Source organism: Salvelinus fontinalis, chromosome 2, assembly GCF_029448725.1.
Source record: "Salvelinus fontinalis isolate EN_2023a chromosome 2, ASM2944872v1, whole genome shotgun sequence".
NCBI lineage: Eukaryota > Metazoa > Chordata > Actinopteri > Salmoniformes > Salmonidae > Salvelinus > Salvelinus fontinalis.
In genome coordinates, this window is record NC_074666.1 from 80069602 (window position 1) to 80357959 (window position 288358).

Consider the following 288358-nt stretch of genomic DNA (forward strand, 5'->3'; position numbering starts at 1 on the left):
TCCTACCGATCCTTGACTTCGGTGATGTCATTTACAAAATAGCCTCCAACACTCTACTCAGAAAAATGGATGCAGTCTATCACAGTGCCATCCGTTTTGTCACCAAAGCCCCATGTACTATCCACCACTGCGACCTGTATGCTCTCGCTGCCTGGCCCTCACTTCATATTTGTCGCCAAACCCACTGGCTCCAGGTCATCTATAAGTCTTTGCTAGGTAAAACCCCTTCCCCCCTTATCTCAGCTCACTGGTCACAATAGCAGCACCCACCCACAGCACGCGCTCCAGCAGGTATATTTCACTGGTCACCCCTAAAGCCAATTCCCCCTTTGGCCGCCTTTCCTTCCAGTTCTCTGCTGCCAATGACTGGAACAATCTGCAAAAATCACTGAAGGTGGAGACTCAAATCTCCCTCACTAACTTTAAACACCAGCTGTCAGAGCAGCTCACAGATCACTGCACCTGTACATAGCCCATCTGTAAATTGCCCATCCAACTACCTCATCCCCATACTGTTATTTATTTGATTTACTTTGCTCCTTTGCACCCCAGTATCTCTACTTGCACACTCATCTTCTGCACATCTATAACTCCAGTGTTTAATTGCTATATTGTAATTATTTCGTCACTATGGCCTATTTATTGCCTTACCTCCCTTATCCTACCTCATTTGCACACACTGTATATAGACTTTTTCTATTGTATTTTTGACTGTATGTTTGTTTTTTACATATGTAACTCTGTGTTGTTGTTTGTGTCACACTGGTTTGCTTTATCTTGGCCAGTTCGCAGTTGTAAATGAGAACTTGTTCTCAACTAGCCTGCCTGGTTAAATAAAGGTGAAATAAAAAAATAACGTAGCAAGTTAGGATAATTAGGTTAAGTTTAGGAAAAGGTTTAGGGTTAGCTAAAATGCAAAACATTTTAGAATAGTTTGACAATTAGGAACCCTTCTAGCCATGAAAGTGATACAGCCTCTGTCGCGGGGGATGATGACATCGGTGAATAAAAATCATAAATCCCGTTCACTTTCAAAAACAACCGTTTTTACGTATGACTGCATTTCATCATCTATAGGTAGAACATAACGTCACCTTTTAACATGGTTAGCTCAATTGTCGTGAATTCTCATATGGTTTTGAACAACTTATTTATTTTTAAGAATATATCACAATTTCACACTATTGATTTGTTTATGTAATTATTTGTTTATTTATTTAAATGAACTGAACAATGCAATTCAGCGCTCAGTTGCCAATGTGTACATCATGACAATAAACTAAACCTTTCTTTATTGGCTTTAGGCCCCAAAATAAAAACTGTCTAAAGCTCCATTTTAATCTACAATACTCGCTATTCTCTAAGAATTTTGCATGTCACATTTCAGTAAGAGTGTAATCTGATTGAGACAAACCCATGAACAAAATAAATGTTCTGTTCTACTTGAAGTGATGTCAACGCGCCAGCAGGGGGCAATCTTCCCCCTTAGGTGCTGTTGTGAGGACAACAGTCAGAGAGGATGGAAGCCTAAAATTCATATGTGGACATACGCTATAGTAGTTAGAGCTAGAGAAGATATGGATACTTAGAATTCGTAAATTGCTGTATTAATCACTTGAATGCCATTCTCAACTACGTGCTTTAAAATACAAGTTGAATGCATTGGGGGATTAAATCAAAACAAATTGTATTTGTCACACACAGTGAATCATCATGTATACATTTTGCAGTGAAATGCTTGCATGCTAGGCTATCTCACTCAACATTATTATTACATGCCTATTGCATGTATAAGCAACATGTAATAATTCACTTGTCTGTTGGCCACGTCATCTTTCCTCATTCACCTGGTTAAAAGTACAATACTGTCTGGTTTTGATCAGATATGGCAGATACACACATGGTTTCAGTTCTGTTTGCTTTCAGGGCAGTAGATGTAACCCAATACATGTGATTGTGCAGGCTATTCTGAAAACACTTCCCCCATCCACTTTTCTATGGGCTCATTGTCATGAACGATTTCCCCTTTTGCTCTGACATTGGCAGGATGTTTTTACACAATGAAGTGCATCCTCCATATTGACTTTTAAAAAGGAACCCGTTCTGATAAGTGTGACTCATGTCACACTACATCTGTCTATTATGAATCATTCCAATAACTTTTTATTCATTAGTGTGATTAATAAAGCTCATCCTTTCTTCTTCAATTATTAAAAAAATATATACACAGTTCTTACCATATGGATTTGGACGTCTTGGGTTGATAAATGAGTCCCCCAGAGGTGCCTGTCCTACATTGCAGATACAATCTCCTCCTCCTCCAGTCTGGTGTTGCTCCTCAGCTCGTCCAAGTATGTGTTCTCTGGCCTTACCGTTCTGCTGACACCATGTTGTGGTTGCCAGATGATTAGTTCACTAAAGTTGTTGTTTTTAGTTAGGCTATGGAATACATTTCCCAGTACTTCATGTACCCCAACCGTCCACCAGGGGGAAGCACTATTTAACATTTTAGTGTGAATCCCACTAAAGTGTAAAGCTCTAAATCAAAACATCACTTTGGACCTTGTTTAAATAAGAAGTAGTGACACAACACAAACATTATGGAAAGTGGTAAAACATTTATTTCAAGAAAATAACATATAATAATACTATTGTGTTACATTTTTTACATATTTATTTATTTATTCGTTCCCTCTTCACAGTAATCAACATGCAAAATAGATAGGCTACAGAATGAAATAAAGCTAGAAAATGAAAAAACATGTTCTTATAAGTTAAAACGAACAATTGTGACCGTGGCCCGTGACCCCAAACTCAAGAGTTGTGATATGCAAGAAATACATTTCCATTACACATTTGTACAAGAAACACCCACAGGTGACAAATATAAGCACCCCCAAATTATTATTATTTTGCCTTTCCCTAACCTTAACCCAAACATTAACCTCAGTCAAACTATACCTACATTTAAACTTAACCCTCGTTCCTAAACCTAAACTCAATTAATTTTACCGCTACGACTAAATTGAGTTTTTCTTCTGCCGGTCTAATAGCCACCACCTATTTTTATACATTGGGACGAACTTCAGCATTGTTTTTAATGACTGCTGAAAAGCGAATGACTTTGACCTGTTTGGTTTTTGCCTTGATGTCCTGCCACAGGTACTCTGGAGACAACACCTTGCTGGGCTTATTGTCGAGCAGGTACCTGTTGAGGTGGCTCTCCTCCTGCCAGGCAGCCTCGATGGAATTCCCTGCATCCTCCTCAAACCGGGTCCGACATACCTTTGTTAGTGTGTACACATCTTCCACGAACCCTCCGATCATAGCCCCGCCATAGTAGTAGTCTCCCTCATCCATGGGGATGTAGGCAGTCGAGGCTAGACGCCGTTCGTACGGGAAGCGGTCACGCGACTGCTCGTAGTAGCCTGGGTGTATCACAGCAACCAGCCTACCAAGAGACTCGGACCCCCAGCGAGCGTGGAACTTGCTGTCTACGTCGAGACAGAAGATGTAGTCGGCCTCCCTTCTGATCTGACGTTCGATGGTGGTCTGGATGAACTCCATCCTCCGGGCTGATATCTCCTGCCAACGGTTTGAACCCGGGACCTGGATCACACTCAAATGTCTCCCCTGAAACATGTTCACTGAAGGAACATCGTGGGGACGATCAGTGAAAACATAGTAGCGTACGTGGAAGCCGACCATGAAGTGCTTCTCTGCTGTCTCCAGAAAATCTTGGAGAAATCTGACGTATCTGTCAGTATTTAAAGGCATACATATCATAAGGATTAACAAGTGCCTTGCTTAAGGACACAACAGCAGTAGGTCGCAACTGAGATTTTGATGTCAGCACACCTCTAACTGATGGGGTGGCAGGTAGCCTAGAGGTTAAGATTGTTGGGCCAGCAACCTAAAGGTCACTGGTTCAAATCCTTGAACCAAGCCAAGGTGGAAACATCTGCTGTTCTGTCCTTGAGCAAAGCAGTTAACCCCCAACATCAATTGCTCCTCCGCACCTCTCTGAATCAGAGTTGTTGGGTTAAATGTGTAAGACATTTTGGTTGAATGCATTCAGTTGTGCAATTGACTAGGTATCCCCTTAACTGCATCATCATTCTCATAGGATAATATACCACTTTCTGACCAGTATACCGTCTAGATAATTACATGAAGTGGAACAATTATTTACGTGTTCCAAGGCATGAATCCTGACAGCGTCATAACATTTTATTACCTGCCATGTTACATCAGGTACTTATGACCTTATAGTTGCATTGTTGAAAAAGTATTGATAGTTCAACTTCCCTTTTGAATATTTGTCAAAAGTTGTACTCACTTTCCAACAGCAAACACAGTGGTTGCTATGGTGAGGTTCATGGGCTTGTAGATCTTGTCGATTAGCACAGGGTCAAAGGTGCCTTCCCAGACGATGGGTGCCAACCACGGGGTCACTGACACCACATCAGTACGTCTAGAGAAACAGAACAAAGATCTTGCCTGACTGTGTTGTACTGACCAGAGCCATGTTATGATCTCAATACTTCTATGGTACTGGCAATTAAAGAACCTTGAAGCAAGCTGTGGTGTATTAGGCTACACCTCCCCACACTGATGTGTCAGACACTAATGTCAGGTGTGGCCTCCTAATATGTCAAAGCTCCCCACACTGATGCATCAGACACTAATGTCAGGTGTGGCCTCCTAATATATCAAAGCTCCCCACACTGATGTGTCAGACACTTACAGTACGTCAGCTAATATGACTTTAATGCCCAAGATATTGAAGTGACATTCGATGAGCAGGTGTTTAGTGAGTCCTCCAGACCAAAGGCAGTGGGGATGACCAGGGTGTTCTCTTGATAAGTGCATGAATTTGACAATTTTCCTGGCCTGTTAAGCATACAAATTTGTACGAATACTTATAGATGTCAGGGGAAATGTATGGAGTAAAAAGTACATTATTTTTCATTAGGAGTGTATTGAAGTAAAAGTAAAAGTAGTCAAAAATATATATAGTCAAGTACAGATATCCCAAAAAACAAGTAGTACTTTAAAGTGTTTTTACTTAAGTAATTTACACCACTGGTTTTAATACGAGAAAAAGCCTAGAATTTTACAATGGCTCTGCCGTGGTTCTGTGTAGGCTAGTTATGCTAATATATTTGAGACCAGTGTATTGCAGTTCATTTCATCTTTGACTTCTTTGAATTTTGTCTGAGTACATTGACAAATCAGACCACAGGACTCCTTTCCACACAGATTTACTTGGTCCGTGGTGGGTCTGTGAAAACTATGGAATTATTTTGAAGACTATAAGGGCACAAGGCGAGATCCAAATGTAGACACGGGAGGCAGATGGTTTGAGTCTTTGATATTTATTAAACAATCCAAAAGAGGTTGGCAAGAGAATGATCGTGGACAGGCAAAAGGTCAAAACCAGTTCAGAGTCCAGGAGGTAGAGTGGCAGGCAGGCACGAGGTCAGGGCAGGCCGAATGGTCAGGCAGGAGGGTACAGAGTCCAGAAAACAGTCAAGGGTCAAAACCGTGAGGACTAGCAAAAAGAGAATAGAAGCAGGAGTATGGGAAAACACGCTAATTGACTTGAAAAACATACAAGACGAACTGGCACAGAGAAACAGGAAACACAGGAATAAATACACCAGGGAAAATAAGTGACACCTGAGGGGGTGGAGACAATCACAAGGACAGGTGAAACAGATCAGGATGTGACAAAGACAGGTTTATATCAGTGAATGTAATCTGTTCATTTACTGTTATAGTATTTCTAAGTAGCAGCCAATGCGGAAAATACAAAACAGCTGATTGTTGAGTTGTGGCTGTCAATGAACAGGGGGCAGCAGCTAGAAGGTATTTGGGCAACATTTCAAAATATCATTACGGTTAAAATCTGTTTGAATTGGTGAGTGCCACTGGAAAGTTGGTGGACTCTTATTTCCTCCTCATATTATAGGCCTAAATTCTGTGAATCCACTATTTTTATTGGCCTATGCTATTGGTTGCATTTAAGTTAATGTTTATTTTGCTTTATTGATCTCAGTATGTAAATGACAAAGTAGCTTATCATTTTGATTATTTGGGTGATATAAAAATATATAATTTTAATGTTTCCAGTCATGGAAAAATTCCCTGGCAGCCAAATCTGTCAGGGAAACTACTATGATAGAACATTCAGATTTTTCTGACTGACTGTGGCGCTCTTTACCCGAATTGTTAGGATTTTCTTGTGATCACAACAAAACGAATTATTTTGCTCAAATAGAGATAATTAAATTGTGTTTTCTTTGAAAAGATGGGCCTGGCTAAGAATATAACATTCCGTTTTCTGCCCGGGTGTGGTGCTGTTTACCACAATTTTATGGATTATCTTGTGACAGAACAAAACTACTATAATCCTAACATCATAACTTTAAAACTACCATATTACCTTTTAAAAGTAAAAAGTACCATGACTTGTGGGGGGAAATTCTCAGTTTCTCAACTAACCTGCTGCCCTTCTGGTCCTCATCAATTGTAATTTCTCTGTTGGAATCCATAAAACCATAAAATAACGTTCCCCTTAATACAATCCAAGCCTCAAACCAAACCCTGTTAGTAAGTATCAGACAATACTGTGACTTTAATTTCACACTATAGCGACATTGGGCTGTAATAGATTAACAGAACTTGATCTTACCTGTTGAGACTTTCAGAGAAGAAGCTGAAGTAGACGTACCTTTGGGGAAGCAGGAGAGAATCAGTTCAAGTCTGTCATGAAAACATTAATGGTCTTTTTACACTAACAAAATGTGTTGCCGGCGCAGCCTTTCTTAAACATCAGTTGTTACTTTTATTTTAAATATAATTCATACTCTTACGCCAGTACACCACACAAGGACACAATTAGCTTCACAAGATGGCAATCCTACGTATTTTCGTGGAGTTACAAAATATGGGGAAGCACACATTTGCGTTTCTTATTGTATTGAGTAGGGTGTAAATTAGACTACACTATCCTTACATTACCTTGGATGAGGTGTTGCCAAAGCCACATTCATGCTGCATGTCTGTGCAGCTATTAACATACCGTTAATACCATAGTACCCTCAAGTAGGCAAGATATTTAAAGTATACAGGAGCTTTTCAATTAAACCATGTTGCACATGGTTTCTCAACACTTGAAAAATGCAACGGTACACGAGTGTGCAGACATTTTAAAAAGGGTTAATTTTTTTTTGCTTTTAACAAAAATACTGTACTGATATTAATTGCATGTGGCTTCAGAGAGCCATTGTCTTTATTCAATGCCCATCAGAGAGGGGTATGTGGTGTAGAAGTGTCCCAAGATACCTAGTTAATATAGTGAATAGTTTGATTAAAACTTGAGAAGTTCAATGACTGTTTAGTTAGTGCTTCCCTCAACCATGCAACAGAACCTGTTGGTTAATCATTATGTTAACTTTGTTTGCTTTTCTTTCCTTTTTGACCAGGCTGAAAAGAAAGCCTCAGTCATTCAGTTTGCATTGACTATTGTTGTCACTCCCTGACCATAGTTTGCTTTGTATGTTTTATGTTTTGTTTGGTCAGGGTGTGATCTGAGTGGGCATTCTATGTTGTATGTCTGGTTTGTCTATTTCTATGTGTTTTGCCTGATATGGTTCTCAATCAGAGACAGGTGTTTTGCGTTGTGATTGGGAACCATATTTAGGTAGCCTGTTTTGTATTGTGGGTTATTGTCTATGTGTTAGTTGCTTGTGTCTGCACTATTATATATAGCGTCACGTTCGTTTTGTTGTTTGTATTAGTTTGGTTAGGTTTTCTTCTTAAATAAATAGAAGAATGTATTCACTTCACGCTGCGCCTTGGTCCTCCTCTCTTCCACCATACAACGAACGTGACAATTGTGGAGGAACGGGAATTCAATATGTTGCCACTCAGCCTGTAATGGGTCCTAGTTGTAGCTGGTGTAGAGAATCAGGCACAGGACAGAAGATTTGAGTAATCAAACGTACTTTACTCAAAATGTAAAATATACAAAGTAACGAAAACACGTCCACAATGACAGACCGAAAATACAAATAAACAACCACTCACAAAAACCATGGGGGGAACAGAGGGTTAAATAATGAACAAGTGATTGTGGGATTGAAAACAGGTGTGTGAAACAAAGACAAAACAAATGGAAAATGAAAAGTGGATCGGCGGTAGCTAGAAAGCCGGCGACGTCGACTGCCGAAAGCCGCCCGAACAAGGAGAGGGACCGACTTTGGCGGAAGTCGTGATACAGCCCAAACTAAGAACCTGTTTGTGATATGTGTTAGGCAGGGCTCCCCATGCTCTCGTTTCCATGGCGTAGTATGCCCTTTAGACACACAAATCAAATTGTATTTGTCACATGCACCGAATACAACAGGTGTGAACCTTACCTTGAATTGCTTACTTTACAAGCCCTTCAAGAAATAGAGTTAAGAAAATATTTGCTAAATAATCTAAAGTAAAAAAATATATAATCAAAAAGTAACACAAGAAAATTACATAACAATAACGAGGCTACGGTATATACAGGGGATACCGGTACCGAGTCAGTGTGCGGGGGTACAGGTTAGTCGAGGTAATTTGTACATGTAGGTAGGGGTAAAGTGACTATGCATAGATAATAAACAGCGAGTAGCAGCAGAATAAAATCATGGGGGGGGTTTGTTAATGTAATAGTCTAGGTGGCCATTTGATTAACTGTTCAGCAGTCTTATGGCTTGGGGGTAGAAGAGCCTTTTGAACCTTTTGAACCTAGACTTGGCGCTTCAGGACCACTTGTCGTGCGGTAGCAGAGAGAACAGTCTATGACTTGGGTGACTGGAGTCTTTTTTTGGCCTTCCTCTGAAATCAGCTAGTATATAGGTCCTGGATGGCAGGAAGCCCCAGTGACGTACTGGGCCGTACGCACTACACTCTGTAGCGCCTTACGGTCAGATGCCGAGCAGTTGTCATACCAGGCGGTGATGCAACCGGTCAGGATGCTCTTGATGGTGCAGTTGTAGAACTTTTTGAGGATCTTGGGACCCATGCCAAATCTTTTCAGTCTTCTGAGGGGGAAAAGGTGTTGCTGTGCCCTCTTCACAACTGTCGTTGGTGATGTGGACACCAAGGAACTTAACTCTTGACCCGCTCCACTGCAGTCCTGTTGATGTTAATGGGGGCCTGTTCAGCCCTCCTTTTCCTATAGTCCACAATCATCTCCTTTGTTTTGCTCACACTGAGGGAGAGGTTGTTGTCCTGGCACCACACTACCAGGTCTCTGACCTCCTCCCTATATGCTGTCTCATCGTTGTCTGTGATTAGGCCTACCACTGTTGTGTCGTCAGCAAACTTAATGATGGTGTTGGAGTTGTGCTTGGCCACACAGTTGTGGGTGAACAGGAAGTACGGGAAGGGACTAAGCACGCACCCCCAAGGGGCTCCAGTGCTGAGGATCAGAGTGGCAGATGCGTTGTTGCCTACCATTACCACCTGTGGGCGGCCCGTCAGGAAGTCCAGGATCCAGTTGCAGAGGGAGATGTTTAGTCCTAGGGTCCTTAGCTTAGTAATGAGCTTTGTGGGCACTATGGTGTTAAATGCTGAGCTATAGTCAATGAACAGCATTCTCACATAGGTGTTCCTTTTGTCAAGGTGGGAAGGGGCAGTGTGGATTAAGATTGTGTCATCTGTGGATTTTTTGGGGCGGTATACGAAATGGAGTGGGTCTAGGGTTTCCGGCATGATGGTGTTGATGTGAGCTTTGACCAGCCTTTCAAACCACTTCATGGCTACTGACGTGAGTGCTACGGGGTGGTAATCATTTAGGCAGGTTACCTTCACTTTCTCGGGCACAAGGACTATGTTGGTCTGTTTGAAAAATGTAGGTATTACAGACTCGGTCAGGGAAGGGTTAAAAATGTCAGTGAAGACACTTGCCAGTTTGTCTGCGCATGCTTTGAGTACACGTCCTGGTAACCAGTCTGGACCTGCGGCCTTGTGAATGTTGACCTGTTAGAAGGTCTTGCTCACATCGGCTACGGAGAGCATGATCACACAGTTGTCCAGAACAGCTGCTGCTCTGATGCATGCTTAAGTGTTGCTTGCCTCGAAGCAAGCATAAAAGGCATTTATCTCATCTGGGAGGCTAGCGTCACTGGGCAGCTTGTGGCTGGGTTTCCCTTTGTAGCACATAAGTCTGCAAGCTCTGCCACATCCGACCAGCATCAGAGCCGGCGTAGTAGCATTCAATCTTAGTCCTGTAATGAAGCTTTGCCTGTTTGATGGTTCGTCTGAGGGCATAGCTGGATTTCTTAGTGATTAGTATCCCGCTCCTTGAAAACGGAAGCTCTAGCCCCAGCTCCTTGCGGATATTGCCTGTAATCCATGGCTTCTGGTTGGGATATGTCCGTACGGTCACTGTGGGGACTACGTTGTTGATGGACTTAATGATGAAGCGGTGACTGAGGTGGTATTGGATGAATCCCGGAACGCCTTCCAGTCTGTGCTAGCAAAACAGTCCTGTAGCGTAGCATCTGCGTCATCTGACCGCTTCCGTATTGAGTGAGTCACTGGTACTTTCTGCTTTAGTTTTTGCTTGTAAGCAGGAATCAGGAGGATTTTTATGCATCTTTGCTGCAGAAATGTTTTGGTACCCTTCCCCAGATCTGTGCCTCGACACAATTCGGTCTCGGAGCTCTACGGACAATTCCTTAGACCTCATGGCTTGGTATTTGCTCTGACATGCACTGTGAACTGTGGGACCTAATATAGACAGGTGTGTGCCTTTCCAAATCACATTCAATCAATTACATTTACCACAGGTGGACTCCAATCAAGTTGTAGAAACATCTCAAGGGTGACCAACGGAAACAGGACGTACCTGAGCTCAATTATGAGTCTCATAGCAAAGGGTCTGAATACTTAGTAAATAAGGTATTTATTTATTTATTTTTAATACATTTGAAAAAAAATCTAAAAACTTGTTTTGGCTTTGGTATTATGGGGTATTGTGTATAGATTGATGTGGATTTTTATTTTATTTAATACATTTTAGAATAAGACTGTAACGTAACAAAATGTGGAAAAAGTCAAGGGGTCTGAACTTTCCGAAGGTGACAAGTCAACAGGATAGTAGATAAACAGAGTAGCATTAGCTTGTATGTGAGTGGGTGTGCGTATGTGTAGACTCAGTATACATGTATGTGCATATTATATGTGAATGAGCAGATGATGGGTTGAGTGTTTCTAATTGCATCCCTATGTAACATTAATAAATGTTACATAGGGATGCAACATTGCAACATGTAATAGCATGAAACTAAACATATGACATTTTACATCCGCCTCCCGGGCATTAGCTAGGTGACCTGTTCAAAGCCAACGGCTTCTTTGAAAACACAGGATTGTTGATAAACGCTTTATCTTTCATCCCAATTCAAAACTACTTTTAAAATTGTAATATATATTTTTATAGAGATGAGATTTTGTATGTTTCTGGACGATGCACCATATTGCCTTGTTGACAACATGTCAGAGCGGCGCAGATTACTGATTGATTTGAGATGGACGTTACTCTCTGTCATGGGCCATTGCCAAGTGCACCGCCGGCGGGTGTTTTCACCACCCATATGTCTTTTAAGTTCTAAATACTTAACTCTTTTGTGTTTTATTTACTTTTTGACACTAAACTGCAGTATGTATTCTGAACTTTAACAGTTACTTGAACATTAATATTTGTTGTATTGAACATAAACATTTAGGGTCCCTTCTACTTAAATGATTAACCTTCATTACACATTTGTAACAAGTATAAGTAGTACTGACTAGTAAGTGATCATGTCTTAATGTTTAACGTTGTTTTATGAATTTGACGATTTTTCATTTGAACCCACCTTAGCAGGCATTGTTGAACACGTGTTCAACAACACATGATCTTGTTGGTGGTGGGAATGGATTGTATTATTATTGAACGTCAACTTGTTTGAGGTCCTAATCAATTACACCTCATAGCACAACAAACTGCTTAATAGTATTTTTGAAATATATTTTCTTTCTTCAAACATGCATACAACATTGTGTAAAAATACACTATATATGCAAATGTATGTGGACACCTGCTTCAAATGAGTGGATTCATCAATTTCAGCCACACCCGTTGCTGACAGGCGCATAAAATCGTTTCTCCCTGCAGGCGGTCACTGAGTCCGAGGTGCTAAAGGAGCTCCTTAAACTGGACCCCCAAAAAACATCTGGGTCAGATGGTTTAGACCCTTTCTTCTTTAAGGTTGCTGCCCCTATAATCGCCAAGCCTATCTCTGACCTTTTTAACCTGTCTCTCCTCTCTGGGGGGGCGGGGGTTCCCATTGCTTGGAAGGCAGCTACGATTCATCCTTTATTTAGAGGGGGAGATCAAGCTGATCCTTACTGTTATAGGCCTATTCCCTGTTTATCAAAAGGGCAGAAAAACTTGTCAGTCAACTGACTGGCTTTCTTGATGTCTATAGTATTCTTTCTGGTATGCAACCTTAAAGGTCCTCAATGATGTCACCATTGCCCTTGATTCTAAGCAATGTTGTGCTGCTATTTTTATTGACTTGGCCAAAGCTTTTGATACAGTATACGATTCCATTCTGGTGGGCCGGCTAAGGAGTATTGGTGTCTGAGGGGTCTTTGGCCTGGTTTGCTAACTACCTCTTTCAAAGAGTGCAGTGTATAAAGTCAGAACATCTGCTGTCTCAGCCACTGCCTGTCACCAAGGGTGTACCCCAAGGCTTGATCCTAGGCCCCACGCTCTTCTCAATTTACATCAACAACATAGTCCAGGCAGTAGGAATCTCTCTCATCCAGTTATATGCAGATGATACAGTCTAATACTCAGCTGGCCCCTCCCTGTGTTTTGTGTTAACCTCTCTAGGGTATGTGGAACGGTAGCGTCCCACCCCTTCAACAGCCAGTGAAACTGCAGGGCTCCAAACTCAAAACAACAGAAATCCCATAATTTAAATTCCTTAAGCATACGAGTATTTTACACCATTTTAAAGCTATGTTAGGTATGAGCCAAGTCACAGAAAAAGACAGCCATTTTTCCAGCTAAAGAGAGCATTAACAAAAAGCAGAAATATAGATAAAAGTAATCACTAACCTTTGATAATCTTCATCAGATGACACTCATAGGACTTCATGTTACACAATACATGTATTTTTTGTTCGGTAAAGTTCATATTTATATCCAAAAATCGGAGTTTATGCAAGACGCTACTGTATCACTTGACAAAAAGCCTGAGAAAATGCAGAGCCCCAAATTAAAATGATTTACTATGAAAATTACTATAAAATCAAACTTTCATTAAATCACACATGAAAGATACCAAATTAAAGCTACACTGGTTGTGAATCCAGCCAACATTAATTCAAATCCATTTATTTGGAGCGTTTGATCCAGAGAAACACCGGTTCCAACTTGCTCAAACATGACGACAAAATATATCAAAGGTTACCTGTAAACTTTACCAGAAAATGTCAAACTACTTTTGTAATATAACTTTAGGTATTTTTTAACGTTAATAATCGATAAAATTGAAGACGGGATGATCTGTGTTCAATAAAGGACTAAAAGGAAATGTTGCATGCCTTCTGTTTGATTGAAGCGCATTTACAGGACACCTGGAGTGCCTCGACTTCAAGATGGCCGTATTTCTTCATTACACAAAGGAATAACCTCAACCTATTTCTCATGACTGTTGACATCTGGTGGACGCCGTAGAAACTGCAAACAATTTGCTTAGAAATCTGGTTTCCCAATGAAGACTGATTGAAAAGACAGTGACCTACACTGCATCGCAGTGCTCGCTGTGCCACCAGAGTCTCTGGGTTTGCGCCCAGGCTCTGTCGCAGCCGGCCGCGACCGGGAGGTCCGTGGGGCGACGCACAATTGGCCTAGCGTCGTCCGGGTTAGGGAGGGTTTGGCCGGTAGGGATATCCTTGTCTCATCGCGCTCCAGCGACTCCTGTGGCGGGCCGGGCGCAGTGCACGCTAACCAAGGGGGCCAGGTGCACGGTGTTTCCTCCGACACATTGGTGCGTCTGGCTTCCGGGTTGGAGGTGCGCTGTGTTAAGAAGCAGTGTGGCTTGGTTGGGTTGTGCTTCGGAGGACGCATGGCTTTCGACCTTCGTCTCTCCCGAGCCCGTACGGGAGTTGTAGCTTTGAGACAAGATAGTAATTACTAGCGATTGGATGCCACGAAAATTGGGGGTAAAAGGGGTTAAAAAAAGAAAAAAAAAGAAAGAAAAGACAGTGACCTCAACAACAACAAAAAATCTGAATGGTTTGTCCTCGGGGTTTCGCCTGCTAAGTAAGTTCTGTTATACTCAATCAGTTTTAGAAACTTCAGTGTTTTCTATCAAAATCTACTAATAATATGCATCTCTTATCTCCTGGGGATGAGTAACTGGCAGTTGAATTTGGGTATACTTTTCATCCAAACGTGAAAATGCTGCCCCCTACCCTAGAGAAGTTAAAGGCTCTACATCAAAGCTTTCTTAGTGTCCAACATGCTTTCTCTGCCCTTGAACTTGTTCTGAACACCTCCAAAACAAAGGCCATGTGGTTTGGTAAGAATAATGCCCCTCTCCCCACAGATGTGATTACTAACACCTAAGGGTTTGGAGCTTGAGGTTGTCACCTCATACAAGTACTTGGGAGTATGACTAGACGGTACACTGTCCTTCTCTCAGCACATATCAAAGTTGCAGGCTAAAGTTAAATCTAGACTTGTTTTCCTCTATTATAATCACTCCTCTTTCACCCCAGCTGCCAAACAAACCATGATTCAGATGACCATCCTACTCATGCTTGATTACGGAGATGTAATTTATAGATCGGCAGGTAAGGGTGCTCTCGAGCGGTTAGACATTCTTTACCATTCGGCCATAAGATTTGCCACCAATGCTCCTTATAGGACACATCACTGCACTCTATACTCTTCTGTAAACTGGTCATCTCTGTATTCCCGTTGCAAGACCCACTGGTTGATGCTTATTTATAAAACCGTCTTAGGCCTCACTCCCCCCTATCTGAGATATCTACTGCAGCCCTCATTCTCCACATACAACACCTGTTCTGCCAGTCACATTCTGTTAAAGGTTCTCAAAGCACACATATCCCTGGGTCGCTCGTCTTTTCAGTTCTAGGCAGCTAGCGACTGGAACGAGCTGCAACAAACACTCAAACTGGATAGTTTTATCTCAATCTCTTCATTCAAAGATTCAATCATGGACACTCTTACTGACAGTTGTGGCTGCTTTGCGTGATGTATTGTTAACTCTACCTTCTTGCCCTTTGTGCTGTTGTCTTTGCCTAATAATGTTTGTACCCTGTTTTGTGCTGCTACAATGTTGTTTTGTGACCATGTTGTTGTCATAATGTGTTGCTACCATGCTGTGTTGTCATGTGTTGCTGCCATGCTATGTTGTTGTCTTAGGTCTCTCTTATTGTAGTGTTGTGATATCTCTCTTGTCGTGATGTGTGTTTTGTCCTATATTTTTATTTAATTTATTTGTATTTTTAATCCAAGCCCCGTCTCCACAGCAGACCTTTTGCCTTTTGGTCGTCCATCATTGTAAATAAGAATTTCTTCTTAACTCGCTTGCATAGTTAAATAAAGTTAAAGCATTCTGATTGGTTGAGACGCGTTCTAAGCAATGTTCCGTCTAATGTATTTTGTCACTGAGCTAATTTCAGGTCTGCTGAGCGCAAACTTTAAACGTTGTTTAAATTATGTTCAACTTCCAGTTCTCGTTTACTGTGAACACTGAGGCTGTACACGCTTTAAGTTACAGTTTTAACAGTGGCCAAGTAGTCTACTGTGGCTATTTGATCATAATGTAGAACTACCAGAGTGGCCTACCATAAAAAACAATGGAGAAAATGCATTTTAACATGGAAATAGCTCCTCTATCATTCAGCCTACAGTAGCAGCCAATGTGTTGTGTTCAATGGCCATGCCTACATTCCATAAGACTTTTGGGGAAAAAATGCAGGGCTTGACATTAACCTCTTTGGGCTAGGGGGCAGTATTTTCAGGTCCGGATGAAAAGCATGCCCAGAGTAAACTATCTACTACTCAGGCCCAGAAGCTAGGATATGCATATTATTAGTAGATTTGGATAGAAAACACTCTGAAGTTTCTAAAACTGTTTGAATGATGTCTGTGCGTATAACATAACTCATTTGGCAGGCGGAAACCTGAGAAAAATTCAACCAGGAAGTGGGAAATCTGAGGTTAATTATATGCATACTCTAGCTTTTATGGCTGAGTAGCAGGCAGTTTAATTTGGGCATGCTTTTCATCCAAAATTCCCAATGCTGCCCCCTACCCTAGTGAAGTATCTTTAACCTGTTTCTCCTTCAGACAGGTGACTGAACATGTTTTTGTGTTCTTTGATGCAAGAAACCACATCACAAAATAAAATGCATTATTTCCATACCATTGTTACAGAGGATCAGACAAATTATGCAACCCTCTGCCTATTGGCTACTTAGCTTATTCAAGCCTGTCCCAAAATAGAACATTGCCCCTTCAAGGAAAAAAAGCTCTTTACCTGACTCGCTTTTAAAATATGTCTAGAAAAGTACATGTGTTGTGGTCTAGGAGGCAATCACTACCTTATTGCTGAGTACATCTGTATTGCTTGCTGTTTGGGGTTTTAGACTGGGTTTCTGAATAAGCACTTTGTGACATCTGCTGATATAAAACGTTGATTTATTGATTGATCTGTAACTGGGTTAACATCTCACCAATTAGCAAATGATATGAACAAAATGTGCATAAGTGGCTACATGCCATGAACTCAAAACAAGCCATCTGCTCACAACCACAGCTGTAAATACAGTCCAGTTCATTGTAAATGTCACAGATACATATATGACAATGGTCTATTTGCATATAGGCCTATTTGCATATAGGCCTGGAGCATGGGCTGAGTCATGGGAAATAGAATCCTAATCTGATCCGTTCTGCCTAGAACAAAATATCTTGCATAGTACGTTTTGTTTCGGTATGTTGCATTAAAAGTGGCTAATATTGCATTGATTTGATCACAATTGCAACAGTAAAGGGCCGTCAGGTAGCCTAGTGGTTAGAGCGTTAGGCCAGTAACCGAAAGGTTATTAGATCTAATCCCAGAGATGACAAGGTAAAAATCTGTTCTGCCCCTGAACAAGGCAGTTAACCCACTGTTCCTAGGCCGTCATTGTAAATGAGAATTTGTTCTTAACTGACTTGTCTAGTTAAATAAAGGTTAAATTAAAAAAAGGGAAATTTTGATAGTGTTAACTAACAGGGAAAAGTTCAATCTCATGCTTTTCTCTGTGGGCTGATAGTTCTTCTGCGCAGCAGTCCTGGGGAGCTGTGAGGCAGTGTCAGGGCTACTGCTCAACACGCATGCAGCTTAGAGGGAACATTAGTTCTAAGCCATGCTAAAAAAAACTGTTTAGTGACGCAAAAATGGGAATCTTGTTTTGTGTTCCATCTGAGAATTCCCTGCTCATCCACTGTCCCATTAGCCCAGCCAATTAATTAACTCAATCACCACTGTAAAAGGCATCTAGACGTTATTTCCCCTTGCTTCCAGACCAAGAAAAGTTTCCTGGAGGATCCTTTAGGGGTTTTTCAAATTGGAACTGTGGAGGAACCCCTATAAGCTCTTCAAAAAAAAAACATTAATGTTTCCACAAAGAACCCTTTGGGGTTCATTTTTAACCCCTCCTCTTCTTGTTATTATTATCTCAAATTCATATCGAAATATTTCAGTTGGGCAGTTAGATTCCTGCAAGAACCCCCAAGAACTAAAGAGGTTCCTCGACGAACCCCACCTCCTATGGGATTCTTGGAATAACCTTTTGGGGTCATTTTTCAGTGGCAAAAACCCTACATTTGGGGTCATTTTTTCAGTGGCAAAAAATTTACTTTTTTTTTAGGATCTTAGAAGAACCTTTGTTGAACACCACATTTTTATGCAAATGTTGCTGTTTCTCTACATTTGCAACAAAGTTTCAATATTGATAGTTGATCTCAACTGTCCTATTGTGAATTAATGTGTCAGGATGAGATGGACATCTTTACTTAGCCAGTCGATTTTATGAATCAGAATAATTTTATGACTCTGTTATACAAAGAAATGTCAATAGAAAAACAGGTCAAACGAAATGAAATGCAGCTACTTTGCTGTTATTGTGGTTGCACGGTTTGACTTGACTCTGTTAGCTGTAGTTTTCTAGCTAGCAAACATGGGATAACAGCGCGGCCAGCCAGGATGGCAATGTAACATTAAGGATGAAAAACTGGGTCGCGTCCATAGATATCGAATCAAAAGACTTCACAATTGGGTCGCATTTCTGGCAAGCTAACCGATAGAATGTACTGACAGCCAGCTTGGGACAAGACCTTTATTTTCACTGAGGAATTAAATAGTAGGTTATGAATACATTTTTCTAAATAAAGCGTTTTATTTAATTGGTAACCAGTTTTAGAAAAACAACTGTACACTCAAAGTTTTGCTAAATTACTTTTTTAGCACAGCTGTGCTGATCCACCGCAGTACAGCCATGCTAAAAAAGTAGTTTAGCACACCCTCTCATGTAGAATTGCTTTATTATACCATGGCATTGTTGAATACTTGTTTCTGATTGGCTTGAAGGGCATTCTAGAGCGTGCATTATTTCCTTATAACACACAGTATATCAGCACAGTAGAATTCAATGGCTATATGTCATTCTTACATGTTCTATGTTTGAACTGCTTTTGAAAGCAGAATTTGAATTGAAAACATTATTGGCTTTGTCGAATTCGATGTTCATAATAACAAGCTAGGACTGATGGTTTGGTTAGCTAAACTAGCAAGTCTGTTTGGTTACCAAGGCAAATACTGTAGCTATCTATTAAACTTGCTAGCTACTTCAGTGGATGTTGAACACATTTCTACCTGCAAATTAACACATTTCTAGTGACAAACGTGATAAATAATAGCCATGGTATAAATGGGATAATCAATTTGGGGCTCTATGCGTTCTCTGGAAAATGATGCAACTCCTTGGAAGGTTAGTTCCACTCCGCTAACGCATTCATAGAGCACAACTTCCGTGTCGTTAATTAATATTCCATAGAAAGTATAGCCCTTGATTATCCCTTACATAACCTATCATTTCAGTTTTGAAGAGTTATGTTATACATTTACGCCTAATTAAATCTCATTTCTTAAATCCATCCAACCCTTAACAGATTAGAACATACTCACAATCAAGAAATATATAAAATAAATGACATCTCAGAGCTCTTAGAAACTAATATGAAAATCTATCACAAAAGCACCTCATTTAATACCAGAAAAAGGAATAAACTGGAAGTAATGTCAAAATGGTTTACATACCCCAGAAGCAAGACTGTTCCAGCAATGACAAGCAGAACATATGGCTTGGCATTTGAACTAAAACGCATTGTTCCTCCAATAGTGTCACCAAAAGATTTCGTTGATCCTATTAATACTGGTCACAAGTAAGATAGTAGATAAATCTGTTACCAGTATTGTAAATTAATCCTGGATTTAGGACCCAGTAAAATATGTTTGATATCAGTTTAAACTGGTGTGACAGGCAAACTAGTGTGATAGAAAAATGTGTGTGTATGTATTTTGTGTTAGCCTATAATAAAGGAGGGGCTCCTTCCTGTTTCTTTCTCTTTGGCTGTGTAAAGGAGAGAGTAACTGGTGGAAGCAAAGTCAGATGCAGGAGAGCAGAACTAGGTCATGGCCGGAGCAGTTTAATTTCAAAATCAACGGCATAAAGAAAATACCAACATGGGTACAAAACCCGATACGTACCAGTAACCATGTGCACAAGCACTTACAACAAACAATTCCACACAAAGACATGGGGGGAACAGAGGGTTAAATACACAACACGTAATGAGGAAAATGAGAACCAGGTATGTAGGAAAACAAGACAAAACAAATGGAAAATTAAAAGTGGATCGACTGGCTAGAAGACCGGTGACGCTGACCGCCACCCTAACAAGGAGAGGAACCGACTTCGGTGAAAGTCGTGACAGGCTGATTACCAAATCACCCCCTTCCACTCACCCCTCCATTTGTTTATTCATGCAAGCCTCGACCATATGCACAAGTGTCCCAAAGCTGAGGGAGGGAAAATGATGGAGGGTATATGGGCTAATTAGACCCTCCGATAGCCAGTTTGATGAGTCAGCTACACTGCAGGCTTCAGAGCGAAGTGGTAAAGATGCAGTAAAGAGGTCATGGAACTGACCAAAACAAAGGAAATGCCATGGAAACATGTGGAGGAAAGATCCCGAATCTGTTCCTCCATAGCGTAAAGCTGTTGGTACTCGTCGATTTCCTTCAGGATCTCCTTAGTCTCCAGATTGTCTCTTTACTGCAACCAGTTGTTTTACGAAAGATAGCAATGAGTCTTTCCCATGACGACGACAGGTGTCTGTAGTACAGCCAGCTAACATAAACTCGTACATCGCCTTGGTCAGTACAATTTCCCTTATTTTAGCGCCCCAAAAACGTAATACTTCCAGATCAACTGTAATGTCAATATCATTGTAAAGCACAATTTCTCCCTTTCCAACACTATCAATTACATGACCTAAACGCTGCCTGTTTATGCATAATTCAAGCAGGCAATGAGCCCCGTCGGGTCTTTTTAAAAATGGCGGGTGAGGAAGCAAAACTAATGCGTGATAGTGAGAAGGAGAGATGTTGTGTGGGAAAATTGCTTTTTTTCACTCGATCTGTCCAACTTATCACCTTATCGCCTCTAAAATGTAAATAAAACACTATAAAGAGTTTATATAATGTGTCATTACATACCTATTTGAAGGCTTGTGTCGAATTTGAATCGAGTTTTTAGGGCGGTGCTTAAGTGACAGCCACTTTGAAAATGATGATCGCATGCAATGATGACGCAAAAAATGACTAGGTATCCCCCTTTACCCCCGTCACTGTCCATTTCTTGTTTTTAAACAATGAGAGAAGTGCTACACCTGGTGGAGAGAGATTGTAAGACAGAAATAGTTGCTTTATGCATGTTGTACGTTACGACATGACACGTCACGATGTAACGGAGGGTCCGTTTTTTTTCAACTTTTCTCCAATACTATAGAGCCATTACCATGTCGATCAACGCTTGAATAGAAACCTAGTTCACACCCCCGATTTTGAAGTCAACACAGTCGCTACAGTCCCATTAGTTTTCTTTGTAGCCTCGTTTGAATGTTGCGGTTGCACACATTTGTACGGAATGGGGTGAGTTACGTTAGCACTTGCAGAATCCACGCAAAAAAAAGGAACACAAACTTACAGTCCCAGCTGTAAAGGCTAACCGCGTCATGGAATCCTTAGCAACAACTTTAGTTCGGATTAAAATCGATTTAATGGAAATGTTTTAATGTAAACAACAAACCGATTGTAGACAGTACAATGTCCTGTTGCGCGCTCTTATTTCTAATGGACATTCCTTTTTTGTTGTTGTAACAAATCATTCTGCTCTTTTCTTTAACATAACTCAAACATTCAGAGACTTCGCATTTGTCCTTTTTTTATTTGTCATTTTTCAGTTTATACTGGTTTTCTTTACCCCTTTCAGTACAGGATAATTATTTCATGACAAAGTCTTAACTTCTGTGGCAGTTTATTTTGTCTGTGAGGTCTGACTGGCTTGGGTGTCTGTGGTCTTTCAGTCTCTGGTTTGGATTCTAACCGGTGCCCCCGCACATTGAATCTGTACCGGTACCCCCTGTATATGTTCTCACTATTGTTATTTTATTGCTGCTTTTTAATTAGCTATAACTTTTATTTCTTATTTTTAAACTGCATTGTTGATTAGGGGCTTGTAAGTAAGCATTTCACTGTAAGGTCTACACCTGTTGTATTCGGCGCATGTGACTAATAAAATTGTATTTTATTTTGATTTGATATGTACTGTCTCAGATCAGGACTCTGTTCCACGATCTCTTTCAGTTGTGTGTTGTCCTTTGATTGTCGATCCGGCTCCTCAATTATATACCTCTTGTGGCGGATGAATCAGAATTAGTTGGGTAACATAGATAATTAAGATGTCTTATCTGCGTAATATGCTTATGTGATATACTTGTTATTAGAATGTATCCCTTCGTACTCTGGTGTTGGCAGTTGCACTTCTTCCCTCAGCTGGTGCTCAGTCATCTGGGGCCCTGAGAGGTCAGGCTTGTCCCTGGTGCTATGCAGAATATCAGAAAGGGAAGAGGACAGGAGGGAACATTACATTCACATATGAAGATGTCTTTACCTATTCTAAACCATGTGAAGGGATGGCGTGATTAACCTTTCACGAGCCTCTACCCCGGGTCCGGGAGCACCCCCCACCCCCCACCCCCCCCCCACACCCCCACACTGATTAGCATCGCTAGCATAGCGTCACAATTAAATAGTAGCATCTAAATATCATTAAATCACAAGTCCAAGACACCTAATGAAAGATACAGATCCTGTGAATAAAGCCACCATTTCAGATTTTTAAAATGTTTACAGGGAAGACAAAATATGTAAATCTATTAGCTAACCACGTTAGCAAAAGACACCATTTTTCTTTGTCCACCATTTTCTCTCTCCACCAGTAGCTATCACCAATTCGGCTAAACTAAGATATTGATAGCCACTAATCAAGAAAAAACCTCATCAGATGACAGTCTGATAACATATTTATGGTATAGGATAGGTTTTGTTAGAAAAATGTGCATATTTCAGGTATAAATCATAGTTTGCCATTGCAGCCACCATCACAAATCTCACCAAAGCGACTAGAATTACTACAGAGAGCAACTTGTATTACCAATTTACTCATCATAAAACATTTCTTAAAAATACACAGCACATAGCAATAGAAAGACACAGATCTTGTGAATTCAGACAACATTTCAGATTTTCTAAGTGTTTTACGGCGAAAACACAATAAATCGTTATATTAGCATACCACATATGCAAACGTACCCGACCATTGATTCAAGACAAAGAGAGCGATATCGTTATCATCGCCAAAATATATTAATTTTTTCACTAACCTTCTCAGAATTCTTCAGATGACACTCCTGTAACATCATATTACAACATACATATAGAGTTTGTTCGAAAATGCGCATATTTAGCCATAAAAACCGTGGTTATACAATGACAATACTAGCAAAACTAGCCTGAAAATGTCGGTCGCCATCTTTCACAGTGATCTTGTCTCATGGATATCTATACATAAACTTGACTAAAAAAATATAAGTTGGACAGCTATCGAAAGACAAATTAGTTCTTAATGCAATCGCTGAATTACATTTCTAAAATTATCCTTACTGTGCAATACAGGGTTCGCCAAGCGAAGCTATGCCAAAAAAAATGGCGGAATATGCGTTTAAATTTTTTCGACAGAACAACGATTTATCATCTTAAATATTTCTTACTATGAGGCGATCTTCCATCAGATTCTTGAGCAATGTATCCTTTCTTGGGTCTAATCTTCTTTTGGTCGAAAGATGCCCTCTGTCCGTCGAAATGCCCACTAACGTTCGACCGGGACCCCGAAACGTGCCCGGCTCTTCAAAGAGCATCACATAGAAATCCCTCAAAATCGCACTAAACGGATATAAATTGCTATAAAATGGTTTAAATTAACTACCTTATGATGTTTCTAACACCTATAACGAGTAAAAACATGACCGACACTATATTACTGGCTAAACCAAGGCTTGGAAAAAGGCCAGTCAGATATCCTTCTTGCGTTGAGCGCAGAGTCCAAAAGAACGCTACTTCCGGTATTTTGTGATTTATGGAGGCACTGATTGCGCAATCGACTCCATTGAAAGCGTCATCACGCACTGACACCCAGGGGAAGACGTAAGCAGTGTCTGTTTCTCCATAGCATTTACAGTGACCTTTAAACTGACTCCAGATCAGTGGCCAAAATGTTTGAAATCTGACTCCCTATCATGAAAAGTGCTGTAGATTGAGTTCTGTTTCACTCAGAGACAAAATTCCAACGGCTATAGAAACTAGAGAGTGTTTTATATCCAATAATAATAATAAAATGCATATTGTACGAGCAAGAATTGAGTACTAGGCAGTTTAATCTGTAGAGCAAATTATGCTAATGCGAAACAGCACCCCCTATAGTTGCAAGAAGTTAATGGGGAACCAATTACTGGTTTCCACAATGTTTGTGTGCCAGTCACTCCCTCCTTTGGCCTTGGGGGATGTGTGTGGTAGTGTCTGGAGTTGACAATTGATTTATGCCATTGGTCGAGTTGGTGTTTTTGAGCTAGGAGTAACAGGAACGAGATAGGAACCTCGTCTTAGGGGCCAAACTGAACAATAATTTATAGCGAATGCTATCTGGCTACGGGATACTCCTTTCTCATTTATGAAGTCTCACTTTGTGAACTGTTCCTAATATCTGTGGTTTGTTATGTCGACTAGTGGGTGGATCTTTGCTATAAAATATCTCAGTAGCCTTTGTGTTGGGGCTCTGTCAACTAATCATCTGAGGTTGATTCGTCAACAAGCCACCGCTATTGCAAAGCTCTCACTAATAAAGATTCAGTTTACTTTTAACTCTGACTTATGTGATAAGTTTGTTTCTCCTCATTTGATAATACAGAAATTAACCACCACACTCTTCACAAATGTTGTATTCCTTGAATACAAGGCTCCAGTTGGAGATTGAACAACCACATTTTCACTTTCTGCTCGGCATCATAGTCCCGTGTCTCCAGGTCACTCTGTGGTGTAGCTATATCTGGAAGCTTGCCCTTTAGTACTAATTGTCCGATTACACACAGTTAATTTTCTATGGGTGCATATGCCTGGCTTGTCTCATAACACCCATTCTGAATAGCATTTTTCACTTCTCTTAGCTCTTTATCTGCAGCTGATGCTTCCTTCACTTCCCTTGTGGTCATTGCATTTAGAGTTGCGTTCACAGCCGCATATGTTACATACTCCTCTGCTCTCTGTGTGTGTGTCTTTCACTGCAGTCTTTCCATTTAGACGAGACAGAGGGTTTGCAATGTTTTTCCCTGGTATGTGGACAACTCGAAAGTCATAGGGTTGGACGAGTAACAAATTGCTGAACTGCCTCACCAATTTTCTGTGTCAGTTGATAAAATGTCGGTCTCGCGAACGCTGTTCACATGTGGCACGAAGTATGCATTTAATGCATCAGCAGCCGCAGCCCTGACGTAGCCTGTTGGTTTTCCGGTGTCTACGAGTGTGAAGAAAATGTCCTCATCTGTCCCAGCATGATGTAGAGGCAAAGCTCTCCTCTGTTGTTTGGTAACCGCATCAACGTCACCGGACAGTATTAATCCTTTACCATCCACAAACAGCTCAAACCATATCAACCACCTGGTCAAGTGTGGACCTAGTGTAGCAGGCTCGCTATAGCAGTCAAACTTTGGCACAGTGTTTTCCATCTCGGCGACACTAATTCACTTTTCAGATTGAACTATCGTTTTCAAACGTTATCCTTGTCGCCATTGTACAACCTTATACTTACTACTTGTGCGAAGTTAACTTCACTGGGATAAGGGGCAGCATTCGGAATTGTGGATGAAAAGCGTGCCCAAATTAAACTGCCTGCTACTAAGGCCCAGAAGATTGAATATACATATAAAAAGTTGGCCTTGGGGGATGTGTGTGGTAGTGTCTGGAGTTGACAATTGATTTATGCCATTGGTCGAGTTGGTGTTTTTGAGCTAGGAGTAACAGGAACGAGATAGGAACCTCGTCTTAGGGGCCAAACTGAACAATAATTTATAGCGAATGCTATCTGGCTACGGGATACTCCTTTCTCATTTATGAAGTCTCACTTTGTGAACTGTTCCTAATATCTGTGGTTTGTTATGTCGACTAGTGGGTGGATCTTTGCTATAAAATATCTCAGTAGCCTTTGTGTTGGGGCTCTGTCAACTAATCATCTGAGGTTGATTCGTCAACAAGCCACCGCTATTGCAAAGCTCTCACTAATAAAGATTCAGTTTACTTTTAACTCTGACTTATGTGATAAGTTTGTTTCTCCTCATTTGATAATACAGAAATTAACCACCACACTCTTCACAAATGTTGTATTCCTTGAATACAAGGCTCCAGTTGGAGATTGAACAACCACATTTTCACTTTCTGCTCGGCATCATAGTCCCGTGTCTCCAGGTCACTCTGTGGTGTAGCTATATCTGGAAGCTTGCCCTTTAGTACTAATTGTCCGATTACACACAGTTAATTTTCTATGGGTGCATATGCCTGGCTTGTCTCATAACACCCATTCTGAATAGCATTTTTCACTTCTCTTAGCTCTTTATCTGCAGCTGATGCTTCCTTCACTTCCCTTGTGGTCATTGCATTTAGAGTTGCGTTCACAGCCGCAAATGTTACATACTCCTCTGCTCTCTGTGTGTGTGTATTTCACTGCAGTCTTTCCAATTAGACGAGACAGAGGGTCTGCAATGTTTTTCCCTGGTATGTGGACAACTCGAAAGTCATAGGGTTGGACGAGTAACAAATTGCTGAACTGCCTCACCAATTTTCTGTGTCAGTTGATAAAATGTCGGTCTCGCGAACGCTGTTCACATGTGGCACGAAGTATGCATTTAACGCATCAGCAGCCGCAGCCCTGACGTAGCCTGTTGGTTTTCCGGTGTCTACGAGTGTGAAGAAAATGTCCTCATCTGTCCCAGCATGATGTAGAGGCAAAGCTCTCCTCTGTTGTTTGGTAACCGCATCAACGTCACCGGAGAGTATTAATCCTTTACCATCCACAAACAGCTCAAACCATATCAACCACCTGGTCAAGTGTGGACCTAGTGTAGCAGGCTCACTATAGCAGTCAAACTTTGGCACAGTGTTTTCCATCTCGGCGACACTAATTCACTTTTCAGATTGAACTATCGTTTTCAAACGTTATCCTTGTCGCCATTGTACAACCTTATACTTACTACTTGTGCTAAGTTAACTTCACTAGGATAGGGGGCAATTGTGGATGAAAAGCGTGCCCAAATTAAACTGCCTGCTACTAAGGCCCAGAAGATAGGATATACATATAATAAGTAGATTTGGATAGAAAACACTCTAAAGTTTCAAACTGTTAAAATAATGTCTGAGTATAACAGAACTGATATGGCGAAAAGCCGAGGAAAATCCAACCAGGAAGTACTATTATTTTGAAAGGCTGTTTTTCCATTGTAAGCCTATCCACCATACAAAGACTTAGGACCCAGTTCACGAGCTCCGTGTCTTCCTCTACATGTGGCCAGTCTTTAGGCATTGTTTCAGGGTTTTACTCTGAAAAATGAGAGAGATACAGCACTTTCAATCAGTGGCCAGTCGAAATTTCCATTCATCAGCCATGCCCCCTGATTGGGAACGCGCCTTTCTTGTTTCTCCTTTCCTATTAATGAAGCTTTTGTCCCGTTTAAATATTATTGATTATTTATGACAAAAACAACCGGAGGATTGATTTTAAACATAGTTTGGCATGTTTCTACTTACTTTGATTGTACTTTTTAAAAACTTTTCGTCTGACATTTGAGCATGCGCTTTTTATTACTGGATTACTGGACAAAACGCGCGAACAAAAAGGAGTTATTTGGTCATGAGGGACATTATCGAACAAATCAAAAATGTATTGTCTAACATGGAGACCTGGGAGTGCCACCAGATGAAGATCATCAAAGGTAAGTGATTAATTTTAATGCTATTTCTGACTTTTGTGACACTCTCCTTGGCTGGAAAATGGCTCTACTGAGTTTCTGTGGCTAGGTGCAGACGTAACATAATCACAAAGTGTGCTTTCGCCGTAAAGCGTTTTGGAAATCTGACACAGCAGTTGCATTAAGGAGAAGTTTATCTTTCTTTCCATGAACAACACTTGTATCGTTTATCAATGTTTATGATGAGTATTTCTGTAATTTGATGTGGCTCTCTGCACTTTCACCGGATGTTTGTTTGAGACAATGCATTTCTGACCATAATGCGCCAATGTAAACTGAGATTTTTGGATATAAATTAGAGGTCGACCGGTTAATCGTAATGGACGATTAATTAGGGCCGATTTCAAGTTTTCATAACAATCTGAAATCGGTATTTTTGGACGCCGATTTTTCAATTCTTTTTTTACACACCTTTATTTAACTAGGCAAGTCAGTTAAGAACACATTCTTTGTATTTTCAATGACGGCCTAGGAACAGTGGGTTAACTGCCTTGTTCAGGGGCAGAACGACAGATTTTTACCTTTTTGGCTCAAGGATTCAATCTTACAACCTTACGGTTAACTAGTCCAACGCCCTAACCACCTGCCTCACGGGGAGCCTGCCTGTTACGCAAATGCAGTAAGAAGCCAAGGTAAGTTGCTAGCTAGCATTAAACTTATCTTATAAAAAAACAACCAATCAATCATAATCATTAATTATAACTACACATGGTTGATGATATTACTAGTTTATTTAGCGTGTCCTGCGTTGCATATAATCGATGCGGTGCGCATTCGCGAAAAAGGACTGTCATTGCTCTAATGTCTACCTAACCATAAACATCAATGCCTTTCTTAAAATCAATACACAGAGTAAATATTTTTAAACCTGCATATTTAGCTAAAAGAAATCCAGGTTAGCAGGCAATATTAACCAGGTGAAATTGTGTCACTTCTCTTGCGTTCATTGCAATCAGAGTCAGGGTATATGCAACAGTTTGGGCCGCCTGGCTCATTGCGAACTAATTTGCCAGAATTTTACGTAATTATGACATAACATTGTAGGTTGTGCAATGTAACTGCAATATTTAGACTTAGGGATGCCATCCGTTAGATAAAATACGGAACGGTTCCGTATTTCACTGAATGAATAAACGTTTTGTTTTTGAAATGATAGTTTCCGTATTCGACCAGGTTAATGACCTAAGGCTCATATTTCTGTGTGTTTATTATGTTATAATTAAGTCTATGATTTGATAGAGCAGTCTGACTGAGCGATGGTAGGCAGCAGCAGGCTTGTAAGCATTCATTCAAACAGTACTTTCATGCGTTTTGCCAGCAGCTCTTCGCAATGCTTTAAGCATTGCACTGTTTATGACTTCAAGCCTATCAACTCCCGAGATTAGGCTGGTGTAACCGATGTGAAATGGCTAGCTGGTTAGCGGTGTGAGCGCTAATAGCGTTTCAAACGTCACTCGCTCTGAGACTTGGAGAAGCTGTTCCCCTTGCTCTGCATGGGTAACGCTGCTTCGAAGGGTGGCTGTTGTCGATGTGTTCCTGGTTCGAGCCCAGGTAGCGGCGAGGAGAGGGATGGAAGCTATACTGTTACTGGCAATACTAAAGTGCCTATAAGAACATCCAATAGTCAAATGTAAATGAAATAGAAATCATATAGAGAGAAAGAGTCCTATAATAACTACAACCTAAAACTTCTTAACTGGGAATATTGAAGACTCATGTTGAAAGGAACCACCAGCTTTCATATGTTCTCATGTTCTGAGCAAGGAACTTAAACGTTAGCTTTCTTACATGGCACATATTGCACTTTTACTTTCTTCTCCAACACTTTGTTTTTGCATTATTTAAACCAAATTGAACATGTTTCATTATTTATTTCAGGCTAAATTGATTTTATTAATGTATTATATTAAGTTAAAATAAGTGTTAATTCGGTATTGTTGTAATTGTCATTATTACAAAAAATAAATAAAAAACGGCCGTCCGTCAGTCAGGAGCCGCCAGAGCCGTCCGTCAGTCAGGAGCCGCCAGAGCCGTCCGTCAGTCAGGAGCCGCCAGAGCCGTCCGTCAGTCAGGAGCCGCCAGAGCCGTCCGCCAGTCAGGAGCCGCCAGAGCCGTCCGCCAGTCAGGAGCCGCCAGAGCCGCCCGCCAGTCAGGAGCCGCCAGAGCCGCCCGCCAGTCAGGAGCTGCCAGAGTCGCCCGCCAGTCAGGAGCTGCCAGAGCCGCCCGCCAGTCTGGAGCCGCCCTTCAGTCCGGAGCTGCTTTTCAGTCCGGAGCTGCCCCTCAGTCCGGAGCTGCCCCTCAGTCCGGAGTTGCCCCTCAGTCCGGAGTTGCCCCTCAGTCCGGAGTTGCCCCTCAGTCCGGAGTTGCCCCTCAGTCCGGAGTTGCCCCTCAGTCCGGAGTTGCCCCTCAGTCCGGAGTTGCCCCTCAGTCCGGAGTTGCCCCTCAGTCCGGAGTTGCCCCTCAGTCCGGAGTTGCCCCTCAGTCCGGAGTTGCCCCTCAGTCCGGAGTTGCCCCTCAGTCCGGAGTTGCCCCTCAGTCCGGAGTTGCCCCTCAGTCCGGAGTTGCCCCCTCAGTCCGGAGTTGCCCCTCAGTCCGGAGTTGCCCCTCAGTCCGGAGTTGCCCCTCAGTCCGGAGTTGCCCCTCAGTCCGGAGTTGCCCCTCAGTCCGGAGTTGCCCCTCAGTCCGGAGTTGCCCCTCAGTCCGGAGTTGCCCCTCAGTCTGGAGTTGCCCCTCAGTCTGGAGTTGCCCCTCAGTCTGGAGTTGCCCCTCAGTCTGGAGTTGCCCCTCAGTCTGGAGTTGCCCCTCAGTCTGGAGTTGCCCCTCAGTCTGGAGTTGCCCCTCAGTCTGGAGTTGCCCCTCAGTCTGGAGTTGCCCCTCAGTCTGGAGTTGCCCCTCAGTCTGGAGTTGCCCCTCAGTCCGGAGCTGCCCCTCAGTCCAGTGGGGCCATTTAGTAGGGTTGCCAATCCTAGGTCGGCGGCGAGGGTCGCCGTTCCTAGGAGGACACTAAAACGGACAAAGACTATGGTGGAGTGGGGTCCACGTCCTGCGCCAGAGCCGCCACCGCGGACAAGTGACCACCCAGACCCTCCCCTAATGGTTCAGGTTTTGCGGCCGGAGTACGCACCGTGGGGGGGGGGGGGGGGGGGGGGGTACTGTCACGTTCTGACCATAGTTCTTTTGTGTTTTCTTTGTTTTAGTGTTGGTCAGGACGTGAGCTGAGTGGGCATTCTATGTTGTGTGTCTAGTTTTCCCGTTTCTATGTTTGGCCTGATATGGTTCTCAATCAGAGGCAGGTGTTAGTCATTGTCTCTGATTGGGAACCATATTTAGGTAGCCTGTTTTGTGTTGGGTTTTGTGGGTGGTTGTCTTCTGTCTTCGTGTGTCTGCACCAGACAGAACTGTTTCGGTTTTTCACATTTGTTGTTTTGCATTTTGTAGTGTTCACATTTATTGTCTTTATTAAACATGATGAACACTAACCACGCTGCGCTTTGGTCCTCTCCTTCGTCCACAGAAGAAAGCCGTTACAGGCACAGTTCCTGGAGGGAGGAATATTCCAAGTATGGTTCACCCAAACTCACTCCACAAAAAAAGGAACAGACTGGAAGACCCTAGACATATGGCCGGCTGAAAAATATAACACGAACTACTAAGAAGCAAAAGAAAAGTACAATGTGCCACCATCCATGGGTGATCTATTCAGAGAGCAAGAAAAGGAGGAGAATACACTGAACTGTAAAAGGCCCAGCTTGCACAGATCAAGAAAGGAAGTGGTGGTTTTACTCACAATATAACGGCTGCTCAAGTTGTTTCTACAGGCTCACCACAGCTTGCAGCTCACCCAGGGGCATCGGGACAGCCCAGTAATGTCATGTTGGTTTTGCTGTGGTAGGTGTTGCAGGAGAAATTAAAATTGTGTAGACCTTACCAGAACATTTATCAGCGCAACAGGCATAATTGAAAGCTCTGAAAGCAGCTTGTGAATTAGGGGCAGGAAAGGCACTTAATGTATATTCAGACTCAGCATATGCTATTGGGGTTTGTTTGTCATGGTGTTGGGATTGGAGAGCAAGAGGGTGTACTAATACCACAGGCACACCTATTAAAAACAGACCTTATGTTGAACAGTTGATTGAAACTATGCGAAAACCTAACAAATTGGCAATTGTTATGATTGAGGCAAATACGGGTAGGAGTGATTATGCTAGTATTGGTAACAGCATAGCTGATGAGGCGGCCAAATTTGCTGTTTCCCTTTGTCACACACATGCATTCTATTTTTAGTCGTTTGTGTCATCTGAAACTGCTGATCTTGATAAACAGCAGCAGGCTGATATTCTCAATCACCAAGTGTGGAGGGAGAGAGGGTGTGCTCTCTGTCCTAGGTCTGGCTTATGGCTACATCTTTTGTCTGGCATGCCCTGTTTACCACCATCCATGATCTCTACTGTTTGCCGATTGGCTCATGGTGGAGGAGAAGATTTCGGCCCAATGGTTTTGCCCATATGTGACGCAGCATGTAAAACGGTTAATTTACCGTTGCGCGACATGTTTGTCTTTTGTCCACCGGGAGATGCTGCCTGGTGATAATTGACAGGTTCACCAAGTGGGTGGAAGCATTTCCCACCACCAACTGTGATGCACAAACAGTTGCAAAATTGCTAGTCAGGGAAACCATACCCAGGTTCAGTGTGCCCCAGGTTTTGTCTGCAGACAATGGCATCCATCTCATAGGAGGTGGGGTTGTCCAAGTGGCCAAAATGATGGGTGTCGACCAGAAGTTTGTCCATCGATTACGGGATCAGTAACGGGATTACAGAGGGCTAATTAAACGGTCAAAGGGGGGCTTACAAACCCTGTCATTCCACACAAATGAGCTGGGTGGAATGCTTGCCCCATTAAACTTAGAAGAATGTATTCAAACCACGCTGCGCTTTGGTCCGCTTCTTACGACGATCGTGACAGAATAACCCACCTAAATAGGACCAAGCAGCGTGGTAACGGGCAGGAGCAGGAGAGGCAGCGATGTCAGGATTTCTGGACATGGGAGCAGAATCTGGACTATACAACTTGGGAAGAGATAGACAGGTGGGTGGTCGACCCAGGGAGACTGCCGGAGCCCTCCTGGGATTCGCTGGAGCAGTGCGAGGAGGGTTACAGGAGAATGGAGTTGGCGAAACGAGCACGGCGGCGCGGTAGAAAGCCCGAGAGGCAGCCCAAAAAATTTCTTGGGGGGGTGGCAGGTAAGCCAGGTAAGAGACCTGCGCCAACTCCCCGTGCTTACTATGGAGAGAGAGAGCGTAGTACTGGTCAGGCACCGTGTTATGTGGTAGAACGCACGGTGTCTCCAGTACGCGTGCTTAGCCCGGTGCGCTACATCCCAGGTCCCCGCATCTGCCGAATTCTGTTTATTTTCAGCAAACTTAACATGCGTAAATATTTGTACAAACATAACAACTGAGACATTAACTGAACAAGTTCCACAGACATGTGACTAACAAATGGAATAATGTGCCCCTGAACAAAGGGGGGGTCAAAATCAAAAGTAAGTCAGTATCTGACTTACAAGAGACTGAAAAGATTTGGCATGGGTCTACAGCTGCACCATCAAGAGCATCCTGACTGGTTGCATCACTGCCTGGTATGGCAACTGCTTGGCCTCCGACCGTAAGACACTACAGAGTGTAGTGCGTACGGCCCAGTACATCACTGGGGCCAAGCTTCCTGCCATTCAGGACCTCTATAAAAGGCGGTGTCAGAGGAAGGCCCTAAAAATGGTCAGAGACTCCAGCCACCCTAGTCTGTTCCCTCTGCTACCGCACACACGGCAAGCGGTACCGGAGTGACAAGTCTAGGTCCAAAATGCTTCTTAACAGCTTCTACCCCCAAACCGTAAGACTCCTGAACAGCTAATCAGATGGCTACCCAGACTATTTGCATTGTCCCCCCCTCTTTTACGCTGCTGCTACTCTCTTTTTGTTATCTATGCATAGTCATTTTAACTCTACCTACATGTACATATTGTCACAAGCCGGCTCATAGCCTGTGACAAATGAGAGGACACGAACAACAGGTATAGGCCAATTCAAAAGTGTTCTTTATTATTAAGCAAACTATTAACTTAAACTAAGAAATAGGAATGAGGTGTGGATGTATCATAATGTAAGGTGTATGTAAAGTGCATGGGTGCATGAATATGTGTGTGTGAACATGACTGAGTGGAAACTATGCAAAACTAAAAAGGAACAAACAAATCATGAGCATACCTGGAGGAGCAGAGAGAGCAAGAGTGATTAGTGACAGCTTTATACCCTGAGCCCAGGTGGCTCCAATCACTAACGACCCTCCTCTGCCTGCAGGAGGAACCGCCCCCTGCACTGCAGAGGAGGAGCCGTGACACCCCCCTCCTTAAAATGAGGGTCCCACCCTCAACCCAACTTCCTCCAACATAATCAAAATAATTCAAATTTCCCCAAAAACAAATAAACAACAAAAATACCAATCCCGGCTCCTAGCAGTATCTCCGTGTCCCCCAGTTGACTGTCCGCCCCTCAAACTCAGCAGCCCTGGTACCTGGGGAGCAATTTAAGAGAAAAGAGGCGCAGACAGCCCGTAGGGGTCAGCAGAGAAAAGATACAAGCTAGGTTAAAGGAGCACGGGACAGAGCATCAGCAATGATATTATCCTTACCCTTAATGTGCCTAATATCAAGGTTGAATGGTTGCAAGAACAAAGCCCAACGCATCAGGCGCTGGTTGGGGTTTTGCAGGGACCTCAGAAAAACAAGTGGGTTGTGGTCAGTGAACACAGTTAAAGGGGTCAAACCAGAACCAACATAGACCTCGAAGTGCTGTAAAGCCCAAATGAGACCTAAAGCCTCCTTTTCAATTACAGAATAGTTTTTCTGATACTTATTAAATTTTCGGGAGAAGAAACTGACTGGACACTCAACCTTGTCGTCATTCTCCTGGAGAAGCACAGCCCCAGCACCGATTTGACTGGCGTCTACCTGCAATTTGAAAGGTTTCCCAAAATTTGGTGCTGCCAACACAGGTGCCAAACACAAAAGAGTCTTAACTGCATCAAATGCCTCTTGACACTGGGTGGACCAGATAAATTCAGCCTTGGCCTTCAACAGATTGGTCAGTGGGGACACTACTACCGAAAAGTTTTTACAAAAAGCACGGTAGTACCCCGCCATTCCCAGGAAGCGCATCAGTTCTTTCTTTGTAGAGGGCTGTGGGAACTGCTTCACAGCCTGAACCTTGGCTTCTACAGGACAGACAAATCCCTGACCAACAACCTTGCCTAGGTATGTGACTGTAGCTTTGGCAAACTCACATTTTTCCAAATTAATACCTGTGTCCAACATAGACTGCATCTCTGTTTCCAGTTTTAGTCTCTTCTCCTCAGATACACGATCAAATCTGTGTTTGATAGGCTTAGCATCTCCGATGTCTATATCATGTTCAATTAAGTGGGTTTGTGATGGAGTGTCAGAAAACAAAACAGGGTAGTTTCTAATAAGAGCTACCAATTCATCACGTTTCTCAGAGTCTAAATGATCTACCAAAACCCCAAGGTTTTGCAAAGTCTGGGAGTTTTTCAACCGTCCTTGTAAGACCTCATCTGAAACTTTAACTTCCTCTTCTCCCCCCTCCACCAAATTAAAGCCACAAGATGCAGGGACTGGGGCAGCAGTCAACACTGACCTCACTGCTGGAGTGCCTTCAACTTTGCTTAGATCACGGGAGTGATAACATTTTAACAGGTTCACATGGCATAATTTAGAGGACTTCCTATGACTAGGGGTTTCAATAAGATAGTTCAAATCTGACACTTTACGCAACACAGTGAAAGGACCACAGTATTTTGCCTGAAAAGGTGAACTTACAAGAGGCAGAAGAGCAAGTACCCGATCACCGGGACTAAACTCACGCAGCTCAGCCTGTCCGTCATATTTCAGTTTCATTTTCCGTTGAGAACATTTTAGTTTTTCTTTCGCTAGTTCACCAGTCCTATACAACTTCAACCTAAAACCATTTACATAGTCAATAAGGTTCCGAGGTGGTTCCTCAGGCAAACAACCATCTTGCAACACTGCTAAAGGCCCACGCACCTTATGGCCAAACACTAAGTCATTTGGGCTAAACCCTGTGCTTTCCTGCACTACTTCACGAGCAGCCAGTAACAGCCAAGGTAACCCCTCCTCCCAGTCGGCAGACAGTTCCGTACAATATGCACGAAGCAAGGATTTTAAAGTTTGATGAAAACGTTCCAAAGCTCCCTGGCTCTGGGCATGGAACGCAGTAGACTTGTTGTGTTTAACTTTAAGCTGTTTGAGAACCTGAGCAAATAAATGAGAGGTAAAGTTAGACCCCTGATCTGACTGGATGGTTTTTGGAATCCCAAATGTTGAAATAAATTGAGTTAAAGCTTTAACTACTGATTTTGAAGTTATGGTACGCAAGGAAAAAGCTGCCGGATATCTGGTTGCTTGACACATAACAGTTAATAAGTAGCTATGACCTGACTTGGACCTTGGTAATGGCCCAACACAATCGATAATAAGATGCTCAAAAGGTTGCCCTACGGCTGGTATTGGATACAACGGTGCAGGCTTTACAACCTGATTTGGCTTGCTTGTGCGCTGACACGTATCACAAGTTTTAATAAACTGAGATACATCCCGCTTTAAACGTGGCCAGAAAAAATAACGAAGTATACGATCATACGTTTTACGAACACCCATATGACCTGCCACATCACCATGTGAAGTTTGCAACACTTTATTTCGCAAAGTAGTAGGTACAACTATTTGAAAGACTGGTTCTCCTAAACCCTTATCATAGTGTGGAACCCATTTCCTGACCAACAGCCCATCAAGAAGAAAATAACACTGAGCACTATTCCTCACCACTGAATCAGGAACCACTTTATCAAACAGATCAGCCAAAGTAGTATCGGCTTTTTGCTCAGCCATCAATGAATCTCTAGAACTAGTCAACTGTTCTGTCTGGAGTTTGACTGGCAACTCAAGACTTTCTGGCTTACTCTCAATCTCCTTACGAGAGGCTGCGCGGCTAACCGCACAAACTGGAAATATCTCAGGAGACACACAGTTCTGATCCGGAGATTCCCTTGCAGGGGACACTGAAGGTTGCTTCTTACAGATGTTTAATTTGCCATCTGCCCACACCTTACTACCTGCCAAGTCATTCCCCAAAATCATGTGCACTCCCTCTACTGGCAACTGAGGTCTAACCCCAACATCTACATCACCCTCTATCAGACCACATTTTAGGGTAACTTCATGTAAAGGACAAGAGAATGGAACTAAACCCATACCACATACCATTACACAACGGCCAGTATCAGACTCTTTAGAGAACGGCAAAACAGATTCCAGAATAAAAGAATCTAAAGCTCCAGTGTCTCTTAGGATCTTGATTTTAACATTCTGGTTGCTATCTACCAGGGACACTACACCATCTGAAATAAAGGCTGAAAAATCACAGCGGGAAAACTGAGAATCAAACTCAACTAGTGGCTGAAACAGCTCACCCTGGTGGTCAGAGGCTGTAACAGGACTTGCCATCACAGCAGGTTTAACTTGAACTGACTGTTTTGATTTAAGCAGAGGACAATTTTTCTTCCAATGTCCTTCAACTAAACAGTAGCGACAGGTATTAGCATTAACCGGTGCTTTAAGTCCTCCAGACTTAAACTTCTGCCGAGGCCTTTGGAAAGATGCCCCCCAAAAAGGTGACCTACTATTCCTAGGAGTAAAGTTATTCTTATGGTACATATCACTGTTTGACTCAAAATGGCTTTTATGTGTTAGCCTGTACTCATCTGCAAGGATTGCTGCATCACTTGGAGACTTAACTTTACGTTCATTCATGTATGTAGCAACCTGGTCAGGAACAGAATTTTTGAACTGTTCTAACACAATCAAATTAGACAGACCCTCAAAAGTACTAACTTCAGAAGCTGTACACCAACGATTAAATGCAGAAGTTAAATCACAAACAAACTCAGAATAGGTTTGTGAATCTAACTTTTTCCTGTAACGAAAACGTTGACGATATGCCTCTGGCACAAGCTCGTAGACCTTCAGAACTGCTGATTTAACTTTAGCATAAACTTTACTGTCAGCTACACTCAGTGCTGCAAAAGCCTCACGTGCTTTACCTGTAAGTACACATTGCAACAACGTAGTCATGTCCAAATCTGACCAAGCTCTAGCTTCCGCAATACGCTCAAATAAAGTAAAGTATGTGTCTGGATCTGACTCATCAAATTTAGGCAACAAATGAAGATTCTGTGAAACATCAAACTGTGGTAGTCTTTCCGGTCTATTAGCATTTCTCAATCGCTCTATCTCTAATTGCATTTGCATTTGCTCTAATTGCATTTGCCTTTGCATTTGCAACAGTTCCCTCTGCTGCTCAAAAGTTAATGAAGGGCTAGCCTGAAAACTTGCACCCTCACTACTAGCAGACTGACCGCCAAAAACACCCATTTCCCTAAGACCCTGCTTTAAGCTAGTTTTAACAGTCTCTTTAATTTTTTTATCAACAATCTCAATCTGATAATGTTCAGCAATTTCAATTAACTACTCCTTAGTACACAATTCTAAGGCTACCTCTGAAGGAGCTTGAACAAAACTACTCAAAATGGAAGACATTTTCCTCAACCAATACAACTATTACAAATGCTCAAAAAAAACACAACTCACCTGCTGTCAATCTGGGTTCAAGGACAGGAGCCACACCCCACTATCCTCCAAAAACTACTAACTAACTGGCCCTGGTCTTCGTGCAGTCACATGTGGTGGGGTTTTATGCACACAAAACCAGTGGAGTGGAAAAGACAACCAGAAACTGGCGGCCCTCCCATAACCACGGAGGTGCTCCCGAGCCGATGTAGGGGAAAAGGGAAAGGGATGCTCTACCCACGTTCACTGCCACCTAAAACAAAAACACCACAAGCCTCCTATGGACACTTGCTGATATGCCTGAACAGGAGAGGACTCCCACCTGAACAAAACCCAGAAAAACACAAAGTGAATTGCTTAGCTACCAAGCTAACTGAACCAAAAGAACACATGGCTCTCCATGCTCTCTTCAACAAAATTGGCCCAACCAAAACATCCACTCAAACAAAAAAAATTGTCAATCTGAACTAAACTAACCCAAGTTAACTACTATCCCGGATGAGCACCCACTTGTCACACGCCGGCTCATAGCCTGTGACAAATGAGAGGACACGAACAACAGGTATAGGCCAATTCAAAAGTGTTCTTTATTATTAAGCAAACTATTAACTTAAACTAAGAAATAGGAATGAGGTGTGGATGTATCATAATGTAAGGTGTATGTAAAGTGCATGGGTGCATGAATATGTGTGTGTGAACATGACTGAGTGGAAACTATGCAAAACTAAAAAGGAACAAACAAATCATGAGCATACCTGGAGGAGCAGAGAGAGAGAGAGCAAGAGTGATTAGTGACAGCTTTATACCCTGAGCCCAGGTGGCTCCAATCACTAACGACCCTCCTCTGCCTGCAGGAGGAACCGCCCCCTGCACTGCAGAGGAGGAGCCGTGACACCCCCCTCCTTAAAATGAGGGTCCCACCCTCAACCCAACTTCCTCCAACATAATCAAAATAATTCAAATTTCCCCAAAAACAAATAAACAACAAAAATACCAATCCCGGCTCCTAGCAGTATCTCCGTGTCCCCCAGTTGACTGTCCGCCCCTCAAACTCAGCAGCCCTGGTACCTGGGGAGCAATTTAAGAGAAAAGAGGCGCAGACAGCCCGTAGGGGTCAGCAGAGAAAAGATACAAGCTAGGTTAAAGGAGCACGGGACAGAGCATCAGCAATTACCTTGACTACCTCGATTACCTTGACTAACCTGTGTCGCTCGCACATTGACTCTGTACCGGTACCCCCTGTATATAGCCTCGCTACTGTCATTTTACTGCTGTTCTTGAATTATTTGTAACTTTGAATTTCTATTTTACCTTTTTTACCGAACACTTATTTTTCTTAACTGCTGTCAGGACCCGGTGCGAGAAACAGTCACTAATAATCGTCAGAACCCAGAAGATGAGGCAGACACAGCAGTACTAGAGATGGTGGTTTAATAAAAGAACAAAATCTTCAGGCAAAGAAACTAAATCCACAATGTCCAAAAATAAAGCCAAGAGGCACAAAATGGAAATCCTCCAAAATACAAAAGAAACTCCACAAAGTGGTAAAAAACAGCAGGGAAAAACAAACCTCAAAAGACTACTCAAATAATACACAAGAACTAAACCAGAGAACCTCTGGAAAATCCAACAAGAGAAATATCTGTATAAAACAAGGCTTGGGCTGGGGCTGGGTGCTAACTTACAAACACTGAGCAAGGAACTGAGGAACACACAGGGTTTAAATACTAACAAGGGAATGACCTACAGGTGCAAACAATAATTAGAGCAAGAAAAACAAAAGGTACAAAAAAGGTGCAATGGGGACATCTAGTGACCAAAACCCGAACAGTCTTGGCCAAAACCTGACAACTGCATTGTTGGTTAAGGGCTTGTAAGTAAGCCTTTCACTGTAAGGTCTACTCCTGTTGTATTCTGCGTATGTGACAAATAAAATGTGATTTGATTTGAGACAGGAGAGTATCACACCTAGGTGTGAAGGGCCACTTTTATATCTCTCAGTCTTGGAGAGAGAGAAAAGGATTACCAGTGAAGAATATTCACCACTGTAATTACAACCCTTATTTATGTTAATTTATTTTCACTTTTGTACTTTAACTAGTTAAACATCGTAACAACACTTTATATATACATAATATGAAATGAAATGACATTGAAATGTCTTTGTTATTTTTGAACGTTTGTGAGTGTAATGTTTACAGTACTGTTCATTTTTTATTGTTTATTTCACTTTTGTACATCTATTTCACTTGATTAAAATCAAACACTTATTAAAGAGACATGCAGAGAGTAAAATCTCAGTAGCTGCAACATAAACTATATGTTACATACAGTGTTGGAGTAGTTCCACTTCATGTAATTTAACTACATTTTGATTGGTAGTTTATCTAAATTCAAATCTTTTCAGTAGTTAATTACTATTTTGCCATGTCGCTAACGGTGTAGTTAACTACTGGAACCTACTGTTTTTGTTTTATCTCCCGAGCCACTGGGCTAAGCCGATGCACTCTCTCTATCTGGCTGTCACATAGATCTCCCTACACTGGTAACATCTGACTATAGAGTTATGTGTTCTTTCAGTCATGTTTTTTTAAATGTTGTATTATATGACATTTCAGATTTAGATATCATCATTATCGCAGGAGTTCAATTTGATGTAGTGAATTTATTTTTCAAAGGTATTCTCTCAACGGTAGCTGTCACGCCTGCTCTCCCTCTCCTGGGCTCCAGGGCGCCAGACTGCCTGTCATTAAGCACACCTGTCCCCTTCGTTATGCGCACCTGCGCCTCATTGGACCCACCTGAACCATTATTTGATTGCCTTCCCTTTATCTGTCTGTTTCTTCTGTTTGTTCCCTGTGTCTGCATTGATGCCGTTATTTTGTCACCTGTCCAGACGCTGGTCCTATCCTGTTTCTTGTCCGTTATTTATTAAATGTTCTCCCTGTACCTGCTTCCTGTCTCCACCGTCAATCCTCACAGGTAGTTATAGTGTAACTGAACTTTTTACTCCAGTGTGAAGTTACTGTTAGCTTGGTAAACTATATTTTCAGTAGCTTCCTCAACACTGCTGACATTTTATAACAGGAAATAACATCAAGTCAACATCAAGTGGAGAAACTATTTCACAAAATAAAGTATTGAGAGTCATAAATAGCAGAAAGCAGAAAGCAGGACTAGCTGATTTTTGTGTGAAATTATTTTATCTGTATACTAAACAGAAATCTGTGTCTGGCAAATGTCAACCACAACAAGTTCACAACTGTACCTGAGACACAGGGAGGTTTCAGGGCAGTTTCATAAAGGAAATCCTTGAGCTCGATATATACCAAACTCTCTGGCTTTACAGATGGTGTAAATACCACAACAGCATATGCAAATGTTTGCTTGCTTGGTTTATGTTTAAAATTGTTTATAAATATGTAAATAACTATCTATATGCAGCTTACTACCATTTACAAATGTAGCAATAACAATTCAGAAATGGTGAACAAACTTACATTTAAAAAATCCTAATAGTTTTTTTATTTGACATTATTATGAGCTGTTATCCATTTAGAAATGGCAACATCAGTAAATGTGTTAAATTGTAATGTTTCGGTTGTCTGTGTTTCTCCCCAACAGCTCATCAAATGGTCAAATCTTCATTGGCAGGTAAGTGTTCCTGTGGGGCGGCAGGTAGCTTAGTGGTTAGAGCGTTGGGCCAGTTACCGAAAGGTTGCTAGATCGAATCCCCGAGCTGACAAGGTAAAAATATGTTGTTCTGCTCCTGAAGAAGGCAGTTAACCCACTGTTCCTAAGCCGTCATTGAAATAAGAATTTGTTCTTAACTGACTTGCCTTTTTAAATAAAGGTTAAATAAAAAAACATGAACACAAGTCTCAAAGGTTTTAAAATGCTGTTAAAGTCCAAAAAGTTTAAGTAAAACGTTTGAAACAACTTTTAATAGAACAGCTTTGACAACTGGCAGTGTTAAATTGCTTATTAGATTATTAACCATTAATCATTTTTCCTATCATCTCTTTTCCTCTTTGTGAGCTGGTGAAGAGATCAGGCTGGTCAATGGCACTAGTCGCTGCTCGGGGACAGTGGAGATTCTTTACGAGGGCCAGTGGGGAAGAGTGTGTGGTCAGAAGTGGGACGTCGACAATGCCAATGTGGTGTGTGGCCAGCTGGGCTGTGGGAGGGCTGTGAGTGTCCAAGGTAGTGTCCACTTAGGTCAGGGTAGTGGTGACAGTCCTACTTGGCTGGATGATGTTGGGTGTAAAGGCAGTGAGAGCTCCCTCACAGAATGCTCACATGGAGGATGACTGTTTACAGTCTCAAGATGTTTACAGTCTCAAGATGCCAAAATGGTCTGCTCAGGTAAAAGTACCTCTGTGTTGCTATTGTGGTTAATGAAAGTCAAAATACAATTGATTATACTTGTCAACTTGGCATTGATTTAGTTGACTATGATACTGAAATGCATTTATTTTCTCCCACATCCTCAAATGTTTTAAATGTTTCTTTAATTCCTAGAACCTAATAGAAAACTGGTCAATGGGAGTGACCTCTGCTCTGGGAGGTCACTGGCGAACTGGTCACTGGCGAACCGTGTGTAACGATGTGTGGGACTTGGATGTCTCTGCTGTGGCGTGCAGACAGCTTGGCTGTGGGAAAGCTGTTAGTGCCCCAGAGAGGGCTTACTTTGGTCAAGGAAGTGGGCCCATCTGGCAGGATGATGTTGGCTGCTCTGGCAGTGAGTGCTCCGTCACAGTGCTCACACACAGGAGGAACACTTAACTGTAGTCATGGTAACGACGCAGGTGTTATTTGTTCAGGTAAGGGAGTCTCTTTTCCTTGTCTAGACTTGAGTTTTGGTTTGAATGGTTTGAATTGTGCAAGAATGTCTCATCAGAGAAAATATATAGCATATACTGCAGTATTATAGCCTGCTCTGCCACCTACTGGAGACTTTGACTGTTGCACAAAGAATCTTAACCCAGGCCAGACTTGGTGCTATGTGACCAGATATGGGCAGCCTAGATCAGAGCAGGTGTCTAATACAGTATGAAGACCAGTAGATAGGCTTCATCTTCTATCTGAATGGAATTCATCTTCTATCTGAATGGAATTCATCTTCTATCTGAATGGAGACTCTGTCATGAATGTGACCGTTGGATCCTCACAGCCCAGGGTTACTTTAACAAAGTTTAAGATGGATGCGTGGCCTTTCGGTCCACCCATTTTACGGGACCAAAATTATTGGGACAAATTCCCTTATACAGTATGTGTATTAAAGTAATCAAAAGTTGAGTATTTGGTCCCATATTCCTAGCATGCAATGATTACATCACGCTTGTGACTCTAGTAGCAATGCAAATATCGTGGTACAGCTATATAGACACTCAATCATCATGTTACATATTAATGGTACGTTTACAAACATATATTGTGATAAATAGAATTGAGACTTGTCTCATTATGGTAAGTGGTGAAATAAGTATAGCCAGTTATAATTGTAATGGCTTAGCAGATAATAAGAAAAGACGATCAGTATTTACCTGGCTAAAAGAGAAGGAATATAATATCTATTGTTTACAGGAAACTCATTCAATAATTTTAGATTAAGTTTTGTGGAAAAAGGACTGGGGGCAAAATATATGTCTCCCATGGGCAAAGAAATTCCAAATGGGTGATATTAATTAACAGTAATTTTGATCCAAATGTGCAAATTGTCCAAACAGATCAAGGTAGATGGATTATTTTAAATGTTATTGGACAGTAACAGATTTGGCTTATTAACTTATACGGTCCAAATAATGATCCAAGCTTCATTGAAAAAACATACAGTTGAAGTCAGAAGTTTAAATGTATTTGGCTAAGGTGTATGTAAACTCAGTTTTCACAATTCCTGACATTTAATCCTATTAACAATTCCCTGTCTTAGGTCAGTTAGGATCACCACTTTATTTTAAGAATGTGAAATGTCAGAATAATAGAGTGATTTATTTCAGCTTTTATTTCTTTCATCACATTCCCAGTGGGTCAGAAGTTAACATACACTCAATTAGTATTTGGTAGCATTGCCTTTTAAATTTTTGAACTTGGGTCAAACATTTCAGGTTGAATTTTGGCCCATTCCTCCTGACAGAGATGGTGTAACTGAGTCAGGTTTGTAGGCCTCCTTGTTAGCACACACTTTTTCAGTTCTGCCCACACATTTTCTATAGGATTGAGGTCAGGCCTTTGTGATTTCCACTCCAATACCTTGACTTTGTTGTCCCTAAGCTATTTTGCCACAACTTTGGAAGTATGCTTGGGGTCATTGTCCACTTGGAAGACCCATTTGTGACCACGCTTTAACTTCTGACTTATGTCTTGAGATGTTGCTTTAATATATCGACAATTTTCCTTTCCTCATGATGCAATCTATTTTGTGAAGTGCACCAGTCCCTCCTGCAGCAAAGCAGCCCCACAACATGATGCTTCTTCCCCTGTGCTTCACTGTTGGGATGGTGTTCTTCTGCTTGCAAGCCTCACCCTTTCTCCTCCAAACATAATGATGTTCATCATGGCCAAACAGTTCTATGCTGGTTTCACCAGACCAGGGGACATTTCTCCATAAAGTATGATCTTTGTCCCCATGTGCAGTTGCAAACCGTAGTCTGTCTTTTTTATGCCGGTTGTCGAGCAGTGGCTTCTTCCTTGATGAGTGGCCTTTCAGGTTATGTCGATATAGGAATTGTTTTACTGTGGATATAGATACTTTTGTACCTGTTTCCTCCAGCATCTTAACAAGGTCCTTTGCTGTTCTGAGATTGATTTGCACTTTTCGCACCAAAGCACGTTTATCTCTAAGAGACAGCACGCGTCTCCTTCCTGAACGGTATGACGGATGTGTGTTCCCATGGTGTTTATTCTTGCGTACTATTGTTTGTACAGATGAACGTGGTACCTTCAGGCATTGGGAAATTGCTCCCAAGGTTGAACCCACTGAGTTTGAAGCTAGGCCTTGAAATACATCCACAGGTACACCTCCAATTGACGCGAATGGTGTCAATTAGCCTATCAGAAGCTTCTAAAGCCATGACATAATTTTCTTGAATTTTCCAAGCTGTTTAAAGGCACAGTCAACTTAGTGTATGTAAACTTCTGACCCACTGGAATTGTGACACAGTGAATTATAAGTGAAATAATCTGTCTGTAAACAATTGTTGGAAAAATTACTTGTGTCATGCACAAAGTAGATGTCCTGACCGACTTGCCAAAACCATAGTTTGTTAACAAGAAATTTTTGGAGTGGTTGGAAAAACGAGTTCTAATGACTCCAACCTAAGTGTATGTAAACTCCTGACTTCAACTGTACAATAATTCTTAGACTCTATTATAATGGTGGGGGGTTTAAATAGCTCTATGGACCGTAAAGGAAATCACCCTACAAACTATCACCCTGAGACACTTAAGGAAATCATGATTGTCATGTTGGAATTAGTGAATATATGGAGGTTTAAATACCCTGACCTAGTGAGATACATGGCGGAGGCTTAATTAAGCTAGTCGTCTTGTTTACTTTCTTATGTCATTCTCTCTGGCACCAAAAGTAAAAAACAGTGTTGATAGGGGACAGAATGTGGCCGGATCATCACATAGTTGGCATATATATTACTCTTACAGAATTTACATGTGGGCGAGGATATTGGAAATTGAATCAAAGCCTACTAGATGATAACTTGTTTATAACTAGGACAGAAGAATTTATATATTTTTCCGACATAACATAGGTACAGCAGATCCCCTTATTGTATGGGACAGTTTTAAATGTGCCTTTAGGGGCCATGCAGTTCAGTACTCATCTATAAAACAAAAGCAATTTAGTTCTAACAGTAGTTAGATAGCAATAAAAACTGTACCATAGAGGCACAGAATAAGTTAGAGGAAAAAGAAATGGAGGAACTTATTCAAGAAAGATCCAGTGTAATATATTATAAAAATAAAGCGAACTGGATGGAATATGGGGAAAAGTTAACCAAATTATTTTTCAATCTTCAAACGAAATTCTACCATTTTAAAAATATATATACTGTATATTGAAACTTATTACAAATGAAAGAGTCACGCATGATTCACCAAATTATATTTTGAAAGAGGAAGTAAAGTACTTTAAGAATATGTTTTCGTTTCAGTCTCCACTAACCGAAGCTAATTGTATGGATTTTTTTCCTATTAATGTAAAATTAACATCTGTACAGAGACTCATGTGAAGGCCAAATTAGAGGAACTTTTTGATGCAATTAAAGCCTTTAAGGCTAGGAAAAGTCCAGGGCTGGATGGCGTACCAGTGGAAGTATACCAAACTTTTTTGATATACTCAGAGGACCATTATTAGCATGTTATAACCACTCCTATATAAACGGTAGATTATCGAACACACAATAAGGTCTGGTTTCATTATTACTGAAACAGGATTCAAGTGTGTGTGTATATATGTGTATATATATATATATATATATATATATATATATATATATATATATATATATATATATATAAAATATTTGAGGCCTCTTACACTACAGTGTTGTGCTGCAAAAATTATATTTAAATGCTTGGTGCATAGATTATTAATCCTAATCAGACAGGTTTTTTTCATGGATGATACATTGGACATAATGTAAGACAAGCACTGGAAACAATAGAATACTATGAAATATCGGGGAAACCAGGCCTGGTTTTCATAGCTGATTTTGAAAAGGCTTTTGATAAAGTACAACTGGATTGTGTGTATATATATATAAATGCCTAGAATATTTCAATTTTGGAGAATTGCTTAAAAAATGGGTTAAAGTTATGCATATTAACCCTAGGTGTAAAATAGTAAATAATGGCTACATCTCAGAATGTTTTAAACTGTTATTAAGAGGAGTAAAACAAGGTTGTCCACTATCGACATGCATTTATTATTGCCATTGGAATATTAGCTGTTAATATTATTGTTGGATCCAATTTTAAGGGATTAGAAATCCGTGGCTTAATAACAAAGGTGTCATTGTACGCTGATTCATGTTTTCTTTTAAAACCACAATTAGAATCCCTCCACAGCCTCAAAGGGGATCTAGATACTTTTGCTAACCTCTCTGGATTAAAACCAAATTTTGATAAGTGTACGTATTACGTATTGGATCACAAAAAAATGCTACTTTTACATTACCGTGTAGTTTACCAATAAAATGGTCTGACGGGGATGTGGACATACTCGGTTTACAATCCCAAAAGAAAGAAATGATCTCACTAAAATACATTTTTATAGAAAGTTAGCAAAAATAGATAAGATCTTGCTACCATGGAAAGGAAAATACCTGTATCTGTGGAAAAATCACCCTGATTAACTATAGTCATATCTGTTTACCTATTTGCTTATGGTTTTGCCTACACCTAGTGACCTGATTTTTAAATTATATGAACAAAAAATATTCCATTTATTTGGAATGGCAAGCCAGACAAAATTAAAAGGGCCTATTTATATAACGAAAATGAATTCGGAGGGCAGAAATTATTAAATATTAAAGCATTAGACCTCTCACTAAAGGCATCAGTCATACAAAAGTTATACTTAAATTCGAAATGGTTCTCTAGTAAATTAGTAAGAATGTCTCACCCCATGTTCAAGAATGATCTTTTTCCTTTATTCAGATTACAACTGCTCACTTTCGGTTATTTGAAAACAATCTCCAATATAATTTTTTTAAACCAGCCTTAGAAAGTTGGTTGCAATTTCAGTTTAATCCACATGAAAAGAGAACAATAATAATACAACAAATAATATGGTTAAACTCAAATATACTAATTGATTTAAAAATATATATATTTTTCAATAAAATGTATAATTTTTGTAAATTATATCATAAATAGGACTGGTGGAGTTGTCACACATGCAGCTAACATAGACCTATGTAAATTTATGCTCTACCCAAAATTACAACCAACTAATTGCAGCATTACCACAAATAGAAGAGGCAAGAAAATTGTGATAAATAAAAACATATACCAATTTAATTTAAGGACCAAAAAATGTAGAGCTGTGCAAAATAGTTGGGAAGAGATTTTCAATGTACTGATTCCATGGCACATGGTTTATGAACTGACATGCAAAACAATGTCGGTTTCAAACATCAATTTTTTCAATTTCAATTATTATACAAAATTCTTGCAACCAATAGAATGTTATGTATATGGGGGATAAAATCTTCCCAGCTCTGCAGATTTTGCTGTTAGGAGGCAGAGTCATTATATCATATATTTTGGTACTGTCCATATGTAGCTCGTTTTTGGTCACAGGTCCAGGAATGGCTGAAGAATTGCAACGTTTACCTAGAACTAACGCTGCAGATGGCATTACTGGGTTATTTGATAAGTCATAGTCGATCAATAATATAATTATTTTAGCAAAAAAAATTCTATAATTTACAATCTGTAGAAGCTATGAGAATAGAAAAGTTCTGTACTTTTGTGAAGCATCACAGCACAGATGTGTGCACAATATATGGCAAATAGAAATCCAAAATGGATCGTGTTAAGAGATAGATGGGAGGGGTTGAATGGCGCTGAAGAGTGGGACTAATGACAAGAGAACCAATGTAAAACATACGGGGTCTGTAAAATGTGTATATAGGTTGAGAAATTGTGTGAAATAGCACAGTTACAAATAGAAATCAAAATGGATGGACATTAGATAAAGAGGAAGGACTAAAAACAAACAAAATATAACTATTGTAAAATAGATTGTCTGTAAAATGTGTATAATATGTATAAACGGAAGGTGAAAGCCTGTGTTATTGTTTACTCCAATTGGGGGAGGGGTGGTAGGGTTTGCGGGGGAAATTAAAGGTACAGTACAATCAAAAAAAGTGTCTGTATATATGGCTGTATATTTACCCCAAAAATATATGGGGATAGGAAATGATGCAGACAATTACATTGATGGAAGCAACAATCTATCCGCAATATTAAAGCTGATCCACCCCTTTAGAATTTTTCATGGGTACAAAATAATCTGAAACACAACCAAAACAAACAGCAAATGCATCCAACAAATGTGTAGAGTCGCAGGCTTGATGTAGTCATTGTGTGCTATAAATATGGGACTAAACTTTAATACACATATACACTACCGGTCAAAAGTTTTAGAACACATACTCATTCAAGGGTTTTTCTTTATTTCTACTATTTTTTACATTGTAGAATAATAGTGAAGACATCAACTATGAAATAACACATGGAATCTTGTAGTAACCAAAAAAGTGTTAATCAAGTCAAAATATATTTTATATTTGAGATTCTTCAAATAGCCACCATTTGCCTTGATGACAGCTTTGCACACTTGGTTGCTACCATGTCATGTGTTGCTGCCTTGCTATGTTGTCTTAGGTCTCTATGTAGTGTTATGGTGTCTCGCTTGTCGTGATGTGTGTTTTGTCCTATTTATATATACATCCCAGCACCAACCCCGCAGGAGGTCTTTTGGTAGGATGTCATTGTAAATAAGAATTTGTTGTTAACTGACTTCCCTAGTTAAATAAAATAAAACAATATCTCAACCAGCTTCACCTGGAATGCTTTTCCAACAGTCTTGAAGGAGTTCCCACAAACGCTGAGCACTTGTTGACTGCTTTTCCTTTACTCTGCGGTCCGACTCATCCCAAACCATCTAATTTGGTCGGGGGAATGTGGAGGCCAGGTCATTTGATGTAGCACTCCATCACTCTCCTTCTTGGTCAACTAGCCCTTTTACACAGCCTGGAGGTATATTTGGTCATTATACTAATATGACTAATTCCAAACCAGATGGGATTTCGTATTGCTGCAAAATTCTGTGGTAGCCATGCTGGTTAAGTGTGCTTTGAATTCTAAATAAATCACAGACAGTGTCACCAGCAAAGCACCCCCGCACCATTCCACCTCCATCCTTTACGATGGGAAATACACATGCGGAGAACATCTGTTCACCCACACATCTCACAAAGACATGTCAGTTGGAACCAAAAATCTCCAATTCGGACTCTAGACCATGGACAGATTTCCACCTGTCTAATGTCCATTGCTTGTTTCTTGGCCCAAGCAAGTCTCCTTCTTATTGGTGTCCTTTAGTAGTGGTTTCTTTGCAGGAATTCGACCATGAAGGCCTGATTCACGCAGTCTCCTCTGAATAGTTGATATTGCGATGTGTCTGTTACTTTATTTGAGCTGGAATTTCTGAGGCTGGTAACTCTAATGAACTTATCCTCTGCAGCAGAGGTAACTCGGTCTTCCATTCCTGTGGCGGTCCTCATGAGAGCCAGTTTCATCATAGCGCTTGATGGTTTTTGCGACTGCACTTGGAGTTTGTTTCTCTTTGCTGATTTGTGCCGTTTTTGCCATAATATGGTTATTTTTATCAAGAATCAAGGAAAGACCCAAGTGCAGACTGTGTGAAGTAACAATGTTTATTGTAACCACAGGGGCAGGCAAACGACTGGTCAATGTAGGCAGGGGTCGATAATCCAGAGTAGAAACAAAGGTACAGGACGGTCGGCAGGCTCAGGCAGAGTGGTCAGGTGGGCGGGTACAGAGTCAGGACAGGCAAGGGTCAAAAACCAGGAGGATGAAAAAACGAGAGGCTAGGAAAAGACAGGGGCTGACAGGAGGAACGCTGGTAAGCTTGAAAAATAAGACGAACTGGCAACAGACAAACAGAAAACACAGGTATACACCTGGAGAGGGTTGGAGACGAGCACAAAGACAGGTGAAACAGATCAGGACGTGACACTTTTTACCAAATAGGGATATCTTCTGTATACCCCCCTTACCTTGTCACAAAACAACGGATTGGCTCAAACACATTAAGAAGTAAAGAAATTCCACAAATTAACTTTTGAGAAGGCACGCTTGTTAATTAAAATGCATTCCTGGTGACTACCTCATGAAGCTGGTTGAGAGAATGCCAAGAGTATGCAAAGCTGTCATCAAGGCAAAGGGTGGCGATTTGAAGAATCTCAAATATAAAATATTATATTAGTGCTTTGAAAGGCTGGTCATGGCTCACATCAACACCATTATCCGAGAAACCCTAGACCCACTCCAATTTGCATACCTCCCCAACAGATCCACAGATGATGCAATCTCTATTGAACTCCACACTGCCCTTTCACACCTGGACAAAAGGAACACCTATGTGAGAATGCTATTCACTGACTACAGCTCAGCGGTCATCACCATAGTGCCCTCAAAGCACATCACTAAGCTAAGGACCCTGGGACGAAACACCACCCTCTGCAACTGGATCCTAGACTTCCTGACGTGCCGGCCCCAGGTGGTAAGGGTAGGTAACAACACATCGGCCATGCTGATCCTCAACATGGTCGGCCCCTTAGGGGTGCATGCTCAGTCCCCTCCTGTACTCCCTTTTCACTCATAACTGCATGGCCAGGCACAACTCCAACACCTTCATTAAGTTTGCTGATGACACAATAGTGGTAGGCCTGATCACTGACGAAACAGCCTATAGGGAGGAGGTTAGAGACCTGGACGTGTGGTGCCATGACAACAACCTGTCCCTCAATGTGATCAAGACTAATGAGATGATTATGGACTACAGGACACCCCCATTCTCATCAACGGGGCTGTAGTGGAGCATTGGCGTCCACACCACCAACAAACTAACATGGTCCAAGCACACCAAGACAGTCGTGAAGAGGGCACAACAAAACCTATTCCCCCTCAGGAGACTGAAAAGATTTGGCATGGGTCCTCAGATCCTCAAATTCTACAGCTGCACCATCGAGAGCATTCTGACTGGTTGCATCACTGCCTGGTATGGCAACTGCTCAGCCTCCAACAGCAAGGCACTACAGAGGGTAGTGCATACGGCCCAGTACATCTCTGGGGCCAAGCTTCCTGCCATCGAGGACCTCTATACCAGGCAGTGTCAGAGGAAGGCCCTAAAAATTGTCAAAGACTCCAGCCACCCTAGTCATAGACTGTTCTGTCCGCTACCGCACGGCAAGTGGTCCCGGAGCGCCAAGTCCATATGTCCACGAGTCTTCTAAACAGTTTCTACCCCCAAGCCATAAGACTCCTGAACACCTAATCAAATTGCTACCCAGACTATTTGCATTGCCCCCGCCCCCACCCCTATGTTACGCTGCTGCTACTCTCTGTTTATCTATGCATAGTAACTTTAACTCTACCTACAAGTACATATTACCTCAATTACCTCGACTAACCGGTTCCCCCGCACATTGACTGGCACATTGACCGGTACCTCTAGCCTCAATATTTTACTGCTGCTCTTTAATTATTTGTTACTTTTATTTCTTATTTTTTTAGGTATTTTTATTAACTGCGTTGTTGGTTAAGGGCTTGTAAGTAAGCATTTCACTGTAAGGCCTACACCTGTGGTATTCGGCGCATGTGACAAATACAATTTGATTTGATTCTAGAGTAATTCTGGTATAGCTCAGAGCTAGCTTGTAGCTATGCTAATGGTACTGGCTCTCAAATTGAGCAGCAATCTTCTATTTAATGGGTGAATCAAGTTAAAGCAATACTAATGTTTTATTTTCATAGTGCTGAGAACACTTCCTGGTCCACACTCACTCCAGTTATTAAACGGTAATGTGTTCTCAGTAAAATAAAAATGTTTATTACATATTAATACACATGTATAATATCTTCAATGAAATTAGATTGGCAAGTTGGGTTTCTCTACCAGTTTCATTTGCATAAACTGCTCTAGAAAATAATATACATGAAAAAGGTACAACATTATAGGAAAGTGGAAAAACAAGGTGTAACTTAAATCATGAGCTATCTGTTCAAAAGGTACTGCATGTCATGAGAAACTGGATTGTATTTTCAGTATAACAGTCAAGGGGCTTTGTGTACTAAGCACAACTAGATAAGATATTTAGCACTATTCCTAATGCAAAGCAAAAACTCAGTGGTTCACTTCAGTGGTTTGTGGTCTCCTGCGTTGACTCAGAGGTATTACTTCTCAACTCCGGTCGCTCAGTAGTGGCAAACCTGGCTCATTAGTATTAGTTAATACTTTAAGAGCATTTTGGGATTGTAGTGTCAATACCTTAGTTTATACATGCATAATCTATGAGCGGAATTACTGTTTTACCTCAATTAGCCCAAAAATCTAGCGACTTCGCATGCCCCTAACACTTAGAAAAAAAGGTGCTATCTAAAAATATTCTTCGGTTCTTCAGTCCCGATAGGAGAACCGTTTGAAGAACCCTATTCGGATCTAGGTAGAACCCTTTTGGTTCCAGGTGAATCCCTTTTGATTTCCATTTATAACCCTTTCCACGGAGGGTTCAACATGGAACCCAAGAGAGTTCTACCTGGAACCAAAAAGCGTTCTCCTATGGACACAGTCGAAGAACACTTTTGGAGCCCTTTTTTTCTAAGAGTGTAGCAAGAGCCTCATGCACACAGCAGAGAGAGAGAGAGAGAGCAATGACTTGGTGCACATACTGTATCTGCACATTTGTCACGTAGTACGCAATTTTCGAGGAACACTTTTGGCTTCTGAGCAGTAGTGTAAAGTACTTCAGTAAAAAATCTTTAAAATACTACTTAAGTAGTGTTTGGGGGTAGCTATACTTACCATTTATATTTTTGACAACATCTACTTTAACTTCAGTACATTCCTAAAGAAAAGAATGTACTTTTTACTCCATACATTTCCCTGACACCCAAAAGTACTCATTACATTTTGAATGCGTGGGCAGGTTGACACTAAACACAAATGCATCTTTTGTAAATTAAAGATGCATTGTGTTGGAGTGTGACCCTGGCTATCCATAAATTTACAAGAAAAAAACAAGAAAATGGTGCTTTGCTTAATATGAGGAATTTGTCATTATTATACTTTTACTTTCAATACTTAAGTATATTTGAGCAATTAGATTTACTTTTGATACTTAATTATATTTAAAACACAATTATTTTTGACTTTTACTCAAGTGCTATTTTACTGTCCGACTTTCACTTTTACTTGAGTAACTTTCTATTAAGGTATCTATACTTTTACTCAAATATTATAATTGAAAAAGCTCTCTAATAGAGTAAATTAGTCATTTCAACTTTTCTCCACCAGATGTCCCCATGGTCAAGTCAAAAAATTTGCTGTGAACATTACGGTTGAGGTTAATTTAGTTGTCAATTCAGGAAGTAAATCAAAATTAAACTAATACATTGACAAATATTTATTGAAAATTGGTAGCTTCCTCTTTAATTTCCACCCCTGTGTTTACTGCCTCCTGAAAATAACCTCTCTGAACTGGTGTGTGTGTGTGCATGTGGTGATTTTAAGAAGCAAACTGACAGGGGGAGTGTGAAGATGTGCCACCACAACAGCACCAAGCAGACCTTGAGTTCAGCCATGCTGTCTCTACTACCACCAAGGTTAAATAAAAACAGCACATCAATCAGCGCCTAATCACCCGTTGCCATGCAGAAGGACATTGGAGGAGGAAGCGTGTCTGTGTGCGACTATTGGTGGGTGGGTGTGTGTGTGCATGTTTTTAATGATGAGGAGCGTGGAGACGAGGCGCTGGGGTCACCTTGTTATTTGGAGAGTCCCGGGAGGACGCTGCTGTCATTTTAACAAGGGTCGTTCCTCCCGTACCCCTAACAACATTAACATCTTTTGTCCCGTGAGAGAAGAGTAGAAACACTGTGAGGAAGGTACAAATAAGGAGGCTAGGAGTTATGGGAGGGCACAGGATACATCAGAGCATCTAAGATGGCAAGAAATGAGTTTGCATTTAAGATGTCCTCTAATTTACAGTGACACATACTGTATGTTATGACTGTGTCCTGTAATGCTGTAGTGTCTGGATTCACAAGCCAATGAAACAGAATTATCCTCACTTGTTATTTGACCAGCCAATAAATATGACTCACATGCATGTTAAAGCTTCTTATGGCTGCAATCCCGTTAACGGGATCGATATGACAACAGCCAGTAAAAGTGCAGGGCGCCAAATTCAAACAACAGAAATCTCATAATTAAAATTCCTCAACCATACATGTATCTTATACCATTTTAAAGGTATTCTTGTTGTCAATCCCACCAAAGTGTCCAATTTCAAATAGGCTTTACAGCGAAAGCACCACAAACGATTATGTTAGGTCACCACCAAGTCACAGAAATTCAGACATTTTTCCCGCCAAAGATAGGAGTCACAAAAAGCACAAATAGAGGTAAAATTAATCACTAACCTTTGATGATCTTCATCAGATGACACTCATAGGACTTCATGTTACACAATACATGTATGTTTTGTTTGATAAAGTTCATATTTATATAAGAAAAATCTGAGTTTACATTGGCGCGTTACGTTCACTAGTTCCAAAAACATCCAGTGATTTTGCATAGCCACAAATTTTACAGAAATACTCATTATAAATGTTGATGAAAATAGAATTGTTACACATGGAATTATAGATATACCTCTCCTTAATGCAACCGCTGTGTCAGATTTCAAAAAAACTTTACGGAAGAAGCAAACCATGCAATAATCTAAAAACGGTGCTCAGAAAAAAAAATATATATCCGCCATGTTGGAGTCAACATAAATCAGAAATAACATTATAAATATTCCCTTGCCTTTAATGATCTTCATCAGAATGCACTCATAGGAATCCTAGTTCGGCAATAAATGTTTGATTTGTTCGATAATGTCCATCATTTATGTCCAAGTAGCTACTTTTGTTAGGGCGTTTAGTACACAAATCCAAACGCTCGTGCAGGTCCAGCCAAACGTCGGACGAAAAGTTCAAAAAGTTCTATTACAGGTCGTAGAAACATTTCAAACTAAGTATAGAATCAATCTTTAGGATGTTTTTATCATAAATCTTCAATAACGTTCCAACCGGAGAATTCCATTGTCTGTAGACAAGCCATGGAACGCAGGTCGCTATCATGTGAAATGCGCTTGACCAGGACCTGGCTCTCTGCCAGACCACTGACTCAAAGAGCTCTCATCCGGCCCCACATCACAGTAGAAGCCTCATTCAAGTTTCTAAAGACGGTTGACATCTAGTGGAATCCGTAGGAAGTGCAACATAACCAATATCCCACTGTGTATTCAATAGGGGCTGTGTTGCAAATCGACCAACCTCAGATTTCCCACTTCCTGTTTGGATTTCTTCTCAGATTTTTGCCTGCCATATGAGTTCTGTTATACTCACAGAAATCATTCAAACAGTTTTAGAAACGTCAGAGTGTTTTCTATCCAACACGGATAATAATATGCATATATTAGCAACTGGGACTGAGGAGCAGGCCGTTTACTCTGGGCACCTCTGGGCACCTTCATCCAAGCTACTGCCCCTGCAGCCATAAGAAGTTTTAAACTAATATTTTGAGCTTGTCCATTCATATAACAGCCAGCCCTTAGGGGTGTTCACTAGACTAGAGAATTCCCATGTCATCTACTACTACCCTGGCACAGAGGATGCCACTCCATTGGTTTGAACTGCAGCCAGTGGAGGAAGAGGGGGTAGACGCAGGACTCTGGGGATGCCAGAAACACATCCCCTCTACATGTACATTTAGTGATTCAGCAGACACTCTCATCCAGAGTGACTTGCAGGAGCCTTAGTGTTAAGTACCTTGCTCAAGGGCACATCAACAGATTATTTGGCTCTGGGATTCAAACCAGCAACCTTTGTTACTGGCCAAATCGTCTGAACCACTAGGCTACCTACCGTCCTCTAACAGAGGCTTTGGCTTTACCCTCCCATATATCTATCTCTGTCTGTTAACGATGGCACACAGGTTCATAAATAGCCATCCCTGCTTTAATGGCCTGATCACAGAATGGTGAAGTCTGGTGAAATAGAGCAGACACAATCTTAGTGGCTGTAAATCACCCATTGAGCCTTACTGAGACAGCTTAATGGACGGACATGAATGGATGGGCCTGTCTTTGGGCCAAGTACTGTTTACCTCTGGCATGGAAATCAACTGTATTCTGGGCCTCACATTGTGTGGAGACTGCACCTGTACATTGTGCTGTGATGGCAATGCATCTTTACAATGTAATGTCTTATTATAGACCTGTCTGTAACACAGACCTATGATAAACCAAAGGCTATGGTAAATGAAGGGACGTACATTTTTACATTTTAATAATTTAACCAGTGCTCTTATCCAGAGTAACTTACCATCAGTGCATTCAACTAAGGTAGGTAAAACACCCACATTTCACAGTCATCTGCTAGACAGAGATGAGCCTGCTATTAAATACATTTTAGCATGGCTAAGGCAGAACTGATGGGCAGCATCCATACTGTTCCTGCTGCATCTGAGAGAGATAAGAGAGACCAACACTGTATTGATCCATGTTAGCATTCTGGGTAAATGATCTGTGACTTATAGGAAAGTATCACTTTGTGTTGCACAATGTTTACAGATGACCTGAAGCCCGAGGGGACTGAGAAACGGAATAAACCGTGCAATAAATAGGAACCTAATATGTATAAATATTGAACCACTACGCATCGATAAAACATTTATTACCAATCTTCCATTGCATTCTGTGTGCAGATTTGAACAAAGCACTCAGGCAGCAGCTCCTTTGTCAGGGGCACAGATTAGATAAGTATACGCTAATTCATCATACTAATGGCACGGCTGGCAACGCCATGTTAGAGGAGCACACTGTGGAGATGCATCATCTTTGTAGCTCTGGACAGACTCGATACTTGATACATTGGGGGTGGCAGGGTAGCCTAGTGGTAAGAGCGTTCGGCTAGTAACCGAAAGGTTGCAAGTTCGAATCCCCGAGCTGACAAGGTTCAAATCTGTCGTTCTGCCCCTGAACAAGGCAGTTAACCCACTGTTCCTAGGCCGTCAATGAAAATAGGAATTTGTTCTTAACTGATTTTCCTAGTTAAATAAAGGTAAAACAAATGACATACATGACCCCTGAATCCAGTGTTAAAATAAACATTCTGACTTGATGTCTCTGAAACACTGCTAACAAGAAGGGAATTGGTAAATGTAGGCAGAGGCATTTTCAGAGATATCCTTGGTCGGACAGGACGTGGGAGCATTAAGACTGACAAGGTATAGACACATATGTCACATAGTTTCAGAGCTATTCAATGAATTCTTACTCAGTCTGAGGGTCTTGAACAACCTCCAAACTAATCCATGTGGCTTAAAGTCAAACCGTCATCAATGCCTCTTTGATGAGTTTGAATGTTTAATATACAATTCTAAAATAGGATATGTGGATATGATATTTTTCCGCACCACCTTTAATAGTAACTGATGATATTTCTACTCCACAAACCATTATCCAATACGCTGTACGATACACTAAGGAAAGAGACTTGTTGTGACAGTCTGATTAGGAGAGACGTGCACATTTTCTGTTGCTTGTCAGCAGACCTGGTTTCAAATAGTATTTGACACGTTTTGCTCTAGTCTGCCTGGAGTGCCAGATGGGATCATATGGGCTATTCCACTGCTCAATTAAGCCAGACAAGCTCAGATAAAGTATTTGCAATGATTTGAAATAGTATTTGGACCCAGATCTGTTTGCCAGGCAAGGGGATGTATTGTATCTGTATGCTGACCTGCGTCTGACCGAGAAGCCTGAGGATTGGGAGAGGAGGAAGGGCGTGTAACGGTTGAGGCTCTCCTTGTTAGAATGGCCTGCAGATAAACTACTGGAGCTACAGCTGTTCCTGGTTCTTCACGGCTCCGCACACACACACGCACACACACACATTTTCACAGTCAATTAGGGCCTTCCTGTGTGACCCCTCCCCTGTCACTGCCAAAAACTTCCTGTCGTGTCTAATCAATGCAGGAAATGCTTCTGATGACAACTTGTGTGAAACATATCTAATCACAAAGACCCGTTCTTTGATGGTGTGTCTCTAACTTTGTTGTTGGCAATGTCTACAGTGTACACACAGTATACACAAGCTGTGTTGAAATAAACAACCACAAAGCTTCCCCTTGAAATAAGTGATTTCCTTGCCGACCATGTGTCCAGACATGAAATGTGTGATGTTGTTTAGTATGTATCATATTTCATACTGATTTGTGTTAACAGCAAGCATTATGTGTGTGTGTGTGTGTGTGTGTGTGTGTGTGTGTGTGTGTGGGGGGGCGGGGGGGGGGGGGTGGGGGGGGGGTTGTGTAGTGTACTGTATGTACTTCATATCTGAATTCCTCTAGATAGTGTATCACTGGGTGGGAGGAAGAGGGGGACAGAGAGAAACAGCCTGTCTTTTCAATGATGTCCTCATTACATTATCAACGAGGAAGTATCCTGATTACAGGGACTGTTAATCAAAGCTTTGGCTCTTGTGTAGTTGACTATGTCGGTGGCCCAAATGGCTCCCTATTCCCTATATAGTCCCCATAGGGTTTTAGTCAAAAGTACTGCACTATGTAGGGAATAGGGTGTCACTTGTTTGGGATGTAGCCTAGTTCTCCTCTGTATACAGTATGGAGTGGTTGTCTATCTGTGAGCGCTCAGACTCTGTCCACCTCTCCTCTGCCTGGCTGGGACCGTGGGAAACAGACAGTCTCTGGTGGAAAGATAGAACTGTTGGTTCTGCTATGTGACAGCCATGGTGTGAAACCTCTACCATGTGGCATTTTATTGAGTGGAAAGTGTTACTTGGTGCTTTCTCAAGACTTAACAGTACATGCAAACTGTTTTAGCTTGTTACTACAAGGGTGATTCAATATTGAGAGGTCTTCTCATGTGATACGCTTACTATGTACCACATACACTTCCTGCCATCATCAACACATCTCTTGATATTCATCCATGATTGTGTCAATATAATACCAATGACTTGACAACACTGTCAAGAGGAATTCAGTACCATATCACCAAATTCTGCATCCAAATCTAAGGAATGCCTGGGTTTGAGTACAGTATATTCCAACCATAGAATTAGGAATTAGTATGACTGGAATGTGTTCTATACTGTAAACTAAGATGCATGAGGTGCCAATATATCCTCCAAACACCAGCTTCAAGGATATTATCACTTTTATACAACAGGTTACCAAGATATTCAAATAGTAATTGACATATTTTCATTAAAAACATTATTTTGATGCATTTATTCATACTATTTCATACTTCCAGAAGATATAGTCCCCACACAAATCTAGGGATGCTACCCAAGCCGGCTGGTCATTTGTTCTATCGGTTCTGTTGCTAGACCCAGTTGTTCAGTCTTTTTGTTCTGTATCTATGGACATGACCCAGTCGTTCGTTCTATATGTTCCATTGCCATACTGGCGGGCAACGTTCGTATCCCTTGCTTGCTAGTGTTTATCATAGCAATAAAGCACCTCAGGGTTTATCATATATGGGCAATATACCACAGCTAAGGGCTGTATCCAGGCACTGTGCGTTGCGTTGTGCGTAAGAAAAGCCCTTAGCCATGGTATATTGGCCATATACCACACCCTCTCGAGCCTTATTGCTTAAACATATCTAAGGATCGCAGGGGGTTTCACATAAATGCACCTCCTCCATGACAGTGTCATGTTCCGTCTATTCAAACTCCATGTGACAAGATCTGACCATCTAGGATGCCCTGACAGGTTTGTGTTTGGAGTGTATCGAGCACAAGTCGTCCATGTGTTACCTTGACTGTATGACGTCTGACAGTGTGATATGTCCACCCGTCCAAACAAGCTGTTGCTTTGATCACGCAGGCCATCCTTCCTTTATAAATCGTACAAGTGCATCCTCGAAAAGATAAGGCATGTAAGTATGCAAACATTGTTGGAATATAACAAGCAGTGATTTGGTTGTGAGATACATGTGATTGCCTGTTGTAAGCGTTGAAACATGGAAATAACATGAGGCCACAGTTTGTATACTGCATTTTTGTGGACATTAGGTTGAGACATTGTCCTCTACTTAGAGACAGTCATAATGGTTATAACCTGATGATGTTGCATCATTGGAATCACTATTTGTTGGTTGTTGTTGCAATCTACTGCAAAGACTGCCTGCAGAGTTCTGTTATACTATCCAGGTCTGTTCCCAAACAATTTGAACTTCTACTTTAAAAAATCCACCTCTCTAAAAACAAGTCTCTCACCGTTGCCGCCTGCTATAGACCACCCTCTGCCCCCAGCTGTGCTCTGGACACTATATGCGAACTGATTGCCCCCCATCTATCTTCAGAGCTCGTGCTGCTAGGCGACCTAAATTTGAACATGCTCAACACCCCAGCCACCCTACAATCTAAGCTTGATGCCCTCAATCTCACACAAATTATCAATGAACCTACCAGGTACCACCCCAATTCCGTAAACACGGGTACCCTCATAGATATCATCCTAACAAACTTGCCCTCCAAATACACCTCTGCTGTTTTCAACCAAGATCTCAGCGATCACTGCCTCATTGCCTGCATCCGTAATGGGTCAGCGGTCAAACGACCTCCACTCATCACTGTCAAACGCTCCCTGAAACACTTCAGCGAGCAGGCCTTCCTAATCGACCTGGCCGGGGTATCCTGGAAGGATATTGATCTCATCCCGTCAGTAGAGGATGCCTGGTCATTTTTTTAAAAATGCCTTCCTCACCATCTTGAATAAGCATGCCCCATTCAAGAAATTTAGAACCAGGAACAGATATAGCCCTTGGTTCTCTCCTGACCTGACTGCCCTTAACCAACAGAAAAACATCCTATGGCGTTCTGCATTAGCATCGAACAGCCCCCGTGATATGCAACTTTTCAGGGAAGCCAGAAACCAATATACACAGGCAGTTAGAACAGCCAAGGCTAGCTTTTTCAAGCAGAAATTTGCTTCCTGCAACACAAATTCAAAAAAGTTCTGGGACACCGTAAAGTCCATGGAGAATAAGAACACCTCCTCCCAGCTTCCAACCGCTCTGAAGATAGGAAACACTGTCACCACCGACAAATCCACTATAATTGAGAATTTCAATAAGCATTTTTCTACGGCTGGCCATGCTTTCCACCTGGCTACCCCTACCCCGGACAACAGCACTGCCCTCCCCTCTGCCACTCGCCCAAGCCTTCCCCATTTCTCTTTCTCCCAAATACAGTCAGCTGATGTTCTTAATGAGCTGCAAAATCTGGACCCTTACAAATCAGCCGGGCTAGATAATCTGGACCCTTTCTTTCTAAAACTATCTGCTGAAATTGTTGCCACCCCTATTACTAGCCTCTTCAACCTCTCTTTCGTGTCGTCTGAGATCCCCAAAGATTGGAAAGCAGCTGCGGTTATCCCCCTCTTCAAAGGGGGGACACCCTTGACCCTAACTGCTACAGACCTATATCTATCCTACCCTGCCTTTCTAAGGTCTTCGAAAGCCAAGTCAACAAACAGATTACCGACCATTTCGAATCACACCACACCTTCTCCGCTATGCAATCTGGTTTCAGAGCTGGTCATGGGTGCACCTCAGCCACGCTCAAGGTCATAAACGATATCGTAACCGCCATCGATAGGAAACAATACTGTGCAGCCGTATTCATTGACCTGGCCAAGGCTTTTGACTCTGTCAATCACCACATCCTCATTGGCAGACTCGACAGCCTTGGTTTCTCTAATGATTGCCTCGCCTGGTTCACCAACTACTTCTCTGATAGAGTTCAGTGTGTCAAATCGGAGGGTCTGTTGTCCGGGCCTCTGGCAGTCTCTATGGGGGTGCCACAGGGTTCAATTCTTGGACCGACTCTCTTCTCTGTTTACATCAATGATGTCGCTCTTGCTGCTGGTGATTCTCTGATCCACCTCTACGCAGATGACACTATTCTGTATACTTCTGGCCCTTCTTTTGACACTGTGTTAACAACCCTCCAGGCGAGCTTCAATGCCATACAACTCTCCTTCCGTGGCCTCCAACTGCTCTTAAATACAAGTAAAACCAAATGCATGCTCTTCAACCGATCGCTGCCTGCTCCTGCCCGCCTGTCCAACATCACTACTTTGGACGGCTCTGACTTAGAATATGTGGACAACTACAAATACCTAGGTGTCTGGTTAGACTGTAAACTCTCCTTCCAGACCCACATCAAACATCTCCAATCCAAAGTCAAATCTAGAATTGGCTTCCTATTCCGCAACAAAGCATCCTTTACTCATGCTGCCAAACATACCCTTGTAAAACTGACCATCCTACCAATCCTCGACTTCGGTGATGTCATTTACAAAATAGCCTCCAAAACCCTACTCAATAAATTGGATGCAGTCTATCACAGTGCCATCCGTTTTGTCACCAAAGCCCCATATACTACCCACCACTGCGACCTGTACACTCTCGTTGGCTGGCCCTCGCTTCATACTCGTCGCCAAACCCACTGGTTCCAGGTCATCTACAAGACCCTGCTAGGTAAAGTCCCCCCTTATCTCAGCTCGCTGGTCACCATAGCAGCACCTACCTGTAGCACGCGCTCCAGCATGTATATCTCTCTAGTCACCCCCAAAACCAATTCTTCCTTTGGACGCCTCTCCTTCCAGTTCTCTGCTGCCAATGACTGGAACGAACTACAAAAATCTCTGAAACTGGAAACACTTATCTCCCTCACTAGCTTTAAGCACCAGCTGTCAGAGCAGCTCATAGATTACTGCACCTGTACATAACCCATCTACAATTTAGCCCAAACAACTACCTCTTTACCTACTGTATTTATTTATTAATTTATTTTGCTCCTTTGCACCCCATTATTTCTGTCTCTACTTTGCACTTTCTTCCAATGCAAACCAACCATTCCAGTGTTTTTTTAGTTTTTATTTTACTTGCTGTGTTGTACTCACTTCGCCTCCATGGCCTTTTTATATTTTTATTTATTTATACATATATCTGTTTGCCTTCACCTCCCTTATCTCACCTCACTTGCTCACATTGTATATAGACTTATTTATTTTCACTGTATTATTGACTATATGTTTGTTTTTACTCCATGTGTAACTATGTGTTGTTGTATGTGTCGAACTGCTTTGCTTTATCTTGGCCAGGTCGCAATTGTAAATGAGAACGTGTTCTCAATTTGCCTACCTGGTTAAATAAAGGTAAAAAAAAAATAAAAATAAATAAATTGTAATTGGATCAATCAATGACAGGATTGGAATTGAACTGACACCAAAGAGCAGTGATCCTCACCCTCTTTCGTTATCTACTTCAAAGTTCAAACCATTTCAAGTTCCAAAGAAGAATAGGCACTGACTCAGGACTGATGTATGGGGAATTCTCCGGCAACCACAACCCTTCCATCAGTCTGCAGTAGGGAAAGGCTAAGCGCTTACAACTGCCAAGTTGCAAATGCTGGTACTGTATAATGTACGGAATAAGATCTTTGTTGCCCTTTTGGTAAAATGCTCCATTGAATATCGTGACACCCTGGCTCTGTACCAAATAGCACGCTATTTCCTATGCACTACTTTTGTGCATTATGTATGGAATAGGGTGCCATTTGGGACATATCCCAATGTGGCACTGTCTACACTTCCTGTTTCCTGTCCGTCCCCTATTAGGGCCCCTGGGTGGGATGGAGAGTGTGGGAGGAACTGATAAGAGTGCCCGGATGTAATAGGAACAATCACTGCAGTACAGGACAGAGGACAGAGTTTCATTACATAGGCCTACTACAGTACTTGCATAAGAAGGGTTTGGTTGGGATTTTATTTTAAGAAACTCCTCCCTCAAATCATGATTTTGTTTGCGTCTGGTGCCACTGATATGTTACGTAGAGGGGAAGTGAGTTGATACAGTTACTCAGAGAGGAATAAATAGGGATGGACATTGTTTGGAAGTTTAATTTAGATTAGCTCGTACTTCTTCTTCTTCATTGGGGTTTTATGGCAGTGTGCATTCCAGTATTTCGTACACTACCACCACCTACTGGGCTGGGGTGTGATGATACTATGGAGGCGTTGTAGACTCTGCACTCAAGTCTACATGAATGGAGGATGGAATTTATTGCTAAATGAATTCCAGTTTTTCTCTGGACAGCTTTCGAGTAAGTTGGAGAGGGTGAAGCTTAATCCCCAGGGATGTGATCGTTCTTCTAAGCATTTGCCTTTGATGTTCATAGGTTTGACAGTGAAGGAGGATTTGAGCCGTAGTTTCTGCCGCAGGACTTTTGAGAGAGTGATTGAGGCCATTGTGTCCTATTTGTAGACGGGTGATTATGGTTTCTGATCGTCTTGAGAGTCCTTTGTGGTTATTGCTGATTGAAACCAGTTAGTGGATGGTGTATATATATATATATATATTCCCTCCTGTTCCCCTTCTGCCCATTCCTTTTGCCATTTGTCTGTTATTTTGATTCTGATGAGTGACTTCATTTCCTGATTTTGACTTTGGAACTATGATGTTGGTGTTGACATGTAGGGCTCCTTCATCTGCCATCTCGTTCCCAGGCACCCCCACGTGAGCTGGGATCCAAGGAAAGTTGACTGTTATGGCTTGGTGTAGAAATAAATTTTTTCTGGGTGAACTGTATATCTGGGATAGAGTTTCTGAGATGTGTCTTGTCACCGGGTCCTTGGAGCCGTCTGTGTAAATGTGTGTCGCGACGTGGTATTGTGACCTTACATAACCTGCTGTCAGCAGTCCTACCACCCCTTTATCCTCTCTTTCCAGAATCATCTCCAGTGTACTTATCGAGGTGTAAAAAAAACAAGAAGTTTGTGGTATCTGGTTTGCTTAATATATATAAGGAATTTGATGTATAGCATTTACTTTTTAATTTTACTCAAGTGAGTATTTTTTTTACACCACTGTACTTACAGTAAGTACATTTTAAACCAGATACTTTTAGAATTTTACTCAAGTAGTATTTTGCTGGGTGACTTTCACTTTTAGTTGAGTCATTTTCTATGAAGGTATCTTTACTTTTACTCAAGTATGACAATTGAGCACTTTTTCCCCACCACTTCAAACAATCGTGCATTTGACAATTGCACTGATTTAACACCTGCCGAACATAGAGCCCTGAATCAGTTTGGTGAAAAGGTAACATTCAATATCGGGCAGAAAGATGATTCATTCATCCTGATTTTTTTAGGTTGTTACTCACTCATAACCATTTCACAAATGCTACTCTGAAGTAAGAGGTGCGTTCAAGTCAAATCCCCAAAAAATTCTGCCAGCAATAACTGTCACAGCAGCTGCTTCCTGGTGCGCCTGCTCAGAAGAAGGCTTGCTCATTACAAGGCTGTGGGAAACTTCTAGCATAGTTGAGAGATAGAAGGGATAGAGAGGAGAGGAAGTGAGGGACAATGTGAACTATTGAAGGAAAAAACTAGAGGAAGGATAACGATAACCTGGCTTTGTGATTCTGAAACTAATTCTGAACCCGTAACTCAGTCAGACATTTTACATTTACATTTAAGTCATTTAGCAGACGCTCTTATCCAGAGCGACTTACAAATTGGTGCATTCACCTTATGACATCCAGTGGAACAGCCACTTTACAATAGTGCATCTAGATCTTTTAAGGGGGGGGGGGGGCAGAAGGATTGCTTTATCCTAGGTATTCCTTGAAGAGGTGGGGTTTCAGGTGTCTCCGGAAGGTGGTGATTGACTCCGCTGTCCTGGCATCGTGAGGGAGTTTGTTCCACCATTGGGGTGCCAGAGCAGCGAACAGTTTTGACTGGGCTGAGCGGGAACTGTACTTCCTCAGTGGTAGGGAGGCGAGCAGGCCAGAGGTGGATGAACGCAGTGCCCTTGTTTGGGTGTAGGGCCTGATCAGAGCCTGAAGGTACTGAGGTGCCGTTCCCCTCACAGCTCCGTAGGCAAGCACCATGGTCTTGTAGCGGATGCGAGCTTCAACTGGAAGCCAGTGGAGAGAGCGGAGGAGCGGGGTGACGTGAGAGAACTTGGGAAGGTTGAACACCAGCCGGGCTGCGGCGTTCTGGATGAGTTGTAGGGGTTTAATGGCACAGGCAGGGAGCCCAGCCAACAGCGAGTTGCAGTAATCCAGACGGGAGATGACAAGTGCCTGGATTAGGACCTGCGCCGCTTCCTGTGTGAGGCAGGGTCGTACTCTGCGGATGTTGTAGAGCATGAACCTACAGGAACGGGCCACCGCCTTGATGTTGGTGGAGAACGACAGGGTGTTGTCCAGGATCACGCCAAGGTTCTTAGCGCTCTGGGAGGAGGACACAATGGAGTTGTCAACCGTGATGGCGAGATCATGGAACGGACAGTCCTTCCCCGGGAGGAAGAGCAGCTCCGTCTTGCCGAGGTTCAGCTTGAGGTGGTGATCCGTCATCCACACTGATATGTCTGCCAGACATGCAGAGATGCGATTCGCCACCTGGTCATCAGAAGGGGGAAAGGAGAAGATTAATTGTGTGTCGTCTGCATAGCAATGATAGGAGAGACCATGTGAGGTTATGACAGAGCCAAGTGACTTGGTGTATAGCGAGAATAGGAGAGGGCCTAGAACAGAGCCCTGGGGGACACCAGTGGTGAGAGCGCGTGGTGAGGAGACAGATTCTCGCCACGCCACCTGGTAGGAGCGACCTGTCAGGTAGGACGCAATCCAAGCGTGGGCCGCGCCGGAGATGCCCAACTCGGAGAGGGTGGAGAGGAGGATCTGATGGTTCACAGTATCGAAGGCAGCCGATAGGTCTAGAAGGATGAGAGCAGAGGAGAGAGAGTTAGCTTTAGCAGTGCGGAGCGCCTCCGTGATACAGAGAAGAGCAGTCTCAGTTGAGTGACTAGTCTTGAAACCTGACTGATTTGGATCAAGAAGGTCATTCTGAGAGAGATAGCAGGAGAGCTGGCCAAGGACGGCACGTTCAAGAGTTTTGGAGAGAAAAGAAAGAAGGGATACTGGTCTGTAGTTGTTGACATCGGAGGGATCGAGTGTAGGTTTTTTCAGAAGGGGTGCAACTCTCGCTCTCTTGAAGACGGAAGGGACGTAGCCAGCGGTCAAGGATGAGTTGATGAGCGAGGTGAGGTAAGGTAGAAGGTCTCCGGAAATGGTCTGGAGGAGAGAGGAGGGGATAGGGTCAAGCGGGCAGGTTGTTGGGCGGCCGGCCGTCACAAGACGCGAGATTTCATCTGGAGAGAGAGGGGAGAAAGAGGTCAAAGCACAGGGTTGGGCAGTGTGAGCAGAACCAGCGGTGTCGTTTGACTTAGCAAACGAGGATCGGATGTCGTCGACCTTCTTTTCAAAATGGTTGACGAAGTCGTCTGCAGAGAGGGAGGAGGGGGGGGGAGGGGGAGGAGGATTCAGGAGGGAGGAGAAGGTGGCAAAGAGCTTCCTAGGGTTAGAGGCAGATGCTTGGAATTTAGAGTGGTAGAAAGTGGCTTTAGCAGCAGAGACAGAAGAGGAAAATGTAGAGAGGAGGGAGTGAAAGGATGCCAGGTCCGCAGGGAGGCGAGTTTTCCTCCATTTCCGCTCGGCTGCCCGGAGACATCATCATCAAAAGCAATCCTACGGGAAACCTCACCGAGAAAGATGTGCCTTGGGGGCATACACTGTCTACTACAAGCATTATCATGTGAAATTACATGGCATTCTTCTAAGAAAGATCAATTGAATTAAGTCATATGGGAGTATTCCTTAATGACGTCATAGAACTCTGCTCACAAACTTTTCAACTACTATAGACAGTGAGAACAGTGTGTGTTGTTATAACAGTTGTTGAGCATTATTCAAAAGTTATCATACGCTCCGTGTATCCAACTGCAAATTAACCTTATTGCAGAAGAGGAAGGTTAAGGTTAAAGCACATGTTTACTTTTTTATTTGGCACTTTGTCTTCCATCCATGATTATTCCAATCACCACTTTCTCCTTGGGGCACTATAGACACACTTACATATCATATTCTAAGCTCCCACACTACTTGGAGAATACACTGTCTAGACTAGAGAATAGGCTACTCTATGCTGTCTGGCAAGGATTATCACAATGCATAATTGAAATTGCTCTATTGGTAGTCTGGAGCTGTCCAACCTGTACTCAGGGGTAGACGTAACATAGTAAATGTAAATCTGAGATACCAATGAATATGATACATTGCGTTTCGTATGCTATGTATTCATTTGTGGATGTCCATCATCCGTTTCGTATGATATGTTACGATGTTGCAATTCGTACAATATGTTACGAATTTGCTAAATGTACGATGTGTTATGAATTCTGTCTTATGTAACCATGCCAAACATAACATATCATAATTATTTGTGTGTCCGGATTTAAATGTACTATGTAATGTCTAGTGTATGAGACCAGGCTGAGCTGTCGTGCAGACAAGGTGCCCGCGCGCGCTCAATTTAATCTCGGTACAACCTCCCAATGATTTAATTTATGATGACCGCACTACACCCCGGAAGAATGACTAATGTGTACACTGTACAGTGAGCACGTTTGAGGTTCAATCGGCCGTATGTGGTTTTATGTATTTGAAGACAGACGGGAGAGAGAACGGAGCGGAGCGAGAGAGCGGGAGGTAGGGTAGAGTTCGTTAAGGGCTGCTCAGTGCGCACGGTTATTTGACTTGAGGGAAAGATTCGAAAGTCATTTGAAAAATAATACAACAAATTCTGCATTTGAACAACGGATGTTAGAGAAGGAAATATAATAAGGAATTCCACATGGCAATCTTTCAACTACACCGGTTCTCTACGAATACCTATTACCTCCTGTTGCTTATCCTGCTGTGCACAGTGCATATTCTTCAGGGGTTCAACCTAGATGTGCGGTTTCCTGTTGTCAAGGAAGGAAAGACCCCGGGAAGTCTCTTTGGGTTCTCGGTGGCACTTCACAAACAGATGGTGGGAGAGAAAAGATACCTGTAAGTGTTGTCAAATGTTAGATTTGATCAATTTTGCTTTTCTAGAATGTGCACAGGCAAGATAAAGGAAATAATATGGCATTGCATCTGTGGATGTCAAACTACCTTTCAGTACTGTAACGGAAAACTGTAAATTATAGATGATTTTGGGTATTATCAACAGTAAAAGCAGCACACTGTAAATTATGGTGCATTGCATTGTGGGAAAATGTTGTGAGCATGAAATAATTGCTTTATTTTGAATGGTTCTGTAATTCCAGCCCACTGAAAACAGTACCATACATTATGCTGTGTAGACACTTTACCTAGCAGCCATCCTGCTTGCACATATCCCTTGTAATTACAGTAAAATACTGTGATTACGGTAAAATTGACTTTTTCTTTTACAGTATAATGCAGTCAATGTTATGCCATTGTACTGTGTCGTTACACAGTACTTTCTTTGATACCATATTTATATTACAGTAGGTGTACTGTAATATGAAATACAGAAATTTACTTGCCACTGAGCTGCCTGTAAGTTACTGTCAAATTCCTGGCTGTCGCTTCTCCGCGATCTAAGTTCAGCAGCAAACACTTCAATCTGTCTAGCTCTCAAACTGTTCTATGCAGGCTAAATGTCACGTCAGGATCTCAAATGTCTACTGGAGTTTTACCCGGCTATAAACATTTTGAGGTTTGTACATTCATGCAATTTATAACATAAACCATGGTACCATCATAAACATTTCAAATCAATTTTATTCAACACATTCGCACGCATAGGCCTAAGCATGCACATGCAACAGGAACAAGAAAAACATACTGCTGGGGATATAGTTTTATCTCTACGCAAGATGTGGTTTAGGTTCATTTTGTTCAGTAAATTATTCATCTCCATGTCTCAACCACACAATAATCATGACTCACAGTCTGACAGAGGAGGCTAGGCTCAACCAGCACATGGAGGTGGGTGACCATTCATGATGGTACTTGTCTTGAGCGCTAGGAACAACAAACGTTGGCCAGTATTGGTCAGTCTTGGTGATAGTGTAGCTGGGGGCCATAGATGTACACAGAGAACACACATTTGTGTAACTAAGAGATTTTTTTTAGATGTTTTATTGAGGGTTTTTGATATACATCTCCTTTGGGTGCCACCTGTCTTAAATGCCCCAATGGACCACAAAACGTTTCATTAAACCTTTTGCCTCTTTATGTCCCGGAGGAAAATGATTCGAGCTTCCCAATAAAAACACAGACTTTTCCTTGGTGGGCAAAAGCTGAACACCGGAATGCGTTCTCTGACCTAGAAGAACATCAAATCCAAATCTAGCTTTATTTGTTCACATGCGCCGAATACAACAAGTGTAGCCCTTACCGTGAAATGCTTACCTACAATCCCTTAACCAACAGTGCAGTTCAAGAAGAGTTAAGAACATATCCCGGAACATATTCCAGTCTGTACTATCAAAACAGTCCTGTAGCGTAGCATCCGTGTCATCTGACCACTTCTGTATTGAGCAAGTCACTGGTACTTCCTGCTTTAGTTTTTGCTTGGAATCAGGAGGATAGAATTATGGTAAGATTTGCCAAATGGAGGGTGGGGGAGAGCTTTGCATGCATGTCTGTGTGTGAAGTAAAGGTGGTCTAGAGTTTTTTTCCTCTGGTTGCACATGTGACATGCTGGTAAAAATTTGGTAAAACAGATTTAAGTTTGCCTGCATTAAAGTCCCTGGCCACTAGGAGCGCCGCTTCTGGATGAGCATTTTCTTGTTTGCTTATGGCCTTATAGAGTTAGTTGAGTGTGGTCTTAGTGCCAGCATCGGTGGTGGTAAATAGACAGCTACAAATAATTTAGATGAGAACTCTCTTGGTAGATAGTGTGGTCTACAGCTTATCATAAGGTACTCTACCTCAGGCGAGCAATACCTCGAGACTTCTTTAATATTAGGCATCGCGACACCAACCGTTATTGACAAAAACACACACACCCACCCCTCATCTTACCAGACGTAGCTTTTTCTCTGTTCTGCCGATGCATGGAAAATCCCGCCAGCTCAATATTATTTGTGTTGTCCTTCAGCCACGACTCAGTGAAACATATGATATTACAGTTTTTGTTGTCCCGTTGGTAGGATAATCGTAATCGTAGGTCATCAATTTTATTTTCCAATGATTGCAAGTAGAACGGATGACAGTGGGAGTTTACTCGCTCTCCTACGGATTCTCAGAAGGCAGCCCGATCTGCGCTCTCCAATCCTCCATCTTTTCTTCACCCAAATTACGGGGATTTGGGCTTGTTCCCAAGAAAGCAGTATATCCTTCTCGTCGAACTCGTTAAAGGAAAAAGTCTCTTCCAGTTCGTGGTGAGTAATCGCTGCTCTGATGTCCAGAAGTTATTTTCAGTCATAAGAGACGGTAGCAGCAACATTGTGTACAAAATTTGTAAAAAAAAAAAAATACAAACAAAAAAACTAACAAAATAGCACAGTTGGATAGGAGCATGTAAAACGTCAGCCATCCTCTTCGGCGCCATCTTATCAGAGAGGCTTTCAGCCAAATATAACGGAGTGGCACCACAAGACTCTGTTAGCCTGCTGAGCTAAAGCCTGGGCGTCTTCAGGTCTCAGCCTCAGGCAAGGTCACGGATCACGTGATCTTATTTCACCGGACCATCTCCGTTACACACATAGTGGGCTATGCCCTATCCTGGTCATGGGCAGCTACTCCCCGAGTGTGTCACCTCATCATCCAATAGTCCAGTATTGAATTGTGTTTCTTCCCTCCGACCCATTAACCAGCTCTCCCAGTCCTCCCAGCTCTGATTTAGCTGGGCATTTAATTGGAGAGTCCCTCCAGAGCTGGAGAGCAGCTCTCTTAAGGACCTAGGTTGAAGATGACAAAGGTTAAGAGAACGTAATTGTAATATCCCATAACTGTTTGCGAAAATTAATTTGTTTGTTTTCTAAGGCTGCCACGTGGAATTATTACATTGTCTAAACCTTGTCATCTTCAACCTAGTTAAGGACGAGTAATTATAGGCTTCCTGGAAGTTTGTCCCCCGTCCTCCACAAGCCACCAATCACCTTTAATGGCCCACAAAGTTCCGCTGAGACCTGAGAGTGGACAAGGCGATGTGCCATGCATTTTTTATATACATTTATTTGCTGTTTCTGTGGAATCAATGGGATGGTACAAACCAGATGCCCTTGTAGTGACATCTCTACACGTTAAACGTTCCTTGATTTATTTGACCTGTGTTTGAGTGGCCAGCGTGTGGTCAAGGAGAGAGTTGAAGTGAGAGTGCCACACCTGTGCACGCAGACACACACACACACACACACACACACACACACACACACACACACACACACACACACACACACACACACACTCTTTTACTCACTTGCATACTTACTTTATTTCACACATTTAGAAAAGCCTACACAGACTTGCCCACAACATGAGCCTACTAAGTCACACAAATAAGCACATTTACTTCCAATGCAGACACTGTTACTGTTCAAATGCATATAAAGATTGCTCCGAGCACTCAGACAATTGCCTCTTGCATAATTCCCCTGGGAAGATGCCTGGTCTTGGCTTTAGCAATCCTCCACTTTATCCTCTGGCTGATTGCAGTAATAATGGCAAGAGGAGATGCTTAGCTAGGGCTGTTCTGCTGTAGCCCCAACAGGCCTGGTGGTTGGCTCATAATGCCAGCCCCTCTCTCCCTCAGGACGGATGGCATGCCACAGATTACACAATAGGGGCATGTCATGCAACAGGCCTGCAGGTTTTATATACAGGCTGTTTTCTTTTTATTACAATGGGATCTGATGCTGGACATAACACAATCCTGTTTTGATTGAAACGCCCGACATCAGCATTGTAGGGAAAATGTGGTGAGTCCCAAGATTGAACATCTCTAGATAGTTTTCAGTCAAGTAGGAGCTTTGTTAAAGGGACATTTCAAAATGTTTCAACTCCATATTCATCATCTCCAGCACCACCCCAACATCAACATATGTGGAAATGCCACATTTCTATGTTTTGTAGTAAAAAAGATAGAGGAAGATTTGTGTTTCCAATGACTTCATCAACCAGTTAGAAGACAATTAGTTGGCAATGCTTACTCATAATTGGTTAAAATCACGATGCACACAGAGGATGTCATTGGAAACACTTATCTTTTTTCCCACAAAACATAAGAACCAGCCATTTTCACATATGTTGTAGCTGGAGATTATAAATATGAAGTTGGGGGGGAAAAGTCAACAAATATTTTTTTTATGTGTTTCTTCAGTTGTGGGTTGTCTTCAGCAAAGCCTCAGTGGGTGATGAGACTGTGCCAAGTTAAGTAATTTGGAAAAATATCGCAGCCATTAATTATGGTGTTAGGGCCGTATGCAATTCATTATGATTTTATAGAATATGATGTTAGCTCATGTCCCTAACACGCACCCCCCTCAAAATGTTGCATTTATGCCGGTATTCTTCTTAGGTTGAACTTGTCAGTGATTTATTTCATTGCTCTCATTCTGTCATTTTAGTTGTTACCTCTGACTCTCAGTCTTTCACGATTTCATAGCAGCAACATCCTTATTGTTAACAGATGTGATGAGCTGTTTTGTCGTTTATGTCTTGTCTCCTCCACACATTCTTGTGTAGTTGCCCATGCCATCTATGGAAGACACCGGCTGGTGGTTGCATACACGACTTACCAATATGACCGTAGTCGGGTGGCCTCCCGGGTGGCGCAGTGGTCTAGGGCACTGCATCGCAGTGCTAGCTGCGCCACCAGAGTCTCTGGGTTCACGCCCAGGCTCTGTCGCAGCCGGCCGCAACCGGGAGGTCCGTGGGGCGACGCACAATTGGCCTAGCGTCGTCCGGGTTAGGGAGGGTTTGGCCGGTAGGGATATCCTTGTCTCAGTATGTAAATGTAATAAAAAATGTATGCCCTCTACTGTTAGTCGCTCTGGATAAGAGCGTCTGCTAAATGACTAAAATGTAAATGTAGTCGAGTAGCCCTTTAAAGAGAAGTGTCTATAATATGGGGAGAGAAAATGTGCAGCGCTTTATGTGATGGGCCATCTAAGGGTAAGAGTTTGTCCTGGTCAGGTCATGTTGTCAGGAAAATGACCATAGCTCTAATGGTGTCCTCCCTGTATTGTGTGGCTGTGGCTGGGTTATGATGGTATTATGTGGCCTGGATGGATGGGTCTGTCTGAAGGCTTCCTGGTTGCTGGTCAGGGCAGGAGGAAGAGTCTGGGCTGGGTTCCTGTTGTATGGTCCCCTAGGAAAAGGCTGTTCAGTGTCTGCAGAGAAGACATGAGAACACATGGCCTGGGGGCCGGGCTGTTATTGTTTGGGCCAGGAGGTTTTTCCTGACCATATGACCTCACTAGGAAAAACTACTGTCCAGTTTCCTGGTCTGAAAAAAACTCCATGCCCTAGTTACGGTGTTGGACAAAGTTGCCCCTAAAAGTGATGTTTACTTGCCATTTGCAACTAAAATTGTGTGCAGGTTGCTTTGTGTAACCCTGGCCAATACGACTTCTACTTTTGGCAACCCAATGGTTCTGAGGCAACACTTGCGGGTTATTTCTTCGTAGAGCTGCTGTTGCATAGCCCTATGGGTTTGGTGTGGGGTTTAGAGGGTTTTGTTGGGGATGTGCAGGGTATGTCCTCAGAGACAAGCCACAACACAGCCTGGAGAAGCCTGTATAAAGCAAAGTAATCTGGATCTTACTGCAGTAGATGGGAATGAAATCACGAGTGCACTGAGAAGCAAGGCTTGCATTCATTTTGACCGGTCTAGCAAAGCCAGGGTCTGCCAAGTAGTTCTTAATAGAGAGAACTGAGGCAATACATTGGTAACCCAATTATTTATCTTACAAAGGTCACTTACTGTACAGGGATATTACAGTTATACCCCTACACGCCATCATTTGTATATATTTGTGTTCAAATGTGTGTGTGTCCTGTCCGTGTTATCAATTGCCGTATGATCTGTAGGCCCAAGGGACTGAAGAAGTGTTATACTTCATGCACAAACTATTTCCCAAATCTCTCTTTGAGTACCCTCAGCCGCTCCATGTATTTGATGTATTCCAGACCACCTAGCACACCTGATTCAACTGATGAAAGGCTTGGTGATTAGTTGTGGATTAGATCAGGTGTGCTAGTAAGGGAATTCGTCAAATAAGTGGAATGGCTGGCAGTACTCAGGGAGATTTCCTCATTGGGCGATCTGTCAGACAGCTCCAGGAGCTAGTTGGTTCTCTGAATCAATAGGCTGATCAATAGTGTCGTCCGCACACAGGCTCCGACTGGAATGCAGCTCGAATTAGAGAAGATCAGTTCTGACGACTGACAAGCCAGTCTCAGATCTGTGTTGGATTCAAGTCAAGTGACACACAGCAACTCTTGTCTTACAAGAGGGTTACAGTGTTAGCGGTTACTCGGTCACCAGGTGATGGACTTACTCTCTTATGCCAGGATACTGGCATGTCCCCTTCCCTCTTTCTTCCTATATCATAGTGATTCAATTAGATATCCGACAAAAAAACAGAGAGACTTTCTCAAAGATGCACTATGCAGAAATCGCTCTGCCATTTCCTGGTTGCTAAAATTAGAATAGTTAGCCTATTTTCAGTTTATTTGACAAAACAAGCAAGTATAGTGTAGAGAATAAAACATAAACTGCTGTGAAATATATTTTCCATAACCCAAAATACTGTATTTTCAGCTGTTTGAAGCTGGTGTACAAAACCGAAAGTAAAAGATGCAAAAATAAACTTAAGAACAGGAAGCATAGAAATAGCACACCTAGTCTAAGAACCGGTAGATCTGTTCTTTCTTTCAATGAGAATGACAGACCTATAGCACACATTTCTTTGTGAATTTGGTCCGTCGCCCAAAACAGTTACATATTGCAGCTTTAAAGACTGACTAAGGGAGAAGTAAGATACCCTAGAGCTGGTTCTTCCCAAAAAGGAAAGCTGCTGGTGTCTGGACCCTTTTTATGGCTGGTTAAGCTGACCTGAAGTACTGTAGGAATTATAGCAGTCAAATCAACCCTCAGATGAATGTGTCGAGGCATTAATAATGCGTTTAGAATACCTCATGATGCAATAGGGAACCATCAGGTCAAAGGGTAATACTGTGCTTGGCTCAGATCCAGCTGCTTCAACATCTCTATCCCTGTAAAGAGATGATGAGAACTTAACTGGTTCAAACCATTCAATATAAAGAGGTGACACCAGCTATCGCGTCAGCTTTTGTATCCCAGTAAACCATTTGGTTGAAAGAGGTACAGTACTAAAAACAGTAAGGCAACATTGTTTTTGTTTCCTAAAACCCTCCATTTACCACCTGTTTTAATGAAAGATAAGGAATGGTTGCGAAATATGTGTTGCATTCATTAGCACATGGTGTTAACCTGTTTAAAAAAAAATGTATATATATTATTTATTAATGCATTTTGACCTGTTTTTATATAAAACTATATTTTTTGATTAATACACTTTTAATTAATTAAAATGATAAACAGCTGTGGAATGAATGATGTGTATATTGTAGTTTGATATTTAAGTGATACTGCACTCAAAGTCGGTGTTTGGAGGATATATTGGCACGGGTGTTCGTAGGCACGAGACGAAGCCAAGGGCTGGCAAACCGTGCCAATATATCCTCTAAACACCGGCTTCGAGGGCATTATCAATTTTATACAACGGGTTACCAACATATTCAAATAATGATTGACATATTTTCATTAAACTTGATTTTGATTAATTTATTCACACTATTTCATCCTTCCACAAGATATAGTCCCGACACAAATCTAGGGTTGCTACCCAAGCCGGCTGGTCGTTCGTTCTATTGGTTCGGCTGCCAGATACGCAACCCAGTCATTCAGTCTTTTTTGTTCTGTATCTATGGATGTGACCCAGTCTTTCGTTCTAAATGTTCCATTGCCATACAGGTTGGCAACGTTCTTATCCCTTGCTTGCTAGCTAGCCAACTACGGCTAACTTACAGTCACGTCAAACAGTGCAGCCAGAATAACAACAGTAGCTGCATTTGTTTAAGCTGTTTTCTAGTGACATATATTTGGACACATCCATAACAATGAGCTAATGAGGCACGATTTCATCTGGCATAGAAAATGTGATTTCTCGTTAGGACACTGTTGTTCAGAGGAGCTAGCCAACAACACCACTAACACAATCACTTCAAACTGAAGCTGGAAAGACTGTAAACTAACTGCACTTTGTTTCGGTTGACCTTTTTTCAATTTACATTTCTTTGTATATATCCATAAAAATTATGCGAGCTGACTCATGATTTCTACTGGCTGAGAAACACTGCCTGCCTGTCTCGCCCCGACTCTCGGCACGTTCATTACTATGGGACAGCTGGAGAAAGAATTAGAATATTGAAACAATGTTGCAAATGTTGGAGAGACAGACAGACAGAAGTCTAAAAGAAATGTGAAATAATGTCTAGAAGATGCTTTTCATAGTGGAGATCAAATGTATAAATTTCTTGGCTGGGCTGATGAGACAGTGGATTGCGCAGTGCGATGGAACAGAGTAAATAGACATTTTAACATCATAGATTTATTCGGTGGTAACTTGTGGAATAGACACCGGCTGGAAAGCGGTTTTATCCAATCAGCATTCAGGATTAGACCTACCCGTTGTATAACATAGCACATACCGTAAGTGTACCATTTGTCTTAGCGCTTCATGTCTTGAAGTTCAACTCCTTTGTACTGATACTGAACTGTACTTAAGCCTGCTTCATCTGTACTTCCGTCGTGATAAAGCTTTCTAATTCAGTGACCATTGAGACCCTCATCTGAACTGGACAGGAGTTGACATGCAGGTCAATGGAGGCTCTTTGAGAACCTTAAACACATTATGGCAGTTGAGCCTCTCTCTCTCTCTCCTAGCCTTTATTCCAACTAATTGAATGAGCTTTTAATGGAAATCCATACGTAAACCCCCACGCCATATCAATTAAATGCACCATCTGACACAGATGAAAGTACATGTGGTGTGGTCCATCCGTCTAATAATCTGCTGTAAAATTGGCAGAGGGATCTTGGCTGACGGAATACTGTCAGGTTTAAATTTAGGACTAGGAAGTAGCTTATACATCCTGTGCGTAGGCTGGTAGACTGCTGTATGTTTGGTTGAACAATGTCACTGCTCTCCCACAAGTCTATCGCCATTGGACTACTGAATGTAAAATGTTCTTGCCTGTATACATTTGTGTTAGGACCAGTTGGACTCAAATCACAGATTTCTTAAGTAAGTGTAACACACAAATCTCTAATATTTTTTAGGATATGTTTTATACATATAGAACTATAAAAATTATCACAAGAATCAAAGACATAAAAAAATGAACGCATAGTCCAATACCAATTTTTTTAAACTTTTGCCTTAATTACCCATCTAAAATGTATTATTTTATTTTATTTCACCTTTATTTAACCAGGTAGGCTAGTTGAGAACACGTTCTCATTTGCAACTGCGACCTGTCCAAGATAAAGCACAGCAATTCGACACATACAACAACACAGAGTTACACATGGAATAAACAAAACATACAGTCAATAATACAGTAGAAAAACAAGTACATATACAATTTGAGCAAATGATGTGAGATAAGGGAGGTAAAGGCAAAAAAAAAGGCCATGGTGGCGAGGTAAATACAATATAGCAAGTAAAACACTGGAATGGTAGATTTGCAGTGGAAGAATGTGCAAAGTAGAAATAGAAATAATGGGGTGCCAAGGAGCAAACTAAATAAATACAGTAGGGGAAGAGGTAGTTGTTTTGGCTAAATTATAGATGGGCTATGTACAGGTGCTGTAATCTGTGAGCTGCTCTGACATCTGGTGCTTAAAGCTAGTGAGGGAGATAAGTGTTTCCAGCTTCAGAGATTTTTGCAGTTCGTTTCAGTCATTGGCAGCAGAGAACTGGAAATAAAGACGACCAAAGGAGGAATTGGCTTTGGGGGTGACCAGTGAGATATACCTGCTGGAGCGCGTGCTACGAGTGGGTGCTGCTATGGTGACCAGTGAGCTGAGATAAGGCGGGGCTTTACCTAGCAGAGACTTGTAGATAACCTGTAGTCAGTGGGTTTGGCAACGAGTATGAAGCGAGGGCCAACCAACGAGAGCGTACAGGTCGCAATGGTGGGTAGTGTATGGGGCTTTGGTGACAAAATGGATGGCACTGTGATAGACTGCATCCAGTTTGTTGAGTAGAATGTTGGAGGCTATTTTATAGATGACATCACCGAAGTCGAGGATCGGTAGGATGGTCAGTTTTACGAAGGTATGTTTGGCAGCATGAGTGAAGGATGCCTTGTTGCGATATAGGAAGCCGATTCTAGATTTAATTTTGGATTGGAGATGCTTAATGTGAGTCTGGGAGGGTTTACAGTCTAACCAGACACCTAGGTATATGTAGTTGTCCACGTATTCTAAGTCAGTGCCGTCCAGAGTAGTGATGCTGGACGGGCGAGCGGGTGTGGGCAGTGATCGGTTGAAGAGCATGCATTTAGTTTTACTTGCATTTAAGAGCAGTTGGAGGCTACGGAAGGAGAGTTGTATGGCATTGAAGCTCGTCTGGAGGTTAGTTAACACAGTGTCCAAAGAGGGGCCAGAAGTATACAGAATGGTGTCGTCTGCGTAGAGAGGTGTATCAGAGAATCACCAGCAGCAAGAGCAACATCATTGATGTATACAGAGAAGAGAGTCGGCCCGAGGATTGAACCCTGTGGCACCCCCATAGAGACTGCCAGAGGTCCGGACAACAGGCCCTCCGATTTGACACACTGAACTCTATCAGAGAAGTAGTTGGTAAACCAGGCGAGGCAATCATTTGAGAAACCAAGGATATCGAGTCTGCCAAAAATAATGTGGTGATTGACAGTCGAAAGCCTTGGCCAGGTCGATGAATACGACTGCACAGTAATGTCTCTTATCGATGGCGGTTATGATGTCCGTGATGTCCAATGATGTCCAGGTTAAAGTTGTGGTGGTTTAAGTCAGGGACATACCAATATGCTTGCATGTCACCAGTGCTGTCATGTCAGGAAGTGCAGAGGAGGAAATCCCTTGGGTCCTTGACCCCAGGGGATGGGAGTGATTTACTCACAGAATGAAAGGGCTCCCTGTAGCCTGATTACGATTGGGTGATTGAAATACTTGTCCCGCAATGACTTCCTTTTTAATGGGTGATATTACTAATGCTAGCGTCAGCAGTCCTATCTTCGTTTCACTTAATTGGTTGGTCTCAAAGTGGAGCAATTTGACAACTATTTTGCTCATGCTTATCTATACATTTCAGACAAAACCAAATCCATACTTGCATGCTGTTGAATCCTACCCATATTTGTCTTGTGTTTTAAAGGTACCAGATCATTTCTCTAAAGTACAACATAGTAATTACAGCAACGAACATTTAAAACGGCTGACAGTGTTGACATCAATTAACGGGCTAAGGATCCTAAGTGGTGTGGTACTACACTGGAACCTGCTTTGGTCAGGTTGAGTCGGGTTGAGGTGGGGTGTTTGTAACATCACTGTGTCAGGTGCTAAAGAGAGGGAGATAATGAGAGGCAGATGGATGTTAAAGGCACAGTTCACCTGTTTTTAAATTCACATTAATTATTTCCAGCACCATACCAGTGTCTACCTTCCAATATGGGGATAAAAAGTGAAGTGCCCATTTAATGCTGTGTGGTGGAACTGGAGAGATTCGAAACATCACTCCAACAGGAAGCACCTGTGAAGTTAGGCTTCCGCCCCAAACTGCACCCTGGTCAAAAGTAGTGCACTATATAGGGAATAGGGTACCATTTGGGACGTATAATAGTAACTCAAGAGGATGGACAGGGCTCCGGCTCTGAGTGTTATAGGAAGCAGACCTTTCGTGGTCGGTTTTGCTGTATCATCCAGAACAGACAAAGGGACATAACTCATTGAAATGTCTGACATTGTTTGACTGTCTGCTGTGGGAGTAAAGATTCTTCACATTCTCCCTGTTTCAAAGGCTCCTTTTTCGTGGCCTCTGAGATCGCTTTCACTGTATCAACCGCAACAGAGCCGAACGGGAGATAATAAGTCATACAGTTGGCGGATGTTGTTTGACTAGTAGGCAATATGTCTACTGTGGGGTAAATATCCCAGGTTGCCTTTACAAAAAGGGATTTCTAACCTCAGGGGTCTTTTAAAATAACGATTAAATAAAAAGATTCTTGGCATTCTCCCTTTACAGAGAGGCTCCCGAGTCCTCCAGTTTGTTGGTTCTTAAATTTAAGGGGAAATTGGATCTGGAGAGTCCTCCCGAGCTTTCTTTCCAACATGACATAACTGAACGTGGGAGACACACCGCCCCTTATTACGAACTCCAGGTGGGGAGTTCAAAGGTTGTATTTGGCATGCCACGTTTTATTCCAGACTTCCACAGCAGTCAAAACGTTTACAAACGCCCTTCCCCTTCCACCACTGTCGGTCTCACGGACATAAAAGGTTCCGGTGGAGGAGTAATGTGACCCCCCGGAAACCTTTTTTTCAGTCAATGAAATCTTTATACCCACACTGTCAGTCCTCTTGTCCTGCAGACAAATCACCATTTCCTTCATAGTAACCCATTCTTTCCGGTCTTGGCTGCACTCTGTAACATACCCGGGTACTGTTTGAAATCATTTCAAATACTTCCGCTGCGCTTGATTGAGCTTGCCCTTTGCCATGGAAACAATAGAACGTCCCTAAGTTGCAAACCCTGTCCACATGGCTCTCCAGGAAGTCTGAAGTAAGCACTCTTAAGCAATCGATAGATTTCAAATAGTATTTGAACCCCAGGTCTGGACTGTAATAGGGTATCCTGTCCTGTCCCACAGCACCATAACGATGACTTCTCCATATGTTGGTTGAAATAATTAAAACGTTTTTTTTTTTAGCTCATGTTACTCTGGTGGACTGCTAATCAGATACCGGGATGTGGTGCTCCTACATCACACCTGGCCTGTACTTCTGTGCTAGCTGTTATTGTCTACTCATTATTAGGCCTATTCATTGTGTTCGCGTATGGCGTGATGATTGTTTCATTGATTCATCCGTTCAAACGTAGCCTACAGCATGTTTCGGATTTAAAGCATGATTTATTTCGGAGCATCGGACAATTGATCGTGTCCTGTCTCTGCGTGAAGTCTAGTCTTGACAGTCCACTCCAGTGTTATCTGTTTCTCCGGACAATAGCCAGGTCCAAGGTCGGGTTACCTGACACTTTGATGCGATAAATTCCAGACTGTCAACACAAGGGGCAGAATTAGCGAGGTTACTTCCATGAACACTGCTGTACCTGCTGTTGATTTGACAGCTCTGTGAGAGACCTGAGCTACTTCACACCATGTGATTTAGTCACCATGTGGCTTGTTGATTTTGTGCACTCAAGATACCCAGCTATGACATTTTGATCTACCATGACGGTAGGAGTGACTGATTTCATAGTTGTTTTAATACTATGAATTACAGGATAATACAATGATAACGCAACAGGTATGTTTTATTATTTAGTCCCGCCGAACCCCCCAATTCTGTCTCCTTCCGTGCCTTGAGGTAAAACAGCCAACTAGTGATTCATCATGTTTACAGGTTCATCAGACATGACCTATAGATCTGACCGATTAAACATGCTTATTTTAAAAGTCGCATAAAACAACACTGTAAGGGGTCAGCTCATTACTGGTCTTTATTGGTAGATAGTATTTCAAATGACCTTAGGGTTAAAACAACCTTGGCATCTACATTTTCAGGGATTTCTCTTTGTGTGTGTGTGAGTGTGTGCATCATGACAAACAGACAGAGGCATATAGTCAGGTTAATGGTTCTGACCGGGAGTAGTATTTGTTTTCAAGAGAGTCGATTCCGACACCAGGTAATTCCACATAATGAATGAGATATACACGTCTGGCTTGGGTTTCATTCTGGACTCCAGCCGCGTCTGTTGTCCGACTTGATTTAGTCTGTCTGTTAGTTAACACATGAGTTAGAAAGAGCCCTTGGCTTGTTTGGCCTCTGCTTACAGTGGCTGCTCAATACTGTAACCTAATCACATGGCTGTCTCTTTTTGTTCATGTTTGTTTTTTGGACCCATGCATGCTAAGTTGCAGAATAAACAGACAAAGGAGGAATGCATAAATGTGAATGATTATTGTTTTAAATTGTTTTAATAAACGGACACTTAGAAAGTATTTTTTTTTTGTGTGTGTGTGAAAAAATTTACTGTTTCTTTGTATCAATCAAGTACATTTTACATTTTCGGCACAGATTCTCTCTCTGTATTGCCTCAAAATGTCAACATGTCAATCTTCGAAGCTTACTCTGTTAAGCCTCATCCAGATGATGTTGGATAGTGTAGCTTGATGGCAACAGGCAGAAAACATTGTATTGTCCTGAAAGCTGTGTGCAACACTGTGTTGCTGGAAACACTGCTGTGTGCTGCCTGTGTACGTGAGGTCTGTGAACGCTACAGAATAATCTCTCTGAAGTTCGGACTGATGTCATTTTCACTGCCACTTTTCTTTCCATTTCCCCCTGTGATGTGATGGCTGTGTGATATCTCTGATTAGAGCTGTTCTGTTTTGCGGAGACAAAACAGGACATGACATGTCGTTGTGCTTTCAGTTGGGGCGTAATCTACTTCAACGTTTACGATTGCAGCACTTTGTGTTCCTTTTGGTATATCCTAGTTCAAATTCTAAGTGCATTTTGCCTGGACATTTTTGATTACTTTCTAATAAGTACATTTACATTCTTTTAGAATCTCTGTGAGGGTAAAGATATAATTCTTTATTCATGTGGGAAGCCATGTAAACCACTTGCTGTTTTAAGAACTTTTTTCTTCTTCTGTGAAACAGATTGATCTTGATCTCACGTCTTCAACCGTGTTGCTCTGTGCAGGAAACACTGAATACACTGGAATGCCTAAAGAAGCCAATCCTGTTGATTGTGCTGAATGTCTTTCGATGTGGCCCTACACGTTGACAGAAAGGTGCTATGTTTAGCCTCGTGGATGCATTCGTGCAGGGGACAATATGGTGATCAGCCGTCCGTGTTGTGTCTCTCTACAGGCAGTTTCACTTCCTTCTCTCTGTCAGGTATAGCTGTCGCTGACGACCGTGCTGCAGGTTCCGGAGCTTATCGCCATGGTGATCTCATATTGCATTGTGTATTCAGGCCACCCTCATGTTGCCAGTTGTTTAGCTACACTTTCAAAGCCAGGCCTCAGTTTTCTCCCTCACAGTAAATGTATACAGTTGAAGTCAGAAGTTTACATACACTTAGGTTGGAGTTATTAAAACTCGTTTTTTAACCACTCCACAAATTTCTTGTTAATAACAAACTATAGTTTTGGCAAGTCGGTTAGGACATCTACTTTGTGCATGACACAAGTAATTTTTTCCAACAATTGTTTACAGACAGATATTTTCACTTATTATTCACTGTATAACAATTCCAGTGGGTCAGAAGTTTACATACACTTAGTTGACTGTGCCTTTAAACAGCTTAGAAAATTCCAGAAAATGATGGCATGGCTTTAGAAGCTTCTGATAGGCTAATTGACATCATTGGGGTCAATTGAAGGTGTACCTGTGGATGTATTTCAAGGCCTACCTTCAAACTCAGTGCCTCCTTGCTTGACATCATGGGAAAATCAAAAGAAGTCAGCCAAGACCTCCACAAGTCTGGTTCATCATTGGGAGCAATTTCCAAACGCCTGAAGATACCACGTTCATCTGTACAAACAATAGTACGCAAGTATAAACACCATGGGACCACGCAGCCGTCATACCGCTCAGGAAGGAGACACTTTCTGTCTCCTAGAGATGAACGTACTTTGGTGCGAAAAGTGCAAATCAATCCCAGAACAACAGCAAAGGACCTTGTGAAGATGCTGGAGGAAACCGGTACAAAAGTATCTATATCCACAGTAAAACGAGTCCTATATCGACATAACCTGAAAGGCCGCTCAGCAAGGAAGAAGCCACTGCTCCAAAACCACCATAAAAAGCCAGACTACGGTTTGCAACTGCACATGGGGACAAAGATCATACTTTTTGGAGAAATGTCCTCTGGTCTGATGAAACAAAAATAGCACTGTTTGGCCATAATGACCATCGTTATGTTTGGAGGAAAAATTTGGACGCTTACAAGCCGAAGAACACCATCCCAACCGTGAACCCCTTGGGTGGCAGCATCATGTTGTGGGAGTGCTTTGCTGCAGGAGGGACTGGTGCAGTTCACAAAATAGATGGCATCATGAGGCAGGAAAATTGTGTGGATATATTGAAGCAACATCTCAAGACATCAGTCAGGAAGTTATAGCTTGATCGCGAATGGGTCTTCCAACTGGACAATGACCCCAAGCATACTTCCAAAGCTGTGGCAAAATGGTTTAAGGACCACAAAGTAAAGGTATTGGAGTGGCCCTCACAAATCCCTGACCTCAATCCTATAGAAAATTTGAAAAAATGTGTGAGCAAGGAGGCCTACAAACCTGACTCAGTTACACCAGCTCTGTCAGGAGGAATGGGCCAAAATTCACCCAACTTATTGTGGGAAGCTTGTGGAAGGCTACCTGAAACGTTTGACCCAAGTTAAACAATTTAAAGGCAATGCTACCAAATACTAATTGAGTGTATGTACATTTATGACCCACTGGGAATGTGATGAAAGAAATGAAAGCTGAAATAAATCATACTCTCTACTATTATTCTGACATTTCACATTCTTAGAATAAAGTGGTGATCCTAACTGCCCTAAGACAGGGAATTTTTACTAGGCTTAAATGTTAGCAATTGTGAAAACCTGAGTTTAAATGTATTTGGCTAAGGTGTATGTAAACTTCCGACTTCAACTGTATAACCCATGCCTTTTTACCAAAACCATGTTTGAAAAGACCAGGTCACGTAAGTTAGTGAATGCTGTTGATAACTATTAGTTATCGTACTACTTTGTGAGAGAGGTAACACAACAGCCATGTTGATGATACAGTACATTACCATCCATGAACATCAATCTTGGACATTCACTTTTCACAGCAAACTGACCAAGCGTTAAATCATCAAGTCCATTCTAAATGCTTCATCCACCTGGCTATAGTCCTGGTATTCACCACAGAGTAAAACAAGTTCCAGTATGTATCATGAGGTCATCGGCCACATCCTGTCTCAGGTGTAGTGGCCTGTTTTTCTGTTTTACTGTGTGTGCCAGGGCACTGGGCCAGTATGGGAGAGGAAATGATTCAGTCTACCAGCCAGCTACATAAGTCCTTTTGCTATGCTCCCTCTGTTCTCTCTATTACTTATTAAACCACTAGTTCTCTTGATTGCCAAGAAGTGGGTTACTCATTTTTAGTAGCATCCTCGGAAAGGTGTGGCGGAATTTTCAGTGGACTACTCACCGAGATGGCCTGCCAAGCTACTAAGAGGTCGAACCCCTGTCTCAGTCCTTTGGATTTAGGGGTTTTGTGAGGATTATTCAAAATTGAGATTCCAGTGTAAAATCACTTATTGGGAAGATGGCAGAAGTGCTTTATCACCCTGTTACATTTACAAATAGACTTTGCTTCCAGTCACACAACATTGAGAGTTCATTGATGTGAGTCTTGCGCTACAAAGGGAAGTGCATTCAAACCCAACAGAGCTTAGGCCTTAAGAAACACCACCCCGAAAAAAAAGCTAACTTCTTATTACTGGGCATGCCATTTCACGATATCTAGTGTTCATGTAGATATCTTAGTCATTTATTTACTCTACTTTGCCAACTCTCCCCCCTGAGCGTTGTCATTGGTGACCTTTGTACGGTATGGGATGGTTAGGACTAGGAGGTGTGTGTGTGTGTGTGCACAGTAGGTCTATAGTACGTGTGTTTACACATAGCCTGACTGTGAACTGTGCCATATCTTCCCCTTTATCCCTGATTTCCCACCTCATCGCTGAAGGATTTGGCTTGAGATTCAGAGATAAAATTAAGAAGTGATTGTGACGTGTCTTAGCATGAGTTCCCATGCAGCCGAGCCCAATGCAACTCAATCGGTGACCTTTATGCTTCTCTCATTTCAGTCGCCCACAACGTTGCCTGCAGTCGCACAAGTGAATGCACTCTCGCTGTTTCTATTACATGAATGAGTGTGTTTGCTTAAGGGGTTTGGCGATGGGTCTTTTGTTCACTGCTCATGACAATGACACTGTTAGAAAGGTTAGGCTATGCAAATTAAAGGAATTGAGCACCTTTGGCTTTCAGTCTTTTCAAACGAGGCTCACGTTGTTGTTTATACCCAACCCAACCCGCAAAAGGCTCAATCGTTCCCATGATAACAGCCACTGACTTGAGTAGGTTTAAATCCGGTGTACTCAAATAGTAGAATGTTGATAAGAGCTCTACTTAAACAATTGTAAATTAAACTATCAGAATCGAACCAGAGAATTCAGATTCCCCCCCTATAATGTGTATCACAGGGCAGTTGCTAGGAACAAAGGTGCAAAACGTTAGAAAATACTTTGAAGTGAAGAAAAACATCCCAAACACGGATGAAATCCTAACAATCCAAGCAAGCAAAGCAGCCTGTCCAAGCATGTAATATCATATAGCAGGGAAGAAGGCAGGCTGCCTATGCAATTGCGTACGAGGTATGTTCAGTGGGCAATTGGGCATAAACCTTACGGGGAAAAAACACATGATTTCGCATGTGAAACCATTTTGTTTTGGAACATTTCACATGTGATATTTCACATAACCTTTCACATGTGGATTTAAACTTTCACATGATGCCCTGCAAACAAAAAGGTGCTAGGATGTCCCAGGAATGTCACAAAGTTGCCACAGTGTTTCCCACTTACATATGACTACATTATGTATGTTTATTTATATAGTAATTATTATTCAACATGTCCTCACCTGGGATTTGAACTCTCAACCTCTTGCTTCACAGCATTCTGATCTTCCTGCTATGCCACTATTTATGTGTCAGTGACTGATTGCTCCTGTATTCATACACTTTGGACTTTGTATAATAAACCCAAGAAAAACGTCAGGAGTAATCAAATAAAATGTATTTATTTAGCCCTTCTTACATCAGCTGATATCTCAAAGTGCTGTACAGAAACCCAGCCTAAAACCCCAAACAGCAAGCAATGCAGTGTAGAAGCACGGTAGCTAGGAAAAACTCCCTAGAAAGGCCAAAACCTAGGAAGAAACCTAGAGAGGAACCAGGCTATGAGGGGTGGCCAGTCCTCTTCTGGCTGTGCCGGGTGGAGATTATAACAGAACATGGCCAAGATGTTCAAATGTTCATAAATGACCAGCATGGTCAAATAATAATAATAACAGTAGTTGTCGAGGGTGCAACAAGTCAGCACCTCAGGAGTAAATGTCAGTTGGCTTTTCATAGCCGATCATTAGGAGTATCTCTACCGCTCCTGCTGTCTCTAGAGAGTTGAAAACAGCAGGTCTGAGACAGGTAGCACGTCCGGTGAACAGGTCAGGGTTCCATAGCTGCAGGCAGAACAGTTGAAACTGGAGCAGCAGCACGTCCAGGTGGACTGGGGACAGCAAGAAGTCATCATGCCAGGTCGTCCTGAGGCATGGTCCTAGGGCTTAGGTCCTCCGAGAGAGAGAAAGAAAGAAAGAGAGAAAGAGAGAATTAGAGAGAGCATACTTAAATTCACACAGGATACCGGGAGAAGTAGACAGGAGAAGTACTCCAGATATAACAGACTGACCCTAGCCCCCTGACACATAAACTACTGCAGCATAAATACTGGAGGCTTAGACAGGAGGGGTCAGGAGACACTGTGGTCCCATCCGATGATTCCCCCGGACACAGGGCCAAACAGGCAGGATATAACCCCACCCACTTTGCCAAAGCACAGCCCCCACACCACTAGAGGGAGGCCGAGTATAGCCCACAAAGATCTCCGCCACGGCACAACCCAAGGGGGGGCGCCAACCCAGACAGGAAGATCACGTCATTGACTCAACCCACTCAAGTGACGCACCCGTCCTAGGGACGGCATGGAAGAGCACCAGTAAGCCAGTGACTCAGCCCCTGTAATAGGGTTAGAGGCAGAGAATCCCAGTGGAAAGAGGGGCACCGGCCAGGCAGAGACAGCAAGGGTGGTTCGTTGCTCCAGAGCCTTTCCGTTCACCTTCACACTCCTGGGCCAGACTACACTCAATCATATGACCTACTGAAGAGATGAGTCTTCAGTAAAGACTTAAAGGTTGAGACCGAGTCTGCGTCTCTCACATGGGTAGGCAGACCATTCCATAAAAATGGAGCTCTATAGGAGAAAGCCCTGCCTCCAGCTGTTTGTTTAGAAACTCTAGGGACAATTAGGAGGCCTTCATCTTGTGACCGTAGCGTACGTGTAGCTATGTACAGCAGGACCAAATCAGAAAGATAGGTAGGATCAAGCCCATGTAATGCTTTGTAGGTTAGCAGTAAAACCTTGAAATCAGCCCTTGCCTTAACAGGAAGCCAGTGTATGGAGGCTAGCACTGGAGTAATATGATCACATTTTTTGGTTCTAGTCAGGATTCTAGCAGCCGTATTTAGCACTAACTGAAGTTTATTTAGTGCTTTATCCGGGTAGCCGGAAAGTAGAGCATTGCAGTAGTCTAACCTAGAAGTAACAAAAGCATGGATACATTTTTCTGCATCATTTCTGGAGAAGGTTTATGATTTTTGCAATGTTACGTAGATGGAAAAAAAGCTGTCCTTGAAACAGTCTTGATATGTTCGTCAAAAGAGAGATCAGGGTCCAGAGTAACGCCGAGGTCCTTGACCTCGTTTTATTTGAGACGACTGACACACCCTCGGAAGTAATACGCCCCTAGACAACTATCAGAAAACCCTTGAATTGCTAAGATAAGTGAATGAAATCAATGATGAGAGAATAGTAAGATTAACTGGTGAATAAAATAGCAGTGCAGATGACACTCTTTCTCCAGGTGCAGAGATATGTTATAAGTAATGAATGTGTACGAGCAGCAAGCAGAAAGATCACTGTAATCCAGAGGTTGTGAGTTCAAATCCCAGGTGAGGTCATATTGAAGAGTCAGTACTAAGTGATCATGTCAAATGCAATCATTTTGTCATTGATTAAAGATTTGTACACCTTTTTTTTATAACACATTCAACTCAACAGCGTATCACCTACCTTAAAACCCCGATAACATTTAATTAGTTCCCTTACAACAAAAAAACATGACATTTCACATGCGAAATAACTGTTTTCACACGTTGAGCTGAAATGTTCATGTGAAAACAAAAGAGACACGTGAGTTCAGCTGTTCACATGTGAAACTACATGTTCACATGTATTCAATGTACATTGAGAGTACAACACATTCCTAATATTGAGTTGCACCCCGTTTTGCCCTCAGAACAGCCTCAATTCATCGGGGCATGGACTCTACAAGGTGTCGAAAGCGTTCCACAGGGATGCTAGCCCATGTTACTCCAATGCTTCCTACAGTTGTGTCAAGTTGGCTGGATGTCCTTTGGCTGTTGGACCATTCTTGATACACACGGGAAACTGTTGAGCGTGAAAAACCCAGCAGTGTTGCAGTTCTTGACACACTCAATCCTGGCACCTACTACCATACCCTGTTCAAAGGCACTTAAATATTTTGTCTTGCCAATTCACCCTCTGAAGGGCACACATACACAATCCATGTCTCAATTGTCCCCTTGGCTTAAAAATCCTTCTTGAACCTGTCTCCTCCCCTTCATCTACACTGATACACGTGGATTTAACAAGTGACATCAATAAGGGATCATTGCTTTCAGCTGGATTCACCTGCTGTTCCTAATGTTTTATACACTCAGTGTAGAGTTCCCATGTTAAATGTTAACACCACCTTTTCACATGTGAGGAGAATAACATGTTTTCACCGCACATGTGAATTGTAGACTCACATGTGGAATTAGCATTCACACATGAAAAACTTTCACAAGTGAAAATCGAATTTGCACTTTCACGTGACAAATGTTCACGTGATAATCTAACTCTCGCATGTGGAATTGCATTTTGATGTGAAGAACGTTTAAATGTTGTCACGCGTAGTTTCAGGGTATCACATTGAAATGTTGCATCCCCGTGTTGTCACATTTGTTTCAAATGAGATCATGTTTTCACATGTGCTCAAATGTTTTCACATGTTGCTTGTACACGTTGCCACGTTATCAAATTAAATTCACATGAGATGACATGAGAAATTCATGGGGGTTTTCCGTAGAGAAGACACACCAGGGCTTGATTAGCTCTAATATCATGTCTTCTTTTCAGGCCTGGGTTCAAATAGTATTTGAAATCCTTTCAAATACTTTATCTGTGCTCGATTGTGCTTGCCTGACTCAATAAACCAATAGATTATTCCAAAAAACCACCAACCCATCAGGCACTCAATGCAGGCTCAAGCAAACGCTCAAAGAATTTGAAGGACTCTTTCTTCTGTTATGTCTTACAGTACAGTGAGAATGGAGAGCATGCAGAGCACGCCGGCATGGACATCATTAGCCTGTCTGCTGGTAGTGTTGCATTCCTTCCTAGTACCCCCAGCTGCCAGTACTGGAGCTCCTTTTGCTAAAGTAGCGGGAGAGCACTCCCAGGTCAGATGTCAGATGAGTGGAACAATTACCTTGTGTTTGTTACACAAGTAGGCACGTAAGCGCACATGTACGCACACAAAGCGCACACGCACGCACGCATGCAAGTACACACACACACACACACACACACACACACACACACACACACACACACACACACACACACACACACACACACTGATCAGTAGTGATCCTCCTCTACTCTCTGGTATGTGTATCTCTACTCCTTCTCTCCAGTGGGCCAGTGGCATTTGTGATAATATTATCTGTGTAACTAGACAGCCTGATTGGTGGAAGTCAGTAAATGTCCTCCCTATTATCTCTGTCATCGCCTTGGTGACGACTGGCATTTATTCAACTTGACTGATGAGCTCTGAACATTTATGTCTGCCAGGGTCTAGATACTACAGTCAAAGCTGAAATATCTGTCTTTGATGCTACAAATGTACAGATCGTCTTAACCCAGAGGAGCTCTCACTTGACACTTTTCCCATTTCTGGATTCCTTATAGAATCATCGTGTGCCACAGTAGTGTCTTTGCTATAATGCATGCTTGTTATGAATGAATATTGCGTGGAATTGCTTGATGTTTCTTTCTCCAATGTCCCATCCACATCCCAAGCGACTTATGAATGAGACTTATGAATAAGACGTATTGGAGAGAGAGAGAGAGAGAGGGAGAGAGAAAGAGAGAAAGGAATGATGAATTAAAGGAGAAGAGACTGATTGCCTTGAGTTGGTTGGATGCTGTCTTGTCCTTGTATGCCACAGCTCACTCACCCTTTACTTGACATGCTCATTTCCTCGTTCCTGGTCAGGCAAACCTGATTTAGAGGCACATGACACAACCCAACCCGGGTCCTGGGTGAGGGGAGGGGGGGCGACAAAATTAAATTAGACCCCCCCAAACTGGATGAGACAGCTCGGAGGGACGGATGGGAGGAGAAAGGTGCCCTTCAGTTCAGAACTCCTCACTGGTCCTCCCTGTCTTCCGTCTGTCATTGTCTGGCTGCCGTCTCTCTCCCTCCTCCCCAGTCTCTCCTCTGTTTACTCGTTCTACCTCTCTCCAGTCTGACTTCTCTGTGTCTGACCTGTCCCCGGCTCCTCCTCATCAGTACCCACCTCATTGCAGTGTGTACAGCATATCAACGAGAAGGAGAGTGAGATAGGGAAGAATCTACACATCCTGGCTTGGCTGCCTGCCGCTCTATTCCACAGGGGTAGTCATCTGTGTTACATCTATCTTTTATTGAAGCAAGGGAGGACAGCTCAAATTGTTTGGTTATTACACCTTTTAATCCAAATACATACATTTGACTCTCTGTCTAAAGGAAACAAGACATTTTGAATTACTACTCTCTCCGCTACACAATGCCACATGTCTGTATGGTGAAATACCTCTGATCAGATTGCCAATTAGGTGGCAGTTATCAATGGATCAGTGGATACGCATTGTTGACATGGTATCATCAATGGTGTAGTGGATATACTCTAATTTTGCTAACATTTTCCCAAACGACCCACCCGACGAAGTAAAGTCGCCCTCTGAGAAACAGTGACATATACTCTGAATTACCTAAAATGATGAATCCCATATTGGTCTTTCACAGTCAGGACAAGCCAAGATGTACTGTGCAAGTAGTCTAATAGTAGGCCTACTATTGAAATAGATAAACGAGGAGGTCAAATGAGTCAGAAATTCACAGGTTTCTGATTTTTCCCCATTTCTTTCAGGTTTTAGCTCTCAAAGTCAAATTTTTTAAATTGATTAAAAAATATAGAAATTCAAATTATTATATAAGTCAACATCAATGCTTAAACCCCATCAGGAGACCACTTTTGAGTTGTAGTTTCCCTTTAATTCAAGTGTGCAGGCACTTAGCACTGTTATTTCGATAGCAGTGTTTCTGTAGCGGACATGAGATGGAGCTTGCAAAACAAAATGGCCACTGGATTGATGCAAATAATCATGATATCATTCTGCCAGGTAGGCATAGGCTGCTTTAGCATTTCATTGAGAAGGTTTTTGGGAAAGCCTTTCCATCTAACAGAAGACGGTTAGGTCTGTCATTAGCATCTCTATATGTTTCCTGTTCCTTAATTGTTTGAAACCTGGATGTTTTACTTCATATTATGAGGCATGTCTTACCTTGCTTCAAAGTAGCCAAGCCAAAATAAGACCGTAGAAATGTTGAGGGAAACGTTTTAGAAACCTCGTATGCGCTCTCCTGTTCTATAGGCCTATTTTTCAAATCAGCTTTCCTTCATTGTTTAGCAGCCGAAGGCATTATCCTAGTCATGTTAGCGACCCATAATAGGCGTTGCATCTTTAGATCTCTAACGCAGTGCGCTTAAAATGGAGAAATATAGTTCATCAACATTTGAACCGACACATTCTGATGTGTTAAATCAGCCTTGTTCATTGATACCGCGTATACCTCGAGTAAACTACTTGTGGGGATTAAGAAGGGAGTATAGGCAATGCCCACTGAAAAAAAGTGTATATACTGCGCATGCTTGCGTATACCTGCCATTACACCACTGGGTATCATCTGATCTCCTGCAGACATGCGTGTGGTGCCCTGTTGTCAGAGAGTTTAACATACTGTACTATAGATGGCTAATCTACTATAGATGGCTAATCTTGGGGTTGAAATGTAAACGCAGATTTGTTTTGTCTTGTTTGGATCCACAGACTACTTGTTGGCGCACCGAAAGAGAAGGCAGAGTCTGGCGTGAAGGCCAGTGAAACAGGAGATGTGTATACCTGCCCTGTAAACGTTGCCCAATCAGATTGCACCAGGATGAACCTGATTGGCTCAGGTAGGCATTGTGTTTTTGCTGTTGTTGCTCAGAGTTGCTAATTCTGCTTTAAAAATGTAAGGAAATAATATAGTACATTTGGACTAAGAATAGATACTGATTGTTCCACAAAGGTACTATCCATTTAGAACACCACAGAGGAAATGTTAATATCAAATCAACTGAAATAAGGGATTTGAAGAGGAACATAAGTAATTTGTTCTGATTCCTAAAACAAATGCCTTTTTTGTTGTGTTGTTATGAAACCCAAAGCACAGTGATGATGAGTGGTGTGATATACTGTGACCTTTCAGACCCCGACCTCATTGAGGGTGAGGACAGAGTGGAGGATATGTGGCTGGGGGTAACCGTGGCCAGCCAAAGACAGCCAGGGGGCCGAATTCTGGTGAGTAACTTATTGTCTGCAGGAACAGGAAACATATAGAGATGCTAATGATAGGCCTAACCGTCTTCTGTTAGATGCCTCCATCCGTAATGGGTCTGCGACCAAACGACCACCCCTCATCACTGTCAAACGCTCCCTAAAACACTTCTGCGAGCAGGCCTTTCTAATCGACCTGGCCGGGGTATCCTGGAATGAAATTGACCTCATCCCATCAGTAGATGATGCCTGGCTATTCTTTAAAAGTGCCTTCCTCATCTTAAATAAGCATGCTCCATTTAAAAAAAAAAATGGAACTAGGAATAGATATAGTCCTTGGTTCACTCCAGACCTGTCTGCCCTTGACCAGCACAAAAACATCCTGTGGCGTTCTGCATTAGCATCGAATAGCCCCTGTGATATTCAACTTTTCAGGGAAGTTAGGAACAAATATGCACAGGCAGTTAGGAAAGCTAAGGCTAGCTTTTTCAAACAGAAATTTGCATCCTGTAGTACTAACTCAAAAAGGTTCTGGGACACTGTAAAGTCCATGGAGAATAAGAGCACCTCCTCCCAGCTGCCCACTGCTCTGAGGCTAGGAAACACTATCACCACCGAAAAATCCACTATAATTGAGAATTTCAATAAGCATTTCTCTACGGCTGGCCATGCTTTCCACCTGGCTATCCCTACCCCGGTCAACTGCCCGGCACCCTCCACAGCAACCCGCCAAAGCCCCCACCATTTCTCCTTTAACCAAATCCAGATAGCTGATGTTCTGAAAGAGCGGCAAAATCTGGACCCCTACAAATCAGCCGGGCTAGACAATCTGGACCCTCTCTTTCTAAAATTTTCTGCCGAAATTGTTGCAACCCCTATTACTAGCCTGTTCAACCTCTCTTTTGTATCGTATTCCCAAAGATTGGAAAGCTGCCGTGGTCATCCCCATCTTCAAAGGGGGTGACACTCTAGATCCAAACTGCTACAGACCTATATCTATCCTACCCTGTCTTTCTAAGGTCTTCGAAAGCCAAGTTAACAAACAGATTACCGACCATTTCGAATTCCACCATACCTTCTCCGCTATGCAATCTGATTTCAGAGCTGGTCATGGGTGCACCTCAGCCACGCTCAAGGTCCTAAATGACATCATAACTGCCATCGATAAGAGACATTACTGTGCAGCCGTATTCATCGACCTGGCCAAGGCTTTCGACTCTGTCAATCACCACATTCTTATTGGCAGACTCGACAGCCTTGGTTTCTCAAATGATTGCCTCGCCTGGTTTACCAACTACTTCGCTGGTAGAGTTCAGTGTGTCAAATGGGAGGGCCTGTTTTCCGGACCTCTGGCAGTCTCTATGGGGGTGCCACAGGGTTCAATCCTTGGGCCGACTCTCTTCTCTGTATACATCAATGATGTTGCTCTTGCTGCTGGTGATTCTCTGATACACCTCTACGCAGACGACACCATTCTGTATACTTCTGGCCCCTCTTTGGACACTGTGTTAACTAACCTCCAGACGAGCTTCAATGCCATACAACTCTCCTTCCGTAGCCTCCAACTGCTCTTAAACGCAAGTAAAACTAAATGCATGCTATTCAACCGATCACTGCCCGCACCTGCTCGCCCGTCCAGCATCACTACTCTGGACGGCTCTGACTTAGAATACGTGGACAACTACAAATATCTAGGTGTCTGGTTAGACTCTAAACTCTCCTTCCAGACTCACATTAAGCATCTCCAATCCAAAATTAAATCTAGAATCGGCTTCCTATATCGCAACAAAGCATCCTTCACTCATGCTGCCAAACATACCCTCGTAAAACTGACCATCCTACCGATCCTCGACTTCGGTGATGTCATCTATAAAATAGCCTCCAACACTCTACTCAACAAACTGGATGCAGTCTATCACAGTGCCATCCATTTTGTCACCAAAGCCCCATACACTACCCACCATTGCGACCTGTACGCTCTTGTTGGTTGGTGCTCGCTTCATACTCATTGCCAAACCCACTGGCTACAGGTTATCTACAAGTCTCTGTTAGGTAAAGCCCCGCCTTATCTCAGCTCACTGGTCACCATAGCAGCACCCACTCGTAGCACGCGCTCCAGCAGGTATATCTCACTGGTCACCCCCAAAGCCAATTCCTCCTTTGGTCGTCTTTCCTTCCAGTTCTCTGCTGCCAATGACTGGAACGAACTGCAAAAATCTCTGAAGCTGGAAACACTTATCTCCCTCACTAGCTTTAAGCACCAGCTGCCAGAGCAGCTCACAGAGTACTGCACCTGTGCATAGCCTATCTATAATTTAGCCCAAACAACTACCGCTTCCCCTACTGTATTTATTTATTTTGCTCCTTTCCACCCCATTATTTATATTTCTACTTTGCACATTCTTCCATTGCAAATCTATCATTCCAGTGTTTTACTTGCTATATTGTATTTACCTCGCCACCATGGCCATTCCATGTGTACCTCTGTGTTGTTGTATGTGTCGAATTGCTTTGCTTTATCTTGGCCAGGTCGCAGTTGCAAATGAGAACTTGTTCTCAACTAGCCTACCTGGTTAAATAAAGGTGAAATACATCAAATAAAAAATTGGTTCAAGAGGCCATCAGTCAATCCTCTGGTGACCCTCCAGACCAGCAACTCTCCTTTCTGAGTTTACTGAACAGATTAGTGTAAATTACAGCAAAAAATGCATTCAATATTGATATGAATGATTATCTCTGGCAACTTACTGTATCATACTACTTGATTAAGTGGCCAAGTATTGAATGACCAAGACAAAGAGGATCAAATCTGATTTTCTCTCTCCTTCTCTCTCTCTTTCTCAGACCTGTGGCCATCGCTTTGTGAAGTTACATGGCGTATTGAAGCTGCGTCAGATGATTGGGAAGTGTTATATCCGTGGTAACGACCTGAACTATAATGAAACAGACATGCACTGGCAGAACCCTGATCAGGTGTGCAGCCACACTAAAGACATCACAGGCGAAGTCATGTGCAACATGGGCATCTCTGCTGCCATCACTGACACAGAGGTCATTGTGGGCGCCCCTGGCAGCTTTGAGTGGCAAGGTAGGCATAGATTTGTTTGAGACTGCAAAAAAATACATCCCACAGGGACAATATGGCCAGTAAAGTTAAGTACAATCATGGCCAAAATTATTGTCACTCTTGATAAAGATGAGAAAAAAAAAACTGTATCAAATAAATAATACAATTAACATCTTTTATATTAATATAATTTTTCTGAGAAAAAATATTTTGTTTAACAAGTAAACTTTTTTTTTCTCTCTCACAAAGATAGGGGTACAACATTATTGGCACCCGTGTTTTCAATACTCCGGCACCTTCCCCTTGCGAGGATAACAGCACTGAGCCTTTTTGTAAAATTCTTTATGAGATTGAAGAACACATTGGGAGGGATCTCAGTCCATTCCTCCATACAGAATCCTTCCAGATCATTAAGTTTTTAGTTTTAGTTTAAGCATCAGCCAATTACATTTGTCGTCGCAGTTGCATGTGATCAAAGGCTACATGTTAAGCCGATATCACACGAAGCAATCTGGACGCAATGTATGTTGCCTGCAACAAAGTTGCATCTGGGTTGCTCGGTGTGTCACCCCCCACATGTTTCTCTGTCCAGTTTCAACTGAAATAGTCCAACATGAACTGCACTATATAGCTAGCTAGCTTAGCTCGTTGCTAGCTTGGTAAGACATGGTTTGCAAATATAGCTAAATTGTACAGCCAGCATTTTGTCTATATCGATGCTGTTACAATTTACCAAACGTTTGGATAACTTTTGTGTATCAGCAAAGTTGCTTGAGATGATGCCACTTGCAACTTGCATCTGCAACCAAGATTGATTTAGCTGTTCTCATCACATTTAAAAAAAGATATATTTCATCTTTATTTTGACAGGGAGTCACGCTGAGACCAATGTCTCTTTCACAGATGAGCCCTGCATACACATCAGTACACTTTACACATCACTATACACATCAATATTCACATCAATACACAAAAAGCAAAACACAATAATATAAAACAAACCTCAGTCAGCCTTTTGAATTGCCCTAGAGCCACCAATTCATCCATTATCAGAGAGTTTTTGAGATCCTCCCTCAAGTAAGGAGCAAAGAAAAAGCAGATTTACCTAACTCAGTGGCGATCGAAGGGATCTCCAGTTAGCCATCCCTGAGACCGCGTCTAGTATCTCATTATTCTGTATGTTAACAATGAAGTCAGGTACGGCTGAAGTTTATGCAGGACTGCTTTATAAACAAAACCTGGTACATTTAGCCCTATGCTAATCTCACCAGGTGGCCGTGATTAGATCCGGTTCGAATTCAGCTATTACAGCTATTTGTCAAGGACATAATGCTCTTCAACTTTTTTTTCACAATGTATGATACACTTAAATGTTGTATAGTCCTTTATATTTTCTCCGTAAAAGCACATGTATGTATGTTAAACGGGTAAGCGAAAATGTGGGATTTAGTTACTGTACACACTGAGTGTACAAAACATTAATGACACCTGCTTTTTCCATGACATAGACTGACCAGGTGAAAGCTGTGATCCCTTATTGATGTCACTTGTTAAATCCACCTTAATCGGTGTAAATGGAGGGGAGGATTTTTTGTCTTGAGACAATTGAGACATGGACTGTGTACTGTATGCGTGCCATTCAGAGGGGGAATGGGCAAGACTAAAGATTTAGGTGCCTTTGAATGGGGTATGGTAGTATGTGCCAGTTACACCGGTTTGTGTCAACAACTACAAGGCTGCTGGGTTTTTCACGCTTAACAGTTTCCCGTGTGTGTCACGAATGGTCCACCACTCAAAGGACATCCAACCAACTAAACACAACTAACTGTAGGAAGCATTGGAGTCAACTTGGGCTAGCATCCCTGTGGAACGCTTTCGACACCTTGTTGAGTCCACGCCCCGACGAATTGAGGCTTATGAATTGGTAACATTAGTAAGTCGCCTAGTCATGAATGCGATGATCATGCATTATTGCTACTCTACACTTGAGACAGACAAAGTGAAGGGGAACAAAAGTAAACTTTGAATTTACAGCTTTAAATATATCCCTCTGGTGGCCAGGTTGACGTATTTTAAGAAATGCCATTGGTGTGTGGAGAAACAGTTTAAGATCTTTGACAGGCTGATGCGAAATTTGTTAGAGGAAATAATCCTGGCCACCTGGTGAGGGTTAACATAGGGCTAAATGTACAAGGTTTTGCGATGGGAACAGCTAACATGTAGCCTGTGATCAGGTGCAACTATGTCGATGATTTTAATTGGCTGTTGCTTAAACTTTTTCTCATGTTCGCAAGTATGGCCCCCTGGAGTTTGCTAAACGGCATTGGCACTTGGATTGGAAACGGTACTATGGTCAGGTGACATGAAAATAGAGCTCTTTGGCCACGCACACCAGTGGTGGGTTTATCGTCGAAAGAAAGATGCATATGCAGAACAGAACCCCATACCTACTGTAAAATATGCTGATGGATCTTTAATGTTATGAGGCTATTTTGCTTCTACTGGTCCTGGGGCCCTTGTTAAGGTCAACAGCATCATGAACTTTACCCAGTACCGCAAAATTGTAATCCAAAAACCTGGTTGCCTCTGCCAGGATCCACAAGTGGATCTTCCTGTATTGTTTTTTATACTTTATCAAGGGTGCCAATAATTATGGTCATGACTGTATGTTAGCCTGGTCTGTGTGTGCGGTATAGTCAACACATGTGGTCCTTGTCATGCTAATCGTGTCAGTTTTTGTGGTTGTTTCATATTTTGTTCTAAAATGTCAGTGTGTTGTTCTGCTTCTATTTCAGGCAATGTTCATGTCTCCTGGATGAATCCAAATGTCATCTATGACACCAAGAGAAGCAGCTTCCCCAACTTTGGTAATCGACGGCACATTTACATAGGTACGCTTTTTTTCTTGCTTTACCCTGGACACTTCTATATACAGATTTGAATTGAACGGGTTTTTAAAGTAAACAGTGAAACATGATGTGTGCGTTTTCTGTTGTCAGTTAACCTATGTTGTTAGTACGTCAGTATGTAGTAGTTAGAACAGAGTGGCTGCATGGCCAGATTTTCCCGATAGCTAAACAGCCGTACCTTCTGCGCATGTGCAAGATTCTCTACTTTACAAACAATTTCTTAAGATTAAGATCAGATCACGTAAGTTAGACATAGTATTTTTTAAAGTTAGTAATAGTATGTTGTTTGTTATTGTTCTTTTCCAGGCTACTCGGTGGCAGAGGGCCGAGGCCTCCTCAGCCAGAGCCAGGACACAGTGGTGACAGGGGCTCCTAAGGATAACAAGGATGACGCCAAAGGCTCGGTCATTCTGACTGTGAAGAAGAAGTCGACGTCAGGGGACGGGGACCAGCTGAAACCCTACCTCACCCTGAGAGGCGAGCAGATGGGCTCATACTTTGGGAACTCCCTAGCCGTGGCAGATCTCAACAATGATGGGTACAGTATGAATTATAACTTAGTCTTACTTACTCCTCTTAATCCCCATGGGACATAAGTAACTTGTTTTAAATCATTGATCTAGTGTATTTTGGAATGAATTTAACTGCAATATCAATTTTTCCTGAATTGATTTAATTGAAATACTATTGACTGAACCCTGTCAATGAAACAACACTCTTTGTTTGCACATTTTCGTAGTTGGATGGATCTGATCGTCGGAGCCCCGTTCTATTTTGATCGGAAGAAGGAGCTTGGTGGAGCGGTGTACGTCTATATGAACGAGAACGGCTCCTTCCGGCAGAACTCCAGCATCATACTCCGAGGCCCTAGAGACTCTGCGTTTGGAATGGCTGTGGCTGCCATTGGAGATGTCAATCAAGATGGCTTTCAAGGTAAAATATTTAAATAAACCAACATTTTCTCACACTTACAAAGAACCTAGGATAGAAAGTAGTTAAAGGCCCAGTGCAGTCAAAAATGGGATTTATATATACTTCCACTGAGGTTGGAATAAAATTGTGAAATTGTGAAAATTATAATAATGCACTTTTAGTGCAAGAGCTGTTTGGAAAAACTGACTGAAATTTCAGCCTGTTTTGGTGGAATTGAGTTTTGAACTGCCTGGTGACATCAACCGGCTGTAAATGTCCTAATAGACCATTATACCACAGCGTTGTTGAATACTTGTTTCTGATTGGTTAGAAGGGCATTCTAGAATGGACATTAAAACCAGATAGCGGGACAGTTGGAAAAGATATCTGGAAAGTTGAAAATATATCGGACACCTTGCAATATTGACGCAATATACGCCTACACATACAGACCTTACTTGCTACAAAGTTACAGAAAGCTAAACCAACAATCACACAAACCGAAATTGGATAGGTTGTAAATGCAGGCCCAACGAGGAAGAACTTAGTTAGCTAGCTAGCATTGTTTTGCTTTTTCAGAGACATATTGATGAACATGAATTTCTCCGGCCCCTATGTTGCAGTCACAAAGCAAATGGCGCCATGCTGTCAAATCCTTCCACGTTTCTAGTTTGACAAACTGTTTTCAGCAACGGTATTTTTCAATTCAGTTGTCATATTGGCAGATTTGCTAGCAACTAACTATTTAGCTAGCTTCTAGCCTAGTGCTTGATAAGCAGTGCGATCTCCTCGTAATGAACTGGCAAAATCGGGCATCATCAGCTCAACGTTATGGATGTATCCAAATGAATGTCAATAGAAAACCGCTTAAACGAATGCAAATGCAGCTATTTTGCTGTTATTCTGGCTACGGAGGTTGTGACTGTGTTAGCCATCGCTAGTTGGCTATAGTAACTAGCAAGCAAGGTACAATGACGTTGCCAGCGAGCATGGCTACTACGGAACATATAGAACATATAGAACAAACAACTGGGCCATAAATCCAATTTGTAAGTCGCTCTGGATAAGAGCGTCTGCTAAATGACTTAAATGTAAATGTAATAAATATCAAACAAACCAAAATATGAGAAATTATGAATTCTCTTATAAAAATGGAAATATCAACCGATTTTTTTTCTTTTTTCTACCGGTAAATGTGTGCTTTAGTATTGTTTTATTTGGCAACTGTGGTGTAAGCAGGATAAACACCTCCGTTCTGTACATTAACTTGGAAAAATGAACTCCGCTGCGTCATCCACATTTCCAAGGTAAAGTACAGAACTTCGGCGTTCATCCCTTACATAAGAAAGAGAGTTACAAACCTCACTGCCAATAACAACTAGTTTTCAGTTTCCCCCTCCCCACTCAGGCCACGCCTAGACAGTCCTAGCAAAATGAAAAACAATCACAGTAAGGTACTGAACTGTTACCCAGAAATAATTTGATATTGAGATAAAAACGGCTGCATTGGACCTTTAATCTCTCAGAAGATAGAGTACAGTATTTAAGAATAAGCCACATATATCCTTTTACAACATTTATGTCCTGAACACTATACAGTAGATCACCATAATGTCTATGACACTGGTATTATAAATCTATCATGTGCCTTTCTGACATGAATCAAAGCTGTTTGAATGGGATTTTGACAACATTTCACTCTCACTAAGTATTGGCTCAGTGCTGAGTGCTGACATTAAATTGAATGGATAGAACATTCCTGACACTCAGTGATGGAACAGGGCTTTTGAAGACCTTTGTTGGAGACACAAGAGCCTATAATTTCTATCTCTTTCTCGCTCTCCCCCTCCCTCTTCACAGATTTTGCGGTGGGCGCTCCGTTCCATGGAACAGGCAGGGTGTTCATCTGGACAGGCAGTGCTGAGGGCATCTCTCAGGAGCCCAGTCAGGTATGGAAACACACCCTTAGGCACACACCCACACACCCTTAGGATCTAGGATCCTCCCTGACTCCTAACCTTAGCCGTAAGGGTATTACATGTAAAACTGACCTTAGATCAGCATCTACGGGTAAATTCATCCTATGGGGCTCATGGTGAGGAGAGCTGCAGAGCTGAACAGATGAGGAGCGATTTCTGTTGCAACATCTGGTCGTTGTATTGACCTCCCTCTCCTCAGGTGATTGAGGGGGAGGATATAGCTGGAGGTGGGTTCAAGACGTTTGGCTACTCCATCAACGGAGGGCTGGATGTGGATGAGAACCGCTACCCCGACATGGTGGTCGGCTCACTGGACGACCGCGTAGCCTTACTGAGGTAGCTCATCACAACAAGGATCTGTTGTTGCATTTAGATGTATATTGTGTTTTCGGCCTTCTCAGTTCTCATCCTTCGACCAGACATATTGTTTAATGCACAGCAGATCTATTGTATCAACCATAAATCCCTAATGTATGGTATATGTTCATGTTGCTATCTATTTGATCAGGGCCCGCCCAGTCATTCACCTCATTAAAACTCTTGAAGTGACGCCAGAGATTGTGGACCCTAAAGACTGTGACAACTGGTAAGATTTTGTTTGGTGTAATGGTATTTGGACATAATGATCTCTCTTCAATGCTTGAGGATACTCAATGTTTCAGCAATAGTGATTCAACCCATGTAAAGACCCTGAATAGGGAATCCCTGGCCATTTGAGTATGTTTTTCTGTGTTTGCAGTATGGAGGTGGAGGTCTGTTTCAACTACACACTGAGCACTGGGGACAAGGACTTCAGGAAGAACGTCAGTGAGTGTGGTTCTGTTACAACATTGTTACTAGATGACCACTGCTCTCACACTAAAACTGCTATTTTAGCGTAGAACAGTCATTCAAGTGATCTTATGACAAGATTGCCAACTTGTATGAATGTCATTTCCGGAGCTAATGGAATTCAATTTAGTCCATTTAATTAAATTTGGTTCAATTGATTTAAATTCAATACAGTTTATTTATCCCCAAGGTACTATTGTAAGCCGAGGATGCATCGCGTTAACATGAGTCCTAAAGGGCCATTGTGACTGTTGGTTTCATTTGTGCCTAGCTATTAACTAATTGGTGAAAGTGATTGATTGGCAAGACAGTCCAGCCAATTAGCGCAGGTTGTTCATCAAAAGGGAGGAGGGTGTAAATTAGCAAGACATTGTTGGAGTTCGCCTTGCATTGTCCCGTACCCCATGTGGGCGGAGTTGGCTCATTTTAGACCATTCTCCACCCACCCGGGCCATGCACTGGGCCATGCAAAACAAACCCCACCATTGTTACCCTTGAACATATGAGCTTGTCAAGAAACACACACATAACATCTCAAAAAATATGGTTTTTATAACATCACTGGCTTTGTCCCCTTTCCTTTGTAACCAAAATCATAAATCAAATGACAGATAACTAATATTATTATCTAAATAAATCTTATGTCTGGCACACAGTATGTACGCAAACACACCTGTTGGTTTCATGTGATTTCAAATGTACACAAAGCCTACTTGCTCTTATTGTTTTTATTCATTGAAGCCATATTTTTATTCAAACAATGGGGATAAAAGCTGCTGAATGAATGAATAAATAATTGTTATGAAATTCCCTGTAGTATGTATTCTAGCATTTTGTCCCGTGTCCTCTCAGCTGTGAAGTACACTGTGGAAGCCGACCTAACGCGGCACAACCACCGGGTCCGTTTCCAAGACAATGGCCTGGACAGCTACACTGGTTTCTTGTCAATGCCAGCTGCCAAATGCAAAACGCTGAGGCTCGGACTAGTGGTAAGGAACTGTCACCGACATAACCTATTGTGACCATGGACTGGGTTTGGTTTTGAATTAATCTCCTCCACCAGGGCCAAAGCCCTGTATCATTACTGTTGATCTGCTTGTTGAGATGTGTTGGATAAATGCTTGAAAATAGCAAAGGGAGTTACCCTAACCATGTCTCGCTGTCTGTCCTGTAGAGTCCCATCCGAGACAAGGTGGAGCCCGTAGTCTTCTCCCTGAACGTATCCCTCCATGAGGGGCATCCCAAAGCCCGGCAGTCCCTGCAGAACCTGGATGCCTTCCCTGTGCTCAGAGAGGGAAAGGCCAGCCATGTCAAAAAGGAGGTTAGACCTAATGTTTACTAAGTTAATGTTTGATACCAAGGTGCGACTACTCATAATACTGTTTTGAAAGTTCCCCTTTACACAGAATCTCCACTATACTATTTGTGTGTGTGCCTCTTCAGTTACTGCCCACGCTTTGTACACTGTTGATGAAAATAATATTAGCTCCATAGAGAATAAGTATACTTGCTTTCAACTTCTTACTCTCCCTCCCCTCTTTCTCTATCCCACTCCCTCCCTCACTCCCGCAGATTCACTTCCAGAAAGCCTGTGGCCAGGACAATACGTGCCAGAGTAACCTGCACATGAAGGCAGAGTTTGCCAATGAAGAGCAGACACCTTTTCCCAGGTACAGTCATCAGAGGTCAAAGGTCATGACTAGAGGTATAGGAGGGATAGTTCAAAGTGTCATCAGCTATATGATTGGTGGCTTGAGAGGAACGTAAACCATAGAGGTTGACTTTGAAAACTGTAAGTCGTTTTTAGAGTGACCAAGACATCAAATCAAAGAGAAAATGTAATCTTTGTTAACTCTGTGTGTTGTGAATGTCCCTGTACAGCCATGATGGTCACCAGATCCTCCAGTACAGCGCCAGTGTCAAGAAGGTCATGTTGGTCGTGGACGTCACCAACTTCCAGTCGCCAGGGAAACCGGCAGAGGACGCTCACAATGCCATGCTCAACGTCACCATTCCCCCGTCACTGATCTACTCTGCCTTTCGCTCAAAGGTAAGCCTGCTATGCTGTGCTACTCTGGTGTCGCTCTTTGGCGTAATAGAGTGAAATTGCCCCTAGGCGCTGATCTTGGGTCATTTTAGCATATTCTCTACTATTGGTTAAGGTTAGGATTGAGGGTGGGGAAGCTGATCCTAGACCTGTGCCTAGGGGAAACTTCACCGCGGAGCCTCTATTATGGCGCGTAACAGAGTTAATTAGCTAGAAGGCTAACAGTTCTATCACACCCATTGTTTTGCACGCAACGATGCTAATGCTAAGCTATGGGTAAGTAAACAACCACATGTTTTTGGTTCTCTGATTGGTGATTTACAGATACGATTACTTGCTAGTTGTCCCCAAAAAATGACTACTTCCTCTCTCCTCACGAAATGGTTGTCTATGTTCCACAGAACAACAACCCAGCCATCAAGTGTTCAGCAGAGGATATGGTTGTACTGTGTGAGCTGGGGAACCCATTCACCAGCAACCAGATGGTAGGTTCCAGTTTAAACTAGTACTCTCCACTACTTCGTCTGGACCACAGCGGATACAATACAAGTGGGATGGGAACATGGTACCATATATAGGGTTTTAAATGTGGATTTCTACCCCGTTCTGTTTTCCAGGATCAGGTCCTGATCATCTTTCAGACGTCTGAGATCAGTCTGGACACCAGAGAGATTCGCTCTACGCTGCAGCTTTCCACGTAAATGTCCCTCTCTTCTATGTACACTTCCTACTGTCATTACCTACATACACCATCCCTCATCACGGCATTGCTTCTGGACTGACCCGGCTACAATCATCTGTGACATGTAATTGCTTCTCAACCTTTGTCCTCTCTCAGGTTGAGTGAACAGAGCAATGTACAACCGCTGCCTCTTGTCATGGTGGTGGAGTATACACTGGAGGCGTCTTTTGCACTGTAAGTGGTTTTGAGTCGTTTTAAGGGCATGTTTTGATTATAGGCATTAGGTAGCACCATACTGTATATCACAGGGATCTGATTCAGTGTCACTGCCTCTATTCTAGTGCCCAGTACACAGATCACACTCACTTCAGTGGGGAGATCATGGGAGAATCGGGCATGAAGACTGCCGGCGATGTTGGAAGTCCTGTGGAGTTCACATTTAAGGTTTTATTTATTTTTTTACCTCAAAAACAATCCTTGCTAGCATCTCTGAGGATCCTAAATTTACCTATGATGCCTCTTCTCATAGGTGAATGTTCTTGGGAAGCCGCTGGGTAACCTTGGAAACCTGGAGGTGGAGTTTGATTGGCCCTGGGAGGTAGCCAATGGCAAGTGGCTGCTGTACCTGACGGAGATCCAGACCAAAGGGACGTCAGACTCTCACTGTGTGCCTCCTGGAGCCATCGTCAACCCACTCAAACTCATGGTAAACCTGTTGGAGTATTATCAGGGCTATTTCAGTGGTGTTTCGTTCATTCAGAATCCCAATAGCTGGTATATTAACGTTAATGTGTTCCCAATTTTATGGTTTCAGATGGACTTCAGGTCCACAGTTGATAATGTTGTTGTCAATATAACACCTAAAAAACAGCTACTTTTATGTTCCAATATTATAACACTTAGTTATGAGGTCTGTGCCTTTTTGATTGTTTTCCTTTTCCTCATAGTTACCAGAGAGCAAAGCCAGGAGGAGAAGGAAGCGAGAGGAGGGCTCCACAGAGGAGGTGCACCCCAGAGAACCCCGGGCCTCCCTCAATCTGAAGGGAACTCGCAAAAAGTCCTTTAAACTGGTGAGGGCCGTCCCCACCATCTTATACATAAGCCTAGAACCTGAAGCATTGAATTGTCTCCCTGAGCCAATGCCTAGGCTTTGGCTTAGTGGGCTAATGCTCTCCTCTGGTGAGCAGGAGACCTGGGTTTGAACCCTGTCGGTCACATTATGCACTCAACTGAAATGTGTATGCCCAAATGGTGTACTGGTGCTAACTCCCTTACAACTGCTGTTGTCTGTAGGACTGTGTCACGGGCACTGCTCACTGTGTGAAATTCATCTGCCCTCTCCGCAACATGAACAACACCGCGACAATCATTGTCAGGGCCAGAGTGTGGAACAGCACCATGCTGGAGGTAAAGTCACCAAAGCACAGTGGTCTAGTCTTAATGTGAACTTTCTCCCCGGCTTCATTAGAGTGACTGGAATGGGTGTACCAATAAAGCCCTGTTTATGTGTTGTGTTTCCATAGGACTACAGGGAAGCGTGGCGGGTGACAGTGAATGGCAAGGCCACACTGAAACTGGTCACAGACAAACCCACCATCAGGATGAACACTGAGAGCACAGAGGTAATGACGCCATACCAGTCATACTGTAACAAAAGCTAGGCTACATCCATACTAATTTAAAGGTCATTTCCATGGTGATTACTGTATGATGATGATGATGATGAATGATAGAGGAATATACAGAATAATAATTGAGGATACACCTTTACATATAGCCTAAATGCAGACATAGTTAATGTCCTCTGTTTGATATCCCCTGTGTAGTTCACCCTGAATATAGACCCAGAGCTGGGGGAGGAGTCTACGTACCAGGTTCCCCTGTGGATCATCATCGTGTCTGCTGTCGCTGGCGTCCTCCTTCTGGCCTTCATCATCCTCCTTATGTGGAAGGTAACGATCCAGTATTTTAGTTATTACAATGGTCTGCCAGTTAGGTCCAATTGAACAAATATCCTACACTGACATTAGCAGAAAGAGGAGAATGGAGATTCATTTTCGCCTCCAACAACAAATCCACACAAACTGTTAGATGGTACGGGTACCGCGAGACTTCTACTGTCCACTGGTTCGAAAGGTCCACCTTTTTGGATCCACAATGGATCCAGTTTGACTTGTTATTCTGACCGCCTTCCCCTCCTCAGTGTGGCTTCTTCAGGAGGGCCAGCACCAGGGAGATGTACGAGGCCAAGGCCCAGAAAGCTGAGATGAAGACCCAGCCGTCGGAGGTGGAGAGGCTGACTGAGGAGTAGTGAGGCTGGGGGAGGGAGGTCCCCCTGTGGGCCTCTGGAACAATGCACTGGGTTTCCTCGGTAAAATAATAGTCCTTCCATCTGTGACTCCTTGCAGCTTCCAACGGCTTTTTGCAGCTTGCACTGGCTTTCCTTAACTTCAGTCTTCCTCTCTTGCTGTAAAATTATAAATGATCTAATGGTTTCTCTTAATCAAGAGTATCTATCCACAGGGGAAACAGCATTTCAGAGGCTGTGACTTGTCTGATTATTTAACTATTTTTCCAACCCTTTCCCCATTGCTAACTATTTAGTCTCTTCTCCTACCTAACCAGCTTTGCAGAGCTTGAGTTTATTGGTTGTGTGGTGATTTGATCATATATTTCATACATTAGAAAGCTGTCAAGTATCTAAACAACAGCGGGACTGAGATTGCGTCGCAAAATGTATACTGGTGGCACCAATAGTAGAAATACTTTAAAAAATAACATGACAATACCCAAAGTCTACGCTTTTCAAATGTTCACTTTGTGTCGTCTACCATTGTCCCACAGTGTGGCTTTTTCAAGCGGCCCAACCACTTCAAGATGATGCCAATACACCAGGGAGTGAAGATTGGCAAAGAGGAGCGCTACCAGGTAAATGAGGGGTTCCTCATCGAGGAGCCAAACCCCAATAAAAGAAAGAAGCACTGGATCACAAACTGGACTGAAATGCAGCATTACTACTGACTGATACCTTCAACACTACCACTACTCTTATTGAGAAACTCCATCTCAATATGCATTGGCTGGGCGCAAGTCTGGATTTGTGGACATTGTTTGGGAACAGGACTGATGGTGTTATGACTGCCACATTCCTTATAGTGTACAAGATTGAATGCTCTGGACCAAAATATTATTTTCTAGAATTGTATTTTTAATGTTAGTTGTTTTGATGTCAATAAGAATATACACTGAGGCTACCAAACATTAGTAACACCTTTCTAATATTAAGTTGCGCACCTCACCCCTTCTGCCCTCAGAACAGCCTCAATTCGTCGGGGCATGAACTCTACAAGGTGTTGAAAGCCTTCCACAGGGATGCTGACCCATGTTGACTCCAATGCTTCCTACAGTTGTGTTTAGTTGGCTGGATGTCCTTTGGGTGGTGGGCCATTCTTGATACACACGGGAAACTGTTGAGCGTGAAAAACCCAGCAGCGTTGCAGTTCTTGACACAAACCGGTGCGCCTGGCACCTACTACCATACCCCGTTCAAAGGCACTGAAATATTTTGTCTTGCCCATTCACCCTCTGAATGGCACACATAGACAATATACAAATCCATGTCTCAATTGTCTCAAGGCTTAAAAATCCTTCTTTAACCTATCTCCCCCCCTTCACCTACACTCATTGAAGTGGATTTAACAAGTGACATCAATAAGGGATCATAGCTTAAACTTTTATTCACCTGGTCAGTCTATGTCATGGAAAGAGCAGGTATTCTTAATGTTTTGTATACTCAAATGTGCTTTTTTGTATGTGGATTGTAAAAGACTAATTTGAAACAGTTTTAGATTTGCTAAAAGCGCTTTATTTTTATCTTATGATTTGATCTTTCCAAATTGAACCGACTGATATTTGCACGTCCTGTCATTTTGTACTGTGGTTTGAATAGAAATGCTTTCAAAACGATTTTAAAACGATGCTTTTAAACTAGTATGTGATTTGTTTACATTAATTGTCTGATGTATTACACTGTATGAGCCCAAGTTGAGTGATGGATGTAAATGTGCCAATAGAAAGTACAGTATGTTTGATCCCAGTGGCCTAATTCTGAGGAATGGATCAGAGATCGACTGATGAAGTGGTTCACACAGTAGTGTTCCAAGGCACTACTGCCACTCCTGAACCAAGAAGAAAGGAACATGGAGAAGATTCAATCACAGAGAACTGTGAGGTTGGGGTCATTTCAAAACATTCCATGTACATGTATTGTAAACTACAGGTCTAATGGTTTGGTCGTTGTCTGATTGCTTTGTTTGTGTGTATTCTGTAAAATAATATGATCAATCTAGAAAATAGAGAGTAGGACTATAATTTCAGAACTCTCTCCTAACTATCAACGGCATACACCAAATTAATTTGGGACTGGGAGCACTGTGCTTGGCTGTTAACTGTATACATGTCTTTGTTAGTATGTGACATAGTGAAAGTAGGCATTCCCACATGAAAAAATACTATAGCATATATACTATGTTATAAATACTACGGTATTCACTCAAGTGTTTGAGGATTTTACTGTAGTGTTTACTGCAGTATTTACAGTTAACTATCATATAAATATTGTAGTATATAATATAGTATTTACTGTAGTAGTATTACTGTAGAGGCTTTCTCCTTTAGGAAACCTACTGGAGCACTACTACATTTTCCATAACCTATTGGTATCTGAATGGATAGTAACCTGTAGGGGCAAAATATATGGTCTATATTTGGCATTTAGGTTTCAATTTTTTTTCAGTGGCACAAATTGCGATATGGGGGAAGGGAATAGATATATGCAAATTAAATACTGTATTATTTACTGTAGTTCAAAAAGTGTAGTGTTTTTGCATACATTACTGTAGTATTTCACAGTATACTACAACATTCTATAGTAAGTTCTACACATGATCAAGGGATACTACGGTGTGTAGTATAGTATACTACAGTTTGCTTTAATTATAGTGCAAGTACTGTAGTATTATTTAGTAAGTATGTACTGTAGTAATTTATAGTAAACTGTGATGTTTTTTTATGTTGGTTGCTTAAAAAAAACAAATGTCAAGTGTGAGCCTACAAAGCTCCCTAAAGGACAGCTATTAACAGCTGGTACGTGGTGTGGGAATTGGGGGCCAATTGCCTGAGTGCAGTTTAATGCTGTTCTGTTGTCTCTGTTTGTAGTTATTTGTATAGCGTCACTGATGCTTTTTTCTATGTGTATACTCAACCATGATGGTTCAATTCATTGTTGTTTTTTCTGTTGTCTACTTCTGTACCTCATTTATATTAAAGTATTTTTACATGCTGTATGTCCTTTCTACACTATCATTTATAACACTACAGGTCCCCTGTACACAAAAATGATGTACAGGGGACCTTTATTTTGAAGGCTCAATGTACATACATTTCACCGGAAATGATTCCCCAGTCAGAGGTTAAGTTACCTCTCAATGTAAACAAACGAGCTACCTTAAAATTATCTTTGAGGAAATATTGAGAGTTTGTGAATGAAAAGAACAGGACAGTGATCGTGCAGAGGTGACCACACACACTTTGGAGGCAGGATCAAGTTAGCTAACAACTTGTAGCCAGCCGGAGTTAGCTAACGGCAGCTCGTTTTATTTGTATTTTGTTTAACTAGGTAAGTCAGTCAAGAACAAATGTGTATTTACAATGACGGCATACCCCGGCCAAACACGGACGACGCTGGGCCAATTGTGCGCCGCCCATGGGACACCCAATCACGGCCGGATGTGATACAGCCGAGGTAACGTCATAACTCTGTTAGGGTGGGTATAATTTGTGGAACGTTCCAACAGGAATCTGTTCTAAAAACGTAAAGTACAAGGTTGCCAACAAACAACGCATACAAAGTAGCACGATCAACTCACCACGTAGCTTATTCGTAATGTTTGTCCATAGGCTACCAGAGTGAGAACAGACATTTTCGGAATAAACGTGGTGAGTGAAAAATTGAATGAAATAGCCCTCTCCCTACCCGGTGTCTTATTCGGCCGCTATACAACTTTGAATGCGTTGTTTGTTGACAACAAATTATACCAACCCACACCATTTTTTTGTTACATCTATCTCCTTATTGTAAAAAATATAAGAATACACTGTACAAAATGATTTATTCACAGAATTGTTAAAGCTACTGTAGCGTAATAGCTACAGTTAAAGTTAACTAGCTAACTAACTAGTAGACCTGGTATGTCGCGCGACAACAGCCACAAGTTGCCTCTGCCGCCTTTTTAACCGATGTTGTTTCAATATACTTTACATTCGTAACTCACCAAAGTAAAGTTGTTGCTATATTGCAGGCAAACCTTTCTCTGAATGCCTCAATGACTGTATATGAAGGTATGCATAGTAGACGACTAGCTCTGGTCCATGCGCATGCGTTGGATGTACGCGCAGCTTGCAGTGCATGTGCGTGGACCAGAGTTTGATAACAAACTTGGTTAATCATTTGTAAGACTCTAGGCCGAGAACTATGACCTCACTTTGCTCATACCAACCAGTGGGAGAAACACATTTCAGATCCTTCCAGAAGTTGAAACTGCTCTGAGGAAGAGGTCCACAAGTGGTTGAAGGACTCCAGAGAACATCAGACCTATCCCAATGCTGACAGGATTAACAAGTATAGAGTAAATTCGTCCCTTATGTATCAAACCGTTTATAGCAGGGTGATTCCTGATGAAACTAGAAAAAAACAGGACCATGATTTGGGGGATTTTCACGAAATTTTATCCATAGAAGGGTCCTTTGGAGGAAGGATTGTTGACATATATTTTGTATCTTAAAGCATAATTGATCATTAATTGAAATTGGAACATTTGTGACATTTTGGCCTTACCCAGGCCTCATAAGACACCATAATGTGTGGTGTCATATGAAGCGTTGCCGCTTGTTCTAATGTGAGTAGTATTTTGATTTCAATAGCAATTCATTTATGAATATTGAAAATTCTAAACACGAAATATTGGAAATTTAAACTTTTAGATTTGGCTATTTTTTTTCAGTATAGCGTTGAGCATAATGTAGGCTACTCTACGGGCAAATCAAAGTTCCAGAGTGGGATCTCTGCTAGTTTTAGAGATCCAATTTGTAAGCGTTACCAACAGTGAATGTGAAAGTGGTTTCAAATGTGTCGCCCTCTGCAGGTGATTTGCAGGATGTGCAATGATACAAGTAAAAGGAGGGCTGTGATTGCCTATGCCAATTTCTCTGTATAAAATGGACCATGACTTTAAAACTAGCAGAGATCGATAATTTTTTATATTAATGTAAGAAATGTTTTCTTAAAATCTAAAAACGACTCATAATACAGCGCAAGCGGTAAAGCTTAATATGACACCAATCTGTCCTTTGTATAACACACAGATTAAACATTATGGAGTCTTAAAGAAAAAAATGTAGTGTCACATGCAGTGAAATGTGTTTTACAATCAGTCATAGTGGGCTCCCAAGTGGCGCAGCGGTCTAAGGCACTGCTAGAGGCATCACTACAGACCCTGGTTTGATTCCAGGCTGTATCACAAACGGCCGCGATTGGAAGTCCCATAAGGCACAATTGGCCCAGCATTGTTAAGGTTTGGCTGGGGTTAGACCGTCATTGTAAATAAGATTTTGTTATTTACTGACTTGCCTAGTTAAAGGATTTTTTTTTTTCAGGGTACAGGGTCCTGGAGCAAAATTGAGGCAAATTAGGGTTAAGTGCCTTGCTCAAGGACACATCGACAGAGTTTTCAACTTGACAGCTCAGGTATTCGAACCAGCAACCTTTTGGTTACTGTCTCAACGCTCTAACCGCTAGGCTACCTGCCTATAGCCTCGTGTGGCCATCTCCTCCAAATCCTGTCTCGTTCACTTGACTATTGAAACATGAGAAGCCTGGGCTTCCAAGGGCCATACAATTTACAATGAAATGTAATAAGAGTAAGTTGACCCATGTTAAAAAAACATAATTTGAAATTAACATTTGATTTACTTCTTCTACAGGTGGACCTAAAATGCCAGCATAATACAAGGTCCAGTTCGGCCATAAGTACCAACAACACATGTGGTGGTGCAATAATGTACTTCATCCCGAAGAGGTCTATTCATACCCAACGAAGAGAATCAAGGTTAGTAATATAAGTGCAACACAATTTACCCACACTATCATAAGACGAGTCAAAACAAAGTTTTTAAGTTGGCCTAATAGTTCCTGTTTTCAGAAAGTAGCTTGAAATTCGCTTATTTTAACCCCATTCATTGTACGTCTGCAGATCTCCATATGAAAGAAGGTTACCTCTTTCATGGGTATCTAAGGAATAACGACAACCACAGTCTGACAGGTGCTGAAGAGGTGAAATGTGTCAGCGGACACCATTGAGAAATTGACAAAGCTGTTTGAAATAGGCCACTCTCAGCTCTAAAGATGATCAAATATGAGTTGCAAGTGGAGTATGGAGACAACCGTGTGCATGCCTCTGTGGACTGCTCCATTTGCCCCACCTTCAATTCTGCTACAAGTCAGTTGCTTGACACACTTCAACTGCTGATACATATAGTGTATTTACATGCCATCACCAGAAATCTATTGCTTTAGGTGTGTTCCTCATTTGTCCATTACAGATTGTACCACAAGCTTTTCAAAGAAGCATGGGGTGCGTCGAATGTAGAGAAGAAGATTGATGATTCTAACGACAATCTGGATAACTGCAATGAGGAAGAATGTTCACCCGAATGCTATGTTTTCATGTAACTGAATAAATGTTCCTCAATAACTGAATAAATCCACAATTACGCAACATTATCCCTGACAGGCAATATAGAAGACTAACAATCTGGTTGTCTGATGATTGTAATTCTCTCCTCCTACAATAGACTGTGGCAACGCTTCTGAGGACACTGTTGAAATCGAGTGTGCTCCCGTTTCTGTTGTAAACAGCTTAGGTAAATCTACAATGTCACCACAATATATCTGATATTAAGTGAAGGGCTTCAATTTGAAGACTGTATACCTATAACTCATTTGGTAATCTGAATGATGGTTGTAATTCTAATACTATGGTTGTAATGCTCTTCAAGGTACATCTGGAAAACCAGCTGAGGGGGTGACGTTAGATGAAGACTGGATGGAGATCTTTGAAGACCTCAAAAAGAAGATGAGGGAGGATCCTGTGAGTTTCAGGCCTGAAGTAGCATCTTTTGTTTCCAGCTTCAAGAAGATGAAAACAGACAGTGAACTCATAGCCACTCTATCAAACTTTGGCAAAACCAAACCTGGACCAACAGCAAAGTTTCACCGGGGACGGGCACGCCCTGCAAAGTGCTCCATAGGAGAGCGTGGACATGGCACATGCTGCTGGAAGAGGAAGGCACCCCATTGAATGTCTCAGTGTGTGGAATAACACATGGACATTGAGAGTACTACACAAAAAAAGCAAGTCAACATCAGTGGCCCCCTGTGCCCATCATCCACCTGCTCACCATCTGTGACCTTCAGTGCACTAGCGCTCTGCCCTCAAACACCCCCCATCTGCCTACCAGCTCTAGGTTTCCTCCGCCTTGAACAAAACCAGTGGCTATTTCAATGCATTGTGGCCTCTACAACACCAGAGCCAGTGGCTATTTCAGTATTGCCTTCTTGCCTTTTGGTTTTACGTTCATTCAATTTAAGACGTTTCTGCAATTTCATATGTTTTGGAAATTGATTCCATGTTGATGGACCATCCGACTTTAAAAAGCTGTTCTTCCAACCCAGTTGTAGACCTACCTACAGGCCTATACTATCACTGAACCAAAACAGTAGTTGTCATGACTTTGCCGAGTCTTAAATATAAAATGCTTTTTTATATTTTTTTTATATACCGGTGTACACTACCATTCAAAAGTTTGGGGTCACTTAGAAATGTCCTTGTTTTTGAACGAAAAGCCCCAAAATTTGTCCATTTAAAATAACATAAAATTGATCAGAAATGCAGTATAGACATTGTTTATGTTATACATGACTATTGTAGCTGGAAATGGCAGCTTTTTTATAGAATATCTACATAGGCGTACAGGCCCATTATCAACAACCATCACTCCTGTGTTCCAATGGCATGTTGTTTTAGCTAATCCAAGTTGATCATTTTAAAAGGTTAATTGATCATTGCGTCTTCCGAAACATGACCCGCCAAACCGCACTTCTTAACACCCAGCCGCACCAATGTGTCGGAGGAAACACTGTTCAACTGATGACCGGGTCAGCCTGCAGGCACCCGGCCTGCCACAAGGAATTGCTAGAGTGCAATGAGCCTAGTAAAGCCCCCCCCCGGCCAAACCTTCCCCTAATCCAGTTGTGAGACAGCCTGGAATCGAACCCGGTTCTGTAGTGACGCCTCTAGCACGGCGATGCAGTGCCTTAGACTGCTGCACAACTCGGGAGGCCTTATATATATATATATATATATATATATATGCGTGTGTGTGTATGGTATGTGGACATTAGGACTTGGTTAGTATATATAAAAGTGTAGCATTACAGTAAATGTGTACAGAAAATAACAGTTGGCACACCCTGATGTCCTCTACATTAGACATTTATAAACAAGCTCTTATTTAATATGAAGAAATTATACAACTTTTTTGAAAACACCCCAAGCTATACCTGAGATATTTCCTTACTAAAAACTATTTTAATATCAAACTCACAAAAATTGTAATTACACACACAACTTCGTTTTACCATAAAATGTGGTAATTGTGATAGGCAGCCAATTTGACGAACCAGTAAGAGAAAGTTATCAATTTCACACGCCGAGACACACGTGATATCATTGAAAAGCCCAGAAACTCTCAAAGGTGCAACAGGACTGAACAAAGTTTTTTTTTTAGTATGACGTCACTGATACGGACCAAGATGTTCATTATTGTGGACAAACATTTGTTGCTGGGTCTTTCATATCGTGGGGAACTTTTATTTTGAAGTTGTGTTACACATGGCTTTTCACACGGATCGTGCAATCCGGGATCCTTGGAAGGTCCCTACCTTAAAACACAGATATAACAAACATCTTTGCTACCTTTGCTAAAACCCTAACCTTAAACCCAAATCCTTACCCCATTTTCAAATTCAATCGTCTAGGGACGTCCCAACCAGCCTAAAATAGTACCTTCCTTACCCAAGTTGTCATGGTGACGACGTGTGTTTGAGGAAGGGGACACGGACTTGCATCAGGCTACAGCACAAACAACAACGTCCAGATATTAAGCTTGTTCATCAAAATAATACTAGCTAGCTAACCTAAAACTCAGGTAAGTTCACCACCGCGCTATCAATGAAATAAAATGTAGTCTATAAAGGTTTCTATCTGGCAACATAGTTGGAGTTGATTCTCCAAGCAGTTCTGAGACGTATAGCCTGAAGATCCGACGTGGAATTGGATAGAATTCTACGTCGGCATAAACGTGTTTGGATCAGAAACATTTCTTCTCAAGACCTCTTCATGCCAGAATGTTGAATTAAATTACATTTAACTGTGGCTTGGTCCTTTTTTAGGTAGGAATGTAAAGACATCCACAGGAATGTGTAATTAAATCAACTTTTCAAAGCCCTGGAAAAATAGTAAATTCAGGTTTCTATCACCTGAAGCATGTGCACAATATGAAAATACATGCATTCATACTTGCCAAGCTCCTGCATGTGTTTACCCACTAGGCAGTCACTGGTTGATTCAACCATTGTTTCCACTCCATTTCAATAACATTACATTTAACCAATGTGGAGTAGATGGTGAATTGACTTGATGTCTGTGCGCAGTGGGTGCATGGTCCTATGCATGCTTTAAGGGATCGAAATCTGAAGCCACTACTGCATTGAAAAGTTGATTTCATCATTCTTTCCTGTGGATATAGTCTCACATTCCTACCTGCAAAAAGACCGCACGGACAACCAGTAAAGTAAGTCAAAATATAATTTTATTCAACATTCTGGCTTGTAGAGCTTGTGATAGGACATTTCCCAAACAAAGATATGACATTAATCTCAGACTGTACCAGAGGTACAGTATCACAGTCTGATTGTCAGGCAATTCTGAGTACAGTGTCTGCTTCACAGAACTAAAAAGAGATTCCATTGGTTCACGGGTCATGTCTTGTCTTGTCTCGCAGGATGGGTGACTCTCCTGAGGTTATAAACTTCTCAGCGCTGGAGCGGGAGTTGCAGTCTGCTGTTGAAGCGGACAAGAAATATCAAAGAGAAAATGATGCAAAGTTTCGGGCTCTACACCAGAAGGTCGGAACTTACGAGGAGTTTAGGTGAGATGGCTAGGCTGATTCTCTTTTCAATTTAATATCCTACACACTGTTGTTTCACAAATGAATAGTTTGTTTTGACCTTCAACCCTCTCAGGGACATAGTCCTGGCATCCAACCTGAAACCACTGGACAGGAAGGATAAAACCGGAGCTCCCCGCAAACAGCCCTGGAATGCTCTCGCCTCCACTGACAAAGGGCAGAACCAGACTAGCTGTGATGAAATCGGCCTAAAGGTTAGACTTCTGCCACCACACACCAACACAAACATCTCTCCATTCCAATATCAGGGTTATATGAGTGGTGCTGCGCCACCTTGTGGACTGGCTGCGCCACTGTCATTTTATTATATATTTGAAATATAATTTAATGCCAAGCACCACACCATAGTAGGGTGTTTTTTTTTTTCTTCTCTAGATTGCCGTTAAAAATCCTGGGGAGAACCCTGGATATAGATTCCTAGTTTTATATTAGACAATTTATATTCATACTATAGGGCAAGGATGTTACCAAACAGGCATACAAAGCATATTTCTGCAATCTGAACAACAAACAATATCATGAAATTAGTAATTGACGCACAGTGTCTCCTGTATGTTATTTTAAGCCTCCGTTGTCCGAGTTCCAGCCCAGGACAGCATCAGAGTTCAGCCGGGACTGGCGCAGGTTCGGCAGTGAAAACCCAGAAGATAAATACAACCTCCTGCTCTCCCTAGGGGGAGAGGGCCTTCAGAACATCTTCAGGGCTGAGGTGGGGTTCGGACTACTGGGGGAATTTCTTGTGTTCCTTTCCAGTGGTCTCCAGCCTGGGGATGAGGCCACGGTGATAGGGGTCCTGGAGGGGCTGTCCAAGACCCCCAGGTTTGGCCTCAATATGTGCCTCCTGAGCCGGGCTGAGAGGGAGGCATGTGGAGAGCTGTTTCAGAACCTGAGGAAAGCATCAGCAGCAGGGAATAGCAGTGTCAAAGGATCCAAAGGGGATGTCATTGTCCATGGAAGTAATGTGGAAGAGGTTAAAGAGACACAAGATGCTGAGCCAGAGACTCTGTTTCCAGGACAGACCAGTGAGGCTGCCGGAAGAAGCAGTGATACTGAAACTTTAAATGGTATAATGCAGTTGTATGGGGTGCAAACGGTCTCTCCTCCTCAGTAAGAAACATTACTCAAACCCATATTGGACTTGTTTTTTTTTCAGAAATAACAATGACTGTTACTATACATTGTAGAGCTTAATGTGGTTGCAAAAACTTTAATATAATTTGTTTGTTCTTTATTCTGAAGTGTATAATATGTATAAGTTATATGAAAGACAATGTTCACCACTATGCAATGCAGTGTCAAAGTGAAATGACAATAACTACCATGGTAACCAGAGAATATCTTTGTGGATCTCTGAACATTCTAGAATACGTAATGGCCCTTTCATAGCATATCTAGATAGACTAAGGATAACTTGAGATGACAACGATGGGGCTAGGGACATGATGAAGCCTTTAAAACACATGTCCCTGTTGCTACTCCTCCTCCAGACCCTCTCTTTCTCCCTACTGTCTACCTATGAGGCCCCTGAAGACAAGGAGGACATTTTTGCCAGTAGGGCCTGTCCTGCCTTCCTTGTGTTTGACAATGCTGCCTATTTAGTTGACATGACCATAGAGCTGCCCTGTCACTGTAAGCCTGAGGAGGCCCACTCTGTGGTGTGGTACTACCAGAAAAAGCTGGGCAGCCCAGACACCAGGGCCCTCACTGACTTCCAGGGCACCTCTGTGGTGGACTCATCCAAAGTGGGCCGGGGAGGGGACCTCCGGAGCAGGTTCTCCATCCGCCTCTTCAGCCTGCTCATCTTTAGGGCCCAGAAGGAAGACTCGGGCCACTACCTCTGTGGGACGACCAAGGGGGACTTCTTCTATGGTTATGACGTGGACGTCCAAGAGGCTCACAGGGTGTCCTTTCCCTGGAGTCGTGCCCAGAGACGGGGGAGAGCAGCAGCAATGGCGGCTAGGGCGGCTTCGAGATCCAACCAGGATCTTCCACTCTACCAGGTGTTCACCAGCTTCTGGCCGTGGTCCGTGTGTGACCGCTGTGGCGTCCGGGGTGAGCAGACTCGCGTAGGGCTCTGCTACGTGAAGAGCAACTACCTCCACGTGCGCTACAGGTGGACATCTCAGACGGTGGCCTCTTGCGGCTCCTCCGCTGTACCCCAACGCTTTGGCCTCACCCAGACCAACCACCAGGGGGCAGAGCTGGGGGTGCGGAGCTGCCAGGTCCCCTGCCCCCCCAAGTCCATCCCCCAGCCAGAACAACAGGCCCTGCTGGAGTTCCTGGGCGACAACAACCAAGCAGCTCAAGGAGTCCCTGTCTACTACCACAACCACCCAGTGGACACCCCACTCATCCTCTCCTGCCCTGGAGCCAAACCTCAGCACGCGGTAGCCTGGGACCAAGGCTCTAGGCCTCTGTATCGCTCCCAGTACATGGAGGGTCTGAACGTGACCTTCCGTCTGTTCATAGACACAGGCCACCACTTGCACTTCAGCCCAGCAACACAGGACGACAGAGGGTCCTACTACTGCTGGATCCAGGGGAAGAGGGCTGCTGAGATCAGGCTGGGGGTTTACTACCGTCTGGGCCACAAGCGTCTGCTCTCTGACCCTGAGTCTCTCTATGCCCTGAGGATTATTCTCCTCTGCTACGGGGGGATGACTGGGGTATTTGTTTTGATAGTGCTGTTGAAGTATACTTGGCGCACAGTGAGACCAAAAGTAGCCAAATACTAGAAATCTGCTTGACACTCGATGAAATTTCTTTTTGAGTTATTTTGAACAAATCATTTTGTGAAATGTATGATTGTCTTTACTTCCAATTTGTCTAAATCTTAGCTAAAGAATGAAAGTGTGTTAATAAAGTGTGCTCATGATGTAGGAATGTGTGTCAAAAAAAATCTTCTGTAATTGCCTACCCTATTGGATTTTTGCCGTATGGCCAATAGGTGGCACTAGTGCTGCATGCATTAGCCCGGATGCCAATGCGGACCCTATGACGCCGACTGACAGCTCATAGCCTATTTATTTTTAATTTAAGACATGTTTTACCGTAGGCTAAACTGGCATGCATACCTTTAAAAAAAAAAAAAGATTGATTGCCAATACTCACTGGTTTTAAAGAGGTAATTTAGGGATCAATTCCATACATTAGACCTATTTATTATGCGCAGTGATATTCCACGGCAGGTTCACATATCAAATTCAATTTATTTATAAAGCCCTTCTTACATCAGCTGATATCTCAAAGTGCTGTGCAGAAGCCCATCCTAAAACCCCAAACAGCAAGCAATGCAGGTGTAGAAGCACGGTAGATACAACATCCAAATGCTTTATTGCGTTACACACACCATCAGCAGCTATGCCTTGCAACATGTCAAGGCGTTGCAGAAAGAGGAAGATCAAGTGAGCTACACGACACACACAGCCAAGTGGTAAGTAAAACAGCTTCTCTTTTTTGGTTAAGCAAGTCGGGAGATTCTCCAGCCCTATTTTTGGTACTGCTTCTGCAAAATGATGATGTCTCTGAGTGGTGGACTTATAAAGTGACTTTTTTTTTCAGCTAACAAGTTCCCACAAGGGTCTCGCGGAGAGGTTGCAGTCGCCAGGGTCATCATGAAGGACCAAAGCTGTACTGATGAAATTACACAAATCTTCCAAGAGGCTCCGCCGGCGAGACAAGCCCTGTTGGACAACTACAACAACCTGATGAACGTGGCCGAATACTGCGAGAATAACTACCTGCAGGTGAGATGGAAGTTTAGTGCAGTCATCCATTTAGCCTAAGTTATACCGTAGCTAGTAGACATGGCATAGTCTATCAATTAATGTGTAGTTGAACAAATAGCCCACAGTACCGTTACTTTCACAGAAACGAGAATGGGCTATTCAAATCAAGGCCCTACATCATGCATCAATCCGGCTAAATAGTGAAAGAGAATGGTTTATCTCTCAGCTCATTTCATAACACAACTGTTTTCACACAGCGTTCAAAAGTATGTGGACACCCCTTCAAATTAGTGGATTTGGCTATTTCAGCCACTCCTGTTGCTGACAGGTGTATAAAATCGAGCACACAGCCATGCAATCCCCACAGACAAACATTGGCAGCAGAACGGCCTTACTGAACAAGTCAATTCGTTAAATTTCTGCCCTGCTAGAGCTGCCCCGGTCAACTGTAAGTTCTGTTATTGTGAAGTGGGAACGTCTAAGAGCAACAACGTCTGTGAAGTGTTCGGCCACACAAGTTCACAGAATGGGGCCGCTGAGTGCTGAAGCCCGTAGCACGTAAAAAGCGTCTGTCCTCGGTTGCAAACTGCCTCTGGAATCAACGTCAGCGCAATAACTTTTCGTCGGAGCTTAATGAAATGGGTTTCCATGGTCAAGCAGCTGCACACAAACCTAAGATAACCATGCACAATGCCAAGCGCCAGCTGGATGGTGTAAAGCTCGCTGACATTGGACTCTGGAGCAGTGGAAACGTGTTCTCTGGAGTGATGAATCACACTTCACCATCTGGCAGTCCGACGTATGATTCTGGGTTTGGCGGATGCCAGGAGAACGCTACCTGCCCCAATGCATAGTGCCAAATGTCCCTTTGAAAAACCCTTTTTGGTTCCAGGTTAAACCAGAACCCTTACGAGTTCCATGTAGAACCCGCTGTGGAAATGGTTCTACCTGGAACCAAGATGGGTTCTTCAAAGGGTTCTGCTATGGGGACAGTCGAAGAACCAATTTAGGTTTGCGATGGAACCTTTTTTTCAAAGAGTGGATGCTCTTAGATGTAAAGGTGCCTGGAAGAAATTTTGGGTCGCCACACCGGCAGAACCTTTCCAGTTAAAAAAGTTTCTTTGAGGAACCCCTCTGAAAAAGGTCTTAGAGGAACCCCTGTGTAAAGATTCAAACCGGGACCTTTTTGTGATGGGAGGGGTTCCACCTTTTTAAAACGAAACACATTGTAGGTGTGGCAGCCTATCAGATTGGAGTCGTGGCTTTCCGATAGTAATTTTTGGTCACATGTTAGCGTAAATGTCGTTCCTGTTCATAATGTTAAGTTTGTAAACTGCAAATTAAAATGTCCCTTGAATATTTATGCATATTACACATATTGTAATGTAATATGTTAACATTGCTGAGTTCATACAGTAATAAAGTGGTAACTACTCTAACTTTGGCATTTACATAGGCTCATACCTCTGTTAGCCTCATTGAAGCTATACAACTGCCAGTGTTCAACCTTAACGTGATGACAGTACAACAGAACAGATGAACAGGAATGACATTTACTCTAACATGCTGACTAGACCGGGCAAACGTGCGCATGTTGATTTTGTCTTTCGACAAAGACACGCAGGTTGAAATATCAAAATGAACTCTGAACCAACTATGTTCATTTGGGGGACAGGTTGAATCACATGAAACATTCATAGTCATTTAGCTAGCTAGCTTGTTGCTAGATAATTTATCCTGGGATATAAACATTGGGTTGTTATTTTACTTGAAATGCACAAGGTCTTTTCTTTCTGGATCTTAGTAAAAATTTGGGCTCATTTTGATTCACACAAAATCATGTCCTGGCTACTAGACGCTCGTTGACACGAGCGAGCAGTTTGGATTAAATTATTGAATAACATGTATGTGTACGTTTATTTTGCAACGCTCGCGCATGCTACGTGGCTGGTGTGGTCAGCATGTAACGGGTAGGCCCAAAAATGTATATCTCCACTCAAGGGTTCCTCCATAAATGCCATGCTACGCTGAACCATTCAAGGTTCCTCCAAGAACCCATCAAGGAACCGAATGTGCAAATATGAACCATTGACTAGAATCTCCAGGGTTCCTCGAATCACCACTAATTCTAAGAGTGTAGTCTACCGCGTGGCCAAAGTGGTTCCTAATTCGTCTTCTTAAATTACTCTTTACGTATTGAACAATGGAGATAATTTTTGGGGCCACCAAGCCAAAACTTTGCAGTGAAATCATTTAAATTGTGATGGCGAGTAAAAACAACAACATTGATTTCACCTAATTTTAACATTCTGTCATAAACAGCACATGTTCAACTTTGTGAAAAATGTTTTCCCATCTCAATAGATAAAGAAAATGACTATAGTAAGTGCCTCTCTTCAGCGTAGTTAAATAATGAAAAACAATGTTGTGCCCGATTTTAAATGAAAACTGTACAACGGTCCACAATATGTCAAAGTGTAGGTCTGTGTCTTGTGCTTTCAATGAGTGTTTATACTATTACTTTACTACTATACAGCTCTACAGTGGATTTTTAGCAGTGTTATGGTGCGTTCGTAACCAAGTGGGAAATGGGAATTTACCACATCTGGGAAAAATCCACTTGAACGGCCCTCCAACTGGTAATTATTAGTTAAATCAGCCATGAATCCCCTTGTGACAAGGGAAATGGAAGCTTATTGTGTGCAACATGGAGAGACAATTGAATGAAGATTCACTACAAACTTTAAATTGTTAAAACATGTCTAGCCTGTCTATTTATGGCTAACAGGATTGACGTGTTATGCTCCACACGCTCAGTTTTTCGCCAGAAAACACAGTTAAATTAATGAATTAATCACTAATCAGATGAAATAAATAATAATCTTCAGAAATAACTTTGTCAAAGCAACGCAAAAACTAGGGCTTTACAATCATGGTGAAAACTTGGGAGTATTTTTTGGGATTAGCAGGTTAAAATCTTCCTAGAAGTCACAGAGGGTGGATGGAGGGACATTTTGGCACTTTAGCATTTCTCCTTTGCCAAGATAATCCATCCACCGGACAGGTGTGGCACATCAAGAAGCTGATTAAACAACTGCAGGAATCTTTACCAGAGCTGTTGCCAGAGAATGTAATGTTCATTTCTCTACCATAAACCACCTCCAACGTCATTTTAGAGAATTTGGTAGTACGTCCAACCGGCCTCACAACTACAGACCACGTGTATGGTGTCGTGTGAGTAAGCGGTTTGCTGATGTCAACTTTGTGAACAGAGTGCCCCATGGTGGGAGTGGGGTTATGGTATGGTCAGGGAAAGCTACGGACAAAAAAACACAATTGCAATTTGAATGCACAGAGATACCGTGACGAGATCCTGAGGCCCATTGTCGTGCCATTCATCTACCGCCATCACCTCATGTTTCAGCATGATAATACATGGCCCCATGTCGTAAGGATCTGTACACAATTCCTGGAAGCTGAAAATGTTCCAGTTCTGCAATGGCCTACATACTCACCAGACATGTCACACATTGAGCATGTCTGGGATGCTCTGGATCGACATGCATGACAGCTTGTTCCAGTTCCCGCCAATATCCAGCAACTTCGCACAGCCATTGAAGAGGAGTGGGACAACATTCCACAGGCCACAATCAACAGCCTAATCAACTCTATGCAAGGATGTGTCGCGCTGCATGAGGCAAATGGTGGTAACACCAGATACTGACTGGTTTTCTGATCCGCGCCCCTACTTTTTTTTTTTTTTTAAGGTATCTGTGACCAACAGATGCATATGCATATCAGATGCATACCCAGTCATGAAATCCATAGATTAGGGCCTAATGAATTGATTTCAATTGACTGATTTCCTTATAATAACTGTAACTCAGTAAAATGTTGAAATTGTTGCATGCTGCGTTTTTGTTCAGTATACATTAAGAAACATTCCTGTCAAAGAAAGAGGAACAGATTAGTTTATGTAGTCAGAAGTACTCGCACTAGTTTGGAAAGCTTACAAAATTGACAAAGAGCATTTCTGTGCTTGTATTCTTATCCAGTGTAGACACTGGAACGGTGATGCTGCTAGATTGTGCATTGTCGAGATGAGCAAGAAGAAGTGCACTTCCGGTGACACCCACCTCCTTCAAATATTTCCGTGTAAAGAGAGTGTTTCAATATGAAGAGAAACACAATTGAGTGCTTCCTAATTGGTTGTATTTGTGTGTGACGTGTGTCTCTATTGGCATTATGAGTGTGAGAGAGAAATAGTGTTAATCTGAGCACAGAGAGTAACACAGGAAGTCTCTGTGCATCTGCGTGTTAGAAGTGAGCATGCACTATGTGCCCATTTCTATGTGAGTGTGAAGGAGTGCACATATTAGGGTAGGCTCTACTTCCCCATGCTGTACGGCAGTTATGTGCAGCCTATTGTCAACCAAGTTGTTAGGTGATGCTCTAAATACTGAAGTAGCCTGCGGGAACATGTCTGATTGCAACACAGCAAATTGGACAGTGTTACCTAGTGTTGATTTTTCAGTGTAACATTACTAGGGTTGATTCAGGAGTGAAATTAACTCTCAGTGGTGTAAAAGAACCCCAGTGTTAATGTTAAGACCCAGTGTTGAGTGTGAGTCTGATTCTGTCCGATTTTCTCGGTGGAGAGTAAAACTTTCACATCCAAACCAACATTATGTGATTTCCCAGCATGCTCTACTGCAGCTCGATTATTTGGGATTGTTTTTAATATCTGTGTTTTGAACAGATATTGATTGATTCATCTTATGCTACACAAAGATAAATTGCATACATTCTAAACTAATCCAATCACTGAAATAGTTGTTACAGTTTAAATGGTTTAGGTAGGCTCGTTTATCAATGTTCCTAACCCTGGCAGTCATTCTTAATGCAGATTGCAGGTGAATAGAAATTCCAACTGTTGGCTGTCCTAACTCTGGCTGGATTCCAATGGTAATTACATATCACTTTGCAAGCAGCATAATGTGACGTGCAGGCCTGATGTGGCCCGTAAACCAGTAGGTTTGTAACACCACTGTGTTGGGTTAAAACATGGCCATCAAAGTAAAACCTTAACGTATTGTCATAAACAGTTTATCAGTAGGAACTTGGTGAAGTCTACAGGATTGAGAATGAACGAATTCAACAATCATGTCTCTGTCACTAACAAATACAGTCATGGGTGGTAACTCTAATTCATTGAAAAGGCAACGCAGAGTGTGAAATTATATTGGGGTCGTTGGGCGGCGTGGCTTTGAATTATTTAGTTTTGGCCACCCGTGAGTAGAAGTGTTGTATCATTTAAGTGGTCTATGGTTATGTAATTTTTTTTTTTCTTTCTGTTGTGTTATTGACTGTACGTTTGTTTATTCCATGTGTAACTGTGTTGTTGTTTGTGTCGCACTGCTTTGCTTTATCTTGGCCAGGTCGCAGTAAATGAGAACTTGTTCTCAACTGACCTACCTGGTTAAATATAGGTGAAATCAAAAACTTTTTAAATAAAAAATTAAAGTCTGAGCACGTCTGCTAACAGTTCTGAAGTCTTTGTAAAACCTTACATAAGAGCAGGTGGCAATAACGACTTGTAAATAATGTTATAATGTCCAACAAGAAATGACCCTGTCAAGAGATACGGACCTTTTAGTGTAATGGTTAAAAATGCTAAATGAGGTGTTATTGCATAACACCATTGGTGTAAACTAGAAACACTTCCTAGTGTTAGAAATGCTTTATGAGGTGTTATTGCATGACACTGAAAGTGTTAATTCCCCATCACTGACAAAGTGTAACAGCGTCAGCAATAAGCTCTTTGTTAATTTAACGCACAAATGTGTGGACCTGTACCGACACTTGCCCAGTGTTAAATGTAAATGTTGATTTAACACTGGAGAAATTGTTGTGTACGTTCACCGTGAAATGAAATAGAATTGTGAACACTGCGATCAGGCTGTTTCTTCCAGGCTAGTAAATAGGCGCTTTCACTGGACATCTAAAAGAAGGGGTAATGGATTTAGCACTGAGCTCTGAGCTGTGTGTGTCGATATTATCGAAGAATTAGAACAGGAAGGAGTTCTACTGTGTGAGGAGGAAGTGAGAGGTCTGATTTCACTGCTCTTCTCAGACACTTCAACAGCATCATATGACTCACAACTCTGAAAAATGTCATCCCACATTGTCGATTTCAAAATGAGATGCTATTATTCTCATGATTGTTATGATCCCCAAGTGATCAAATAAAATAAAATTGTATTAGTCACATGCGCTGAATACAATATGTAGACCTTACAGTGAAATGCTTACTTACAAGCCCCTAACTAACAATGCAGTTAAAAAACTTACAAATAAGAAATAAAAGGAACAAGAAATTAAAGAGCAGCAGTAAATTAACAATAGCGAGACTATATACAGGGGGTATCGGTACAGAGTCAATGTGCGGGGGAACCGGTTAGTCGAGGTAATTGAGGTAATATCTACATGTAGGTACAGTTATGAAAGTGACTATGCATAGATAATAACAGAGAGTAGCAGTGGTGTAAAATAGGAGATGGGGGTGGGGTGGGCACTGCAAATTGTCTGTGTAGCCATTTGATTAGATGTTCAGGAGTCTTATGGCTTGGGGGTAGAAGCTGTTTAGAAGCCTCTTGGACCTAGACTTGGCGCTCCCATACCGCTTGCCGTGCAACCAAGGTGGCTGGAGTCTTTGACCATTTTTAGGGCTTTCCTCTGACACTGCCTGATATAGAGGTCCTGGATGGCAGGAAGCTTGGCCCCAGTGATGTACTGGGGCCAATGACAGCTTAGGAACAGTGGGTTAACTGCATTGTGCAGAATGACAGCAACCTTTCGGTTACTGACCCAACGCTCTAACCACTAGGCTACCTGATGCCCCACGGCCAGGCATGATGTACTGTGCCATACGGTCTACCCACTGCAGTGCCTTGTGATCGGAGGCCGAGCAGTTGACATACCAGGCGGTGATGCAACCAGACAGGATGCTCTCGATGGTGCAGCTGTAGAACCTTTTGAGGATCTGAGGACCCATGCCAAATATTTTCAGTCTCCTGAGGGGGAATAGGTTTTGTCATGCCCTCTTCACGACTGTCTTGGTGTGCTTGGACCATGTTATTTTGTTGGTGATGTGGACACCAAGGAACTTGAAGCTCTCAACCTGCTCCACTACAGCCCCGTCGATGAGAATGGGGGCGTACACGGTCCTCCTTTTCCTGTAGTCCACAATCATCTCCTTTGTCTTGATCATATTGAGGGAGAGGTTGTTGTCCTGGCACCGCACGGCCAGGTCTCTGACCTCCTCCCTATAGGCTGTCTCATCGTTGTCGGTGATCAGGCCTACCACTGTTGTGTCATCGGCAAACTTAGATGGTGTTGGAGTCGTGCCTGGCCATACAGTCATGAGTGAACAGGAAGGGGACTGAGCACGCACCCCTGAGGGGTCCCTGTGTTGAGGATCAGTGTGGCGAATGTGTTGTTACCTACCCTTACCACCTGGGGGCAGCCTGTCAGGAAGTCCAGGATCCAGTTGCAGAGGGAAGTGTTTAGTCCCAGGGTCCTTAGCTTATTGATGAGCTTTGAGGGTGCTATGGTGTTGAACGCTGAGCTGTAGTCAATGAATAACATTCTCACATAAGTGTTCCTTTTGTCCAGGTGGAAAACGGCAGTGTGGAGTGCAATAGAGATTGCATCATCTGTGGATCTGTTAGGGCGGTATGCAAATTGGAGTGGGTCTAGGGTTTCTGGGATAATGGTGTTGATGTGAGCCATGACCAGCCTTTCATACACTTCATGGCTACAGACGTGAGTGCTACGGGTCTCGGACAGGGAGAGGTTGAAAATGTCAGTAAAGACACTTGCCAGTTGTCAGCACATGCTCACAGTATATGACCTAGTAATCCATCTGGCCCTGCGGCCTTCTGAATGTTGACCTGTTTAAAGGTCTTACTCACATCAGCTGCGGAGAGCATGATCACACAGTCGTCCGGAACAGCTGGTGCTCTCATGCATGTTTCAGTGTTATTTGCCTCGAAGCGAGCATAGAAGTATTTTAGCTCATCTGGTAGGCTCGTGTCACTGGGCAGCTCTCGGCTCTGCTTCCCTTTGTAGTCTGTAAGGGTTTGCAAGCCCTGCCACATCCGATGAGCGTCAGAGCCGGTGTAGTACGATTCGATCTTAGTCCTGTATTGATGCTTTGCCTGTTTGATGGTTGGTCGGAGGGCATAGCGTGACTTCTTGTAAGCTTCCGGGTTAGAGCCGCGCTCCTTGAAAGCGGCAGCTCTATCCTTTAGCTCAGTGCGAATGTTGCCTGTAATCCATGGCTTCTGGTTGGGGTATGTACGTACGGTCACTGTGGGGACAACGTCATCGATGCTCTTATTGATGAAGCCAATGACTGATCTGGTGTATTCCTCAATGCCATCGGAAGAATCTCGAAACATTTTCAAGTCTGTGCTAGCAAAACAGTCCTGTAGCTTAGCATCTGCTTCATCTGACCACTTTTTTTATTGACTGAGTCACTGGTGCTTACTGCTTTTAAGCAGGAATCAGGAGGATTGAATTATGGTCAGATTTGCCAAATGGAGGGCGAGGGAGAGCTTTGTATCTGTGTGTGGAGTAAAGGTGGTCTAGAGTTTTTTTCCCCTCTGGTTGTGTATTTAACATGCTGATAGAAATTAGGTAAAAATAATTTAAGTTTCCCTGCATTAAAGTCACCGGCCACTAGGAGCGCCGCCTCTGGATGAGCGTTTTCCTGTTTGCTTATGGCGGAATACAGCTCATTGAGTGCGGTTTTAGTGCCAGCTGTCTACAGACAGCTACGAAAAATACAGATGAAAACTCTCTAGGTAGATAGTGTGGTCTACAGCTTATCATGAGATACTCTACCTCAGGCGAACAAAACCGTGAGACTTCCTGAGATATCATGCACCAGCTGTTGATTACTAATAAACATAGTCCACCCCCCTTGTCTTACCAGACGCCGCTGTTCTTTCCCGCCGATACAGCATATATCCAGCTAGCTGTATGTTGATAATGTCATCGTTCAGCCACGACTCCGTGAAACATAAGATATTACAGTTTTTAATGTCTCGTTGGTAGTTTAATCTTCCTCGTCGATTTTATTTTCCAATGATTAAATGTTAGCTAGTAGAACGGAAGGCGGTGGGGGTTTATTCGATCTCCTACGAATTCTCAGAAGACAGCCCGACCTCTGTCCTCTTTTACCCCGCCTTCTCAAGAAAATTACGGGGATTTGGGCCTGTTCCCGGCAAAGCAGTATGACGTTCTCGTCGGGCTCGTTAAAGGAAAAAAAAAAAGCTTCTGCCAGTTCGTGGTGAGTAATAGCTGTTCTGATGTCCAGAAGTTATTTTCGGTCATAAGACACGGTAGCAGCAACATTATGTACAAATTAAGTTCAAGAATAAGTTACAAACAACTCACAAAAACGAACAAAAAAACTAATTTGGTTAGGAGCACGTAAAATGCCAGCCATCTTTTCCGGCACCATGATACACACATCGGCTAATCATAATCATACTCTATTGTTTGGCATTTGTGACATGAGCATCATGTGTGCATTTATTTTTTTCATGACTGTCAGTCTCTCCATGTCTCTCTCTCTCTCTGTCTCTCTCTCTCCCTCCCGTTAGGCAGGTGCAGATGCGGCCAAGGCCCTGGAGGAGACTAAGAACTTCACTACCCAGTCTCTGGCCAGTGTGGCCTACCAGATCAGCACCCTGGCCTCCAACGTCCTCAAGCTGCTGGATGCACAGAACTCCCAGCTCAGACACATGGAGTCCTCTGTCAACCTCATCGGACAGGTAGCATGTCTAGCATGTCTCAACTTATGTGTTAGGCCCCGATTCAGTTTCAGGAAGAGAACACAAGCATGTGTATATTAGCAGCAGTGGTGGTTGGTGCCGAGGAGGGAGGACGATTATTTTTTTATGAGCATGGCCTAATTTCTATTACAGCATATTGGATGAATGTCATTCATATTCCATTTACCCAGCTCAATGTAACATCGCTAGGTTTAGGTTACTACATGATTCTCAAATTGTCTCTATACCCATCATGAGGTTGCTACAACCTAGCCTATGAATGAAAGTTTACAACGTAGGTGCACAGGTCGAGAGAAATTTGAAAGGTGACATACATTAACACATACAATACCGCCTTGTACACTCTTGCCTCCATCTAGCTGATCTAGGGTGTAATCATTAGTCCAACAGTTGCAAACAATAATTTCTATTGGACAAATTCAGGTATGTTTATACCCATTTCGTTCCGTCTGCCTCTGTTTTAAGAAACGTTTTTTGGCGGAAATAATACACCCCTGGTCACACGCAAACACTGTTCACTTTTATAGCAGCCACATCCAAACAGCATTATCACTTTGATCATTGTATAGTCCTTCTCACATCTATGCCCTCTCCTCCTCTCACCTTTTCCCTTAGCTTGTGGACTTCAGTGCATAACACATCAGCGGTCTGGGACAAGGCAAGGAAACCTTTCCAAGCCAAACCTTCTTATCATAACCGTTAACCACCACACACAGCCTACATCGTTGTCACCAAATTGTCATATTCAACATAGCTACTAGAACTAACGCGTTAGTAAACCTGTGACAATCATGCAGTACAGTGTACAGTCAGCAGCAAGCAGTTTAGCAGTTACACGGGCAAGCCCCGGTGGCAATAAATTAGTAAAACCAAAAGCTTACCTTGACTTTGGAAGAGTTCCAGGGTTTGATAGCCATAGCCAGCTAACTAACATAGCATCCCTCTTTGTTTGAGCCGGGTGTTTGAGTAGGCTAAACGAGCTAGTTGCATTTGCTAGCTAAGTAAGTGAAAGTGTAAAAAAAAAAAAAATATATATAGCTAGCTTTCTCTCTCTTATTCATTTTTGAAGAAATTAATTTGTTCAAAACTGTTAAACTATTGTCTTTCTCTCTCATTGAGACACCTACTCAGCACATTTTATGCACTGCAGTGCTAGCTAGCTGTGTCTTATGCTTTCAGTACTAGATTCCTTCTCTGATCCTTTGATTGGGTGGACAACATGTCAGTTCATGCAGCAAGAGCTCTGATAGGTTGGAGGATATCGTTCAGAAGTTGTTATAATTGCTGTGTAAGTCTATGGAAGGTGTGAGAACCACGAGCCTCCTAGGTTTTGTGTTGAAGTCAATGTACCTAGAGGAGGACGGAAGCTAGCTGTCCTCTGGCTACACCATGGTGCTACCCTACAGAGGGCTGTTGAGGCTACTGTAGACTTTCATTGTAAAACAGTGTGTTTTAATCAATTATTTGGTGACGTGAATATATTTAGTATAATTTTATCTAAAAAGGAAAACTTTTTTAGTGTTTCACTATTTATATTTTTCTGTAATTCACTGAGGAGGATGGTCCTCCACTTCCTGCTCTGAGGAGCCTCCACTGGTTAGCAGAAATGCACAGTTAACCTTGCTAAAAAGGCAGGTTTACTTCCTTGAACCCAGGCTTTAGAATGAGGTGGCCATTCCGAGGCATTGACTTGATTGAAGGGGCAATTTCAATCCATGAGTTACCCTCCGTCCGGGGTTGATGCGTTGTTGCACCTAGATCATCAGGGTTCTCTGAGTGTCACTCGTACCCACTGTGGCAATTTCCCTTATTCCTTGCCCCTTCCCTCTCTTCGTCCACCATCCCTTCCTCCCTCATCTCCTTAACCTTGGTGCTCAGCATATCAAAGCTGCAGGTTCTGCCTCGCCGTTGACCTGGGCTGGTTTCCAGGGACTCTTTGGGGACCCTGGCCTTCTTCAATGCAGAATAGCTGATTTCTCCATCCCCAGTACACCACGTGACTCTCCTCTCTCCCTCTCATACACCAGTCCCACTATCCCCCCACCTCCCCTCTCTTACACCAGCCCAACTGTCCCCCGCTGCCCCCTCCCCCTCTCTGTAGCCCCACTGTCACCAAAGCTGGCACAGACCCCAGGCATTCCTGCATGCTCCGTGCCCAGCATTATCATACAGAACCAGGTCGCCTGAGGAGGGGGTTGGGGATGGAGGGGTGAGTGGGTTAAGGGGCTACAGTGTGAACTTTGAACTTCAACGCATAGCATCATAGGAGCTGGGATGGAACCTTCCTTCCTGCTAACCTCTGATTGATGTCCTCCATTGTCTGCTGGCACCCATGAAGGGTCCCTACAACTGTATACTAAATGATAGGGCTCACTTGAACTCCCTCTATTTGGGGGAGGAAAGAAAGTTTGACAATATTACCACGTTCGTGAATGAGCTATATTGAGCTAATGATGTTGTCAGAGAAAGGGTACCATGCTATTTCATCCTGTATGGTTTATTTTGTATTTTGGAAAAAGTTTTACCAGAGGGGAGGAATTAAGAATGGCACATGTTTATCTGTAAAAAAATGTAAATCAATTTAATTGTTATTGGTTCATACCCTGATGGCAACATCCTCTGCTTCCTGTCTTGTAGACAGTGGACATGCACAGAGAGAAGGTGGCCCGGAGAGAGATAGGGGCTTTCACCACAGCCAAGAGGGTTCCCCGCAGTCACAAAATAATCCCCCCGGCAACAGGCAAGGAGCCCAAACCCAAGTACACCCGTAGTCCCATCACCTACTCGGACCTGGACACACAGGGACATGGCATGAAGGTGAGACTGAGTTCTCAAGTTCAAGTGCAACTACTCACAACACACGTTTTACCTAACATTCCCATGCCATTAAAAAGGTCAAAGGTTCAAAGAAATACTTTCGCTGCAAGTGTCTTACTATACAGCTACAAAACTGTACACTACTGTATGGTGCAATCAATATTCAGTAGTAGTGCTGGAAATGACTGAGGTGGAAATGTAATTACATAATACAAAGTTGATGAAAACGACAGGATACTACGGCGGGAGACAAAGGCTCCGTAGGTTTCCTTAGCCCTCTAGACAAGCCTTTCTGATGCAGCGAGGCAGCAGCCGTTATTTTCTACCGCCGTGCCTCTAGTCTACACCACATCCACTTCGAGAGGAGCATTTTGTAGCGTAGTGCTGATCTCGATTAGCACACACGCACACAAGCATGCACGGATACAACGCACTCACGCACACACACACACACACACACACACAGATTAGGCAGCCAGCAGGCCATTGTGCACCGTGGGAAAATGGCTCGACGCACTAAGTAGTGCTGCCAAGGCTAAGCCGCTTCATTGATGCTCCAACACAATTCACTCATTACAACACATACACACGCACACACACACGCGCACACACACACACATAAACTACCTCTTCTTTTCACTCTGCTCTCCCTTTCTCTCTCTTTCTCTCACCACTTCCCCACAGGATTCTGGTAAGCTGCTGGGGAAAGCCGGGTCAACACGCAAACATGGCGGCACCATCAGGTATGATGATGACACTGCTGGCTCCATTTGCTCTCACACTGTCAGTCTTACTGTAACTGTTTCACTTCCTGTAAAAGTCATTCAGACAGGAAGCCTAATTTCCGCACGTCCTCTATGCTCAGTGGCCCACAAAACCCCTTTTTTTAAAAACTTTTATTCAAGACCAGAAACATCAGCAAAAGAAATCCTTAAAATAATTTGTGTGTGCGTGCGTGTGTGCTGTGGGTAGGGTTGGGGAAGGAGGTTAAACAGTATTCATGGCTAACCACACCTCCTGTCCAATCATGTTTGTTGTGTTCATTCAGTAGCGGATTGAATGCCATTCAGCCAGCGGGAGATTTACTGTTGGCAGGAGAAAGAGCACAGAGCTTTCACAATGTGATTATGCCAAAAACGAACCAGGAAGTATAGAAATCAAATGTGCGGGTATCATTTGCACAGAGTAGAATATTTAAACTGTTAAGTGAGAGAAGATATCTCTCAGTCAATGTGTATGATTTGAAGCTTTCTGCATGTTTCTCACTAGTTGATAAAGCTGGTCTGTGTGAGTTCAAGTGCCAGTATTTGTGATACTTCTATGTGACGCTTACGGCTGTGTGTGTGTTTTCAGCAGGAGCACTTCCAGAGCACCCCCAGAGCCTGTCCAGTGTCCCATAGCCCCCTCTCTGTCTCGAGGGGCGTCCCTCACCTCTCTCCATGATCGCTCCATTGGGTAAAAAAACACTTCCTGGAAACACAGTTTTACTGTACACACACAAGCTTTGACACTTACTACTAAACACTCCATTCCTTACGAGTACTCAGACACCTCAGTTAAGTGTGGTGCTTCTGGATTTGTATATTTTGTGTGTAGAGTAGCCTATAGAATATCTCCACCCAGACCATGGAAATATACCCCTAGCTTACTTTGAGGTTGCCCTCCCCCTCCTGTAACAGGTCCAGCTTCGGCAAGGCCGTGCCTCCCCCCGTGGTCCCCAGCTGGCCCGCGTCACCTAACTCTGACATCATCACCACCCTGCTGGAGGAGGCCCCGCCCCCACCACCGCCCCTGTCTCTTATGGAGGATGGTGACGCCGCCATGCCCGCTCCGGCCCCTCCTCCTCCTCCCATGGCGCCTCCTGCCTCCTCTCTGGATGTCCCTCCTCCCCCTCCACTGCCCCCCACAACCAGCACCCCTGAACCTGCCCATACCAGCCTAGCCTGCATCCCCCCTCCCCCTGCCCCACCCCCACTGGATACTGGTAAGTGTCTGTATAACACTTTATCATGAATTTCGTAAAACATGAATACACTTTTTGTAACTAGCGTACATACTATTAGTAACTGATTGTAAACGTATTGTATGAGTAACTAAAGTACATTAACATGTCATAAAATTAATATCACACTCAATGTCAAACATCTAGGCGGAAAATATCGCTTGTTTTTGTGTTTCCCACACTGTGTGACAGCTTTAGCACACTGCACAGTGTAGGGGAGGAAATGAGAACACGTAGTGTGTATAAAGACACCCAGAGACATGCACATGCTGACACATCTAGAGGCAGAAAACCAGGAACAAACAACCTTGTGCCTGTACTGTGATACTAAGAAAGAAATACTTTTATGGCCTTGTGGCATGATTGTGTTACTGATTTCACACAGTATTAAACGCTGAATATCAACTTAAATCAGATGAAGGAAGCAGATATACTATTTTCTTAGTGGCCGAAGAGAACGGCTTCCCGCCCCCTATGCCACCACCATCTGACGAGCCTCTCCCTCCACCAACCAGCGGGGCCCTGGAGTTCCCTGGCCCTCCCCCTCCACCGAGTGATGAGGTGGATGAAGGTAAAAGGAGCGGGTTGGTTTGGTGGACCACCCAGCCCTAAATGTGTCACACTGTACTTTTAATGGTCTTTCAACAAGTGCTTTTGAAAGGACTCTACAATGAGACCTCACATCCATTTCTAATACCGCAAAGGATCTGATTTGTTAAAATGTTGGATTCTATTTGTTTAGTTTAGCTGTCTGTCTGAGGTTTGTTTATCTGTCTGTCTGTCTTTCTACGCAGAGCATGCTCGCTGATGCTGATCTTTGGTGTTTTCTTGTCCTTATCTCTGTTATTAGACTCTCCAGTGTCTTCCTCTCTCTCTCTCTCTCGCTCTGTGTGTCTGTCTGCTTGATCTTGACCTTTGACCTGTGACCTGTCTCTCTCCGGCTCAGCTCTGCAGCCCAGGCGGTCTTGTGTACGTCGTAACGCCCCCAGCTCGCGCTCCATGTCCCTCAGGGTCCGCAAAGGCCCTCGCTCTCGCTCGCTCTACACTCGCTCGCTCTTCCTGCCAACCATCCAATCACGTAAGGCTACTTTGGCAACCCCCCCATCCCAGGTCCTACCCCCAGCTGTAGTCCAATATGGCCTCATGACTTAGTATTAATATACCAATCATTAGTTCATGAGGAGCTGAACATGGCTAATGCGAAACTGGTTTAATATTACACCACCGTTGTTTAGGTTTATGATGCATGATGAAAGTTCAAGCCTTGCTTAAGCAATTGTGTTAGCTTCATATTAGTGCTAGCATTAGCATTTGGGCCGTCATTGTAAATAAGAATTTGTTCTTAACTAAATAAAGGTCCAATAAAACATTGATTAAAATACACGTGGAGTTCCCTCTAAAGGCCCCTTTTGGTTGATCTGATGTAAACCTTTCTCCGTCACCCATTCCCACCTCTCCCTCCGTGACCTCACCGGTCAGTCATGATCCCCCCTCCCCCTTCATACCCCCCTCCCCTCGCCCCTCCCGTGTCGCTGAGCCCCCTGTCCAGCCTGCCCGCCCGCCTGGATCACCTGGGTAAGTGGGGACTGTGTGAGACCGCAGTACACCCTCCAGGCCATGGAGAGGGGGGCGTGAGAGGGTGACTTCTGTCCAAAGGACTGCATCACTGCTTCTGCTTCTGCTGCTATTGCTGTTGAGTCTACTGTGTCGGAAGGTAAAGCCATGGACAGATTCTGTCCCGTAAAAGTCCGTCAGACACCGGGTTGGTAACGTCTTTGTCTTTTCCTTGATAGATATGATGTCTTGTGTTTTTCAATATAACAGATAACACCTTATGTGGAGAAAAGAGTTACAAAGAAGCTCGGTACTGTAAATTGATTTAAAGAGTCATCGGAACAAGTTATGCAGTATAGCTACAGTTTTGATACACTTTGGAACGTATGCTGAATTACTTGTATGGCAAGTGGTGCAGCCTATCATCAGTTTGGGTTTACAGTTGAAGACGGAAGTTTACATACACTTGACACAAGTCATTGACACAAGTCATTTTTCCAACAATTGTTTACAGACAGATTATTTCACTTATACTTCCAGTGGGTCAGAAGTTTACATACCCTAAATTGACGGTGTCTTTAAACAGCTTGGAAAATTCAAGAAAATTATGTCATGGCTTTAGAAGCTTTTGATAGGCTAATTGACAGCATTTGAGTCAATTGGAGGTGTACCTGTGGATGTCTTTCAAGGCCTACCTTCAAACTCAGTGCCTCTTTGCTTGACATCATGGGGAAATCAAACGAAATCAGCCAAGACCTCAGTTAAAGAAAATTGTAGACCTCCACAAGTCTGGTTCATCCTTGGGAGCAATTTCCAAACGCCTGAAGGTATCACGTTCATCTGTACAAACAATAGTACGCAAGTATAAACACCTTGGGACTACGCAGCCGTCATACCGCTCAGGAAGGAGACGTGTTCTGTCTCCTAGAGATGAACATACTTTGGTGCGAAAAGTGTACATGCAGCAAAGGACCTTGTGAATATGCTGGAGGAAACAGGTACAAAGTATCTATATCCACAGTAAAACGAGTCCTATATCGACATAACCTGAAAGGCCGCTCAGCAAGGAAGAAGCCACTGCTCCAAAACCGCCATAAAAAAGCCACACTACGGTTTGCAACTGCACATGGGGACAACGATCGTACTTTTTGGAGAAACGTCCTCTGGTCTGATGAAACTAAAATAGAACTGTTTGGCCATAATGACCATTGCTATTTTTGGAGGAAAAAGGGGGAGGCAGAACACCATCCCAACCATGAAGCACGGGGGTGATAGCATGATGTTGTGGGGGTGCTTTGCTGCAGGAGGGACTGGTGCAGTTCACAAAATAGATGGCATCACGAGGCAGGAAAATTATCTGGATATATTGAAGCAACATCTCAAGACATCAGTCAGGAAGGTAAAGCTTGGTCACAAATGGGTCTTCTAAATGGACAATGACCACAAGCATACTTCCAAAGTTGTGTCAAAATGGCTTAAGGACAACAAAGTCAAGGTATTGGAGTGGCCAAAGCCCTGACCTCAATCCCATAGAAAATTTATGGGCAGACCTGAAAAGGTGTGTTCGAGCAAGGAGGCCTACAAACCTGACTCAGTTACACCAGCTTTGTCAGGGGGAATGGGCCAAAATTCACCAAACTTATTGTGGAAACTTGTGGAATGCTACCCGAAACGTTTGACCCAAGTTAAACAATTTGAAGGCAATGCTACCAAATCCTAATTGAGTGTATGTAAACTTCTGACCCACTGGGAATGTGATGAAAGAAATAAAAGCTGAAATAAATTATTCTCTCTACTATTATTCTGGCATTTCACATTCTTAAAATAAAGTGGGGATCCTAACTGACCTAAGACAGGGGATTTTTACTAGGATTAGGAATTGTGAAAAACAGAGTTTAAATGTATTTGGCTATGGTGTATGTAAACTTCCGACTTCAACTGTATATGACTTTTGTCCAATCCTGTAGATCTGGTGATCCCAGCCCCTCCTCCTCCACCTTTTACCGACAGCGTGGTGGGCTTTGATGACGACATGTCACCCCTACCTCCCCCTGCGGATTATGCCACGACTGGCCCTACAGACTTTTTGGAGAAAGGTACGATAGTGCTCCATGCGTATTCACCAATAGATAAATTACTAAATGCCGTCATGGCCCTAATTGCATGCGTACTTTTACAGTACTTATTCAATGTCTGACCAAATCATACCATAACATTTGGTCTATGTTTGTGTTTTGTCTTGGTTGTCTCATTGCAATTCACTTTCCCTCCCAGTGGTGGCGCTGTACAGCTACAACTCAGGGAATCCTGGAGACCTGGTGTTCCTGGAGGGAGAAGTCATCTACCTGATCAAGAGGAATGAAGATGGCTGGTGTGAGGGACTGCTCAACGGAGTAGAGGGATTCTTCCCTGGGAACTACGTAGATTCCTCCACCAGCTAAGATATTAGACCACTTAAAGGTAGACTCAGCAATATGACGTATACGCAGAAAGTTAACAGCATAGTGGGTCAATTTCCTCTACAACCAAGAGTGTTGAAGCCCGAGGCTCAACTTTGTCCTCTGTTTTGGTCTTGTGGGCTACCATGTTGTAAAAGTGTGAAGCGAACCCGTGCACATGCGCAGATTCCGTGTGTGACTGTGTGAGAGCGGAGTCGTGCATCTCGCTTATCACAATATCTGTGGTGCTGCTCGTGGCAATGTCATTTCGCTTAGTCTACCTGTAATATGAAAAAGGAAAGTAGGCTCTGTCCACAAACTACCCCTAACCCTATACCCTAAGTCTACCTAGGCACTTTATGTTGATCAGGAAGAATTGGACAGGTATAAACATACCTATTCACATCATTGGTAAAAGCAATAACTATTGTAGCTTCACCTGTCCCTTTGATAGGACAGATGGCATTTCAACAATATTGGTATTTCAACCATCAGAGTTTAGGGCTAGTGGTTGTTGGGTTGTTTCTTGATGGGGACATAGTCAACTATTAGCTTTGTAGAAAGACCTCTACTGACCCCTACAGGTCAAAGTAATGTGAACGGAAAATAAAGCAATATTTACACAAGGACTGATGACAGGATTCTGAAATATAGTCACTATATAGCGTGAGGGGCTAGCTATATATTACCAAGAGGGGCACTAGGTAGGACGACTTAATATCTGCTATCTTTCAACCAAGACTAGATACAAGATACAAAGTCAGCTTGCGTGTTAACCATGAAGGTAGTGAATACTTGGTAAAGAGGGAAAATGCTTTGCAAGTTATATAATAGCTCTATGTCCTGTTCAGTATTGTTTTACAAGTACTGTGGTACCAGTATGTGAACTAGTTTGATCTTACTGTTGTGCTCAGTAGGATGAGCCCTGAACGCTGCAAAACGATGTGGTAAAGTTGCACCTGTTTTCTGTCAATGGAACCAGGCACTATTTGCTGCTGCAGTTTTTGGCTCTGCGGGATGATATTGGTCTCTTAATTAGAATTGCACTAATATATTTTGTAATATTCAAACTAAGATGAAATAATATATGGATTATTGAGAAAATTCATACCAAAAAAATATTTGTATGAATTCTATCACGTGGTGAAAATATTTTACTGTAGGGATGTCATGATATTGAAAAATCTAAAAGTGCTTTTCAACTTCTTAATGTTTTCAGTTACAGTTTCATTTTGATATTTAGTACATCCTTTTAGATTGAAAAATGTTTTATTTACATGTCTTTCAATAAATGCTTAGCTTTTCCAAATAAACTTTTCCAATTGTAACTCCTTTTCCAATTATAAAACCTTAACCCACTTCAGATAAAGTTAATCTCTTGCTAATCTAGAAACCAACTATAGAAAAAAAAGATGACTACGGTATGTGCTATGAAGAGCATTAAGGGGATTAACAAACTAAGTCCATATAATTTTGTTGTCTATAACATGCCCGATAGGTCTTATTCTAATGCTAAGACAGCATGATACAGTAACTTTACCATTGTGTTTGGCCTCATCATGGCCACGGCAGCTCAGGTGCTGTGCCTTTAAATAGCAAAGGGTTGCCATTAACCTGTAACCTTAACCCTCAGTCCCATAGCACACCTTTTGCCAGATACGAGACACATTAACACAGTACACATACACTCAGGTCTTCTATATTCACACACACGCACACACACACAGTACACATAGGTTCAGGTCCTTATTGATTTCCGTTGAAGTCCCAGGTTTACTGAAGTGGCTGCTGGCTTTAAGGTAAGATACAATTCATTTGGATTCATATATTTGCTATGTGTTAACTTACAGTATAATATGACTATAGGTCAACAGAACTTTGTTGGTATGAATGTAGGATTTGGCTCACGAGTGGCGCAGCGGTCCAAGGCACTGCATCTCAATGCTAGAGGCGTCACTACAGACCCTGGTTCGATTCCAGGCTGTATCACAACCGGCCGGGATTGGGAGTCCCATAGGGCGGCGCACAATTGGCCCAGCGTCGTTAGGGTTTAGCCGGGGTAGGCCGTCATTGTCAATCAGAATGAGTTCTCAACTGACTTGCCTAGTTAAATAAATAAACAATCTACTCTGACAGATGGAATAGATTGTTCTTGGTGTTGACTCTGTGTTGTACACATTGACTATGCGGTTAGTTATGCTATTCTTTGGAAGCTTTTCTTTCACTCCACTTCCACTTGTGGTTTTATCTACTTGTGACTTTATCAATCTGTGGACTTAATTACATGGTATATTATCCCCTGTGAGTGCCTCTCGATCAAGCCATAGTAGAAAGTCGATACTAACTCTACCTTGATACTGACCAATTCAAATTGAAGGTTGACAGAAGTTTATATTACATTTTCGCTGCAATGCTCTTTGTTTTATATTGCAGCTAGTCTCTCGTAGCTGAGATTTGGTTCTGGGTGTTGAGATTACATTGCAACAAAACACAGCTCTGGTTCTTTTCTATCTGAGTGTGGCAAAGGTACTATTTCATGTTTGAGTCATGTTTATGACAGTTGTGGAAAAACATGATTTCAATATGTGAAATCACTTCACGTGATGATATCCCACATAAAGTTTCACGTCTCGAGAGTTTCAAGTTCCTTGGTGTCCACATCACCAACAAACTATCATGGTCCAAACACACCAAGAGAGTTGTGAAGAGGGCAGCTGCACCATCGAGTTATACAGCTGCACCATCGAGTGCATCCTGACAGGTTGCATCACCGCCCTGTATAGCAACGTCTCGGCATCCGAACATAAGGCACTATAGAAGGTTGTGCGTACGGCCCAGTATGTCTTGGGGCCAAGCTTCCTGCCATCCAGGACCTATATACTAGGCGGTGTCAAAGGAAGGAAGGCCCAAAATATTGTCAAAGACTCCAGTCACCCAAGTCATAGACTGTTCTCTCTGCTACCGCACGGCAAGCGGTAGCAGAGCGCCAAGTCTAGGACCAAAAGGCTCCTTAACAGCTTATACCCTCAAGCCATAAGACTGCTGAACAATTAATCAAATGGCCACCCAGACGATTTACATTGACCCCCCCCGCCCTTGTTTTTACACTGCTGCTACTCACTGTTTTATTATCTATGCATAGTCACTTTACCCCTACCTACATGTACAAATTACCTCGACTAACCTGTACCCTCACACATTGACTCGGTACCTGCACCCCCTGTATATAGCCTCGTTATTGTTATTTTATTGTTACTTTTTATTTTATTTTGACTTTAGTTTATTTAGTAAATATTTTCTCAACTCTATTTCTTGAACTGCATTGTTTTTTTGTTATTTAAAAAAATATATATATATATTAGCAACCCATCCACTACCCCTCCCCATCTTCTGATGACAAATATATATATATATTTTTTTTTTACAGCTTTTCTGCTACATATACATACATTTACATACACATTTGATATACATGGTACTTTTATATAAAGCAGTCACGTTACAATAATACATTACCAAACAAACTCTTTAATCCCAACCCTCAGCCACTCTCAGTCCATCCCACCTATCACCATAGAACCCCCCTCGTTTGGTTTCCATGTACCATATATTTTTCAATTGTGCTGTGATGTTTTTACATAATTTTTGTAACTTTCTAATCGTATAGTATCCACAGATTGTAAGCTAAAGATGAAAACCTTTCGTACGAGTATTATTCGATTATTTATTGACTAACTATGGCTTTCCAAATCGCCCAACACTGCTATTTGTAAGGTTAATTTTAAGTGCATGTTATGATTTCTTTTAACCATTCCTGAACCTGTGACCAGAAACAAGCTACATAGGGGTAATACCAGAATAAATGATCTATTGATTCTCTCTCTTCGCAGCGAAATCTACAGAGCTGAGATTGTTGTATGCCCCATATAAATATATATAGCATTCTGTTGGTGGCAAGAATTGTATATAATCATTTAAATTGAAAAACTCTAAGTGTTGAATCAAGTGTTATTTCTTTGTACCAGTTCATAAACCATGTGCCATGGAATCGATACATCGAAAATCTCTTCCCATTTATTTTACGGGGCAGCTGTCAACATTTTTGTCCTCAAGTGAAACTGGTATATTTTTCTATTTTTGCTGATTCCTTTCAGCCAATTTGTGTCTTTAATATATGGCAGGCAAATAAGTTACCAACCTTCTCCATTTTCCACTTGCCTCCTCCATTTTCGTGGTAATGCTGCAATTAGTTGGTTGTAAATTTAGATTGAGCAGATATTCCCATATGTTTTCGTTAGCTACAAATGTGACATAACTCCTCTGTTTCTATTCATAATATCTTTAATAAATATAATACACATTTTTAACATGTGTTTTAATTAATCCGTATATTTGAGCTTAACCATAACATTTGTTGTAATATTTTTTCTATCTTCTCTGGAGGATAAAATTGAAATTGTAACCACCTTTGTATGGCTTGTTTAAGAAAGGGCAATACTTTAAATAATATTGTCATGCCCTGATCTGTTTCACCCATCCTTGTGCTTGTCTCCTCCCACCACCAGGTGTCGCCCATCTTCCCCATTATCCCCTGGGTACTTATACCTGTGTTTTCAGTCTGTCTGTGCCAGTTCGTTTTGTTCATCAAACCTACCAGCATTTTCCCCCCTGCTCCTGTCTTGCCTATTGTTCCTGTTTTCTCGGTTTTGACCTTTTCTGCCTCCCCTGACCATGAGCCTGCCTGCAATCCTGTACCTTTGCCCCACTACTCTGGATTATCGACCCCTGCCTGCCTTGACCTGTCGTTTGCCTGCCCCTGTTGCTGTAATAAACATTGTTACTTCGACACAGCCTGCATTTGGGTCTTACCTGAAACGTGATAAAAATGTAATTTTCAATTAGTCGGAAATGAGAAGTTGCAATCTGTATAAATGCAAAAAGGCAATTTTTTAACAAAGGATGAGCCTTTCTTAATAATCTACTGAAGAACCATTTTGGGACGAAGCCTAATTTATGTATGTGACGCTTTTAGTGAGAGGTTTAAAGCTTTAATATTTAATCATTTTAGCCCCCCAAACTCATATTCATTATATACAGTTGAAGTCAGAAGTTTACATACACTTAGGTTGGAGTCATTAAAACTAATTTTTCAACCACTCCACAAATTTCTTGTTAACAAATTATAGTTTTGGCAAGTCGGTTAGGACATCTACTTTGTGCATGACACAAGTAATCTTTCCAACAATTGTTTACAGACAGATTATTTCACATATAATTCACTGTATCACAATTCCAGTGGGTCAGAAGTTTACATACACTAAGTTGACAGTGCCTTTAAACAGCTTGGAAATTCCAGAAAAGGATGTCATGGCTTTAGAATATTTTGATAGGCTAATTGACATCATTTGGGTCAATTGGAGGTATACCTGTGGATGTATTTCAAGTCCTACCTTCAAACTCAGTGCCTCTTTGCTTGACATCATGGGAAAATCAAAAGAAATCAGCCAAGACCTCAGAAAAAAATTGTAGACCTCCACAAGTCTGGTTCATCCTTGGGAGCATTTTCCAAATGCCTGAAGGTACCAGTATAAACAAGTATAAACACCATGGGACCACGCAGCCGTCATACCGCTCAGGAAGGAGACACGTTCTGTCTCCTAGAGATGAAGGGAATTATGTGCGAAAAGTGCAAATCGATCCCAGAACAACAGCAAAGGACCTTGTGAAGATGCTGGAGGAAACAGGTACAAAAATATCTATATTCACAGTAAAACGAGTCCTTTATAGACAAAACCTGAAAGGCCGCTCAGCAGGGAAGAAGCCACTGCTCCAAAACCGCCATAAAAAAGCCAGACTACGGTTTGCAACTGCACATGGGAACAAAGATTGTACTTTTTGGAGAAATGTCCTCTGGTCAAAAATAGAACTGTTTGAACACCATCCCAACCGTGAAGCATGGGGGTGGCAGCATCATGTTGTGGGGGTGCTTTGCTGCAGGAGGTACTGGTGCATTTCACAAAATAGATGCCATCATGAGGCAGGAAAATTATGTGGATATATTGAAGCAAAACCTCAAGACATCAGTCAGGAAGTTAAACTTGGTCACAAGTGGCTCTTCCAAATGGACAATGACCCCAAGCATACTTACAAAGTTGTGGCAAAATAGCTTAAGGACAACAAAGTCAAGGTATTGGAGTGGCCATCACAAAGCCCTGACCTCAATCCTATAGAAAATGTGTGGGCAGAACTGAAAAAGCACGTGCGAGCAAGGAGGCCTACAAACCTGACTCAGTTACACCAGCTCTGTCAGGAGGAATGGGACAAATTTCACCCAACTTATTGTGGGAAGCTTGTGGAAGGCTACCCGAAACATTTGACCCAAGTTAAACAATTTAAAGGCAATGCAGGCAATGCTACCAAATACTAATTGAGTGTATGTAAACTTCTGACCCACTGGGAATGTGATGAAAGACATAAAAGCTAAAATAAATTATTCTCTGTACTATTATTCTGACATTTCACATTCTTAAAATAAAGTGGTGATCCCAACTGACACAAGACAGGGAATTTTTACTATAATTAAATTGCAGGAATTGCAAAAAACTGTGTTTAAATGTATTTGGCTAAGGTGTATGTAAACTTCCGACTTCAACTGTAAATGGGCATGTTTAATTTTGTCTGGCTTATCATTCCAAATAAAATGAAATATATTTTGCTCATATGATTTAAAAAATGAGTCTTCTGGAGTAGGCAGTGACATTAGTAAGTAAATAAGATAGTACCAAAGAGTTAATCAATGTGATTTTTTCAATAAATAGACAAGTATTTACCTCTCCCTGGTTGCAGAATCTTATCTATTTTTGATAACTTTCTTTTGAATTAACTGTGGCAAGTTCATTTATTTTTTTTGAGATGTGAATACCAAGTGTGTCTACTTCACCATCCGCTCATTTTATTGGTAAACTACAAAGTAGTGTAAACACTGTTTTTTTACGATCCAATACGTAATTTGATACACTTGTCATAATTAGGTTTTAGTCCAGAGAGGCTAGAAAAGTGATCAAGATCTTCAATGAGACTGCAGGGATCCAGATTGCGGACTTAAGAAAAAACTTGAGTCATCGGCATACATTGACACATTTGTTTTTATCTCCTGGATTTCTAACCCCTTGATATTCTTATTGGATCTAATTTTAATAGCTAGTATTTCAATGGCCATAGTAAATATATATGGAGACAATGGACAGCCTTGTTTTACTCCTCTTAAAGCTCAATACTTTCTGAGAAGTAACCATTATTTACTATTTTACATCTGGGGTTGCAGTACATAATCTTAACGTTATTATTAGGAAATAAATCCTTACAATTAACATCATTCAGTGGAAATGGAGGAGACTGAAAAGAAAACATATGCTTAAAATATTTTGCTTCCTCTTTCAAAATATCAATTGGTGAATCATGGATGACTCCATCATTTGTAACGAGATTCTGTAAATTCTTTTTGGTAGCATTTCTGTTGAAGATTCAATAAAAATGTTGTGAATTTTTCACCATTTTCCATCCAATTTGGATTTATTGTTGTAAAATATTACACTTGATCATTCTTGAATAAGTACCTCCATTTCTTTTTGTTTTCCCTGTAACCTATTTTTTTTCTGTCACAACCATCATATAAATAATTGGACCAAGGCGCAGCGTGAGTAGAGTTCCACATTTTAATGATAGTGAAAACTTCCAAAACAACAAAAATATAATGATCGTGAAATACGTAGCGCACATAGGCACTCAGACAAAACAATATCCCACATAGCAGGTGGGAAAAAGGACACACTAAGTAACGATAATCAGCTGCCTCTAATTGGGAACCATACACACACACACCAACATAGAAATATAATACCTAGAAACCCCCCTAGTCAAGCCCTGACCTGAAACACCATAGATAACCCCGAGGGCTCTCTATGGTCAGGTTGTGACAGTTTCTCCATAATACAGTTTCCATTACTGTCTACCTGCGCTGTTACTTCCTATTTTTCCTTTATTAGTCGAATCTCTTTTGACCCAAACTGCTTTTGTTTTAATGATGAGTATTTTTTTTTGTTTTACCTTTATTTAACTAGGCAAGTCCGTTAAGAACAACTTCTTATTTACAATGACGGCCTAGGAACAGTGGGTTAACTGCCTTGTTCAGGGGCAGAACAACAGATTTTTACCTTGTCAGCTCGTGGATTTGATCTTGCAACCTATCGGTCACTAGTCCAACACTCTAACCAGTATTGTATTGAATGGCCTCCAAAAGTACATTTAAAACTGTCCCATACAATAAGGGGATCCTATGTACCTATGTTGTGCAAAAAAAGTACATTGTAAATTATTTTGTCTTAGTTAAGAACATCCAATAGGCTTTGATTACATTTACAATATCCCCGTCCACGTGGAAATTCTGTAAGAGTTATATGGAGGCCAATTAGATGGTGGTCCAATCGCATTCGGTCTCCTATTAATACTTTTTTTAAACTTTTGATGCCATCAAGAATGAGACTATGAAGTAATCAAGACTGCTAGCTTGATTAAGCCTTCTCCATGTATATCTCACTAGGTCAGGGTTTTTCTGCCTCCATATATCCACTAGTTCTAATGTATCCATGATCTTTGGGATCTCCTTAAGTGCTTGAAGGGTGATAGTTTGTAGTGTGATTTCCTTTACGATCCATTGATGTACATAAAACCGTATTATTATCTCACACCATAAAAATAGATTAATTTGTTGCTTGTGAGCTCAATAGATTATTATATATATTTTCGAAGAAGAATGGCTCATCATTATTTGGCCCATATAGATGAATTAGCCAGATCTGTTTTTGGTCCAATAGCTTATTAAAAATAATTCATCTTCCTTGCGGATCTCTTTGCACAGTTTGCACATTCGGACCAAAATTTGTATTAATTAGTATAATGACCCCTTTTGAGTTTCTTTGCCCATGACAAAAATATATTTCTCCCTCCCAGTCCTTTTTCTAACGAACCTAATCTAAATTTGTAGAATGAGTTTCCTGTAAACAATAGATACATTTTTACCTGCAAAGAGAAATAATATATTTTTTTTTATTATCTGCTAAGCCATTACAATTATAACTGGCTATACTTATTTCCCCACTTACCATAATGATACCCAAGTTTCAATTGTACTTATTACAACCAATGTTTGTAAACTTACCATTAAAAAGCACCATGATTTAATTTCAAGTTTCAAGTTCATCATACCCATTCTGCATTGCCACAAGTCTAACTTTATTTTAAGTCCACGGTTCCATACAGCATGAATAAAAAAAAGTCCATCGTGGGCCAAAAATTTTGGGGTAAAAAACAAATGAATCCATAATTGTACTTTGTAATGAGGTGCAAATGTGTATCGAGGACTACTTCAACAGGAGGTAGCTATCCCTCACAGCCGCCTTGTAATCTTCGAGTCCTTGAACATTTGGTTGTTTACATATAATTTATCGACCACTTGACGAACATTCTTCTTCTCTGCTCAGAGCCCTTTGAAATGGGGTACAGGGCACGTCATCACTTCACTATTTCATGGGGAAATAGTTCATTAATAGAGAACGGGGTGTTCTTCAATTCCCTAACCTGTTGTAACAAGGCAATTTTCATTTTGTAATGTGCGTTACGGGCCTTCCCTCTGAAAATCAGATTACATTTCATGAACACCTTGACTTTTTCCTCCGTTGACTGATAGTTTTCGTTTTCATCCTCTTTTATTCCTATTATAACAATATTATTCTTCATACTTCTGCACTTTGAATTATTACAGACTATTTTCTACATTGTAGAATAATAGTGAAGACATCACAACTATGAAATAACACATATGGAATCATGTAGTAACCAAAAAAGTGTTACACAAATCAAAACGTATTTATATTCTTCAAAGTAGCCACCCTTTGCCTTGATGACAGCTTTGCACACTCTTGGCATTCTCTCAACCAGCTTAATGAGGTAGTTGTGTTTGTCCTTGCAGGTTTCTACTGAGGTGCAGGTGTTAACTTCACAAGATGCCGATACAAGACACGTTTCTCATTTTAGAGTAAGAGTCCCATTCCTGTTCACATTCATATCGGTCTAGGACACACACGCACAAACACACGCTGAAATAGACTTTGCCCGTGACTTGTCATGAACTCCTACAACAATGACAAATTCCCCATCCGTTTACATTCTCTTCCCTTAGAATCTTCATCCCGTTGATCACATTTGGCATCAGCATCGTCTGCTGCATAGCCTTCTGTAAGTCCTTACACCGGGCCCGCGAGGTGCAACTGGACCGGGAGGAGAGACGAGACAGGCCCTCCATCTATGTCATTCCCTTCCCCGCAGTATCTTATGACAATGAAGACATCCACAGGCCTCCTCGCTACAGCACCTCAGAGTTCTACAGCCCACCTCCTGCCTACAATGAGGTAATAGTCCATCCTAAACATGAGGTACAAATTGTACCGCACAGTAGGGTTTACAACTTTACAATGAATTTTTGTTCACACTTTTTGGGTAAAACACTGTAATGTATTGTAAATGTGTTTTAATCTCTACTCATCCACTTCTGATCTAATTATGTCTAGGTGGAGATGAAGCCAGACTATATCCACCCAGAGCTTCCTCCAGCCTACTCTGAGCTCTCCAACACACCTGTTACCCCCCTGCAACCTTACTCAGTGCCTCCTGAACCCCACTCACAATCATAGGACCGTACCACCTTAGGAATCCCGTGAAGGGGAGGCCTGAGGCCACAGACTAAAGGATAAATAAAACAGGAAATGGCACATACTGTATGTGGAGTGGGGATCCTGAAGCTGGACATGTATACCACAGAGACTTGGTCCTTGGGAATGTGGAATGGGGACGTGAGGTGGAAAGTCTGGAGACCATAAGGAAAAGCAAGTGTTTGGACGTCTATGAAAGTGTGTACTTTAAAGCAAAAGTTGGGGACATGAGATCGAATGGGGTTGCGTAGTATCTATATCTACCAATCTGTACAAACCAGTGTGTAAATATTAAGAAATCTTTCACATTTTATTTTTCAAAGTGTTACTCAGAATAGTTTATTAATTTATGTATCAATGTCATGGACCTTGTGTGATATGGTTAATTATTTGAACAATTGTTACATCGGGAATAAAGTATGTTTTCATTTCAATGATCTGATCTGTCCTATATTGGCCATTTCTGATGCTGTAACACATCGTCCGTGCTCTTTGGCCCTATAGGTTACATAACAGCCCTAACCAGGAAGCTGTTCTGTCAAACACTGGTAAGATATTGAACAGACAAACTGATAAAAATGTACTACGTGATGGACATGACAGGTTGTGGCATACCTCCCGGTTATAAATATTGTATTTCCTGTTACTCCAGTTGCCCAATCATATATCCTTACATGAATAGGAGCACGTCTTTGGCTGATGATGTGTAGTGTATGAAGGGACAGCAAAATGGTAACCCCTTCACTTAATGCCCCTTTGCCTATTTGTATTTATTATGGATCCCCATTAGCTTCTGCCAAGGCAGTAGCTAATCTTCCTGGGGTCCAAACATATTAAAGCACTTACATTACATATAAAACAGAACATCATATAACATTATTACACCACTACATATCTACAAAACAAAATGCACTATACCACCATACAACAACATCGCAATGTATGTGTATGCATGTGTCTGTACCTTTTGTGTGTCTCTTCACAGTCCCCGTTGTTCCATAAGGTGTATTTTAACTTTTTCTTTAGCTGATTCTACTGCTTGCATCAGTTACCTGAAGTGGAATAGAGTTCCATGTAGTCATGACTCTATGTGGCACTGTGCGCCTCCCATAGTCTGTTCTGGACTTGGGGCTGTGACGAGACCTCTGGTGGCATGTCTTATGCATGGGTGTCTGAGCTTTGTGCAAGTATTTTAATTAGAGCTAGGGTCTTATTTTCCTGAATTTCCGCCTGACTGACGTGCCCAAAGTAAACTGACTTTTTCGCATATAAAGAAGCATTTTATCTAACAAAACGACCATTCATGTTGAAGCTGGGACCCTTGGGATTGCGAACAGAGGAAGATTTTCAAAAGTAAGTTGAAGATTGTTTATTTAATCGCTATTTGTGATTTTATGAAGCCTGTGCTGGTTGAAAAATATGTTGATATGGGGCGCCGTCCTCAAACAATCATATGGTATGCTTTCGCTGGAAAGCCTATTGTAAATCGCACAACGCAGTTAGATTAACAAGAATTTAAGCTTTTAAATGATATATCATTTATTTTTGTTTGTTTCCTATTATAGTTTCTTTTTATTTAGTTTAGTTTAGTCACATGATTTCTTCATTTGCAGTATGTTTGCCAGTCAGTTGGGCTGCCAGACTCAATTGCCATACCTTTTGCCTCATCCCTCTCAACCATACCATTTATCAATTACTCATCAATACAAGGGTATTTAACCATTTTTACAATAATTTTCTTAATGGGTGCAGGCTTATTAGTAACTGGAATAAGCAATTTTACAAATGTGTCAAGTGCAGCGTCTGGTTGCTCCTCATTACACACCACAGACCAGCAAATATTATTTACATCATCAACATATGAATCACTACAAAACTTATTGTATGACCTCTTATACACTATATTAGGCCCAGCCTTTGGAACTTTGGTTTTCCTACATATGGCTGCTATATTGGGATCACTACATGCTATCGATTTGGATACTGCTTTAAAGCAAACTTCTGCAGCATTAGTAAAGATGTGATCAATACATGTTGATGATTTAATTCCTGTGCTGTTTGTAAATACCTTGGTAGGTTGACTGAGACCCTGAACCAGGTTGCAGGCACTCGTTACAATTTGAAGTTTTTTCTTGAGTGGGCAGCTTGATGAGAGCCAGTGAATATTTAAATCACCCAGAAAATATACTGTTGATATCACATACATTATCAAGCATTTCACACATATTATCCAGATACTGACTGTTAGCACTTGGTGGTCTATAGCAGCTTCCCACAAGAATGGGCTTAAGGTGAGGCAGATGAACCTGTAGCCATATTACTTCAAAAGTATTTCACATGAGATCGTCTTTAAGCTTCACAGGAATGTGGTTCTGAATACAGACTGTAACACCTCCACCTTTTGCATGTCTGTCGTTTCTGTAGATGTTATGTATTGCTACCACTGTATCATCAAAGGTATTATGCAAGTGAGTTTCAGAAGATTGTCATCATGGACCTTGTTTCTCAGGCTGCTTATGTTAATATGGGCAATTTTTAGCACTTTTCTGGGTTGCTTGATTGTTTTTAATGCTTTTATCACGTTTCAGGTATGACCCAGATGCAGACAGTGTCGAAGAAACCACACTTTATTTTGAATACAGGGGCAGGCAAGCGACAGGTCAAAGGCAAGCAGGGGTCAGTAATCCAGAGAAGGTGCAAAGGGTCCAGAACAGCAGGTAGTCTCAGGCTCAAGGCAGGCAGGGGTCAATAATCCAGTGAGGTGGTGCAAGGTATAGAACGGCAGGCAGGCTCAGGGTCAGGGCAAGCAGAAGGGTCAAAACCGGGCAGGACTAGAAAGCAGGAGCAAGAAACAGACCGGAGCAGGGGAACAAACGCTGGTAGGTTTCACGAACAAAACAAACTGGCAACAGTCAAACAGAGAACACAGGTTTAAATACACAGGGGATAATGTGTAAGATGGGCGATACCTGGACGGGGGTTGAGACAAGCACAAAGGCAGGTGAAACATATCAGGGTGTAACAGCTTTACTGGGAAGCTTATCAGAAGTAGACTTGCTCATTTGATTTATATTGGGGCTGATAGTGCAGGGTGAGCTGCATACAGTGGTCTTCCTACTAGGGAACACCGCCTCAGTGCTAACAGTATAACTCTGGTTCATTGGCTAATGAGTACTGCATGCAATAGCTGTAAGATTAACAGGGCAATTAGGGGGACATAAATTACATTACGTACATTGTGTCTGACAACGCCTCTAGGATCATGGATATTTGATGCAGCATTATGATGAGGCATTGTCACAATGGCAGGGATTTGCTGAGCTGGTCTTGGATCATTGATAAGTCATTGTTTCAACACGGCCTTGAAATGCATGGACAGAGTCCAGGAGCCAAGATGATTTGGAGGGACGCCGTCTATGACCGTAAACTATGATCAAAATTATGATGAACTATGATCAAAACAGATATATGGCCCATCTCTGTTATTCATTATCTAAGACTAGACCAGAGGTTGAGCAGTTGTTATTGAAATGCCTCAATGCTACTAACCCAACACTGTTTTGGGTCTCAAAATGTGTGATGTGTTACTTTATGGAACATCTTGAACAATACTAGCATTTTGCAAATATGACAGACTGGGTTCGAAACCTGGGTATCTTGTGTGATTGTGGACTGTGTTAGCCCAATGAGCTAAAGCCTAGGCATTAACTTGGGGAACTAACACATGTCTTCAGGACAGGTCTCAGTGCAAAGTTACTCATCACGTGAGTGTGATTCATCAACTTTTATATAGTATAAAGTGCATTCGGAAAGTATTTAGACCCCTTGACTTTTTCCACATTTTGTTACATTAAAGCCTTATTCTAACATGGATTAAATACAGAAATGTCCTCATCAATCTACAAACAATAACCCATAATGACAAAGCGAAAAACAGTTTTATAGAATTTTTTGCAAATGTGTTAAAAATAAAAAACAGAAATACTTTATTTACATAAGTATTCAGACTGTTTGAAACTTGAAATTGAGCTCAGGTGCATCCTGTTTCCATTGATCATCCTCGAGATGTTTCCACAACTTGATTGGAGTCCACTGGGGTAAATTCAATTGATTGGACATGATTTGGAAAGGCAAACACCTGTCTATATAAGGTCCCATAGTTGACAGTGCATATCAGAGCAAAAACCAAGCCATGAGGTCGAAGGAATTGTCCGTAGAGCTATGAGACAGGATTGTGTCCAGGCACAGATCTGGGGAAGGGTACCAAAGCATTTCTGCATGATTGATGGTCCCCAAGAAGTGGCCTCCATCATTCTTAAATGGAAGAAGTTTGGAATCACCAAGACTCTTCCTAGAGCTGGCCGCCCGGCCAAACTGAGCAATCGGGGAGAAGGGCTGGCCAGGGACGTGACCAAGAACCCGATGGTCACTCTGACAGAGTTATAGAGTTCCTCTGTGGAGATGGGAGAACCTTCCAGAGGGACAACCATCGCTGCAGCACTCCACCAATCAGGCCTTTATTGTAGAGTGGCCAGACGGAAGTCACTCCTCAGTAAAAGGCACATGACAGCCAGCTTGGAGTTTGCCAAAAGGCACCTAAAGACTCTCAGACCATGAGGAACAAGATTCTCTCTTCTGATGAAACCAAGATTGAACTCTTTGGCCTGAATGCCAAGTGTCACATCTGTAGGACGCTTGGTGAAACATGGTGGTGGCAGCATCATGCTGTGGGGATGTTTTTCAGCGGCAGGGACTGGGAGACTAGTCAGGATCGAGGGGAAGATGAACGGAGCAAAGTACAGAGTGATCCTTAATGAAAACCTGCTCCAGAGCGCTCAGGACCTCAGACTGGGGTGAAGGTTCACCTTCCAACAGGACAACGACCCTAAGCACATAGCCAAGACAACGCAGGAGTTTCTTCGGGACAAGTATCTGAATGTCCTTGAATGGCCCAGCCAGAACCCGGACTTGAACCCAATCGAAAATCTCTGGAGAGAAAAATAGCTATGCAGCGACACACCCCATCCAACCTGACAGAGCTTGAGATGATCTGCAGAGAAGAATGGGAGAAACTCCTCTGATACAGGTGGGTCAAGCTTGTAGCGTCATAACAAAGAAGACCCAAGGCTGTAGTTGCTGCTAAAGGTGCTTCGACAAAATGCCGAGCAAAGGGTCTGAAAACTTATGTAAATGTAATATTTCAGTTTTTCATTTTCAATAGCATAAAAATAAAGTACAACAAAATCTGTTTTTGCTTTGTCATTATGGGGTATTGTGTGTAGATTGATGAGGGAAAACCAACAATTTAATCCATTTTAGAATAAGGCTGTAACAAAATGTGGGAAAAGGGGTCTGAATACTTTCCGAATGCACTGTAATGCTTGTTGTGAAGTGTTTTTAATTCCATGCGAGCTCAACGTCCAGTTCCCAGCACAGTGTTTGTACTGAGACGTGGGGTGCAGAGAGAGTGACTTATTTTCTCCTATCTGCATTTAAGTCGATAGAACAGACCAAGCTGAAACCTACCCGTTGGCTGGCTACAGTACTAGGTGCAAAAGTTACAGCAGTGTAACAGTGTATTACAGTTACAGAATTACTTGGTCGCAATGGATTGTAACGAGTATCATTTGAAGATAATCTGGTTGAAACGACCCACAGCGGAGAGGACAAATGTTACAGACGTTCAGGGGGCAAAGTGCACCTTAAATGAGTTGTGTCTGTACTACAGAAGGACTTCAATGGAAACAAAGCATAAAACAAAACCATGTTTCTGCCTGGTGGGATCTGACTAAAGAGGAGTAATCATTCACGACTGTGAGGAATCCAGTGATGTCATTTTTTTCAAACAGTATTAAACAAGGCTATGGAGATGGCAACGTGACCATAACAGGTAATAAAGAAATACACAGTATTTTAATTCAATATAAGACAAAATGCCACTGTTACATGAAACTGATCGATAGGGTGAAGAAATGTGACATACTGTACACAGTAGCTTACACTATATTGGTTTATATAATGATTTAGACTTTGGTCAGTGCTGTGTCCAAATGGTTTCTCAGGCCTTGTTACGAGCCTTTTCACGAGTCTGCTTTTTGAGCTGTTTCTTCGGAGCTAGGAGGTCCATGTAGATAATACGGTCCAGAACTGTCGAGGCACACAGGATTCCTCCGTGAGGAGCACCAGCCATCCCGTTACAGAACACGTCCTGGCCTGGGGTTCAGAACAAGACAAAGGGTTTGCTGAAACACTACTGATGGTAAGTTTGTACAATGTGGAGAACCATCTAGCATAGACCAGAAACAGTATTATCTACAGTAGCACCTTAAAATGACTTTCAGTTCTTGCATATTATTCCACTGACTAACTCATACAACTGCCACAGTCAAGCATCACCTTATGCCTTTGTGACAAATGTACTCAAATTAAACTCAAATACTACAACACTGAACAATTTCTTTCTCACCGGTGAGTCAGAATCCCTTGGTGGGCGTGGGGGGCCGGGTTCTGGCCACCGCCTCCCGGCTGAAGCGGTCCATGTTGTGTTCAGCCACATACAGCTCTCCACGCGGGGCGCCCAGGTAGTGCATGTTGGTCAGGGGTGTGGAAGCCTCCATATACACCACCTATAGGCACACAAGGTACCCAGTGAGCCAAATTGTTTGAAAGAGGTTTTTTTCCAACATCTTTCAACCAAAAATACATATTTTCAACATCTTGTGCTGGTAGGTACAGAGACAGCCAGCAGGTATGAGACATCATTACAATTGAATGACATTATTGCTTCAAATTAGTCTTGATTTCAAGCACAATGGGTGTGGTAACGAATTATAATGCCTCTTTGGATTGTCCAAAAAAACTCTACTCCACGGTATACATCAATAAATGGAATATGACAATGTATTTTGACCAGTTATGTTCAAATGACGCCATGTTTTCAAAGTACCTTATCCCTGAGCTGAGGGAAGACAACCATGCTCACTCTAGGAGCTCCTTGGCCATGCTCATCTTCAGGTCTTCGTAATCGGACCCTCTCTCGTTTAGCTTGGTATCTTTCCAGTCCTCAAACCACTCAAACTTGGCCATGGTCAACAGAGTCATACAGGACTTCCCTGTCGGGAGGTGGAGAGAGAGTCTTAGAACACAATCATTTGAACTATTTAAACTGCTTCTCATCATTAATATCTCAAACTATCTGCCTTTTTTTGTATGAAAATAGACCTCCAGCAGCATTGAAGTACTGATCATCACTCATCTCACATTTTTTATTTGAGTTACTGTGCTTTACTCTGTCTTTTCAGAGTTTCTGTGGGTGTGATGGGTGCTCTATGGATTCAAATACAGTGGTATATTCGATATAGGAAGCATTTTACTGTTAGTCTGCAACTGTTGTTTACGATGCATGTCACACATTGAATGTGATTGATTGATTTGTTATTGGTGCAGGTGTGTGTTGTTGAGGCAGCTACCTGGATGGCGGGTACTGGGGGTGGGGTCTTTGGCAGAGGGGGAATGAATGAACATCATGGGGATGTTCCCCATCACCTCCTCTCGGCTCAGAGAGCTGTAGCGCTCCATCCTAAAATCAAAACATTACACGTACGCTTAAATAATGTGATTTAGAAATAAAGGCATGTATTACTGTGGTTAGGCCCTCAAAGTATAAGGGACCTCAGCTGCAGTTAATTTAATTTAGTTTTCTCTGCTCATAGAGGAGTAAGTAATTAAGGCCTAGTGCACAAATTTGTTGTGGACCCTTTTTTATTTATTTTATTTGTATATTAATAATTATTTTATTATGATTTATCAGGGGATGCTGCAGCACCCTCAGCACCCCTACTTCCTGTGGCTATGGGTGTCACACTTTTCCACTATCCCTAGCAAACACAGCTCAAAAAACTAATTGCGTTCTAAACTGAAGATCATGATTAGTTGATTATTGGAGTCAGGTGTGTTTGCTGGGGCTGGGGAAAAAGTGTGATATCAATCAGGGGTCATAGACCGCGTTGGATCTAAATATAAATCTAGAATCGGCTTCCTATTTCACAACAGTCCTTCACTCATGCTGCCAAACATACCCTCGTAAAACTGACTATCCTGCCAATCCTTGACTTCGGCGATGTCATTTACAAAATAGCCTCCAACACTCTACTAAGCAAATTGGATGTAGTCTATCACAGTGCCTTCCGTTTTGTCACCAAAGCCCCATATACTACCCACCACTGCGACATGTATGCTCTCGTTGGCTGGCTCTTTCTTCATATTCATTGCCAAACCCACTGGCTCCAGGTCATCTGTAAGTCTTTGCTAGGTAAAGCCCCGCCTTATCTCAGCTCACTGGTCACCATAGCAGCACCCACCCATAGCATGCACTCCAGCAGGTATATTTCACTGGTCATTCCCAAAGCCAACTCCTCCTTTAGCCGCCTTTCCGTACAGTTCTCTGCTGCCAATGACTGGAACGAATTGCAAAAATCCCTGAAGCTGGAGTCTTATATCTCCCTCACTGACTTTAAGCATCAGCTGTCAGAGCTGCTTACCGATCATTGCACCCGTACACAGCCCATCTATGACTAGCCCACCCATCTACCTCATCCCCATACTGTTATTTATTTATTTGCTCCTTTGCACCCCAGTATCTCTACTTGCACATTCATCATCTTCTATCACTCCATTGTTTAATTGTAAATTGTCATTATTTTGCCAATATGGCCTATTTATTGCCTTCCCTCCCTAATATTACTACATTTGCACACCCTGTATATAGATTTTTCTATTGTGTTATTGACTGTACGTTTGTTTATCCCATGTGTAACTCTGTGTTGTTTGTGTCGCACTGCTTTGCTTTATCTTGGCCAGGTCGCAGTTGTAAATGAGAACTTGTTCTCAACTGGCCTACTTGGTTAAATAAAGGTGAAATAAATAAAAATAAACATAAAATAGACCAACAACTCACTTTGCAATGAGTCTAATGTAACGCCAAAGACTCCCATAGAAGACAATCGACAGTAAGCATACAGTATCTAATAGTAAAATGAGTCATTGCTTTAGTGCTTTCCCCCCTGAACTAGATACTGACCATACACGGAGCCCTCCTCATTCAGAAGGACCCTCTGTACAGGGGCTCTGACCAGCACAGCGCCACCTGCCTTCTGGATGACTGGGATGATGTGGAAGGCAAACTCACTGGCCCCTCCAATGGGGTAGTAGGCTCCCCTCTTATAGTGCTGCAGCAGTAGAGTATTCATTCGGAAACTGGATTCCTTAGGGGAAATCACCTATCAGCAGGGGAAACAGAGTCAGGGACATCCAGTTAAAGTTCAATCTCACAATAGAGCAGGGGTCCCCAACCTTTTTCCCACAGGGACCCCTATTTCACATTTGAAAATGTCAGGGCCCCCGAAACCACTGCATTTCAGAACATGCAGAGAGGGACAAATATAACCACATGCTCTACATTCAAGAAGGACAGAAGAGCACTCAATTGTATGTTCTAGGACTAGGTTGTAAACAAGCAAGATTGTGTCAGTTCAGTTTGGGAAATGGTTGCCCAATAAACGTATTGGAATTCACCCTGCAAGTGGATGTGTATAGGGACTGACCGTAGAGAGGTATGCGGAGAGGGCGTGTAGGTCTTTGTTCTTGGTCAGAGTGGCCATCTTCTCTGTGTGTTTGGAAATTGAGATGCGCTCTAATAGGCCGGTCCAAGCCAGGAAGTGTACCAGCCACACGGGCATCATCTTGAGACCAGCCAGGAGATTTGCTACGACGAGCTGCCTTCTGCAGCATGGGGAGACATGAGAGGGGTTATGATAACACATGCACACACATACGCACACACACGCACACACGCACGCACACACACACATCACCTTCATATACTTGAAATATGAATTCAAGGCCTCCACATCATCAGGAAACTGCCTCTTCAGGCTCTCTGCCATCTCTGTCTTCCCAGAGAGGACGTGGTAGTCCCTGCGGCCTTCACTCTGACCTAGGATCAGTGTGTCAAAGTGCTGCACCATGCTGGAGAACTGGATCTGGCCCTCACTGATCTGGTCCAGGTAGTGGATCCCTGACAGAGGGAGGGGGTTGAGGTGGTGAGAGAATATTTGCTGGATAATTTGTGTATGTATTAGAAGCTTATCCTACCCAATGATCCTCCCTTATGATTGTGCCTAAATTCGTTTTCAAAGAACGCTCGCCATTATGTTTCGCTTAATCTCTGCAGCCCTGAACAAACTCTTGCTGGCCTCTGGCCGTCTGTCACCACTCACCAGAGACTAGTTTTCGCTTTGTAAGTCCTCAAACAAGTTCTGCTTTTTCACTGAGATTAACACACAAGAGTAACCTTACCAGACCCAACAACTTGAGTACATACACATTAAGGCCTTATCCGTCACGTCCTGAAGGGAACACCTACGTTTGTTGGAGCTGTTTTTAGTATTGTGTTTGTTGGTTGGTAGATGGCGGAAAAGTCCTGAGGTGGAAAATAACCTAAAAATAACGGACCTTCTCTGACCTACAGAGGCAAAGAGATTCCCTGTCTGTTGCGGAAGAGACTGAAGGTTGAAGCAGTGGGGGAACTGAGGGATGGAAAGAAAGAAGTTTAGATAAATAAATATTCTAAAACACACACCATTGGTGATTTGGCCTTTGGGGGTGAGGAGTGACAGTGGGCAGGGCTCCTAGAAACACAGGGGAACTGTTTCTATCAATAGTATCTGATGAGGCATCGATCATCTAATATTTTACGCAAGTTTAATTGAAAATCAGTTCTTTGGAGCCATCCATTCTTTTTAGTGACCGTGGAAAATGGAGTTAGATGAGGTCATTATGACTTGGAATGCATATCATCCTGATAGGCCTACCAATAGTAAGTTATCATGGGCTTGGCCACCACATTTGTTCTTAACACTGGAAATCCCTTGCACATGGGCCTGTTGTTTCCTAAACCCCCTGATAGATGTAGCGTTACTGGGAAGCTATTTGATCCTTCCATGGAATCAGACGTCAATTTGGTCTCATTGATTTTATACGTTTAATTGTGGACATCTTCAAATGTACAGTTCATTTTCCTATAAACAACACACCGTCACCGTAGCTGGCGTGTGCCTCTAGTCTACTGTATATCTACATTCACAGTCTGTCATTTACAGTACGTCTAGAAAATGTGACTGATACACAGTCAAATACACACGCTTCTTGAAATCGTTCAATCCTGGATTCATCTAATTGAAATCTCCAAACTCATATTCTAGGTATTTGAAAATGCCATGGATACATGTGAGCCTCGTGGAATGCAGAAACCATACTAAAAGGAAGAAACTATGACTTGTGTCATTGTTGTGTGTCGTTCCTCTGGAGTTTCCAGGGTCGTGTTCATTAGGGCACATTCTAGCTAAATGTTTCGCAACAGAAAACGAAAACAAGCTATCCAATACAGTACAGAGTACATCCTCAGTCTGCTTTCTGTTCTGTTTCGTGTCTAGTGAATACCACCCCAAACCAATTATCACCAAACTTCCCGAAGCCTGCGGTGCATCGATTTCAACTGACCCAATAGACATGCTGGATCACTGCATCACAAGATCCTCTGTTACGAAAGTGGAATTAAAAAGGTCTGCCCAGTTTGACAAGTAAACAGCAAGGAACCCATCAAGCAAAATTCTGGAGCCGTTACCTTGTCAAACATATAGAAGAAGTATCTGTGTCGTTACATAAATAAAGGTTGTACTTACAGTCCATCTGTCATACACATCTCTCTATGCATCTACATGCTATCATCAAATGATGTGTATGTTTTATTATCACACCTTAGTGTCTTGCCTTTTTGAAATGATAGAAAAAAGAAATACCCAACAGTAGGTGTCAAAAAGTGTTCCAACTTGAACGCAATCATACCAAAAAATAGAATGTGGTAATAAAAATAGAATTTGGTGTGTGTGTGTGTGTGTGCGTGTGTGTGTGTGTCAGACCTGTAGTGAAGACATAAAGAGTAGAAGGCCATCTACCACTGTTTACTGTTTGGATGTAAGACTATCTGTTTCATATTCTGAATGTCCATTTAATGATTCATGTAAACATAGATGAACTATTGCTGACCTAAAGAGTCAATGTAGTGAACAGGATTATTGTAAAGACACTCTGCAACCGCACGAATGCACGCACGCACACACACACACACACACACACAAATGCCCAAACAAGAAAATCCTTGATGTTTTGCTGACAAATTTCCAAAAGCAACACATACACAGCAAAAAGAATACTGTCAGTTCTGTCTTATGTACAGTATGGGGTCCAAAGGGCAGAGGTCCAGAGGTCACTGTGATGATGAGCCAGACAGTATCATCAGATGTCTAGTGGGGATGAATGAGAGAACAAGTGTTCAACACCACCCTCTTGTCCTTCCTTCTTGTCCCACTAGAAGACCCAGGTGACTGGGACCCACTGCTGGGTAGCAGAGACCTTCTCCAGGGCTGCCTTCAGGTTCCTGTAGCTCTCGTCCAGGTTGTCGTTGACAATGGTGAGGTCAAAGTAGTGTCCGTAGGCCGTCTGGATGCGGGTGCTCTCATCCACTGTTCTCTTCAGCTCTGAGTCCTACAGAGAACAAAGATGTTGGTTGTTAGAACTCAGAGTAACAGGAAGGGAACAGGCCCTGAACAAGCTAACAGGCCCTGAACAAGCTAACAGGCCCCGAACAAGCTAACAGGCCCCGAACAGGCTAACAGGCCCCGAACAGGCTAACAAGCCAATAGGTACGAACCTGGAAGCTCAAGCATGTAGCTAGTGAGCAACATTAGGGCCTTTCAGCTTTACAGCAAGTTGTGACCTTGGGACTATAAGGTTCTATCTGCAAAAAGCATAGTTCTACCTGACACTTCTGAATTATGCATGTTCAGTTATTAAGAAGACTGTAGCTATTTGAATACATAAATGATAGAATAACACTATTTTACCCAGATAAGCAATGTATTATGATCATCAGACAAATTACTGTCATCATTGAACAATGATGTGCAATTTACTTTAAGATTTCTGACAGTGTTGTTGGCAAAGACGTGTTCTGATTGGTCCATCTGTATTTGTTCAGGCTTGTGATTGGATAGCTCCAAGTTCAAATGGGTTTATGCAGATAGAACTTTCTGGTTGTTAAGATTTACTTTTTCAAAAATCAAACTGCACAGACTATTATCTATTATATGTGATTTACACATTTTTGACTAAAATATCAGATAGAATCTTCTAGTCCCAAGGTCTCGAAGTACTGTAGTAAATGCTACCCCCCCCCCCCCGCTTGGCACATGGCACCTACTACCATACCCCGTTCAAAGGCACTTCAATATTTTGTCTTTCCCAGTCTGTGTCTAAATTGTCTCACGGCTTAAAAATCCTTCGTCTCCTCCCCTTCATCTACACAGATTATTGTGGATTTAAACAAGTGACATCAATAAGGGATCATAGGCTTCACTTGGTCAGTCTATGTCATGGAAAGAGCAGGTGTCCTTAATGTTTTGTATACTCAGTGTATAATTGCTAACCAAAGTGAGGCATGTTGGTCATCCTGAATGAAAGACATAGTCAGTAGCTGTCACTGAGTTTTCCATACAGTCATTATCCTCTGTTTGGCTTCACCCTGGTGCTTACCGTCAGCTGCTTGGTGACAACTCCAGTCTCGATGGCCGACTGGTTCATGGCCTGAAGGACCTCAAAATCAGGGGCCTCGATGAACACCACGTAAGGCAGGAACTCAGACGTACGCAGTACCTTCAAGGCCTGGAAGCAGTACAAAGAATACAATGTCTGTAAGAGGTACCAATATCTATAACTGTCAGAACCCTGAATTCACCCAGATAGGGCTCCAGATTGTGGTGCGTGGGGCCACAATGTGGCCAGTCGCTCCTACCTGAGGATTGGCGTCCAGTACACAGATGCGACCGGCCTCCACCACCTCATGGATGGAGTCCATCTTGGTCCCGTAGAGATTGCCGTCGTACTCGCCGTGCTCCAGGTAGCGGCCATTCTTGATGTCTGCCTCCATCTTGCTCCGCGAGGTGAAGGCATACATCTGGTCCTCCCGCTCTCCTGACTTTGGCTTTCTGGAGGTGTCTGGAGGAGGCAAGAAGATGATCTACATTTTAGTCATTTAACAGACACTCTTATCCAGAGCAACTTGCTGGAAACTGTTTCAACAATCCCTAGTTACTGTATAAAGGTGTCCTGACACAATGAATTCAATCCAATGGATTCAACCCAAAATCAAATACGGCTGGCTTTAGCATGTTAGCATTTTGTTATTGTTAATTAGTTGGAAAGTTAGCGTTAGCAGCGCTCACGGGGGATGGTGGTGCCGTAGTGTTGTGGGTCAGACAGCAGCAGTTTGTTCTTCAGGCTGCGTCGGCCCACTCCCAGAGCACCAATCAGAACCAACGTCTTCCTGCGGAATGGAGGCACCTTGGCAACCTCCTCATAGATCAGCAACTCATGCCTGTCAAACTCTAAGAGAGAAAGAGAGAGAGAGAAAACAGAGACAAATTGATAGCTTTGTTTATTTGTTAACATTTCAATGTAATTTCCAGAAACACTCAGAACTATCAGAATTCAAGAAATTCCCACCTGCATTCTTAGTGGTTAGATACATCATCTTTTTCTTCTTGTTCTTTCCCGCCACTCCAGTACAAAGATTTCCTGTCACAATAACACACAATAAACAACGATGATCCCATACAAATATAATCCCATACTGTCACGGCCGTCGAACGAAGGAGACCAAAGCGCAGCGTGGTGAGCGTACATATTCCTTTTTATTAGGATGACGCCGACAAAAACAATAAACTATACAAAAACAACCGTGAAGCTTAAAGGGCTATAGTGCCACAAACAAAGACAACTTCCCACAAAGAAAGGAGGGAAAAGGGATACCTAAGTATGGTTCCCAATCAGAGACAACGATAGACAGCTGTCCCTGATTGAGAACCATACCAGGCCAAAAAAGAGAAAAACAAAACATTGAATGCCCACCCCAAATCACACCCTGACCAAACCAAATAAAGACATAAAAAGGCTCTCTAAGGTCAGGGCGTGACACATACAAATATAATCCCATACAAACATGACTCCATACAAACTCCATTTATCCACATTCATCCACAGGTATTCACATGGTTTTCTTATTAATCATCCATTTGATTTTACACTAGGGGGCAGTATATAACAATACCAAGTAGAGGTCATTGCTCCAAAAAGTTGGAAACATTCCAAAATGGACCTGTTGCTTTCCCACCCGGACCCGATATGCATAAATCGTATTTTTTAATATCGATACCCATTCCGAACGGACCCGAGGACAACTACACCCACTCATTATAGACCTGGTCGGATCCTGACCCGATCTGAGTAAGGGAATCAGCAGAAAAGGGAAGTTTATAACCTATGTTATTAACCAGAGCTGATAAAGCACGAGGGAGAGGAGGGAGAGGTAAAGCTCCTTTCACTTTTAATTCCCTCTTCCATTGATTAGATATCGCATATCTCTTTCCACGGAGGCTCTATGACGCTTTGATGGTTTATGATTGACCAACAACAAGCTACACGTGCCACTATCGTGAAAAGAGCAAGCAGTGTAAATTATACAATTGATCTCTTTCTACTGTAGCATTCGCCTTTCGGATATGTACGGGTCCTTTCGGACAAGTCAGTTAAGATTAAACATAGCCGAGACCCCTGACAATCATATCAGACCCGTGACATTATTTAGAATTCTGGATCCAGACCCAATCGGTTCCCGGATCGGTTCTCTGTATTCGGGTACAGGTGGATCTATGAAGACCTCTAATGCCCAGCACAACATCATTCCCCTCTACATAATAAGCTACACATCAAGGATCTGACGATCTGGCTCATATTTAAAGCTGTCTGTTCATTTGTGAGGAGTGAGAGACAGACAGACACAGTAAGTGGTATGATGTGTTAATAAGGTGGGCTGCACTGGTAGGGTTGCTGGGTGACTGAATGACTGCTACACCGGCAGTTATGAGTCATGACCACAGTAAAATTTAATTTGACCATTGAGTCACAGTAATCTCCTTTTATGTACTCTAGTCATGCTTTGGTTGTACCCAACATGATTGTGCCATTACACAATGCATAGCCTACCGCATATTACGCATGGCAGAAAACAAATGAAACAAAACTGATAAAGCTAACACAAAGGACCTGTTTCAAATCATCGTTTTATGCTCAACATAGAGTGCACTTCACATGTGCACTCGCTCTGCAATGGGAAACGTCTCCTTTCTATATCATTGAGCTCTATTATATTCTTCTTACCGTAAAATCGGATAAAATAAAACTCGCTGTCATGGGAAAAATATCCTTCTATTTTATTGAGTTCTATTATATTCTTCTTACTATAAAATCGTGTTAAAATAAAATAATAGAATGGGAGTTATAAGCATATCTTGTCAGCTAAATGAACAAGCCTGCAGCCTATGGCATGGAGCACAGCCAGATAACATACAGTAGGCCAACTCATATTCGGTTCTTCTGAAAATACATTTTCATTTGATAACGTTTCCTTAGACCTGACTAAGATAAATCATGGATTTAGTGTGATGACGTATAATACATTGATTTATAATACTTAAAAAAAAAAAATGTAGATGTTCCAAAGGCAAACATCACTGGCTTGTACGCGTGGAGACCTGGCGATACTAAACGTGTTTATGTTAGTTAACGGTTGATTACCGCGAGACCGGCAGTCTTTTGCACGGCAATAACCATCTGGCAAAATGTCATGACTGCCACAGCCCTATTCACTGGTCCTACCTGCGGGGGCCAGCTCCACGTCTCGCTTGACAAAGGCTTTTCTTTTCTCCTCTAGCAGCTGACTGGGGATCAGCCCAGCACTCCCTCCCTCCACACAACGACGAGCCTGACAGATCCACAGGATGATTCTCTCATCAGTACTTAGACCCACCAGCATGCACACCGTGTACCGATAGGCACAAGTAGACAAATACGGAGGCTGATAGTATTGACAACAGAAGCAGTACACAAAACAATTTGTGTTACATACAGTACAGTACATGGCAAAAATATTCCCTATGGACCCACCTGCCACCAGTTGAGGTCATCCTGATTGACGATCTGCAGGATGTCACCTGTGTAGAACTTAAGCCCTGCCTCTTTACACGGGATCAGGTTGTCATTGGCCGGGTCGTAGTCATAGTGACACTTCACAAACACCTGTGGGGAACAGGAGGTAGATACATACAGATGGTTACGAGTCTGTTACTGTTGGATAGTGTTGAACATTTCGTGCCAAATTCAAAAGGAGAAGCTTGATTCGTCACACTTCTAACTTGCAAAGTTTACATTTGCTTATCGAAGTGGAAGTTTTCCTCTAGAGCGTGCAGTATGTGCATTCAGAGTATACAGCTGTATACAGTATTCCAGCTGATCAATGCCATTATCAACAAGAATGCATAAAAACAAACCACTTTCTACAATCCTCAGTTGAAATACGTTACTGTAAATATCAACACTTCCTCAGCAGCCATAACACCCTTCTGCTGACAACTGGTATGTACTTTCAGACTATCTTCCCATCCCTCTTTTTTCCACAGCCTACCAGCCACGGAACGAGTGAAGATAAAAGGAAAGAAATCCTCCCAAAATACCTACTGTAAGGGAATACTCAGCGCACTCGGCCTGGTGGTATCCATGACAACCAACCGGGGAAGGGGTTGAGTTCTTGCAGACTGGTGCCTAGGTACTTTATTGTTCACTCTGGTACTTTATTGTTCACTCTGGTACTTTATTGTTCACTCTAGTACTTTATTGTTCACTCTGGCACTTTATTGTTCACTCTGGTACTTTATTGTTCACTCCGGTACTTTATTGTTCACTTTGGTACTTTATTGTTCACTCTGGTACTTTATTGTTCACTCTGGTACTTTATTGTTCACTCCGGTACTTTATTGTTCACTCTGGTACTTTATTGTTCACTCTGGTACTTTATTGTTAACTCTGGTACTTTATTGTTAACTCTGGTACTTTATTGTTCACTCTGGTACTTTATTGTTCACTCTGGTACTTTATTGTTCACTCTGGTACTTTATTGTTAACTCTGGTACTTTATTGTTCACTCTGGTACTTTATTGTTCACTCCGGTACTTTATTGTTAACTCTGGTACTTTATTGTTAACTCTGGTACTTTATTGTTCACTCTGGTACTTTATTGTTCACTCTGGTACTTTATTGTTCACTCTGGTACTTTATTGTTCACTCTGGTACTTTATTGTTCACTCTGGTACTTTATTGTTCACTCTGGTACTTTATTGTTCACTCTGGTACTTTATTGTTCACTCCGGTACTTTATTGTTCACTCTGGTACTTTATTGTTCACTCCGGTACTTTATTGTTCACTCCGGTACTTTATTGTTCACTCCGGTACTTTATTGTTAACTCTGGTACTATATTGTTAACTCTGGTACTATATTGTTAACTCTTACCTGTCCTGGCGCGTGGCCCTCCTGATAGCTAGGGAGGATCTTGAGCACCACGCTGCCGCTGGCATCCTGCAGGATCTCCTGCAGAACCCTCGGGTCCTCACCCACCTCCTTCCCGTTCACCTCCTTGATGATGTCACCCGCGTGAAGGAGTCCCTGCTGGTCGATCATCCCTCCGTGGAGGATCCTGGCAATCACCAGCTCCCCCGCCTCCACACGGAAAGTCACGCCCTGAACAGGTTCAAAACATAGAAACTAATGAGGATGTGTGGCATGGGGGTGTTGCTACTTTGGCACAAACTCTCTCCTCTCTTAATTGTCCTTCTACAATGTCCTATCTCTTCAATCAAATATCTAAAATGACAAAATAATGGTAATTCCCTCTCTTGAAAAAAGGACGTGAATGAGGATACACTACGGCTACAATTATACGCCATGGTTAAAACCACTAGCCTGTTTGTGATTCAGCCAAAGAAGGAAGAGTTGACTAAAACACCTAAACTCTGGGTGCCATGCGATCTATAACAGATAGGTGATAGACAAAGAGCAAGGCGGTACTAACCAAGTGTTCACCAGCCACTTTGCGGATGCCCACCATCCGGACGGCATCTGGTGGCACGGGCTGGTTGCTGACAGGGAGCTCCATGTAGGCACAGGGGCTGGGGGGAGGGGTGTCACACACCTGGGACGCCACCGAGTCATGGGTCTCCAGCAGTGACTGGGAACGAGTCGACAGAGAGAGAACATTAAATTGACAAGAAATACTTTCACAAGACTAAATAGTGGAGTATGTGATGAAGGACTTTTCTTCTCTGCACGTCTAGGTAGGTGTATGCGTGCATTGATGTCCACATGAGTGTGTGGTTTAATGGGGGTGGGTGTGTGTGCACACTATGTGTGCTTCTGTGTGTGCACCTGAAAGTGGGGTTCGTTGAGGATGCGAGTGAGCTCTGCTGCGCTGTTGCTTTGGTGTGTGAAGGGACTCAGCTCTCTGAGGATCTCCTCGACCAGCTCTACGTTGTTGTCCCTCACTGCCTCCAACCTGGTCTCTTCCAGACTCTCTGGCTCCTACGGGACATTTTTTTTTAATTGTTATATTTATTTTTTTAATAGATTTTCTTTTTAACTAGGCAAGTCAGTTAACAACAAATTTTTATTTACAATGACGGCCTACCAAAAGGCAAAAGGCCTCATGCGGGGAGGGGAGCTGGGATTAAAAATACAAATTCAATAAAAATATAGGACAAAACACACATCACAACAAGAGAGACACCACAACACTAAAAGGAGACACAAGGATACATAAGGAGACACACACACACCTATACTTTTATTTGAATACATATTTGAAATACAAATGTATACTTATTAAAGACATGCTCTGGAACTTTTTTTAAAACATTTTTTTAAATCTCACGCTTTGGGCTGGATGTGTCAATGTGCAGTTCATGCATGCATAATCTATGAGCAGAATTACTGTTTTAACTCAATAAGCTACGAAATCCCTAGTTTGAAAGCGACTGTTTTTCTGGAAGCTGTACTGCGACATTTTTCGTATATTTTCTCCCACGTGGGTCAGCCCCCTAACAATTTGAGTTCTAGCCAATGTTCTTCAGCCCCTCACCATTTGAGTGACAGCTAGCAAAATGCACACACAATTTTCAGAACTACTGGCTATAAAGTATTTAAAAGTACTGGAGAATCTCTTTAAGATGGAAATAAGTATGCTTCAGAATGGTTTTGGGTACTTTAAAAATAGTACACATACTTTGCACCTTAAAATATATATTAAAATCTTTCAATTAAATTTTTTGTACTTTTTTTAGTTCTCTGTGACTTTTATCTGATTAATTAAGTATTTTTCATCAAAGTAGAGTGGAAGCCATTAATATTTCACAGAAGCTCCAAGATCCGCCCAAAATGTCCTTATTAAGAAAGCCTGGCTGACTGACTGACTTTCCCTTTGTAGTTCATTCACAGAGGGAATTGAGTTCAAAGTCAGATGATCATGTCTTTAATGTAAAAGCAGATGTTAGAAAGTAATTATTCAGAGAATTACTGGACATTAACAACTGAAGGGATGGGCCAGACACGACCCTGAGGTCTGGGACTGAGTGGCATCTGGCACCAGCCAGGAATTTAGGCTTCTAGCCCAGTGGTTGTCATAAGAGCAGATTTAGGATCACCCTATCCTTCCTTAAATGTAAACTTACTATGAAGAGGGATTAAGCAAATCTGTACTGGGATCAACACTTAAGGGCAATGTGACCCACCTACACAGAGTATATGGGCCTCACTGCAAGACCAAAACTGTAATTTAAACTCTTTGGTAATCATGCCACCTGGTGGACTAGGAGTGCACATACACCTTATATCTGGTTCATTGACAAACTGTGCTTATAGGCAAATCAATGTCAGGCCTCCATTAGGAGTGCTATTTTTAGTCTGGGCTGTAACTTCTCATTTCCCCTGTAGGGGAGAGCCTGTGTGTTTGTGTGTGTGTGCGTGCGTGGGTGCATGCAAGAGAGAAAAGAGAGAAGAGAGAGAGAAAGCTTATAAGAAATCCCGCTACGCCCTCCGACAAACCATCAAACAGGCAAAGTGTCAATACAGGACTAAGATCAAATCGTACAACACCGGCTCCGAAGCTCGTTGGATGTGGCAGGGCTTGCAAACTATTACAAAATACAAAGGGAAGCACAGCCGAAAGCTTCCCAGTGACACGAGCCTACCAGAAGAGCTAAATAATTTCTAAGCTCGCTTCGAGGCAAGTAACACTGAAACATGCATGAAAGCATCAGCTGTTCTGGACGACTGTGTGATCACGCTCTCCGCAGCCGATGTGAGTAAGACCTTTAAACAGGTCAACATTCACAAGTCCGCAGGGCCAGACAGATTACCAGGACATGTACTCTGTACAATTTCAACCTCTCCCTGTCTGAGTCTGTAATACCAACATGTTTCAAGCAGACCACCATAGTCCCTGTGCCCAAGAACACTAAGGTAACCTGCCTAAATGACTACTGAGCCATAGCACTCACATTTGTAGCCATGAAATGCATTGAAAGGCTGGTCATAGCTCACATCAACACCATTATCCCAGAAACCCTAGACCCACTCCAATTTGCATACCACCCCAACAGATCCACAGATGATGCAATCTCTACAGCACTCCTCACTGCTCTTTCACACGTTGCCAAAATAAACACTTATGTGAGAATGCCATTCATTGACTACAGCTCAGCATTCAACACAATAGTGCTCTCAAAGCTTATCACTAAGCTAAGGACCCTGGGAATAAACACCTCCCTCTGCAACTGGATCCTGGACATCCTGACGGGCCACCTCCAGGTGGTAAGGGTAGGCAACAACACATCCGCCACGCTGATCCTCAACGAGGGGGCCCCTCTGGGATGTGTGCTCAGTCTCCTCCTGTACTCCCTTTTCACTTATGACTGCACGGCCAGGCACGACTCCAACACCATCATTAAGTTTGCCGATGACACAACAGTGGTAGGCCTGATCACCGACAACGATGAGACAGCCTATAGAGAAAAGAAGACAGAGACCTGACCTTGTGGTGCAAGGACAACAACCTCTCCCTCGACGTGATCAAGACAAAGGAGATGATTGTGGACTACATGAAAAGGAGGACCGAGTACGCCCCCATTCTCATCAACGGGGCTGTAGTGAAGCAGAATGAGAGCTTCAAGTTCCTTGGCGTCCACATCACCAACAAATTAACATGGTCCAAGCACACCAAGAGGGAAAGAGGGAAAGACAAAACCTATTCCCCCTCAGGAGACTGAAAAGATTTGGCATGGGTCCTCAGATCCTCAAATGGTTTTACAGCTGCACCATCGAGAGCATCCTGACTGGTTTCATCACTGCCTGGTATGGAAACTGCTCGGCCTCTGACGAGAGGCACTACAGAGGGTAGTGCGTATGGCCAAGTACATCACTGAAGCCAATCTTCCTGCCATCCAGGACCTCTATACCAGGCGGTGTCAGAAGAAGGCCCTAAAAGTTGTCAAAGACTTCAGCCAGCCTAGTCATAGACTGTTCTCTCTGCTACCGCACGGCAAGCAGTACCGGAGCGCCAAGTCTAGGTCCAAGAGGCTTCTAAACAGCTTCTACTCCCATGCCATAAGACTCCAGCAAATCTAATCAAATGGCTACCCAGACTATTTGCATTGCCCTCCCCCCTCTCTTCTACGCTGCTGCTACTCTCTGTTATTATCTATGCATAGTCACTTTAATTTCTCTACCTACATGTACATATTACCTCAATTACCTTGACACCGGGTGCCCCCGCACATTGACTCTATACCACTACCATCTGTTTATAGCCCCGCTATTGTTATTTTACTGCTGCTCTTTAATTATTTGTTATTTTTATCTCTTACTTTTGGGGGTATTTTCTTAAAACTGCATTGTTGGTTAAGGGCTTGTAAGTAAGCATTTCACTGTAAGGTCTACACCTGTTGTATTCGGCGCACGTGACAAATACAATTTGATTTGATTGGAGAGAGAGAGCGAGAGAGATTCCTCTCGTCAGCTGACATCAAAGCGGTCCAGTAGCAGTCATTAGTGCTGAGGCATGACAGTTCCACATCCTCAGCTGTCGACTAGCTTGAGATCATATTACCCTCTTCATCAGTCCTCCTTGACACAACAGAGTACCTCATTTAAATAGTTACATTCACTGGCCCCAACTAATCATGAATAAATGAATAACAAAATAATCAAGACCTGTTGTGCTTTAAAAAAAAATGATATGTGTCTTAGTAGCCTTTGTTCCAGAACATCCCCCTGTATTTCCAGTAACAGTACCTAGACACTTCCCCTTTAATCACTGAGCAAGACTTCAATTAAAAGGTGCACGACCCTTCTCTTTGGGGATCATAAATTATACAAAAAGCTAAACACTCCATTTATTTCCTAAGCAATTGAATGATTCCCCTTTCTGTCTCCTTTGTTCACAGCCGTGGTTTCCACTTCCCCTCAGCCATGTAGAGTGTTGTAATGACTTACAGCTCTCGCTGCTATTTTCATTTGGTAATAAATCCTTGAACGGATTTTGGAAAGGTTGATCCGTCTCACCTTTTTTAAAATACATGTCGGCAGAAGGCGGGTATCAGTTGCAATTACATGCTGTGATGCCTCTCACGAGTGTCAGTTCACATGGCATTGTCACTGTTGCCATACAGGGTTGTGAGTTTGTGAAGGCTTGAATGTGTTATAGCTTCTGGGAACGTGCAGTGTCTTTTTGGCACTGGAATTTCTTGGTTTTAGGACTGTGGGCCTTATTCAATCACTCTCTCTGGTTTGTGTGTGTGTGTGTGTGTGTGTGTGTGTGTGTGTGTGTGTGTGTGTGTGTGTGTGTGTGTGTGTGTGTGTGTGTGTGTGTGTGTGTGTGTGTGTGTGTGTGTGTGTGTGTGTAACCCTACATACTAGACCTACATATTTCACCTTTCTCTGACTCACTACGAGGCTCTCTGTAGGCCTGTGTGTGAATACATCCTGCCATGTTTGAATGTGTGTGTACTAGGTCTCTCTCTTTCTCACCACGGGGCTGTCTATGATGCCCTTGAGGAAGATGAGGTCCAGGTCATTGGCGGTGGTGGAGCTGTTGCTGTCACTCAGGGTATCCAGGACCTGGGGGGGTGCCGCTATACAAAGAGACACAGAAACACAATTACAGATTCAGAGGAACGAGTTACACCCAGCTTCACACAGCGACACAGAAACACAGATACAGATTCAGAGGAACGAGTTACACCCAGCTTCACTACATGGGACTGAGTTCAGGACTGACCCTTGCAAAGAGGAAAGACTCGCCCTTTTGCGATGGCAAGTCAAACTTAAAGGCAACGCTTTGGAGGAGTTATCACATTTCTACAGCTAAGGTTCAGGAGGTTTTCGAGACCATGTGATCTAAGCGGACCATGTGATCTAGTTGTGGGCCCCACAAATACTGTAAGAACCTTGAATGGATCATCAGTTTTAGCTTTATCTCATAAAACCTTCAGCATGCAGCTAAATGTATAAAGTAAACTATTGTTTTACAGACTTTAAATTCAATTTACACCCCAGTCAGCAAGCTCCCCAAGTTAAACAAGATTTTGATCTGTATGCTGCCTCTGCATTTCTGCACCAAGCTATGAGTGACTAAGCTATGAGTGACTAACAATGAGTGGCTCAGCTACAGTATGAGTGACTAAGCTATGAGTGACTAACAATGTCATATATCTATACGACATTAGCATGTCGTTAGCATGCCACTCTCCAGTAAAGGATATAAGGACTTTAAAAGTATATATACAGTATCAGTCAAAAGTTTGGACACACATACTCATTCAAGGGTTTTTCTTAATTTTTTACTATTTTCTACATTGTAGAATAATAGTGAAGACACCAAAACTATGAAATAACACATGGAATCATGTAGTAACCAAAGAAGTGTTAAACAAATCAAAATGTATTTTAGATTTTAGATTCTTCAAAGTAGCCACTGTGGCGGATGAATCAGAATTAGTTGGGTAACATAGATAAGATGTTTTATTTGCATAATATGCTTATGTGAGATACTTGTCATTAGAATGTATCCCTTTGGACTATAGTGTTGGCAGGTGCACTTTCCCTTCTCAGCTAGGGCTCAGTCACTTGGGGCCCAGAGAGGGGAGAGGTCAGGCTTGTCTTTCACATGTCCCTGGTGCTATGCAGAATATCAGAAAGGGAAGAGGACAGAATGGAACATTGTCTTCTTATGTGAATGTGTCTTTACCTATTCTTAGACCATGTGAAGGGATGGCGTGATTAATGGGGAACCAATTACTTGTCTCCCTGTCTGTACGCCAGTCACTCCCTCCTTTTCCCATTGGGGGGAGGGGTATGGCAGTGTCTGGAACCATTGTATGTCCCCTCTGATGTTGCACTTATCTTGAGATAGTATATGACCTAGAGGCTCACTACCCTCAAAGAGCTTGTCCAGGAGTGGGGTTTACTTGAGATGGGAGTATCTAGAGTTGACAATTGATTTATGCCATTGGATGAGTTGGTGTTTTTGTACTATGAAATACCAGGAACGAGATTAGAACCTCGTCTTCGAGACCAAACTGAACGATAATTTATAGTGAATGCTATCTGGCTATGGGATACTCCTCTCTCAAGTAAAAGTCTTTCTTTGTGAACAGTTCCTATTGTCTGTGGTTTGTCATGTCGACTAGGGGGGTGGATCTTTGCTATAAAAGATCTCAGTTGCCATTATGTTGACACTCTCAACTATTCATTAGAGATAGTGAATTGTTGAAAGTCAAATGCTATTGCAAAGCTTAATTATTATTAAAGGTGTAGTTTAAGTATAACTCTGACTGGTGTTGGAAGTTTGTCTCTCTCTCTCTCTCTTTGGTAGTACAGAAATTAATCAACCACACCACCCTTTGCCTTGATTACAGCTCTGCACACTCTTAGCATTCTCTCAACCAGGTTCACCTGGAGTGCTTTTCCAACAGTCTTGAAGAAGTTCCAACATGAGGTGAACACTTGTTGGCTGCTTTTTCTTCACTCGGCAGTCCAACTCATCCCAAACCATCTCAATTGGGTTGAGATCGGGTGAATGTGGAGGCCAGGTCATCTGATGCAGCACTCCATCACTCTCCTTCTTGGTCAAATAGCGCTTACACAGCCTGGATGTGTGTTGGGTCATTGTCCTGTTGAAAAAAAAATGATAGGCCCACTAAGCACAAACCAGATGGGATGGCATATCGCTTGTTAAGTGTGCCTTGAATTCTAAATAAATCACTGACAGTGTTACCAGCAAAGCACACCCACACCATCACACCTCCTCCTCCATGCTTCACTGTGGGAACCACACATGCAGAGATCATCCATTCACCTACTCTGCGTCTCACAAAGACACGGTGGTTGGAACCAAAAATCTCAAACTCATCAGACCAAAGGACAGATTCCCCCGGTCTAATGCAAATTGCTTGTGTTTCTTGGCCAAAGCAAGTCTCTTCTTATTATTGGTGTCCTTAACTTCTTATGGCTGCAGGGGCAGTATTGAGTAGCTTGGATGAAAGGTGCACAGAGGTGCCCAGAGTAAACAGCCTGCTCCTCAGTCATAGTTGCTAATATATGCATATTATTATTAGTATTGGATAGAAAACACTCTGGAGTTTCTAAAACTGTTTGAATTATGTCTGTGAGCATAACAGAACACATATGGCAGACAAAAACCTGAGAAGTTCCACTTCCTCTTTGGATTTTGTCTGAGGCTGCTAGATTTTCAACCAAGCTCCCAATGAAATTACAGCGGGATATGGATGAGTTTCCACTTCCTACGGCTTCCACTAGATGTCAACAGTCAATAGAACTTTGTCTGATGACTCTAATGTGAAGGGGGGCCGAAGTAGACAGGAATGAGTAATCACTGCTATGAGGTGACCACGCATTGAACACACGTGAGAGGCAGCTCCGTTCCCTCGCTCAACTGAAGTCAATGTAATTCTCCGGTTGGCACGTTATTCAAGATATATGTTAAGTAGTGGTTTCTTTGCAGAAATTCGACCATGAAGGCCTGATTCCCGCAGTCTCCTCTGAACAGTTGATGTTGAGATATGTTTGTTACTTGAACTCTGTGAAGTATTTATTTGGGCTGCAATTTCTGAGGCTGGTAACTCTAATGAACTTATTCTGTAGCAGAGGTAACTCTTTGCTTATTTGAGTGATTCTTGCCATGAAATGGACTTGGTCTTTTACCAAATAGGGCTATCTGCTGTGTACCACCCCTGATTGTGTAACGATTTTCCTCCTCTTCCGACGAGGATTATGAAGGATCGGACCAATACGCAGCGTGGTAAGTGTCCATGATAGTTTAATAAAACTGAACACGACAAAATACAAAAATAACAAAGTGAATGATAACGAAAACCGAAACAGTCCTGAAATGTGAAACTAACACAGGAAACAATCACCCACAACACACAATGGAAAACAGGCTACCTAAATATGGCTCCCAATCAGAGACAACGATAAACAGCTGCCTCTGATTGGGAACCACACCAGGCCAAACACATAGAAAAACAACAACCTAGAAAAAAGAGCATAGACTGCCCACCCTAACTCACGCCCTGACCAAACTAAAATAGAGACCCAAAAACGGAACTAAGGTCAGGACGTGACAGATTGGCTCAAACGCATTAAGAAGGAAAGAAATTAAACAAATTAACTTTTAACAAGGCACACCTATTAATTGAAATGCATTCCAATTGACTACCTCATGAAGCTGGTTTAGAGAATGCCAAGAGTGTGCAAAGCTGGCATCATGGCAAAGGGTTGCTACTTTGAAAGATTTTTAACCTGTTGGGGATGGGGGCGCTGTTTAGACTATTTATGCTAATTTGGCTAATTTTTTAAACGGCTTCCCACAAAATCCTTGATCGTACAATATGCATATTATTATTATTATTGGATAGAAAACAGTCTATAGTTTCTATAGGAGTTGAAATTTTGTCTCTAAGTGGAACAGAGCCCATTCTACAGCAATTTCCCTGACATGGAGTCAGATTTGAGAAATGTTGGCCACTCTTCTGAAGTCAGTTAAAAGGGCACTGTCATTGCTATGACTATACGGACACTTCTTACGTCTTCCCCTGGATGCCTTTACGTGATGACGATTCCAATGGGGTCGATTGCGCGTTCACAGGCCCTACAAATGAAAAAACCCTGAAGCTAGTCATTCTTTTGGAGCTGCGTCATGAGCCTAGAGGACACCGGCGCGCACCTGTTCCAAGCGTTAGTTTAGCCTGTTATATTTCTCCGGTCATCTTTTCACTCATTATAGGAGTTAAAAACATCATAAGGTAGTTAATTTAAAGCGTTTTATAGCAATTTATATCCGTTTAGTGCGATTTTGGGACATTTATTTTTGCAACGATGTGAAAAGTTGGGCACGCTTTTCAGTTCATCCCGAACGCAGTTGACATTTCCACATGGCAAGAGGACAGCTTTCCACCAAAAGACGATTTCTCCCAAGAAAGGATCCTTTGCCCAAGATACTGATGGAAGAACAGCTCAAGGTAGGACATTTTTATTATGATAAATCGTGTTTCTGTCGAAACATTTTAGTGGCTTAGGACGCCATGTTTTTTGACGTAGCTTCGCTTGGCGCAAACTGTATTGAAAAGTAAGGATAAATTAAAAAATGTAATAACGCAATTGTATTAAGAATTAAATTGTCTATCAATCCCTGTCCACCCTATATTTTTTAGTCACGTTTATGAGTATTTATGTATAAGAGTAGATCACTGTCTAAGTGGCGCAAGGACTTTTTCTTTACCAGCTTGTCTACATTTCACATTGTCTAACCATGATTTTGGTGGCTAAATATAAACATTTTCGATCAAACTGTATATGCATGTTGTAATGTGATGTTACAGGAGTGTCATCGGAAGAATTCTGAGAAGGTTAGTGAAAAAATTAATATCTTTTGGCGATGTTGACTTTTATCGCTCACTTTGGCTAGAATCAATGCTGGGCTGCTAATTGCTATGTGCTAAGCTAATATAACGATTTATTGTGTTTTCGCTGTAAGACACTTAGAAAATCTGAAATATTGTCTGTATTCACAGGATCTGTGTCTTTCGATTCGTGTATGCTGTGTATTTTTACGAAATGTTTGATGATTAGTAGTTAGGTAAACACGTTGCTCATTGTAATTATTCTAGTCCATTTGTGACGGTGGGTGCAATTGTAAACTATGCCATCTACCTGAAATATGCACTTTTTTCTAACAAAACCTATCCCATACCATAAATATGTTATCAGACTGTCATCTAATGAGTTTTTTTGTTGGTTAGGGGCTATAAATATCTTAGTTTAGCCGAATTGGTGATGGCTACTGGTGTTGGTGGACAAATAAAAGATGGTGGATTATGCTAATGTGTTTTTAGGTAATAGATGTACATCTTTACATATTGTGTCTTCCCTGTAAAACATTTTAAAAATCGGAAATGTTGACTGGATTCACAAGATCTGTGTCTTTCATTAGCTGTATTGGACTTTAATGTGTGAAAGTTAAATATTTTAAAAAAATATTTTTTTTGAATTTCGCGGCACTGGTTTTTCAGTGGGGGGGGGGGGGGGGGGGGGTGTGCCGCTAGCGCCACGCTGATCCTAGACAGGTTAATATAATATATATTTGGATTTGTTTAACACTTTTTTGGTTACTATGTGATTCCATATGTGATATTTCATAATTTTTATGTCTTCACTATTATTCCATAATATAGAAAATAGTAAAAATAAAGAAAAACCCTTGAATGAGTATAGTTAGTCACAATCAATTGCCTGTATACTATAATGTCATAGTATCTCATATATAGTCTGCCCAAGATCTCAGTTGACCATCTTCTGCTATTGATTAAAAACAGTCCATTTTGTGGTATCGCTCTCACAGCGAAAATAAACGTGCTCATACAGCATCTTTTCTCTATATCACTGCTGGGTAGCATTTGTGTATCTTAAAGGGGCAATCAGCAGTTGAAACAATAATAAAGTGTTTTCCAACCACTGTTTCAGTAAAAAGCTGAGGGGATGAGGCTGGAGAAATGTAATCACTCTGTAATTCACAGACAGAGCTATGGATGCAAGGACTGACCATCCATGATGTCAACATTATCATGTTAACCATTCTTAGAGGCTCCACGGTGTTTGTTTACATTTACTTTGTTTAAAAAACTTTGGAGTAAAACAAGCTTCTTTTGGCTTCTGATGGGTTACGGCATTTGAACTATGCTCATGAGGCATTTCTAAGTTATATTCTTCAAGAATCAATGGGTACGTATCATTCATTTATAAGTCAACAAATGGATGCAGCAACTCTAGATTGCCCTTTAATGTAAAGTGTGACCCAAGACGCCCTCCACCACAGCCCAAAACGTATGCAGAAAAGATGGCGGCAGCTATCTGGACAAGCAGTGAAAAATGGGTCTACTTCCAGGAAGTAACAGTGTCAGTTCAATCTCCATTTAGGGGCCACATTATTTGGCTTCATTAAAGTAGACCTTTTCTGGCTGCGGCAGTGAGAAACTGTCGGTCCTAATGGCTGTGTGGTGTGTTTATGGATGTGGGTGTCGTATAGAATGTGCGACGGCCCCATTTATCAGAGCTACAGAGAAAGGTAATGGGTTGGGTAAGGGAGGAGAGGAGGAAGAGGGGGATAGAGGAAGGAAAGGAGGGATGGCGGGAGGAAAGTAGGGAATGGAGGAAGGAAAGGAAGGGAGAGGAAAACAAAACTCACCAGGCTCTGTGCCAGTCGATGCCACAGGCATGTTGAGGCTTTAGTCAAACTGTGTCAGCTGCCGGCAGAGAGGAGAGGAAGAGAGAGAGAGAGCGATCTAGAGAGAAAGATAGAGGGGGGCAACATTAATAAACATTTCGTTTAATCAAAAATTCCTTTGTATTGAGAGTGTTAACCTCATGTGAGCCAGAACAGACATCCATTTTGAATGCAGTCATCAGAGCTAAAATGTATGGTAGAGGCCTTCACGGATCTAAAAAATTGGACCCGCTCCGAAATGGACCTGGGGCTTTCCCATCCGGAACCGATATGCATAAATTAATTAAAAAAATATAAAACTTGTTACGAACAGACCCGAGGACAACTAGACCCGTTCCGTATAGACCTGGTCAGATCCAGACCCGGTCCGATTTGATCCATTTTAAAGCTACTTAATTAACCTGAGCTGATAAAGCACGAGGGAGAGGAGGTAGAGAGAGGGGCAGGGGCCGTGCTGTGTGTGTAGGTTACTGCAATTTCTCTCTCTCTCTCTCTCTAAAGTAGTAGTCGCGTTACGATCTGTATGGGTTCTTCTGGACACGCCAGTTAAAATTACACATAACTGAGACCCGACAATCATATCAGATCCAACCTGTGACATTATTTACAATTCTCGATCCGACCGTGTATTCGGCTACAAGTGGATCCATGAAGAGCTCTAATGTACAGTAACGATACACATTTACACCAGCATAGAATCCAACAGGTGCATACGAGCATTTTTCTTAGAATAATATTCACCAGTAGGGAGCGCTGTTTTCCCATCAGCAGATTATATTCAAGTTTGAATGATAGACTACCAATAAGCACTGATGTTTTCCTTGATTTATATACACTGAGTGCACAATACATTAGGAACACCGTCCTAACATTGAGTTGCGACCCGTTTTGCACTCAGAACAGCCTCAATTCGTCGGGGCATGGACTCTACAAGGTGTTGAAAGCCTTCCACAGGGATGCTGGCCGATGTTGATTCCAATGCTTCCCACAGTTGTGTCAAGTTGGCTGGATGTCCTTTGGGTGGTGGACCATTCTTGATACACACGGGAAACTGTTGAGAGTAAAAATCCCAGCAGTGTTGCAGTTCTGGCACCTACTAACATACCCCGTTCAAAGGCACTTAAATATTTTGTCTTGCCCATATTTTTGCACCTGAGCTAGAGGTCTTCACGAATCTACCTGTACCCGAGTACCCGAGGCCTGATCCGCGAACCGAGCAGGTACCTTGTTGTTGGCCAATCATAAGTCATCAAAGCGGCAATAGGCTACAGTCATAGAGCCTCCATGTTGGGGAAAAAGTTAGGAGATAACTAGCTTAACGTTAACTAGCTCAACTAACTTCTCCCGGTTTGATGCAGTCATATCATATTTGATGATAAATAACCTAGTTATGGCAGCTATTAGTCTACTATAGCGCAAGTCGGCTTGGTTGGTTGCTGTCTCTCGTCTCTCCCTCCCTGCTCCCGTTTCACTTGCTCACACAGTACGGCCAATCTCCCGCCTGCTAGAGCAGCACCTCTCTCTCCCTCCTCTCCCACACCCTTTATCAGCTCTGGTTAATTATGTACAGTGATCCCTCGCCACTTCGCGGTTCACTTATCGCGGATTCGCTATTTCGCGGATTTTCAGAATGCATTTTTTTTTTTTTTTGGTGCATTGTGCTCTGCATTCTGATTCGCTAAAAACTCACTCCCGCTTCTTGTATCAAAACATGCTACGAATTGTGCTATCATTTTGTCGTCTCGTGCAGTTATGTGTACGTACATAAAACAGCTTGGCAAATTTACATTAAGTTGGCCAAATTATCTTGTAATTTCGAACATCTCCTAAACCCATAATGTCGACGAAACGCTCTGAAGAGCAGTGAAACGGCCTACACGTGAGTCACTGTATTTGTATACATGTAATAGTTGCTAATTGTAAAAAAAAAAAAAGTTTTCTATTTCGCGGATTTCACTTATCGCGGGTCATTTTCGGAACGTAACCCCCGCGATAAACGAGGGATTACTGTAGTTTTCCTCGGATCAAATTGGACCGGGTCTGGATCCAACCAAGTCTATACAAAACGGGTCTAGTTGTCCTTGGGTCCGTTCAGAATGGATATCTATATAAAACATGCTTAATTTATGCATATCGGGCTCGGGTGGGAAAGGCCCAGTTCCATTTTGGAAGGTGAAGACCTCTAATCTAAGCCTTTGTTTCGGATTTCTTCTAACCCTTCGACGGTGTGCGGGTGTCGATTCTCACAGGACAATGTAAGGAGACACGAACAAGAGAGAAAGGCCTCCTTCGTCACAGACAGAGTGGGCATCTGGTATAGCTAATCCATTGTATCCATGACAACAGGCTCAATGTATGGTAAGAATGGGGAGGTGGGGGCAATAAAGGAGAACAAAAAGAGAGAGCAGAGCCCCCACTCCAGCACCACCCCACCAAAACACTGTCTCACCCCCCGAAGAGAAGAGCTAGTAAAAACCATGCACAGAGGTTCTGTATATGTCAAATGCTGAAAGGAGATGGTTTAAGAGAGAGCATGATACATAGAAAGAGAGAGAGAGAGAGAGAAAGTGAGAGTGCGACAAAAAGTGGGAAGAAACCAGACAAAGAAGGAGAGGGAGACAGAGAGTGAGAGAGACAAAAGGGAGACTGGAAGGGAGGGAAGACAGACAGAGAGAAAGAGAGACAGAGAGTGTGCGATTGAGACATACAATGAGAGTTAGACAGCAAGACGAGAGAGTGCATGAGAGAGACAGAACGGGAGCGAGAGTAAAATTAAAGGAGCAGAATAAAGAGCAGAAAATTCTACTTAAGCAAACAATAATAAGAGCCTGAGGCAGCAGACAGACACATCAGGCAGATAAAAGTACTCTACCAACACACCCAAGAAGCCATTTTGCTGCTTCACAGTGTTTTGATCACTTCTGCTAGACAGATATCGGCCAGATTCCCCTCATTTACAGACTCTTCTGAGTCAGTGGTGGTTTGTTCAGAATCAAAACAACTCATGTTACTGGGAAACAAGACCCAGTAAGTCATGAGGAGGAGAATAGCATCCACACGAATGACTCACATAGATTACACCTGCTTCTACCATTACTACAGTTATTACACTTCTGTATTGGATATTTATTTGTTTAATCTGTTTAATATATATATATGTATACTTTTTTCTTTACTATTATAGGTACTATTCTTATTCTTGTCGCTGTTGTTTCATAATAGTTATGTGTGTCCCTTCACTTTGGCAACGTTTACTTTTTCATTCAAGCCACTGAAACATTTTGCAGTTTTGTTTGTAATCATCAATGCCTTGATTACCAGGTGTGTTTCTGTGTTGGTTCTGGACTGAAACAAAAGCCAGCATGACCTGTGAGTCCCCGTGACCAGAACTGACAAGCAATGCCCCAGTAGTAAGTAGGCAGTAAACTTGATAGAAACAGTTGCCATGGAGAGGCCTCCGCTCACATTACGCTGTTGGGATGGTCACCGTTGTCATAGGGACATGCCTTTTGCGCATACCGATGTGACGTTGGAGGAGCCACACACACACACACATAAGACAATAAATGCAGGATACATAAATGATCAAATGTAACAATGAAGCACAGGTTAGAGTAGGCTCCTGTTTGAACGGTCGAAGCCTGTAGGGACTCCTACTGTAGGGAAAATAACACACCACGACACATCCACCTCCTATAACTGATTATTCTTAATGCAATCTACTCAACGAGACGAAGGATACAAGTGTGCCTTCAAGTCTGGATTCCCATGAACTAACTCCCCTTCTCCTGGCTATTAAGACCTACTGCAAAACACAATCCTGACTTAATGTACCGTGTGGCTGACTGTTAGGTGGACCGTTATGGTGGATGTACATGTGAGGAGGCAGACGAGGATGGTATGTTTCTCTCCCGGGGCTTTCATTTGCAAAGTGGATATAAATGGGCGTCAAAAGTACTTGCAATATTTACAAAATGACAAACAGGAAGAAGATCACCGTCAGTTAGAGATCTGACCGAGCTAACTCAGGCCTCAATAGTGCCCGATAGCAATTAGCATGAGCAGCAGCAAGTATAGCCCAGCTGTCCCCTGTCTGGCCATGCCTTTAACCCATACTGTATCTCACCATCAAATCAAATGTATTTATACAGCCCTTTTTACATCAGCAGATGTCACAAGGTGCTTATACAGAAACCCAGCCTAACACCGCAAACAGCAAGTAATGCAGATGTAGAAGCACGGTGGCTAGGAAAAACTCCCTAGAAAAGGCAGGAGCCTAGGCAAAAAAACCTAGAGACGAACCAGACTCTGAGGGGTAGCCATGGAATATACCATTTCACATGTCAATGTTGAGGCTACAAATTATCCTCTCTCTGGGACAACCAACAATTTGGCAGGAACCACAACACAGTTTAAAAGCATGCGCTCTGGAACGCACCCGTGTTTGTCTCCCACAATCTTCGACCAGGAAACAGGAAGGACCATTCTACATTTACAGTCAAGGACAAACAAAGTAAGGATTTACATTAGCTTAACTGTCACGTTGATCCTGACATAATCACTGTAGTTAGGATACAGGCGACTTTGAACATTATGGACAGCATAATATGTGTGGAGCCGCAAACAAAAGATTTGGCAACAAACAAACGAATCGGCATGCCGACCACAAACTCTCGTGACCACAAACGTTTCTTCTCTCGTACTGCTGATCTAAAGTCAAAATAGAGAACCACTGCTGCTGAAACATTTTTAATTAGTGACCCTTGAACTCAGTGCCCCCTCAGTAGCTTATTAACACACCCCAGCCAGCTAATCTACGTTTCCCAGGCCACCTGCCATACAGGTCTAGTCAGAGGGCAGTCCTCTGGTCAGCAACAACACACTGACCAACAGTAGACCCATTACACAACACCAGTGACGAGTGGCTTTAGGCCTACATATTACTCCCACAAGCATTTGTTGAGGCATGTTTTCCCAAAGTAATACTGACAGTTGGTTTGATTTACAATAGACAGTGGCACCAATTACATTTCATTAGATAAACACAACTTGTGAATGTGATAAGGAGGGAAATTTGTCATTGCTAATCTTCAAATAACATTTCATCTCAGAAGAAAGGTATGACTTGTCAAAACAGCCATAAAAGAAACATACTGTATCTGTAAAATGGTAAGAAGACAAATGTGCCATGTATCGGTGAATCCAGCCATTCAGTATCTATCCTGTGAATAAATTAATTAGATGTGATGGTGTTCCAACTTTCATGTGTGCACTTGGCTGCCAATGGCTACCTTCCATTCATCCATCCAGAGTACCAAGCCAGCAGCTCTCCTTTCCTCTCTGCTTTAATAAGCTAGGGCTGAAAATAGCCCCTCTCTAGGGAGAGCCACAACACACACACACAAATGCATGCTTGTATGTACAGTGTGCATATTTACACAAGCATACACACACACACAAACACACACACACAGACACACAGACACACAGAGGCCCAGTCCAATACCACCTAAGCCAGAAATCCCAGGTCCCCCAGTATGCTATTCTCACACCAAGGACTGAGTGTGGTCGATCTGGTCGGCTATATTTGCCGACACTCTGACATCTCCTAGGGCTATCGACCTATAGATCTGTGGTGAGACAAGCCTGTAGGTATCCAGGGGCATACGAGATGGACTGCCTCCTTTCTTCCCCGTCAGCCAGTTGCTATGACGATCTGCTAGTATAGTCTGCAGCCGCCATGGTGACCAGTAACGGTGGTTAGGGAAAGGGATCGGGGCGCATATTTTCAGCGCATGGCGCATGTTAGAGGGACTGCTGGGATGGGGAGGGGGAGCAGGGGGGGCGTGGGTAGAGGAGCACCGTCAGCAGGCGTGATTCATCTAAGCTATACACACGCACACGCACAAACACACACACACACGCACGCACGCACGCACACACACACACACACACACACACACACACACACACACACACACACACACACACACACACACACACACACACACACACACACACACACACACACACACACACACACACACACACCGTTCCATCATTCCACCACTCATGCCAATGCTATAGGTGGGGAAACAAAGCAGCCTTCCAGCCTCCCCAATGTCCCTTTTTAGGAGCAAGTCTGTGTGTGTGGATACTTCTTCTGCAATTGCATTAGATTATTATGTGTAGTCAGCAATTCCCATGGCAGAATGCCCTGTACATGATTTTGTACCATAACTTGACAGATACAATGGCTGAATTATGATTTTGCCAAACAGTATGAAACAATATAAAATGTATAGTTTTTATAATTTAATCATGCATTTGTTTTTTTTACAACTAGGCAAGTCAGTTAAGAAGAAATTCTTATTTTCAGTGACGGCCTAGGAACAGTGGGTTAACTGCCTTGTTCAGGGGCAGAACGACAGATTTTTACCTTGTCAGCTCGGGATTCAATCTTGCAACTTTTCGGTTAAAAGTCCGATGCTCTAACCACTAGACTACCTGCCGCCACATTTGCGCATTTAGCAAAGCAGTAAGCGTTACAATAATTAGCCTAACAATAACTAGAAGAGACGTAGCTTATTTCAACATGAGTGCAGGCCACTAACAATATTTGTTTATTTTCTAATGTAACAAATCCTCCCAAATGGCTATAGCTAACGAATGTGCCATTGAGATTGCGAAATAGTTGGGAAGAGATTTTCGATGTATCGATTCCATGGTACATGGTTTATGAACTGATACACAAAACAACGCTGGATTCAAAACTTTTTCAATTTCAATTACTATACAAATTTCTTGCAACCAAAAACACCTGACATTTATGGGGGATACAACCATCCCAGCTCTGCATATTTTGCTGCGAAGAGACAGAATTATTAGATAATTTGTTTTGGTACTGTCCATATGTAGCTTGTTTTTAGTAGCAGGAATGGCTGAAGAATTGCAACATTTACCTGGTGCTAACTCTGCAGATAGCAATGTTGGGTGATTTACAAAGGCATAGTCAATCGATCAATAATTGAATAATACTCTTAGCAAAAAAATTGTATCTTTAATTTACAATATGTAGAATCTATGAGAATAGAAAGGTTCAGAACTTTTGTTAACTTCTTTGGGGTAGGGGGCAGTATTTTCACGTCCGGATGAAAAGCGTGCCCAGAGTAAACGGCCTGCTCCTCAGTCCCAGTTACTAATATATGCATATTATTATTAGTATTGGATAGAAAAAACTCTGAAGTTTCTTAAACTGTTTGAATGATGTCTGTGAGTATAACAGAACTCATATGGCAGGCAAAAACCTGAGGAAAAAATCCAAACAGGAAGTGGGAAATCTGAGGTTGGTCGATTTTCAACTCAGCTCCTATTGAAGATACAGTGGGATATTGGTCATGTTGCACTTCCTAAGGCTTCCACTAGATGTCAACAGTCTTTAGAGCCTTGTCTGATGCTTCTACTGTGAAGTGGAGCCGAATGAGAGGGGATTGAGTAAGGTTTACCATGAGCTGAACATGCGCTGACTATGCGCGTTCATGTGAGAGCGAGCTCTGTCCCATCGCACTTCTGAAGACAAAGGAATTCTCCGGTTGGAACATTAATGAAGAATTATGTTAAAAATATCCTAAAGATTGATTCAATACTTAGTTTGTCATGTTTTTACGGACTGTAATATAACTTTTTAAACTTTTCGTCCGTACTTTCCGCTGGACTTGCCCGGGCGTCGTGAGTTTGGAAAGTGTACTGATCGCTAGAACAACAAGGATGAATTTGGACATAAATGATGGACATTATCGAACAAAACAAATATTTATTGTGGAACTGGGATTCCTTTAAGTGCATTCTGATGATATCATCAAAGGTAAGTGAATGTTTATAATGTTATTTCTGACTTCTGTTGACTGCATAATATGGCGGATATATTTTTGTCTTGATTGGGATCTGAGTGCCGACCTCAGATTATTGCATGGTTTGCTTTTTCCGTAAAGCTTTTTTGAAATCTGACACAGGGGTTGCATTAAGGAGAAGTGCATCTAAAATTCCATGCATAACACTTGTATTTTCATCAACATTTATAATGAGTATTTCTGTAAATTGATGTGGCTCTCTGCAAAATCACAGTATTATGTAACATGAAGTCCTATGAGTGTCATCTGATGAATATTATCAAAGGTTAGTGATTAATTTTATCTATATTTCTGCTTTTTGTGAATCCTCTCTTTGGCTGGAAAAATGGCTGTGTTATTCTGTGAATAGGCACTCACCTAGCATAATCGTTTGGTTTGCTTTCGTCGTAAAGCCTTTTTAAAATCGGACACAGGGGCTGGATTTACAACAAGTGTATCTTTAAAATGATGTAAAATACGTGTATGTTGGAGGAATTTTAATTATGGGATTTCTGTTGTTTTGAATTTGGCGCCCTGCAGTTTCACTGGCTGTTGAAGAGGTGGGACGCTACCGTCCCACGTACCCTAGAGAGCTTTTAAACATCACAGCACATTTGAAAAATATATGGCAAAAATCCAAAAACTGGACGTTCTTCAGAGATAGATGGGAGGGGTTGAGTGGAGCTGAAGGATGGGACTAAAAACAAACAAAAGATAACTATTGTAAAATAGATTGTGTCCGTAAAATGTATACGCTGGAAGTAGAACAAGTGTTGTTGTCCATTAGTTTTCTCCAATTAGGGGAGGGATGGTAGGGTTCGTGGAAAATAATACATTAAAATATATATAATATATATACAGTGTATATATACAGTATTTACAAAAAAATATGGGGGGTTGGAAATGACGCAGACAATTACATTGATGGAGGCCACAATCTATATGCAATATTATTAAATCCGATCTACCCCCTAAAATCAAAAAAATAAAAGACAGACAGTAGGTAGGAAGTTGTGGTGTCTAGAGGATGTCTGGGGCAGCAAAAACCCATGGAATCAATGTGAGCAGCAGAGCCTGCACTGCTGTGGCCGATTCTCTGCCAGTCAATGTGACGTAATGGAACCATTTCTCTCTCCACTGTTCATCCGAATTGAACTGATTTCATTTTTTCCCCTCTGTGCTAACATCAATTGGATAGAAAATAATACCAAAAAAACTTTAGAGAGCACCCAAAACATCCACTTGCTTTTTCTACTATTGTACCTATTTTATCTCTTGGCATAAAGAGATCCTGCTTACTGTACATAGTTCCACTAAACCAGCTCAGTAGCTCTACTACTAAATGTGAACCTTGCTACCACATGACCTGCCACAGTGCTCCTAGCCGATGGTAGATAATATGCAAGCTCAGCAATAACACACAGATCCCTAGGGAGGTTTCCTTCCTCACCTCCCTCCCTCATGTTGACTCATATTGGGGGGTTACGAACCATAGGGCAGGACGCCCATTTGGGTAGTTAATAGCATCCTTCCACTCTTCTCCATCCCTCCCTCCCTTTGCCTTTCTCTATCCCGTTCTCCTCACTCATAATGGGCAGACCACGTGGGTAGTGCATATTCTCTCTTCTCTCTCCATCCTTCTCTCATCCCTCCGCCTCCTCCCACGCTCCCATCCCTCTCCACTTTTCTCCCTACCTCTCTCCCATCCCCTCTCTCTCTCTCACTCTCTCCATCCTTCTCATTATCCCTCTCTCTTCTCTCTCTCCATCCCTCTCTCCTTCCTCTCTCGCTCCCTCTCTCCCCTCCTCCACACACATGTCGTGCTGTGGCCTCTTGTGCTAACGACACCATGTCTCTAACGAGATCACACGCTGATGTGAACTCCATCTGCTCCCCTTCTTGCCCCCCACCCCTCCCTGCCCCCCTCTCATCCACCCCCACTTCCTAAGAGATAGGCTACATGCCCCATCTGCTTGTGCCACAATATCTGTCCCCCTCTCTCTAAAGACGATGGTGTGCGCATGGCTCCCATCAACACAGTGTGTTAGCCAGGCACTTTGCATTTCTGTGGTTTGTCCCAAAGACTCAATTGAGAGAGCGAGAGAGAGTGAGTGAGGAAAAATATAGAAAAAGGGATGTTTAATTTTAAGACATTGATCTCTTCAATTCCATTATTCAAATGACTGATAAGTCTTTACTTATCAATTAATCCCTGACATATTTTCAAAATAGATATGTTTTTTCACTGCCACCACACAATTATATGATTGGCTTCGAACTAATCACGTGGTTTAACTCTAATCGGGAAAGGGAAATTGGATCTCCGTCATGGCAGGTCTATAATAGTGTAATACATTTGTAATAAGCACTATCGTGCTTCAACCTACAGGATACAAAACAGAAAACTCAATGTTCCAAACGTCTGATTCTTACACCTGAGAAAACGCCTCCACAGCCCAGATGGAGAGAAAGAGTATGGTTAGGTGCGTCTTATAGCCTACATAACATGTGCGATATTATGATACTACTGCACCTTGCCAAAAGTCTGCGCGTGCAGGTGGTGGGCGTGCGTGAGTGTAGGGACGAATTGTATTGTTTTGTTTACAGCGTGCACCAATATACCACAGACTATTCACGAATGATAGTCCTCCATTAACGAAAATACTGTATTACAAAACAGTCTTAATATTATTGTGTATTTAGATTGAATTAAAATGACTGAAGAGAACCGTTATCGTTGGTGCGTAGCTGATAGCTCACTCCCACATATGGTACCCAGGTAACCCACCAAACGTTGGGGGTCTGCAACTGAGACACAGAGAAACGCAGACATAATGTATCTAACATAAATGCAATGCGATCACAATTATGTATATTTTAATAGAAATTGGGTTCGGTTAATCTATGTCTAGATCGCACCATTTAAGTATTTGCCTGACTCTGTATCTACATTATCGGGAATCACCTACTACTTGACGGCATGAAGCCCCCACACGCAAACAAAGCACAACGAAAAAAAACTCAAATCAAATAGACCAACTGTCATGCATTCCAATGATAATATATCGTATACTTAAAAAACATTCAAACGCAATTTTACATAACGGGACTGCACTAACCTGTTCCGTCTCGTGGTCGCGTCGTTGTCTCCGTTTAATATGAGATCTCTGAACCGCTACTGATTGTCAAACCACTGTAAAGTCCTCGCGATGGAGATTTAAACGGGCAATGCACTTCTTTCCTCAATGTGGGCCCCACCAACTACGCACGGCCATAGCGTAGAATACATATCTTGTCCATGTCCCTTTAACAGTCTTTCTAAGCTAGTAAACAAATAATTATTGCAGACCCATTTCATGTTTTTACAATAACAAATAAATACAATTACCTACAATAAGTCGAGAACACACAAACATTCTTGACGCTAATAATTGACTACCATTACATGTCATGAATTTACATGATTTTCATCACATGATCTGTATGTAATCCTTACGCTTCCAATGAATATTCCTACTTGAACCCACGTTTGTTTGGGTTAAAGCCAATCTCTAAATTGTGCAGAGTATTATTAAAGTATCATCTACAATGGCGTAATGTGTTCTTATTGCTTTGGTCATGATAAGGTAAGACAGGGCATCTATGAGTCACATTCCTCAGAAAGCATGGCTATTCCGTTCGTTGAAATGGTAAATGAGCAAATGGAAATCTTACGGATTGTGGCTTTAATGGAACTGAATCGTCGAGATCTATCGACAATGCTGTGCATCCGCATGCTCTTCAACTCACGCAACACATGCACATATGCTAAGTAAATAATTGTACTTATATCGTGTATACAAGTTTGTAATATGTAGTCGGGTTATACTATATGTACTCCATTATAATATATGTATTTCAGAAAATCATTATTTACTCATTCAATCAGTGTTCACATTGTATTCACTCTGCACTCATGTTCATGTCAGGCCTTACAGGAGGGACATCTACTGGACGAAGAGAAGTATTACAGCTAAGAGGTATCATCTGCATATTAATCGAGATGAGACATCAGCGTAAGGCAGAATGTACATAGCCTGATATCCAGTACTTGCACCAGACACAACAGATGTCTGATTTTCAGACTGGCTAGTAGAAGACACCCGTAGCGTTACAGTAACATGGTTTGGAAAGTCCTCGCGGAGGGGGTCTTACATTTTCAACGAGATATAATGTCTTCTGCTCATCAATACATTATTTTACTCCCAAGAGATCCTTTTAAAACACCACAATAATGTGGACTGTGAGAACGAAGGAGACACGATCATCTATTTTGTCATAGCCATCCATCAAACTTTAATCGCACACAAAGCCTTTATACAGTACCAACCATAAAAGATAGTTCTCTGTTAAGACATACAGCAGGGATGGTTACATGTGATTTCATCAATCATTATATATATTTTGTATTCTATATCTTAATTCAATAATTCATTATGTACAATTGTCTTCGTGTGAAGAAATGAGTCAGAGACTTCGTGCGAGAGAGAGAGAGAGAGAAGTCCGAGAGAGAGGGAAAGAGGGGGAATGAGGGTCAGGAATTTCAGGTTGATTTTACGTTGTCTTAAAGGTCTGTGATGGTCATTGGTTGTGGTCAGGGGTCAGAGGGGGAGGCGGTTGTGGGAGCACTGGTCGGCCTCTCCGGGTATTGGTGGACACCTGGGGAGAATGCCCAATGAGGACGAGGAATCACCACATGTAGGAGTCGTCATATCTGGAGAGGGGAAAGAGGAAAGAGGGAGAGAGGAGAGAACAATGAGTCCTGTGGGAATGAACGTTTGGTTTCATCCTGGGCTACCCAAAGACAGACAGACCTACTAAAGGTTGTGCATGCCAGTTTTTCTGTACGGTAGGTGTCTGTAGCCGATAAAGTGACCATTCTTTGACACGGCACTATTGAAATAACCCCAGAAACAAGACTGAGATATCAGTCTTTCCACCTGCCGTTGAAATTGTATTGGAAATGTTTGATATCTTTGATGGACTGACCTTGATCTCTGGTCTCGCTCTGCATTGTTGCCGAACAGCAACTCTGACATCACTCCCTCCTGGGTGGACCTCTTACCATACCTAGAAAAAATTTGAAAGGAAGAAAGAAAGAGAGGGGGAGAGAGAGAGAGAGCAAAGACTGTCAAACCTCCACTCCACTCTAAGCATGCTGCAGGAGGATCCCACTTCTCAATGACAGGTAGAACATCTTGCTGTCTGAATGTGTCTAAAGGTGCCAAGGTAGCTGTCTGAGGTGTGTGTCATGGGAGAGGGGTGATGTAATTATGTGTATATGTGTGAAACTTGAGCATGTCAGCCCACAAACTCCCACAGACACTGGAGCCACCCGACAAGGCCAATTAGAGTCAGGGCTCCTTTCCGCTGAAAAGATGATGTTCGAGGCCTTTCTTGTTCAACTACGAAAGATAATGAGGGTTTTAAATGGCACGATAATGTAGTTCTCTAGTAAGGTAGGTAATAGACAGAGACACTATGCTTGGATTATTCAGGCAAGATCTAATTGTTTTTCTTTCCGGTGTGTTTGCACTCCCTGCACAGATAAATGTATGTACAAACGATCAATTTCTCTTTGAATTTGAAATTGGAAGTTGAATCTCTCAGCGGGGTTGGGCTGGAATTCCTTCCTCTGTGGGGAAAACGTTTTGAGTGGAAAATGTTCACTTTCCCATCATGCCACCTAACCTGGCATTCATAAATGTTTTGTTTTATCTAACTAGGCAAGTCAGTTAAAGAACAACTTTATATTTACAATGACGGCTTAGGAACAGTGGGTTAACTGCCTTGTTCAGGGGCAGAACGACAGATTTTTACCTTGTCAGCTCGGGGATTTGATCTAGCAACCTTTCTAGTTACTGGCCTAACGCTCTAACCACTACCTACCTGCCACACTTTCATAGCAGCTGTGCAATTTTACACTCCAATTCAACCCCATTCGGCACTCCAAAGTGATGCCAGTGAAGCAGAGGTGAGCATGATCAACCATGCCTTCTAAGAAAGTGACCCGAGGCAATCTCACCTTCTCCATAGACAGGCGGTTATAACAAGATGTAAAAAGGGAACCATCATTGTCAGACCATGCTCTCATCTCTCCACTTAGAAACCACTTTGTGAGGATGCAGAAGATAATATTACTGTTATGTATTTTTGATTCCAGGAAAATCCGTGCTCCTGCTGCAGGCAAATCTTCTCTGCTGTTCAAATAGCATTACCGAATGATCATTCATATTTGGCGGCAGGTAGCCTAACAGATAAGAGCTTTGGGCCAGTAACCGAAAGGTCACTGTTTTGAATCCCCAAGCCGACTAGGTGAAAAATCTGCCTATGTGCACTTTGAACAAGGCACTTCATCCGAATTGCACCTGAAAGTCACTCTGAAAAGAGTGTCTGCTTAATGACTAAAATGTTAAATGTAGTCCAATGTGTTATTATGACAGACAAGAAGAACAAACTCCACTAAGTGTCATCCTCTTGGACTATATAGTTCTGATCTACACTTTTCCAGTATATTATTGGTTATCATCCAGGCCATTGCTATATTATGCCAACTTAAATGTGGATGCTATATGATAATGGATTATAAAAGAGTAAACATTTTGCCCTCTAAGTTGAATGTAATAGGGTTGGATATATTTTCTTAAAGATCAATGACCTATTTGAATATCATGAATAATATCAGGTGTGCCTGATTCAGTGCCATTTCAGCATAAGACATAGACCACCTATTCAACCCAGACATCACCATATCAGTATAGAATATGTTATTAGGGAACCTGCAGGCACATAGAGATCCATAATTTGATTTGGAGAGTTCATGTGGGTCTGTCTTCACAGGTTTTATTGCTATGGCATTGTTTATATGGAGAGCCTAACGCTTTTTGATTCTAAAGCCCTCTAATAAAATGTTGAAAATATATATCATGGTATATGGAGCATTAAGAGCGTGTGGCAAAAATAAGAGCAGGAAACTCAGGGGCCACTGTCACAGTAGACTAACCTAGATTGGAATAAAAATGAAAAACAGTTCCATTTGCCATATAAAACGAAGTATGTGGTTTATAATAAGCCTAAAGATTTTTGAGAGTGCCCTGCAATAAAATGTTGAAAATATATATAATCGTTTATGGAGCATTAAGAGCTTGTGGCAAAAATAAGAGCAGGAAACTCAGGGGCCACTGTCACAGTAGACTAACCTAGATCGGAATAAAAAATAAATCGAGGTATGTGGTTTATTATAACTTAATAGAAAAAATGTCCTCTGATGTTAGGACTAGGAAGAAAGATAATTTAAATAGAAAAAGCTGCTACGTAGAGCGCGAGTACGGTCTGCTTACCTCTGTCTCGTGATCAGATTGATGTAGTGTCTGAGCGCGGTATAGTATTTGGCCAGCTCTTCAGCAGGCGCGTCTTCTCCAGGGTTCTCCGGTTTAGGTGGGTAGGCGTCCACGAAAGTCCCGAGACACACCAGCACGCACAACACCAAGGCGACCAAGACGGTCCAGGGTTTCAGTATAATGGCCATCTGTGGTCAGCAGAAGGGGGTTAGGGGGAGCACGTGATTGTTAAATGTTAAAAAGCCTCAACGGAGCTAAATAATAAAGGCTAAATAGCCCACCAATCAATATTACACCAATTTCATAGATGCGCAGGCATCCTAATAAAACATATGTTTTAGAAGGCTAACATCGTTCACAATGATATCCACCTGTTAGTAATGGATCATTTCGACCCTGCATTATTCCTGAATCAAATCTGCCTTTTCTGTAAGCTACTGCATGCGTCTTGAGAGGAAGTTACAGTACAAGCTAATTCTCCATGTTTGATTTCGAATTCGAATTCAAATCTAAATAATGACCTACTAAGTAATAGGAATGAGTTTGAAAGGGAACAAGCAACAAGTATAACAGCAGAAATAATTGGTTAAAGTTGACCAATTATATTATATTTCCCCTTTGAAACATGTATTCGCTATAATTCACTAGTTATTGGTAAAAGAGTAGGCTGTTCAACATGATCATGATTTATTATGCTATTGTCAAAAATTTGCAACTGTTATAGGAATGCATGTTTTGCATGTAGAAATCACGACTTTATCCAAATTTAATTTGCGCAACTTTCGCGCCGTAGCTGTCCATGGTTCTGAAAAGCCTTTTCTGGTATTTTCTAACATTTTCAAACCAACTCCAGTTGGAAAAACGATTCTCGCTGTAGGTGGCAACATGCAGATCTCTGCAAAGGTGATCGGACCATTCACCTTTTTTTCAATGACGAACTGCACAAATAGCTACTCATTTATTTATGTCCAAATATGCAAAGAAATGTAAGCGTCCGCATCATGAAAGCTTTAAAAGTAATACAAGTAAAACCAGCAAACATTTAAAATGCACAAGACTAAAAGTTGTACTTACTTTGAGAAGACTTGACGTGAGCTACAAGTAGTTATTAAGACAACGGGTGTCTGTGTCCAGCAGTGTGGATTCTATTGCTTGGATTCTGCAATGTTCCTTTTTCAACTGGTGTCTTTGCAGCAAATCGCTGGTCTTTTGTTTCACTCCAACACAAGGGGGTTTATATACCCATCGTCGCCTCGTCAACGGGGTGAGGCGGGTGGCTGTGATGGTGAGAAGGGGGATGTGGGCATAATACCGACGTCACCTGATGAGTAACATATTACTAATGCATCACCCTAGTCGAACTATGTGGGTTTACGCAATTTGAATCTCTGACTTATGCTATAAGGACATTAGGGCCATTTGGATCACACCTGTCCTATTGACCAACCAATGGAATGATGTCAAACAATTTGGACAGACGATGTCAAATCTAGCTACATGGTATTAAGCTACAAACAGGCTAAATATCGATAATCATTCGGCCTTTACTCATTCTTTCACAATTTCCAATGGATATCTTGGTTAAAACAGCAACAACATATAGGGCCGGGCCTCGACATATAAGGATTACACTGATTCGACATCGGTAGGCTAAATACCTATTAATATAGCCTATTATTATTATTTACAAGGGACAAAACTCCCTATAGGTCAGAAAGTGAAAAGAAAGTGTGGTGGAGTGGCCTAATCCAATAACCACCAGGTGGCGGTCAAGTTCCCATTGGTACAGTAATGCCCTTAAAGCCAAGCGCCACAGGCTGAAAATACATTTTTGCATCTACATATCAATTTTGAGATTTGTTGGCATTTTGGTCGATTAATATTAGTATTTTCAAAAAGTAAACTTAAAAATGTTTTTAAAAACTTGATGAAAATGTATATTTTCTTAAGTTTATCATACTACTGCCATCAACATTTTTATGAATTTTAAACCCCTTAAAATGGACATGCATAAATCATTTCAAGGCTAACTATATTGAATTACACATAATTGCTAAGCCCATTTCATAGAGAATGTTACAAACTGCACTACGTTTAGTAACGTTAAAGAAATGGTGATTGGGTCTAAATACTGTAGGCTTTTGATAGTCTTAATTCAGTGGCGTACTTGTCTTTAAATGCCATTTCCTGAAAGTCAGACTCTTCCCACAGGCCAACAAAAAGAATCAGTTTCAGGAGCATCTGTATTCACCAACTTTTGTGTGTTTATCCTTTGATATATTTTCCAGACTGGCCCAGAGAGACTAATTTATATGTTGTCCATTTTTTATTCTAGGTAACATTTTATGTGAAAAAAATGCAAATACTGCATTTTCAATAGATACCTTTAATATTTTACAGATGGAAAGATGAAAAAAAAGTAGTTATTCACAATCTGCTCTGGACAAGTCAGTTCCTGGAGTGTCTTAACAAAATGAAACAAAAATATTTAGGCTGACTACATTCGGTGTCCACAAAAAAATGTACTTGCGCAGTTTGCAAATATGTGCACATTTGACAAGCATAATTTCCATGTTTTAATAACATCAGAAAAAAAGTTATATATATTTTTTTTAATATGTGTCTACATTCAACTGTTAAAAGTTGATTGTGATATGATTAAGAGAAATACGCTACACTTTCCATATGAGCTACACTTTCCATATGAACTACACTTTCCATATGGGCTACACTTTCCTTATGAACTACACTTTCCATATGAGCTACACTTTCCATATGAGCTACACTTTCCATATGAACTACACTTTCCATATGAGCTACACTTTCCATATGATCTACACTTTCCATATGAGCTACACTTTCCATATGAACTACACTTTCCATATGAGCTACACTTTCCATATGAGCTACACTTTCCATATGAGCTACACTTTCCATATGAACTACACTTTCCATATGAACTACACTTTCCATATGAGCTACACCTTCCATACGAACTACACTTTCCATATGAGCTACACTTTCCATATGAACTACACTTTCCATATGAGCTACACTTTCCATATGAGCTACACTTTCCATATGAACTACACTTTCCATATGAGCTACACTTTCCATATGAGCTACACTTTCCATATGAGCTACACTTTCTATAGGGCTACCTGTGTTTTATATCCGTCTTTTATTAACATATAGAATCATGTTAATTTCATTATTCACAGTAATCTAGCTGCTACGGGTTCTCTCAATTATCTATAATTAGACTTCATTAGAATCCACATCCTGTAAACAAAGTGTTAATAATTGGATATTCATTGTTCCCTTTTCTAGGTTCACGATAATCAATGGCACTGCAAATTATTTGCAGGTGATTTGGAGAGGAGAAGATGTGGGAGTCGGGTGAATCAGAAATCAAACACAGTTTTCCACGGGATTATAAAACTCACGGACTGTTTGCCGTCCTGGCCAAATCAATGTCTTCCATCAATTACTGGCTAATACTACGAGTAAGTAATTATCGGATCAATCAAGAGACACATACGATAACTTACTCAGGTCAGTGTGAATCAAGGGGGGACTAGGAGTATACAAGTCATATATTTTTAGCACAGGTGTAGAGGGCTATATTTGTACAAAGAACCACGTTTACAATGCATAGGTATGTTGGAATATGAGCAGAGATGTGTGAAATCATTACCATGGCCTAAGCATTTAAAATACAGTCAACACACAACCTGAATACACATGTTAGCATAGGGAATGATTAGGCCTATTTTCAATAAGGCCTATTTTCAGTGTTCGTCAGTCAGTGTATGACACTGAATCAAATAGCGCCAGTTGTACGGAAGTATCTCTAAGGGCCCAGAGGCTTTCCCCTCCTTTCCTCCCGTTTGCTCTCTGCCCCTCTCCCTTATTTGACACTTCCTCTTGATTGACTATGACCATTCTCTCCCCTTTCCGCTGTTAAACAGCCACCACTAACACTGAGTGGCTGCTGCCAACATACTGACTCAACTCCAGCCACTTTAATAATGGAGAAATTGATGTAAAAAATGTATCACTAGCCACTTTAAACAATGCCACTTAATATAATGTTTACATACCCTACATTACTCATCTCATATGTATATGCTGTACTCTATACCATCTACTGCATCTTGCCATCTTTATGTAATACATGTATCACTAGCCACTTTAAACAATGCCACTTTTATATGTTTACATACTCTACATTACTCATCTCATATGTATATACTGTACTCTATACCATCGACTGCGTCTTGCCTATGCCGTTCTGTACCGTCACTCATTCATATATTTTTATGTACATATTCTTCATCCCTTTACACTTGTGTGTATAAGGTAGTTGTTGTGAAATTGTTAGATTAGATTACTTGTTGGTTATTACTGCATTGTCGGAACTAGAAGCACAAGCATTTCGCTACACTCGCATTAACATCTGCTAACCATGTGTATGTGACAAATACAATTTGATTTGATTTGATTCACTCAACTCCCCCACCCGGCCATAACCCATTGGACGTCAAATGTCTCAAAATAACTTCAGGGCTCATGCCCTCTCCCCGTATACAAGGGCCCCTCCCGGCAAGAGGCCCAAAGCGTCTGACGTGGCTCCACATGAGACATCAGTGGCTTTCTCATCCATACTGATCCTCCTCTGCCTATCATCACACACACACACACACACACACACACACACACACACACACACACACACACACACACACACACACACACACACACACACACACACACACACACACACACACACGTCCCTCACAACTCCGTGTGGTGTGAGCTAGTCATAAGGCCCCAAGGAACTAACACCAACCTAACCTCCATCTCAATATTCCACCGTTTACGGTTTAACTCAATGAGAGATGGAGGGAAAGCAGTTTGTGAGAAGAAGGGACACATTTGAACGGGAGGAGAAAGAGACAAACAATCCACGGCTTCTTGCTTTCCTTATTATGTGACAAGCGGCTGGCAAATGAAGATCCAATTAGGTACTAACTTGCTTTAAATCTCAAACACGTCAAGTATCAAGTTGCCCTCTCTAAAAAGCGAGAGAGAGGCAGATTACATGAATGATTTTGGTGTATGTGCTGTAATATAGCTGTGTCTCCTTTTTAAGTGGAATAGAGCAATCGAATCCACATAGTGTTACCATTAGCAACAACTGCATCAGGACATTGCGAAGAATCTAATCAGTGAACGCACGCACGCACGCACACACACACACACTAAAAGATCAGATGTATTCCACAGATGGCTGTCAATTCCCATGCTTTGAAATGTCACCCTACAATTGTCTGCTCCGAAAATAAATAAATAAAAATCTTCCAGCTTATTCCCGGCTACAAAAAAAGATGAAAAAGGCATAAGTGCCATTATGGGACAACACTGCTGGTGTGATGAGAAAGAGAAAACAAAACATCACAGACAATGTCTGGCAAAAGGCTGACAAAAGGCTGACAGTACTGTGTCCGTCAGCCTTTTGACTCTGGACTGTCAAAAATGTTAAGAAGTCTTCACAGTGGCATTCATCAGTCAATATTACTACACTTAAGAGTTGTCAATGTGTCTTGCTAGACATAAGATGGCATGTCTACCATGTCACATAAATTGCTGAAATAACTATGATTTCAATGTCTTCTTTCCTACGACTTTCAATGAGCTTGTGGGTGCAAAAAACACCAATTCCAGCGTCTGGTGAAATCAGACACTTACCTCAGTCGACAAACTGATTACTTACTAGGGACATCAGTACACACAATACCTCGAGATAAGACAACTCTAAGTCTAACCTACTGCAGGAACATGAGATTGTCATTAGTGATGAAGGGAGGAGAGTTCGGTTCTTATAAAGTCAATATGTTACGGTTAGAAAATTGAACATAATACTAACTGGTTATTAAGAGAAGAAAATTCTCGCATATCATATTGGAGGTATGAATTCAGTTATGAAGCGTAAAATTCAGACATGCTAATGCAATTATGAATAAATTGATGAGATATAGCAATATTGTGAAATTGTATCCTAGTCAGTAATTCTAAAGTAATGTCATTTATTTATGTATTTTTCATTATAATGCATTAACACGATATTCAGAGTAAAAACTGTGGCATGGCCTCTACTTTTCTAGGAATTTAAATTTTTACCAACTCTTTCCACCACTTTTGTCACACCCTGACCATAGAGAGCCCTTGTTTCTCTATGGTGTAGTAGGTCAGGGCATGACTAAAGGGGTATTCTAGTTTATCATTTCTATGTTGTGTTCTAGTTTATATTTTCTATGTTGGGTTTTTTGTATGATTCCCAATTAGAGGCAGCTGGTAATCGTTGTCTCTAATTGGGGATCATATTTAAGTAGCTATTTTTCCCCACCTGTGTTTGTGCACCACGTAGTCACGTTTAGTTGTTTGTTTATTTGATATATTTTGTTTTGTTTAAGTGTCTCTTTGAATTAAATATGTGGAACTCAACATCCGCTGCGCCTTGGTCCCGTTCTTACGACAGCCGTGACAACTTTCAAATACTTGTCTATAAGGATGCTATCCATGGGACATTCATTGATCACAAGGGGATGTTTCATGAGGGTCAAGGGTTCGTCGCATGATGGTCCCAAGGGAACAGTCTCTGGGGAACTTTTGTCTAGTTCCCTAGTTACCAGGACGTCACGGAGGACCATGTCAGGACTTTTTAGGATGTTCTCAAACTTTTGTTTTACTAGTCATTAGGATGGTGCGTAATGGTCCCAAGGTAACGTCCCTGCATTCAAAAATTTGCCGTTAGGATGTCCCGGGAACGTCACAAAATGGTCACCTGAAGTGGTCAGTATGTTGTATCATGGTCCCCTGGAGGTTTTGTCTAGTTCCCGTTTTGTCCCTGGGATGTGCCCGGGGACATTTTTAGGACTATCTTGGGACGTTGAGTCATGGTCCCCTGGAGGTTTTTGTCACATAATGGCCCCAGGTGTCCCAACCCATTATGTAAGGGCTAACCGCCGACGTTCTGTACATTACCTTGAAAATAATGGATGACGCAGGTGAACGAGGCGGAGCCGAGTCCCCTTTGCGGAGTTCATTTCAAGGTAATGCACAGAACGGAGGCGTTTATCGCTCGTATACTACAGTTGCCAAATAAAACAGTATGGTTTATATTTAGATTTTTGTAAGCGAATTCATACTTTCTCATATTTTTGACACATTAACAAACATTACAATAATTCACTATGGTAATTAAATTATCATTCTTCTGTATGTTAAAAGCAGTGTGTGACGGGTTGTCCTTAACATTGCCAGAAGACAAAGAGCTGTGACGGATCAGTGCGTCACCAATCAGGGCCATGATGGGCTTGTCAACACTAACAAGGGGTGTGTGTGATGGAACTAGGGTGTGATCAGGTGACGTCCCTTGAACAAGCCGCCTACTAGGCAAAAACGTCCAGGGGACCATGACACCACATCCTAAGAACGTCATCAGGGACTTTGCCGGGACAAACCAGGAACTAGACAAAAACCACCTGGGGACCATGAAATAATGTCACATGAACGTCCTAAAAATGTCCTCAAGGACCATGACACAACGTCCTGACCACTTTAGGCGACCATTTCGTGATGTTCTGGGGAAGTCCAAACTACAAATTTTTGTTAGCAGGGTAGTTTCCATGCGATTCTTCCAAAAGGAAAATCATTCAATATAAAATAGGATGTAACGGTCATTTTTTCTAGCGGGCAACACTGCCTTTGACAACACCAGGGGATCCATCTTTCCTGGAAAGAGAGTATGAAAATACAGACATCTCATTACCATACAAATCCCATTATCCGTGCCTCTCTCTGGCTCTCAATATCAAATTATTTCTGCGGAATGATTAAGTACCTTATTGTGATTGTTTTCAATTAAAATGGTCAAATATAAAATAAAAATAGCTTCTTAGAAAATATAAATTTTTCAAGCAAGAATTTTGCTAGAGCTGTCTTGGAGTGGTCTGAATGGGGAGGGGGAAACTAAAAACTAGCTGTTACTGGCAGAGAGGTATGGAACTCTCTTTCTTATTGGTCTATTAAGTAATTTATCACCTGATGATGTCACCAGGCCGGCCAAAAATCCATCCCACAAAAACATGCTGCAATTTCAAAACAGCTCTTACACTAAAAGGGCATTATCATAATTTTCACAATTTCACAGTATTATTCCAACCTCATAGTGTGGGAATATATATAAAACGTAGGAAAATCATGTTTTTGATTGCACTGGGCCTTTAATCCATTTCTTTAAGCTGTGTGTGTCTGTGTGTGTTTATGTGTCCGTGCGCACCTGTGTGTGTGAGCAGTGGCCCCTAAACCACTGAATTTGAGTGGTGGTGAATCAGCTTTGTGTAACATTCTTATGGCTGAGATGTAGTGCGTCACTCTACAGACGAACACTGTTGGCAGCTGCTGGCCTGGACACCTGCACACAGACACACAGACGGACACCCCTGGAGACAAAGAGACAGACAGACAGACAGACACCCCCAGACAGATACCATTGGCTGGCCCACACACACAATAACACACACCCACCCACTCCTGGCACACCAGGAGACAAACAGACAGACAGGCGGACACACCTGGCCCACTGCTGCATGGACTCCCAGGCAGTAGAGCCACACACCACACCACACCTTCCATCAGAGAGAGGACAGGCCTGAATAAATAATCCAAGATACCCCAGGAGGGTGTGTGTGTGTGTGTGTGTGTGTGTGTGTGTGTGTGTGTGTGTGTGTGCGTGTGGGTGTGCGTGTGCGTGCGTGCGTGTCATTTACAACTACTATACGGACACAAGTCCAGCTGACGCAGACTCTCATTGTGAAGATTGTTCTGTTGCATGCCAGCTGTAAGGCTAGGACATCCATATCTGACCCCCCCCCCCACCCCCCCCACCCCCACAACACTATGACCTATACATTCTCCCCACCATCATCATATCATCAACACACGTAGGACTCTCCCCCTTCTTCCAAGCCAAGATTACGCGTGGCCACTCCAATCTATATGTATGAGCAAACATGTGTGTGTTTGTGTGCGGAAGCTCTACATGTGTATAGAGGCTGTTTGGACAAGGCTATGCGCCTCAGTTCCTTCCTCAAACACATCTTGAGCTAATGTGTTTCTGAAAGGGCAATTACAATTGAGACCACTGAGAAGGGGGGATGTTTGTGATTTCTAGCGAGTGACTCTTGGGCTGAGGAAAATGTTCCGGAACTATTCCAGGGACATCTGATGTTCACTATGGGATGGGATACGTAGTCACGCTGTTGTCGTGTCTTTACTATACACTGTTGTATATGGATGACCCTTAGCCTACATTGCCACTGCTCAACTCCAACCATGACGTGCTGTTAAATTTATATGGAACTTACCTCCATTCAATAATTGTATTTATTTTAATTTAACCATTATTTTACCAGGTTGACTGAGAACACATTCTCATTTACAGCAACGACCTTGGGAATAGTTACAGGGGAGAGGAGGGGGATGAATGAGCCAATTGGAAGCTGGGGATGATTAGGTGGCGAAGATGGTATGAGGGATAGATTGAGAAATTATCCAGGACACCGGGGTTAACACCTCTACTTTTACGATAAGTGCCATGGGATCTTTAGTGACCACAGAGAGTCAGTAGTCAAACGCTTTGGAGTGAAATATAGACTTGACTCCTCAGAGAGACAGGATGCAGATTAGAGACAAATTGACTTAAATATGTTAAAGGTATAGTTCACCCAAATGACTAAATAACATAAAGGTTTCCTTACCCTGTAAGCAGTCTTTGACATTGGACATGATACGTGAAAAATGCTATTATGAGAACCATGACTTGCATGGGATTTGTGCCACAAATGCTAAAACGTTAGCATGTGGAAACTAAACCAAAGCATGGATTCCTGTCATACCTTGTCCATAGACTGCTTACAGGGCAAGGAAACAATGACATTTTGTAATATAGGTGAACTATCCCTTTAAGTGATTGTTCACGTCTGGTATCGGTTGCAGCTGGTATTGAGTTGGTGTATTTTCACGTATAAGTTGCTGTAATTTGAAATATATTTTATTTATTTTCACGTATAAGTTGCTGTAATTTGAAATATATTTTATTGATCAAGTATGAATTGGAAGGTTGAAGGGTTGAATTGACAGGGTTGTACGCATGATTTAAATAATCATTATCATACCTAAAAACAGATGCCAGGTTTTCTTGTATAGGGATTACTTCAGGACGTTTTTAAAATTCAAATAGTGATTCAATTGCCCAGAATAATCATTTGTCTGGGTCAAGCAGCAATGCACAATGCTTATTTTGTACACCTCAGTGATTGTTCCCAGTAGCTTTACTTGCTGGCCTGAATTGGCATCCCCAGCCCACACCTTGCCGACTGCGTTGAAGGTTCACCTTAGAGGGACGGTTCAGAGCCCGCTATCCCCCCTGTCCAGCCTTCAAGCGGGGGTGGTGCAGAGAGAGAGAGGCACCATGAGACTGCTACGGATCCAGTCTGGGCTTTGATCAGAGCTGACAGCTCTCCCCCCTCTCTAAGGGTCTCAGTTGCGTCTAGCACCTGCTGCCTGTGCACTAACCAGTCCAGCAGTGGTGAACCAACCTCCACACTTTCATAATCATAGCCAGGAACTTGATGTGGGCAGGTAGTACTGCATCATGCATGTAATCTGTAAGCATGACGGTGGTGGTCGTGCGAAACGTAAGCGTGTTGACGTGTGCTTGTGTGTGATTTCTCCCTGTCCATCTTTGTCATCCCAATGCGTCGTGTATAGAGTTGTGATAAGTCGAATTTGAAAAAGGCCAGTGCTTAAGACTCTTTCTTACCGGCTTCTAGAACAATTTGGAATGGAGGGAGTTCTGAGTTGCTAAGTATACTTTGGGAAGCAGTGCAAGCTGGGTAGTTGGTAGAATCTCTGTAGGCGCCTTAGGAAGGAGTCTTTGTGTACCACCTTCAGGGCAGACCGCTCCAACCCCTAATTGTCCACATCAGGGCCAAGTCTAATTGAGCAAACACCCTCTCCTCCAGCAGCCTATGCAGCAGTACATAACCAGCAGTGAACAGGCCCAGGTGGTGTAGACCTCTTAGTCTTCCCCTCTAATGGAAGGGAAAATTATGTTAAAACAACATTAGGCTGACCAGCGGTGGACATGAGATCGGAGGCTGCCGCGACTGGGCCCTACACAAGCCACGCACTGAGCAAAGAGTGGGCCAGACAGAACGGAACCGCTCCTGTCAAAACGAGATCGTGAAGACAACAAAATGGCACACATTAATAGAGGGAGCAGTGCCAATCTGGTTCCCGGTGATATCTGATAGTACATTTGTTCTCCATCTCTGGCGCTTGGAAGTATTTAGCGGCGGCGAGGATATGTCGGGCATGGCTGATGGTGTGATAGGCTCCGTCTAGCTGCGTCTGACTGTTTTGACAGGTTGCTTGCTGTTCATGTTGATGTCAAACGGAACGTTGGTAAAAGGTCATCACAAATGAAGGTACCAAGCAGACTAGCAGAGAACCTTTTCGCTATTGGAGATAACAAGAAAAAGCTTCCATTCTTACATGTGATTATTATTGTCCCTTAATCAATCTCTGTATCCAGCTTGTCCAGGAATTAGTCAAAAGAGTCAGTCTGTATGAGCTGTAAAAATGCACCAGAACAGCGATCATAGCATGGGCCTACAAGCAAGAAAACACTTAACTTCATGCTTCCTTAAAGTAAAATCAATTGCAACACAAATTAAATCTGCCTTGTAGGCTTAACATCTACCGTGACCTCGCAATTTCTCATTGTCAACATGATATTATTAAGAGACATCCAAAGCCCTTGATAGACTGAACTACTTGAATCATATGGTTGAGCTGTGCCATTGTGCATTATGGAAGTAACAGTGCAAATTGGCATTTATTTTAGTAATATAACTACAGACAATGCCGCTAGATATGCAGTTGAAGAGGGCAGAGAAAATGTAATATTCCGATCAAAAGCCAACAATTCTGGTCACTCATAATAACCAATTTACCAATTGTAAATGGGAACATTTCAGATCCAGCTGCCCCATATTATCCATGGATATCAAAAATATATTTACACGTTATAAAAACTGCTTCTCAAATATGATAGTGGGGACATTATGTTAAAAGCACACCCTAATCAGTTCTCTGATGCCCGAAGTTACTCAATCGGTCACAGATTTCTGTGTTATCGGTTCATTCTTATCTAACAATATGACAGGTTTTACAGTTTTATCAGCAGGATGTTCGGTTTGACCAATGCTCCAGGTCAGCCAGAATAACTCAGATGGGCAGAACTTTACCGTTTAAACAATTGCACTTAATACACATCTCTTCTCTTTTTTTAGTCAGGAAACAGGCATTTGATCCCATGTCTTATCTTCTAAGTGAGGGGTCCAGAGCACTCTAGGAAAGCGCTGCTTGTTTAAACTCCAGTGTTTGTCTATGGGATGGCCGATAACCTACCGCTGATAGTGTCATTCAACAGAGCCAAGGCAAGCAAACAACAGTCGGAAGACTGCCCAATGGCCACACTATACAGATAATGCACAACCACCAGGTGTACAGGGTTATAAAATAGGATAGATACTACGGTCGGTACTTCAATGCAGTACATTGATAGTTAGGGGTGTGTATTGTGGCATAAAACCACTAAAGCATCCATCGATTTTCAGTTAAAAGTGTAAACACAAGCGTTTATTTTCAACTGTGTAATTGTGGCTATTCTGAATATGAGCGAAATTCAGCTCATTTATTCCACACATAGCGCAGGTCAATACATTTGGTTAAAGCTGCAGCCGTGACATACAACAGATGTGAATAAGTGGCCGATCACCGAAGGGATAGGAATCATGGCAAGATTTTAGCTCGGGCTACAACAGAGAAAGCAATGTAGATGTGAGAGCGACAAGGCTCAGTAGGCAGATCATTTCTTAACCCAGGGAATATACCGCATCTGCTTGGCTTCCCAGGCCGTATTTTTATATTTACTCAATTCACACAAAAAAAAGGAAGTGAACAGATCAACAGCTGCATATGAAAAATAAAGGCACTACTGGTGTCGCTTCTGTCCAAGGGGAATTTCTTTATTTGATCCGCGAGAACAGTGTATGTAAACCACACGGTGTCTTCAAGGTTTGACAGAAACATTTGGAAAAAAAGATATAGTCGTAGAACTTTGGATCTGCTCTTGTAGCGTTTTGTCCGTTGTTTTGTGCGATATAAAGAGGTCCTCTAGAAATAGTAGAATTGTCTGTTTGATTTATTTCTCTCTTAGATGTGCTGTATCTATCTTTGCCTCCATATCTGTCTTTCGTGATAGATATTACAGTTGGCGAGCTACTCAGCTTACTGAGGCTGAGCCTGGTCAATAAAATACTTTACACTGTCAGGGTCTCAAAGGCCACAAGGAAGATGTCATCCAGAAGAACCTGTACGGCACATATTATGGCCTGTGAAGAAAGTTGTGTCGTTGTGAACAAAACATTATGAACACCTGCCCTTTCCAAGACACGGACTGACCAGGTGACTCCAGGCGAAAGATATGATCCCTTATTGATGTCACTTGTTAAATCCACTTCAATCAGTATAGATGAAAGGGGAGGAGACAGGTTAAATAAATAAAGCCTCGAGACAATTGAGACATGGGTTGTGTGTGTGTGTGCCATTCAGAGGGTGAATGGGCAAGACAAAAGATTGAAGTGCCTTTGAACGGGGTATGGTGGTAGGTGTCAGGCGCACCGGTTTGTGTCAAGAACTGCAACGCTGCTGGGTTTTTCACGCTCAACAGTTTCCCGTGTGGTCCACCACCCAAAGGACATCCAGCCAGCTTGACACACCTGTGGAACGCTTTCGACACCTTGTAGAGTCCATGCCCTGATGGATTGAGGCTGTTCTCAGGGCAAAAGGGTTGGGTTGGGATTGCAACTCAATATTAGGAAGGTGTTCTTAATGTTTTGTACACAGTGTACTGTATATTCCCATATGTCATATCAAAATGACATTCAAATATCCCTAAGAAATGCATTGTATTCACAGGTTATGCCCATTTGCCTAAAGCCTGTCAGATGAGACAGTTATCACTGTCAGTAAAGGCATGTAAAGTATATCTGCATGTTTATGTGCCACAGAATCAGCAGTACAATTCACTCAACAAAGAGTGAAGCAGGGACTCAGTGATGTGGTATGAACTCCACAAGGGATTCTGCTAGCAGAGCAAGACGGCTTCATGAACAGCTGTGAAAGAAAGGAAACAACAAGAGAACTGCAATCACATCAGGCCAATGAATGACACCATTCATACCTGAACAATACATATCGTTTCTTCCCGATTTCATATTCATTCATGCTGTGACAATTTACCATGGTTAGGAGAGGAACATATACTTGATTTGCTCATGGGTCGCAAATGTCTCACAAGTGACGTCGTCTAAATTGAAAGTGTCATTGAGTTATTGTAACAAGGTAATATTAATGGCTGGCAATTTCCACTAATCAGAGGAATTGTTTGGAGTGGAAGGAAGCAGAGAAAGGGGGTTTGCCAAATGTCCACTTTGTAGTCATTGCATGTGTCACGAAATAAATGTTTGTATTCTATCACCTGTACTTTGTTATTATGAAAGGTGACTTATCATGGTTATGACAGCTTTCCGTGGCTTTTAGGATACACAATACAAGTGAAACATTACTGGAAATCCACAGGGCTGCGTTGGCTCTTCAGCGGCTTACCAGGAGTTCTATGTTGAGAAGGCGAGGTGTGAAAGGAGGGGGTTGACCACTGGGCAGACTCAGGACATACATTTTTATCATCCTCCTACATTTCAGCCATTTTGTCAGTGCTAGGGGGAGGTTGGAAAGATGGGAGTGTGTTTTTGACGGGATCAACAAAGCTCATTTCGACCATTGATCCACCCTTTGGAATGAAGCACCTGTTGTCTCTTTACCTTAGGACAGAGAGAGGGAGGGTGAGGTCAGTTAAGCAGTGAGAAACGGACATAACACAGATTATTGAGACATAGACAATACTGGTATCCCCAAGGTATCATTTTTAGAAGATTTTTTAACAGCTAGCTTCTAGCGTTTAAACAAGTCTGTCTTGTCGCATTAAATTATATTGCTCTTATTTGAAACATCTATCAAATAATGGCAGAAATACAGCTAGGCCTATTAAAAATTGACGGATGCCCTAATTTTGTTGTTTTATTCAAAACTGACCAAGAGGCTCACAGCCACGAGCATCAACAATCCACAAGCAAAATGGCCGCCCCTGTTATTGCAGCAGTTTGTCACAGACACAAAATGGTCGGCCCAGAAGCCCAGAGAGGGTCTGGAAACACTAGCGGCATTTAATAACCCAAACAAGCATGTGGGTGACCGATGATGAAGGTAGTGATGAAGACACGTCGGCGACTTGTCGGCACAGCCTGATGATTTGAACACGATTTATGGCACTGTCCAAATGTTTGGCCATATGTTTACACATCACAGGAGTGAGCACACCATCGCCCGCGGCTTCCTCCGGAGCGGGACATTCCCACGGAGCTCCATATTGGCGCCCTCAGAGACGTGAAGACTGATGAAACTTGTGTCGACTTGTGTTGAATGTAACTCTATGAATTTCACTGTCACGTTTGGATCCTTTCAATAGCTCATAAAGAGCTGCACATTTTCACTGTTCTATACGTGTTATGGATTTCTCTTTACGGAGCTGCTAAACTAAGATGATCGCCGGACTGTAGTCAGCTCTAAGCTGCACAGATGTACGCACCTATCATTTAGATTGATGGGAGGAGGGTGGATGGCCTTTACTACTATAGCCCATAAAAATACTTTGAATATCACATTCATAAATGGCCAAAAAGACAGTCAAAAAATAAGTCATAAGGAATAAGGTTAGAGAGTGTCTGTCCTATATCTAGGAGATATAAGAAAGCTCAGGAAAGAAAAACATTTTGGCGACATATTTTATTGATTTTTGCACAAAACTACCTCCGGACCATTCGTTTGTTCGGGTTACCTTCAGACGAGTCTTGTGACATTTGTGTTCGCGTCTCGTGGTTTGACAAACGCGGCTGTAGCTCGGCCACCTTCCATTGCAAATGTGAAAGGCCGACGTGGGCGGATGCGGTGGATTGAGATGCAAAAATGACTTCAGTCATAGCCATGGTATAAAAGGGATAATCAACTCATGGCATAATGCGTTCCCGTGGACCTTCCACATCGTTCATTATTTTCCATAGAACGCATGCCGCCATGCGTTGATTATCCCTTACATATACCACGGCTTTCAGACAATCAGCATTCAGGACTCAAACCACCCAGTTTTTAACTAGGTTTAGAGAAGGAGTGTGAAGTTTTACACCTTTCGTTATAGCCTATTGTTTCCTGGCCAGCAGAGTGATGCTAATTCAACGATGAGGGTTATTGAAATTGAGTTCGACCCTAGGTAGGGTTAAAGGTTGATGGTTGCTTTATTCATGGAGAAATTGTTTTGCAAATTTCCTGGGTATACTTTGTGTGCCATAGTACGGTGCATTAGTTACTTTGAAGACCTATGGTATGTACACCTTTGATGATTGTATTCTTATTGCTATGCTTGTAATGTATCTTAGTTACTTTTAAATTGGATTCGTACTGACGTCCTCATAATTCACTGTATTCTTTGTTTTGTTGTTATGGACTAATGGTAAATATAATTAGGTTACACTACATATCGCATGATTTGGTTCCACCTTGACATCCCTGCTCTAATTTGGCTTAATTAATTAATGCTAGAACTGTGATTGCTAGAATCAGCTCAGTATTTTGACTTTATTAATTGCATACCAGTGCAAGATATGTACATTATAGTCTCTGAGGCTGATGCAACGATTATCTATCTTGAAGGAGCCATCAGAGGGCCTTTTGCATTTTATACACATGATCATGGAGTCATATTTAATTATTATTACGATAGAATTCCTCCTACAGTTATTTGGTCATCCTCAGAATATTTTCATCCATAACTACATATGTTATTTTAATTGCTATACTGTGATGGATTTGATATCATGTGTGGTTCGATTCTGATGCATCAGTTCAGCAGATACTCAAACCACAGAAGGAAAAGCCAACAAACCAGAGATGTAAAAAAAAAAAATACTTCATTTAATTCCAACTTGAAAGTATACAAAAAGTATTGTTGCAAAGTACAATAAGTGCAAAAAAAAATAAAAAATGTTTGGAATCTATAACAGCAGTGTCGTTGTACAGATTAGGTGGAGAAACACCCTTTGTGGCATTTTCTTAGATCCAATATATAATGCATTGACACGTTTTGTATTATTTTGAACACAGGATTAAATTAGGCACAGTACCAGTCAAACGTTTAGACACACCTACCTCCAGGGTTTTTATTTATTTGTTCTATTTTCTACATTGTATTATAATAGTGAAGACATCAAAAATATGAAATAATTTGGAATCATGTAGTAACCAAAAAGGTTTTAAATAAGTTACTTTTTAGACTCTTCAAAGTAACCACCCTTTGCCTTGATGACAGCTTTGCACACTCTAGGCGTTCTCTCAACCAGCTTCATGAGGTTGTCACCTGGAATGCTTTCCATTTAACAGGTGTGCCTTTTTAAAAGTTAATTTGTGGAAGTTTACATACACTTAGTCAACTTAGTGTATATTAACTTCTGACGCACTGGAATTGTGATACAGTGAATTATATGTGAAATAATCTGTCTGTAAACAATTGTTGTGTCATGCACAAAGTAGATGTCCTAACCGACTTGCCAAAACTATAGTTTGTTAACAAGAAATTTGTTGAGTGGTTGAAAAACGAGTTTTAATGACTCCAACCTAAGTGTATGTAAACTTCCGACTTCAACTGTATATATATCTTTTTTACATATTTGCCTCCTTAGTTTGTCCTTTTTATGATTTGTGTGAGAGTACCTGCTTATAGCTATTTATTATCTTACGTACCACTAATAGCCACCGGCCCCATGAGTATTTCAAGATTTGTCAAAGCGGAAATCTTTTTAAACACGTGAGTCACATGCTTCAGCCTCATAATCCCACGGGAACACACGCATATCTGTCTGCTCCGTTTAGTACGCCACAGCGTCTGCAACCTGCGGCTGAGCTATTCCCAACATCACTAATGTGCCGTGAGCTCCAGGTAAGGGACTGGCGACCCGGCTAAACGCTTGCTTGCTCTCGCCCCTGTATCGGCTAGATGGCCTGACAAATCAAATCAGCCTTTGACCCCCTGCCTCGGCCCTGGCCATTCCGAGACGCCATTGGAATCCATCTTTATTACCAGTTAATATTCGTCGCCATGGCGAAGCTCATTGGCTTTGATGCAGCGGACCACATTTCATGCTGTCGTCTCTATGACATCCAGGAACTCCGGGGGAGCTGCGCTCCAAACCTTGTCATACCACCGGCTCATAAACGCCCAATAGCAACATGATCTAATATTACACAGGTCTGCAATAGCTGATGGTGGCAATAATGTTTTCCCATTGCGCTCTCCAAATGAGGTACCCCACCTGGGGGAGATGAGAGGATTTCTGGAAGATCAAGACAAATGATAGGGTAGAACTCTCTAAATGTTAGAATCCAATTAAATTCTGGAAGATACTGATGATGCAGAGATATGTCAACAGAAAGTATCCCCTTTTACATGTCCTACACTTATAAAAGGGATGTCTCAGATTATGATGATTTGGCAGCAGCTCTCTCTGTACCTCATCAGGGCTGAAAATCGATACCAGTCAGACACTAGTTTAGAGCAACACATGAAGCTGTCCACATTTTCTTCCAGATGATACAAGCTGCCAGGCAGGCTGTGGACTGTGTCATACGGTATTAGGTTGTCGTACAAGGAGCAATATTTTCAGGTGGAGAAACGGGGTCCCTGAGATTTTTGGTTCCTCCCTCCAAGTGATGATTATCCACTTGGATTGACAGCGAACCCTTTACTTGTGTCCCCAAAACATCGTGAACGTGTTCTATCTAATGTGAGATGATCTTTGGGTAGAAGCAAGGCCGAGAAAACACATGGAAAATCGATGAAAGCTATTCATTTGTGAAAAACGGAAAAACAGATCCCTGTCAACTGAATCATGCAACTTGACTTGTGTATGTTCCTCTGAACATACCACCTCTTTCACTTATAACAATTTGCCTGTTCTAAATTGGAGTGGCGCCTTTACACATTGGAAAGGGCCAGCTAACTCTCATAATATAAATATTGGATTTCGCTGACATTTAAATAAAGCTAAAGATTTAAGTGGTTTCCTTTCTTCTTCTCTTCCTAGAGTCTATCCTGTTGCCCCAGGCAGTACTCATCAAATATTAACTGCTGTGTTTTGTCCCTGTTATGGCGAGACAACAAATAGTGTCTCCCAGGTAGCAAATGTCAGAGGAACCTTTACAGATACTAATTTAGGCCCCTTCAGGGAGTTGTGTGTAATGGTAGCATTTAAAGCTCTTTCTTCTTCTCCTTTCCCTGGTGTCGAGTTCCCCAAGTGTAGAGACTAAAGATGCTGTTGTCTGTTTGGCGTCTCACCCTCTCTGACCCCTTTGTCTCTGGGAGCTTCTTCGTCATCAGCCTTAAAGGGATTCTGGAAGGGATTCTAGAGGTGATTGGAAACGTTGCCCGTGAGTTTGAGTTGAGAGAGAATGTGTTTCAGTGGCTATGTAGGACGTATCCGTGATTAGTGCTTGACTTTAACCTGCTACAACTTTCCTGACTTGACTCCCTGCTCTCTTGTAGTTCACAACCAGTAACAACCAGACTGATACAAGTCTGAGCCAGGAGGTCCGGGGTGTCTTGTGAATGTGGCGTGAGCAAAGAGTGAAATGTGGTGTACGCAAAGAGAGAATTGAATTGTGGTGTATGCAAGTGAATTGTGGTGTATGCAAATATAGCTAGATTACCTAGATTTGGACCAGGTTTCTCTTGAAGAATACATGTTTATCTCAATGAAACTAACCTGTATAAATAAAGGTTCAATAAAAATGTAAGAAATAAAAGATTTTATATATACAAAAAGTCACATGAATTTAACAAGGAGGAAGAGGTCTGCATATATCAAATTACAGCTTGTGTTCCTGCTCAGTGTCCCCTTTGTTTTTTTTTTACCATTACGAGAGGTTAACATGGATCTACACAGACTTGTATGGTCTTTACCAGTGAGCAGTATTCAGGGCGTATAAGAACTGATACGATCAAATCAAATGTTGCAAATAATGTATTCAACAGAAAATGTGAAGCAAGCCATTACTTCAACAGAATAGTAGATGGTTTGGAAGAGTATGATTGATTGAATTACACATACAGCAGCTGTAAATGGAACATTTCTTATTAGAGGGTACTGGCGCCATCATCTGACATTGAAGAGGTAGCGTTTGTTTAGGGTACACACTAAAAAAGCAGGGTTCCTCAAGGGTTCTTTGGGAAGGGCGATGGTTCTATGTGGAACCAGAATGACAGAATGACTCAAAGAGTCACCTTCAAATGGTTCTCAAAGAACCTTCAAATGGTTCTTTGCAGTTCACAAAAGCGTTCTTTGCTTTTTTAGTAATAATTCAATTGTCGGGGTGGCGTCTTTTTCAAATATTTTGGGGTGTTGTTTGCGTACAGATCTTTTTGTGCAAGTGAGAGTGTCATTCCAGTTGATCTAGTCTGTTGTGTTATATATGTGTTATATATGTGTTATATATGCGTTATATATGTGTTATATATGTGTTATATATGTGTTATATATGTGTTATATATGCGTTATATATGTGTTATATATGTGTTATATATGTGTTATATGTGTGTTATATATGACTGTGGCCAGTGACAGTGTTTTGTGAAAGACTCACACGGCCTTATGTCAATTGAGAACAGTTGACTAAATCAGTGGTTCTCAATTGTCTCCGGGATTGCAGGGCTAGCACACTTGATTCATCTGTTCAATTAACGCAACAATAAGGAATTTTAACAAGATCATATGGCTGACCCGAATAAGAAACCATGTATGCTTCTTCAAAATAATCTACAAAGAACCTTTGAGTTTGAGGAAGGTTCTTTATAGAACCTTCCTCCATAAAGGTTCTATAAAGAACCATAAAAAGGGTTCTATATAGCCCCAAAAAGGGTTGTGACCATAGCGGAACACTTTATTGGTGCTATATAGAACCTTGTATTAATGGTTATTTTTAGAACCTTAGGAAAGGGTACATTATAGCACCGTGCAGGTACCATTTAGAACCTTATGCGCGTGGTTCTTTATACAGTAGCACTTTCAAAGAAGGTTCTAAACAGGAACAAAAAGGGATCTGCTATGTTTGTATTTTAAGCATTTGGTCAAGCTTCAGGTTGGTGAGCGCTTCATGCTCCAAAATATTTTTGTTTTTGTTTTTGCTCAATCTGATTGGGTGGGCCTGGTTCCCCAGTGGCTGTGTCCACCAAGCTCACCCATGCCTACGCCCCTGATTTCGACACAGATGAAGAGAACACACAATGCAACCAATGTGACATGCAACAATGTCTTTGTCATGTTTTCTGTCTCCAAATCCTGATGTCAGTGAGAGAAATACACTACCGTTCAAAAGTTTGGGGTCACTTAGAAATGTCCTTGTTTTTGAAAGTAAAGCTGATTTTTATGTCCATTAAAATAACATCAAATTGATCAGAAATACAGTGTAGACATTGTTAATGTTGTAAATGACTGTTGTAGATGGAAACGGCAGATTTTTAATGATCAATTAGCATTTTAAAATGATAAACTTGGATTAGCTAACACAACGTGCCATTGGAACACAGGAGTGATGGTTGCTGATAATGGGCTTCTCTACACGTATGTAGATATTCCATAAAAAATCTGCCGTTTCAAACTACAATAGTCATTTACAACATTAACAATGTCTAGACTGTACTTCTGATCAATTTGATGTTATTTTAATGGACAAAAAAATTAGCTTTTCTTTCAAAAACAAGGACATTTCTAAGTGACCCCAAACTTTTGAACGGTATTGTATGTTTTGAGGTGCAGAGTGCAAGGTTACATGTGTTTTCAGACTGTAAAACTATTTAGTTCACATGACTGTTTGAAATGTATAGTATGCTAGTAATGACAAGATCCACCACTTATTTCTAGTTATCTATTTTAAAACTGTCATCCACACAAACCACAATTCTAGCAACCATCATTCCAATGTCAGATTGTCTTTATTAAATAATATTTATTCAAATAGGCATATTATAAACAATGTCCCACAATGTAATCCACTGGATTGATAATAAAATAAAATAATTAAGAAAATATAATTCAAGGTTTTGAGGTCTTCACTGTTATGGACTCTTCCGTGTTGCCCTTGGCTATGGGTACGTCCAGGGAGGTTCTGAAGCGGAGGGGGACCTCCTGCTCTGCTGTAGGGGCTTCCAGCTGGGGGGCGGCAATGGGGGCTTCGATCCTCAGCTGTCCATCTTCTCCCAGAGAACAGGTCAAGGCTGTCAGGTCTAGGTGAGCAGGCAGGTCAATTTTCTGGACAAAGCCTTTCTGTTGGGACGAGGAGGAGGAAAAGGAGCAGGAAGAGATGGCAGAGGAGGTGGATTTAGCCTCTTCTGCTTTGGCCTGTTTCATGGCCACCACGGCTAGCCTCCGTCCGTCCAGCTTGACTGTGATGTCTTCGGGGTTGAAGCCCTGGGCGTTTAGGCTCAGGGCCAGGGGGCTGTGGCTCCGGCCTGTCTCAGCCACCTCCGTGCTGAGGCCCTGGCTCAAAGCTCCTGCTGGAACTCCTGTGCTCCTCCTCTCCAGGAATGGGGAGCCCATTCGGAGGTGGGCCCTCTCGTGCAGCTGGTACATACTGGGGAGCCCATCGCGGAGCTCTTTGAGGAGATCACTGGCCAGGTTGGATCTCCTCTGAAAGAAGTCCTCTTGGATGCCGGATGGGGCCTGGTGTCGCATGGGGGGGAAGACCATCCTCTCCTGACTGAAGAAAGGGTCGTTTCCGAAGATGCTCTCGATTGCTGGGGCGGCGGACTGAGTCATGTTGTTATTTTTTTCTGTTTTCCTTTCCGGTCTGCTTAGAAGAAGAAGAGTGTGAGTTCCTTGGATCTCTTGCTGTGATGATCTCTTGGTTGACGACTTACTCCCGGTGAGTGTTTCTGAACTTGTGGCAGCGCCTCTCAGGCTTATATACTCCCTCTCTCCCTAACCCCCCCCTTGTTGCCCTATTTACAACCCATGAGCTCAGTAAAGAAGGACGGGGGGAGCGGGCAGTAAGTGGTATGGGGCAAGAATGCCCTGCGACGAGTCGGTGGGCTAAACTGAGCTTATGGCCATATCCTGTTTACGTGTTTTTACGGGCAGGCGCTTCTATTTCCCCCTCTGTGTTTGTCATTGGTTCGTTAGTCACAGAGTCGGGTTGGTCGTGCCACAGCTGAGGGTCGCCTTACCACCATCCACCCTCTATCCTGAGTCACGGCTGTTGGATGAGATCAACGGGCTGATATTGTCCCTGGTCTGTCATACATGCGTTTGGAGCCCCACCCCCTGTCTATTTGTGGGTGCTGGATAGGCTGGGGTGACATACTGGAAGTGAAGGCTACAGATGGCTGGACACCCCCGGGGTTAGCTGACGTGAACCCACAACTATCCTTTAGGAGCCAAGTGTTGTGGCCATGTACTAGGGGGCTATCCTCATAGTTCAGGATGGGTTCAATGAGCTAATGCACCAGGCACCAGGTACGTCTGTAAGCAGAGAAGAGACATGCGTGATGCATCGCTGACTAACAGAAGCCGAAGGAAGTTAGTCCGTTTGAATATCATTGGTACACTAGCACAGACGAGGTCTATTTTAGACAACTTCCTGGTAGTATAAATGCTGACACCATGAGTATAGCAACATGACAGGGGCGTATAAAAGTACATTGATGAGCGCTGCTTTTAAATTTACAGCATGTACTTTTCAGTCACCAGACGCTTTGGGACCTGCCATTCTAAGAATATCAACCTCAGCAAATGGTATTACCATTCACAGTCAGAAACAGGCTACACTCTAAAACCTAGAGTTATTTATTTGTACACTCTAATGTTGCTTCCATTCACAGTCACAAAAACACAGTCCTTCGCTCTAATTGGAGATATTTATTAAGGATCACATATAGTGATTCTATACGAAGTCAAGCAGCTTCATACAAATTCACCTCAGCCCTCAGCTCAACTTCACACCCTTAGAAATGGTGTGCATTTTTGTGTGTGTATGTGCGTGTGTGCCCTCATGTCCACCCGTGTATGTGTCTGTGCTTCTACCCGCATGTGTGTGTGTGTGTGTGTGTGTGTGTGTGTGTGTGTGTGTGTGTGTGTGTGTGTGTGTGTGTGTGTGTGTGTGTGTGTGTGTGTGTGTGTGTGTGTGTGTGTGTGTGTGTGTGTGTGTGTGTGTATTGATCACCCACAGACGGAAGCCATAAAGAACTGAGTCTGCTCCATTCTTTAGCGGCATGTGGCAGGTGTCTCCAAGTGCGTGCTGGGAGCTGTGCCATATGTCAGCGTGTCACCCACAATCCTCCCTGCGATGGAGTCAGGAGATTGATGGGGCCTAGAGACACTCAGTCATAGTTATAGCGAGGAGAGGAGAGGAGAGAGTATGTATAGCTGAGGAACTCAGGAAGAGTCATATTACAACCCCTTACACTTCTAGCATTTATACTGTAAGTTAAAGACCCACAACTGCTGCCTGGGATATTGATTGGATGCTGATTGGATGCTGGTCAATCAATGATCTTAGTTAAAACAGGTCAAATTGCATCATCCCCCAATTCAGCAATATCACTTAAGTGATTTATTCAAGGAGATTGCCTTGGTCTTACTGTAGTTATTGAATATAGAAGTGTTGCTCTAAACAATGTTATTAACTGCTGGTTCTGAAGGGCCACAGTGTGTGCAGGCTTTTGTTTCAGCCCAGCACTTCCTGATTCGGCTAAACAAGGTCTTGGTGATAAGTTGATAAGGTTGCGCTAGGCCATAAAAATACACTTGGTGCTGTTTGGTAGGCAGTAAATACCCGCATACCAATGCCCCACTTTATCTGTGCTATCTTTATCCACTAGGTGATGACAAAGCCTCAGAGTTGGGGCTTAAAATATACACTGAGTATACAAAGCATTAGGACATAGAATGACCAGGTGAATCCAGGTGAAAGCTATGATCCCTTAAAGCTATGAGACAACTGAAAAATGGATTGTGTATGTGTGCCATTCAAAGGGTGAATGGGCAAGATAGAGTATTTAAGTGCCTTTGAATGGGGTATGGAAGTAGATGCCAGGTGCACAGGTTTGAGTGTGTCAATAACTGCAAAGATGCTGGGTTTTTTCAACAGTTTCCCACGTGTATCAAGAATGGTCCACCACCTAAAGGACATTCAGCCAACTTGACTCAACTGTGGGAATAATTGGAGTCAACATGGGCCGGCATCCCTGTGGAACGCTTTGACATCTTGTAGAGTCCATGCCCTGACTTATTGAGGCTGTTCTGATGGCAAAAAAGGGGAGGGGGGGGGGGGGGGTGCAACTCAATATTAGGAAGGTGTTTGTACACTCAGAGTATGTGGAACCACATGACCAAATAGAGATGAAAGCTCGTCTTTTGATTTGAGAGCATCTGTGTGGTGACTTCAATAAGAACACTAGAGGTCAGCCCTGAGCCATTTTACTAAATGAAAGCAACTTCCTTGCAGCTGCAGGACACTTATTGGCTGGTGGGTGGCACTGTTGGTTAAGTTTTTAGACTCTCCGATACACCAGAGATGTAGCCACAGGTTCACTGGCATGGAGAGCAAAGTCATGAGGCGTCTACTGTATGTATTTAGCGTTACTACTACATGGCTCTTAGAACGAATGAAAACGATCCAAGACACACAGAGGGGAACAGGACAATGGAATGTGTTGCATGCCACACTCGCACGCACACAAACACACGCAAGTAACCCCCCACAAACACACTCAAACAAGCACCCTCCCCAACACACACACAACCTCCTCCCAACCACTTTCCCCTTCAAAACACAAAAATGGTGCTTTTAGCAGCAGTGAGTCCCCAGCAGGGAGGGGCTTTCTGGCCCTCTCGCATCACAGAGGGGAAAAAGGACATCTATTCATCTGACAGCTCTCTCTCCCAGAAAGCCATGCAACTCCTCCGGGAACCACGGGAAGGTCTCGTGGAAACCAGATCAGGGACAGAGGGAGGGAAGGAGAAAGGGAGTGTGTGTGAGAGAGAGAGAGAGAGAGACAGAGGGAGGGAAGGAGAGAGAGAGAGACAGAGGGAGGGAGGGAAGGAGAGAGAGACAGAGGGAGGGAAAGAGAGAGAGAGAGAGAGAGAGAGAGAGAGAGAGAGAGAGAGAGAGAGAGAGAGAGAGAGAGAGAGAGAGAGAGAGAGAGAGAGAGAGAGAGAGAGAGAGAGAGAGAGAGAGAGAGAGAGAGAGAGAGAATCCGGGAAAAAAAACAACTGGCCCTTAATACAGTTTATCTCTTGCCTGGTCTTAAGTAAGTCTTAACATAAGCAGAAGTCCAAATGATGTATGCATGGTTTATTGGACTCCTATAGGCTTGCAGTGTTGGATTAAATTGATATGCTGTTTGGAGAGTACATAAACATGTCGTTCCGACAAGATAACTTAACAGGGAAAAGAGGAGAAGAACAAACACAGAAAAGAGAAACACGAGGAGAAATGAAACAGCGGAATAAGAAAATCTATCATGCACAGAGGAGTGTGTGAGGCGCAGACAGGCAGCCTGTGTCACAGATACTGAAAGTGATCAACCACCATGGCGTGAGAAGCTTGGCAGCGAGAGGAAGTGAGTTGATGGGAGAAGGCTGCTACCGCAACTCTGTGGCAACCTACTCTCAGCCTCGCCTTGTCTCGTCTGTCTCAACCACACCTGACCTGACCCACTGGGGTACACGGTTCAACTTCTTCTGACTCCAACTTATTATTATTTTTTTTTTTTACAATTGCTAAGACCAATTTCTCAGTACTCATGTAACTTTTTCAAAACTCTTCACACAGTCAGCACAACAGCAGTCTATGTGGGCCAAACTGTGGATCCTTTTTCATTGCTTCGGCACAAAATGCCTTCAATGACTACATCTTTCAAATTTCATGAATTCTTTTCTCACTCAGACACAACCACCACCAAAACTCTATGTACCTACAGGCTAATTTGCACATGTTTGCATGCTCTTTTCAAAACTGTTCAACTTAAGTTCAAAACCTAACATAACACAAAATTGAATAAGACAGCAATTTGCTACATTTCTACAGGCATACCGTATTGAAATATATTCCAAATCTAAAAAAGGAAATACTATCAAAACAATTAGACCAACCACAGCTGATTCCCATTGTAGCTGAACACCTACCCAGGTGTTAGTCTTTCAAATGCATTACCATCTATACAAAAGGGGACATCTTAGGAATAATGCTGTACTCTAATGTAAACATGGACCCAGCCAGAGATAGAGAAGTAGCTGACAGAGGAAGAAGATTGCCAGGGATGAACCAGGCATGCCAAAATGTTATTTCCTAGGTGTATTGCCCAAGACGACATAAGATGTGATGTGGATGAGAACCTGTGGCCAAATGCAGAAGACAGGGTTGACTAGCATTGCTACGGTATCTGCATCGGTAGATGGTGTATATACAAATTCTTGTATTTTGGAATTACTCAAAGCCATAAAATGACTAAAATGCTACCTGTTGTTAGTGTTTTTTAGGTAATTGTTTTATGAGTGACAAAGTGTGCTTGTTGGGTGACAACCTTTGCTAGTGTTATGGAAGAATGAGTTGATTTGAGACCTGTATGAAGTCTTTTGATAGTTTTAGTGTATTTTGGATGTGAAATTAACTGCTGAGCCAAGCTGAAAGTTGGTTTGGAGAACTGTGTGAAAAGTTTTGAAAAAGTGGCCTAAGTATTGGGTCCTAGCAATTGTAAAAAAAAAAACTCTAATCTGCTATTCTAGTCTTCACCTATGGTCTCTGTGTATACCATAGGTCAAACAGAAGATACAGGGAAATATTTAATTTCAGTATCACTCATTTACGTTATTAGAAATGATTGCACGCATGCAAAGGCACTCTTTCGCTCTCCCGCTATGTCACACGCATATGTGCAGGAACGAGCGAACACACACACACACACACACACACACACACACACACACACACACACACACACACACACACACACACACACACACACACACACACACACACACACACACACACACACACACACACACTCACACACAGGGACACACACTCACTAAGGCACATCTGTACATGTTCTTGTAGATACAGGTCAATTAGTTGAGTGGTGCCCGTCCAGCACCATAACAATATGTGTGATGGCTGGCAACGCCCACCCTCTCTCCCTTCAATTGGCAACAGCTGCTGTCTACTACAGATGGTACAAGCCATCCGTCTATGAGAAAATATTAGGGGCATTAACTACACCCCCTGTAGACACACACACACACACACACACAGATACTGAGGCCTGCACTATATGTCTGTAGTAGAGGGAGGCTTAATGACTCTACCTCTGCCCTGCCAGGGAAGGGCCTGCCTGGGAGGGAAACTGGCCAGCGTTGGTCTGGGGCGTGTGGATGTGACCTCTCTTTCTCTCTTCCTGTGTCTGTGTCACTGATGAGAGAGCAGGGGCAAAGCCCAGTGAGTCATAGGAAGGTGTGTGTGTAGTGTGGCTTGAGGGGGTGGGGGCTGGTGTATGTGTGTTACTCATGCCTTTGCAAAATTCCAATATAGTGTCCTAGGAAAAGCATGCTGTCATATAAACGGAAGGCATCATTTACTGTAAATAACAAATAAATAATGAATTGCTTTTGTTCACCTTGTTACCGCTTGCAATTATAGTATAGCTTTGTTGTAAGAAATTCATAATACATTTATTGTGACTGACTGTTTGGTAATATAGGTAGGAGATCGACCAGCATCATCCTGGTTTGTAATGCAATCACACGAGCGCGCCTATTAACCAATAGGGCTGCAGGATACAGTGCTAATCGGCATCACCGTTTGTTCCACTCAGTCCAGACAAGCCCAGCAATGTCCAGACAACATCAGTCAGCCAGTTAGTCAGTCAGTCATTCAGTGAGCCAGCCAGCCAAATGAATGGGAGTGATTTCATTACAGTCGTGTTGCTAGTGGAGCTGGAGACAGCAGCTGCTACAGGAAATCTGAGGATTTCTGAGGAAATACAGGAAGTCTCCATAAATTCAGCCAGCTGACATTTAAGACTATGTAAATACATTCATTGGGTTTGAAGATGAGAAGAATAGACATCCAGCGAAGGGAGGGAGATGAAATGTGGCGCCTGTCTTAGTAATGCTGCTGTGACAAATTGTTCAAGCATGATGCCAAACCAACGGTAAAGCTCCACTACCAACCACGAGACACAACTCAGAACTAACTGTCTGTGTCATTAAGTTCGTAATGGGTAGGCGGACATTTTGTTTCATCACACTCACAGGTAGGCATATTTACCCTATGTAGGCATATTTACCCTATGTAGGCATATTTACCCTATGTAGGCATATTTACCCTATGTAGGTATATTTACCCTATGTGGGCATATTTACCCTATGTGGGTATATTTACCCTATGTAAGCATATTTACCCTATGTAGGCATATTTACCCTATGTAGGCATATTTACCCTATGTAGGTATATTTACCCTATGTAAGCATATTTACCCTATGTAGGTATATTTACCCTGTGTTGGTATATTTACCGTGTGTAGGTGTCATGCAATCTATGTGTAGTGGGTGCGGAGTCAGGCGCAGGAAGCAGAGGGTAAAGAACGACTCCTTCGGTGGGAGTCGTGACAGTAGGTATATTTATGGTATGTAGGCATATTTACCCTATGTAGGTATATTTACCCTATGTAAGCATATTTACCCTTTGTAGGTATATTTACCCTTTGTAGGCATATTTACCCTATGTAGGTATATTTACCCTATGTAGGTGTCACGCCCTGACCTGAGATATCTCTGTTTTCTTTATATTTTGGTTAGGTCAGGGTGTGTCTAGGGTGGGTACGTTAGTTTTTTGTATTGTTTAGTTTTATTTTGTATGTCTTGTGTTTTTGTAGGTCTAGGTGATTTGTATGTCTATGGTGGCCTGATATGGTTCCCAATCAGAGGCAGCTGTTTATCGTTGTCTCTGATTGGGGATCATATTTAGGTAGCCATTTTGCCTTGGGTGTTCGTGGGTTCTTGTCTATGTGTAGTTGCCTGTCAGCACCAGTTTCTTTTATCTTCACGTGTCGTTTTGTTATTTTGGTTAGTTTGTTCAGTGTTCATTATTATTATAATAATGAATGTACGCATACCACGCTGCGCCTTGGTCCGATTCATACGACGAACGTGACAGAAGAACCCATCATAAACTGACCAAGCAACGTGTTCAGAAGGAGCAAACACCTTGGACATGGTACGAGATTTTGGACGGTAAAGGATCCTGGAAGTGGGAGGAATTATTGTCAGGAGAGGATCGCCTACCATGGAAACAGGTGGAGATAGCGCAGGAGGAACGGCGACGATACGATGGGACCCGGTTAGCACGGAAACCCGAGAGGCAGCCCCAATAAAAAAAATGGTGCCAGCTCAAGCGCTCCTGTACACCTCCTTGGACCAGGATATCCTACGTCGGCTCTGTGTACTGTGTCTCCAGTGCGTCTGCACAGCCCAGTGCGTCCTGTGCTAGCGCCCCGCACTTGCCGGGCTCAAGTGAGCATCCAGCCAGGACGCATTGTGCCAGCTCTACGCTCCAGATCTCCAGTGCGCTTCCACAGTTCTGTACGTCCTGTTCCTGCTCCTCGCACTCACCCTGAGGTGGGTGTCCTCAGCCCGGGACCACCAATTCCGGCACCACGCATCAGGCCTCCAGTGCGCTTCCACAGTCCAGTACGTCCTGTGCCTCTTCCCCGCACTCGCCCTGAGGTGAGTGTCCTCAACCCGGTACCACCACTTCCGGCACCACGCATCAGGCTTCCAGTGCGCTTCCACAGTCCAGAGCTTCCGGCGACAGTTCCCAGTCCAGAGCTTCTGGCGACAGTTCCCAGTCCAGAGCTTCTGGCGACAGTTCCCAGTCCAGAGCTTCCGACGACAGTTCCCAGTCCAGAGCTTCCAGCGACAGTACCCAGTCCAGAGCTTCTGGCGACAGTTCCCAGTCCAGAGCTTCCGGCGACGTTTCACAGTCCGGAACCTCCAACGACGGGCCACAGTCCGGAGCCTCCAGCGACGGTCCGTAGCCCCCGGCGGCGATCCCCAATCCGTAGCCTCCGGCGGCGATCCCCAGTCCGTAGCCTCCGGCGGCGATCCCAAGTCCGTAGCCTCCAGCGACGGTCCCCAGTCCGTAGCCTCCAGCGACGGTCCCCAGTCTGGGGTCTCCAGCGACGGTCCCCAGTCCGAGGCCTCCGGCGATGATCCACGGTCCGGTTCTACAAAGGTGGAGTGATCAGTGTGAAGAGGGGGGGCTGCGTCCAGAACCGGAGCCGCCACCGAGGATAGATGCCCACCCAGACCCTCCCCTATAGGTTCAGGTTTGCGTCCGGGAGTCCGCACCTTTGGGAGGGGGGGGTACTGTCACGCCCTGACCTGAGATATCTCTTCTGCTTTCTTTATATTTTGGTTAGGTCAGGGTGTGACTAGGGTGAGTACGTTCGTTTTTGGTATTGTCTACGGTTTTTTGTATGTTTAGGGTTTTTGTAGATCTAGGTGATTTGCATGTCTATGGTGGCCTGATATGGTTCCCAATCAGAGGCAGCTGTTTATCGTTGTCCCTGATTGGGGATCATATTTAGGTAGCCATTTTCCCTTTGGTGTTCGTGGGTTCTTGTCTATGTGTAGTTGCCTGTCAGCACACGTTTTGTTTAGCTTCACGTGTCATTTTGTTATTTTAGTTAGTTTGTTCAGTGTTCATTATTATTATAATAATGAATGTACGCATACCACGCTGCGCCTTGGTCCGATTCATACGACGAACGTGACAGAAGGCATATTTCCCCTATGTAGGCATATTTCCCCCATGTAGGCATATTTCCCCTATGTAGGCATATTTCCCCTATGTAGGCATATTTACCCTATGTAGGCATATTTACCCTTTGTAGGCATAATTACCCTATGTAGGTATATTTACCCTATGTAGGCGATGGCACATATCTTCAATTCATCTGCTGTTGATTTGCGTGTCAGAGACTTGAAAGGCTAATACGGTTCTGCAGAAAAAGAGTTTCATTTCCTTGTTCTTTCTGAAACCACTTAAGCACTACTCACCACAAGTTCCCCTTGCAAACGTTACATGAACCGTATGGCACTCTGGTACATCCCTGTCCTCTTAGAAGACACAGCAGCTATGCAAACTTCTAGCACTAGCCAGAATTTGGGAATAGCTCTCTGTGGAAGTAAATTCATGAAGTTAGAGTACGTTGTATTTGGGCCACTCACAGGTTAAGAGTTTGTTGGGTCAATTCTGTACGATCTTGGAGAAAATGTTGAAATGTTTGTTTACAGTACAAAAACCTGATTCATCTTGTGATATGAATGTGTCTACTTACTAGCAGAAATGTTGGCTAAATACTGTTTCTCAATGTTTCCCTATTTTAAACTGAGTTGGCATTGCTACACATTAAACAAAAATGTAACATTCAGATTTTTTTCAGATTTTCAGATTTTGACTTTAGTAAGAGTGAGTGTTTACTGACTTGTTTCCTTATCTACTGGGTGTCAACACTCTGAGCCACGCTTCTCTTTCTGTCATCTTCACACCATCGGTTGAAGTCGGAAGTTTACATACACTTAGGTTGGAATCATTAAAACTCGTTTTTCAACCACACCCAAAAATTCTTGTCAACAAACTATAGTTTTGGTAAGTCGGTTAGGACATCTACTTTGTGCATGACACAAGTCCTTTTCCAGACAGATTATTTCACTAATAATTCATTGTATCACAATTCCAGTGGGTCAGAAGTTTACATACACTAAGTTGACTGTGCCTTCAAACAGCTTGGAAAATTCCAGAAAATGATGTCATGGCTTTAGAATCTTCCGATAGGCTAATTTACATAATTTGAGTCAATTGGAGGTGTACCTGTGGATGTATTTCAAGGTCTACCTTCAAACTCAGTGCCTCTTTGCTTGACATCATGGGAAAATCAAAAGATATCAGCCAACACCTCAGGAAAACAATTTGTAGACCTCCACAAGTCTGGTTCATCCTTGGGAGCAATTTCCAAACGCCTGAACGTACCACGTTCATCTGTACAAACAATAGTACGCAAGATTAAACACCATGGGACCACGCAGCCATCATACTGCTCAGGAAGGAGACGCGTTCTGTCTCCTGGAGATGAACGTACTTTGGTGCGAAAAGTGCAAATCAATCCCAGAACAACAGCTAAGGACCTTGTGAATATGCTGGAGGAAACAGGTAGAAAATGATCTATATCCACAGTAAAACCAGTCCTATATTGACATAACCTGAAAGGCTGCTCAGCAAGGAAGAAGCCACTGCTCCAAAACCGCCATAACAAAGCCCGACTACGGTTTGCAACTGCACATGGGAACGAAGATTGTACTTTTTGAAGAAATGTCCTCTGGTCAAAAATAGAACTGTTTGGCCATAATGACCATCGTTATGTTTGGAGAAAAAGGGGGGGCTTGCAAGCCAAAGAACACCATCCTAACCATTAAGCACGGGGGTGGCAGCATCATGTTGTGGGGGTGCTTTGCTGCAGGAGGGACTGGTGCACGTCACAAAATAGATGGCATCATGAGGCAGGAAAATTATGTGGATATATTGAAGCAACATCTCAAGACATCAGTCAGGATGTTAAAGCTTGGTCACAAATGGGTCTTCCAAATGGACAATGACCCAAAGCATACTTCCAAAGTTGTGGCAAAATGGCTTAAGGACAACAAAGTCAAGGTATTGGAGTGGCCATCGCAAAGCCCTGACCTCAATCCCATAGAAAATTTGTGGGCAGAACTGAAAAAGCATGTGCGAGCAAGGAGGCCTTACAAACCTGACTCAGTTACACCAGCTCTGTCAGGAGGAATGCGCCAAAATTCACCCAACTTAATGTGGGAAGCTTGTGGAAGGCTACCCAAAACATTTTACCCAAGTTAAACAATTTAAAGGCAATGCTACCAAATACCAATTGAGTGTATGTAAACTTCTGACCGACTGGGAATGTGATGAAAGAAATAAAAGCTGAAATAAATCATTCTCTCTACTATTATTCTGACATTTCACATTCTTAAAATAAAGTGGTGATCCTAATTGACCTAAGAGGGAATTTTTAGCAGGATTTAATGTCAGGAATTGTGAAAAACTGAGTTTAAATGTATTTGGCTAAGGTGCATGTAAACTTCTGACTTCAACTGTATATACAGTATATCTCTCTCTATGTATTTATATATCTCTTTCTCTATCTCTCTCTATGTATATATATATATATATATGTTTCTCTTTCTCTATCTCTCTCTCTATATATATATATCTTTCTCTATCTCTATCTATCTCTCTCTCTATATATATATATATCTGTCTCTGTCTCTATATCTGTCTCTCTCTCTCTATATATATATATCTTTCTCTGTCTCTCTCTCTCTCTCTATATATATATATATATTTCTCTATCTCTATCTCTATCTCTCTCTATATATATATATATCTATCTCTCTTTCTCTCTCACTCTCTCTCTCTCTCTCTGCCACTTCCTGTCTCACCCTGCCCTGACATCCTGTCAGTTTCCATGGCAACCTTGAGTAACCTCTCATACATACCAGAGCCAGGCCTAGGAGCAGGGTCATGGTCTATTTGACTTTGACGTCATGCCCCTCGGGCTGCAGTAGGGGCCCCAAATCCACTCCTATATGGAATACAGAAATATATTGATTCCTATGGATACGAGTTTCTGTTACATGACTCAAATGTAATGTGAATGTATATTACCCTCCCCATGATATTTTTCTCATTTTCTGATTATTAGATAATAGGAGGCAGGGTTATTAGGAGTTCATGAATCCATACAAAATGTTCAGAAGGAAAAAATCGGTAGATGAATCACATTTTAATTCATTTTCTAAACTGACTGTAACTGAAATGGAGCTGGCTCTTGCTATCCTTATTATCAGCAGAGGTTGCTCTTCAGGCTGTGGTGTAGTGAAAACAAATGCTCACCATACATAACCGGCCGTGCCTGGCTATACTGAGACCTAGAGGGTATGTGTGCTCACTTTGGACCCCATTGTCCACCTCCTACCGCAGGGCATGAGGGAGCAGGAGAGAGAGGGGCCTGGGTAGGAATTATGGATGGGGTGGAGATGGGAGAGGAGAGGGGCCTGGGCAGGTACTTTGAATAAGGAGGTAATGTGAGGGAGGCCTGGTTATACATGGGAATGGGTGGGGGTGGGTAAGGAGTGTGAATGGGGGAAGATGGGAGGGAGGGGCCTGGGTATAGACCAGGGAGTGTTTATGGGGGGTTAGGGGCTGTGGATGGGGGAGGTGGGGTTGTTTCAAGCCGTATGGGGTGTTCCAGCTGTATCAGATCAGTGGCTGGACTGTAAACTATCTCCTTCGAAAGAGCCTGACGCCTTTGAAATGCTCCAAACCTGGGCGTAGCAGATTCTACGACTCTCTCTCGCTCTCTTTCTCTCTCAATCTCTGTAATGCTCTCTCTCCCGTTCAATCCCTCCTTCTCTCTCTCTTTGTCCCCCTCCTGTCTCTTTCTCTCTCTTTTTCCCCACCATCTTTTCTTTCTGTCTTTCTCTCCGTCTCTTCCTCTATTCATCCTGTTGCGCTGGCTAGACTCCATTGACAGATTTACAGCTTTGGGGTCAGAGTTTTACTACAGCAGCGTATAAATCTTGTTCCGCCCCCTTTCTGTGATCCCCTCACCTCCACTACCCCCACCCCATCCTACCCTCGGTGCATAACTAAACAAAAAGACCCCCCCCCCCCAGCCCACCCCAAGCCCTTTCATGTCCAAAGCTACCAGCCATGAGAGATGGGAAGGTGGTGTTTTCAAATGTTTGTGCATGTGTATGTGTATGTGTAAGTGTGTGTGTGTGTGTGTGTGTTTGTGTGTCTGTGCTCGTTTGTGTCTTCCCTCGTGTGTCTGTTTATGGTTCCAGGGGAAAGAATGAGGGACATTGTTCCATGTTTATAAAGATCCGCCGATTCGGTTTTCAATCACATTGTTTTGGACTTGATACTCCCCTGTACCTCCTCTCCTCCTCTCCCTATCCTCCTCCGTTCCTCCCCCAAATCCCTCTCACCGATCTGCATGTTTGTATCTCACTGTGGGTCTCCCTTTTTACCACAGCCAGATGGAGAAGGCTGGGAATCGGCTCTATTTCAAAGGCTTGTCATCCCTCCTTCTCTCTGTCTCCATGTCTCTCTCTCTCTCTCTCTTTACCATCCCACTCTATTTTTTCTCATTTCATACAATCCTGTCTGTTGATGTTGCCTCTGTGGAACTCTCTCTGTGGAACTCTCTCTGTGGAACTCTCTCTGTGGAACTCTCTCTGTGGAACTCTGTCTGTAGAACTCTCTCTGTGGAACTCTCTCTGTAAACCTCTCTCTGTGGAACTCTCTCTGTAGAACCCGGGTTGGGTTAAAAAAGGTACAATGCTCTCACAAACAGGGCAGAGAGGAACAGGGAAACATAGGGAGAAAGACAGAGAAAAAGGCAGAGAGATGCATGATGCACACACACACACACACACACACACACACACACACACACACACACACACACACACACACACACACACACACACACACACACACACACACACACACACACACACACACACACACACACACACACACCCAGCATGTAGGATCGATGGGTTGTATTGATTGTGCGTGGTGTTGACAGACTCCCTGTCAGGCGTTGCCTACTCGGATCAATCCTGGCCTACAGTGGGCTGGCCCAGGTTAAGCACTGCTATCCAGGACCACTACACAGCCCAGTGTGTGTGTGTGTGTGTGTGTGTTTATGTGTGTGTGTTTATGTGTGTGTGTGTGTGTGTGTGTGTGTGTGTGTGTGTGTGTGTGTGTGTGTGTGTGTGTGTGTGTGTGTGTGTGTGTGTGTGTGTGTGTGTGTGTGTGTGTGTGTGTGTGTGTGTGTGTGTGTGTGGAATAGTGTGTACTGCCTGTGTGCTTATGTGTGAATGTATGTGTGAATGTATTGTATGCAAGTGTGCGTGCTTGTATGTAGGTACTTTGTGTGAGGAAGAGAGACAGAAAGAAAAAAATTAATAGCAAGAGAGAGAAATCTTAGAGGACAGACTATGCACTCTGTTGATCAAAATATAACATCCTGTTGTGGCTGCTTTGCGTGAATTTAGTTGTCTCTACCTTCTTGCCCTTTGTGCTGTTGTCTGTGCCCAACAATGTTTGTACCATGTTTTGTGCTGATACCATGTTTTGCTGCTGCCATGCTGTGTTGTTGTCTTAGGTCTCTCTTTATGTAGTGTTGTGTTGTCTCTCTTGTCGTGATGTGTGCTTTGTTCTATATTCTTATTTAGTTCTTTTTTTATCCCAGCCCCCTTCCCTGCAGGGGGCCTTTTGGTATGCCGTCATTGTAAATATTCATTTGTTCTTATTTTTTTTAAATCCTGGCATCATCACGGGCTGCCCAGAAAGCTTGATTAATCCCTCATTGCTAATCAAAAGAACAAGATCTGATTGATTAAGAAGAACTGTAATCGCAACAGTTGTAGACAATAAAAAACAGATGTTTATCAAAGACACGTACTAAATGAAAAATTCTCAATCTGGTTCCTTACGCTCTCAAAAATGCTGGGTTATAAACAACTTAATTTAGGTGATTTGGTAACCTAGTTCTGGGGAAAACATTTGACAGAACAAATATTTGGCAGATTTGTACACTCTGTTCTTGGCACGAGCACTCTAGCCAACAGCTCGCACTCGCAGATACAGTGTGGGTATACTCTACAACCAGGGATGGGGAACTGGTGGACCAATCTCACAAACCATTTTTTTTTGCTGCTGTTTCGAACTCAGTCGGGGTCTCAACTTACTGGTGAGAGTTAGAACAATAGAAGACACAGGATGCAATTTCGAAACATTTGCTTCCAGCCTATGGCAAAATGTGTAGAATTGCAGGAAATTAGTTTTAAAACTGCATGTTTTTCTCTCCACCCCATGGCAAAATCAGTAGAATTGCATGAAATTAGTTCTAAAATTGCTAAATCTTCTTTCAGTTTTAAATGAACTTTAAAACGACATGTTTTATCAGGTTTCAGGTAGGACACAAATGCAGACTGTGTTGAAGTAGCAATGTTTATTACGGCAACAGGGCAGACAAACGACAGGTCAAGGCAGGCAGGGGTCGATAATTTAGAGTAGTGGGCAACGGTACAGGATGGCAGGCAGGCTCAGGGTCAGTGGCAGGCAGAGAGGTCAAAACCAGGAGGGCGAGAAACAGAGAGACTGGGGAAAAACAGGAGCTGAGACCAAACGCTGGTTGACTTGACAAACAAGACGAACTGGCACCAGACAAACAGAGAACACAAGTATAAGTACCCAGGGATTAATGGGGAAGATGGGCGACAGCTGGAGGAGGGTAGAGACAAGCACAAGGACAGGTGAAACAGATCGGGGCGTGACATTTTATATCTTCGGTGGGTTGGTGGGGGGTGGGAGGTATGCAGATCCACGCAGATCCACAACCCACAACAAAGTTGCCAATCCCTTTCCTACATGATGAGATTATTATGGACAGAAAAGCGAGATTATTTTTACTTGTCAAACGGCAGCCAAGCATCGATCATCATGTCACCAAAACACAAAAATATCCCACCTTTCTAAATGTTTTGTTGACATTTGGAAAGTTCACAGACAAATTTGCTGTTTCCACCAGGCCTGTCATGACACTATTCATCGCAAAAAAAGGTTGGGTAGAAACCTGGTTAGTGTTCAACCTTGGCATGCTCTTACAATACAACAGAACAGATGAACAGGAAGGGCATTTACTCTTACTGGTGGCCACACCCTACTAAGCCACGAGACCAGTCTTTTGATTTGACCTGCTGGGTCATATCTCAACAACCCAAGTGACCCAATGCCTGTAACCCAGCAGTTGGGTCATCCAAATAACACCGTTTTGTTTTTTTGAGTGTAACGTCTTTGTTGTGTTTCACTTGAAAAACATTCTCTTTGTGTCAACTGCTTCTTTGAGATCACTAACCTTTGTGAAGTGCATTAGAACTCAGGAAGTGATGGCGTGCCAGTAATATGATGAGGAAACTATATTTCATAATATATAATGTGTATTATATTGCAACGTGTTTCATTACGGGTTATTGCTACATCGTATCTTGCAGGAAACTGTTTATCAGATACTTTTCCAAAATATGTCAGGACAGATTGTGGATTGTGAATTGCCAGTAATCAACACAAACTAAATTCAGAGTTTGGAAGTCAACTGCCTTGGTATTATTTGCTGTAATATAGGTACGGTGCCTTCAGAAAGTATTCATACCCCTTGACTTATTCCACATTTGGTTGTGTTACAGCCTGAATGTCAAATGGATTAAATAGATTTTGTTGTGTTACAGCCTGAATTCAAAATTGCTTAGATATATGTTTTTTTCTCACACATCTACACACAATACCCCATAATGACAAAGTGAATGAATTATTATTTTTTTGTAACAATTTTTTTTCAAATGAAATACAGAAATCTCTAATTTACATAAGTATTCACACCCCTGAGTCAATACTTTGTAGAAGCACCTTTGACGGCGATTACAGCTTTGAGTCGTCTTTGGTATGTCTGTATTTTGGGGGTTTTCTCCCATTTGTCAAACTCTGTTAAGTTCAAAGCAAATGTTATTAGTCACATGCGCCGAATACAAGAGTGAAATGCTTACTTACGAGCCCCTAACCGACAGTGCAGTTTTTAAAAAAGCAGATAAGAATAAGAGATAAAAGTAACAAGTAATTAAAGAGGAGCAGTAAAAAATAACAATATATACAGGGGGGTGCCGGTACAGAGTCAGTGTGCGGGGGCACCGGTTAGTTGAGGTACTATGTACATGTAGGTAGAGTTAATTAAAGTGACCATGCATAGATGACAACAGAGAGTGGCAGTGGTGTGGAGAGGGGAGGGGGGGGGGGGCAATGTGAATAGTCTGGGTAGCCATTTGACTAGATGTTCAGGAGTCGTATGGCTTGGGGTAGAAGCTGTTTAGAAGCCTCTTGGACCTAGACTTGGCACTCCGGTACCGCTTGCCGTGTGGTAGCAGAGAGAACAGTCTATGACTAGGGTGGCTGGAGTCTTTGACAATTTTCAGGGCCTTCCTCTGCCTTCCCCTGGTATAGAGGTCATGGATGGCAGGAAACTTGGCCCCAGTGATGTACTGGGCAGATGGGGAGCAGCGATGGACAGCAATCTTCAAGTCTTTTCACAGATTTTTAACAGGATTCAAGTCTGGGCTTTGGCTGGGGCACTCTGAAGCCCTTCCAGTGTTGCTTTGGCTGTATTCTTAGGGTCATTGTCCTGTTGGAATGTAAATCTTCGCCCCAGTCTGAGTTCGTTTGCACTCTGAAGCAGGTTCTTATCAAGGATTTGCCTGTATTTGGCTCCATTCATTGTTCCCTCTATCCTTACCAGTCTTCCAGTCCCTGCCGCTGAAAAGTATCCCCATATCATGATGCTGCCACCACCATGCTTCACAGTAGGGATGATGTTAGAAGGGTGTTTTCTCCAGTCATAACGCTTTGCATTCAGGCCAAAGAGTTCAATTTCTGTCTCATCAGACCATAGAATCTTTTGCCTTAAAGTCTTTCATGTGCCTTTTTGCAAATTCCAATCAGGCTGTCATGTGCCTTTTTCTCAGGAGTGGCTTCCATCTGGCTATTCTCCCATAAAGCCTAGATTGGTGAAGTGCTGTAGAGACTATTGTCCTTCTGGCAGGTTCTCCCATCTCAGCCAAGGAACTTTGTAGTTCTGTCAGAGTGGTAATTTAGTTCTTAGTCACCTCCCTGACTAAGGTCCTTCTTGTCCCGTTGCTCAGTTTGGTCGGACGGCCAGCTCTAGGCAGAGGCAGGGTAATTCCATATTTTTTCAATTTTCCAATAATGAGACCACTGTGCTTTTGGAAACTTTCAACACTCTAGATATTGTTTTATAACTTTTCCCAGATATATGCCTCATCACAATTCCATCTCGGAGATCTACAGAAAGTTTCTTGGACTTCATGGTATAGTTTCTGACATTGGCGACTCCCTTACCCGTAATATTAGACTTAAAAAGAAGCAGCTTTTTTTTCATCTTCGTAACATTGCAAAAATCAGATACTTTCTGTCCAAATTTGAAGCAGAAAAGCTCATCCGTGCTTTTGTCACTTCAAGACTTCGACTACTGCAATGCTCTACTCTCCGGCTCCCCGCATAAAGCACTAAATAAGCATCAGCTAGTGCAAAATACGGCTGCTAGAATCTTGACCAGAACCAAAAAATGTGATCATATTACCCCAGTGCTAGCTTCCTTACACTGGCTTCCTGCTAAGGCTAGGGCTGATTTCAAGGTTTTACTGCTAACCTACAACGCATTACATGGACTTGCTCCTCTCTATCTTGCCGATTTGGTTCTGCCGTCACAAGACGCAGGCCTCCTTGTTGTTCCTAGAATTTCTAAGCAAACAGCTGAAGGCATTGCTTTCTCCTATAGAGCTCCATTTTTATGCTATGGTCTGCCGATCCATGTGAGAGACGCAGACTCGGTCTCAACCTTTAAGTCTTCACTGAAGACTCATCCCTTCAGAAGGTCCTATGATTGAGTGTAGTCTGGCACTGGAGTGACGAACCACCCTTGCTATCTCTGCCTGGCCTGTTCCACAATCGCCACTTGGATTCTCTGCCGCTGACTCTATTACCTCGGCTGAGTGACTGGTTTGCTCGCAATCTTCCATCCTTCTTGTCCTCATGTTTCTGCGGTGGGGAGATATTTGTGGGCTATACTTGGCCTTGTCTCAGGGTAGTAAGTTAGTGGCCTGTTGATATCCCTGTAGTGGTGTGAGGGCTGTGCTTTGCCAAAGTTGGTGGGGTTATATCCTGCCTGGCTGTCCCTGTCCAGGGGTAACTTTGGACGGGGCCACAGTGTCCCGTCCCGTCCCCCCGTCTCAGTCTCCAGTATCTACAGTATGCTGCAATAGTCTATGTGCCGGGGGGCTAGGCTCAGTCTATTATATCTAGTGTAATTCTCCTGTCCTATCTGGTGTCCTGTGTGATCTTAGATCTCTCCCTCTCTCTCTCTCTCTCTCTCTCTCACACATATACAGTATATATACAGTATCAATCAAAAGTTTGGAAACACCTACTCATTAAAGGGTTTTTCTTTACTTTTACTATGTTCTACATTGTAGAATAATAGTGAAGACATCAAAACTATGAAATTACACATATGGAATCATGTAGTAACCAAAGAAGTGTAAACAAATCAAAACATATTTTATATTTGAGATTTTTCAAAGTAGCCACCCTTTGCCATGATGACAGCGTTGCACACTTTTGGCATTCTCTCAACCAGCTTCACCTGGAATGCATTTCCAACAGTCTTGAAGGAGTTCCCATATATCCTGAGCACTTGTTGGCTGCTTTTCGTTCACTCTGTGGTCCAACTCATCCCAAACCATCTCAATTGGGTTGAGGTAGGGTGATTGTGGAGGCCATGTCATCTGATGCAGCACTCCATCACTCTCCTTATTGGTCAAATAGCCCTTACACAGCCTGGAGGTGGGCTGGGTCTTGGTCCTGTTGAAAAGCAAATGATAGTCCCACTAAGCCCAAACCAGATGGGAGGGTGTATCGCTGCAGAATGCTGTGGTAGCCATGCTGATTAAGTAGCCCTTGAATTCTAAATAAATCACTGACAGCGTCACCAGCAAAGCACCCCCACACCATCACATGTCCTCCTTCATGCTTAACGGTGGGAACCACACATGCGGAGATCATCCGTTCACCTACTCTGCGTCTCACAAAGACCCAGGGGTTGGAACCAAAATTCTCACATTTGGACTCATCAGACCAAGGACAGATTTCCACCTGTTTAATGTCCACTGCTCGTGTTTCTTGGCCCAAGCAAGTCTCTTCTTCTTATTGGTGTCCTTTGGTAGTGGTTCCTTTGCAGCAATTCGACCATGAATTCGACCTGATTCACACGGTCTCCTCTGAACAGTTGATGTTGAGATGTGTCTCTTACTTGAACTCTGTGAAGCATTTATTTGGGCTGCATTTTCTGAGGCTGGTAACTCTAATTAACTTATCTGCAGCAGAGTGTCTTCCATTTCTGTGGCAGTGCTCATGAGAGTCAGTATCATCATAGCGCTTGATGGTTTTTGCGACTGCACTTGAAGAAACTTTCAAAGTTCTTGAAATATTCCGGATTGACTGACTTTCAACTCTAAAAGTAATGATGGACTGGCGTTTCTCTTTGCTTATTTGAGCTGTTCTTGCCATAATATGTACTAGGTCTTTTAGCAACTAGGGCTATCTTCTGTATACAACCCATACCTTGTCACAACACAACTTATTATCCAATCCAAGATGGCGTAGCAGTCAGACGTCTTTGTCTTTGTCCTGTCGTGTCCCTTGTATATATCTTTTTACATATTTTTCTTCGCATGTCTTTTTAAAATATTTTCCTAAACCTCAACTTCTAAATACTCTCCTGCAACCTGCCTCACCCAATGTGGTGTGGATCTGCTTTTTTATAAAGTATTTCCATTTACTTCGGATCTGGAATCCCTCAACTGAAGCTAGCCAGCTAACTACCTACCAGCTATCAGTTAGCAAACCATTGCTAGCGGTCATCAGCTAACCTTTAGCTCCGAAAGCTCTCACCAGTTCGAACAACTTGAATCAAACTAGAGCATAACGGACCTATTTCTCTCCATATCCCCTGGATTCCTACCGCAAACTGAACATTTTCATCTGGATCTTCGCAACTAGCTAACCGCAATCCCGGGTGACCACTCCTGGCTAGCGTTTCCACCCAATTAGCCTGAAGCTAGCCCGGCCTGGGCTCCTGTGCTACCACCGAAGCCCACTCCTGGGCTACAATATCCAGATTATTTTACTACCGGTACGGGGCACGGAACCCCGCCGATCCTCTACAACTGGAATACCGACATAATCTGCCCGAGGACTCCAACAGGCCCCTCAGGCGCGACCCCCGCTGAAGGCCCATTCTGCTAATCTGCTAGAACTGCTAGCTACCCAGAGCTACCTGGAACCCTACTAATTCCACGACTGGTCTATCGACGTCACCGCACGAAAAGGCAAAAACAGACTTACCCCCATCGCGGCTTCCCCAAAAGACTAACTTGCTAGCCCCGGTCTGCTGACTGCTAGCTTGCCTGCCCCTGTCTGCTAACTGCTAGCTTGCCTGCCCCGGTCTGCTAACTGCTAGCTTGCCTGCCCCGGTTTGCTACCTACTAGCTTGCCTGCCCCGGTCTGCTAACTGCTAGCCCCTACTAACTGCTTGCTTGCTAACCCGGTCTCCTAACTGCTAGCTTGCCAGCCCCGGTCTGCTAACTGCTAGCTTGTTTAGCCCCGGCCTACTAATTGTTAGCTTGTTAGCATCGGCCTGCTAACTGTCTGAATCGCCGTGTCCCCAGTCAGCCCAACCACTCACTGGACCCATATGTTCACTTGGCTACGCATGCCTCTCTCTAATATCAATATGCCTCGTCCATTACTGTCCTGGTTAGTGATTACTGTCTTATTTCACTGTAGATCCTCTAGCCCTGCTCAATATGCCTTAACCGACCATGTTGTTCCACCTCCTACATATGCGATGACATCACCTGGTTTAAACGTCTCTAGAGACTATATCTCTCTCATCGTTACTCAATGCCTAGGTTTACCTCCAATGTATTCACATCCTACCTTACCTTTGTCTGTACACTATGCCTTGAATATATGCTATCGAGCCCAGAAACCTGCTCCTTTTACTCTCTGTTCCGAACGTGCTAGACAGCCAGTTCGTATAGCATTTAGTGATGTAGAGGTTAATCCAGGTCCTGCAGTGCCTAGCCCCACTCCCACTCCCCAGGTGCTCTCATTTGTTGACTTCTGTAACCGTAAAAGCCTTGGTTTCATGCATGTTAACATTAGAAGCCTACTCCCTAAGTTTGTTTTACTCACTGCTTTAGCACACTCTGCCAACCCGGATGTCTTAGCCGTGTCTGAATCCTGGCTTAGAAAAACCACCAAAAACCCTGAAATCTCCATCGCTAACTATAACATTTCCCCCCAAGATAGAACTGCCAAAGGGGGCGGTGTTGCAATCTACTGCAAAGATAGCCTGCAGAGTTCTGTATTATTATCCAAGTCTGTACCCAAACAATTCGAGCTTCTACTTCTAAAAAATTCACCTTTCCAGAAACAAGTCTCTCACTGTTGCCGCTGGCTATAGACCTCCCTCTTCCCCCAGCTTTGCCCTCGATACCATATGTGAATTGATTACCCCCCATCTATCTTCTGAGCTCGTGCTACTAGGTGACCTAAACTAGGACATGCTTAACCTGTTGGGGATGGGGGCGCTGTTTAGACTATTTATGCTAATTTGGCTAATTTTTGAAACGGCTTCCCACAAAATCCTTGATCGTACAATATGCATATTATTATTATTATTGGATAGAAAACAGTCTATAGTTTCTATAGGAGTTGAAATTTTGTCTCTAAGTGGAACAGAGCCCATTCTACAGCAATTTCCCTGACATGGATTCAGATTTCAGAAATGTTGGCCACTCTTCTGAAGTCAGTTAAAACGGCACTGATATTGCTATGACTATACGGACACTTCTTACGTCTTCCCCTGGATGCCTTTACGTGATGACGATTCCAATGGGGTCGATTGCGCGTTCACAGGCCCTACAAATCAAAAAACCCTGTAGCTAGCAAGTCTTTCCTTGCTGCGTAACGCGCGTGCTGGACACCGACCCGCTCCTGTTCCAAGCGTTAGTTTAGCCTGTTATATTTCTCCGGTCATCTTTTCACTCGTTATAGGAGTTAAAAACATCATAAGGTAGTTAATTTAAAGCGTTTTATAGCAATTTATATCCGTTTAGTGCGATTTTGGGACATTTATTTCTTTAACGCTGTGAATAGGTGGGCACGCTTTCAGTTCATCCCGAACGCAGTTGGCATTTTCACATGGCAAGAGGACAGCTTTCCACCAAAAGACGATTCCTCCCAAGAAAGGATCCTTTGCCCAAGATACTGATGGAAGAACAGCTCAAGGTAGGACATTTTTATTATGATAAATCGTGTTTCTGTCGAAACATTTTAGTGGCTTAGGACGCCATGTTTTTTGACGTAGCTTCGCTTGGCGCAAACTGTATTGAAAAGTAAGGATAAATTAAAAAATGTAATAACGCAATTGTATTAAGAATTAAATTGTCTATCAATCCCTGTCCACCCTATATTTTTTAGTCACGTTTATGAGTATTTATGTATAAGAGTAGATCACTGTCTAAGTGGCGCAAGGACTTTTTCTTTACCAGCTTGTCTACATTTCACATTGTCTAACCATGATTTTGGTGGCTAAATATAAACATTTTCGATCAAACTGTATATGCATGTTGTAATGTGATGTTACAGGAGTGTCATCGGAAGAATTCTGAGAAGGTTAGTGAAAAAATTAATATCTTTTGGCGATGTTGACTTTTATCGCTCACTTTGGCTAGAATCAATGCTGGGCTGCTAATTGCTATGTGCTAAGCTAATATAACGATTTATTGTGTTTTCGCTGTAAGACACTTAGAAAATCTGAAATATTGTCTGTATTCACAGGATCTGTGTCTTTCGATTCGTGTATGCTGTGTATTTTTACGAAATGTTTGATGATTAGTAAGTAGGTAAACACGTTGCTCTAAGTAGTTTTTCTATTCCATTTGTGACGGTGGGTGCAATTGTAACCTATGCAATCTACCTGAAATATGCACTTTTTTCTAACAAAACCTATCCCATACCATAAATATGTTATCAGACTGTCATCTGATGAGTTTTTTTGTTGGTTAGGGGCTATAAATATCTTAGTTTAGTCGAATTGGTGATGGCTACTGGTGTTGGTGGACAAATAAAAGATGGTGGATTATGCTAATGTGTTTTTAGGTAATAGATGTACATCTTTACATATTGTGTCTTCCCTGTAAAACATTTTAAAAATCGGACAAGTTGACTGGATTCACAAGATCTGTGTCTTTCATTAGCTGTATTGGACTTTAATGTGTGAAAGTTAAATATTTTAAAAAAATATTTTTTTTGAATTTCGCGGCACTGGTTTTTCAGTGGGGGGGGGGGTGTGCCGCTAGCGCCACGCTGATCCTAGACAGGTTAAAACCCCGGCCATCCTACAATCTAAGCTTGATGCCCTCAATCTCACACAAATTATCAATGAACCTACCAGGTATAACTCCAAATCCGTAAACACGGGCACCCTCATAGATGTCATCCTAACTAACTCGCCCTCCAAATACACCTCTGATGTTTTCAATCAAGATCTCAGCGATCACTGCCTAATTGCCTGCATCCGTAATGGGTCTGCGACCAAACGACCACCCCTCATCACTGTCAAACGCTCCCTAAAACACTTCTGCGAGCAGGCCTTTCTAATCGACCTGGCCGGGGTATCCTGGAATGACATTGACCTCATCCTGTCAGTAGATGATGCCTGGCTATTCTTTAAAAGTGCCTTCCTCACCATCTTAAATAAGCATGCCCCATTCAAAAAATGTAGAACTAGGAATAGATATAGTCCTTGGTTCACTCCAGACCTGTCTGCTCTTGACCAGCACAAAAATATCCTGTGGCGTTCTGCATTAGCATCGAATAGCCCTCGTGATATACAACTTTTCATGGAAGTCAGGAACAAATTTACACAGGCAGTTAGGAAAGCTAAGGCTAGCTTTTTCAAACAGAAATTTGCATCCTGTAGTACTAACTCAAAAAAGTTCTGGGACACTGTAAAGTCCATGGAGCATAAGAGTACCTCCTCCCAGCTGCCCACTGCTCTGAGGCTAGGAAACACTGTCACCACTGATAAATCCACTATAATTGAGAATTTCAATAAGCATTTCTATACGGCTGGCCATGCTTTCCACCTGCCTAACCCTACCCCGGTCAACTGCCCGGCACCCTCCACAGAAACCCGCCAAAGCCCCCACCATTTCTCCTTCACCCAAATCCAGATAGCTGATGTTCTGAAAGAGCTGCAAAATCTGGACCCCTACAAATCAGCCGGGCTAGACAATCTGGACCCTCTCTTTCTAAAATCTGCCGAAATTGTTGCAACCCCTATTACTAGCATGTTCAAACTCTCTTTCGTATCATCTGAGATTCCCAAAGATTGGAAAGCTGCCGCGGTCATCCCCCTCTTCAAAGGGGGTGACACTCTAGACCCAAACTGCTACAGACCTACGTATATCTATCCTACCCTGTCTTTCTAAGGTCTTCGAAAGCCAAGTTAACAAACAGATTACTGACCATTTCGAATCCCACTGTACCTTCAAAAAAAAATGTTTTCAGGTCTTGCCTTCTTGTCAAATAGCACCAAACCAGTTCCTGAAAAATCAGGCATAGTACACTGGGAGTTTCCTTCCTCAAATGAAATACAATCAACCACCGAGCTGAAGAGATCTTATCTATGGATGATCGAATTCTAACTGGGGGTTTCAACCAGGTATGTTTAGGGGAACGCTGTGGCAAAGTGTACCTTGGAAAAATATTCAGTGAAATTCTTAATTTGTCTGGTTTCAGAGCTGTCATGTGTGCATCTCAGCCACGCTCAAGGTCCTAAATGACATTATAACTGCCATCGATAAGAGACATTACTGCGCAGCCGTATTCATTGACCTGGCCAAGACTTTCGACTCTGTCAATCACCACATTCTTATTGACAGACTCGACAGCCTTGGTTTCTCAAATGATTGCCTCGCCTGGTTTACCAACTACTTCTCTGGTAGAGTTCAGTGTGTCAAATGAGAGGGCCTGTTGTCCAGACCTCTGGCAGTCCCTATGGGGGTTCCACAGGGTTCAATCCTTGGGCCGACTCTCTTCTCTGTATACATCAATGATGTTGCTCTTGCTGCTGGTGATTCTCTGATACACCTCTACGCAGACGACACCATTCTGTATACTTCTGTCCCCTCTTTGGACACTGTGTTAACTTCTCTAGGATAGGGGGCAGCATTTTCACGTTTGGATGAAAAGCATACCCAAATTCAACTGCCAGCTACTCATCACCAGAAGATAAGATATGCATATCATTAGTAAATTTGTATAGAAAACACTCTGAAGATTCTAAAACTGTTTGTATCATGCCTGTGAGTATAACATAACTTATTTAGCAGGCGAAACCCATTCAGAGTTTTTTGTTGTTGAGGTCACTCTCTTTTCAATGGATTTTCATTGGGAATACAGATTTCTAATTGACCTTCTTGCAGTTCCTACCGCTTCCACTGGATGTCAACAGTCTTTAGAAATTGGTTGAGGGTTTTTCCTTTGTGTAATGAAGAAGTACGACCATCTTCAACGAGGGTCACTTGTTGTGTACTGCTTGTTAGAAGCGTGCGACCAGAAAGCTAGCTACAGTTGGGGGTTTTTTTGTTTTAATTTTTATCCCCTTTTCTCCCCAATTTTCGTGGTATCCAATCGCTAGTAATTACTATCTTGTCTCATCGCTACAACTCCCGTACGGGCTCGGGAGAGACGAAGGTCGAAAGCCATGCGTCCTCCGAAGCACAACCCAACCAAGCCGCACTGCTTCTTAACACAGCGCGCCTCCAACCCGGAAGCCAGCCGCACCAATGTGTCGGAGGAAACACCGTGCACCCGCCCCCCTCGGTTAGCGCGCACTGCGCCCGGCCCGCCGCTGGAGCGTGATGAGACAAGGATATCCCTACCGGCCAAACCCTCCCTAACCCGGACGACGCTAAGCCAATTGTGCGTCGCCCCACGGACCTCCCGGTCGCGGCCGGCTGCGACAGAGCCTGGGCGCCAACCCAGAGACTCTGGTGGCGCAGCTAGCACTGCGATGCAGTGCTCTAGACCACTGCGCCACCTGGGAGGCTACAGTTGGTTTTAATCCTGTATTGAACACAGATCATCCCGTCTTCAATTTGATCGATTATTTATGTTAAAAAATACCTAAAGTTGTATTACAAAAGTAGTTTGAAATGTTTTGGCAAAGTTTACAGGTAACTTTTGAGATATTTTGTAGTCACGTTTCACAAGTTGGAACCGGTGTTTTTCTGGATCAAACGAGCCAAATAAATGGACATTTTGGATATATATCGACGGAATTAATCGAACAAAAGGACCATTTGTGATGTTTATGGGACATATTGGAGTGCCAACAACAGAAGCTCGTCAAAGGTAAGGCATGAATTATATTTTGATTTCTGCGTTTTGTGTCGCGCCTGCAGGGTTGAAATATGCTTCTCGCTCTTTGTTTACTATGGTGCTATCCTCAGATAATAGCATCGTTTGCTTTTGCCGAAAAGCCTATTTGAATTCTGACATGTTGGCTGGATTCACAACCAGTGTAGCTTTAATTTGGTATCTTTCATGTGTGATTTAATGAAAGTTTGATTTTTATAGGAATTTATTTGAATTTGGCGCTCTGCATTTTCTCTGGCATTTGGCCAAGTGAGACAGTAGCGTCCCGCCTAAACTCAGATTTTTGGATATAAATATGAACTTTACCGAACAAAACATATATGTATTGTGTAACATGAAGTCCTATGAGTGCCATCTGATGAAGATCATCAAAGGTTAGGGATTAATTTTATCTCTATTTCTGCTTTTTGTTACTCCTCTCTTTGGCTGGAAAAATGGCTGTGTTTTTCTGTATGTATGACCTAACATAATCTTTTGGTGTGCTTTCGCCGTAAATCCTTTTTGAAATGTTGGCTATTCAACCGATCACTGCCCGCACCTGCTCGCCAGTCCAGCATCACTACTCTGGACGGCTCTGACTTAGAATACGTGGACAACTACTAATACCTAGGTGTCTGGTTAGATTGTAAACTCTCCTTCCAGACTCACATTAAGCATCTCCAATCCAAAATTAAATCTAGAATCGGCTTCCTATATCGCAACAAAGCATCCTTCACTCATGCTGCCAAACATACCCTCGTAAAACTGACCATCCTACCAATCCTCGACTTCGGTGATGTCATCTATAAAATAGCCTCCAACACTCTACTCAACAAACTGGATGCAGTCTATCACAGTGCCATCCGTTTTGTCACCAAAGCCCCATACACTACCCACCATTGCGACCTGTACGCTCTCATTGGTTGGCCCTCGCTTCATACTCATCGCCAAACCCACTGGCTACAGGTTGTCTACAAGTCTCTGCTAGGTAAAGCCCCGCCTTATCTCAGCTCACTGGTCACCATAGGAGCACCCACTCGTAGCACGCGCTCCAGCAGGTATATCTCACTGGTCACCCCCAAAGCCAATTCCTCCTTTGGTCGTCTTTCCTTACAGTTCTCTGCTGCCAATGACTGGAACGAACTGCAAAAATCTCTGAAGCTGGAAACACTTATCTGCCTCACTAGCTTTAAGCAGCAGCTGTCAGAGCAGCTCACAGATTACTGTACCTGTACATAGCCCATCTATAATTTAGCCCAAACAAGTACCACTTCCCCTACTGTATTTATTTATTTTGCTCCTTTGCACCCCATTATGTCTATTTCTACTTTGCACATTCTTCCACTGCAAATCTACCATTCCAGTGTTTTACTTGCTATATTGTATTTACCTCGCCACCATGGCCTTTTTTTGCCTTTACCTCCCTTATCACACCTCACTTGTTCACATTGTATATAGACTTATTTTTCTGCTGTATTATTGACTGTATGTTTTTTTTTATTCCATGTGTAACTCTGTGTTGTTGTATGTGTCGAATTGCTATGCTTTATTTTGGCCAGGTCGCAGTTGCAAATGAGAACTTGTTCTCAACTAGCCTACCTGGTTAAATAAAGGTGAAATAAATCAAATTTAAAAAAACAACTGATTGGCTAAGAAGGAATTAAATTCCACAAATTATATTTTAACAAGCCACACCTGTTAATTTAAATGCATTCCAGGTGACTATCTCATGAAGCTGGTTGAGAGAATGCCAAGATTATGCAAAGCTGTCATCAAGGCAAAGGGTGGCGACTTTCAAGATTCTCAAATATAACAAATATTTTCATTTGTTTAGCACTGTTTTGTTAACTACATATGTGTTATTTCATAGTTTTGATGTCTTCACTATTATTCTACAATGTAGAAAATAGTGAAAATGTGTACAAACTTTTCACTGGTACTGCATATATTATTTCTGTTTGTATTTTACCCCCCTTTTTCGATCTTGTCTCATCGCTGCAACTCCCCAACGGGCTCACGAGAGACAAAGGTGGAGTCGTGCGTCCTCCGAAACATTACCCGCTCCTTAACACCCGCCAGCTTAACCCGGAAGCCAGCCGCACCAATGTGTCAGAGGAGCATTGCAGAAACCTGGCTTGCCACAAGGAGTCATTAGAGCAAGATGAGCCAAGTAAAGCCCCCCAGCCAAACCCTCCCCTAATCCTGACAATGTTGGGCCAATTGTGTGCCGTTTTATGGGACTCCCAGATACGGCCGGTTGTGGCACAGCCCGGGAATGAACACAGGTCTGTAGTAATGCCTCTAGCACTGTGATGCTGTACCTTAGACCGCTGCTCCACCCGGGAGGCCTTTGGCCATGTACTCTTATAATCTCCACTCGGCACAGCCACAAGAGGACTGGCCACCCCTAAGAGCCTGGTTTCTTCCTAGGTTCCTGCCTTTGTAGGGAGTTTTTCCTAGCCGTCATGCCGCTACATCTGCATTGCTTGCTCTCTGGGGTTTTAGACTTGGTTTCTGTATAAGCACTTTGTGACAACTGCTGTTGTAAAATGGGCTCTATGAATACATTGTATTGAAGAATTGATTGACATGCACTGTCAACTGTAGGACCTCGTATAGACAGGTGTGTTTCTTTCTAAATCAGTTCCAAACAATTTAATTGGCCACAGGTGATCAAGGATGACCAAAGGAAATTGGATGCACCTGAGCTCAATTTGGAGTGTCATAGCAAAGTGGTGTGAATACTTCCATATTTCTGTATTTCATTTTCAATACATTTGCAAAAATGTCTAAAAACACATTTTAACTTTGTCATTTATGGGTTGTTGTGTGTAGGTGGGAGAGAAAAAATATACTTAATCCATTTTTAATTGAGGCCTGTAGCCGCGATGCCAATTTATGTGGGAGGTTTATGTCCAGTTTCCCATTTATTCTAACACTGAACTTGTTACATTGTTAGTACACTACCGGCACACTCCTGTTATACCGCTGTCATCTGTGAGACATCCAATCTTACATCTTTACCAAGTGAGATAATATGGCCCTTTAAGGGTGTAGCCTGTGTGTTTCCTCTGTCTAAGAGTTTCTAGCAGACATAAGTTCTCCTCCTCCTCTTTTCGGTTGTTTTTGTCTGAATTAAAAAACACCCCATCTGTATCTCACATGATCTGAAGTTTGCGTACACACCCACTCAGACGTACACACTCCTGTACACTCTCAATACCACTGTCTGCCCAAACCACCATCAGTCACATCACACACACACATTGGATACGTTGTGTTAAGTCTGTCACCGTTGCCCTGAAGTAACCATCTAGTGTTTCACTTCTATGTGGTGGCTGGGGGCTTCTGGGAAAGGGAGACAGGGGTGGTGAGGGGGTGTAAGAGGAAGGGGTGAAGGTTATAGGTTGTATGTTGGAAATGGCAGAAATTAAACGCCATGCAGCGGGAGGAAGAGGAAGCCTTTGGTTTTTGGTTCAGCACACATTGCATGCAAGGCAGAGAGAAGTGGGCTAGGGATGTGTGTTTGTTGATATGAATGTGAATATGGTTGTGTACATGCAGGGTATACTAGTTTAGCGGTAAACATTTTTTCTGGGTTTATGTTGTCACACGTTTGACTTCAAATCCATGTGAATTACAGCCGTCAGAACTGCCATTGTTCAAAATTGTCAAGAGATTATTGCGTTTTGTTTTGCCCTTGAAGACACTTGTTGCATGAGAAACGAACAGCTATCAAACAGACGTGTTTGAGAATGAATTCCTTTTCATTTCAAATGCATAATTACAGTTACAAAGGCCTAATGCTTAACCACCATGAGATCAACCTGAGACACACGTCTACTACCTTTTCTGTGTCCGTTCTTTCATTAACCCAGTTGTTTTGGCCAGGTCTACCGTATTGCAACCGGAAATAGTTTCTCTCTGTGGGTATTTTGTTGAAAGATGACTATAAAAGTATCTAAAAAACATATTATACAATTTTTATGTTCGTGGGTTGAGAACCCTGAAGAGGAGGGCCAACTGGTGAACAATTTTTGTAAACAAGGTCATGTGACTTTATAAACACGTGCATATTGCCATCTCTTCTCGGCAGAGGTTGGCTGCAACTCCCTGTTCATCTGTGAAGTTCTGAAGACAGTGTAACACTTGGAAGTCCTAGTTGTAACACTTGGAAGTCCTAGTTGTAACACTTGGAAGTCCTAGTTGTAACACTTGGAAGTCCTAGTTGTAACACTTGGAAGTCCTAGTTGTAACACTTGGAAGTCCTAGTTGTAACACTTGGAAGTCCTAGTTGTAACACTTGGAAGTCCTAGTTGTAACACTTGGAAGTCCTAGTTGTAACACTTGGAAGTCCTAGTTGTTGTTGCGGTCCAATGACTCAAGTTTATTGTCCTGTGACTCCTTTGTATGTTTCCAGTCCCCCCTTAGTTATTAATAACGACAAATAATTGTTGTTTTAGTACTAAGGAACATGGTAGTAATACCATCATTTGTACCTTGTACTGTATTCTGGCTTTAGATCTGCTTCCTGCTGATTTGCACTAAATTCAATTCCTTGTCGGCCTGGACATAATATACATCATTTCAACGGTTACCATCTTGTGTGGTGGTCTGGAATCCCCCACTAGGGGGATGGAAACATGCAGCTCTACATTCTTGGAAAAAGAGGTGCTAAGTATAACCGTACAGGGTTATTCGGTTTGTCCCGATATGGGAACCGTTTTTGGTGCTGGGTAGAACCCCTAGAACCCTGCACATGTTTCTATCTAGAACCCGCTACGTAGGGTTCTTCAAAGAACCCCCTGTATATGGTTCTACCTAGAACCCTCTATGAATGGTTCCACCTAGAACCCTCTATGAATGGTTCTACCAAGAACCATTTTATCATTTAAAGGTTCTTCCTAAAACGATCTATGAAGGGTTCTACCAATAACCCTTTTATCTTTGGAGGGTTCTTCCTACAACCCTCTATGGACGGATCAACCAGCCTTATTAGCCTTTAACATTTTATTATTCATGACAATACATTTCATATATCATAAGGCCTTTCTTTGGGGGATTAGTTATACCCTAACACAGTGTTGTTAGGAATCTCCTGGTTTACAGGCCACATCAGACCTGCAAATCACATTATGCTGGCTTGTGATGTGTAATTGCCAGAGGTGTGGACTCGAGTCACATGACTTGGAATAGTCTGACTCCAGTCACCACTTTGATGAGAGTCTCCGTGTATTAGGCTGCTCTCCATGCAGCCAGACAGTATTGCACTTGAAAAAAGACAGATTGGGTAGTGAAACCTACACTCGGCCGTCTGGTTGGACCAGCAAACTGTCAATCAACACAGGTTGGTTGTGGTACAGCAGCGTGTTGAGAAGGTTTTGGGGGGGTCTCGAATGTGAAACTGAATGGGAAAAATAAATGCAAAACGTATAGATATTTTAACAGGCTAGATATAGCCTACCATTTGTATTTTATATTTGTACCTTTGCTTATTCGATCTGCTCACTAACATAGGCCTATGACATTGCACCAAATTCTTATAATCTATGCTTCAGAACCAAAAAGTTGAGCATCTTGACTGTTGACCAATGACCAGTCACCACCATTGGCACGCAAAGGCACACGTATCCAGATTAGTGATCAGAAAGCACCTTCTCTGGTTTTGCCTGGCAAAAACAGTAGTCTACCTACATTAATATTATACAAATAAAATTCAGTTTAACAATTTACTACGGACAGATCTTTGCCAGAACAATATCACCTGGTGATTTCATTGATCATTTTCATATTTCAGCTAGACCTAGTTTGGGTGGGTTGTCATTATATCATAGTCCCAAGGTCTTGATTTGTAAGTCAACACATGTTTAGATATACTTTTTACTTGACTTGAAACTTGACTTGCTCTTGGAATGCGCAACTTGGACTTGACTCGAGACTCAACCCGTTCTATTTGGGACTTGAAACTTGTGACTTGAGGCTTGCTTGTGACTCAAATAATATTGAGTTGGTCCCACCTCGGGCACTCCGAATGACTGCCATGGTAGTGAATATTGAATATTGAGACTACCACAATCATCTAAACTGGACCAACGATCTCAGTAACGGGTGCTACTGTATATATCCAACTGATTGGATTCGTTTAGAAACTGTATGTTATTTATCTTTGTGTAGCATAAAATGTATGAACCAATCAATGTACAGTACATGTAAATACACAGATATTACAGTAAAACAAACAATTCTGAAAATCTCCCTGCAACAGAGCATGCTGGGAAATATTACATATGGTTCTATGTAGAACCCTTCTACCCTTCCAAAGAATCATGAAAGAACCCTTTCTTCAAAAAATGATTCTTAAGATGGTTCTAGGTAGAACCCTTTGTCCTCCAAAAACACTGATCAAAACGGTTCTTGGTAGAACTGAAAGAACACTTTTGGAACCTTTTTTTCTAAGAGTGTAGGCCTGTCATTCAAGCCCTGGAGGCTAGGACTACATGGCATGACTATACGAGGAGTGAAGGGGGCTGGGGTGGTGGTGTTGTTGAGGTTGCTAGGTGGTTCCCTGCTCTGCATGCCTGCATGCTGGACGGCCGCCCCCGCTCACCGTAACGCGAAGTGACAACTAGCCTACACGCTCCAACGAGCCCCGCATCCCAAAATGGACACAGGAGGGCTATGTCTCCGCTACTGACATTTCTTTACGGTAGCACAATGTTCTTAAAGGAGATAGAAAGATGGGTAGAGGGATGGATAGAGAAATCTGTAGACAGAAATTCCTGGAATTTGGGCAAGGAAAGAGGACTCACCTGGTGGTATTTTGGAATCAAAACTTCATCTTTTTTTGTTTAATTTAACCCTTACTTTATCAGGTAAGTTGACTGAGAACACATTCTCATTTACAGCAATAACCTGGGAACAATTACATGGGAGAGGAGGAGGGATGAATGAGCCAATTGGAAGCTGGGGGATGATTAGGTGGCCATGATGGTATGATTGAGAATTTAGCCAGGACACCGGGGTTAACACCTCTACTCTTACGATAAGTGACATCATTTTACTGGCCCTCCAACAGTATCCGGTCTCCCATCCAGGGACCGTTCAGGACCAACCCTGCTTAGCTTCAGAGGCAAGCCAGCAGTGGGATGCAGGTCGGTGCGCTGCTGACCTCGAGGTCCTTATCTTTGACACCCGTGCAGGTAGGCATGGCGACGCTCCAAACAATGATCCAGTTCCACTGAAATGGCGTTGGTGTTCTGAACTAATGGTAATGCTCAATGAGAAGGATAGAGTCTCAGTGGGATAGAGGCGTGGAGATGAAAGCTGGAGCCTCAAGGTAATGGTAATGCCCTTAATGGAATCTCCGCCGCCGCCGTACATCATTTGTCCCGGCGCTCCTTAATTGGACGAGTGTACTTTTAATGGCGTTGTCTCCTGTTAATGGGAACGTATCGGGTTCATTGAAGAGTCCATCATTAACGCCATTACCGCATGTCGATAACAACTCCTTGTTAATAATGTCAAGGCTTCAGGTTCAACGACGGATTCATTTTATTTTGAAAGGGTGGAGGAGGGGTGGGGTGCGTGACAGAGACGGGGGGCCGTATGAGAGAGAGACAGAAAGTGTGTGTGTGTGTGTGCATGCATGTGTGTGTGCGTATGCTTGTGTAAATGTGTGTGATTGTGAGTGTGTACTGTATGTACAGGTAACAACCAAAATAAAGGAACCACTTGAGTAAATGAGGGATACAAAGTATATTGAAATCTGGTGCTTCTACACAGGTGTTGTTCCTGAGTTAATTAAGCTATTAACATCCAATCATGCTTAGAGTCACGTATAAAAATGCACAGTTGCTTATTATTATTTGCGAACATGGCTAGAAGAAGAGATCTCAGTGACTTTGAGAGGAGTCTCAAAGGAGCATAGGGGGTTTAAAGGGTGTGTGTGTGTGTGTGTGTGTGTGTGTGTGTGTGTGTGTGTGTGTGTGTGTGTGTGTGTGTGTGTGTGTGTGTGTGTGTGTGTGTGTGTGTGTGTGTGTGTGTGTGTGTGTGTGTGTGTGTGTGTGTGTGTGTGTGTCAGTCACCAGATCTCAACCCAATTGAACACATGGGAGATTCTGGAGCGGCAGCTGAGACAGCGTTTTCCACCACCATCAATAAAACCCCAAATGATGTATTTCTCATGGAAGAATGGTGTTGTATCCCTCCAATAGAGTTCCAAACACTTGTAGAATCTATCCCAAGGCACATTGAAACTGTTCTGGTGGTTCTTGATGGCCCAATGTCCTATTAAGACACTTTATGTTTATGTTTTCCTTTTTTGGCACATGTATCTGTATTTGTGTGTATCTGTGTGTTAGAGCATAGAGGTCGCTCCGACCTTAATCTCCAGGCAGCAGAGAGCACAGCTGGCTACACCTGGAGCAGCAAAATCCTTCCTATGTTCCTCTCCTCTCATTCACGCATTGTTGCACCACCAATTCAACACAACACTGCCAAAGAGGATCTCTCAATCCACTGCAAGTGGGCGCCTTGTAAGTTGCACTCCATTTTGGGCAGGTCTTTGCTACAAGAGAAGAAAAGAGACAATAAGAAAAGACAGGAGAATACCCTCCCCTCTGTCCTTCCCTAGCTGGAATTATAATATACCTGTACATGCTACTTGTTTCTTAACCATGTGCTGAGACGATATTCCATTTGATTTATTTACCCTCCCCTCTTCCTATATCTCGTTCTCTATCTACACTCCCCTCTCTTCCCTCCTCCCTCTCCCCCTCTGTCCATATTGTACCTCTCTCCCCTCTCCTCTTTCCCTTACTCTCTCCCTCCATACCATTCCAATCACAACAAGCTTCACTCTCTCTCCTTCTTCCCCTCTATCTCCCCCTCCTGCCCTCTCCTACTTCCTTCCTCCATACCATTCCAACCTCCTTCTCCTCTCTCCCTCTCCCTCCCTCCCTCCCTCCCTCCCTCCCTCCCTCCCTCCCTCCCTCCCTCCCTCCCTCCCTCCCTCCATACCATTCTGACCTCTCTCCTCTCTCCCGTATGTCACCCTCCCTCGCCCCTCCCTGCCACCATACCATTCCTCCCCTCTCCCAGGTCAGCTGACTGGTGTGTGGATGTGGGCCAGATGGTCAGGGGATTAAATTCTGCGACCCTTGACCTTAAACCCTGATCCCTAATTCCATCCTAGCATACCACTGGGCCTCGGAGCGACACTAATGTGGCCAAACAGCCAGCCATACAGCCGCACCGCGTCCACAGACACACACACACTGTTAGAACAGGCAGTGGTATTCTAAGGCTAATTACTAATGTCATCATAGAGGTCCATGAATTTGTTTGTTTACGTGTTGTATAATTATAAAGTATACTTCCACTTGGATGATGTTGTTGCTATGTCATCTAATTGGATTTAGGTTTAGTAAAGTTTATCAGATTTTATAGGGTATGACACAATTATTTAATACATTTAATATACTTCCTATGTCCCATGAAGGCAGCTATGGCGGCACATACAGAAAACGGTGCCGACAGAGAGGGCTGCCTCGCTTCTAGTCCTTAGGAAACTTTGCAGTATTTTGTTTTTTTTATGTATTATTTCTTACACTGTTAGCCCAGAAAACTTAAGTGTTATTACATACAGCCCGGGAAAATAACTATTAGATATCAGAGCAGCGTCAAATTACCAGCACTACGACCAGGAATACGACTTTCCCGAAGCGGATCCTTTCTCCGAACTACCTAGGGAATTTGAACTAGTTCCAGAGGCTGACCCAAAACAACGGTGCCAGAGAAAAGGTAGACGGAGTGGTCTTCTGGTCAGATTTCAGAGGTGCGCACACCACCTACCACTTCCGAGTATATTACTCGCTAATGTCCAGTCTCTAGATAACAAGGAGACAAAATTAGGGCAAGGGTTGCTTTACAGAGAGACCGTAAGGATTGTAATATTCTCTGTTTCACAGAAACATGTCTCTCTCGGTCGGAGTCGATACTGCCACCTGGATTCTTTGTACGTTGGGCCGACAGGAATAAACATCTCTTCGGGAAGAAGAAGGGCGGGGGTGTATGTTTCATGATTAACGACTCATGGTGTAATTGTAACAACATACAGGAACTCAAGTCTTTTTGTTCACCTGACCTAGAATTCCTCACAATCAAGTGCCTACCGTATCATCTCCCAAGAGAATTCTCCTCGGCTATTGTCACAGCTGTGTATATCCCCCCTCAAGCTGATATCACGACGGCCATCAAGGAACTCCACTGGACTTCATGAGAAAAAGTGGAGTTGCATTTCAACGGCTCAGGCACGAGACGTATGTGGCAGGGTCTAGAGACATTCACGGACTACAAAAAGAAAACCAGCCACGTCACGGACACCGACGTCTTGCTTCCAGACAAACTAAACACCTTCTTTGCTTGCTTTGAGGATAACACAGTGCCACGACATGGCCCGCTACCAAGGACTGTGGGCTCTCCGTGGCCGACATGAGTAAGACATTTAAACGTGTTAACCCTCGCAAAGCTGCCGGCCCATTCGATATCACTAGCCGCGTTCTCAGAACATGTGCAGACCAGCAGGCTGGTGTGTTTACGGACATATTCAATATCTCCCTATCCCGGTCTGCTGGTCCCACATGCTTCAAGATGGCCACTATTGTTCCTGTACCCAAAAAGACAAAGGTAACTGAACTAAATGAACTAAATAAATCGCCCTGTAGCACTCACTTCTGTCATCACGAAGTGCTTTGAGAGACTAGTCAAGGATCATATCACCTCCATCTTACCTGTCACCCTAGACCCACTTCAATTTGCTTACCTCCCCAATAGGTCCACAGACGATGCACTCGCCATAAAACTGCACACTGCCCTATCCCATCTGGACAAGAGGAATACCTATGTAAGAATGCTGTTCATCAAGAATGCTGCACTCAACACCATAGTTCCCTCCAAACTCATCATTAAGCTTGAGGCCATGGGCAATTGGGTCCTGGACCTCCTGATGGGCCGCCCCCATGTGGTGAATGTAGGAAACAACATCTCCATTTCGCTGATCCTCAACACTGGGGCCCCACAAAGGTGCGTGCTCAGCCCCCCTCCTGTACTCCTTGTTCACACATGACTGCATGGCCATGCACGCCTCCAACTCAATCATCAAGTTTGCAGACGACACAACAGTAGTAGGCTTGATTAACAACAACAACGAGACCGCCTACAGGGAGGGGGTGAGGGCACTCGGAGTGTGGTGTCAGCAAAACAACCTCTTGCAAAACAACCTCTTACTCAACATCAACAAAACAAAAGAGATGATTATGGACTTCAGGAAACAGCAGAGGGAGCCCCCCTCCCCTATCCACATCGACAGGCCAGCAGTGGAGAAGGTGGAAAGTTTTAAGTTCGTCGGCATACACATCACGGACAAACTGAAATGGTCCACCAGCACAGACAGTGTGGTGAAGAAGGCGCACCAGAACCTCTTCAAGAAATTTGGCTTGTCACCTAAAGAAATTTGGCTTGTCATCTAAAACCCTCACAAACGTTTACAGATTCACAATTGAGTGAATCCTGTCGGGCTGTATCACCTCCTGGTACGGCAACTGCACCGCATTCAACCGCAAGGCTCTCCAGAGGGTGGTGCGGTCTGCACAACGCATCACCCGGGGTCAAACTACCTGCCCTCCAGAACACCTACAACACCCGATATCACAGGAAGGCCAAAAAGATCATCAAGGGCAACAACCACCCGAGCCACTGCCTTTTCACCCTGTTACCATCCAGAAGGCGAGGTCAGTACAGGTGCATCAAAGCTGTGACAGAGAGACTGAAAAACAGCTTCTATCTCAAGGTCATCAGACTGTTAAACAACCATCACTAACGGAGAGGCTGCTGCCTACATACAACTTGAAATCATTGGCCATTTTCATAAATGGATCCCTAGACACTTTAATAATGTCACTTTAATAATGTTTACATATCTTGCGTTACTCATCTCATATGTATATACTGTATTTTATACAATCTATTACATCTTACCTATGCCGCTCTGTCATTGCTCATCCATATATTTATATGTATATATTTTTATTCCATTCCTTTACTTAGATTTGTGTGTATTTGGATTACTTGTCAAATGTTGCTGCACTGTCGGAACTAGAAGTACAAGCATTTCGCTACATTCGCAATAACATCTGCTAACCATGTGTGTGTGACCAATACAATTTGATTTGATTTGACATTGCTATCCTAAAAATGCTCTTGATATTGAATACAGTAGGAAAGCAAACCAAATAGCCAAAGTTTATGACCGGGAGGGGATGTGTGTGTGTGTGTGTGTGTGTGGTTCTTTGGGTTGTGTAGTCAACAATAGGCTAATTTGTGCCCACAGTGAGGCTGAAAGCTGTATTTGGAGCATTATTGAAAATACTGTACATACTGTAGATTGTTTAATCCCACACAAAACTGGGTGGATCATAGGCTAAACTTATGATAATTTTGCCTATAAACTCCCAACACACACACGCACACACGCACACACGCACACGCACACACACACACACACACACACACACACACACACACACACACACACACACACACACACACACACACACACACACACACACACACACACACAGACACACAGACACACAGACACACAGACACACACACACACACACACACACACACACACACACACACACACACACACACACACACACACACAAACACAAACACAAACTCTCCCCAACACACACTGCATCTATTTTTCACTCCTCTTTTTTTTTTTACAAGCTGTAGTTTCCACCTAATTAGTGCCCAGGGTTTTAATTGTGGTTTACTGAGCTGTTGGCTTTTATAGGGCTTGTGAAAGAGCTCTCTGAGGCTACGTTCCAAATAGCACCTTATAGGGCCCTGGTCAAATGTAAGGCACTATAGGGGATTGGGTGCCATTTTGGACTTGACCTGAGTGTACTGACATGCCAACTAGCTCTCACAGTCTCATGTCAGAATTAGACGTTCATCCATGTTTCTCAAACGTCAAATTTTGAAGTTGTTGCAAACGTCAAATTTCAACGTGTTTCCGGTTTACACATTTTGTCGTTAACACTGTATTTTTAAGGTTAGAGTTCAGTTTAGGCATTAACTCTGAAATATTAAGGTTCGGTATTAACTCTTAATGGTTAAGGTACGGGTTAAGCTTTGGGATAGGCTTAAAACGAAAATCTCAAAAACGCTGGATTCACACACACACACACAGAGGACAGGACGGGACAGTTCGATGACAGTCAGTCCTATTCAATGGCAGCAGAGCCTGTTTCCGTGGAGTCTGAGTGAGCAGGTTAGTTATTGTTATTGGTTCTCTCCACATAGTGGGTCAGCAGACAGCAAGCAGAGAAAGACAGACAGAGATAAACAGAGAGAGGGGGGAAGGAATGAAAGAATGAAAGAAAGAATTAATGAAAGAGAGACACCAGGAAAACGAGGAAGCGCCCTGCCAGGTGTCCTCAATTATTCATCACTACCCCCTCTCCTTTCCTCTTTTTCTATACATCCCTTCATCCATCCACCTCTCCGTGCTTCAGCACCCTCATTATCTCTGTCATCACCCTCCTCTCTGCTTCCTCTAATGGATGACGAGGCGTTTCTCTCTGTGACACGGCAATATTCTCCATTCCACGGGCTCCAGTTTCAGCAGATTAGGTTCTCATCAGAGAAACTATGCAGTGGGCACGGAATGGAGGACAGAGGGGGAGCAGATAGACACAAGACGACAAAAGGGTTTTGTGTCTCCAATGGAGTTGGTTTCACCTGCTGGGGATGGTGCCAGAGGAGAGGGGTTCTGCTGTACTTTGACGGAAATATTCTTGCTGTGTAGGATGGTATTTTGTTATAAATACATAATAATGTGTGACATTTGGCAGACACTTTTATCCAAAACAACTTTATACGTATGGTTAGTCCCTGGAATCAAACCCATAATTCTAACATTGCAAGCACCATGCTGTACCAGCTGAGCTACAGCGGACCACACGAGATGTCAGTGACATCTAACGTCCTTCCTGTGAGATGGCTATGGTGTGACATAGTGTCTTCTCATGATCGGATGTCGTGCCAACTGTGATAATCTTACTTCTGACGCAATATTGTATTGCTAATACAGAATTTCATAATCATTCATTGTAGTTAGCATTCCAAATACTGAAATAGAAGTACCTTATTCATCTTAGAAACCACATTCAGAGGGAAAATGCTCTTAGGCGTTGTTCACCCTGTCTAGTCCCAGCCTCAGCCCCAGCCCCAGCCCCAGCCCCAGCCCCAGCCCCAATCCACCACGTGAGTCCAGTCTGTCTGGACAGATGTCTATCGTCTGGGCTGAGGTGTCTGGGACCTCAGGAGGAAGCGGAGTGGAGGTGTTACGTTACACGACTACACCACAGTACCGTACTGTACAGTACAGTTGGGTTTGTTTACTCTCTCTCTCTCTCTCTCTCTCTCTCTCTCTCTCTCTGTTTTATCCATCTCTGTTTCTACATTATGTCCCCTACACCAAATAGTGTTTCTCTTTCTCCTGCTTCCTCTCACTTTCTCTCCATCATTCTCCTTTGCTCCCCTCTTTATATCCCTCTCTCAGTCTCCTGCCCTGTCCTCTCTTCTCTCTTCACTTCCCCTGCCTCGTCTCTCTTTTTCCCTCACGCTCCCTTTCCCTCTGTGTGTGTGTATGTGTGTCTGTGTGTGTGTGTGTGTGTAAACGGGGTGGTATGATGGTCCCACGTCATACTGCCTGAGCTCACCAAAAACTCAATCAACCCTCCTACCCAGTAGCTATCACTCCCTGACCCTCTCTCTCTATCCCTCCCTCTCTCCATATCTCTCCCTCCCTCTCTCCATATCTCTCTCTCCCTGTCTCATTCTGTCGTTCCCTCTTCCTCTTCTCCTCCTGCGTACTTGTTTATGTCTATTGTTATTAGGCAGGGTAATGGTCCTCGTTCCAGGGCTTTGTTCTGGCAGGCAGACCAGCGCTGCAGCTTCCAACTAGGACAGAGAGAGAGAGAGAGAGAGACAGAGAGAGAGAGAGAGAGAGAGAGAGGATGGATAAAGAGGGAGAAGGAGGGGGACACAGAGAAAGGGAAAGACAGAGATTGAGACGAAATTAGTGAATGAGTGAGCACAAAAGAGCGGGAGGGAGAGCCGTTGAGAGAGTGCGATAGGAGCAGAAAGCGAGTGAGTGAGAGAGAGAGAGAGAGAGAGAGAGAGAGAGAGAGCACGCGAGAGAGAGGGTACTTGAGTTCATCGCTCAAGGGGAAATCAATCAGCTCATTGTGTCCGCCCCCTGTGCAGTCGACTCACTCGCAAACTGCTCCCTCTTTCCCTCTTTCCCTCTCTCCTCTCCTTCCTCACTCCCTTTGGCTTCCCTTATGACTGTAATAAAACAGCATTGTGTGTGTTATTACACCCATAAAAGAACAATATGTGTGTTATCATGCCACTAAATCATGCTAATAAAACCACCACAACAAAAAAGCTACAATGCCTATGGCAGTAAAGTTAGGTTAACTCTCAGGGATTTATAAGCTGTGTTTCTCCCACTTCAGATCAATGCCCATATCTGCTACAGAGGGAAATCTTCCAACCACAGGCTGTATTAGGTGATATTTCAGAGCAACCATGCGATGTGTATGCGCATTGCGCATGAGAAATGCGCTCTACAGATGAAACATTATTAGGGATTCACTACAAATCTGTGAACACCTAATGTTTTTCTCTGAATTCTTATATAAAAAATTCCTTGACATGTTCAAATAACTCAAGCATATATGGTCACTTTTTTTCTAATTTGCCACACAGAAACTAGAGGCCCGTGAGTAACTTGGTCAAAAAGAAAGGCACCAATCGGCCTATAGGGGGCGGTGTTATAAGCAGACACTCAATCCCTCACATCCGTCGCAGCGTTTGACCTAGAGACTTGAAACTTTGTATGTATAAGACACACACTTGAGGTCAGTTGTTCACATGTATTCAATATAGAGTTCTCATGTTAACACCACCTTTTCAAATGTGAGGAGAATAACATGCTTTCACCTCACATGTGAAAATCAAACTCTCACATGTGGAATTGCATTTTCAAATCTTAAAAAACGTTCACATGTAAAAATCGAATTTGCACTTCCACGTGAAAAACGTTGAAATGTTGTTACGTGTAGTTTCACTGGTATCACATGTTGAAATTTTGCATCACATTTATTTCACAAGATCCTATTTTCACGTGCTCAAATGTTTTCAAATGTGTAGTTTCATGTATATCACATGCTGCTTTTAAATGTGTATATCACAATAAATGCAATTCCTAAACCTTACCAAATTCCCGCCGTAACACAATGGACACACTCAAAAGGATTCACAAGGAGACAAGAACAAAACAGTTACGAGAAACCTAACAAATTCATCTCTAACGAGTTTAACAAAGTACAGTCCCAGAATTCAAAGATGATTCCAATTTACCAATACACGAACGCTGAAATTATTTCACAAATATTAACATAAAACATTTGTCAAATTGACCCCAAAATTGGTTTGTCATTACGTTAAGTAAAGACTTCAAGAATGATTAGCTGCTGCATTTAAAGATAACCAACACACAGAACTAGACAAAACTTCTCTTGCGTCATCCTTGCAGTATTGAGAGATAAATGGGAAGGGTTCTACTGATAGTACGTTTACATTTACATTTAAGTCATTTAGCTGACGCTCTTATCCAGAGCGACTTACAATTTGGAAAGTTCATACATATTCATCCTGGTCCCCCCGTGGGGAATGAACCCACAACCCTGGCGTTGCAAGCGCCATGCTCTACCAACTGAGCCACACGGGACCGTACGTAAAGGAAGATAGTTCCTACATGATATGAACATGAACTATCTTTGCTTTGCTTTGTTATCCAATCCTGATCTTGTATCCTTTCTGTCATCCTGTGAACCCCCGTTAATCGCAGCTACATATTTTATTATTATCATTTCCTCGCTTGACCAGCTATTAGCAGGTGCTTAATTCCTTACCTACTACTGAAGAGATTGAGGGCTACAACGAGTCAGTTCATTTAGTTTCAGTAATTTCTCTCATACTGTTGCAGTATTTGCATCATTGACGTAATTGCAACACGTGGCAACCAATGGCAACTAACGAGGGAGTGTGTGAACCTACATGCTGTGGTTAAGCCAAGGAAACAGAAATAGTTCACAAGGTCAGTGAGGCTGAATAAAGAATTACATGTTCCTGTTCAGGTTGTGGAAAGGTACAATCTGTATCGATAAATATTCCCCTTTTTCTCCTCTCTCTCTTTCTCTCTATCTATCTATCTCTCTCTCTCTCAATCTCTCACTCACTCACTCACTCACTCACTCACCCTCCCTCCCTCCCTATCTCACTCAATTCAATTCAATTCAAGGGGCTTTATTGGCATGGGAAACATTGTGTTAACATTGCCAAAGCAAGTGAGGTAGATAATATACAAAAGTGAAATAAACAATAAAAATGAACAGTAAACATTACACATACAGAAGTTTCAAAACAATAAAGACATTACAAATGTCATATTATGTATATTGACAGTGTTGTAACAATGTACAAATGGTTAAAGTACACAAGGGAAAATAAATAAGCATAAATATGGGTTGTATTTACAATGGTGTTTGTTCTTCACTGGTTGACCTTTTCTTGTGGCAACAGGTCACAAATCCTGCTGCTGTGATGGCACACTGTGAAATTTCACCCAGTAGATGGGAGTTTATCAAAATGGGTTTGTTTTCGAATTCTTTGTGGATCTGTGTAATCTGAGGGAAATATGTGTCTCTAATACGGTCATACATTGGGCAGGAGGTTAGGAAGTGCAGCTCAGTTTCCAACTCATTTTGTGGGCAGTGTGCGCATAGCCTGTCTTCTCTTGAGAGCCATGTCTGCCTACGGCGGCCTTTCTCAATAGCAAGGCTATGCTCACTGAGTCTGTACATAGTCAAAGCTTTCCTTAAGTTTGGGTCAGTCACAGTGGTCAGGTATTCTGCCACTGTGTACTCTCTCTTTAGGGCCAAATAGCATCCTAGTTTGCTCTGTTTTTTTGTTAATTCTTACCAATGTGTCAAGTAATTATCTTTTTGTTTTCTCATGATTTGCTTGAGTCTAATTGTGCTGCTGTCCTGGGGCTCTCTCTCTCTCTCTCTCTCTCTCTCTCTCTCTCTCTCTCTCTCTCTCTCTCTCTCTCTCTCTCTCTCTCTCTCTCTCTCTCTCTCTCTCTCTCTCTCTCTCTCTCTCTCTCTCTCTCTCTCTCTCTCTTTCTCTTTCTCTTTCTCTCTCTCTCTCTTTCTCTCTTTCTTCAGGTCTGGTTCACTCTGATGTATGATGTCCAGTCAGGTGGAAAGAGACACAGTTCCTCCATGGCCCTCCCTCTCTCTGAAGTGCACATGGAACACCACACACACGCACCAACTCCAGACACACCTCACTTTTTCTCCTTCAGCTGACAAGAGAGAGTGAGGGAGACAAAGAAAGAACGATAAAAGGAAAAAAGAGAGGAAAACGACCCACACGCTTCTCTCCAAATCTACCACAAACTTCCCCTCTTCCCCTAACTGAAGCAGCTTCTCTGGGTCTGCCGTCCCAAATAGCACCCTATTAAGTGCATTACTTTTTACCAGGGCATATAGGGCTCTGATCAAAAGTAGTATGGGCCCTGGTCAAAAGTAATGCACTAAATAGGGAATAGGGTGCCATTGAGTGTGGAGCTAAGGGGTTAACTGTGTCAGCGCCAGCTTCCACATCTGGGAGTGATTTGAAACATTCCACATGGCTTACCACATGCTTCAGATGGGCTCAACCCCACCAGGCAGCTTGCACTGTGCTGTCCAGGACTGCTGGAAATTATTTATCTTTCCCAACGTGTGTTAAAGAAAATGAAATGGCATAATGGCCTCTGGCTTGTGTGTGTGTGTGTGTGTGTGTGTGTGTGTGTGTGTGTGTGTGTGTGTGTGTGTGTGTGTGTGTGTGTGTGTGTGTGTGTGTGTGTGTGTGTGTGTGTGTGTGTGTGTGTGTGTGAATGTTAGTGCCAGGGCTGCAGCGCCGCAGTAGAGTGTTAATGTTAAGACTGTTGAGGTGGCAAACGGGGCAATTGGTGTGTGTGTGTGTGTGAGAGACAGAGAAGCAGTGAGAAGGGGGTAGATTTGCAAGTCTGTTTTATTTTTTTGTGGTTTCCCACTTCAGAGGGGGGGTCTAAGCTATAACTGTTTTTTTCCCCAAAAGCAGATATGATCTCGACCAGCCTGTTATTTCCTAAGGCCAAGTGAGGTGACCTTTCACAAACACACATGAATAGAGGCGCAGCAGCACACACACACTCACACACACACACATTTCTCATACAAACTCCACACAATACAGACAGTTTATGCACATACACTGAGTGTACAAAACTGCTCTTTCCATGACGTACACTGACCAGGTGAATCCAGGTGAAAGCTATGATCCCTTGTTGATGTCATTTGTTAAATCCACTTCAATCAATGTAGATGAAGGGGAGGAGACAGGTTAAAGAAGGATTGTTACATCTTGAGACAAGTGAGACGTGGATTGTGAATGTGTGCCATTCAGAGGGTGAATGGGCAAGACAAAATATTGAAGTGCCTTTGAACTCGGTATGGTAGTAAGTGCCAGGCGCACCGGTTTGAGTGTGTCAAGAACTGCAACACAGCTGGGTTTTTCATGCACAACAGTTTCCCGTGTGTGTCAAGAATGGTCCACCACCCAAAGGACATCCGGCCAACTTGACACAACTGTGGGAATAATTGGAGTCAACATGGGCCGGCATCCCTGTGGAACGCTTTCAACACCTTATAGAGTCCATGCCCTGACTTATTGAGGCTGTTCTGATGGCAAAAGGGTGTGCAACTCAATATTAGGAAGGTGTTCCTAAGAATGTGTACACACATTGTGTAGTCAAATATTGTAACAATACTGTCACGTTCCTGACCTGTTTTCTGTTGTTTGCTATGTGTTTAATTGGTCAGGGCGTGAGTTTGGGTGGGTAGTCTATGTTATGTGTTTTCTATGTTGGGTTAATGGGTTGCCTGGTATGGCTCTCAATTAGAGGCAGGTGGTTTTCATATCCTCTGATTGAGAGTCATATTAAGGTAGGTTGTTCTCACTGTTTGTTTGTGGATGATTGTTCCTGTGTCTGTGTAATCCACATGGGACTGTTTCGTTTGTTCGTTTGTTTTAGGTAGTCTGTTCCTGTTCTTGCGTCCTTCGTCTATATGTAAGTTCGTTTGTTTCAGGTCTGTTGCCTTCGTTTATTGTTTTGTAGTTTGTTCTAGTGTTTTGTCAGTGTTTCGTCTGTTTGTAATAAATCGTTATGTATTCAACACCCGCTGCGCCTTGGTCCGTTCATACACCACCAGACGAACGTTACAAATACGCATAAAGTGCATGCATTTTAAAAACACACGTTTTGCACACACACAAACATACATGTCCGCTTAAACACACACACACAAATAAATATACAAGATCCGTACATACATGTGTATGCATTCTTCACAGAACACTGCTGGAAAACCCCTATGCACATGCACAATGTAAATACCGTGCCAAAGTCTAGACCCCCCTTGAACTTTGTACATATTTTGTTGCGTTACAAAGTGGGATTGAAATAGATGTAATTGTCCTTTTCTTTGTCATTAATCTACACAAAATACTCCATAATGTCAAAGTGAATCGAAAATTAGACACTTTTTTTTTTTTACAAATTAATAACAATTGAATAACTCAAATACGGTAGAGTCGTTGCATAAGTATTTGTTCAGACAAGCCTAAATTAGTTCAGAAGTATAATGTGGCTTAACAAATCACATAATAACTCCAACCCCCAAAGCTATAGACTATTAGCTCTGCTTCCGCACAACTAGCGATACGGGTGCCTCAAGTCTGGCACCAACAGGCTCTTGAACAGATTCTATCCCCAAGCCATACTACTGATCAATAGCTAACAAAATATCTACACGGACTATCTGAGTTAACCTTGTATCCTCACTCAAACATAATATGCACATACATTTATACTGACACTACACACATGCACACCCACTCACATACAAGCTGCTGCTACTCTGTTTATCTTATACCTGATGCCTAGTCACCTTACCCATATGCAAACAGTGCATTCGGAAAGTATTCAGACCCCTTCCGTTTTTCCACATTTTGTTATGTTACAGGCGTATTCTAAAATGGATTAAATATATATATATTTCTTTTTTAACCCTTTTTACCCCGTGATATCCAATTGGTAGTTACAGTCTTGTCCCATCCCTGCAACTCCTGTATGGACTCGGGAGAGGCGAAGGTCGAGAGCCATGCGTCCTCCGAAACACGACCCTGCCAAGCCGCACTGCTTCTTGACACACTGCTCGCTTAACCCGGAAGCCAGCTGTACCAATGTCTAGGAGGAAACACCGTCAGCGTGCACTGCACCCGGCCCACCACAAGGAGTCACTAGGAGCGCGATGGGATAAGGACATCCCAGCCGTCCAAATCCAACGGAGGCCCGTTGTTACAGCTTTATTCTAAAATTGATTAAATAAGGAAAAATCCTCATCAATCTTATTTACATTTACAATCAATACCTTATTTACATAAGTATTCAGACCCTTTGCTATGAGACTCAAAATTAAGCTCAGGTGCATCCTGTTTCCATTGATCCTCCTTGAGATGTTTCTACAACTTGATTAGAGTCCACCTGTAGTAAATTCAATTGATTGGACATAATTTGGAAAAGCACACACTTATCTATATAAGGTCACAGTGCATGTCAGAGCAAAAACCAAGCCATAAGGTTGAAGGAATTGTCTGTAGAGCTCAGAGTCAGGAGTGTCGAGTCGCGGATCTTGGGAAGGGTACCAAAAAATGTCTGCAGCATTGAAAGTCTACAAGAACATAATTCTTAAATGGTCTTGGAAGCACCAAGACTCTACCTAGAGCTGGCCGCCAAGCCAAACTGAGGAGAAGAAGGGCCTTGGTCAGGAAGGGGACCAGGAACCTGATGGTTATTCTGACAGAGCTCCAGAGTTCCTCTGTGGAAATGGGAGAACCTTCCAGAAGAACAACCATCTCTGCAGCACTCCACCAATCAGGCCTTTATGGTAGAGTGGCCAGACGGAAGCAACTCTTTAGTAAAAGGCACATGACAGCCCACTTGGAGTTTGCCAAAAGGCACCTAAAGGACTCTCAGACCATAGGAAACAATATTCTCTGGTTTGATGAAACCAAGATGGAACTCTTTGGCCTGAATGCCAAGCGTCAAGTCTGGAGGAAACCTGGCAACATCTCTATGGTGAAGCAAGGTGGTGGTAGCATCATGCTGTGGGGATGTTTTTCAGCTGCGGGGACTGGGAGATTAGTCAGGATCGAGGGAAAGTTGAACGGAGAAAAGTACAGAGAGTTCCAGGATGAAAACCTGCTCCAGAGTCCTTAGGACCTCAGACTCAGGTGAAGGTTCACCTTCCAACAGGACAACAAGCTTAACCACACAGCTAAGACAGAGTAGGAGTGGCTTTGGGACAAGTCTCTGAATGTTCTTGAGTGGCCCAGCCAGAGCCCGGACTTGAACCCGATCAAACATCTTTGGAGAGACATGAAAATAGCTTGAGAGGATCTGCAGAGAAGAATGGGAGAAACTCCCTAAACTCCCTAACTCCCTACAGGTGTGCCAATCTTGTAGCATCATAGCTAAAAATACTTAACTTCTTATGGCTGCAGGGGCAGTATTGAGTAGCTTGGATGAAAGGTGCACAGAGGTGCCCATAGTAAACTGCCTGCTCCTCAGTCCCAGTTGCTAATATATGCATATTATTATTCGTATTGGATAGAAAACACTCTGAAGTTTCTAAAACTGTTTGAATGATGTCTGTGAGTATAACAGAACTCATACGGCAGGCAAAAACCTGAGAAAAAAATCCAAACAGGAAGTGGGAATTCTGAGGTTGGTCGATTTTCAACACAGGCCCTATTGAACACACAGTGGGATATGGATGAGTTTGCACTTCCTACGGCTTCCACTAGATGTCAACAGTCTGTAGAACCTGTCTGATGCCTCTACTGTGAAGTGGGGCCGAAGGAGACAGGAAATAGTCAGGTCTACCATGACCTGGCCATGCTCTGACCATGCGCGTTCACAAGAGAGGGAGCTCTGTTCCATCGCACATCTGAAGTCAATGTAATTCTCCGGTTGGAACGTTACTGAAGATTTATGTTAAAAACATTCTAAAGATTGATTCAATACATCGGTTTACATGTTTCTACTGACTGTTACGGAACTTTTTGACATTTCGTCAGCATTTAGTGAACGCGCTTTATGACTTTGGATTTGTTTACCAAACACGCTAACAAAAATAGCTATTTGGACATAAATGATGGACATTACCGAACAAAACGAACATTTATTGTGGAAGTGGGAGTCCTGGGAGTGCATTCCGACGAAGATCAGCAAAGGTAAGTGAAGATTTATAATGCTTTTTATGAGTTTTGTTGACTGCACAATTTGGCGGGTAACTGTATGGCTTCCTTTTGTGGCTGAACGCTGTTCTCAGATTATTGAATATTGTGCTTTTGCCGTAAAGCTTTTTGAAATCTGACACAACGGTTGCATTAAGAACAAGTGTATCTTTAATTCTATGTAAAACATGTATCTTTCATCAAAGTTTATGATGAGTATTTATGTTATTTGACTCTCTGCTCTCTGCAATTTCTCCGGATATTTTGGAGGCATTTCAAGAACATGGCGCCAATGTAAACTGAGGTTTTTGGATATAAATATGAGCTTTATCGAACAAAACATATATGTATTGTGTAACATGAAATCCTATGAGTGTCATCTGATGAAGATCATCAAAGGTTAGTGATTAATTTTATCTCTTTCTGATTAATTTTATTCTCAATGACTGTGTTTTTCTGTGATTTTGCGGTGACCTAACATAATCATTTGTGGTGCTTTCGTTGTAAAGCCTATTTGAAATCGGACACTTTGGTGGGATTAACAACAAGATTGCCTTTAAAATGGTATAAGATACATGTATGTTTGAGGAATTTTAATTATGAGATTTCTGTTGTTTGAATTTGGCGCCCTGCACTTTCACTGGCTGTTGTCATATCATCCCGTTAACAGGATTGCAGCCATAAGAAGTTTTAAGGCTGTAATCACTGCCAAATGTGCTTCAACAAAGTACTGAGCAAAGTGTCTAAATACTTATTTTTTTATACATTCAAAGATGCAGTCGTCCTTCTGAACTGAACTGCAGGACAGGAAGGAAACTGCTTAGGGATGTTGCCATGAGGCCATTGGTGATTTTAAAACATCTCAATGGCTGTTATGGGAGAAAACTGAGGATGGATCAACAACATTGTAGTGACTCCACAAAAATGACCTAAATGACAGAGTGAAAAGAAGAATACAATATGTTATATACATAATAAAAAATATTCAAAAAACATGCATATGTATGCAACAAGGCACTAAAGTAATAGTGCAAAAAAAACACGGCAAAGAAATAGACTTTTTGGCCTAAATGCAAAGGCTTATGTTTTAGGAAAATCCAACACATCACTGAGTAATTGCGTCCTTATTTTCAAGTATCGTGGTGGCTGCATCATGGTATGGGCATACTTGACATCGGCAAAGACTGGGGAGTTTTTCATGATGAAAAGAAAGGGGATGTAGCTAAGCACAGGCAAAATCATAGAGGCAAACCTGCTTCAGTCTGCTTTACACCTGACACTGGGAGAGGAATTCACCTTTTAGCAGGACTAAAACACCAAGTCAAATCTACACTGGAGTTGCTTACCAAGAAGACAGTGAATGTTCCTGAGCGGCCAAATTACAATTTTGACTTAAATCCGCTTGAAAATCTATGGCAATACTTGAACATTTCTGTCTAGCCATGATCCCCAACACCTTGACAGAGCTTGAAGAATGTTGAAAAAAATGACGGGCAAATATTGCATAATCCAGGTGTGCAACGCTCTGATAAGACTTACTCAAGAAGACTCACAGATGTAATCACTGCCAAAGGTGTTTCAAACATATATTGACTCAGTGGGTGAATACTTATCTACATCAAGGTGTACTAGTGTTTGATTTTTTCATTAATAATAATAAAAAAAAAAAAAAAGATTCTTCCACTTTGACATTACAGAGTATTTTGCGTAGATCGTTGACAAAAGAATGACAATTAAATCCATTTAATCCCACTTTGTAACACATGTCACGTTCCTGACCTTATTTTCCTTTCTTTAGCTTTGTTTAGTTGGTCAGGACGTGAGCTGGGTGGGCAGTCTATGTTATGTGTTTCTATGTTTAGGATCATTGGTAATTAGCCTGATATGGTTCTCAATCAGGGGCAGGTGTTTTATGTTTCCTCTGATTGAGAACCATATTAAGGTAGACTGTTCATACCGTTTGTTTGTGGGTGATTGTCTTCCGTGTCAGTGTTTGTACCACACGGGACTGTTTCGTTTGTCTAGTCTGTTCCTGTTTGTGCGTTCTTCGTTATATGTAAGTTCTCATGTTCAAGTCGGTCTACGTCGTTTGTTATTTTGTAATTTATCAAGTGTGTTTCGTGTTCGTCTTGTTTCAATAAAATCTCATTATGTATTCCACAAAAGCTGCGTTTTGGTCCGATCCCTGCTCCTCCTCAGACGAGGAGGAGAACAATCATTACAACACAATAAAATGTGAAGAATTCCAAGGGGGATGTAGACTTTCTCTAGACACAATCCTAATGTACACCTACAACTGTACATATCATTTTATTTCCTAATGATATACTGTCTATACACACCATGTATTTATATTCTGGATTCTGACACATGCTCACTCTAACATATCTACTCTGGATTGTTAATTGGACCCGTTCTGTCATTTCTTGATTTCTTGTTTAGGCTTTTAGATTATTTGTGTATATGCGAGACATTCTACTGCTCCTGCTATAACACATGGAAATTTGTGTATGCGACCAATTTACTTAGATTTGATTTTGATTTGATTTACTTGATACACACACACACACAACTAAGCACAAATACACATGCACTTGCTTACGGCCACATCTGTGCTCAAGCCTGTGCTCCTGCAGTCCCAGACACACTAAGGAGAGGAAGGCTTATACCAGGCAAAGACACCCATCTGCTAGTTCCGTCTCCATGGCCCATAAACCTCATGGCTGTCTGCCCTGGGATGCTCAGTTTCCTGTCCCAGGAGACACAAACACACACTCTGGATCTACTAGACCTGGGTTCAAATACTATTTGAAAATCATGCTTGTTTGAGCTTGCCTGGTGTGATGCAACCAACAGAAAAGTCCCCAAAGTGCAAACGCCGCCCACTTGACACTCCAGGCTCAAAGCATTTGACATTTAAAATAGTATTTGTACCCAGGTCTGAAGACACTCTCACTGGAAACATCGCCAGCCAGCCAGGCCATGTGGATAAAAGGTCCTGGCAGTCTCCAAGCAGCTGTCTCTCTCCTCATACATCTTGGCAAAGGGGGAGGAGAGAAGAGAGAGATGAGAGAGGACACCCAGCCAGGGATGCCTGGCTTAGGAGGGGCCCATTTATGCCCTATGGCCCACCCCGTCCGGCAGTAACAATTGTGGACTGGACGGACCCGTTGCGCTCACGTCCATCCCAGGAATAGCCCTGGAGGGTGGCCCACTACAGTCTGCCATAAATAGAGGAGAGGGAGACCAGGCGAGGCCAGGAGAGGAGAGAGGAGGACACTAGTCAGGATGAGTGTCAGAGGAATCATCTTTGAAAGCCTCTTCGAAAGATTACATTGTGGGGGAAAGAAAGAAGGAGAGAAAGACTTATAGCAGGAATACTGTAGCGTGGCCCCTTAAAATGGGTGGGGTCAGAGATTTGGGGGCTCCCAAGTGGCACAGCGTTCTAAGGCACTGCATTTCAGTGCTTGAGGCATCACTACAGACACCCTGGTTCAATTCAAGGCTGTATCACAACTGGCCGTGATTGGGAGTCCCATAGGGCGGCGCACAATTGGCCCAGCATCGTCCTGGTTTGGCCGGTGTAGGCCATCATTGTAAAAAAGAATTTGTTCTTAACAGACTTGCCTAGTTAACTAAAGGTTAAATAAAAAATGTAATTTAAAAAACCTGGGAGCATGTGCTGTATAAGCCCAGCTCTAGCCGGATCAGGATCGGATCCCTTCACTAGAGTCTTGTCAGTCAAAGCAATGGACTGAGAGTGAGAGAGTGCTGGGTGAGAAGATGATAGTGGCGAGGCGACATGTTACCGACCTAGCGCAGGACGGTTCTCAGGTCCCCACTCCTGGTTGACAGCCAGGCCCCATAAAATATGCCTGTTTTCCATCCTTGTTGAGAAGAAGAGATTTTACAGACGTGTTTGATCCGGGGGAATGGAGGGGGATGTTCCTCAGTGATACAGACTAGTAGGCCAATATGTTTGGGTCTGCTAGTGAGGGCATGCCAAAATCAGGCTTAGACAAATGGAAGCCGAATACCCTACCTCAAAGTAACCAAATCATTAGCTATCATCGCATTAGCGAGCGAGCTTGTTTACAACGGGGAAACAATCATGCTACTCGTGCTGGTTCGTCACAAAACCTGGTACTGTGGTTGTGCAGGATCTTGGACCTGCTACTCACACAGATCCAGGATTCATTTCAGCCGTGGTTTGTTTGCGTTTCACACATGCTTTATAGCGCAGATTAGGGTACCACATGCTCCAGGAACCAGATCATACAGTGATATGTGAATGAGCCCTTAGATTGTACACTAAGAATTTGGTTCATTGACAGTTGACATAGACAGGATTCATTCTTGATGCCCACATTAGAAATAAAGAATTAAACCAATCCCAAAGATAGATAATGACATTGATGCCACATTTATATTCAAAACAGCATTACATGTAATGCATTCATTTGACTATGAAATGAATATTATAAATATTTGATACATGTTCACTTCATTGTGTTTCTCATATAGCGCTTCCAAAGTCATAGTTAGAAGAGCAATAGTAGGCTTCTTAGTAGGCTGGAGTTTTGATGTACAGTACAGCTGATTCAAATAACCAACTCATCATCAAGCATTGATTTTTTGAATAGCTGTGTAGTGCTAGGGCAAAAGCCAAAAATGTGCAGGGGAGGGGTGGGGGGGGGGGGGGGGGGGGGTGGCAGGACTGACTTTGCGAAACCCTGCAGTAGATTACATAATTGACATGGTAGATATGAAAAGTGGGAGTGGATTTCTGTAGGCTGGCCAGTGTTGGGTTTCCGAAAATGCACGTGACCACAATGGCTGCTGCTCTCTAAGCCTGGCATCAACTTGCGCGGCACCGTGAAAACCCGTTTCTTTGCGGAAAACTCGCAGAGCTCTTGTCAGACTCGCACTGTCTGACAAAGCAGACCGTACTGTAACGTTCCATTCCTCGTCATACGACGGAGAAACGACTTCGGAAAAGAAGCCCAGGACAAAACATCCTCGGCTCGGTTCGGACTTCCACCAACCAACACGTCGGTAGGAGGAGTCAACAGGTATTGACTGGCTTTTTATTTAGGCTACTGACAATGGGATTGTTCGGACGTGTGACAGGTAGACTAGATTCGGGAGAAGCTTCTCCGTGTACCGAACAGATGATACTGACTAAAATCCGTCTAGTAGGCTATTAGTTGAAGGAGAGAGCTGAATGTGGTGTTTCAATCTGTGTGTTTTCCTTTTCTGTTGTGCAGAAATATCAAACCGAAGCTTTAGCAAGCCACATCCCGCCATTATGTGAACTGTCAAAATGTCATTTGTTGCGAGCCTTGACAGTTATATAGGTTGCCGCTACTACAATGTAACAAGCGTTGTCCATTGATGGAATCATTGCATAGTGCGCTTGTTTAGCCAACACCTGTCTACAGTATTTTTGTGTGCAATTTCCTTTCGAAATTGATCGATTTAAAGCTTTAAAAACATTTGTGAATGTTTAGATGTCACATTGATGGTTGGGCTGCCACTCGAAACAGTTCTAAAAAAAAATGTCACTGTCAACGCCTGGCTTGTGGTGACATCCACACGCACGTTTGTCCGCGTTTTCTCGGAGCCAGGTAAATTATGTCAGTAAAAAAACAAAACAATGACCGTCTGGGCGTCCATTCACTAAGTTCTCACGTGTGTGAGGTTGATCAGATTTGTAATATTTCAATGTTGGCCGTGATTTAACACTGGTCTAACCTACTAGATATCCTCCACAGCATATCAAGCCCGCAATCGTAATTTGCATACTCCCCCCCAACAATTATAATGGTCTGTGGGTTTTGCAGCTTTCATAACAAAGTGGGAGGTGGGAATTTACTACATTGTGAAGTGGTAAATACCAGTTGGATGCATTCATGTGCTTTGAATTTATTGATAACAGCTAATGACTAATGGCCAACAAGCTGCATAAACTATAAACTAAAAGTACAGCTATTATGCTTGCAAATGAATTATAGTGTTCAAAAACCATATTAATAGATTGCTTTTTATGAATAATGTTTTGTTGCATTTAACTGCAGAAAATGCTGTTATCAAGGTAATTTCCTTAGTAGGTGACATCAGAGCATGTGAGAGGAGTGAGAGCTCTGGATGATAGGTTCCCACTAGTAATTACCAGTTGGAGGCTTTTCAAATGGATTTTTTCCAGTCGTATGTGGTAAATTTCCACTTCCCACTTGGTTACGAATGCAGCATAAAGGGTTCATCATAGTCCTAAACTTGTATGCTTAAGCACAGCAGTGTTCTAGAATATTGGACTGTTGGCTATAATGCTTTTCAAATTCTCAGCGCAGCTCAAGCAATTTCTCCAACTGTCAGCACATTACAATGAATAGAGGAGGTGGGATGGTGGTCTCGGGGAGACGAGTAGCTATGTCACAATAGGACGCTGGACTATCGCGTCTCAGTTTCTGTGCACTATGATTTAAGCTTTAGGCTTCCTGATACAGTCTACTTGTGCCCTTTCAATACGCATGTCATGATGGGTTGACTTGATAGGTTGACTAGACTGTGGGACTTGGCAGTAGTGCACCCCCCTTTGACAAAAAATGTGCAGCACCCCCCACCCCCAAACATCTTCCTGCGACTATGGGACTTGGGACATTTTACCTTTTTTATATTATGGAATTTAGCCTAATTATTCTATACCCCCACTGTGAGTCAATTAATTCTGGGAAGTTACACAACATTACGTCCGTATGTCAACTACTGAGTGTGTTTAAGAGCTGACTTTTTTGTGTTCATTCAGCACTCTAAAAAAACACGGTTCCTGGAGGTACTTTTAGGGGTTCCTCAGATTGCAACACCGGTGGAACCCCTAAAGGTGCCTCAAGAATTAGAATCGCTGCATACTGTGAAGGGTACATGACAAATGTCATGACGGATTATTGGGACCGAGGTCATAGGAGCAGACTTAGCCAATTACGTAACTAGCGATTGTCTCGCTATGCTGCTGGGAAAGTGATGTAATAAACAACGTGAGAAGAACATATCCAAGACAGCAGCACATTATGGTCTGGAGAGGTGCAATCTGGTGTAAAAAAAAAAAGTTATTAGTGTGTATTAATGTGAGTAGGAAAGTTGATGAATTCTTACATATTCCTTCCCCGTGTGGTCTCTCAACGAGGAGTACTTCTGAATGAGCGCTGTGCACACATCCATGTGTTTCTGGGTAGTGGAGAGAAAAAGTAGAGAAACGTACAAGATTACTTTTAGACTAACAATTCTGTTTGGAATACAAATGGCGTTGATTGATGGCGTTGATTATCAAGTAAAAGTTGAGTATGTGCTATCAGCTGCAGTGATTATGACAAGACATTATGGAGGAGAGTATGGAGGGCAGTATGGGGGAACAGAACACACAATCACACTGTAAATACATTGATTCACCATTCAGTTAGTATTGGAAAAGACAAAGGAAAATCACAGAACACTATAATCACAATGCAAATACATCATAAGACTTTGTAGAGGCTAAAATGTCGGTAGATCCTTAGTGAGCTTTAAACATTGTCTTGCTTTGGTCTGAAATGCACAAAACCGAACAGGCCGCCCCAATACTCCAACCTGAAAGACATACATTTGAAACAAACACAACATGACAAACATGAGTATTAAACATCAAATGCATCTACCTGATCTGTTTAATTTATTCTTCTTTTTGTCAAGTTGAACATAACCTACATTGGGTCGTGTTTGTGTGTGTCTTACCTGTTTGTGGAGGTTGATACATTTCTATATCACAGCTCCCGAACTCTCCACCACTTAACTGGACAGGGGCTGAGACAGGCACTGAAGGGAGGAGGATGGAAAGAGAGAAAATGTATCATGGGTTTAAATCTTTTTGTCAAGTTTACAACTCAGTATCCTGGGTTATATGTTTAACAACCTAGATTGGGTCATCTGTGTGTGTGTCTTACCTGTTTGCTGAGGTTGAGTTTCTCTATCAAAGCAGGCCACCCCGACACACCAGCCAGAAAGACATACAGTACCAGTCAAAAGTTTGGACATCCAGGGTTTCTTTACTTTTTACTATTTTCTACATTGTAGAATAATAGTGAAGGCATCAAAACTATGAAATAATACATATGGAATCATGTAGTAACCAGAAAAGTGTCAAACAAATCAAAATTTGGCTAAAATGTAGCTCCCAAAAAGTATAGCTACAGCAATTACCAGCTAACATTAGGCTACAGCCTATAGCTTTCCTAGCTGATGAAAAACGAAGAGTCAATTTTTTGTTTTTTTCACCTTTATTTAACCAGGTAGGCCCGTTGAGAACAAGTTCTCATTTACAACTCTGACCTGGCCAAGATAAAGCAAAGCAGTGTGACAAAAACAACAACAAGCAAATATAGTAAGATTAGGGAGGTAAGGCAATAAATAGGCCATAGAGGTGAAATAAGTACAATTTAGCATTAACACTGGAGTGATACATGTGCAGATGATGATGTGCAAGTAGAGATACTGGGGTGCAAAAGAGCAGCAACAAAAAAATAACAATATGGGGATGAGGTAGTTGGGTGTGCTATTTACAGATGGGCTGTATACAGGTACAGTGATCTTGAAGCTGCTCTGACAGCTGATGCTTAAAGTTAGAGAGGGAGATATAAGTCTCCAGCAGAGTACATTACATGATGTATTTTTTTTTTGATAGCTATACACTAGCTAAAATTAAAAAAAATGCTAAGGGACACTCACATTTCACGTCGGTCCGTTGCAAGTCATCTCATATCTGTGGCATCTCCAACCATCCGCGCGCTTCCCGCTTCCAGTGCGTCTTTTGACCAATGTTCTCGATTTGAATTATACACACGAGCGCCCTTTACTCACAAGCGTACTGCTGGGTCAAAAACGAACCCCTCTTTTGAAAAGGGTTCTTCAAAGCACCTCTTCAGTCTACAAACGTTAAAAAATGAACTGATCGCAGAGTATAGGTTTTTAAATTAACCTTAAGGATCATTTTTTTTCACCTTAAATTATCCTGAAGGATCCTCCAGGAACCTTTTTATTTTTTAGAGTGAAGGGGGAGATGATTTGGGTCAGAAGAATGTTTTGTAGAAATGCCTCAATCTCCTGCCGGTTCTATTTTATCTTTCTCCCTGAGACCTGCATGACATTTGGATTTCAGTGCTCATGGATCTAGAATAGATTTTGTGACATTAGCTCAGTCCTCCACTGCCATCTCAAAGTCTTGTAGGCAGTGATCACAAGACCAATTGAATCAAGGCATGGCCTCGTGATGTCATCCCTGCCATTTAGGAACACTCCTGTGAGTGTTCCAGAGATGATGTGGCATCTGCAGCCCAGGGTGGTGTGTGTGTGTGTGTGTATGTGTGTGTATGTGTGTTTCAGACGGAAATATAGGCTACAAGTGCCCATGTGCACACATTGGTGTTTCCGTGTGTCTGCGTGTGTGTTAGCGCGTGTGTTGTTGACCAGTCTATACATATTTATGTCCTGTTTTGCCCAGTTGCTTTAAGGCCTATGTGTGTACAGAATCTTTGATCAGTTATTATGATGGGTTTTACCTGCTTGATTTCTATATAGTAGATCTCTGAACGATAAATAATGGCCAAGCTTTTGTTTTGTTTGTTACAGAGAGCCCAAATGCATTGCTGCGCTGAATATTATAAACTCAGTTGTCCAAATCCAAGCTACGTCGCTTCTTAAAAATTGAGCGTGAATCACGTGAGGCTCATTTTAAAAGGCTTCTCAAAACATGTTGGCTAGACTGAGAAAGACCACTAAACTAATTCAAATTGTGAATTGTATCATAAATGAATCATACAAATGAAGTAGTACACCTTGCATCACATGGTGCATGGTGTTGTTAATATACTATCTACCTTACAACCTTGACTTTTAAAACCGCTTGCAATGAGTAAAGAAACCCCTGGATTAGAAAACGAGAGAGAACAAAGTTTTGTGTTGGTCCTACTCTGTGAGCATCCCCAGGTCCCTCCGTCAATGTAATCTTATTCATGATATGATCTAAAGGGGAAAACTGATCCTAGATCAGCACTCCTACTCTGTGACCCTTTGTGAATACCGGCCTGATTGATAGATAAACACGAGGCAAGCTTGTACGTGCACCGTTGTAAATGTGTTCCCGCCTGGCAGCAGTGGGCGCCAGCTAGAAGCTCCTCTCTCACTGTTATGTGTGATGCTGACTGATGAGATGAGACCCAGGTGATGACAGGGACCCGTCTGCACTGTGAGTACATGCGGGAAGGCACGTGTGCACACAAGAAGACGCTGTTGCACACACACTAACACCGGCTTACTGTAGGCTACCGGTACGTGTGCCCACGTATGCAGAGAAACGTTGCGTCGATTCCAGCGGTGCATCGTTTTTTCCCCCCTCGCTAACTTGCTCAATAAACCAATCAAGTAATCACTCAGCGAATTGATCAAACCGTTATACCTAGTAGACCACAATATAAAATGTCATCTTGAATTAGGCCCTCATATCCCTTGTGTACGAAAATATTTCCCATGCCATAATTTGACGGTGATCGTGCAGCATGTCAAAAAGGATGAGAAGCTCCCTTCGTAAGATTGCAGCTCGGTCGTATTGAGGCACGACTGTATTTGATGCACGGCGAGCTGCCGCCATGACAGCAATTAGGGATCCATAGCATGGCTCTGCCTGCCGCCCCTGAGAAAGTTCCCACTTATCCATGAAGCTGTAGGCAATATGCTACGCATGATGTCAATGCTGAATGGATTCTTTTTTTAGAAGGCGAACAGCTCAAGACCATCGACAACACGTCAGGAAGTTAGGCTACTCTTTGGCTCAAGGACCTGTTTTGGCATTTGATACCAGAGATGGTAGGAACCTACAGTACCAGTCAAAGGTTTGGACACACCTATTCATTCCAGGGTTTTTATTTATTTATTTTTACTATTTTCTACATTGTATAATAATTGAAGATATTCAAACTATGATATGACACATGGAATCATGTAGTAACCGAAAAAGTGTTGGGAAAAAATCCAAATACAGTTTATATTTGAGGTTCTTCAAAGTAGCCACCCTTTGCCTTGATGACAGCTTTGTACACTTTTGGCGTTCTCTCAACCAGCTTCATGAGGTAGTCACCTGGAATGCATTTCAATTAACAGTTGTGCCTTGTTAAAAGTTAATTTGTGGAATTTCTTTCCTTAATGTGTTTGAGCCAATCAGTTGTGTTGTGACAAGGTAGGGGTGGTATAAAGAAGATTGCCCTATTTGGTAAAAGACCATAAGTCCATATAGTATGCAAGAACAGCTCAAATAAGCAAAGAGAAACGACAGTCAATTACTTTAAGACATGATGGTCAGTCAATCAGGAACATTTCAAGAACTTTTAAAGTTTCTTCAAGTGCAGTCGCAAAAACCATCAAGCGCTATGATGAAACTGTCTCTCATGAGGACCGCCACAGGAAAGGAAGACCCAGAGTTAACTCTGCTGCAGAGGATAAGTTCATTAGAGTTACCAGCCTCAGAAATTGCAACCCAAATAAATGCTTCACAGAGTTCAAGTAACAGACCCATTTCAACATCACCTGTTCAGAGGAGACTGCGTGAATCAGGCCTTCATGGTCAAATTATTGCAAAGAAACCCCTACTAAAGGGCACTTTTATAAGAAGAAGAGACTTGCTTGTGCCAAGAAACACGAGCAATGGACATTAGACCTGTGGAAATCTGTCCTGATTTTTGTTTCCAACCGCCGTGTCTTTGTCAGACAGAGAGTAGGTAGACGGATGATCTCCCATGTGTAGTTCCCATTGTGAAGCATGGAGGTGTGATGGTTTGGGGGTGCCCCCCCCCCCCCCCTTAAAAGATTTAGATGCACTGTTGTAAAGTGGCTGTTCCACTGGATGTCATAAGGTGAATGCACCAATTTGTAAGTCGCTCTGGATAAGAGCGTCTGCTAAATGACTTAAATGTAATGTAAATGGGGTGTTTTGCTGGTGATATTGTCAGTGATTTATTTTTTAATTCAAGGCACACTAAACCAGCATGGCCACCACAGCTTTCTGCAGCGATACGCCATCCCATCTGGTTTGGGCTTAGTGGGACTATCATTTGTTTTTCAACAGGACAATGAGCCAACACGTCTCCATGCTGTGTAAGGGCTATTTGACCAAGAAGGAGAGTGATGGTGTGCTGCATCAGATGACCTGTCCTCCACAATCACCCGACCTTAACCCAAATGAGATGGTTTGGGATGAGTCGGACCGCAGAGTGAAGGAAAAGCAGCCAACAAGTGCTCAGCATATGTGGGAACTCCTTCAAGACTGTTGTAAAATAATTCCAGGTGAAGCTGGTTCAGAGAATGCCAAGAGTGTGCAAAGCTGTCATCAAGGCTACTTTGAAGAATCTAAAATATATTTCGATTTGTTTAACACTTTTTTGGTTACTACATGATTCCATATGTGTTATTTAATAGTTTTTATGTCTTCACTATTATTGTACAATGTAGAGAATAGTACAAATAAAGAAAAACCCTTGAATGAGTGCATGTGTCCAAACTTTTGACTGGTACCATATGTGCCATAAGTATTTAATTATTACAAAATTACAGTTTTTAACAAGTAATTTCTAATTGACTACCTGTTGAATAGCAGGCTGTTACCCCATTGTTTTGACACTTCATCTAGATTCTAGCCTTTTCGATGTTTTGCCATGGCTCCAGGTAGACTTGACACTTGTCCATTTCCATTCGTGACTGCTCTATTGTGGAGCTAGCCTTGTGTTCCCCAATTATGTAAACGAGAGAGAAAGGGGCTCTTTTGAGTCTAGTCAGTTGGCCCAGGGCATTGGGGTTCAGTTTGTGTGGGAGCACTGCCCTTCTCACTAACCACGTTTCAATCCAGTTTTCATGCGACTAAAGTCATACCATTAAAAAAAATTACGACAGCTGTGATGGAAACAGGTAGTTTTGGTAAAATGTTAAAGATGCCCAAAAGAAAATATATTTGTTTGACTTGGTGGGATCTTTTTGTGCCGGTAAAATGAATTATGCGAGAAGTGGTGGTGGAAACGCATTTATGCGCAAATGTTGATATAATAACCATCATACGGAAGTAAACTTGAAGTCACGCGATGATATGGTGTGAGGTCCTCCCACTGACTCGGTAAACCATGCAGTTTATTAGGCTACAGATTAAATAAATGAGGAACTTCACATGGTGGTGAAAGTGCCCAGTGATCTTGATGTTCCTTTCCAATAAATATTGAGGGTCTTATTTTGGTGACATGGTGATTGGTGCTTGACTGCCGTTGTGATAAATACAAATATTATCGCTCTTATCCATAATAATCTCATCGAGTAGGCTACAGTATAGGGTAGTCTATCTGCGCGCTGTTGGCTAGAGCTCATGTGCCAAAACCTGAGTAGGCACATTTGCTATTGTTGATAAAACGTTTACTGGAGACAGGAGATCAAGTGGAGACATAGGACAAGGTGGATATTTTTATAATAAGGCCGTTTAATCACATGTAAAAATATCTTAGTAAAATCGTGCAGCACGGCTCCTTCTGTCTGATTCGTATGGAATCGTCAGGAAAGAGAGTCTCTAAACAGTTGTACAGCTTTATATATGCATTGAATGAAGTAGGTTGATCTGGTAGTCTGGCCTTCTGATTGGTCGATCTGGGTCGTGGGTAGTCCTGATCAGGCCTGGTGTCAACGTTCCATTGGTTCCTGAGATAGTTCTTTGTTTTGTGCTCCAACCTTGAGTTGTGTGTGTCTGTGGTTGTCATGGGGGAGGGGAGTTGTGTGTGTCTGTGGTTGGTGTCTTAATGAGACCAGCATATGTCCAAGGGAAAAGGGGTGTGTGTGTATTTTGTATAAAAGATGGCTTATGTTGAGAAGTTGTTATTACAAGTTTCCAGTATCTATTACAAT

The 288358-nt window shown here is 42.4% G+C and overlaps 10 protein-coding genes and 1 pseudogene across 21 annotated transcripts in view; 6 read left to right on the forward strand and 5 right to left on the reverse strand.

Annotated features, from left to right (window-relative positions):
• Nucleotides 1–2666: 2666 nt before the first annotated feature.
• On the reverse strand, nt 2667–19996 carry LOC129828271 (globoside alpha-1,3-N-acetylgalactosaminyltransferase 1-like). The gene is made up of 4 exons (XM_055889469.1): nt 19440–19996; nt 6698–6736; nt 4340–4474; nt 2667–3757 (listed from the first exon to the last, which is right to left on the reverse strand). The coding sequence occupies exons 1-4, from the start codon at nt 19505–19507 to the stop codon at nt 3067–3069; spliced, it is 933 nt and encodes a 310-aa protein (XP_055745444.1). The 5' UTR covers nt 19508–19996; the 3' UTR covers nt 2667–3066.
• A 49809-nt stretch (nt 19997–69805) lies between these two features.
• Nucleotides 69806–113999, forward strand: LOC129828287 (integrin alpha-3-like). Of its 2 annotated transcripts, XM_055889471.1 has the most exons (26): nt 69806–70355; nt 95739–95866; nt 96160–96251; nt 99072–99315; nt 102090–102185; nt 102510–102741; nt 102943–103136; nt 104976–105064; nt 105294–105430; nt 105603–105680; nt 105834–105901; nt 106778–106914; nt 107100–107246; nt 107498–107595; nt 107807–107975; nt 108374–108457; nt 108590–108669; nt 108811–108888; nt 108996–109098; nt 109184–109360; nt 109602–109724; nt 109948–110061; nt 110178–110276; nt 110481–110606; nt 110858–111025; nt 111499–111587. In XM_055889471.1, exons 1-25 carry the CDS (start codon nt 70156–70158, stop codon nt 110963–110965), a joined length of 3201 nt encoding a protein of 1066 aa, XP_055745446.1. In that variant the 5' UTR covers nt 69806–70155; the 3' UTR covers nt 110966–111025; nt 111499–111587. The 2 variants fall into 2 exon arrangements, with proteins under 2 accessions (XP_055745446.1, XP_055745445.1); XM_055889470.1 differs by lacking the exon at nt 110858–111025 and having other exon boundaries at nt 111499–113999.
• Nucleotides 114000–114113: 114 nt separating this feature from the next.
• Nucleotides 114114–122143, forward strand: LOC129828459 (coiled-coil domain-containing protein 103-like). Of its 6 annotated transcripts, XM_055889508.1 has the most exons (8): nt 114114–114457; nt 116695–116819; nt 116964–117209; nt 117313–117633; nt 117769–119979; nt 120835–120981; nt 121076–121214; nt 121586–122143. In XM_055889508.1, the coding sequence occupies exons 6-8, from the start codon at nt 120836–120838 to the stop codon at nt 122129–122131; spliced, it is 831 nt and encodes a 276-aa protein (XP_055745483.1). In that variant the 5' UTR covers nt 114114–114457; nt 116695–116819; nt 116964–117209; nt 117313–117633; nt 117769–119979; nt 120835; the 3' UTR covers nt 122132–122143. The 6 variants fall into 6 exon arrangements, with proteins under 6 accessions (XP_055745483.1, XP_055745489.1, XP_055745472.1 ...); XM_055889514.1 differs by having other exon boundaries at nt 114114–114479; nt 116964–117633; XM_055889497.1 differs by having other exon boundaries at nt 116964–117633.
• Nucleotides 122144–122457: 314 nt separating this feature from the next.
• LOC129828437 (Ig-like V-type domain-containing protein FAM187A) lies at nt 122458–123903 on the forward strand. Its single transcript, XM_055889488.1, has one exon. The coding sequence runs from the start codon at nt 122460–122462 to the stop codon at nt 123753–123755; it is 1296 nt and encodes a 431-aa protein (XP_055745463.1). The 5' UTR covers nt 122458–122459; the 3' UTR covers nt 123756–123903.
• Nucleotides 123904–124005: 102 nt separating this feature from the next.
• LOC129828401 (abl interactor 2-like) lies at nt 124006–144735 on the forward strand. Of its 3 annotated transcripts, none has more exons than XM_055889481.1 (10): nt 124006–124453; nt 124582–124766; nt 134420–134590; nt 137249–137428; nt 138113–138171; nt 138782–138883; nt 139108–139412; nt 139876–140001; nt 142952–143080; nt 143259–144735. In XM_055889481.1, the coding sequence occupies exons 2-10, from the start codon at nt 124635–124637 to the stop codon at nt 143423–143425; spliced, it is 1371 nt and encodes a 456-aa protein (XP_055745456.1). In that variant the 5' UTR covers nt 124006–124453; nt 124582–124634; the 3' UTR covers nt 143426–144735. The 3 variants fall into 3 exon arrangements, with proteins under 3 accessions (XP_055745456.1, XP_055745458.1, XP_055745455.1); XM_055889483.1 differs by having other exon boundaries at nt 138785–138883; XM_055889480.1 differs by lacking the exon at nt 143259–144735 and adding an exon at nt 140377–140508 and having other exon boundaries at nt 140910–143041.
• Nucleotides 144736–144817: 82 nt separating this feature from the next.
• si:dkey-283b1.6 (uncharacterized) lies at nt 144818–154593 on the forward strand. Its single transcript, XM_055889540.1, has 4 exons — nt 144818–145221; nt 153450–153515; nt 153660–153888; nt 154048–154593. Exons 2-4 carry the CDS (start codon nt 153484–153486, stop codon nt 154168–154170), a joined length of 384 nt encoding a protein of 127 aa, XP_055745515.1. The 5' UTR covers nt 144818–145221; nt 153450–153483; the 3' UTR covers nt 154171–154593.
• Nucleotides 154594–156799: 2206 nt separating this feature from the next.
• On the reverse strand, nt 156800–165883 carry LOC129867462 (all-trans-retinol 13,14-reductase-like; annotated as a pseudogene).
• mpp2a (MAGUK p55 scaffold protein 2a) lies at nt 165216–196390 on the reverse strand. Of its 2 annotated transcripts, none has more exons than XM_055889474.1 (13): nt 196055–196390; nt 185008–185104; nt 178272–178375; nt 173619–173771; nt 173266–173421; nt 172707–172934; nt 171307–171438; nt 171019–171124; nt 168808–168879; nt 168528–168689; nt 168098–168300; nt 167839–167967; nt 165216–166791 (listed from the first exon to the last, which is right to left on the reverse strand). In XM_055889474.1, the coding sequence occupies exons 2-13, from the start codon at nt 185036–185038 to the stop codon at nt 166615–166617; spliced, it is 1653 nt and encodes a 550-aa protein (XP_055745449.1). In that variant the 5' UTR covers nt 185039–185104; nt 196055–196390; the 3' UTR covers nt 165216–166614. The 2 variants fall into 2 exon arrangements, with proteins under 2 accessions (XP_055745449.1, XP_055745448.1); XM_055889473.1 differs by lacking the exon at nt 196055–196390 and adding an exon at nt 180198–180415 and having other exon boundaries at nt 185008–185094.
• Nucleotides 196391–197245: 855 nt separating this feature from the next.
• LOC129828525 (peptide YY-like) lies at nt 197246–201536 on the reverse strand. Its single transcript, XM_055889546.1, has 4 exons — nt 201389–201536; nt 200315–200502; nt 197964–198044; nt 197246–197688 (listed from the first exon to the last, which is right to left on the reverse strand). Exons 2-4 carry the CDS (start codon nt 200500–200502, stop codon nt 197664–197666), a joined length of 294 nt encoding a protein of 97 aa, XP_055745521.1. The 5' UTR covers nt 201389–201536; the 3' UTR covers nt 197246–197663.
• Nucleotides 201537–222522: 20986 nt separating this feature from the next.
• Nucleotides 222523–223528, reverse strand: LOC129828503 (heat shock protein Hsp-16.1/Hsp-16.11-like). The gene has a single exon (XM_055889534.1). It carries the CDS (start codon nt 223423–223425, stop codon nt 222703–222705), a length of 723 nt encoding a protein of 240 aa, XP_055745509.1. The 5' UTR covers nt 223426–223528; the 3' UTR covers nt 222523–222702.
• Nucleotides 223529–279213: 55685 nt separating this feature from the next.
• Nucleotides 279214–288358, forward strand: part of rarab (retinoic acid receptor, alpha b) — a 171875-nt gene continuing 162730 nt past the window's right edge. For all 3 annotated transcript variants that reach the window (XM_055889478.1, XM_055889476.1, XM_055889477.1), the window contains exon 1: nt 279214–279474. The gene's annotated coding sequence lies outside the window, so the exon portion shown is untranslated. The remainder of the gene's footprint in view (nt 279475–288358) is intronic.

What these genes read in the sequence shown, in the direction of transcription:
- LOC129828271 (XM_055889469.1), bottom strand. Translation starts at nt 19,507, where the DNA reads ATGCGTTTTAGTTCAAATGCCAAGCCATATGTTCTGCTTGTCATTGCT. An exon ending in GGAACAGTCTTGCTTCTGGG is followed by an intron (nt 6,737 to 19,439) that starts GTATGTAAACCA and finishes GCTTCCCCAAAG; the next exon opens with GTACGTCTACTTCAGCTTCT. An exon ending in ACTGTGTTTGCTGTTGGAAA is followed by an intron (nt 3,758 to 4,339) that starts GTGAGTACAACT and finishes AAATACTGACAG; the next exon opens with ATACGTCAGATTTCTCCAAG.
- LOC129828287 (XM_055889470.1), top strand. Translation starts at nt 70,156, where the DNA reads ATGGCAATCTTTCAACTACACCGGTTCTCTACGAATACCTATTACCTC. An exon ending in CAATCAAGATGGCTTTCAAG is followed by an intron (nt 103,137 to 104,975) that starts GTAAAATATTTA and finishes CCCTCTTCACAG; the next exon opens with ATTTTGCGGTGGGCGCTCCG. An exon ending in TCATCCTCCTTATGTGGAAG is followed by an intron (nt 110,607 to 111,498) that starts GTAACGATCCAG and finishes ATTGTCCCACAG; the next exon opens with TGTGGCTTTTTCAAGCGGCC.
- LOC129828459 (XM_055889514.1), top strand. Translation starts at nt 120,836, where the DNA reads ATGGGTGACTCTCCTGAGGTTATAAACTTCTCAGCGCTGGAGCGGGAG. An exon ending in GGAACTTACGAGGAGTTTAG is followed by an intron (nt 120,982 to 121,075) that starts GTGAGATGGCTA and finishes CAACCCTCTCAG; the next exon opens with GGACATAGTCCTGGCATCCA. An exon ending in GTGATGAAATCGGCCTAAAG is followed by an intron (nt 121,215 to 121,585) that starts GTTAGACTTCTG and finishes TGTTATTTTAAG; the next exon opens with CCTCCGTTGTCCGAGTTCCA.
- LOC129828437 (XM_055889488.1), top strand. Translation starts at nt 122,460, where the DNA reads ATGATGAAGCCTTTAAAACACATGTCCCTGTTGCTACTCCTCCTCCAG.
- LOC129828401 (XM_055889481.1), top strand. Translation starts at nt 124,635, where the DNA reads ATGAAGGACCAAAGCTGTACTGATGAAATTACACAAATCTTCCAAGAG. An exon ending in CACAGGGACATGGCATGAAG is followed by an intron (nt 137,429 to 138,112) that starts GTGAGACTGAGT and finishes ACTTCCCCACAG; the next exon opens with GATTCTGGTAAGCTGCTGGG. An exon ending in GAGTGATGAGGTGGATGAAG is followed by an intron (nt 140,002 to 142,951) that starts GTAAAAGGAGCG and finishes CCAATCCTGTAG; the next exon opens with ATCTGGTGATCCCAGCCCCT.
- si:dkey-283b1.6 (XM_055889540.1), top strand. Translation starts at nt 153,484, where the DNA reads ATGCCGATACAAGACACGTTTCTCATTTTAGA. An exon ending in GACACGTTTCTCATTTTAGA is followed by an intron (nt 153,516 to 153,659) that starts GTAAGAGTCCCA and finishes CTCTTCCCTTAG; the next exon opens with AATCTTCATCCCGTTGATCA. An exon ending in CACCTCCTGCCTACAATGAG is followed by an intron (nt 153,889 to 154,047) that starts GTAATAGTCCAT and finishes AATTATGTCTAG; the next exon opens with GTGGAGATGAAGCCAGACTA.
- mpp2a (XM_055889473.1), bottom strand. Translation starts at nt 180,411, where the DNA reads ATGACCCAACACACATCCAGGCTGTGTAAGCGCTATTTGACCAAGAAG. An exon ending in AGGGCCACGCGCCAGGACAG is followed by an intron (nt 171,439 to 172,706) that starts GTAAGAGTTAAC and finishes TGTTCCCCACAG; the next exon opens with GTGTTTGTGAAGTGTCACTA. An exon ending in CTACGGCACCACCATCCCCC is followed by an intron (nt 168,301 to 168,527) that starts GTGAGCGCTGCT and finishes TGCCTCCTCCAG; the next exon opens with ACACCTCCAGAAAGCCAAAG.
- LOC129828525 (XM_055889546.1), bottom strand. Translation starts at nt 200,502, where the DNA reads ATGGCCATTATACTGAAACCCTGGACCGTCTTGGTCGCCTTGGTGTTG. An exon ending in AATCTGATCACGAGACAGAG is followed by an intron (nt 198,045 to 200,314) that starts GTAAGCAGACCG and finishes AATTTTTTCTAG; the next exon opens with GTATGGTAAGAGGTCCACCC. An exon ending in GAGCGAGACCAGAGATCAAG is followed by an intron (nt 197,689 to 197,963) that starts GTCAGTCCATCA and finishes TCCCCTCTCCAG; the next exon opens with ATATGACGACTCCTACATGT.
- LOC129828503 (XM_055889534.1), bottom strand. Translation starts at nt 223,425, where the DNA reads ATGACTCAGTCCGCCGCCCCAGCAATCGAGAGCATCTTCGGAAACGAC.